The following is a 288,358-nucleotide window of genomic DNA, read 5'->3' on the forward strand; positions in this document are numbered from 1 at the left end:
TATTGACTTCCCAATTGCTCTAAAATAGATAAACACATGTCTCCACATATGTATATATGGAGACATGTGTTTATATGTATATTTACACATACACATATAGATATACATACATATACACATATTTTGATTTCTACCTCTGTCCTTCTTGTCTCAAAGCTCTAGGGTTTGTCAAATAGGCCACTTCGCACAACATCCTCCCCCTCTCTTTTGTCCTGTTTTGTTTAGAATTTAATTTATTTTTTTGTTGTTATTTTATTTTTAAATGTTTATCACTCCCTTTGGTTTTTACATCACCCTCATTAACAAATTTATTTCCCTCCTTGACCTGGCCTCCCCAGAGAGCCATCCTTTGCCTGTGTTTCTATAGCTTTTGACTGTGAAATCAGCTATAATCACTCTATCTTTGGTTTCAATTCCTTTCTTTTCAGGGTTGAGGGTGAGGACATTGGTGGAAAGTGTCTCTTCTGCCATCTTGCTGGTCACATGACCTTCACACCAATTCTCTCAATATAAACCTTATTTCTGTACTTCAAGGATCTATGACTTCTTCCAAAGAGTCAGAAGGTCTTCAGGAGTTGTTATGGCCAGAAAATTCATCATTCTGGGGACATTCTGACAATGAATCTTTCTGACATACACCATTGCTGGGCTCATAGTAGAAGACTTACAGGCTTGGGGTAGGACCTGCCAGAGCTCACTGGAAACTTTGGGAGCCCAAGGGTCCCTTCACTACATGATGAGATGATGGAGAGGGACTTTAGTCCTCCAAACCTAGTCATTAAAAAAAAACAACAACTCACCTTTATGTTCCTGTCACTCTTCCCTTTCTTAGTCAGGTAAAGATCTACTCCTAGGTACCTACGCTTAGTTTCTGGGTAGGGAAGGGGGAGGGGAGGAGAATCAGTTCTTCAAACCCTGTTTTCTGGCCAGGAAAAAATGTTTTGCCATACTGACTTTCTGTCAACAACATAAAGGGTTATATTTTAGTAAGAGAAAGTAGTTCTCCAGCTGTGCAGGGTGGACACTCTCATTCCTTTGTCCACTTCTCAACAAGGCTGGGGTGTATTTTTTCCCCCTGGGAGAAGATACAGATGGTCTGTGGAAATGAAGCTGCTGTTCACTTTTCCAGCTTCCTAGATGGAGAGGAATCTCAGATCCCATCAATCAATGGTCACTAGCAGGCACTTGAACAACAAATGCCCCTATTCCTTGGTAAAGGTCTTTTCCCATTCAAAGTAGCTTACAGAATAGGTGGATTCCTATTGGTAAGATTTCGGGTGCAAGGGAAAGGCCTCATCTTCCTCCAAAATTGGCACTCACACCTTGATTACTGGTGTTCCACCACAACTATGGCACAGTGACTGGAGATTTACCCCGGAACACCAATATGGGGGATAGGCATCCTCTCCAGAGTGGTCTTCTAACCACTGATCCCTGAGTCTTTTTCCCTTTGCTAATCTGCCCAGTTCTTACACCTTTGCATATTCCTAGGCCAATCCCCCAGAGGTCTATTCATGGTGATACCTCTCTCCCAGGGCTTTTACTCCCCACTGTGAGCTCCTAACTGCTGTTTTCCCCAAAGATTGGAGGCTGGACTGACCCCTCCTTCTAGAGTATCATTTCTCCACTGGGTCACACAACTCTGTGTTGTGCCAGGCATATGCTAAATGGATCATCAGTGGAAAGAAAGCTGGCTCTGGAGTCAAAAGATCTGGGTTCAAATTTTGTCTCTAATACTTATTACCTGTGTGATCTTGGTTAAGTCCCTTATTATCTCTGGACTTCAGTTTCCTCACTGTAAGATGAGGCTGTTGAACTAGATGAGCCTTGTGGTACAGAAAAGAGAACATTAGTTTTGTAGTCTGAGGATTTGGGTTTAAATCTTACCTCTTCTTCCTTGCTATGAGATCTTGGGTAGATTATTTTTCCTTTTTGGTCCTCAGTTTCCTCATTGGGGGCAGCTAGGTGGCACAGTGGATAGAGTGCTGTGCCTAAAGTCAAAAAAATTCATCTTCCTTTTCAAATCTAGCCTCCAAAACTTACTAGCTATGTGATCCCAGGCAAGTCACTTAACCATGTTTGCCTCAGTTTCCTCATCTGTAAAATGAGGTAGAGAGGGAAATGGTAAACCACTCTAGTATCTGTCTCAAGAAAACCCCAAATGGGGTCATGGGGAGTTGGACACAACTAAGAACAACTGAAGGACATCAATTCCTCATCAGTAAAATGGAAGGGGATCTATAAGATGATCTTTAAGGACCCTTCCAGGTCTCCATCAGTAATCTCATGAAATCTTTGGAGGTCACATTGTTCTGTCCCTTTAACTAAATTGGTACCTCTCAACTCCCCAGTTAGGGATTTGCCACTCTACATTACACTCTCAGCCTTGCTCTCTTTTTCCTTTAGCTAGTCCTTTAGCCATAGAATCACATTGCATATTGAAACTGATTTTGTGACTTCTCTAACCCCTAACATAAATCTTAGGACCATAAAGCTAGAGATGGAAAGTACATCAGAGCCATTAAATTCAACCTCTCATTTTACAGTTGAAAAAACTGATGCCCAGAGAAGTGACCTGTCAAAGGTCACTTCCTGTACCTAGTTAAGTATCAGAAGTGGGATTGGAAACCGGGTCATCCTGACAACACAGCCAGGACTCCATGCTCTATTCCACACTGATAATCTTGTCCCTCCCTTTCCGGGCCACACATCTCCCCTGAGAGTCTTCTCTCATGCTGCTCTTGGAACTTTCAGTTTTTCCCTAATGGTTGCTTCCTGTAGCATGCTCTTCTCTAATCCGATTTCTCTAAAACACATCTTCTGTCTCTTCATATCTTCACCTTAATGGCTCCTGGTTGTTCTAAAAAGCTTCGATATTTCCTTTTCCTCATCTGCTAAATGATCTGTGAGGGCACTGCTAGATCTCAAGCTGTAATGCTAGGATCCCTTCCAATCTCTTCTATGTACCCAGAGACATGGGTCTGTGCCTTCATTGGGTGCGACATAGCCAGGTTCCTCAACGAGGCCATGTTCAGTTTAGCCCAACTCAGTACAAATATATGTATTTATGAAGCCAAATTTAAATTACAATTACTCCTGTCCTGCAGACTGGAGGATTCCCTTAAATCCACAAATATTTTGGTGAGGATGTTTTTGTTTTTAAACACACACAAAAAAGTGTTACATCAGCCTCTTCTGACATCTACATTTTTAAGATGGCTCCTCAGGGAATGAAAAAGTCAGAATGAAAGAAAGTGACTTGATATTTTTCCCTTGTAGTGCTTAAGTCCTTGAGATCACTCTTTGTTTACTGCCAACTAAAGAGGGGATAGGTAGGCAGGTAGGTGGCACAATAAATAGAGTGCTGGACCTGAAGTCAGAAGGACTCATCTTCAAGTTCAAATCTGGCCTCAGACACTTACCAGCTGTGTGACTCTGGGCAAGTCACTTAACCATATTTGCCTTAGTTTCCTCATCTGTAAAAATGAGCTGGAGAAGGAAATGACAAAGCACTCCAATATGTTTGCCAAGAATATACGATTGAACAACAACAAAAAGTTAAGAGGCATGTGTTTAAGAGATGTTCTAGCCTTGATTTTGCAAACAAGGTAAATGTAAAGGTATTGGAATTAAACAAATAAAATTTCCATCAAGATATACTTGCCTTTCAACTGTTAAATGAGAGAATGTTTGTAAAGCACTTAGCACAGGGTCTCCTTCCTTCCCCTCCCCAATAGCACATAGCAGGTCCTTAATAAATAGTCTTCTTCCTTCAGAATTAAAAAGTAGTTTGCTGATTTCACTATCCTTGACTATGCATGGCCCTGAGCATCTTCAGCTTTAGCAGATGGCAGGATTCCCTAAAGGATTAATCTGTAGAGTAAGAATTCCCAGCTTTTCACTGGCTTGTGGTAGGCAAGCTTTTAAGCACCCAGGAGCCTCAGTTTCCTCTTCTGAGAAATAGTGAAAATTTTCTTCAACCAGATAATGATGTCTCAGTCATATCTCAGGGGTGAAACTTAATGGATACCATCTGTTCAGTGCTTTGTAGGAAAGTGTTTTATGGAACAGGGCAGGGAAATACTTCTTCCTGAACGAGTGAAAAGCCAGATTTTCAGTCTTGATGTGGTTTCTATAGCATTTTTATCTTTTGCCAAAAAAGCTACCAACCAATCACTTCTCATAAATCAAAAGGGAAGATGGAATGAGATGTCTCACATAATGAGACTTCTTTTTGTCTAGGGCTTGGGTCATCATTAGTCCAGGTACACTGGGGCCCCATCTTTGTCTTCCTTCTGAGGAGCTCAGGCTAGCCCACTATGCTTACAAGAGTTGTTGAGGCTAAGTAAATCTCTCTCTCTCTCTGTCTCTTCCTCTGTCTCTCTGTGTATCTCTTCTCTATCTCTCATTTTCTCTCTCTTCCTTGCTCTCTCTTTCTTTTCCTCTCTCTTCCTCTCTTTCTTCCTTTTTCTCTCTCACTCTCTCTCTCTTTCTGTGTGTGTGTGTGTGCATGCACGCTCATGCACACATGTCATGCGCATGCTTCTCATCTTGCTTGATATGAGAATCTGACTCCAATCAGTTACTAAGTCCTGGAAAATTTATCTCTGCAGCATCTATCCAATTTGTCTCCCCTTCTCTATTCTTACCATTACCCTCTAAGTCCAGGTCCTCATTATGTCTTGGTACAAGTACAACAGTTTCTTGGATTATTGCAACAGATTTTTAATCCATTTCCTTGCCTCTAGTCTCTCTCCATTCCCCACTCTCAGCCTCCTTCATGCCACTGTAAAACTCTTCTTCTGCATGCCTAATTCTGATCTTGTCACTCCTTTGCTCAAAAACCTTCTATGACTCCCCTTTGCCTAACAAATAAAGCTCAAATTCCTTAGCCTAGTGTTGCAGATTTTCCACAATTTGACACTTCACTAGCTTTTTAGCACATTATTTATTGTAGTTATTATGTAGTAGTAGTATTGTACAGGGTGTCCCAAAAGTCTGAGTATAGTTTTAAGCTTCAATAGCTTACCCTGAAATTTAAGCTTCAGTAGCCTAAAACTGGGACAGCCTGTCCATTTGCATATGTGTAATATTCATTCCTGAAAGATTGTAAGTTTCATCAGGGCAGGAACTATGCCTTACTTATTTTTGTGTGTTCCCAAGCACTAAACTCAGAACTTGGGAAATATTAGGCATAAAGTAGTTGTTGAAGAAATGAATGAATGATTAAATAACTGGTATGGGTAATAGAATTTATCATGTTAGGATTCAAGAGCTCACATGTTATCATGCAACAGAAAGCTCCCACAACAATACTCTGAAATAGGTAGCATTAGTTTTATTATTTTCATTTTCCAGACAATGCAACTGAGACACATAAAGGAGTTGATGGAGTTTAAGTGTCTTTCTTCTGCTCATCCAGTTAGGAAATGTCAAAGGGAGGATTAAAATTCAAGTTTCCTGAATCCAAGTCCCAGTCCCTTTCCAGTATATCCTGCTTCCTTCTCAGCAGCAGTTTCTCAGCTTTCTGAGTTTCGGGAATCTTTTATATCTTTTTTCTTATTTCAGAATCCCACTCTGTTGTGCCATGTTAGGGCAAGTCCCAAACATGATGGAGTCAATGCATGTGGAACAGGTCTTTGCATCTCCTTCTTTCCTCTGATTCTGCCATCAACCTGGTTCAGACCATATCTCTTCACTCCTGGTCCCCTGGACTGGTTGGTTGATTGCCTACTACTAGTCTCTCCCTCCCATGGTTCATCATCCATTCAGCTGCCAAAATGATTTTTCCTGAAGTACCAGTTCTCCCTCCTTCTTAATAAATCAAAGACATCCCCCATGCACCTATCTCTCAAAGACAGTTGCATGAATTATTTCTGCTGTTCCCTATCTTAAGCTCCTTAATGATAAAATCACAGAATCACAACTCTAGAGCTGGCAAGAATATCAGAGGTCATCCAGTTCCACCTCTCATTTTACGTTGAGGAAAATGAGGCACAGGGAGGTCAAGGAACTTCCCCAAGGTCACAGAGGCAGTGAGCTTCAGAAGTAGGTAGCATTCAGTGAAACAATGTTATAGTACCTCCTTCTACCTCTCATCTCCAAAAGACCCTGAATATTGGGGGATACATTTTGTACATATGCTTATATACATGCATGTTGTCTTTTCTTCCCTGATAGACTATAAACTCTTAGAAGGCAGAAGTTACTTAATTTTTGTGTTTGTATCTCCAGATCTCTTGTATCTTCAGTTGATGTCTCCCTGGATCACCTCCAGGATCAAAAACAAAATCTTCTGGGCATCAAAGCCCTTCATAACTTAGTTCACTCCCCACTTTCCAGTCATCTTTTACCTTACAATTACACCCCCAGACACACACACATACACACACACACACACACACACACACACACACACACACACACACACACATACGTACTCCTCTATCTAATCACCCTGGCCTCTTTACTGTCCCTCTCTCAGCTCTCTACATCTTCCCTAGCTGTCCCACCTGTCTGGAATGCTCTCCCTCCTCATCTCTGCCAACTGGCTTCCTCAGCCCTTTTTTAAGTTCCAGCTAAAATCCCACCTTCTCCTGGAAGTCTTTTCTAATCCTTCTTCATTCTAGTGTCTTCCCTCTGTTGATTATTTCTTATTTGCCCTATGTATAACTTGTTTGTATGTAGCTATTTGCATGTTAGATTATGAACTTTTCAAGGGCAGAGACTGCCTTTTGCCTTAGCACAGTGCCTAGCACATAGGAGGCACTTAATAGATGTTTTTTGACTGGCTCACGCAGTTCAGATATTACTGAGCTCTGTAGCTCTATAAGGAGCCCTAGTGGGCAGAACCCTCAGGTTGCTTGCTTCCAAACACAGGACTGATGGATCATTTCCTAAGGGAGCTGAGCTATGTCCATTGAAGACCTGGGATGCACTGAATCCTACCTCACAGGAAATAGGTTGTTGATTTTTTTAAGGCAGTGGAATTTTTAAAAATAGTTATAAGAAGTTGTTTCCTTATGGCTCACTTCCTCTTTTAAGTTAAGTCAGCAGAGTTGAAACCATAGTATGATCATCTTCCCAATCCTCCCTGGTGAACAATGAGTCTTCATTTATTTTTTGTTCTAAGAGGAAAACAGAATTCCTCGGAAGCATGTTTCAAGGCTGGTATGAAATTTTTGGAGCTCTTATTCCCCTGTTTTTTCTTTCAACTAGAAAACCTACAAAACCAGGACAGGGAATTCTTTAACTCTTTTTGTTAAAGTTTCTGGTAGCTGAAAATTCATGGGAAGGGGGAAATGGAGAAAAGGTTTTTGAGGTAAGGGAATATCTTAAGGAGACTGACTAGAGGTGAGCATCTCTTGGAGAGCTATGGAAGAAAGAGACATTTTCTGAGTCAGAGGGAGGATTGTGGAGGTGAGATAGGGTCTTGAGTTCATGGGGAACTAAGAGGGAAGGGTTAGCTGCAAGTCTATTGGAAGACTATAAAGAGTCAGAGAAAAGTAGAAAATGGCAAAGCTTTTCAGACAGTTAGTCAATCAATAAACATTTATGTGTCAGGCAGTGAGTGCTTTAGAAACATGAATAGTTGAAGGAGATGCCTACAAGTGTGAGACTATCACTGTCAGACAAGAGATGAAGTTCCCACAGTGTTAGACTAATAAGTGAGATACTGAGAGTCTATATTCAATGAAGGAAGATATAAAGACAAATTCAGGGATAAGTTCAATTTGCCAAGAAACTCCTAAATGGGGTCAAAGAGTTGGACACAAATGAAATGACTCAACAACAACAATAACAACTAGTTACACATGGGAAAAGGCATCTTGAGGAAAGTGGGATTTGAGGTAAGTCTTGAAGGAGTCCAAATATGAGAGGTGGAGGGAGGTAAGAGGGCAGAGCATTCCGGAAATGGGAGATGACCAGTATACAAAGGCATGGAGGCAGGAGATGGAGGATTGTAGGCAAAGAAAAGAAAGTAGGCTGGTATAGCTCAATTGTAGAGTATGTGGAAGGTAGTAAAGTGAAAGACAAAAAAAGTTGATTGCTGTCGAGTCTTCCTGACTTCAGGTCTAGCACTCTATCCACTGTAGCACCTAGCCACCCAAGGTAGAAAACTTTAATGACTAGCAGAAGACTTTCTGTTTGATTTAATATTTATGTTTAGTCACAGATTTCAAGGTATGGGTATGATTACAGGCAGCCCAAGACTTCATTTCTTGTGAGATGTTGGGCTTGAGGTGCAGGAATTTTGTCAAGACAAGAAGACAGAAAATGGGAGGGGACTTGGATGGAGGAGACTATAATGGTGGCATCTGGTAGGAGAAATGGGACAACAGTGGATTAGGCTAGTGGTTAGTTGCTGAGATCAAACTGAGGGCAAAGAAAGAAAGAAAAGAAAGTGCACAAGTCTCCTCAGTTTGACTGAAATGGTGGTGACCTGCACAGCCCTCCCTCACTCAAAACAAAGTCAAGTGCAAGTCATGTCATTATTTCTCTGATGGTATGGTCTTCTTCAGCAACGAAGGATGAACACACATATTGAGAGACCAGCAGGCTTTATATTCAGAGATCTAGAAAGTGTGCCTGGCTAGATCCTCCCAACCTTGGTGCCAACTACATCAAAGTTATTTGCTATGTCCTCTTCATGTTGGACGGTGAGCTTGAAAGACATTCTTCTCCCACACTCTGTTCACTTGGCAAAGAGATCCTAAACTCTGGAGTCTTACATATGTACTATGATTTGCTTTTTTCTTTGCTAATTATATTAGTTCTAATTAAACGTCCTTCCCTTCATGGAATAGGTGTGGAACGCTGCATGTATTTTCAGACTCAGTTGATATTTTGACCAGTTTTGCTGACCTGATTTTTTCTTTCTTTTTTATCTTCTATTATAAGAGATGATTTACTAGTAGGGGATGAGGAGGGATTTATTTGGAATTAAGGTTATGTAAAAACAAAAACATATCAATAAATATGTTAAAATAAGGTCCCAGCAGAACTTGGATAAGGACTTGAATAAAATAAGCTATACTTATCCAAATACCCCTAGTCAAATCCAGCACTTCAAAGTTGAGTGGCACTGGAATCATGTAAGTATTTGTTAAGAGAAGCCTTATGTGTTATACATATCATAGCTGAAGACCTAAGTCTGTTCTGTGTCTACATCAGGAAAGAATAATGAATTCATTCATTAATTGTATTTCTGCTTGTGCCTCTATTCCCAAAGTTAATTGTTTAAGTAAGAGATTCTTTCTGGGGGGGCGGAGCCAAGATGGCGGAGTAGAAAGACGCACATACATGTAGCTCCGAACCCACAATCCATAGAACATCTGTAAATAGCAACTCACTGCGAATTCTGCAGGACCAGAGGCCACAGAACATTGGAGCGAAGGAGATTTCTGTTCCAGAGGGACTTGCAAACCTCTCACAAAAGGTCCTTCGCGCCGCGGACTGGGCGCTGCGGACTAGGAGCCAAGTACAGCCCTGCCGCGGCTGCGGCACCGAGATGAGCAGATCCAAGTGGGCTTCAGGGACGGGATCTTCAGCGGCCATGCCGGTCCCTCCACCTACAGGTGACGGGGGTTGGTGAGAGGGTCTCTTTGGCAGGTCGAGAGAGGAGTGGGGTGCCCCCGTAACTCAAGCCCCCTCGGGACGCAACAGCGGAGGCGGGAGCAGACAAGGGCTCCCCAAGCAGGGAGGAGCCTGGATCCATTATTGAAGGTCTCTGCATAAACCCCCTGAGGGAACTGAGCCCGTGAAGTGGCCCTGCCCCCACCTGAGCACCTGAACTTAATCTCACACTGAATAGCAGCCTTGCCCCCGCCAAAAGCCCTGAGGCTGGAAAGCAGCATTTGAATCTCAGACCCCAAGCACTGGCTGGGAGGATCAGGAGGCGAGGTGGGTGTGAGGAGAATATTCAGAGGTCAAGTCACTGGCTGGGAAAATGCCCAGAAAAGGGAAAAGAAATAAGACTATAGAATGTTACTTTCTTGGTGAACAGGCATTTCCTCCCTTCCTTTCTGATGAGGAAGAACAATGCTTACCATCAGGCAAAGACACAGAAGTCAAGGCTTCCATATCCCAGCCCACTCAATGGGCTCAGGCCATGGAAGAGCTCAAAAAGGATTTCGAAAATCAAGTTAGAGAGGTGGAGGAAAAGCTGGGAAGAGAAATGAGAGATATGCAGTCAAAGCATGAAAAACAAGTAAACACCCTGCTAAAGGAGACCCAAAAAAATGCTGAAGAAAATAACACCTTGAAAAATAGGCTAACTCAATTGGCAAAAGAGGTTCAAAAAGCCAATGAGGAGAAGAATGCTTTCAAAAGCAGAATTAGCCAAATGGAAAAGGAGATTCAAAAGCTCACTGAAGAAAATAGTTCTTTCAAAATTAGAATGGAACAGATGGAGACTAATGACTTTATGAGAAACCAAGAAATCACAAAACAAAACCAAAAGAATGAAAAAATGGAAGATAATGTGAAATATCTCATTGGAAAAACAACTGACCTGGAAAATAGATTCAGAAGAGACAATTTAAAAATTTTGGGACTACCTGAAAGCCATGATCAAAAGAAGAGCCTAGACATCATCTTCCATGAAATTATCAAGGAAAACTGCCCTGAGATTCTAGAACCAGAGGGCAAAATAAATATCCAAGGAATCCACAGAACACCACATGAAAGAGATCCAAAAAGAGAAACTCCTAGGAACATTGTAGCCAAATTCCAGAATTCCCAGGTCAAGGAGAAAATATTGCAAGCAGCTAGAAAGAAACAATTCAAGTATTGTGGAAATACAATCAGGATAACACAAGATCTAGCAGTTTCTACATTAAGGGATCGAAGGGCATGGAATAGGATATTCCAGAAGTCAAAGGAACTAGGACTCAAACCAAGAATCACCTACCCAGCAAAACTGAGTATAATACTTCAAGGGAAAAATTGGTCTTTCAATGAGATAGAGGACTTTCAAGCATTCTTGATGAAAAGACCAGAGCTGAAAAGAAAATTTGACTTTCAAACACAAGAATGAAGAGAACCATGAAAAGGTGAACAGCAAAGAGAAGTCATAAGGGACTTACTAAAGTTGAACTGTTTACATTCCTACATGGAAAGACAATATTTGTAACTCTTGAAACTTTTCAGTATCTGGGTACTGGGTGGGATTACACACACACACACATGCACACACGCACACATACATAGAGACAGAGTGCACAGAGTAAGTTGAAGAGGATGGGCTCATATCTTAAAAAAATGAAATCAAGCAGTGAGAGAGAAATATATTGGGAGGAGAAAGGGAGAAATGGAATGGGGCAAATTATCTCTCATAAAAGAGGCAAGCAAAAGACTTTTTTAGTTTGGGGGAAAAAGGGGAGGTGAGAGAAAAACATGAAGTTTACTCTCATCACATTCCACTAAAGGAAGGAATAAAATGCACACTCATTTTGGTATGAAAACCTATCTTACAATACAGGAAAGTGGGGGATAAAGGGATAAGCAGGGTGGGGGCGATGATAGAAGGGAGGACATGGGGAGGAGGGATCAATTTGAGGTCGACACTCATGGGGAGGGACAGGATCAAAAGAGAACAGAAGTAATGGGGGACAGGATAGGATGGAGGGAAATATAGTTAGTCTTATACAACACAACTATTATGGAAGTCATTTGCAAAACTACACAGATTTGGCCTATATTGAATGGCTTGCCCTCCAAAGGGAAGGGGTGGGGAGGGAGGGAGGTAAAGAAGTTGGAACTCAAAGTGTTAGGAACAACTGTCGAGTAATGTTCTTGCCACTAAGAAATAAGAAATACAGGTAAAGGGGTATAGAAAGCTATCTGGCCCTACAGGACAAAAGAGAAGATGGAGACAAGGGCAGAGAGGGATGATAGAAGAGAGACCAGATTGTTGATAGGAGCACTTAGAATGCTCTGTGTTTTGGGGTGGGGGGATGGGACAAAAGTGGTGAAAATTTGGAACCCAAAATTTTGTTAAAATGAATGTTAAAAGTTAAATAAATAAATTAATTTTAAAAAAAAGAGAGAGATTTTGTCTGGCAGATAGCCATTAGTAAATGGAAGTATGTTTTAATTTCTACAAGTATATTTAAATTTCAAAAGTCTTACATTTCATAACAGGAAACAAGGCTCATCCTTTCACAGACACCTCTAATCAAGGTACAAGGCCTTACCCAGGAAAATAATTAGATTTTAGTATAAAATTGTAAGCAGAACTGAGACTTATGAATTTCCACGCCATAGATATTAGCCTTTGTTTTGTTTTTAGCCAGAGCCTGTATCCCACATGCAGCATGCAATAGGGACTATGAATGTGGGAATTTGGTTACTCTTCATGGGACAAGAAAATAGAAGTGTTGGTCACCATGTCTGTTTCCCAGTGCAAAGGCAGTTCCACCGTTCTGCCACTAAGGACTCTTCCTTAGCAAATTATACCAGAGGTGAGAGAAGGAGAAGGAGGGGAGAGGAAGGGAAAGGAGGAGAGAGCTGATTTTTTTAAATGTGGTTTTTATTTCAGAGACTTAGTACTATGGAAAACACTGAATGGTGGGCATCCTCTATAGTCATATTATCTCCCAAGGTCAAGACACTTTCTTTGAGATGTTTTGCTGCTGGTCAAATCTATTAATATGACTTCAAGAAACAAGCAGAAACAAGAAAAAAAAAGTTGTAGCTTTTCAGAGGTCATGGAATCATAGATTTAGAGCGAGAAGAGATCTTCAAGGTCCAATCTCCTCATTTGTTCCAAGGCCACCCAAGGAGTAAGTGAATGAGATGGTGACTGGACATGGGTGCTTTGATTCCAGAGCTAGGGCTCTTTCTGCTGTATTTCGAGTTGATAGTGTCTCAGTTTGGTTTTTGTTATCCTTATTGGTTATCCTTAGCTAAGATGATGAACAAATGTTATAGTGTTGCTGTTAAGTAGTTTTTCAGTTGTGTCCAGCCTCTTCATGAGCCCATTTGGGGTTTTATTGGCAAAGATACTGTAATGGTCTGCCATTTCTTTCTCTAGTTCATTTTTACATATGAGGAAACTGAGGCAAACATGCTTAAGTGACTTGGCCAGGGTCACACAGCCAGATTTGAACTTACAAAGTTGAGTCTTTCTAACTTCAGAGTCCAGCACTCTATCCACTGTGCCACCTAGCTACCCTCATATTTATCATTAGATTGAGAACTAGAAAGGAACTCAGAGGCCATTCAATCCAATCTCTCCATGTTATAAATCAGAACACTGAGGAATGGAGAACTAAGGTGACTTATCTAAGGTCACACATGAGGCAGAGCATGACATAAACTCATCCCACTTCACATTTAGGCCCTCTCAACTACATAAAATTTCCTTTCCTTTTGACTGCCTCTAAGATCCCAGTTTTCTTTTCAGTAATTCATATTTCTTGCAGAGAACTTTCTGTTACTCATGTTTCTTGCTGCCACTAACTGGATTTTTTCCTGGTCAATCTGATCTCCCATCTGACCTTTCAACACCACTTAGCTCCCTCTATCAAACTATTCTGTGGGCTTGCTTTTGTCATCCCCTGAATAGAAGCCTGTATTCCTGCTGACTTAATTTTACATCCCTATTTGTAAATGTTTTAAATAGAAAAAAATATTTCCCTTGAATCAAAGTATTTTGTGTGCTTGGTCTGTTTATACTTGCTAACCTTCAGAAAAACATTTTTAAAAGGTCTTTTTTTCTGTGCACGTTCTTCCTCTCTGAGTAGCAGACTTTTACTCTTGGTTTCATATTGGGGCACTTGTTAAAAAGTCAGACTGGGCTGCAAATGATCTCTGGGGTTTCTCCCAATGGAAAACCCAAATTCAGCTACTAGGCAGCAATTTTTTTCCCTGTTCTTTTGCTTTTGTGCTGTTGATGTATGAGCCAAGGCTTGCGATTCTGAAGAAATTTGTTTAAGGGGGTTTACAATTTTATATGGCAAAGCTATTAGGAAGAAGTCTAAACTCTGAATTCTGGGTTCTCTTCTTGTCCAAAGTCCCTGAAGAATGTGTGCCAATTGACAAAGCTTTAGCAGAGCACAGTGTCTAATTGGCGTCTTCATTTAGTAATTTGTCTGCTTTCTTTCCTTTTTCGCTGCTTCCTCTCCTCTTGTAAAGTGATAGCCCCTTACCTCTTCAAGGGACTGATAGAGATCCTCGGAGGAACAAATAAGGGGAAGGAGAGTCCAAAATCCCCAGTGGATATGCACTTGAGAGTCTTTCTCACACCCACATACTTTGTTGTATTCCTTTTTACCCAGTTTCTTCTTTTCTTTCTTATCTTTTCTTATTTTTTTCATTCCTCATTTTTCTGTTTTCCTTTCATATTTTTCTTTTTCTTGGAAAAGGTGATTTCTTTTCTTTACGAGTCTGTATGTTGGCATCCTTTTTTCATTTTGTTTTTTTCTTTCTCTCTAGTCTTTGTTTTATTTCTTTTCTCCTTCCCTTTGCCTCCCTCTTTTGCTCTCCTCTTCCTTCCTTCTTTTCTTTCCTTCTTCCCTCTCTTTCTTCCTCCTTTCCTTCCTCTCTTCCTTCCTTCTCTGGCTCCTTCCCTTTCTTCCTTCCTTTCCTCCATACTTATCTCCTTTCTCCCTTTCCCTTTCTCCCATCCTTCCTTTTCTTCCTCTTTCCTTCTGTTTGCCCTGTTTTTTCTTGGAATTTTTATCTGGTTAAGCCTCTGCACAATACAGGAAATTCTACAACATGTGTTAAGGTTAGTTTAACCATTTCTTTTTCTCTGAGGAGGAAAATAATTAAAAAATTACAGACAGCACATTTTCTCTCTTCCTGGCACCCTCATTCTCTCAGATGCATGTGATTTGATTCTTTGGAACCCTAGGATAACTACACTTCTGGCTCCATTGAAAATGCAGATGCACCACTTGGAGTATAACCTTTGACCTGGAGACTGCTGTCTGGTTTCAATTAACAAGTCGTTTTTACTCTCCAGGTGGAACACTGATCATTCCAGATCTAACTTTAGAGCAGATCTCACTTGAATGCAGGAAGAGTCAGGACAAATATCTCTGGCCCTGAAGTTTGGGGAGTCCTGCAGAGCCGCCTCCACATTTCTCTTGGCTTCCTCTTCCAGATGGGGATTTGGAACAATCCTCAATGGCGGTGGGGGAGAGTCCTCCTTCTACCTTCTGAATTTGGCAACAAATTCAGTGAAGCAAACCCAATTTATTGATGTGCCAATAATGTGTAAGGTCCTGGTACATCTTATATGGATACCCTTAAGAAATCCATGAAGAAAAGTGGATAGAATGCTGATTTTTGACTCAGGAAGCCTGGTTTCAAATCTTGTTTTAATTGCTATCTCACCCTGAGCAAGTCCCTTAACTTTCCTAAGTCTTAATTTCCTCATCTATAAAATGGAAATAACACTAGTACCTATCTCTTGGGGTTATTTTAAGGTTCAAATGAGGTAATATATGTATAGAGAGTAAAATCTAATATGGAGAAAGAGACATGCAAACAAATCAAATTCAAAGGAACATAAATACAAAAGAGGGATTCCGGGAAAGTACTATGAAAAATCTGAGGAAGGAAACATAATTTTCACTTATGGCGTTAGGGATGGCTCCTTGGAGAAGAAGATACCTGAGATAGGCTTAAAATTTCATCAACTGGAGATTGGGAAAGGGGAAATCCCATTTCCCATTCACCACTTATGGGGAATGGTGTATTCAAAGTCATGGAGACAGGAAAAGGCAAGACATAGGGTTGGATAGAGCTAGTATAAAAATATGTTTTACATGACTCCACGTGTATAACTGATATCAAATTGCTTGCCTTCTCAAGGAGGAGTAAAGGAAAGAACCTGGAACTCAAAATTTTAAAAAATGATTGCAAAAAAAATTTTTTTAGGGGGATATCTAGGTGGTCCAGTAACAGAGCATTGCCCTAGAGTCAGGAGGACCTGAGTTCAAATCTGCCCTCTGATACTTACTGACTGTGTGACCTTGGGCAAATCACTTAACCCCAAATGCCTTCCCTTCCCACTTCTAAAAATTTTTTTTTACATGTAATTGGGGAATATTTAATGAAATATGTAAAAAGAATTTTTTTTAAAAAAGAGTAGGAGTTAGAAAATACTTCAGTATGGCTGGGTTCATTGTAGGCTGCATGAAGGAAAAGAAATGTTGGATAAGACAACTTTATTATATATTTAAAAGGAAAAGCAAGTTGTAGCTAGTCGATTTGCAGTTTCATGCATAATCATCTTTTATTTTCATTATACTATGATATAGAAATGCTTGTTTTATTCCACAAATTTAAACAAAAATTAAAGACTGAAATAGCATGTTGGAGCCAGATTATAATGGACCTTCAGTGTTTGGATCAAGAACTTGACTTTTATTTGGTGGCAATAGGGAGTCACTGAAGGCTCTTGCGTGGAGAATGGCATGATCAGAATGGAAGATTATTTGGATAATGATGATGAAAGATAATTCATATTTTGCTCCCTTCCAGACTCAGTAACTGCTACCCACTATTTTCTCCAAGCTTGCTCAGATAAACCAGAAAAGATTCCATGAATTACCTGCTTCCAGGATTCCCTCCCTTACCTCTGCTAAGGCCTTACTCAGGAGGGAAGGAGCTACCTGCCCACTGCATCTGCACATTCTGTTCCTCTTAGTTACAATGTTCAAGCTGGCATCTAGGAAGGAGAGGCATGGAACGCTTCCTCCCTTGACCATTCAAGATGTGAGTCCTTGTAGTACTCTGAGCTACTCTAAACAAATGCTTTAAAATGGTCTTCATCGGAGACGATCCTGAGGAAACCAAAGAAAACACAAATTGCTGCCAAACCCAGATTTCTGCTCGTGGTTTCGGAAGCATGGAAGATCAATTTTTGTTTAGCAAAACTGATTTCAAAGGTTTGGGGTTTAGGGTCTCTTTTTTTCTCCCTCAATGTTGGATTTTGGCTAAGGAAAGGAGGATAGACTTTAGCATAAATCTTGTAAAGTGCTTCTCCAGAACCATGGCTGGGCTCTAAAAACCCAGGCAGCTAGAGTTTGAAAAGAAATGCAACGTCCTGGCACTGGGGAGAGGCAGAGCTCATCTGACTGGAGGTGAGGCAGTTAGCCTATGGGCAATGGGCCATAGGGTACATTAGCACCAGAGAGCATTGCTGGTCATAATTGCCATGGCAACAGAGGGCTGTGCCAGGAAATCTGGAGGAGGTATTAAAAAAAGGAAGGAAATTGCTGGTACTCTACAAAAAAAAAATCAAAGGCAGGTTCCTTAGGAATCAGACATGTTTCTCTTTGACCTTTAGTGGAGTCAAGGTGACCGACCACAAGGATTATATCTTTGAGGGTCCCCTTACTTTTTTCCCAGGGATACCTTTTTGAGAAGCAATCCTCTAATGCCCAAATCGCAGCTGCTAACCTTCCTGGTGGCCAGCCCAGGAATGAGGAAGTCCACATCACTGGTAGCAGCCAAGGCTCATTGATAGTGATGATGGTGGGGCTCTATCTTTCAGCTCATCCCACATCTGTTGGGCTCACCCCAATGGGACACGATGACCTGGAAACTTACACACTGCTCTGTTTCAGAATAAACTGTATAGAAAATAAACATGTGGGATAAATAAAGCACAGGGCAGGAAGCAATGGTTTAAAAACGTTACCAGAAAAACCACGGGTGAGGTCAGAAGCAGAAAACCTACCACTCTCAGAGGCCATTAGTTCTGACATCACTCAAATTGCTCAACCCAGACCTCCAAGTGGAGCAGTTGCTTTTGGACTTGGCCCAGCTCTGTACCAGGCAGAAGAGCTGTGACCTACTTTCTTCTTCCTTTTTTTTTTTTAAGAAACTTTTGCTGCTTGCTGTGTGGCCATCAGTAGGTCTGGGAACTCTCTGTATAGTATTTTGTGGCTGCTGTTCTCGCCCCTCTTCTATGCCAAATCCCCCAGACTCAAGGAAGACAACCTGATGTGGGGATAAGATAGACTCCCAAATGGTCTGGGAAATGATAAGGCCAGAGCCAGAGAAACAGTTACTACTTTGGGTCATCTCCCTCACTCTGCACTAGACATTTAGATAGCCCATTTCTGCTGCTTTCTCAGAATTCAATCTATTCTCCCCACTGTGGTATTATTTTGAGTACAGGCTACTGCTTCTGCTGATGAAAGGAGAGGTCTTTGGAGGGTTGAGTCAACTTTCCAAAATGTCACCAGAAAATAGAGATACTGATAATTCTTGACCAAGATTATTTTCTCTTGGTGCTTTGGGTTTGATTAGAATCTGTGCATAATCCTTTTTTGCCTTCAAAGCTTGTTCCTGGGGGACCTTAGGCTAGGTTTGCTCACCCAATGGGAATTATATAATGAGATCATTATTTGCTTATTTTTGGTTTGGAGGTTACATAAAGTTCCTTGAGAAGAGTGCTTTTAAATGTTTCAAACCAAGATTCAAAAAGAGATGGAACCTAAGACCAGACTGGACCCAGAGAAAATACCTAGAATTCAAGGGTCAGCAACCAGCAGCGCCAAGGCGCACAGGCAAGAGAATGAAGAGAAAGAGAGAATGGTGGAGATGGAAGAAAAACAGAAAGTAGGGGAGGAAAAAGGGAAAGAAGAAAGGAATAGAAAAAGAAACATGGATAGTACTTACAGTGGAGAGCAATCATATCAAGGACCAAACAGGATCCAGGGTCCGAGGTTTCCTTAATCCAGCAAATTTCTCTCCCTCTAATCAGGACTACTCTAAATCATTTCAGATAGAATGATGTTCCCTCTCTTCTCAACAATTTGTGGGGAAATAGATTCCGTCAATAACATAACATGTTAAATTAAATTTTATTTTTTTTCAATCAATGAAAAATCAACCTTCTCTTCTTCTCACCTCTCTCCTCAACTCCCCCTCTTCCAATTGAGAAATAAAAAAATAAAATAAAACCTCTGCTAAAACGTGTGCGAAGAAAAGAAAAACAAGAAAAGAAGTTTTGAGAAAAACAAATTCCCTTGTTCGCCATGTCCAAAAAATTGCATGTATCAATGAGCACTTTGAGTTAACCGCTCTGTTGGATAGTGGCTAGACTGTTTTATCATTAAGCCTCTGGAATTCTGAATGGTCATGTTGATCAGAGTTCTGAAGTCTTTAAAAGTTGATTGTCTTTACGATATTGATCTTATTGAATAATTTTTCCCCTAATTCTACTCAATTCACTCTGTATCAGTTCATAAAAATCTTTACAGTTTTCTCTGAAACAAATCATCCCTTTCCTCAATCATTTCTTATAGCACAAAAGTATTCCGTTACATTTACATAAAACAATGTGTCTAGTCTCTCCAATCAACAGGCATGCCCTCAGTTTCTAGTTCTTTACCACTGCAAAAAGATGCTATAAACTATTTTTGAGGTTTGTTCATTTTGTGGATTTGGGGGACATCCTGTTCGGTGACTTCAGTGGGTATCTTCCTTACTACTTCTTTTTGGTAGATAGATTTACTAGATAGAATTACTCTTACTCTTCGTTGAGTATTTCAGCGAAGCCAAGTAATACATACCTTTGTCCTTTTCTTGATTTTCTGCATTTGATTTTTCTCCATTTGCTGGATAATCTGGTACTTTTCCCCCTTTAGTTCCACTTAGTAGAACGTAAGCTCTGTTTGGGTAGGAACTAGTTTTCACTTTGTGTTTATATTCTTGAGTGGTACATTTCACATACCTTGAGAATAATTAGTTCTTACTGAATTTTTAAATTCAATTTGTTTTATAATAGCTGTTTTTATAAGAATAGACTTATTTGGTTTAAAATAAATAACACATATCTCTTCTCACACAGAAGTGCCAGGTAGGAAGAAAAGTTTGATCCAATTAAATATAACTAGCATTTATTAAGCGCTTACTGTGTTCAAGATACTATCCACACAGCAGTATTGCACATTTCATTCCTACACTAGTGAAAAATATTTATTGTTTCACTTCTCAGAGTCAATTCCCTCAGTACAAGGAGATGGTGTCTTATAAGGGGAAGAGTACTGGATATGCAGGTCTGGAGATTCAAACCCTAGCTTTGTCTTTTACAGCCTCAGAGATCCATCACAAGCCACTATACTTCAGTGTCAGTTTTCGTATCTGTAAAATGAGGGAGTTGGATAAGATTTAAGACTCTCTGACGCTTTTAGAAAGGCTCTTCCAGAACTACAGACCAAGAGCTGAAAGAGACCCCTGCCCGGGAAGACATCTCATAGAACTCTCTTATTTTATAGATGAGAAAATTGAGGTCCAGGGAAATGAAGCAGCTTGTCCAAGGTCACACAGGTGACTTTCAAGAAGTGGGATCTGAAGTCAGTGCTCTGACTCAAGAGTCTTCATGTTCTTTCATTTCACTCTAATACCCCCAACATCTCACCCTGAAGGATACCTAAAGAGATTGGCGACTCAAGCTAGTATTCATTTTTCCCATGTCACCATGGTTTTCCTCCAGTGTTAGAGATCTTGCTTATACTTGGAACATTTTTGTAGTTCACTTGGAAGAGTAAAGGTCAGAATATTTTCCAGTTCCTGAAGAGAGAGTTGCAATATTCCTTCTACAGCCAGGCTATTTGGCCATCTGTTGTACAATCACCAGAGCCTCTATAACATGCAAGGATGTGGGATATTTGCTTGGCTCCAAAGTCCCAGGAGAATGAACTAGAAATAGAGCCTGGTCCATTCTGTCCATCCTCTATGTCTTTGGGCTGAAATGTAGCCAGGGACAGACAGGAAATTGGATTTTTCCTTCCCCATATTTTACCTCCCTCGGGAGAACAGAGATCATAAAATGCTATTTATTTATTTTTAAAAATATATCTTATGGGGCCCCTCAATCTTTTCTGAAAAAAAATAAGGGGGGGGGGGAAGAATACAAATCTGTTGTGACACTTGGAGTCACTTTGAATCTTATTAGGGAATTAAGTGTTGGATTAGTTGTTTTACTTTGTTTTATTTTGGCTTTTGATGTTCAGATCTGTGATTTCATAAGTGAGGGAAATTCCTAGTGTGGAAATTCCCTCTACTTTTCTCCCTGTGCTCAGGCGGATCAGCAATCCTTTTGCAACTTATAGGATCATGAATTTGGAGCAGGAAGGGACTTCAAAGGTCATCTAAGTCAATCCCCTTATTTTACAGATGAGGAAACTGAGGTCCAGGACAATGAAGTGACTAGACCATATTCATTCCAGAAGCAAGTGGTAAGATTCAACCCAAGTCCTCCAATTCCAAAAGCAGGATTTTTTTCTCATTGTGCCACACAATTTCCCTAAGATTTACAAATCTTAGAGTTGTCTGAGAGTGCTGTGGGATTAGGTCATTTGGTCATGGTCACACAGTTAGGATGGCAGCTATGTACACCAGTGGATAGAGTGCCAGGCCTGATGTCAGGGAGACTCATCTTCTTGAGTTCAAATCTGGCCTCGGACACTTACTAGCTGTATGTCCCTGGGCAAGTCATTTAACTCTGTTTGACTCAGTTTCCTTATCTGTAAAATGAGCTGGAAAAGCCAATGGCAAACACCCCAACATCTTTGCCAAGAAAACTCCAAATGGGGTTACAAAGAATTGGACATGACTGAAAATCACTGAGCACAGTTAGGCTGGGTGTCAGAAGTCAGACTTGAACATGGGCAAGAAAGCCTTTCTGACCCAAGGTCAGTTCTCTATGCTCTCTGTATCGCTGCCTCTTTAAGACTTCATATGACTGTAAAATGTACTACAGGGAAGCCTCAAGGATGGGGCCTGTTCAGCAAATACAGACTTCCTACTTAACGCTCTTAGATGGGCATGTATATTTAATGCTCTTATCTCTTCTCTAACCAATTCCACTTACTGCCATTCACTTTGACTGAAGACTTGGAAGGGCCCATATGACTCAGCAAACCATTTTTGTTTAGTTCACCTGTGCCCACTCCTTCAGAATGGTGTTTTCTACCATGGCTTCAGTCAGCAGCCTCTTCCCAGGGGAGGGGATGGGTGGGCCTGTGGTCTCAGCACTGTCTTGAGTTCCCTAGACTCCCTGGCACCACAGGAATGATGCAGCCTTTCATGTTTCTGAGGCAGGAAGATTGAGTTTCTTATGCTTGTGGTGTGTTTGTGTGTGTAGGGGCATATGAGGTGGGGGGTAGCCCACGGATAAGATGCTGCTAACAAAGAATTGCCCGCTCATCGAGGTCATTAAAGAGACCAGGGAAGGGGCACAGGTGCTCCTTTCCTGGGACAGGATGTAGGAACAGATGAAGTCTCTGGGGACTCATCCCACAGTATTTGCTTTGGGGCTTGAGTAAGAGGGATGCTGGTTCTCATTAGGGGTGGATCCTTCCTATTGGAAGCTACTTCTGTTGAATTTGCTTGATGGTTTTCAACAGCTAGTGTGCTATACAGACAGGCAAACCACTGGCAGCCTTCTGGTCTTCACCCTCTTGCATTTGCAGGCTGATGTCAGGTCCAAGAATGGAAACAAAGGGGAATCTTGCCGGATGAATTTGTACCAGGAGTAAGTGCCCCTGAATAGCATTTGTAGCAACCAAATGTTTTTGCTTCCGGTGCTTTTCCTGTGATGGTGCTTGGAAAATTCCACCCTCCCCATTTTTGGGGGCATGGGGTAGGGTGGGGAGGACACTTGTCTTTTAATAGATTTCATGGTCAAACAAAACAAACCCAAAAAACCCCAAAACTTCCACTTGTTTTCTTGGTCCTGAGTATTATTTTTCGAGTCTTAGATAATTATGGCAGGGGGTGCACTGTGAGTCATTTGTGCACAAGTATAAGTCTTTTTTGGGAAGTCACTTGGTAGGAAAACCCAAAAGAAGGGAAATTTTTTTTAAACAGGTGCATTTGTCTCTTCTCTCCCTCCTCACCTCTGTCTCTCGACTCTCTCTCTCTGTCTGTACCTCTGTCTCCGTGTCTCTGTTTTTGTCTCTGTCTCTTTGTCTGTCTCTGTCTCCGTCTCTGTCTCTCCCCTACCTACTTTTATTTTTTACTCTCTCTTGAGACATGGTGTTAACAATGGTGAGTGCACATCTTCAGCCATGGATCAAACAGAGCTACACGTTGCTCACCTCTTTGGACTTTGTACGTTGCCTGGACACCTGTTTGGGCAACTTGGTGATTCTCTGGTGTTTTTTTTTTCACACACATTTAAATACTCAGTGGCAAGCTCAAGGCATGTTTATTCACAGCCTTTGGACTTTCTGGTTGATGTAAAAGTGGTTACAGTACATATAACATCCATATGTGTATGACGTAAAGGAGTCATGACAAGGTCCAAGGATAGAAGTGTAGCGTGGAATCGTGCAAATGTGGATCAATCATCCATTAATGCAATTAGTAAACATTTAGTAAGCACCTAATAAAGGCTAGGTACTGGGGATACAGAAGCAGAAATTCAACTGTTCCTGCCCCCAAGAAGCTTACATTCTGTTGGGGGAGATTAGTATACACATATATGTATATACAAATTAAATACAAGGTGATCTCTAGGGGAAGACCCTAGCTGCTGGTGGGGGTAGGGTGGGATAAGGAGTCAGTAAAGGCTCCCCAAAGGAGGTGCATCATGCACAATAAACAAATCAAACACATGTGAAATGCAATAGAACCCCATTATTTCATACTTTCTTATTAAACAAGTTTGGATGGAGGTAACATGGCCTAGAAAAGAATTCTACAAAAGAATTTTATATAATTCTATAATCAGAGAGTATGTGTTTAAATCCTGATTCTTAGTTCCTATCTTGGATAAGTTACTTAAGATTTCTATGTTTTCTCATTTGGTAAAAGAAGGTGGGGGAGGGTGGGGAGGGGCGGGGGTTAGATGACCTCTGAAGTCCTTCCTGCTCTAAACGTGTGATGTGGTATACCATGGGTTAAACTATATCCCTGAAACATAAAAACTACACTTTGAAAAAGTCTAAGGCTATACGTAACAATGGATATGGATATTAGGTTCACTCTGGATAAAGGAGAAGTCAATGGATAGAGGAACCTGCTGTATTTTAATATGTGTAATAACTAGCGTTTATGTGGTACTTTCAGATTTGTAAAACACTTTATAAATGTTATCTCGTTTGATACAATCTCATTTTACAGATAAGGAAACTGAGACTTAATTGACTTGCCTAGGGACAGATAATTAGTAAATGTCTAAGGTAGAATCAGAACTCAGGTCTTATCGTTTCCTACTCTTGCATTCTTATCAACTGCTCCACCCAGCTAAGGATGCTGCCTCAGGCCAAAGTTTTAGCTGTTCAGTCATTTCTCAATCATGTAAGACTTTTTGTGAGCCCATGTGAGGTTTTCACCAAAATACTAGAGTGGTTTGCCAGTTCCTTCTCCAGCTCGTTTTATAGATGAGGAAGGTGAGACAAACAGGGTTAAGTAACTTGTCCAGGGATACACAGCTAGTAAGTGTCCGAGGCTAGATTTGAACTCATGAAGAGGAGTCTTCCTGACTTCAAGCCCAGCACTATTCTCTGCCCCACAGTATTAGTAATATAGGCCACAATGTAGCTACCACAAATCCCACAACAATGAAAAATCTCCATTTAACCAGGAGATTCTTAAGACCTAGATAACATTCTATTCTTCTCAAAGAGTACTCAATACAATAAAATGATTTAGACAATCTCCTGAAAGTAGGGGGAATTAGATTTGAAAAGTCACCTGGATTGATATATGATACCCCAGAAAGGAACTGCTTCTAGGAAATGAGAGGGGACATTATTGCAACAATAGGCAGGGTTCAAAACCATATCTTTCACCTGTCCTAGATAAAGAGTTTGCCAGAAAGAATTTAATCCATTTCACAAAATCATAGAATTTTAGAGGTGGAAGGGATCTCAGCTACTCTATAGTCTAATCCATGCCTGAAAAGGAATCCCTATGACATACTTGACAAGTGGTCATCTAGCTTCTGCCTGAAGACTAGCAATGAGAGAGAACTCATTGCCTCTTAAGGATGCCCATTCCACTCTTTTGTTTGAACAACAATCATTTCAAGTCCTGTCAGACTCTTCTTTGTGACCCCATTTGGGGTTCTCTTTGGAAAGATGGAATGGTTTGCCATTTTCTTCTCCAACTCATATTATAGTTGAGTAAAGTGAGACAATCAAGGTTAAGTGACTTGCCCACGGTCACACAGCCACACTGCTAGTAAGTTTCTGAGGCTGGATTTGAACTCAGGAAGATGAGTCTTCCTGACCTTAGGTAAGCACTCTATCAACTATGCCACCTGGCTACCCAATTCCACTCTTAAACAACTCTAATTGTTAGAAAGTCTTCCTTGACGTCAAACCTAAATTTTCCACTTGGTAACTTTTATCCATTGCTCTAAATTCTGCCCTTTCAGACCAAACAGAACCAGTCATATCCTTCTTTGATATGACTGACCTTTAAATAATTAAACATATATATCATACTCCTCCTCCTCTTCCTCCGTTCTCTTCTCCCACCCAGACATCCCCAATTCCTTCAACTGTTTCTCATAGGACAAAGATTCCAGGTTCTTCTCCATCCTGGTGACCCTTTTCTGAAGGCTGTATAGCCTACCAATGTTCTGTTTAAATGGTGGTTTGAAAAACTGAACAAAATTCTCAAGATGTGGTCTGACCAGAGAATAATGTGGAGGGACTATTTCCTCTTTATTCCAGGAAACTATGTTTCTTTAAATGCAACCCCATATCATATTACTTTGTTTTTAATGCTATATCACACTTCTGATTCTTATTAAGTTTTTGGTACACTGAAATTCTCAAATAGTTTTTAGGTAAATTGCTATCTACTCATGGCTACTCCATATTGGACTTACGAAGCTGACCCTTTGAACCAAATGCAAGAATTTCCATTTATCCCTATTGAATTTCATCTTCTTAGACTCAACTCAATGCTCCAGCCTATTAAAATACTTTTGGATCCATACTCTGTCATCTAACTTGTCAATTCTTGCTCTCAGTTTTGTGTCAATTGCAGAGGTGATGAGCATGCCATGTATGACTTAATCAAGACATTTAAACCAATGTTAAACAGCAAAGTGCCAACAGTCTTTCATATATGGGATGATTCTCTGGCAGGTGTTGGAGAGGTATGCTGGGAGAAATTTCAGCACTACAAAAACAAAAGAGAGCAATACTTTATGTTAAAAAAAAGAAAAGAAAACAATAAGAACAGAACAGGACAATATACAGTTTCCTGGGACGCTCCATTTGAAACCTCCTGCTAAGTTGACGTTGAACCATAAATGACTACTTTTTGAAAACTTTGAACACTTTTTGTGCAGTTTCAAATCTAAATTTTATTATAGTCCAGACCACATCTCTCCACATTTTCCACAAGAATAATATGGGATACTTTATCAAAAACTTTGCTAGACTATAGATAAATTGATTCACTCTTTTAGGACCCTTTCAAAAAGAAAATAAAGGAGGGAGGAAGTTCAGAATAAAAAAAATATGAAAAAAGCTTTGTCTAGTATGATCTATTATTGATAAAGTCATGCTGGCTGTTTGTAATGACCATTTCCTTTTCTAGTTATTTACTAACCCTTTGTTAAAGTTCTTTACTAGATTCACCACCACCTCCCTCCCCCCGGGAATTAAAGTCAAGTTCAGTGTCCTATAATTTGTTGATTCCATCTTCTTTCCCTTTATTAGAAAATTGGGACATTTGCCATTCCGCAACCCTTTGGTTTCTCTCTCATGATCTTTCAAAGATCACTGATGATCATCCAGCCATCACATCCATCAGTTCTTTCAGGATCCCCGCATGTAGTACTCTAGGGCCAGGTGACTTGAATTCATCCAGGGCAGTTAGATGCTTACTTACTATGTTCTGATTTATCTTGGGATTCAGTTCTCTGTTAGTCATTTTTGTTTATGTCATTTCCATTGCAAAGGTCACGCGTTGTAGAGAAAACAAAGAGGAAACAAGCAGTTCTGACTTCTTCTGTTGTCAGTGCACTTTGCTTTGCATCTGCTGCGCAGCCTGGTTTTAATTCCACAAAACAAAATAGCCCTCCCAGGATGAGTTCATTGATTCAACTCACCACCATGCTGCTAATTCAAGCCTTGACTGACAACACCTCCCTCAGCCTCCTCTCCCCTCTGAGAGCTGGAGGATGGAATAAGAAATTCCTCCCAATGCCTGCCTTTATAAAGGGCAGAGACTGGACTCTCAGCTCCCTCCACTTTGCATCTGCTAATCTGTCTGTTTTCAAGTGCAGAGAACAAGATACTCCCATGCCCAAGTACCTCCCCACCTTCGCAACCCCCCCACCCCACCCCCAGTGTCTCTTGTCTCTCCCCCCACTTTCCCTCAACCTTACTTTCCTGTCTTCTTTAGGGTTTGTTCTCCCCCTTTAGATTGTATTCCTTGATTTCAGGAACTGTCTTTCTTTTCATTAACTGTGTCCCTAGTCCTTACTGCAGATCTGGCACATAGTAGGTGCTTAACAAATGTTTATTGGATTGAATTGGTCAGTCCATTCTCTCCTTTCTTTAAATCTTTTTCCCCAACATAGCTTTTTGGATGACCTTAACTTTCCTTGCCAGTCTTAACTCATTCACAGCCTTAGCACTCCTGACACTAATTTTCCAAGACAATGCCAGACTCTTGTCCTTCTCCTCAGCTACCCATCCTTACTTTTACCTTTCTGTGTATCATTTTAAGTCTAAGTTTCTGAGTTCCCTCTGCACCCACACTGGTGTCTTCAGACAGTTCCCCCTTTCCCTCCTCACTAGAATTGTTTCCCTTTGCCTCTTCTGAATTTGATCCTTGAATTTCCCGTCCTTCCTGGGCTGACTTTTGCTGTGGAATTTTAGTCTGAGGGACCCTGCCTCACCTTCCTCTGAATACTTTGAAATCTGTTTTCCAGTATTCATGAGCTGGCCCTTTGTATGAGAGCCAAGTCACTGAATACTGGAGCTGGGAAGAACCTCAGAGATCATCTAACAGTTATTATTTTACAGCTGAGGAAACCGAGGATCAAATAGGTTAAGTGGCTTAAGGAAGGCTACCCTCTAGAAAGTGGCAGAACTGGGATAGGAGCCTAGGTCTTTGGGATTCAGCTGTGATTCCTCCCCATCTTCCTGGAGGTAGCTTCTCCACAGGCCTAAAGCCCGGGGATAAGGGAATTTCCTAATAAGATAAGGTTGATCATGTGTGGAAATCAACAATTTGTTGCCTCTGTTTTTTCTTGAGATTTTTTTTTCAGGTTTCATTCATTTTGGTCTCAGTGTTTCATCAGGAGCTGCACCGAAACTCTCATGTGCTGGGAATCAAATCAATGGAAAAATTACATCTGAACTCAGTTCCCAGGAGTCCTTCCTTATTTAGATCTCTGCCACTGAGTCGCAACTGAAGAAACATAAATGGCCTTTAGAAGACTGGACAAGCTAGTTCTCCTTTTCGCCCCTTTGGTTTTATTTCCATTCATTCTTTCCATTTTTCCAGACAGAGTCAGCCACCACTATGGAGAAACAAATATTTTAAGCAAAGCAGACAAAAGAAACAAGCCCCAACTCTCTGCCTCAGATCCTAAATCTAAGAACATAGATGAGGCCTGTGGAACCATGGGCTTGTTTGGCCTGCAGGCTAAAGTGGGACCAATGAAGAGGCTGTCTGACCTGACTCAGAGTGGGGAGAAAATGCAACATGGAAAACGTGCCTAACTTGGTGAAGACAGGCAATTAATGACAGCCCAGGGAAGCCCATTGCTGTTCAGGCCAAGCAAGTCTCCTGTGAGGCACTGTTTAGATAAAACCAGTAGGAGGCAAGGAAAGGAGGAATCCTGAAGGAAATAACAACTGAAGCCAGGAAGAGGAGGAAGACCTGTTGCCCAGAACAGCAATTTCCTGATGTATTTCTGCCACCTTTGAGGATCAGTTCCCCAAATTCATTATAAAATTATAATTTCCTCTCAGACAGAAATGACTTTCCCGAAGAGTATGCAGTAAAGAAAAGATGAGTTCAGGAATTGGGGCACCCACTTCTTTATGTAAGCATTTGGGGATGAGTGATGAGTCTTAGTCATTATTTATTTGATAGGATAATAATTCAAAATTCTGCCTAATCTTTGTTTAGTGACTGGGAGATTGCATTGGAAGGAAAGTGAAGTACCTGGCACTTTTTGATCTATAGATGTCAGAGCCTTTTCCAAGCATGATTTAGTCATTTTTTTTTCTCCCTCACAACCAACAGTGAAATGAGAATGCTTAAGGTTATCTCGTGAACTACACAGGTAACCCTGTAGAACCTCAACTAGCCTGGATGCTCCCTGAAGGCAGCAACAACTATCTTCTATGTAAATATTTATAATGGAGAAAATATTTACATATTATATATGCAGGTGATAGATATACTGTATGTACATGTATACACACACATGAATTCTGCGTGTTTACATATGAATATGTGTATGTGTACGCATAAATGTGTTGTACACATGTGCATACACATGTGTATCTACATATGAGTGAGTGTGAGTATGCATGTATGAAAGAATACATATATTTCTCCTATAATGAAAAACATAGTTCTATAGCAAGTAACAAAATTTTGGACATGTACTGTATATTCAGTATGTTTTGTCGACTGAGACCTCTGTGAAAACCATTAATCCAAGGCACAGAGCAGACTTGAAAACATACAACTTTTCAGTCTGCAATTTTACCTTCAGTTATCAAGAAGGCTCTAGATAAAATAGATTGTGTTTGATTCCTTTGTAAAATTAGGGTAATTTAGAATTAAGAAAGTTAATGTTATCAAATTATTGTCCTGGAGAACAATCCTCATGCCTTCTTTGCCATTTTTACTAAGGACAGAACACTTAGTTGGTGGACAGATCATTAGCCTAACCCACTGTGGTACTTCCGATGTTTGCAGTTGTATGAATGATTCAGGGGAGGCTACTCTGTAGATCAGATTTAGACACAGGAATAAAATTCAATCCCATGTTTTGTTATCTATCTTTATCTAAAGAATTGGACGGGATCTTCAGGATCATCAAATCTGATTCCCTCGTTTCACCAGGATGGAAACCGAAGTCCAAAGAGGGAAGTAACTTGTCCAAGGTCATGTAACCAGTTAGTGAAAGAACCAGAACTAAATCCCAGAACTTTGGGTTCCCAGTCTAGTCTACTTCACACCAATTTCTCCAATTGCTACCAAAATTACTTTTCATTTACATAGTATGTCTTAGGTATTTACATGTGTGTATGTACATAACACCACTCCTCTCTCTCTCTCTCTCTCTCTCTCTCTCTCTATATATATATATATAGATAGGTAGATGTAGTGATAGATAGATAGGGAGGGAGAGAGAGAGAAAGAGAGAGATATACACACATGTTCTAGCTGGCTTATGACTTAGAAAGATGTCAGAACATGAAGAGTTAACTCCATCAATACAGAAGAAAGAGTAATTTGGAAGGACCTAATGCTAGAAATCAGTTTTTGAGAGAGCTGTGCCACAGGAACAAGAATGAAAAAGGGGTGAGAATGCCTTTTGGTGAAGGAGCCAAATGGTCAAGTTCTAAAACCTCAAATCCAGGTAGGGGGTTTGGACATTTATTTTGGTTAATAAGCAGGAAGAAAGATAAACCAGTTGCTCCCAACCCAATGAGATTTCAACCTCTGAATAATAAAATGGATCCATCTGGGTGATCTGGTATTTAGCCTCAGTTGCTGACCACTATTCTTGGTGGGCAGGAAGGAGGCTAACTGGTATCACTTGATTTTTCCACCTTGCCTTCTATCCCTTCTCCTTCCCCAGTGGGCTATCTTCAGTCTTCCTGATCTATATCTGGCCACTGGACCCAGATAGCTCCAGCTGAGAAAGTGAGGCTGGGGACTTTGCACAGCTCTCCCTCACTTTAATCCATTTCATGGCATCATCTTCCTGATGTCATGGTCCTCTTTGAGAATGAAGGACAAATCACATACTCTCCTCCCTCTTCTACTGAGGGGGAGCTCAGATATATCCTTTTCAATATGAACCTTGAATCTTTGCACCAAGCACTATTTTATTTTCAAGACTAATAGGGAGAGCCTTGTAGAACTTAAAGCTAATCATATGGTTCTCACTACAAGGAAGAGTCAGTATTATAATGGAAAGAGTGTTGGTTTGGAGTCAGAAGATCTAAGTTCAAATCCCAGGTCTGCCACTTCCTATTTGTGTAGAAAGGGTTGGACTAGCGTTACTTCTGAGGTTTTATCCAGCTCCAAATCTATGATCACAGGATGCATGGGACTGTAGAGTGAGGTAGATAGCAGCATCCTTGTGAGGAAGGTTTTGCCAGGCTGAGGAAGAAGTGGGGCCACAGAATGTCTTCATTTTGTTCACTACCAAGCACTAGTGGTTCTTTTTATTAGCAAGGGGGGAACCTGGCTCTGGCCCCAGCTTTCAGAGCAGGGAGTGAAGATGGGAGTTCAAAATGCAGAGTCCCACAGTTGGGAAATGAGCTGTAAGACCTCAACACCTGAAAAATATTGACTGTTTCTTTTTTTAAGCTAATATTCCAAATTTCTTATGAAAGTCAACTTTAGACATCCAGGACACAGGAAGCAAGGAAGAGATTGACTGCCAACAGCCTCTGAGGGCTCGAGACTTTTTTTTTAATAACATCCAGATGGATCCACAGAAATTGTTAGCATCTCAAAAAAAAAAAAAATCAGCTGCAGGAGAAATGAGATTCAAGTGGTTTAGGAAGGGCAGCCTGGAAAAGTATATACTTGAGAGTCCCAAGGGGTCTGAGACTACGTCTGACATATAAAACTTGGTGGTGATGGGAGGACTGGCACCTAAGAAAAGCCTGAAAGAGAGATGGTGCTCTAGACAGAAGACTTCTACTGGTAACCCTTCTAATGGTGCGGGCCTTTGAACCAACCACCCTCCGTGGCTCTGTGGGATGTATCTCTCTTCTCCCACTTCTTTCCCCTGGAAGGGGAAGTGCCTTGCTCCTGGAATGTAACTGTTTGCGTGCAAATCACAGGTTTGGAATCAAAAATAAGGGAGAGGAAAAGAGGACCCCAAAGCTTTTCCTCACTGTTATTCTTCTCTCAGCTAGCTGCTTTATTGTTTCCATGCAACTGGTCCTTCCATTCCCAGAGATCCAGTCTCTCACCTGTGGTACTTCAAAGCCCATTAAGAAAGAGCCATCTGACAGTTACTCCTACGCAACAGGGTTCAGCTGCATTGTTTGCCGGCGACAACAAGGGATTAGAGCTGTAGGCTTGGAGTTGGATGGTGGGTGGGGAGAATGGAGATAGCTTTCTTTTGGCGTAATCCTGTAGTCCTAAATCAGGAAACCTACAGGAGGAGGATGTGAATGGCTAGAGGATTCATATCCTGGAACTTCCAGCATGTAATGCCTGGGGCAGTCGGTGAAAAATATATTTGTATATCATTGCACACAACCTGCCTAATGCGGGAACCAAAATTTCCTGCAACAAACAACATTACCAGAGAAAGAGTAAGGGCACGGGGAGCCAGGACTGACTATGCAGCATTAGCCAGGTAAACCCATTACTAGGAGTCATCTCTTTCCTTTGGGATTACACTGACATTTAAGCTTTGACTTCCTGGTTTTTCACTATAAGGTTCTTCAGTGGAATGCAATGACTCTATGACAGGCTGCTCCTTCCTTCCTCCCACAATGAAGCCTGCCTGGGCTATTGCAATACCAAATGAACATATAGTCCTGCCAAGTTAATAGTAAGTTAAAATGACAGTGTGGGTTCCCACCACTAGGGATGTTAGAGACGAAATGCCTAGGGAATAAGAAAAATTCCCCTTGTGAATTCCAGTCCTTGCTATTTTTATTTTCAGGGCACTGGATTTTCATTCAGCTTTGTGTGCAGAGAATTCAGTGTGGGATTTCCACTAACTGTTCTAAAATGAGCATGTGGCTTCTTAGCACAGCCCTAAAGATCTAGGGAGGTAGTGAGGAGGAGAGGGAAAGAAATCTGGGCTTGGAGTCAAGCTTGAGTCCCGGCTATTGCACCTCTTCTCTATGTAACTTTAGGCAAGTCATTTTTACCTCTCTAAAGCCTCGGTTTCCCCATCTGTAAAATGGGAATTGCCACAATGTCTATCCTGCAAATTTTATATTTCATTTTTTTTTGGAGGGGGGGAAAGCAAGTCAATTGGGGTTAAGTGACTTGAGCAAAGTCACACAGCTAGTAAGTGTCAAGCATCTGAGGCTACACTGGAACTCAGGTCCTCCTGACTCCAGGGCAAATGCTCTGTTCACTTTGCCACCTAGTTTGCCTGCATTTTACTTTTTAGTCTGGACCTAGGATGTCATCGACATAGAGAACTCCCAGGGTGAACATCCTTCCACCAATGCAGATGATAACTGGTCTGAAATTTAGAGTCTTAGAGAATTGCCTGGAGGTATTGAGAGAGTGTCTTGCCTGTGGTTCTAGAGCTCTTATTTTTCGAATTTTCATAGAATCAGAGACCTAGATTTAGAGTAACATCAGAGGCCTGGTCTAACCCCCTTATTTTAGAGGCTGGGAATGTGTCAGGGGCAGGACTGAAAGTTTGATTTTCCTGACTCCTAGGCCAGTCCTCTACCCACTTTGCCACACTGCTACTTAGCTCTATACAAATGTGAGCCCTTATTTCAGACAACTATTTAAAGACGAAATCTTGTTTTTAGGAAAAACGTAAATCAGACCACAAGAATAAGTACTAGTGTAATGAAGATGATGATACCTAGCATTTATATGGTGCTTTTAAGTTTGCTTCTATGTATTTTATCCATTACATATGTATATACATACACATACTCATACATAAAGTGTCTATAAATGTCATTATCTCATTTGATCCTCATAGTAACCCTGTGAGGTAGTATGGGTTAACATATGTAAAGTGCTTTGTAAAGCTGAAAGTGCCATATGAATGCTAGTTATTATTAGCATTTTATAGATGAGGAAACTGAGGCTGAGAGGTTAATCAGGGATGGGGAAACCATGACCTGGAGGCCACATGTGGCCCTCTAGGTCCTCAAGTGCAACCTTTTGACTGAATCCAAACTTCACAGAACAATCATCTTAATAAAAGAATTTGTTCTGTAAAACTCAGTCAAAAGGCCACACTGGAGGATTTAAAAGGCCACATATGGCCTCAGGCTATAGATTCTCCACCCCTGGGTTAAGTGATTTGCCCAGAATTATACATCTAGCAAGTGTCTGAGGTCTATGTTAAAGGCCTGGAGGCTAGTTTCTTTTTTGTCCAAAAAGTTTCATGGAGTGGGTGAGATTTGGCTTTAAGAGGAGAGACAAAGTTTGGTAAAATGGAGCAGGAATAAAGACTGTTATTAGGTTTAGGCATGAGGGGTCACTGGGCAACTATTTCCCTGGGGAAGGAGGGTGACCATTTAGACTATTGGCCTGTTTAGTGCAAAAATTGCAGATGAAGGATGGTCCAAATGAAGAAATTCGCCATGAACATGTCACCCTGAGTTTGTGGGTGTTTGCTTCCGAACATCAGTGGTGTAGAGCACAGCCCAGGAAAACATTTGGTATAGCCCATTCAAAGAGTCCCTCAAGGATGGAAGCCAAGTGTGAGGTCACTTGGAGAACTCTGCTGTCAAGCCTAGAGTCCCAGTGATCTCTGCCCAGATGTAAACCAGTAAGGATGTGCCCTAATTTCAGCATTTGGTGCTCAAGAAAAGTTTCTCTCAACGAGTTAACAGGGAAATCTCCTTTTATAGCAGTCTTTGAAATACCAGTCTTCTGAGCAATATGTGATTTGGTTATTTAGTCTGTCTCATCTGTCAATGTTTTTCTCCTTTTATCTATAAGCTTCCATACTGTTTTATTGAGGAAAGAGTTATAAGGTTATTTGTTTTTTAACAAGAATAGGGATCTAGAAATACTCGTTAACTTTGAGGCTTAAACATTGGTTTTTTTTTTTTACTGTTAACACTTTGGCCTTTCGGTTAGAAGACTTTTTTTATAGGTGTATACACATGATCTATATGCCTCCACAAAGGCATGTTATGATGTTTCATAATAGCTCACATTTAAACAGCTAAGATTTGCAAAGCACCTTACATACATCTTCTCTCATTGTATCCTCATAACAACCCTGAGAGGTAGGAACTACTACCGAGCCCACCCATTTTATAGATGGAGTAACTGGGGCTCAGGGATTAAATGAATTAAGGTCACACAGCTAGCAAGTGTGAGAGATGGGAGTTGAACCCAAATCTTTCTGACTATAAGTTCAGTATTCTATCCAACAGTCCACACTGCCTCATCCAATGGAGAAGATTCTGGGCTGTCAAAGTTATTCAATAGAATGAAAGTTCAGGCATATTATACCAACTTCGTTCAGGCCCAGAAAAGGACTGTACATCTGCTGTCAGAGGACCATCCTAGCTAAGGTTGGAGATGTTCATCATCAGGTTGACCAAGGATCATGATTTTTTTTAGTCATGGAAACTCAGTGTTCTGTCAAGTCTTAAAGGGAGTCGCAATCTGCATTAAATGGAGAGAGTACTCACCTTAAGGAAATCCTTAGCTCCTTTCCAGGCTCATCTACAAGAGGCCTTTCTACATTCCCCCATTATTAACACACTCCAAATTTCTTTGTATATATTTTCTACATATTTACTTAACTGTATACACATTCTTCTCTCTCTCATGCCCCAGGATGCTATAAATTCTTCGAGGGTACTGACTGTTTCATTTTTGCCCTTCTATTCCTATCACCTAGCATTGTCCCCAGCACATAGTAAGTGTTTGATCATAGATCCTTCAAGTACTGAAGTATGTGTGTTTACACATGTATTTATTTTCATTTGTTACACAAAACACATCTATAATGACATGCATGCATTCTTACATCCCCCGACCTATTATCCCAAGAATGGGAGAACTTGACTATTAAGGATGGGAGCAACAGGGGTAGACAGCTGGTTGGACAGAGATGCTTAATGGACCCCCAGACTTTGTTTTCTTTTTATATAAATTGTATATAGATTGGCCGCAGGCATGAATGCCTGAAGCTCATGCTGGCTACTTTCCCATAAATAGGGGTTAGTCCTTCCTATGACTCAGAACCTCTAAGGCCAAAGTTCTTGAACCATCTTTGCTTCCCCATTCTGTGAGCTTCTATTTGCCATACATCCTTTGCTGAATTCCCTTTTCCTTGAACCTTTAGATCCAAAGTCCTGTAGGCCCTTTCTATAATATCCTATTCATCTATACTGACAATATTATCTCCTTGCAGGAAATCCTCTCTGATTTATTTCACAGGTGGCTTCAGCTCTATTTAATTGATATTCATTGAGTAGGCGATGGCCCTGGCTCTGAGGAAGATGATGGTCTTAGTTCCTGTCTCTCTAGGAGTTGATCGATCTCTCAGGGCCTCAGTTCCCTCTTCTATAAAATGATGGAATCCAAATAGATGACCTTGGGGTCCCATTTAGCTCTAAATCTAGGATCCAATGATGTTATCCATTATACTGGGGGTATTGGAACTGGCAGAAGAAACTAGAAGGACACAAGACAATGAAAAGTCTGGCTCTCATTTAGCTACAAATGATTTAGCAGAAATAGAATTCTTAGTGATCCTTTGTATTCCCCAAAGCACTTTGTTAGGCATGAAAGCTTGGCAGAACTGTCTGTGGTTTGTTTTTCTTTTGCCTGTGTCAGAGGTAGCATGGCACAGTAGAAAGAGCATCTGAATGGGAATTGGAGGATCTGTGTTCAAATTCTGTTCTGTCAAAACTTGTGTGACTATGGGCAAGATCTTTCCCTTCTCTCTGCCTCAGTTTCTTTATTTTTAAAATGAGAGGGTGGGACTCCATGACCTCTAAGGTCCCTTTCAGCTTTATATCCATGATTCTATAATTTGCCAGAACAAGAATATCATTAAAAAAGGGGGAAAAAATGGTTAAGCCAAGCTAACTTCCACTCTGATATATTATGAATCAGCAGTATTCGTTAGGGTACCATTCTTGGCTGATGTTAAGAATCACAGACCCAGTCTCTCCTGCCAACTGTGATTCATAGAAGCCTTTAGTCTCTGTAAGCCAATTAAGTATAAAATACTCGGGAAGCCATTAGGTGATATAAGGCACTCTGCTTTCTACCTGAACACCAGAAAACTAAAGGACTGGATGACTAATGAAATTTGTGTCCACCTGGCCCATCAGTCACTGGGATCAGGTCTCAGCATGTTGCACTTCCTTCAATTTTTCCATCTCTCTAATCTGAATTCTAGATATGGACTTTAGAATTGGAGTCATGTCCAACTGCCTGAAAAAAGATTTGCCAGGAGGCAAATTTTGCACAAGTGCAAAACCCCACCAAATTAGTCCAGCAAAGCATCTCAGTGCCAGTGAAAGAACTTGCCTCTCTCTCTCTCTCTCTCTCTCTCTCTCTCTCTCTCTCTCTGGCTGATTTATAAATTCAAGTTTCCATCTGGGCCAGGATTTGAGAACAGATTTATTTCTCATTCACTTAGTTCTTTTGATTTGGGAGCTGCTATCCAGAGATGGCATGGCCTCTGATTTTTAAAATGACAAATTGGAAGCAGATATATAAAACAAGACTCTACTTGGCTACATCATTGTGCTACAATAAAAAAACATTGGAATTTGTATTCTTTATAGTATATCTTTGAAAGATGGGCTCTATAGTATATCCCTGGGAAAACACCAGAAGATTTTTCCCTTTTTCCAAGATGGGGAAAATAGAAACCCACAGAAGTAAATGCTTTGCTAAAGGTCACACTTGGAGTCAGTGCTGAAGCTTAGACAAGAATTCTCTTCAGAATTTCTACAGAGTTGCTTTAAAAATGAGAAAGGAGGAACTTTGGCCACTGCTGGAGGTATGCTAGGAACTGGTTGCTGTTGGTCAGTCATTTCACCTGTGTCCAACTCTGCATGACCCCAATTTGGGGTTTTCTTGGTAAAGACACTGGAGAGGTTTGCCATTTCCTTCTCCAGCTCATTTTACAGATGAGGAAACTGAGGCAAATAGTGTTAAGTGACTTGCCCAGAGTCACACAGCTAGGAAGTGTCTCAGGCCAGATTTGAACTTAGATTTTCTTGATGTTAGGCCCTGTACTCTATCCACTGCACCACTGAGAGATAGTCTATATAAGGGCTGAAAATGGTCCCTCTTCTAGCTCTTTTTCTCTTCTTATCCTTCCCTTTCTTCCCTTTTTTTTAAAAAAAAAATGCTTAACTGATTATTATCTTTACTTTTTTCATGCTGCTAGTATTTCCCATTGACTTCTACCTCACTCCATCTAGCAAATAAAACCCTCCCTTGTCACACAGTATAGTGAAGCAAAGCAAATCAACACATTGACCATGTCTGACAATGTATGCCTCATTCTGCGCCTGTAGTCTATCACTGCTCTGTCAAAATATAGGAAGTAGACTTCCCCATCCGAGCTCAGAGGTCACAACTGGTTGCTGTGTCATTGAGAAGTCTGATTTTTTTTTTCATTGTTGCTTTCTTTTACATTATTCTGGTCAACGGGTTAGTTGTGGACTTAATTCTTACTTCACTCTTCATCAGTTTGTACAGGTCTTCCCAAGTTTCTCTGAATTCTGTATAGCTGTCTATTTTTTTAACTGCACAATAATGTTCCATTGATTTACCACCTTTCCTTTTCCAGAGGCTACTCAAGACAATTTTGATGCTGCCCCAACCAATCCCTGTTTCCATTTCCACACATCGTTTCAGAGTGCTCTAGGTAAGTATTTGGAACCAGACAGCACAACCAGTCTGCTCGGACTCCAGATCTGTCTGATTATATTTTCATGTTGCCCAAATCCTTCTGTGACTGCTTGGCTTTACCTGAAGGATGACTCTGTACCGCAGGGTTGTGGGTGAAGAGTATTTCCTTCTGAGCTGGCACAAAGAGGCTGAATGAGTTTTGAAAAGGAAACCTCCTATTTGTACCTAAGTCTCAGTCTCGTTCCAAGTGGCAAGCATGGCTATGCAAGCTGCTATCTATCCCCTCTGAACTGCAGCTGTCTTGGAAGTAGGTAGCACCCTCTTCTGGGCTAAGTCCAAAGACCTTCCTCTTAGCCAGAAGGTAAACTGGGACAATACCAACAATAGCTTCTTTCTCAGCTCTTCTGCCCTATCACTGCCCTCTCCTGGCTTACTGTTTGAATACCACCCCGGAGCTGTCACAGGCACGGATGGGGAGATAGAAGTCAAGTCTGGGGAAGTGTTTGCAAACTTAGTATATATTTGAGTACTTACGGGGTGCAAAATGTGGGCTCTGGGCACTAGGGGTACACTAAGAACAGCAAAAGATTCTACACTTGAAGTGAGAGAGGGCAATTATCTGTCAGTTGCTCCCTAGTTGCTAATAGAAGCACAAAAAGCCATGAAACACCCTGAAAACAATTGCTAAGCAGATCCACAAAGGACACCTGCTAAGTGCTGGATATTTAATAGAAGCTAAGCTGATATTGAAGGTCTGGAGGGCTGCGGTGTGAGGCAATGATGGGGAGAGGAGTTCATGTTAGATATGCACAGGAGCATAGATTTAGAATCATAAGGGATTTATGAAGCCATTTAGTTCAACTCACTGTTTTTGTAGATCATGAAACTGAGGTGAGGTGACTTACACAAGGTCACACAGATGACAAGGAGTAGAATTCAAACAATAATCTTTTGACTCCAGGAGCTGCTAGATGGCACAGTAGAGAGAGCACTGGGCTTGGATTCAGGAAGATTCATCTCCCTGAGTTCAAATCTGGCCTCTGATACTTATTAGCTGTGTGGGCAAGTTGCTTAACCCTATTTGCCTCATCTTTAAAATGAGCTGGAGAAGGAAATGGCAAACCACTACAGTATCTTTGTCAGGAAAACCCCCAAATGGGGTCACAAAGAGTCAGACATGATTGCAAAAGAACTGGAAGTACTATTTCCCCTCTGATTCCAAATCTTGTATGCTTTCCACCAAAAAAATGAATATTGATCAAATTTCAGGTCATAGGATTATAGTTCTAAAGTTGTAAGGGACTTTGGAGGTCATCCAGTCAAAATTTCTTAGTTTACAGATGAGGAAACTGATTCCCAGAGAAGATAAGTGATTTGTCCAAGGTAATGAGTAGCAAAGTCAAAATTTGAATTCAGGTATGATGAGTGCAAATCCAGCACTCTTTCCTCTATACCATGCAGCTTCCACTGGAACAGTATGACTGCTAAGAGAAAAAACATACCAGGGAACTGAAATCCATAGGGTCTCTCTCTTCAGGCTATCCTAAAGTTCACCAAATACTGTTTGGCATAGACAGCACTTGAAACATACTTGGTATTTTAAGGGCACACACTGTCTCCTTCATGTGCTTATTTTTTATTACTTTTGTTGTTGTCAGACTCTGTGACTCTGGTGTTTTCTTGGCAGATGTACTAGTTTGCCACTTCCTTCCCCAGATCATTTTACAGATGAAGAAACTGAGGCAAAAAGGGTTAAGTGACTTTGTTGGGATCATACAGCTAGTAAGTGTCTGATGCCAGATTTGAACTCACAAAAACTCCAGGCCTGGCATTCTATCCACTGTGCCACTTAGCTGCCCATATTACTTTGTTTCTTAATAAAGGTTATGTGAGATAAGAGGATGATTTGTGATTTTGATGGCAACTTCCCTCCTTCTTTCCTTCCTTCCTTCCAAGGAGATAAAAACTCTTTGAGCCATGTGTTTTAACACTTGTATTAAAAGGCATATTGCTTCATTTAATTTATTAATCCAGCCCTCGGGATAATCTTGTATACATTGATCCACATAGATGAACATAGATTTCAGAACTGTATGGAGGTTCAGAGATCCTCATTCATTTTACCATGGATATAACTGAGTTTACTCAAGGAGATTAAGGAATCATCTCAAAGTCACAAAAGTAACAGAGCCAAGACTCAAATCCAAATACTGAAATTCCAGATCTACTACTTGTTCTGCCAATCCATGTTGGCTCTGACATTGATTCTGTGTGCCATTCATTCCATATAATAAGATAGGCATCATCTATTTTTTTAAAAAAATTGGGGGGTTTGTTTGTTATTTCATCACCTACAGCAATAACATCTATGCCATATAGGTTAGGTTCTTTTTTCCCTAAAAATTTTCCTGAAAATTTCTTCAAGATTTAATTGGTCCAAGGGACTAAGGCAAGAGTCCTTGACATGGCTTCCCAACCACATAAGGCACAAAAAGCCCAACACAGGAGGAGCCAAGCTTCCTCAGGCTTGACTGAAATCCCATTGCTGTAAGAATCAACACGTTCTTCTGATCTTCTGTGTTACCATGGCAAATGTGCAAAAGAAGGAAGCTGTGTCCGACCAAACTAACACTATCTTTACAAAATACCCTTTCCATGCTTTTGATTAGAAAACTTTTAAAAGATATATATTCTCCAGGGATTTCATTTTATTCCAGTCCCAAGCCTGAACCCTATGACTGAGTCTAAGTCAAGCCAGGCCCACAGGACTCTCCGTTTCTCAGGAAATTCTTGGTGACAGATTGAGAATATTTGAGATATTTTGTTGGTGTTGAACAACCTTGATCACAAGCATTGTTCCAGCATTAGCAAATTACTCCTAGCCAGCCTCACTACCCATCAAACCATAATTCCTCATGTCTTTTTTTCCTTTTATATTTTTAATATTCGGTTTAATTTCTCTCCCTCCCTTTATTCTCCTCCATCCATTGGAAAAACTTGAACCCACAGCTTCCTAGCTTTACAACCAGCTCTTTATCTGCTAGTCATGCTGCCTCTCTGTTAACTATAAGGCAGCCTTAATAATACCTGTAACTCTTACCTCCAAAGGTTATTGTGAGGATCAGATGAGACAATGTATATATTACTATATAGCAGCTAGGTGGCACAGTGAATAGAATGTCTGATCTAGAATCAGGAACCTGAGTTCAAATCTGATCTTAGATACTTCCTAGCTGTGTGACCCTGGGCAGGTCACTTTACACTGTTTGCTTCAGTTCTTTATCTATAAAATAACTGAAGAAGGAAATGACAAACCACTCCAATATCTTTGTCAGGGCAAGACTGGAACAACTGAACAACACCAAATATATGGAACTTTGTTTTTATGTATAACTATACAACTGTTTACAGATAAATAGAGGTATATGTATGTGTAACTCCCAGATTGTATGTATATAGTGATCATAGTTTCAAAATTTCAACAAATAGTCCAATTCAGCAAACATTTATTCAATATTCTCTGTGTGCTAGGCTTTCAAGAAGCCCTCCTCATCGAGCCATGGAAGTGACTCTTGCTTCTGGAAGACTACCACAGCACAGTGCACATTCCAGTAGGTTCTACCCAAAGCCAGTCAGTCAACTAGAATTTGTTAAGAATCTGCTATTTGCCAGGTACTACGTCACATGCTGGAAATGTAAAGAAAGTAAAAGAAAAACAAAACAGTCATCGCTCTCAAGGAGCTCACAGTCTAATGGGGGAGACAACCCCCAAAACAACTACTTACAAACAAGACATGCACAGGATAAATGAGAGATCATCCACAAAGGGAACACACTAACACGAAAGGGGATCAGGAAAGGCTTCCTTGCAGAAGGTGAGATTTTAGCTGAAGCTTGAAGGAAGACAGGGAAGCCAGGAAGTGGAAATGAGGAAGGAGAGTGTTCCAGGCATGAGGGACAGCCAAGGAAAATGCGCAGCATGGGGAGCTGGAGTGTCCTGCCTCACAAGAGAACAATGTCCCTGGATCTCAGATCTCATGGTGGAGGAGTAGACCTTGAGCCCAGGGGTTGCTAGGTTGACTCAAGGTAGTGGATGTTTCTTAGTCTCAAGAGCTCAAGAAGATCATTCTCTAAAGCACAATGGAGTTGGGCTGTCAGTATAGGGAATGCTAGCTCCTGTGTGTATTAAACTTTAAGGCATTCCAGAGTGCTAGGCCAAGATAGTCTGATTTCAAGAAAAGAAAACATAAGGAGGATTTGCAAAAGCTTTATGTGAGGACTATGATGAAGTGGAAAGACCACTGAATTTGGAATCAGAAGAACTGTGTTCAAATTCTTGTTTATTCACTTGCTTCCTGTGTGACTTTGGGGAAATCAGATTAACAAACATCACTCCTACAATGTACATGGTACTGTAGGGGAACTATAGGGATATGGATGACTGAAGCAAAAAGTAGTTCTGCCCTCTGAGAGCTTCCATTTTTATTGTGGGGAAAAAGTTGTAAACCCCTCTTTGCTTCCATATCTTGATTTATAAAATGAGAAGCCTGAACCACTCACTAACATCCTTTCAGCTTCAAATCTATAGATTTAAGCTCTTTGAAGATCGACACTACCATTTTTATCTTTGTGATTTCAGTCCTTCTTGAAATGCTCACGCTAAGTGATTAATAAATGCTTGTTTATGGATTGCTTGGTTGCCAAATCCTAATTTCTGGTTAAAAAAAGTCAACTTACTTGTATAGAATATGTGTCTTGTTTGCCTTTAGCAAAAAACAGGGTGTGTGTTTGACCTCTCCTGGGATTTCTGCAATCAGGAAAGCTTAGAAAGGCTTACCAAGGTTTTCTTGCTTTTTCCTGTATGGAAGCATAAACCTCTCAGCCTCAAATTAAACAAAAATCTGGGGGTGGGGAGTAGAAAAACTGTAGAAATGCATCCAGTGTTAAATGATGTTTCTTGTGGTTGGTTCACTGCAACTCTAAGCAAACTGAGGAGGAAGGGATAGAGGAATTCAAGCAGGAGGTCTGCAGTTGCCAGGTCCTTTTCACAGATTGACACACTCTTGTCAGATTGCTTTATGAAGGCAGCATCCTGCCTTCTTTCCATATGGGACCATTCCTGAGGAAGCCATCTCCCCTTCCCTCTGCAGTTAATCGCTCCCTTCCTGCCCTGGCCCCACACCCTCAGGCACTGGAGACTTTCTAAGTCACTCCTGAATTGGTTTCAAGTGCTAGCAGTGAGGGTGGCCTCCCAGGACTGAACTGACTGATTTAGTCTAAGTGGCCTGTGACCCCTGAGGTCAAGGAAGCTTCCAATATGTTTGATCTCTTTTCCCATGAGGTTTCACCATGCCTACCCCCTCTTCCTCTTCCCTTCTGATTTCTCCTGTGAGATTAGGAAGGGGATGAGGACAAGCCAAACTTCCCAAGAGAAGTTCATCTTCCTTCCCCATGTTTTGGGGTAGGTGCAGATCTTAAGGGATAGAGGCAGATAGAGTAGAGCCTCAGGGTTATTTTTTTTTTTAAATATTCTTATAGCTACTTTTTCTTTCAACACAACATACAAACCTCTAGTGTACTCCCAGTCAAATCCTGGAAAACAGTTCCGTAAAGCAATATAAAAGAGTGATTACCACTGATAGCCCATGCAACATTAGTATTTACCCGTTTGTTAAGAGAAAAGCTGGGCATATTCAACAGTTCAACTCAATAAACATTTATTAAATACCTACTGTATGCTGAATATCATACTAGGTGCTGGGGACAAAGAAAGCAATAACAACGACGACGATGATGATGATGATGATAATTTTTAAACTCCACTCTCTGTCGTCTGGCAACTTACAAATGCTTAATAAGTTAATTATCTTCCTCCCATCATTGCAGAGGTGGGGGAAGGGGGAGAAACCATGGATGTGAAATATTATATATACTGTCAGAAGCAGTGAATGTTTTAGTTGGTTTTGCCGGATTTTTTTCTTCTTATTTTAATCTTTGTTTTGAGGCGAGGTAAAGGAAAGGGAAAGGATTTATTCAGGAATAAATGTGATGCAAAGACAAAATATGTTAATGGAAACTAAATTAAATCAAGTTGCAAGGGCATTAGAAGAGTAAATATCATTATTGTTGGGGGAAAATAAGTAAGTGCCAATGTGATCCAATGTTTTTTATTTGAATGTTGCTGCCTTTCAAAGTTGTCTTCATTTACAAAGTTGTAGTAGTTGTCTATACTAGTCTTTTGATTCTGCTTTCTTCCCTCTTCATCACTTCATACAATTCTTCCGACATTTATTTGAATTCTTCATATTTGTCATTCCTTGCACATAGATCATTCAGCCATTTCCCATTCATTAGATGCCCAATTTGTTTCCAATTTTTGCTACTGTAAAATGTGCTGCTATGAATATTTTCATTCAGATGGATCTTTTATTTTGGCATTTACTTCCTGTAGGTCCAAGCTTGATTGCTGGGTAAAAGGTTAGGAGTAATAATTTTGTACCTTTTCTTGCACAATTCCAAAACTATCCTCCAGAACGACTGGACCAATTCACAGTGGGACGATATGTGACTCAGAGCACTCCCACTGCTTCTGGAATAAAGTACAAACCCCCAGCTGGGTATTGAACCTTCAACCTATCTTTCCAGTCTTGTTATTTATTCTGACTCTATGTTGCAGCCAAATCAGTCTACTACTTGTTTCCTGACCTTGTTCTGGTTTTCCAGTTTACATGTTTTTGTTCATGATATATCCTATGCCTGAAATCCCTTTCTTGGAAGTTTCCCCCACATCTTTTACCTTTTGAAATCCATGCCTGGCTTAGGTACATCTCCTCTATGAAGTTTTCCTTGATCTTTGATCCCACCAGCTATAATGACCTGCCCCTCCTTGAATCTCTCATACTGTTAGTTTGGACCTCTCTTCAGAATTTTTGTTCAGTCGTTTTAGTTGTGTCTAACTCTCTGTGACCCTATTTTGAGGTTTTCTTGGCAAAGAAACCAAAGCAGTCTGCCATTTCCTTCTCCAGCTCATTTTACAGATGAGGAAACTGAGGCAAACAGGGTCAACTGTGTGCCCAGGGTCAGACAGCTAATGAATACTGAGGTCAGATTTGAGCTCATGAAGATGAGTCTTCTGATTCTAATACCAGTACTCTATCCACTGTGTTACTAAGCTGCCCCCCAAGAATTGACCTTCGTACTTATATGTCAATGAGGACTTAATCCCAAGAATATAGGCACTAGGTAAACTTGATCCTAGAAGTACCTGATGAGAGAGCACAGACCAGAGTTTTATGATTATTTCTGTTCTGTTAATCATGTAGGGGAAGAAAGGCAATTTTGATTAGGTATTGAGGTGTGCATTCAAAAGGCATTAACCAGCAGAAGTAAGTCTCTTTGTTGCCTGTGTAATGAAGATTTAGCATATGCCCAGATGACCTATGATGGAGGCACCCACTTTGGATGATAGGACATTCTGCGTTAGCCTTCTAGTTCCTGGGTAGGGACAGACCCATTCCATTGGCTACATAGCTAGAATTGTCTATGTCTTTAAATATACCTGAAGCACAGTCTTTCTCTTTCCCAGGTGGTCCACTCCCTCTTTCTGATGGTGTTCAGGAGTGAAGGATCATTTGCTCACAGCAAGAGCACCGTGCAATAAGCTGGGCTAAGGCTACTTCCCCTTCATTTCAGCTCTAGAAATGGGCTTGGAGTTTTGGTCCCATTTTTTTTCCTTTCAAGTTCTAGGTGCAGGGAATAGAGTTCCGAAACAGGAACTTCAGTGACAGGGACCTTGGAGCCCAAGATTCTAGGCCAGATCATGTCAGTCCAGACCAGTAGGGAAGCCATGAAAAGCTAGAGTCCAGGGAATCTTAGTGGCCGGCAATTTGGACTTGAAACTTGGTGGGACTAACGCTGACATCTGAGCTAAAACGTGAAGTTAATCCACCTCCCTTTCCTCAGGAGCAAAATGGTGTCTAGGAATTAAGGGACTGGAAATGTTTGTATGCCTCCTTTTGTTTTATCTTTATTTCTCTGTAAAAGCTAATCTTATTATTAAGTAAATAAGTGGACCTGCAGTGCTTGGACCCCTAAAATTGGGAGAACATAGGTGGTGGAGGTTTGAGTCAATGCAGAGACTAGAGAGACATTCCAACCCCTAAATATACTGGAGAACCCTAGGGGAAGGATGAAATCGAACATGTGTCCTCAGGCAATGGGGAGGGGACAGGGGAGAAAGACAGGAGAGGAGAAGAGAGGAGAGGAGGGGAAAGTAGGAAAGAGAGAGAGAGAGAGAGAGAGAGAGAGAGAGAGAGAGAAGGAGGGAGGGAGAGAGAGATCTAACTGCAAACATTTTTAGTTAATTCTTTTCCTACCTCAGGAATATCAGAGGAAACAAGTAAGTGTGGGCACTCTTTTCAAAAATAACAACTTATTCTCTTCATGATTGTTGTCAAATGAACAGAGCAAAGCAAAATGATGAATGTAGCAAGTCTAGATTGTCTTGGAAGATGGCTGAAATTCCTCATCCAGAGGGAAGTACAGTTGGATTTCTATGGAAAGAATCTCTAAGCACCAAGTGAACCATAAGGCAGGTGTTTTGAGCAAGTCTCCAGGCTCATGTCAGCGCATTTCTTGGGGGTCTATTTTAAAAACTTATGAGCCTGCCAAGCTCTCAGGGCCTGGAAAGATCAGGAAAAGAAGCTTCTCTCATAGTTATTGTTCATAAGAATAAGCTGCTAAGCTACTAAAATTTGGGACAGGAAGTTGTTCAGAATACTGTCATGGGTCTATGGGTCACACCTGTGAGTGGATATATAAGATGGACACTGTATTTGTGCCTCCCCTAGGAAGAAATATTGACTCTGGAAAGCCCTGATCATATCATATGCCCTTCTCTGCCTCTCTGGGTCACATGCCTACCTTCCTAGGATATGTTTTCAGAAATATCAGTAAACACACATGATTTGTGTTAAAAGGGACTGAAATGGGGAGAGACAAAGAACTTGGAATCCGTGTTAGGCTCCAGAAATGTACCTAGCATGGAGTGAATGGGGCTTCGCCACAGCCCTCCAAAATCCAGTTGGAGGGGTATACTTCCTCCCTGGGAGTGTCTGCCTTTTTCTGTTGACTTCTGTCCCCTCACCTCACTTCAAGGTCCTCCAGAAGTGCATGGTGTAACTGCCCCAGACCACCCTCTTCTGCTGTTCTCCTGTCTTATGTCATCCCTTCTCTCTTAACCTCTACATGGATGCTTTAGGAAGCAGACCATCCCTTCTCCTAGTGTGACTGTACCTTCAATCAGATTGTCCTCTACACCGGCACCCTTTCCTCCCTCACACTGTGTACTGTCCATGCCCTGAGCGGATTTTTACTCAAGTGAAAAGAATTCCTAGCTACAGTACTGTTGGGGACTAGTATGTAGGTATCAGAAAGAGTGATTTATTTTTAGAATTGTGGAGGAGTCTCAATTCTTCATCTGGCTTCCATTTCTATTTAGTAAAAGAGTTTTCTCCCACCAGCTCTGACCCTTCACAGTCTCATTTCCCCCACCCCCAAGGCAATTTCTCCTTGCAGATCTCCTCTTTCAATTTTGGATAGAAAACAGGATTTGTCTCCAAATGAAGGCAAAAAGAGAAATTCCAATTAAACAAGTCCACACTGTTGCTACAGTAGTACTCACTGGTGACCAGTATTTTTACCATTCATGAGCATATTCAGACTGTCTCTGAGTCCATTAATTTCAGATTTACATTCTTTTCTCACAGATGGTCGGACTTCTGAAAGTTTATTTAATATAAAGGCTAATGCACAAATTGGGAAGGGTGGGGAGGACCCCATAGGTCTGGAGGTTTTGGGAGACTTCATACCACTCCTTTTGGAACAAAATAAATGGAAAGAGAATGGGGGTGGGAGAAGGGTTATAGTTTTGTTTTACGGGGCTCCCCTGTAAATGGTCTTTGATGCTTCTGATGTCCTAGGGCAAAAATCACTATGTGGAAAAAAATATTACTTTTTAGCTGCAGGCATTCATATGTCTAGGTCACAGAATAAAAGAATCTGCAGCTAGCAACCTTGAAAGAGACCTTCAAGGTCTTCTAATCAAACACCTTCATTTCATAGATGGGGAAACTGACACCCAGAAAAAGAAGTCATTGAAACCCAATGACTCCAATTTTGACTCCAAGACTTGTGCCCCTTTCTGTATACCGTGCTGCCTCTCTGCCTTATTTGATTTTTGGGGAAAACACAAATACATCAACATATTGTATCTGTGTGACCCTGAGGCAGTTAACATATCTGAGCTCCAGGATACTCATCTCTAAAATGGGAATGATAAGAGCACCAATAATTGCGGTGGGGAACAGTGTAAAGAGGGCAGGCTCTGGAGTCATAGGGATAGGATGAGGGTTTAAATACCCTCTTGGACACTACCTGTGTGGCCTTGGGTTTATCACTTAACCTCCATGAGGCTTCAGTTTCCTAAACTAGAAAATGAAGGAGCTGAATGTTCACTTCCATCCCTAGAACTATGATGCTATGAGCATACAAATGGGCATGTTTAGTCTATCTGTCTGTTTGGTAAAGTGTCTCTTTCTATCTCTATTTCTCTCTGTCTGTGTCTATCTGTTTCTGTCTCTGTTTCTCAATGAGAGAGACAGAGACAGAGAGAGAGCTTAAACAGAGAAAACACATTCCCATTAAATAAAAAATAAGTAAAATGTAAAGTGGCAAAATAAATAACCATCAACAAGAATTAATTAGCACCTATTATATACTAGGCATCATATGAGGTGTTTAGGTTTCAAAGACACAAATGAAATCTTCTCTGCCAAGAAGGTTACATTTGATCAGGGGAAACAAAATGGATACATATGAGTATGTGCAGAACAGAGACAAAATAAATACAAAGTCCTTTTAGAGAGGGAAGTCAGTAGCAGCTGGAGAGAGAGCAAAAAAGGCCTTGTGTAGGTGATGCTGGAGCTGAGGTTTGAAGGAAGCTAAGAATTCTAAGAGGGAGAGAAAAGGACTGAGTGTATTCCAGGCATGGGAGGGTGGGGTAGGGTAGCCTGTGCCAAGGCAAAGAGCTGGAAGGTGGAATGTCATCCGTGAGGAATGACAAGGTCACTTTATAGCTAACATTTATATAGCACTGTGTGTGTGTGTGTGTGTGTGTGTGTGTGTGTGTGTAATCAGCTAGGTGGAACAGTGGATAGAGTGTCAGGCCTGGAGTCAGGAAGACCTGAGCTCAAATTTGGCTTGTGTGACCCTGGTCAACCCACTTAACCCTGTTTGTCTCAGTTTCCTCATCTGTAAAATGAACTGGAGAAGGAAATGACAAGATACTTCAGTATTTTTGCCATGAAAACCCTAAATGAGGTCACAAGAGTTGGACATAATGAAACTACTGTCCAACAACAGAGATGTGCATATATGGGAGAGAGAGAAAGAAAGAGAGAGAGAGAGAAGGAAAGAAAGAAAGAGAGAAAGAAAAGGAAGGAAGGAAGGAAGGAAGAAAGAAAGAAAGAAAGAAAGAAAGAAAGAAAGAAAGAAAGAAAGAAAGAAAGAAAGAAAGAAAGAAAGAAGAAAGAAAGAAAAAGAAAGAAAGAAAGGAGAGGGAGGGAGGAAAGAGAGGGAGGGAGGAAGGAAAGAAAGAGTCAGTGCAAATTTTTTTTAACGTACTTAGATTTCATGAAATTGAGGGAGGTCTAAGACTCTTCTGTTGACCAAGGACAAATGATGTCAGCTGCCTAACAGTCTTCCAACCAGTGCTTCAGTTCTTAACCTGTAATATAACAAATGATACCAAACATTTGTATAATCATGAAATCTTAGATCTAGAAATAGAAGGAACCTCAGAAGTCACTTAATCCAGAGGCTATACTCCTAAGTGGGATAGGAATCAGGTTAAAATGTAATTGGGAAATATTTAACAAAATAAGTAAAAATACAATCAAACATAGATAATGGTACATTTTAAAGCTAAGTCAAGTATGCATCCACAGGATCCTAACATATTGATTTGTTATTTGTTGTTCAATCTTTTTCAGTCTTGTCTGACTCGTTGTGACCCCATTTGGGGTTTTCTTGGCAAAGATACTGTAGTAGTTTGCCATTTCTTTTTCCAATAGATTAAGGCAACAGAAGTTAAGTGACTCATTTCACAGATGAAAAAGCTTAAGTAAAGCCAAGAGAGGCTGAGTGGGTTGCCCAAGATCATTCAAGTAGTAAGCATCAAAGCTAGGATTTGAACTCAGGTTTTGGAATGTCAGAGCTAGGGCCCCTGAGCAATCCAGAATGATCTAGAACACAGAATACACTGCAGAGCTTTTTGAGCAATTTTCCTAATCAAAATGTACTGACTAGGAACCTAAATAAAGATTGTTGGAATGGAGAAGAAGCAAGAAAGTATTAGGAGATATTTAATAACTGCCTCTCAAAAAATATACATCACACTTTTTTTTAGTTTAATTTGAATCATCTGAATTTTCTCCATCATTTTAAGTCTAGACAATTGACAAAACATTAAATCAAGCCCTGACCTTGTAGTATTTACCAGTTTTTGAGGTGTAAATGCTCACATTGAAATAACTGGCTGACCAGTTCAAGCTTTGTACAGTATTTGTTTCTGATGGGAAGGAAATTTTATGGAGAGGTTGTCAAAAGCAAATTACCAGAAGAGCAGGAAAACTGGTACCTGGAGATAATGTGGAGGAAAAGAAATAACAATCCTTGTATAAGTGAGAGCCAAATGGTGTCAGAACTGAAAAGGGAGTTGCAAAATTTGAATAAATGCAGTTGAAGGGAATCCATGAATATGAGAGAGAGAGACAGAGACAGAGAGAGACAGAGAGAGAGAGAGAGAGAGAGAGAGAGAGAGAGAGAGAGAGAGAGAGAGAGAGAGAGAGAGAGAGAGAGAGAGAGAGGAGAGAGAGAGAGAGAGGAGAGAGAGAGAGAGAGAGAGAGAGAGAGAGAGAGAGAGTCAATCTTTGGCTGAGAATATTTATTCCAATATAGGCCAAAACCACTCATAACAAATTGCACAGGACTGTCCAATTTGTTTGGTTGTGCTAAAATTATGTGATATTAAATATTGCTGGAATAAATGGCCACTGGTGGAGTCTCAATGTTTTTGCTTTAAAGGCATTTTTTGTAACAGGATTTAAATGGCACAACCCCCAAGACACTGCCAACTGATGCATATTAAAACTCTTAATGTCTGTGAGCTGGTTTGCTGTTGTTATTTTAGTTATTTTTCAAAACAATAATGAGTCAGTTAATCCACATTTTAGAGAATCACAGAGAGGTTAAGTGACTTGACCAGAACTAATCCTTGTAAACTTTCTATAAAATCCATGAGACAAATAGGTTCAGCAGTAAATATCCAGCCAACATTTTTAAAAGTTTTTATTGATATGTTTGTTTTCCTCTCATCTCCATTTCCCTCTTCTCTTCCTTACCCTGGAGTGTCATCCCTTGTAAAAAAAAAATGAAGAAAGGGCAGGAGAGGAGGAGAAGTTCAATACAATTCATTCTCTTTTCTATGGTGCTTAATGATCATCTAGTCACAATTTCTTGTTGTAGATGAGAAAATTGAAGCCCAGAGAAGTTGGAAGATTTGCCGAAGGTCACACATGTAGCTGTAACTAAAATCCCAAAACCCATTGGTATGAGGCTCTTTCTTTATTGGTGGAGATCAATGTCCCATGACTAAGTGAGGGGCTGGCGGAGTTGGCCAAAGCAGGAGAGTAGAGAGCTCTTGCTTTTTCTTCAGACCCTTTTTGAGTTTGAGTCTCTTGGAACTCTGCAGTCACTGTGGATGCTTCTGGCTTCCAGCTTTGAGAGAAAAAATGGAAGACTGCAACTCTACTTCAGGATGCTGAAGGAAAGGGCTCTGAAAAGAAGTTAACATAAGAGGAGATGGCAGTCTTTATCATGTTGCCCCCAGCTTGCTGGAAACTTCCCCTTGGATAAGATTTAACTCTTTCCTGGTTGAACTCAGTTACCTCATTCCCGATGGGAGAGTTCCTTCATTCTGTATTACCTGATATATTCTCACATGTATACTTTCTCTGATTTCTGTTTTTGCTAATGATTTGGATAAATGAGTTTCTTGGCTAATTGCTATATGCGGGTTCATTGTAGAAATAATATTTTGTAGGAAAGGAATCAAGCCTTGGATATAAATCTGAGGGTCCTACTTCTCCTCCCAGTAATGAAACAGCAATCAGAAGTTAGCTTCCATCTGAAAAATCACATCCCCTATCTGATCAGATAGCTAAATTTCTACTCTGGCACCCTTCTCTGAGGAGAGCAGAATGGCCAAATTTCTGTTGGCCCCCACTTCCTCCCCGTAGGCAGGAAATAAAGTCTTTCTTGGGAAAAAGTGGGTGGGGTGGCAAGAGGCTAGAGATATCTATTCTGCTTCCCTTCACACAATGACACCCCCCAATATCCTTATGGGGGGCAGACCTTTCGATTGTACCACAAAGTGAATGGCAGAATCAGGATTTGAACCCAGGTCACCTTACTACAAATCCAGTATTCATTTCATTGCCAGTAAAAGGAGCTGTCTTGCAGTCTAATGATAAGGATAGGAATATAGAATCAACCTATGATTTTACTGGTATAAGAAATGTCCTTTACTAATGCAAGTCAGCACAGTTTTCTACAAATTAGAATCTTAGGGAATCCTAAGCAGAGGTGTCAAACAGTCCTCTGGCCAACACTCCCAAGTGCTTTGTTGTTGTTCAGACAGCCAGCTCTCTCTTTACTTGCCTCTCCGTCTGGTAACACTAATTTACAGTTATTTTCATTTGTCTTATTTAGGCTGGGTAGTATAGTGGATAGAGCACAGAACCTGGAGGCAGGAAGACCTGAATTCAAATCTGACCACAGACACTTCACAGCTGTGTGGCACTAGGCAAGCCACTTCACTACTATCTACCTCAGTCTCCTCAACTGTAAAATGGGGCTAATAATTACACCTACCTTGCAGGATTGTTGTGAGACTCCAATAAGATAATATTCTGTAGCACAGTGGCTGCATATAGTAGGTGCTTTATAAATGCTTGTTGGTTCCCTCTCCTCAATGCATGGGGACTTAGACTCCTGAGCCAGTTCAGACTACTGATCTCCCTGGCTTCTTTAAGTCCCAGATGAAATCCTGCCTCCGACAGCAAGCCTCCCCACCCACTTATCTCCAGTGTCTGTTAATTAACAGTTAATTAATAATAACTAATTATCTCCTATTTATCCTGTATATAGCTAGCTTTGCATAGATTTGCTTGCATGTAGTCTCAACCCATTAGTAAGCTCCTTGAGGGGAGGAACTGTCTTTGGCCTTTTTTTCCCAACCTCAGCACTTAGCTTATGGCCTAGCATATAGTAGGTGCTTAATAAATGTTTATTCAATTTAATTGAATTAAACACTTCTCGATTTTGTTGTTGTTGTTATTCAGTTGTTTCGGTTATTGACAAAGATACTCGAATGTTTCTTTGTTTATTATTCTTTATAATTATTCTTTATTTTATGCCATTTCTTTATCCAGCTTATTTTACACTTGAGGAACTAAGGCAAAGAGAGTTGTGACTCACCCAGTTGTCATGCAGCTATAGTAAGCGTCTGAAGCCAGATTTGAACTCAGGAAGATGAGTCTTCCTAGCTTCAGGTTTGGCACTCAATCCACTGTACCACCTAGCAGCTATAGCTAAATAAACCTCTTGGTAACTGGTGAATGAAGGAAGAGTCTCATTTTGTTCCATTATCAAACCTAACTACCAGGAATCTGGGCTGAGTCAGACCCAGCCCAGAGTACCATACAATTCTTCCATCCACTAGAGAAGCTTTACTAATTCCCTACTGCCTCTTGGACAAAGTATAAACTCCTTTTTGCCATTTAAAGCCCTTAATACACCCCAACTAGCTTTCTGTTCCTCACATAGGATATTATACCTTCCAACTCTCTCCCTTTGTGTAGACTGTCCCTCAGACACTGGAATGCATTCCATCCTTGCTTCGACCTCATAGAATTCCTTATTTCCTTCAAAGCTAAGCTTCTACATGAGGCCTTTTGTGTTTCCCTCCACCTTCTCTTTAACCCACTGATGCAGGCATCCTTGCTCTTCCTCATGCTAGACATTCTATCTCCCAGTTTTGGGGTATGTCTCAGATTGTCCCCTATGCCTAGAATTCTTTCCCTTCTCACCTCCATCTCTTGTCCTTCTTCACTTCCTTTAAGTCCCAACTTTCTCCGCTTCCCCTTAACACTGGAACCTTTTCTCTGTTAATTATTTCCAATTTACCCTGCATTTATCTTGCTTATACATAATCATTTGCATGTTGCTGTCCACTAGACTGGGAGAGCATATCTCTAGCACTTAATTCAGTGCCCTAGAACCTATCAGGTAATTAATAATTGCTTGTTGACTGACTGCTAGTGCTTTTCCTCAAAAAGTTCCCATATATTTACTTTGTATATTTTTAATATCCTTTTATAAAAGAGGTGTTAGGGGATTTTTCTGTCACCCCACAACAAGGCATGAAGAATGAGTATTAAGGTGTTAAAGAGTTTGCCTATAACCTTTTGCAGAGTTTGAACAGTTCTCTGATTAAGTTAGAAGGAAAAAAAATTTGATTGGCTTAGCCTAATTCTTGGAGACTTTGAATAGATAAGCCCAAGAGGAGTGCAGGTGTGTGTGTGTGTGTGTGTGTGTGTGTGTGTGTGTGTGTGTGTGTGTGTGTGTGTGTGTGTGTGTACGTGAAAGAGAGAGAGAGAGAGAGAATTAGAATGAGAGAGAGAATATGGCATTATAGGTTCAGGAGCACTTTGGGAGGAAATCCCTTAGGAGAGGGGGAGAGAAAGGAAATTTATTCTCCCCTCCTCCCCATTGGACATGGTCTCTATCAGTGACTTGCCCAGAAAGAAACACCCTATCCAGCAGTTCCAGAGTTCATCAGCTGATGAAAATTCCATTTTTCCAAACCTAACCTTGAATGTAATGCATAGGTTTTCAATGGAGTTTAAATCAGGTAAGTTTCTGTGTCATTGAAGTATATGTGCTTCATCTCTTGCATAAAGTTCCTAACTTTTCATTATGATTGCCTTCCTCCCACAAAGTGCTACAGACTCCAAAATTTTATTTTCTTTCTCTCCTCTCGCAAAACTCCCATTCTCAAAAGAATGTTGGATTATTTAAGTAAAGAAATTCACTACCAAGTATAAAAGGTCAACAAGCCCAACCCTCTGGGGAGTATTTACATTTTAAAAGAGGAGCAGATTAATCCAAAAGAGTCTCCATTTGGTAGAAATATGTGGGAGATTATTAGCTTTCCATGTAATTATCTGATGTAGTAGTAGGGTCATTAAACCATATACTTAGGACTGTCTTGGGTTTGAAATCTGATTCTAACACTATATGACCATGGGAAAGTCTCTCAACCTCGCTGGGCTTCAGGTTCCTCACATGCCAGGTGAGGTTAATAATACCAGTACTCACTATCTTACAGGACTGTTGGGAGGATAGGACCTTGTAAACATTGAAACATTATAAGGTGCTGCTATTATTTTACCTGACTCTGACCCAACTGGAGAACAATCCAAGAACAAACCAGAACTTGACACTTTTGCTCAAGCAAATTGGACTACCGGATATTCCCCAAACTCATCATGCTGTTTTCTGCCAAGTATTTATACAAGTCTTCCTCCTGCCTTGAGTAAACTCCCTCCTCATCTCTGCTCAGAACCCTTAGCTGTCTGCTCATCTTTGAAAATGAAGGACGAACAACAACAACTTCAAGGCTCCATTCAAGTGTTATCTCCTCTTTGAAGCTTTACCTGATCTCTCTGGCTCTTCCTTCCCTTCCAATGACTCTGTATTTATATGTTCCTTCCCTTGCCAATGACTCTCTATTTATACATCTGTGTGACTGTTGCTGCTCCTTAGTATAGCGTAAGCTTCATGAGGGCAGGAGTTCTTTCATTTTTGTCTTTTTTTGTCTCTAACCTAGCACAATGACTATTGCAGTGATGACTATTTTTATTAGATTAAATTCTCATATTCCCCTTTTCTGCATCTGCCCTTTCAGTACTCTTACCATATCTGAACTCATATATACGCATTTATCATATGTCACTTTGTATTCTAGTTATTTGAGTATGTTTCCCATGGGCTAACTAGATTATGGGCTTCATGTGGGGAAATGTTGTGTCTTATTTAATCTTTAATCCCCCTAGCAGAAAGAAACATGTTTTACTATGTGTTATACACATAACAAATATTCAATAAAAATTTGCCAAAGTGAAGTCATGGTTGTAGGGGACCAGCAAAGTCTCCTATAGTCATAAAATAGCACCTTGGAGAGTGAGAGGCCAGTGGGGTCATTCGAAGAGAGACCAGGTAAAACCATCAAGAGGTCAGGCCTCTGAGTCCCTTGCCCTCTCTAGGTCTCCCAGCAAAGGGTTCCTAGAAGTGTAGAATGTTGGAGCTGGAAGGAGCCTTGCAAGTCCTCCAGGGTTGTTGCATGATCCCCTCCTTCATTCACCTTCAGACCAGACACGCTGGTCTACTTGCCATTATTTGGATACAATATTCCTTTTTCCTCCTCTGAGTCTTTGCCCAAGCTTTTGCCTCTACCTGGTATGTTCTCTCTTTTCACCTCCAGTCTTCAAAATCCCTAATTTCTTTTAAGGCTCAAATCAAGTGCCACCTCCTCAGAGGGAAGGAAAGAAGGAATGAGGAAGGACTGAGGGGAGAGAAAGAGGGAAGGAATAAAAAGAGGTGAGGAAAGAAAGAGAAGGAAAGAGGGAAGGAATGAGGAAGAGGTTAGGAAAGCAGGAAGAGGGAGAGGGAGAAAGACTTAGCAGAGGAAGAATGCCAGGAAAGGAGACAGAGACTGAGCTGGAGACAGAAATGGAGACAGAGACAGAATCAAACTCCCATTTTACAGAGGATGAGGATGGGTGGCTTCTCTGACAACAATCAGTCTCCTTGATGGTCAGTGAGCCAATCATCTTTTAAATGATGATTTAAAGTGAGTGGATAGTGGATTTTAAAGTGAAGAAGGATTAGATTCCAGGAATGAAAATTCCTTGCCAGTGCAAAGGCTTGGAAATGGGAGGTGTGAGTGTTTTGTGTCAGGAGGAGAAAGAAGGCAAGTTTGGCTAGATAATGGAAGCTGGAAAGATAGACTGAGGCCGGGTTGCAAAGTAAAACCAACAAGCACCTACTATGTGCCAGGTTATGATAAGTGCTATGAATACAAAGAAAGTTAGCAAATAGTACCTACCCTGCAGGGGATCACAATCCAATGGAGGAGATATTATGCAAAAACTATATACAATCAAGATATATACTGGATAATTTGGAGATAATCAGCATAAGGAAGGCACTAGTATTAAGGGGGACTGGGAAAGTCTTCTTGTAGATGATGGGACTTTAGTTGGAACTTGAAGGAAGTCAGGGAAGCCAGGAGATCAAAATGAGGAAGGAGAGAATTCCAGGCATGGAAGACAGCCAGGAAAAATGCTCAGAATTAGGAGATGGGGTGTTATGTGTGAGGAACAGAAAGGAGGCTGATGTCACTAAATCATGGAGTGTGTATGTGTTCGTCCTTTGTTGCTGAAGAAGACCATGCTATCAGAGAAATGATGACATGACTTGCCCTTGACTTTGTTTTGAGTGAGGGAGGGCTGTGCAGGTCACCAACCTCACTTCTCCTCCAGATCCATCTGAATCCAGTGACCAGATATTCATCAGGATGACTGGAGATGACCCAGGATGAGGCAATTGGGGTTAAGTGACTTGCCCAAGGTCACACAGCTGGTGAGTGTCAAGTGTCTGAGGTGAAATTTGAACTCAGGTCCTCCTGACTCCTGCACTGGTGTTCTATCCACTCCACCATCTAGCAAATCATGGAATACATGTGGTGAGCAAGGTGTAGGAAGTCAGGAGAGATAGGAGAGAGATTGGGTTATGAAGCACTTTGAATACCAAACATAGGATTTTGTTTGGATATCATCTTGGAGGAGATAGGGTGACACTGGAGTTGATTGAATAAGGCAGGGTGTATGATATGATCCGACTTGAACTTTAGGAAGATCAACTGAATAAATGAGTGGTGGATTGACTGGAGTGGGGAGAGACTCAAGACAGGGAGCCCGTTCAGCAGGCTATTGCAATAGTTCAGGCATAAAGCAATGAGACCTATATTAAGGTGTTGGCAATGTCAGAGGAGATAAGGAGGAATATACAAGAAAATGCTATGAAGGTAAAAATAACAGGACTTGGCAACTGACTGGATATGAGGCATGGGAAAAAGTTAGCAGTCAGTAATGACACCTAAGCTAAGTCTAGGAGACTGGGGGAATAGTGGTCCCCTTGAGAGTGATAAGGAAATAAGGAGGATAATGAGTTCAGTTTTAGACTTGTTGAGTTTAAGATGTCTGTGGGACAGTTTGAGATGTCCAATAGGAAGCTGGATATGCAAATCAGGAGTTTAAGAGAGAGGTTAGGACTGGATGAGGAGATCTGAGAAACGTCAGTGTAGAGATGATATTCAATCCATGGAAGCTGATGTGATTGCCAAGTAAGATAGTATATAGGGAGAAGAGAAGGGAGCCTAAGACAATGTCCTGAGCAATGCCCACCATTAGTGGGTATGACCTGGAAAAAGATCCACCAAAGAAGGCGAGTGGTCAGGCAAGATAACCAGGATAGAGTGGTGTTATGAAAACCTAGAGAGAAGAGAGTATTAGGGGGAAAAGAGTGATTGATAGTGTCAAAGGCTACAAAGAGATATAGAAGTATCAGAATTGAGAAAAGGTCATTAGATTTGGCCATTATTTACAAGATCCTTGGTAACTTTGGAGAGAGTAGTTTCAATTGAATGATGAAATCAGAAGCCAAAGTGCAGTTAAGAAGAAAGTAAGAGGAAAGGAGGTAGAGGCGGTAATTGTAGACAGTCTTCTCATAAAAAGGAGAGATGTGGGATGACAACTAGCAGGGATGGAGAGAGCATGCAAGGATTTTTTGAGGATGGAAAAATATATGCATGCTTGAAAGCAGCAGGAAAGCAGTAGGGAGAGATTGGAGGCTTGATAAGGAGAAATTAGGAGACTGTTGCAACAGTCTAGGTGAGAGGTTGTACAAGTCTTAAATGAAAGTGATGGCTGTGTGAGTAGAGAAAAACTGTTCTCTGAGGGCTGCCCCTCTGACATCTCCAAACAAAGACCCATCTCCTGAAATCTCATCAGATTGTTTGGAAAGCTCATCAAATTGATCAGGGACTCCTCTAATCAACCCCTGGCCCCTTACACTAATTATGTATAAAGATTACTTGTGCTCATGTTGTCTCCTTTGTTAGAATGTAAACCTACTGAGTCCAAGTTTTATCTTTGTCTCTGTATCCCTAGTACAGCAAATGACATATAGTAAGCAGTCAATAAATTCTTACCAAATGACTATGTGATCAAACATCACTAATGTAGGCTTCCTCACAGATAAGGAAACTGAGGCCGAGAGAGAAGTGATATGCCCAAGGTCACCCGGTGAAGCTGACCGTTGTTGTCCAGCCATTTAGTTTTGTCTGACTCTGTGACCCCATTTGGGGTTGTTGTTGTTTTTTTCACCAAGATGCTGCAAGGGTTTGCCTTTTCTTCTCCAACTCATTTTGCAGATGAGAAAACTGAGGCAAACAGGACAAAATAACTTGCCCAGGATCTCACAGCTGAAAAGGATCTGAGGCTAGATTTGAAACTCAAGAAGAGGAGGTTTCCTGACTCCAGGCCCAGTGCTACCTAGCTGGAACTGGGGTCCAAGTCTTCTTTATTCAGTTCAGTACTCTATCCCTATCACACCATGTTTGATGTTGCTAAGGAAAATAGAAGCATTTTCTATTGGAACAAAACGTTATGCCAGAATGTTATATTACCTGAATCAGAGCAGAAGGGGACATATTAGCAAAAGGGGTTTTTGCTGCCCTTTCTGCTACCGTGGCTACTTCTGATGGCTTCCCATGTTTTGTAGGCAAGTCCAAAAGTGGAGGCAATGTAGTACAATGGAAAAGAGGCTGGCTTAAGATCCAGAAAACCTGGGTTCAAATCTCTACCCTGCCACTGTGTGATACTGGGCAAGTGATTTTATTTCCCCAGTGCTCAGTTGCCTCACTGTAAAAAGAGGGGGCTGGACCATTTGACCTTTGAGTTCTTTTTCAGTGCTATTACCCAACTTTATGAAATTGACGAGAAAAAGATCTATGGGAGATTTGAAGTTAAGAAATAATGGCACACGTTTCTTTTTCATTGGGAGCATTTATTTGGATCATATATTTTTGTTGCTTCAAATAAAGAGGGGCTTCTCAGGTTATTTACAAAGAAAAACATATCCTCTCCTATAGCAGTAATAGTAGTAGTAGTAGTAGCTATTGTAGTTGTAGTAGTAGTAGCAGTAGCTTGCATTTGTAAAGTAACATCACTGTATGAGGTATTTGGTGGGAATACTGTTATCTTCATTCTGCAAACAGAGGAAATATGTCTGTTGGGATATAGATTTGGAACCCCAGGGGCAATGACATGGAGTGTCAGCACAGGACCGATTCCTGCTGACCTTGGTCCCAGCACAACCTGGATGGGCTTGATTTATGGATCTGACATAACATATAGGAGTGATGATGAGGTCAAAAGAAAAAAAGGAATAAAAGGAAAGAAATAGCAGGTGATAGCAATGGGGAGGAATGGAGCACCATAGTCTCATCCAGGTGTCTTCCTTGCTCAGCCTCTGGGTCTGGGAAGGCAGGAATCCCCTTCATCCCTCAAGGTGATTGAGGCATCTGTGTGAGTGATCATTCCTGTCCCATGGATCAGAGCAAGCAGAGGCAGCCCAGCATGGGCAAGCAGCATGTGCTGAAGCCAACGGTTCGGTAGCTGTCTGAGTCAGGTGGAGAAGCCTCATGCCCAGCTGGTACTTCCCCCCTGCTTCAGTGCCTGTAATCATCGCCTGCATGGCTGCTCACCTGCCTCCCAAGTAAGTGTCCTAAGTGACTGTCAACACCTCCCCTCCTTATCCTTCCTTCTTGATATCAAGTTCATATTAAGCAGATGAAACTCGTTTCTCCCTCTGCGGTGCAGGAACTTCAAGGGAGTGAGTAAAGGGTGAGGCTTGGCGGGGAAACGAACGCTGAGGGTTGAGATTTGCTGCAGTTTCTGCTACTGCAGCTACTATGGCCAATTATGCCCTTGATTTTACCAATCAAGTTAAATTGTCTGTTTTATTATTAGCTGAGTCAATTCTAATAGCCTGGGCTACTGGGAGGAATAGTCAGTGTTAAGATGATGATTTAACAATGATAGATTATAATAACAATGCAGCTAATATTTATATAGTGCTTCAAGGTTTGCAAAGCATTTTACAAATATCCCATTTAAGGGGTAGTTAGGTGGTGCAGTAGATAGGACACCAGGCCTGGAGTCAAAAAGACTCATGTTCCTGTCAAATTTAGCCTCAGATACTCACTAGCTGTGTGAGCCCGGGCAAATCACTTAACCCTGTTGCCTCAGTTTCCTCATCTGTAAAAAGAACTGAAGAAGGAAATGGAAAATCACTCCAGTAGCGTTGCCAAGAGAACCACAAGTGGGGCGTGGAGTAGGACATGACAGAAAACAATTGAACAACATCAATCCCATTTAATCCTCACATCAGACCTGGAAAATAGGTGCTTTTAAAGACCCCATTTTACAGATGAAGAAACTGAGCCAGAGAGTGGTTAAGCAAGTTTCTCAAGATCAGTAAATTTACTGATCAAATTTACAGGATTAGTCATTTGCTCAGCCAGTAAATTTCTAAGCCTAAATTTACTAACTAAGACTAGGTGAGGAGGCAGAATTTTGGACGACTGACAGTTTGCATGCAGAGCACAACCTTTTCAGCCATCTCACTTTCTGACCATACGCAGAATACACCTGTTACTCAGATGAAGGGGAAAGTAAACTGAGGCTCCATTAGAATATGAACTCCTTAATGGTAGGGAATATTTTACCTTTTTCCTTTCATCTCTAGCTCTTAGCAAGGTATCTCGGTACACAATAAGTGCTTAATAAATGCTTGTTGAGTGACTGAGTAAAGTTACTTGTCCCCAGTCATACCTCTAGAAAGTGGTTGAGCAGGGACTTCAGAGACAGGTTTTCTTACTCCAAATCTCATACTTTTCCCATTTTCTACTTCTTTTAATAATAACTACTATGTGTATAATACTTCATACTTTTTCAAAGTGCTTTCTATCAATCATCTGTCATCGATTTTTCTATCAATCAATCAGTAAGCCTTGATTAAGTACTTATTAAGTGTCAGTTAGCCAGTCAATAAGCATTTATTAAGTAACTACTGTGTGTCAGGCATTATGCTAAATTGAAGATACCAAAAAAAAAAGGCAAAAGACAGTCACTGCCTTCAAGTTTATAATCACTGTGAGCATTGTGTTGGGCTTTGGGGAAACAAAGTCAAAAGGGAAACCGTCCCTGCTCTCCAGAAACTTATATTCTACCAAGGGAAGTAATATGTACATACTAGATATAGAGATATATAAAGTAGATTGAGGGAGATTGAGAGCTGGGAGGAGGGCATTAATACCTGGGGAAATCAAGAAAAACATCATGTAGAAGGTGGCAAGTGAGATGAGTCCAGAGTGTTGGTGGAGACTCCAGATTCAAAGAGGATTCCAAACAGGGGAGGCAAAGGCATAGGGATGAGAAATAAATGGCACGTGTGAAGAGTAGTAAGAAGTGGTCAAATTGCCTGGATTGTAGAGAGTATGAGGGGAATAATATGTAATAAGGTTGGAAATAGAGGTGAAGTCAGATTGAGAAGGATCTAAAGTGCCAAGTAGAGAAGTTTCTATTTGGTCCTAAAGCTAATAAGTAGCCATTGGAGTTCATTATGAAGGCAAGTGAAATCTTTATACTTGTACTCTTAAAAAATGAGTTTGGGCACAATGTGAAAAGCAGATTGGATTGGGAAGAAACTCCCACTCCGAGAGGGAGTAGGCAGAGAGGACAATTTGGAAGCTGTTGTAAAAGTCCAGAGAAGAAGTAATGTGGTTATTCTATAAGTAAATAAGGGGAAAAACACATATTAAGCACCTAATGTACACTAAATACTGTACTAATTATTTTACAGTTATTACCTCCTGTTCACATAGCTAGTAAATATCTAAAGTAGAATTTAAATTCCTGTCTCCCTAACAGCAGGCTCAGCACTCTATCCACAGTGCCACCTAGTGGCCTCTAAAACAATGGGGAGGGATGCAAGTGATATTGCAGAGAGAGAAATGAAAGCTGGTAACATGTTGGATATGGATTTGTGAGATAAGAGTGAGGAATTAAGGGCCTTATGTTAATAATAATAGATCAGGAAAAAGTAAAATGTGCAAATATCAATTGTCACTACAATGTAAGATCTGGGTTCTAGTCCCAGTTTCATCAGTTTGGGATTGTTAGATGTCAGTTTCTCACTATAACAACCCAGGAGACTGGAAATTCTAGTGTTAGCGGTTTAACTTCACAGATAAGGAAGCTGAAGCTCAGAGATATGAATTAATATATTCAGCCACACATATAGAAAACATCTGACCTACGACTCAAGCATTACTAGATATGTTGGGGGATTTTTATTTTGTTTTTTAAGGTGAGAAAATTGACTTTCCCAAAGTCACCAGCTATTTAGTGATAGCTATGTATATAGTAGTATATATATAAAGGTTTTCTAATAAAGATTTCGTGTCACATTTATAATTGAAATTTGCATAAATGAGAAGGACTTGATCCTTGTTTGTAATTCTTTTAAAAAACCCTCAGCAATTTAGAAGCAGGAAGGAAGCTTAGAAATCATCTAGTCCACTTGCCCACTTTGTAGATGGGGAAATTGAAGTTTAGGAAGGTGTCCAGGGTCACACAAAGAGTAAGTGGATGTCTCTTTTGAGACATGTATATATACATATATATGTGTATATATATATATATAATATATATTATATATGTATATATAATATGAACAGAACTATAAATTTCACATTATGATAGGCAGCAGGAGGAGGAAGTGAAGCACCTACATGGCCCACAAATTGAATAGATTAATCCTTGAATAATGAAGAGTTGGTGGTAATCCTAAAGGAAATGAAAAAAGTTTGACTCTCCGCTGTGGGCAAGTTGGGGGAAGAACTAGACAGTGAGAGATCTGCATGCATTCAAGTTCCTTCAGGTTTTGAGTCAGTTGGATGGAAAATAGTATCTGGAATTAAATAGGGATCCCCAAATTCCCCCATACTCAACCTCTGGAAAAAGGTGTGCTCCTTTGAATAAGAATTCACACCCGCACTTGGAGGGAGGTAGAGCAAATATTATCATTCTCATTTTACAGATCAGATAAGTAAAGCTCCGTGAGGTGAAATGACCTCCTGAATTTCACTCAGCTGAAAGTGGTCAAGAAGTAGGACTTAAACCCAGGTTCTCTGGTTCCAAAGACAGTAGGCTTTCCTTCATACCTCACTACCTTACTTAAAATAACAAAAGAGACTTTGCCTACTTTTTAAATTTCAAATGAGAAAATCGAGGGGAATTTTGTAAATAATTGAAAGATATTAAAATTACCCTTCCTTGCACAAACTGCCTCTTAGACCTAATATTACAACAACACCAAAAACCAATTTATTTGCTGCTTTAAGGTTTTAGGACTTCATTTGAGTTTTTGATCAGGAGATGGATTTATTTTTAGCACTAAAGAAAAGAGATTTTGCTGTTGAGAGCAGTGCATAAAAAAGACGAGAACTGGTGGGGAGTGGGGAAGTGAACCATGGACTTGCTTTCTTAGCTTATGTTTTGATCTGAATCAAATTCATTTGAATGTTAAACCAGTAAGGATTTGGGGAACTTTGAACCCTAAATTAGATAATTATCTGTCACGGAGGTCTTTGAACTCTGCCCAGTCAGAGGGACCCAAAAGAAAAGATTTAATTTTATCCTGGGGACATTTTATCTGGCTTTAGTTAGATGGGTTTGGTGGCTTTGACCAAATAAGTATTGAAAGGATCTAGCCACTCTACCCTAGCTGACTGGAACTGAGATAGCTTAGGTGGTCTTAAAGAGATGAGCACAGAAGCTACAAGTAAAAATACCCACTTCTGTCATCCTATGAGGAAGAAACCAAGTGAGAAAAGTACAATGACATCACCAGAAAACCTCTATGGTTTTGCGTTACTGGGGTGTAATTTGCACTTCCACATATATATGTTACTCATGAGTGAACACTCTGCATGTTTATTCTTCCTTCTTATGGTATGTGTATTTGTAGTAAAGTCTAGGTGAAGGATAATCTATTAGAAATTTTCTTACTATATTATTTCATTATATGCCTTTGCTTTAAACTAATTGTGTCCCCTGGCTGACAAGGGAAAATGTAAACATGTTGGCGAGAGTTTGTGAACTACCATTTTGAGTGTTAAAGTACCTTGATCCTAAGGTGTTACATTTTAAACTATACACAAAATTTAATGACAAACACATATGTTCAAATAAACAAACAAATACTTCAAGGTTTACAAAATACCCCCTAAAATAACTCTGAGTTAGGCAGTACAAATATTAATATCCACATTTTGCAAATAAGGAAACTAAAACTCGGAGAAATGAACTGACTTGCCCACAGTCATGCTGCTCATCAGTGTCAGTGTTGGCATTAGTACCCAGGTTTCTTGGATCTAATTGGAAATAGAATATCTTCATGAAAAGTAGTTAACAGCAATCTTTGCTTTGGAGTCCTTATCCATCATCTTTCTCTTTGGAGCTTAAATATTTTATTGATAGGTTTTTATATGACTATATTTTCCAGGGTATGGGGAATATATGGTTTGTTCAGAACAGCCTAGCACCTCTAAGGTGAAGGCTTGCCAAGATCTTTTCAGGCCTGCTCATCCACTTTGGTGGCCCTCAACTCTCACCTGCAGCTCCAAGAAGCTGCGGCATGCACAGTGGCCCTTCCAGTAAAACCATCTCATTAGGTGGGTTAAATGAGGTTGAGGGTAACCAAACCCATTGGTGAGTTAGGGGGATGTTTATCTCAAGCATGTGAAAACTTCTGCTGGGCAAAATGGACAGATGAGAATAATTTGTTTCAATGTCTATGGCGGTAGCTGAAGTAAATGCTGTGGAATGCTTAGAGCTTGATCAGACATCAAAGAAGCCAAGGTCTTCCAATGCATCTTGGCTACCTCCAGGTGTCTTGACTGTTATATTGCTAGTAGATTTCAGTGACTGGAAGACAGAATAGCCTATTGTGCAAGAGAGAATAGCTTTGTGCAACTGCCTCACTTAAATCCAATTCACACGAAAGTCAAGATATCATCCTGTGACATCACTGGTCCTCTTCAAAAATGAAAACTGAACATTTTCTACCCCCTCTTCCTCCCAGAGAATCATCCCTTATAACAGATTTAAAAAGAAGCGGAAAAGTTCAGTAAAACTAACCATCGACCAAGTACAATTGATCTTATCCATGATTTTTTAGAGTTGGTTGCAAAGATTACCCTCAAACTAATTGAGTATCTGTAGAAATCATTTCATCTTGGTATGATACCTAAATATGTTTATAGGTCATTTTTCAGACCCACAGAAACTCTATTAGTCTCCATAGGAGTACTCTGTAGTACCAATGTTGCCCCTTTTGCTCAGAGAGCAAAGTATGCTAGCAACAGGTTTCATTCTGTTTCCATTTCTCGAAATTATATTTAAAACAGAGGTAGAAGGGGCTAGAGTTTTGATATTAGTTCACATTAAGTTGGAAGGAACCATGAATGAATAAGTTAATTAAATAATATAACCAAAAGGGCATAATTTTGCAATTTTCTCTTAAGAATGAAGTAAAACATTACCAGCTTATTAAACTTCTGGTGAAGAGTCAGGAGGGAATCTTTTACCAATGGCTTTGGAAACTCTTTCAACTCTTTCTGGAAAATAGTCATTTTTGCAAATGAAATACTCAGTTAAAATAGGAAAACTTTCTTCACAATGTGCTTACAGAGTTGTAGAGTTCAACCACATGAGCATCACTGTCTAGGTTGTAAAGAAAGAACAGTGTTGAAACCCAAGTACCCATTGCCTTTAGTCCTTCAGAAGAGCAGAAAGTACTTTGGAAGGGTTAAAGTGCTATGTAAATACGGGCTAGTAGAAGAGACCTCACCAGCCATCTCATCCATCACTTTCCTGGCTGAGGATCCCTTTTGCAGTATACTTGACAATCTAACCTCTGTTAGAGGTCCGATGAGTTCGGGAACTGGTCTCATTTTTGTCATTGTTTCCCCAGCACCTAGCAAAGTGACTGGCACATGGTATTAATAAACGGCTGTTGAATCAAATAGAGTAGTATAAACCAAAAGAGCCCTAAGAGGAAGCAAAGCACTGAGTCATTATAATGACCAATCTTGGAACCAGAGAAGAGAAGAGAAGAGGAAACAGCACCACCCCAATGCACACACCCCCCCCCCCCCCACTCCTTTCAGTAGAGAGGTGGAACACTACAGGTATGGAATATAACATAACACTGTCAGATGTAAACTCTGTCAACTATTGCTCTTTTTTTTTTTTTTTTTTTTTTTTACTAGAAGGCAAGGTTCACTCAAGATGTATGGAGATATACCTAGAAAAACATCAACAAAACCTCCTCTTCTTCCTCCTCCTCCTCCTCCTTGTTCTTCTTTCTTCTTCTTCTCCTCCTTGTTCTTCTTTCTTCTTCTTTTTCTCCTTCTCCTCCTTCTCCTTCTCCTCCTTCTCCTTCTCCTCCTTCTCCTTCTCCCTCTTCTCCTTCTCTTTCTTCTTCTTCTTCTTCTTCTTCTTCTTCTTCTTCTTCTTCTTCTTCTTCTTCTTCATGAAGGCACTTCAGATTCCTGTCCAAATTGTACAGAGAGCTTCTAGCATGCAATAAAATTGATTCTTCCTCTTTCCCCCCTTCCAACAGCATGATTCTCCCTTCTGATTTCTGTTTTTAACTGAACATTCAGGATCATTTCCCTACTGCCATATATTTTCTGTATGTGTTAGCAGGAGCATGTGAAATGAAATCTCAGATATTCAAGCACAGTGCTGTAAGCTTAAACTCAGAGCCTCCCAAGAAAAACTTTGAGTAAAGGAACTCTTGTTACCACTTATTTGTCCTATCCCTTAAACTCCCCAGTCTTGTTCATACAACAGGACACCTCTGCTTGTATGGATTGTTATTGTTAGAACAAACAAGCGCATCCTCTCCCCCAAAACTAGTTGCTTCTCTCAGCTTTCCTATTGTTGTCACTGGTACTAGTTACCAAGGGTAAAAATCCTGGAGTCATTTTTTAAACAATTATTTCTCCTTCATTTGTGTAATGTATTTCTCTTCATATAATCATTTGTCTAAACCAGTTAATTCAAAATAATTCATTACAAAGATGTGGTGTAATATGTTGAAATGAACAGTAAATTTCTAGTTAGAGGAGTTAGGTATGAAAATTCGCTCTATTATTTCCTAGTCATGTGAACTTGGACATGTTATCTTACCTCTCTATGTCTCAATTTCCTTCCGTGTCCAACAGGGAATAGATGATATTTAAGGTCCATTGTAGGTAGCCCTTGACTTAAGATTCTATGAAATCTGCACTCTTATTATGTTGTGCAAAGGTGTGTTTTTTATCTCTCGTGTTCTTCTATTCTACTTTATATTATAGCTACATGAATATTTCTTATTTTCCCTGTTGGACTATAAGTACCTCAAGGTGAGAGATGATGTCTAAGATCATATAATTTTTAAAATGTTGAATAAATAAGTGAATGAATATTTTGATTTCTAGTTGCATTCTAATTGATTTATTGAAGAAAATGTTGACTTGGTTTCATTTTGAATTATTTAATAGAACTCATCTTTCCTTTCCTTTCCCTTCCCAAATCAGTTTCCTTTTTCTTTTTTTCAATTTAAGTTTAGTTTAGTGTTCAGAAAACTTAGCTCAGCTTTTGGTTCACTGTTTGGTTCATACCACTGGTACTAACATAACTATTATTGTCGTCATTTTCACCATCTCTTTCTCCTTCTTCTGTGTTTTATTTGTGTATTTAAAATACATCTTGTTGATACTTTTTAATATTTTTGTTATTTTCCAATACCCCATCTCCTCTGAGGACTCATACAAAGAAGTTTCATTTTTTAAAAGAACATATTGTCTATTTCTGAAAATAAATGCCTCATTCCATATCTATGACCCATGACCTCTGCCAAGAGGAAGAAAACACTTTTCTGTCAGTTCTGTGAAGTCAGTATTCATGACTGCATTGATCTGAGTCCCCTTATCTTTCAATGCTGTTTCCTTTTATATTATTGTGGTCATTACGTACATTTTTCTACTGGTACTGATTTACATTAGTTCATGCAGGTTTTTCCAAATTTCCTTTAATTTTTCCTATTTGTCATCTCTCATGAGGCAATGCTGTTATATGATACTCATAGCACAGTTTACTAAGCCATCACCCAATTTATAGGCTCCTACTTTGTTTTCAGTTATTTGCTATCACAAAAGATGCTACTAAAATATTTTTGCATATAAGGGACTTTTCCATTTGACTTTTACCTCTTTAAGTACATGCCCAGTAGTGACATCACCATGTCAAAGGATTTAGTTATTTTTCTATTATGGTTCCTAATGGTTTTTCAGAATGGTTGAACTACATCATAACTCTGCCATTAATGTATTAGGATGCCTGTCCTTTCATAGCCCCTCCATTTTTGTGTTCTGTCTTCTTTACCAATCTGATGGACAAGAAGTAAAACCAGAGTTCTAATTACCTGCTCCATGAAGAAGTCTGAAACCTTCTTCTCTTCCATTATAAATGCTTAGAAAACATGGTCTGCCTGCTACTTTAATTTTTTTCCTATTTTCCTACTAAGGAAAAGACCCCTACTTGGAATCAACCCTAAAAGAACCTTCATGTCCATTTGCCCATTGCCTTACCTTGTTCAAAATCTGGAACTAGTCCTGTAGTTTCATTGAGGAGTCATTTTTCAAGCAAAGTGTTACTGTTTTTCTCTTCTTGGGTATCTGAGGTGGTAATTCCCAAGTCTTGTGCTCTGCGCAGAAGGCCAGCCCTGAGGTTAATGAGGTGTTAGAAGACAGCAAATCTAACTCCAGTGTTGTGCTTTCCAACTTTTTAATTGGGAATTTGAATGTGTCACTTGCTTATAAAATACACACACACACACACACACACGCACACACACACACACACACACACACACACACAAATACATGTATATTTCCTCTTGCTGAGTGATGCTCCAGACTAGGAAAGAACAGCAAACAAGTAATGGTGAGATAGAGCAGGTCTGTCATTCCCTGTTGGTTTCACCCAAGTGTGTCCCAGTTCACATCTACAGGTTTGTGACTGCCATAAATAACATCTCAGGGCTTTCCAGGGGCCAGAGCTGCCAGCACAGCATGAATTACCAAGGAAACCTGAGATGACTGGGATCTTTCTCTTACCTTTTTTTTTCCCCTCCTGGAGTCTGTTGGTTCAGCTCCAAGGTTTCCCACAAATTTTCAGTGTGTTTATTAGATGGAGCACAGTTTTTGGCCTTTGTGAAGTTGGCTACCGCCAGGTGCTCCTGGTGTTTAAGTCCAAAGTGTTTTAGTGGCTATCCATCATTATTAAGCAATCTGGGTACATCATGCTGTGAGAGCCTTATTTCTGAGTGGATACAGTTCAAAGGTTGGAAGTTGGTGTCACTGGGATGGAGCTCAATAGTTGCTCTTTGCCACAACTCTTCATGGAGTATCCTTGTTGCTATGGTGTAATAGGTGGTTGTTCATAGCATTTTAAAAGATATAATATTAAAGAGTATGATCTCACAGATGCTTGAACAAGTTATTTTAATTCTGTGGGCCTTAGTTTCCTCATCTGTAAAATAAGAGAGTTGAACGAGATATCTATGTCTATGAGCCTAGGAACTATGATCCTGTACTCTGCTTATATTTGTACTTCTCTACACCCTAAGGGAATGGATTGTTAGCAAAGGAAGAAATCTGACCTAGACAACCCAACAGGATGATGAAGCAAGTATGGTTGAGAAACAGAACAAGGCGTGGCTTCTGGGAAGAGTCTAAGATGGTACTTTCAATGGAGATTTACAAAACAAGTTTCTCAAGATATAGTGTCTGGACCACCAGAAAAGATGAAATAAACCTAGTGAAGATGACGGTTTAAGAGGGGAAGTCATTGTCAGATGAGCGGTATTGGTAGATATTGCTTTTCTCTGTCCATCCCCACTTTATTTTTCATGAACTGGGCAGGGGTCAATGCTTCCTTGGAGAGTTCCTGAAATTTTTATTAATTAAAGCATACATCTTACTGAAAATGTGGCGTCTGCCTTTGATTTAGGCTATGTTGGGGGAGGGAGGGTCACAAGTTATAAAGGGTTTTGCCTTAATTTTCCTTTATATTTAATAGTCCCAAAGGAGTTTTAAAAAAGTCCTATTTTTTCCCATTAATCTCCATAACTTCCCATAGAGGAAAGGAATGACTGTAATTCATTATAGAGAAAGAGAAGTCCATAGATTTGGCCAGAACGTGTCAAACAGTCAAGTTATTCCCTACATAGCAGGTAGGCAGCTTCTGGGGAAAATTAACTTTAAACATCTTTCTAAACTTTATTTACTGATACTTTTTGTTTTTTACATCACATTAATTTCTGAATTTATCCCTACCTAGCAAGCCAACACTTGAAGCAAACCCTAAAAGAAAGAGGAAAAAAAAGCAGATTGGCAAACTAACCAACTCATTGATTATATCTGAGAGTTTGTGCAATATTCCATGTCTGCAGTCTTCTACTTCTTAAGAGAAAGGAAGATGGGCACATTAAATGTTATAGAACATAGCTGGAGCAGTTTGTGCCTAGGAATTCCATTCATTGGAACATAGTATCATAGCTTTTAGAGTTGGAGGATTGAAGACCATCAAGTGTACCCTTCTGCACTCCCCATCCCATTTTACAGGTGAGGAAATTGCCCCAAGAAAGTTGTGACTTGCCTCATGTCACCTAGCTATTAAGTATCTGATGTACAATTTAAACCCAAGCCCTCCTGACTCCAAGTCCCCTATTTACTTTGCCATTCTGCTTCACATTCAATAAGTATTTTAAAAGCATCTTTTACTATAGTTGATCCAATCCAAACCAAGCTAACACAACAATCATTTCCAGTTAGAAACAAATATGAAATCCCTTGAAGTAGTCACATTATTGGAATTCGAGCTGCATAATTCCATTGGGCTGGGGCAAATGACCATATTTTATATGTGTTAATTCAAATCCATAAGGTCACTTCATGGGATTAATTTTTCACACTGATCAAAATCTAACACTATTGTTATATCATTATATGCTTGGGGGGGGTGGGGAGAGTTGGAGAGAAAAATGATAGAGAAAGAGTCCCTTCCTTAAGAATGTTTACATTCCATTGTGCATAAACCAATGCATACACCAATATATACAATCACACACACGTGTCTACATATACACGCATGTATCATTATAAATATATGCCTACATGATCATAAATACACACATGTTCCCTAAAGGAATTAGGAAAATGTTGTCAGTAGGAGTTAGAATATTAACTGAGCCTTGAAGGATGTTAATGAGGAGGTGAGGTGAGGAGGGAGAATATTCCTGAAGAAAAGCATAGAGGTGGGAGATGGAGCGCCAAGTTTTACTGACAGCAAATAGACCAGTGTGGCTATAATACAAAGGACTTGAAGGGAGTGATAATAAGATAAGCTTGGGAAAGTAGTTATGTTTTAGGTATTATAAAGTTACGTATGTCTTATATGTAATGACCAGGCTGGGGCTTGAGTCCAAAGTCCGTACGATGCTTATGTTATTTTATGTTGATATTAATGTATGGTCAACCTATTTTGTTTAATTTTGGGGGGGGCTCAAAGAATATTTCATCATTCCTCTTTTTGATACTTTGATGGATCTGTGACCATAATTTCTCTTTCTAACAAAGCAGCTCACAATCTAGGCACGCTTTCTCATTTCATGCCATATTTGAACAAGTTCTCCTGTATGTACTCCATGGGGATCCACCTGAGGTCTTGCAGGTCTTCCTCTGGATCTCTTGACATTTAGAACCCAATGAAGCACATCATACCTCACTACTTTGTAATAATTGAGACTGGGGGGAGGTGTTGGGGAAGCAAGGAGAGTCTCAATTACATAATAATTTTTAAAAAATTCTGCTTTGTAGTTTTTAAAAACCTACTATTGAAATCGAGAGGCAGTGCAATACAGTGGGACACAACTAGGTGGCACAAAGAATAAAATGCCAGGCCAGGAGTCAGGAAGACTTTTCTTGAGTTCAAATCCAGTCTCAAACACTTCCTAGCTGTGTGACCCTGGACAAGTCACTTAACTCTGTTTGCCTCGGTTTCTCATCAGTAAAATGAGCTGGAGAACCAAATGGCAAACTAACGCAGTATCTTTGCCAAGAAACCATAAATGTGGTCATGAAAAATAGAACACAGCTGAAATGACTGGACAGCAGGGTACTCTGGCAAGACCTGCGTTCATATCCTGTCTCTGGCACATATTAACTATGTGACCCCAGGCAGTTATAGATACCGCTATAAATTACAGACTGTAGTTTATGCAAATGAATTACTAATCTGATGAGTGGAGGAAGTTTCCACACTAGGAGTTTACTACACCTCTGAGATCACAAATGTAGATTAAAACCTTTTGAAATCAATTGTGAAGACATTTGTCTTTAATATAAAGGGTACATATATCTCATATGTAATCAAGAATATTATTTTTATGCAAAAATGAAGGTACTAAAGGACTTAGAAACAGTTTCTATTCATAAATAATCCTGAAATCTTGTTTACATTATTCATTTATTCAGCAAACCCTTACTTCAAAAAGTAAACTTCAGCCCAGCTTGACACTTGACAAATTTCCATTTAGTAGAGTCCAGTACAAGAAAGGTCCCACATGCAAGCAGAATTTGTGACTGCCTGTGTGGTTTGACCTAAGAGTGATGAAACACTGTTTTACCCCTAAAATGTCTTCCCAATTTGTCGGCCATAGAGTTGAAAATTGTCATGATTCAAGTCACCCCTTGGGATCCATAGTTTCCAGAAATATGAGGGTTAAAGCCCATATATGTTATCTGGAAGGAATACTCATTAGTTTTTATTCTCACATTAGTACTCATTTGTTTAACAAATTAGCTAGAGAACCTTTAGATGAGACTGGAATCCAGAAGGAATGTGCCCCAGAACGGGCAAGTTTAGAGGAGCTAAAGGTATTGGATACTGACAGAAGGGAGTATTGACAGGACAAAGCATTGGAGTAGTGCTGCTGGTATTGTGCATTCTTCATTTTTTAAGAGAACCAATGACGTCACAGGAGATGACTTGTGCGTGAATTGGATTTAGGTGAGGCAGAGTTGCACAAAGTCATTAGCCTTGCTCTCTCTTTGAAGATGCCAAGGTCATCCACTACATCCTGGTCCATTGCCAGTCATCTTGACTTTGTCTTTTCACTGGTCTTAGTTGACTCTTGAAAAGAGAGTGAGTCTGATGATTGTGTAACTTTGCCTCACTTAAATCCAATTCACGTACATGACCCATGAGGTCCTTGGTCCTTTTCAAAAGCAAAGGGCAAACAAAAACCAGCCACTAACTTACAAGGTCATCTCAATCTTGTGTGACTACTTCTTTCAGTTTTCTTTGCTGTAATGTTTAATGACACAGTGGATAGAGTGTTGTGCCTGAGTCAAGATGAGCTCAAATATGGCTTCAGACACTTACTAGCTGTGTGCCCCTGGGTAATTCATTTAATCCCTCCATTTTCGTATCTGAAAAATGGGACTAATAATAGTACCTACCTACCAGGGTTGTCGTGAAGATCAAATGAGATAGTAATTGTGGAGTCCGGCACAGAGCCCAGCACATTGTAGGCATTACATAAAAGCTTATTCCCTTCTCCTTCTTTCTACTTGTCCAAAGTCAGACTGATAATATATAGAAGAGTTGAGATTAAAACTCAAGTCTCCCAAATCCACTGTTCTCTTCACTACCCCACAATCCAATACTTGTTATTAGACTGCTAGGCTGGTAGATCTGAGGAATGTTGGGGGCATAGTAAAGCTAAATTTCAGCAAAGGTATTTGACCAATCATTCCTGATATCCTGACAACAAAGGGAAAAGTGAGTTACATGATAGTCCAGTAAGGTGGATTCAGAACCAGGTAGGATGAATAAACCCCCCAAAGAAGTGATAATTGGCCCATAGCAAGGCAAACAGATCTTTAATGGAATGCTCCGGAGATTTGTCCTTGATCCTATGTTATTTAATCTTTTTATTAATGACTTGAATAGAGGTACAGTTATCAAATGACACAAGGTAGGAGTCATAAGCTAACAATGTAGAATCAGAATCCAAAAATATGTCATCCAGCTAGGAGGAGGATTGAATCTAATAAAGCGAAATTTAATTAAGGTGAATCCTTATATTTGTGTTCAACAAATTTGACCACATATAGAGGTGGACCACATATGGAGGAAGCATAAATGAATAATAGTTCCTATAGAGAGGCAGGTAGGTGGTGCAATGAATACAGTGCTGGACCTGGAGTCATAAAAACTTGGGTTCAACATGAGTTCAACTTTACTAGCTACATGACACTGGGCAAGTCATTTAACTTCTTTCTGCCTCAGTTTTCTCAAATGTAAAAGGAGGATAATAAAAGCACCTGCCTCCCAGATTGTTGTGAGGATCAAGTGAGATAATTGTTTAGTGTTTAATTAGTCTTAAAGTGCTATATATATCCTAGCTATTATTATTTTTTAAAAACGATTTGATGGGAGCTTGAATGGATTACAACATGAGTCAACCATGTGACGTGGGACCCAATAAAGCTAATCTGAAAAGATTAATCCAAGACTAATGTAAAAACTAATCTAAGAGTACACTAAGAGAGGACTAGGTATACAGGCTAATTTGATAAACTCTTTTACCTAGAGTAGGGGTGGGGAACCTGTGGCCACATGTGGCCATCTAGATCCTCAAGTGTGGCTCCTTGACTGAATCCAAACTTCACAGAACAAATCAACAAATCCCCTTAATAAAATTAAGTTTGTCCTATGAAGTCTGGATTCATAAAAGGCCTCTAGGACACGTGTTCCCCACCCTTGGCCTAGAGGGATAGGGGGTATGTGTCGGTAAAGGCAACTAGTTGTTATTGCTGTCATATAGTCATTTTCAATTGTGTCTGAATCTTTGTGACCCCTTTTGGGATTTTCTTGGTCAAGATACTGGAGTGGTTTGCCATTTCCTTCTCCAGCTCATTTTACAGATGAGGAAACTAAGGCAGACAGAGTTAAATGACTTGCCTGCGGTCACACAGCTAGTAAGTGTCTGAGGTCAGTTTGAACTCAAGAAGATGAATCTTCCTGACTCCATGTCTAGCACTCTATCTACCTAGATACCCCTACTTAATCTGGAGCAGGTCCCTTAATCTTTCTCTGCCCCTAGAAACTACTGAGGCTGTAAGGTGCAGAATAGTTGCTGAGATATACTAGAAAAGAGAGTTTCTTAATCAGGGTAATCATAGCTATGCTCTCCACCCTCAACCAGTGTGAAAATAAATGCTAATTAATAAAAGTAGAGAATTCGTTCACAGAATCTAGGGGAATAGAAGTAGTCTTGTGGATTTTTTTCCTTCATGGCCACTATTTGGAAAGTCTTATGCAGCACATTTCTGAAGGGTAATGTGGATAGGTGAGTTTCCCTTCTTAGAGGTGTGTAAACATGTTCTCATCATCCATTTACATACCACTACTATTAACATGGCAGGCATCTGGCCCTTCCCACTAACACTGCCCCCAAACCCAGAAACTGGCACCATTTCTGAAGGTTTTATAACTTGCTTCCATGTTCTGTTCAGTAAAAGACTTTTTAAAAAATGATAAACAAGTCCATGCATTTGTTTTTGGATCAGTTAATAACATTGATATCAAAACTTGAAAGAAAACATCTGAATCTGAATCTCTGGAACTATAAGCCATTAATAGCTTAATTATAACCTATTTCCAACATTAAGGAGATATAAATACACAATAACTACTCCACTTTTCTCTCCCCCTCACTTGACTGCTTTGGCAGTCTTGGGCTTTGGGTGTGGGGACTTTGTTGGGAATGAGAAGCATTTTTCTTTGCTCCACCTGCTGGACGAAATGGATAAAAGCCACTGGGGATAGTCCAAATATTAGCAAAAAGAACTTTGGGCCCTAAAACTTCATGTCTGGAATGCATTTCTCAGAGCCTATGAATTGAGTAGGGGCCAGAAACGTGCACTTCAGTATTTATAATTTGTGTTCTTTGGCAGAATGTCTAGAGAAGTGTTATAATTCAGCTCTGTGTGTGTGTGTGTGTATATGTTTGCATGTGTGTAAGAAAAGGAGGTAAAGAGGAAAGAAGGAAAAGGAGAATATCTATGACCATATAAACTAATTCTCATATTATGGAGTCTCCATATTTTCCCCCATTCTGTTCACCCTCTTCTGAATACACCCTAGTTTGCCAATGCCCCTTCTTAAATAGAATACCAAGAGTTGATATATTACTCTAGATGTGATCTGACCAGTGGGACTATCACTTCCTTTGAGCTAAACATTTTATTTGTGTTAATGTATTTGAATATTATTAACATTTTTTAGCAGCAATATCACACTATTGTATCCATTATGATCAAGAGGTTGTTTTGGGTTTTTTTTTAAAGACAAATTAGGGAACTGTAAGGTAATTTCATCCCACTTTATTTTTCCACTAAAAAGCAGCATGGTGTGGTGGATGGAAAGCTGGATTTGGGATCACTTTCAGCATCCTCAGGCAACTCCGAGAATCTCAATTACTGATTGTTTGCCCATCTTCATCAGTGGAAGGAATATCCATACCAGGAATTCTCTACACGATGGAATCGCAGATGTAGATCAAAAAGAAAAAAGTCTTCTCCTTTAAGGGCATATTACAAAGTTTCAAGTTGTTTTGGATTTTTTTAAAAAATTTTTGTTTTTGATATTTCAAAAGGTCTTGATTTCAACAGTACATCGTTTGTGGTTTCCACCAATAGTGATGGTGGTTAATCTATGACCTCTAAGGTCCTTTCCAGCACTGAACCTAGGACTAATGAATTAACAAGCATATATTAAACATCATACTACATGTCAGGCACCATGGTAGGCTTTGGATCCTATAACCCCATGAATTGATAAGATGATTTTCTTCCAAGAAACTCAAAACATCAAGAAAATATTGGGAAGGGGAGATCATCATCATTTTGGGAGGTAAAAGTCTCAGAAGGTAAGTCTGTGATCTATTGTGAAGGTTGATACTTCAGAGTCTTGGAGGGTACCGAGAAAAAACTCTCCTCCAATACTACCATTATCTCAATACACTACCATTCTAAACAGTAAGAATAAAACCAGCTCAGTTCCCCACTGCTGTTAAATATAACATAACCTATCTTTACAGCATAAAGGGCTCTGCTTACAGGAGAAGAGAAAATTTTCTTGTCTCCCCTCTTGATATGACTGGAGTTACAATTTACTCTTATATTATGGCAGAAATAGTCCCACCACTACAGTTTCCCAGAATTGTTAATGTACTAGGGCCTTCTCATGCAGATGTTCTGCTGTGTGAATGCTTCAGGTTTTTCTGTTCATTTCCACTGGGAATCCCTAAACTAAGCACATTTGACTTTTCCAGGCTATAACCATTCTTAGACCTCTGTAACCTAGGCAGGGTCACATTAAAGCACATTCTGCGAACTAGTCTCATCCTGCATCTCAGGGAACAGAAACACAGTTTGATTTCTGTTTGGTTTATCAATGAAATCTAAACCACATGTGGCACATACACAAGAGAAGATTCCAGAAATCTTTGTTCTAATTAGCTTCCCCAGCCACCCTAAATCTCATCTGTGTGTCCTGGTCTCTGAAAGGCAAAGCAGTACCTGTTCTAGTTTCAAGAAACCAGCTCTGCCCGGAATTGTAGGATGGATCTGAGTAGCCCAGAAGTTAGGGCCAGTACAATTTTATACCAAAAGGAACAGGAACCTAAAAAAAAAAAGTACTAGTCTGGAGTAAGTCAGTGCTAGGTACCTTTTGACTACTCAGTCCTTCAGTGCTAGGGTCTGAATTTAATGGACTCATCAGTCCTTCTAGATTTTTCTATCTAGAACTCCACCATCCTCCATCAGAAGGATGGAGCTTAGTTAGCCTGGGCCAATTGCACTAGCTAAAAGCTGCTCTATAGAATATTTTGAAGAATAAAGAGTCTGAGTTAAAGGATGCATATAGCAAAATCTACCCTCTGTGGGTTTCTGAGCCAGTCTTTCAAAATGAATGTCAAAGACAGGAAAAATATAAAACAGGGAGGGCTGCAGTGAAATATATATCTGTTAAACCATGCACAACATGCCTGTCTCTGTCTTTATCACCAAACACTGTGGCAGAGTAAAGTAAACCCTTAAATTGAACATTGGTCCAAATAGGGTGTGCCTAACCCTTAATTAAAGTTGATATAAAAGACATCAAGGACACATTGAGGTTTTGAATGTTTATATAACAAGACAGACACCAAGTTTCAGCAGCTGAACATGTAAATTTAGCCTCTATGACAGATAGAGATTTAGAGGTAAGGAAGTAATTGGGGAAACAAGCCCTCTCCACATTACAAACATTCTCAGCCCATTAGCGGACCAAAACATAGGCCCAACAATGGAGTCATTTTATCAAGCAAACCAGCTTTGTGGTTTTAGGCTATGATGTGATTTTTCTCTTTTAATTTTCTAACTGTGGCAGAAAACCAACAGGGTAGGATGTCATAGCCAGTATTTCAGCCACAACATGGCTACACAGTTGCAAAAAGAGCCTAAAAAGTCAGTCTGCATATTTCTCATGTAACCTGAGAAGTTGTTGTATGAATTATGAGGGAACAGGTGATGAATCAATGGCCTCGAAGGCCAAAGTCCCCAAAGGGGTTCAGAAGAAGTATGGAATGAACGGTGGCAGGAGGAGTTTCCACCACATGATGTCAGAAGTGAAGGCTCTTTTTGTGGGTGCTGGTCTGGGAACATGGGGGAAAGAAAGGAGTGACTTGTGCTTTCCATGGTTGTCAATTCAAATGATAAGAAGCAGAAATGGTCCTAGCTGAGTACTTACTGGGACTGGAGTTTTGAGGACAGATTCAAATCCTGCCTCTCGTTTACTAATGGTGTGACCAGGGGTGAATCACTTAATCCCTCTGAGCCTCAGGCATCTTCCTGGGCCACAGGTGAATGGCAGTCTGGAATGGTAGAGTACCCCAAGATGAAGTCATCCCTAAGATGAAGTCACAGATCCTTCACTTATATTCATAATCCACATTGTAATCCTTGGAGATTTTCAAGTGAGTCATGTTTACAAATCCTGCTGTTTAGCCAGACATTCCTAAACTGTTGATATTATTTTCAGGAAATAAATCCTGTTCACTACTGAGAAAGCAAAAACATAGATAAAGGCAAATATATATATGTGTGTGTGTGTGTGTGTGTGTGTGTGTGTATGTGTGTGTATTTATAGATAGACAGACAGACAGACAGACAGACAGACAGAGAGACAGATAGATAGATAGATAGATAGATAGATAGATAGATAGATAGATAGATAGATAGATAGATAGATAGATAGATAGTTGGAACAGCAAGATGGCATAGTGAATTGAGTGCTGGGCCAGGAGTCAGGAAAACCTGAATTCAAATCCAGTCTCAGGCACTTACTAACTATATGACTCTGGGCAAGTCACTTAACCCTGTTTGACTCAGTTTCCTCATCTGTAAATTGAGCTGGAGAAGGAAATGGCAAACAACTCAAGTATCTTTGCTAAGAAAACCCTAAATGGGGTCATGAAGTGTTGGACAGTGTATACAGTATGTGGCCCCCTTATCTTAGTGGTTAATATATAAAACCTAAAGATGTATGAGATGTGAGGATTTTCTGCTGTGGCAGATGACAGGTCACTCAGATAAATGTGAGCCATATTCATATTTTATTTTCCTTTTTCATTTAGTGACAAGAGTCACCCAGAAGAGGGCAGTTCTGTTTATCCCTTAGCCCACCCAAATTCTTGAAGGCAAAATGAAATTTTAAAATGTGTTCATCCAAGATTAGAAATTTAAAAGCCAGGATCATTTGTGCCTCCCCACAAGCAATGACTGCTCTCCTTTGAAGCGTATCTAAGTGGACATCTTTCTCTGACTAATTGACAATTTTCTACATATGGATTGTTTGAGTCTGAGATTTAGTACCTTCTCTCGGCATTTGTGGAAAGTCTTTTTGTCTGGTGGAGGATCATGGGAATAAGATAAGAATGATAAGATTTAGAGCTAGAAAGGATTTCAGCTACCATCTAGTTGAGCCCCTCATTTTGTGGAGGGTAGAAACTTGAGCTCATGGAAGTTAGGTGAATTGTCCGATATCACACAGTGTCTGAAGCAGAATTTGAGTCCAGTTCTTCCTGACTTCTGGTCCAGAATTCTATCCTCTATACCATACTGCTGGAAGGAGTGGTTATAGGTGAGGAAATGGCATCCAGAGTTATGATTAGCAATTTTATGCCCTGAGGCAAGTAATATAAAATATCTTTTTATAAACTTTGTAATTCATGTTAATAAAAACAATATAAGAAATAATTAAGACAAATTCAGTTGAAAGAGGTTACTGCTGGCTCATAGGTGAAAGCATCTAGTAATTTCTTATTTTAACTAAACACAGTTGTTTCTACAAGGCTTTTACATGAACTTCTACAAGTCCATAAGCTAAATTTTCATGCTCTCAAATTTTCTGCCTTTGGACAAAGCCGCATTCATTCTTCCCTAGTTGTAGTTCAGATGGCACCGAGTTTCCTTTCTGGGGTTCTTCTATAAGGAGAATTTCAAAGATTATGAGAGAGAAGTAAAGGGATCAGAAGTTTTAAAATAAGCCTTCAGGCTTCCTGAGTACAGAAATTTGCTGAGTCCAAGACTATACTCAGTTGTGGTTACTTATGGAATTTACATTATTACATTCATTTTACATTATTAGTAGCAGACCAGAGTGGCAGAATTTACTGCTTTGTGCCGCTGCTGACTTTAGAACAGATGGTTCCTGGGAAATTGGATGTCCCATCGTCTTGTTTGTTCAGAAACAAATTGTGACTTTGAAAACACTGAAATGCTGTGATAATTCAGGATTGATCAGGTAAGGGAAGGATGAAGAGAGGACAGAACTATCTCTGGGGAGGACAACCATTACTCAAGGCAGCTTGAAAAAGTCAAAAGAAAGATGGCTTGTATCATCTCATACGTAGAAAGCATGAATCTATTCTACCTAACATTTGTACATAGTAGCTTTTTGACCTATGTGTTGTTGTTGCTGGTGTTGCTGAGACATTCAGTTGTGTCCAATTCTACATGACCCCTTGGACTTTTGTTCTTGGGGTTTTCTTGGCAAAGATACTAGAGTGGTTTGCCATTTCCTTCTTCTTTGATCTATGTACTTGGGTTCTACCACAACTTTGCCAGTTATTGATATACTGTTCCACAAAGATCTGAAAAGACTTGGGTGCAAAGATTTGTTTAAAGAGAGTTTTGCTTGGTTTGGCAACTTAAAAAGTTTGATAAGCAAAACATGACACTCCTCTACCACCCTCCCCATATATTTCCTAATAGTCTTTCTATTCATCTCCTCCTAGCAGAAATCCTTAGCTTCCTTCAAAGCGCAAGTCAGGTGCCACTTGCTAGCTGAGGTCTTTCCCAAGCTCCTCAATGATAAGTGCTCCATGTTTTGTATTTATGTGTTTATTTCCACTGGAATGTAGAGCTAGGGCGGGGAGGCACCTCAGCAGCCACCTAGTCCAACCCCCTTATTTTATAGAAGAGAAAACTAAACCCTAGTATGGGGTCCCTATTGGGGAAAATGCTTTAAAACACAGTAAGAAGTGAAAACTATAACTTAAACACTGTGGCAAGGGAAAATCCAGACACAGTGACCAGTGAAAACTATAAAATGGACATGGCGACCACCACATGATCAGTACACAACCCTATGTTTAGGCATTTGCCCAAACAGCACTGGTTTAATGCCCAGGCTCACTACTAAGCAAAAAACTGAAAATATCTACCAATCCATAACTACATACTCTATAGTTCTCCTCCCTTTATCTGTTTCCTATACTTATCACCGGGCTTTCTTGGGGTCTTTGCAGGGATCTATCCACTATTGAGACTGTTTCATCTGGCCGTTGCCCCAGATTGTCCCTATCTAGGTAATCCAGTTGGTTAAATTACTACTTATCATCACTCTGGAGTTCCCGGCCTCTTTCTTTGGTATCAAACTAGCCCTTCTGTTTGGGAATGCCAATCACCATGTACAGGAATTCTGGGCAAGACACCTGGGGAGGTTAAGTGACTTAGCCAGAATCTCAAGATAATGAACTTCAGAGTCAGAATTTAAACTCAAAGTCCTCAAGCTCTGGGGTGGTTTCTCAAGGAAGCTCCTTGAGGGCAAGGAAACATTCCATTTTTGTCATCATATTCCCCAAAACCTAGCATAGTGCCTTGAATACAGTAGCTATTTAATAATACATATTTGTTGAACTGTATTGCTTTGAGAACCAAGACAAGCTCCTACTGCATATCACTAAACATGCTAGTTTAAAGGAAATCCTTTTGGTTTTGGCATACATCAGTTACTTCCTTAGGAAAGCAAGGTCAACCATACCAACACTATTACTATGATAATGAAGAGTGTAACCCAGGTGATAGGACTCATTTCTTTGGGGGGAAGAGGGAGAGGAAGGGCTCCCTGGGATATACATCTTAGATCATTCTTTTGTCGCTCATTTGTTTTAGTCATGCTTGGCTCTTTGTGACCCCATTTGCAGTTTTCTTGGCCAAGATACTGGAGTGATTTGCCATTTCCTTCTCCAGCTCATTTTAGAGATGAGGAAACTCAGGCAAACAGGATGAAGTGACTTGCTCAAGGTTACACAGCTCATAAGTAAGGTTGGATTTGAACCCACGTTTTCACAACTCCATACTCTATCCCCTGTGCCACCTAGCTGCCCTGCTTCTTAGATCACAGATCCCCAAAGCCACAAATAGAGATTTCCAGTTTTCAATGTATGAATAAAAGTGAAAGATGCCCCAAATGGCGTTTGTCTGTGAGTGATGCTGAGGGGGATCCTTCAGTGGAAAGCTAACTGCACATTACATATGGGAATATTAAAGGCATTCTCAGAGAGTCATTCTGTTATTAAACTTTTATTATCTTTGGTAAGATGTTGAGCCATACAAAATGAAGAACCACATGAGACCACGGCTGGGTTTCACTTGCAGCCCCTTAGCTGGATACCAGACCAGGTAGGCTGCTAGAAAAGCCCAGGTCTTGACCTCCATACCTTATCAGGACTGGATAGTTTCCCATCATTCAAAAGAAAGCCTCTGCTTTTGCTCCAAACTGTACCCCTAACCCTCATCACCTGTCTAGCACATGTTCACTGTTGGTCCCAAAGGGGCCACATCTGTCACTACTGCTGGGGAAAAAATAACAACACAAAACAACTGAAAACCCAAGGGCTCTTACAAGTAAGTAGGACAAGAGCATCAGATAATACATCATTAGATGGGCTTACAAACAGGGACACATTACAGACAGGCCAGAGAGAAGGATACACATAAGGGAAATACAAAGTGATGGGAGGGGATCATTCCTTAACAACAAACCAGAGAAAGTTTTCTTTTCAGAATTAGAAAGCTATCTTCCTGGATTGCTGACACATTTGCACAGTTGATATGGATGCTATGGTATACTTTGACACACCCTTTGAAGATCTAAGGAGCCATTATATTAGTGGATAACATGAGGTTTTTTTACTGATGGAAGTTGCTCGATCTTTAGAGAACAGGACATCTGGTACTCAATTTCATTTCCTCAGCCAACCAAGTAAAATGAATGAATCAGGCCACTGATTTTTACATAACAGAAAGGAATGGATCTGCAATATGTTTCTTATATAACAAGCATCATGCCCTGGGAGAGCTCATAATGGCAAACTTTGGTGTTAGCGCATGATGAGTCATTCCAGTCACAAAACAGTCAGGTCACATGACTTGGCAAACAGGTCCCAAATTCTTGTCACCCCATTTCCCTGTAGGTTTTTGTTAGTCATGAAAGTAAATTGAATCAGTTTATGGAAAAACTGCTTCTGGGCAGTGGAGCCTCAGGTACTAGCAGGATAGTACCATAGATACAGAGGCCCTGGATTCAAACCCCGAGTTTTGCTACTTCCTGTGTGACCCTTAACCCCTCTGGGTCTCAATATGTCATCTGTAAAATGAGGGAGGTGAATTTGATGGCCCCTCAGGTATCCTCGGGCTCTACAATCCCGTTATTCTTTAGCTTCTTCTAGCTGTAGCCTTGGTCCAGAGCAGAGTCACGAAAGAAGCAGTTAGTGAATGAGTGTCAGAATCACAATGGTTCTGGTTCTGTGACAATTAAAAATCATCTAATTGGACAACCTTTAAAATGACAAATTCTTTTCCTGTCAGTTGGCAACAGTGTTTAATGTTTCTTAGACTCAATTCAACAATAAATCATTACAGACTATTACAAATCCCTTGAATTTCCTCTTTGGATAGCTTTTATTCTGACCAAGGTATAATGGCAGACAGATACTGTCCAGGATTGCACTATCGGGGGGTTTGTTAATAGGATCAAATGAGAAAATTGATGTGAAAAGGATATGGGAGATCACAGAAGGAAAGAGAGTGTAGAGTAGCATTATTAATTACAATCTTAACCACTTTATTTGAATTTTCAGCAGCACTGTGACTTTAAACACCTTTTCTGGGAGCTGTAATTTTTCCTTCCAATCTCAGTGTGACAGTTCTGTTGCTAAGGTGTTTTCTCACTTTGCATTGGCTCAGCCCTCATAAAAACCTGTGATGGAAGTTTCAATCAGCCTTTCAAGGTCCATGAGACCTTGCTCAAAGTTATAGTGTTGTCTCCTCTGTCTTAGACAAGACAGTTCTCCGAGAGAGAGTTCATAGCAGCACAACAGGAAACCAAAGACAAAGAAGAGAAAGAGATATCTCCTTTTGTGAGTAAATGCAATATGAGTTATAGAGAATTGGCTATCATATGATACGGCCATCATCCTTAATGAGTGAATATTAATGAGCTTTAACTGCAGGTGGTCTCTAGATGGTTTAAGTATATGTTGAAAACATATGCTCTCAATAAATAATATGGAATAGGAAAGCTATTAACAAGATTAACAGTATTATAAGTCAGAGATGAGCTATATTTCTCCTAGCTCACTAGCCATATGGTTTGGGTTTACTTCTAGCAAGAAGCACATTAATAATAATTGAGACACTACTTTTCCTTTGGTAAGATAGTAGCTAGAGTTGTACCATTTGTGAAATATGCCTTTGTAAGACCTTAAGATACTGTCCAAAAGACATCTATTTCGCCATTAGTGGAACACTTAAAGTCAGTCATTTTTTCTAGAGCAGGAACTAAGAATTTTTGTGCCTGGCAGAACTACAATTAGCATGGGGCAACTAGGATACCATCATCTCAGGAGGGAGGCATTCTTCTTATTTGCAACAGACATCCACCAGACCTTTGCTCATGGGTGTAATTTCCATCCCTATTTCTTCACTACCTTGACTAATCCCACCTTTGTGGTCTTGTCACTTTATGCCATGCATTGCTGAACCACTATAACTCTAACCAGAATGCACTGGGCTGGGGGACAACCAGGATAGATGACATTTTTAATATACTTCCTCGTACCCACACATACACATACTTTACTTGCCCCAGGTGCTGGAATTTCTAGTTATATCTTTGAAACTGGGGCACATTTGCTGAGTTGGTGGTGGACGAGGCAGGAATGGGAGTAAAAATCTGCCCTGGTCAGTGCAGTCCTACAAGGAGGAAAAGAAATCTGTCCCTCAGAGATTCTAGAGTGCTTCTACAGCATGGTGGAGAGGTATAGGGGGCAGCAGAAGAGGGGCACAGTGGTGAGGTGTAGTAGAGGGGGAAATGCCCCTGGATGTGGGTTGCCATGGCAACAACATAGTGGGAGGGGCCAAACTAGTCTTCTGGACTGCTCCATGAAAGAAGAATGACCCATTCCCTGGAGGTCGGTACCCTATGTCCTTATGCTACATAATTCTGTTTTGTTACTTGCAATGACTTTTTAAATACAGGCTTAAGCATGATACAAGCAGTTCCTTGGAGTGGTGGGAGGGCCTGCTGAAAGTAGGAGTTCTTTCAAGGTGCATGACCACAGCATTTTAAGGATAACTAGTTGACAAGGAGAGGATCTCTTCACAAAGTTTCTTTGGGATTTCAGAACTTAAGAGTTATGTTGTAACTCCTTAGCTCTCTCCTACTCATTCATGGTATCTTAGGGTTCCCAACATCTCTATACACTAAGTTCTACAACCTATATTCAGCAGAAAGAACATTGAATTTGGAATCTTCCCTCTCCTTCACTATCTATGAGACCCTTGGCAACTCACTTAACTGATCTAGGACTCAGTTTTCTCAGGAAGCTGGATGAAATGACCTGTAAGGTCTTCTCCATCTCTATAATCTTGTGACCTCTGTTCATAAAGGGTAAAAGGTTCCACAATTTATGTAGTGACTTTCTCCTTCCTTCTCTTTTCTAAACTCCTATTTGAAGGTCACTGGACAATATATTTCCCCTTTGTTGCAGTCTACCACTTGATCAACTCTTGTTTTTCCTGCTCTTTCAAATCATCCTCATCTTGTACCCAATCTAAAAACCTTCATTGGTGTCTGCTGCTCCCAGCAATATTCTTCTTCAACCTTCTCAAAAAAGGTTTTGAAGAAGCCTAAGAATTTCTGTCAGTTAATTCTCCTGCTCCTCCTCCTCTTTCTTTGCTCTTTCTACCTTGAGATTCTCTTCTTTCCAGGGTCCTTTCTGGCCTTTCCCTTTTGCAGCCTGTTCACATCTACTTGGTTCTGCATCCCTGATCCTGCTTTCTGTGGGTGGCCCTCCCTCCTCACCCCAATCTTGTAAGAAGTTACTCTGCTAATATTTGTAGGGTGTTAAAAGGAAGAGGGCTTTGAGCCAGGTGTTTGGGGAATAGAGCAGATGGGGTTTGCTCCCTCAGAGAGGAGTTGTATGCAGTTACTAATGACTCATTTGGCATGTCGCTTAACACACTTCATTTGGCTCCATGCATGCACCTTTGCATTTGAGAGGCCTGTCCTGCTGCTGAGATCCACATAACAACGGAAAATCAAAACATAGCCTGGGACAGCCTGGTCTGTTGGCCCTAGCAGCATTTTGGTCCATTTGTGCCGAGCTTTACTAGTGCAAACAGCTTTGCATAAGGGGAACTAGCAATTTAAAAGCGCATAGCTTGCAAATAGAGGTGACTGTTGATCTCAGGGTCAGGCTACCCAATAGGCAAAGGGACATTTAGGGATCCAGAAGAGAGGTAAGGAGGTGTTTGAGAACTCCTGGCATTGTTCTGGAGTGGTCAACACCTGACTCAGATTTCCTTACTCAGAGGACACAGGGAGGGGAAGGAATAGGATGGCTTTCTGGCCATAGTGAGTCCTGGGACCTCTTTTGCAACTTCCGTTCTTCTTGAGGCCAACAAACCAATTTTTCTCCGCATGCTTCTTTGATATGTAGGTGTTGTAATGATTCTCCTCCAACCTCTCCAGGAATAAGCATTCTTCGCTGGGGGTCTGCTATATAAAAAACCAGAGAAATGAAATCCATTAGAAACATCTCCCTTTCCATCCCTAGGACAGTATGAACAAAACAGTGAGGGGAAGAGGAGAGGCTAGTTTACAGTAGTCTACTCCATTTGTAGTATTCACTGAGTACAAATCTGAAGTCCCCTTTGGAAGGAAAATGGTGAAATGCTAACATGTCATCCTGTTGAACTTCACTGAGCAAGGTCAGATTTGTGTAGAACCTCAGGATGATTATTGTGAATATAAATTCCCATTATAAACAAGACTATAGACTTAGAAAAGGCAGGAAATCTGGCTGCATTTAATTCTATCCCTTTAGTCCTTACTCAGGAAGTTGCTTTCTAAAAATACATCCCCAATATCAAATCTAGATCTCTAACCCTGACCTATCTCCTGAGCTCGGGCTTTTATTTCTAACACACAGTGTGATGGGCTGACCCCAAAAGGCCTTTCTAATTCTGAGATTTGTGGATTTGATCTCCATCTGCATGTCCCACTAACCTCAAACTCAGCAAGTCTGAAACCAAACTTTTTCTCTTTTCTATAAAATCTGCTCCCCCTCTTGACTTTGCCTTTTTTTAATAAATGTGATTTTTAATCACAGTCTAACACATTTCTAATCCCCTCCCCCACCACAGAACACAAAGGGAAACAGTTAGCCAAAGCTGTCTAACAAAAAATCAAGTCTGACACAACATTCTGCATCCATAATCACATACCTCTCTGTAAGAGAAGGGAATTATCTCTTGTCTGGACCTGAAATTGACTACTTCAATTAATCTAAATTCAATTGCCTTTTAAGGTTGGTGTCATTCATGAAACATTAGTTATCTATATGTTTTAACCTGGTTCTGTATCAGCTCATACGAATCTTTCTTTGTATCTCTGCATTCTTAATATTTATCATTTCTTATAACACAGTAATATTCCATTACTTTCACTGACCATGATTAGTTCAGCTATTCCCGAATCAATGGGCATCTATTTCCTCTCCATTTGGTTGTTTTGTTTTGTCTTTTTTTGCTATCACACAAAAAATGCTTTTATGAATATGTTCATATATATGGGATGTTTCTTGCTGCTTTTTTGCTTTGGGGGAGTAAAAATCCAATTATGGGATCACTGAGTCAAAAATATATGAATTATTATAATAACTTTTTTTAAAGAATCCCAGACTTTTTTTCTCCTGATGTTTCAGTTGTTATCAGTTGTACCACCAATTACCTTGGTGGAAACCTTAATGTTACTGTAATCAAGAGATGTCAGATGTATGTAACTATCAGACCACATGTGGCCCACACACTCCTGAGTGCTGCCTGAACTAGATTAAAATGTAGTTGCTATCTGATTTTAATGTGCTGCTACAGTAATAAAAAAAAGAAACATGTAAATATGTGGTTTTCCAAGTCAATATGGAGTCCACAGGAATTCGTATGTACAGTTTAATGAACCTGTTTCTATTTGACTTTGATACCGCTGCTATGGACTCTTCCCTTCTCCAGTCACACACATGATAAAATTCAAGACTTGTCAAATCTTGTCAATCTCCATCTCCACCATATTGCAGGTCATTATTGCCATCTACATGAACAATTACAATAGTCTTCTAACCAGTCTCCCTGCCTTCAGATGCTTCCTCCATCCTCTATCCTTCAAACATTTGCCATATTAATCTTCCTTATCATTGATTTGATCATAACATGTCTACCTTCAAAGACCTGAAATCATTCTCTATGCCCTCCTAAGCAAGGTATCATGGTACAGTGGGAAATGTGTTGGTTTTACAGACAGAGGACCTGAATTCTGATTGTGGTACTATTTGTGTGACCTTGGACAAATGATTTATCCTATCTGTACTTCACTGGACTGGATGACTCTAAGTCCCAAAATCTATGATCCAAAGGGAAATTCAAAACTCACGTTTTAGGAAAGATATTAATAAGCTGAAGAGTATCCTGAAGAGATAAACCAGGATATCAAAAGACCTTGAGTTTTTGTCATGTAAGAATTGGCAAGTCACTTAACCCTGTCTGCCTCAGGTTCCTCATCTGTAAAATGAGCTGGAGAAGGAAATGGCAAACCATTCCAGTAGCTTTGCCAAGAAAGCCTCATATGGGGTCACAAAGAGTCAGACATGAATGAAAAATCCAACCTTGTCAAAAGGATTGGAAAGTGGGAATCTTTAGAATGTAGTAGAGAAGACTGAGTGGGGAGAGGGCAGGCTAGCTGCCTTTAAGTGTCAAGGCCTGCTGTGGGGAAGAGATGTTAAATTTGATCCCAGAGAGCAGAATTGGGAGCCATGAGTAAAAGATGCAAATTTAGGCTTGAGCAAAGAAAAACTTCCTAACAAAGATACAACATAGAATTGGCTGCCTTCAGAGGGACAGGGCTTCCTCTCATAAGAGCCTTAGTCAAAGGCTGGATGACCACTTGTCAGGTATATTGTGGAGGGAATTCTTATGCAGGTTTGGGTTGGACTAGATGGTCCCTCCTCATGTTCACCTTCTAGCTTGCCTGGCTTCCTTTAATTCCCAACCAACCCATCTTCTTCAGGAAGCCTTTCACAACCTTTCTTCATTCTAATACCTTCCTTATCTTAATTATTTCCTATTTATCCTGTATTTAGCTTGTTTGTACATAATTATTTGTTTTTCTCCACCTTTAGATTGTATGCTCCTTGAAGTCAGGGACTGCCTTTTCCCTCTTTTTGTATTCCTAGTGTTTAGTACAGTGCTTGGCACATTGTAGGTTCTTAATAAAAATTTTTGACTAAGTGGTCTGTCAACATTCACTTATTAAGCACCTTTTCCGTACCAAGCACTCTACTAACTATGAACACAAAAATCCATTAGATTGTGGCCTCCTTGAAGGCAGGAACTATCTTTTGCCTTTCTTTGTATCTCTAGTGCTTAGCACAATGACTGGCAGGTGGTCAACACTTAACAAATGCTTATTGACTAATAAAGAAAGGCAAAAGACATTCTCTGCTCTCAAGGATGTCACAGTCTCATGGGGGAGACAACATGCAAACTATGTAGAAACAAGACATATAGAGTATATACTGAAAGAGAACAGATAACCAATGTATGCAAGGATACACAAGAGAAAGAAGACACCAGAACTGAGAGGTATTGGGAAAACCATTTTGTAGAAAGCTGGGTTTTAGTTAGGACTTGAAGGAAACCAGGCAAGTCAGAAGGTGTAGATGTGGAGGGAAAGAATTCCAAGGACAGAGGGATTGTTAAAGAAAATACCTAGAGTCTTGTTTGACAATGACAATAAGAAACAGTGTCACTGAACTGAAGAGCACACAGGGGTAAGTCAGATGAAAGAAGACTGAAAAGTGAGGGTTTTGAGTTATGAAGGGCTTTGAACACCAAACAAGAGATTTTATATTTGATCCTACTGGTGATAAGGTACCACTAGAGTTGATTGAATAGGTAGGCAACATGATTACACCTGTGCTTTAGGAAGGTCAATTTGAGAGGTGAGTGGAGGATAGTGAGAGAAACTTGAGGCAGGGAGACCAGCTGATATTTTGCACATATTCTAGGCATGAGGCAATGGGTCCTAGATCAGGATGGTGCAAGTGATAGAGGAGAGAAGGGGTCACAGATGAGAGATTTTACAAAGGAAAAATCAATAGCCCTTTGCAACAGATTGGATATGTGGAATAAAAGAGAGTAAGGAATTAAGGATGATACCTAAATTATAAGCCTGGGTGAGAATGATGGTACACTGGACCATAATAGGGAAGTTTAAGAGAAGAGAGGGTTGAGGAGTGGGGGTGGAGAGGGGGAAGATAATAAGTTCAGTTTTGGACATGTTGAGTTTAAGATGCCTATGTTATATCCAGTTCAAGATGTCAAATAAGTACTAGTAGATGCAAGTGTGGAGATGAGGAGAGAGTTTAGGGCTGGATACACAGATCTGAGAATCATTGGCATAGAGACAGTAATTGAATTTATGGAAACTAATGAGATCACCAAGTGGAAAAACATAGAGGGAGAAGAGAACAGGTCTAGGAGAGAACCCTGGGAGACACCCAGGATTTACAGGAATATATAGATGAACATTCAGCAAAGGAGACATAAGAGTAGTCAGACCAGTAGGAGAATCAGGAGAGAAAAGTGTCACCAAAACTAAAGAGAAGAAAGTTTCAAGGAGAAGAGCATTGATGCTATCAAAGGCTGGAGGCAATTAGATGACTCATTAGGTAAAGCGCTGGACCTGGAGTCAGAATGACCTGAGTTCAAATCGGGCCTCAGATACTCACTAGCTGTGTGAGCCTGGGTAAGTCATTTAACCCCTGTTTGTCTAGTCCATTGGAGAAGGAAATGATAAACCACTCCAACATCTTTGCCAAGAAAATCCCATACTACAGGGTCACAAAGAGTCAGACGTGATTGAACAACTGAACCACAATAATTAAAAGCTATAGAGTGATCTCAAAGGAAAAAGACTGAGAAAAAGCCATTAGATTTGGCAATTAGATTAGATCATTAGTAACGCTGGAGAGAGTAGTTTCAGTTGAATGGTGATATTGAAAGCCTGTCTACAGAAAAGGAAGATATCAGGATATCTTCAATGGTTCTAGATGCCAACAGAGAGAACTATAACTGTAACTGCCCTCTCCTATAATTTGTTTTTCCAGTGGCCTCATAGTGTCCCCAGGAGCCTTGTGTCCCTGGATCTCACCCTACTCTCCACTAAATGTATCCCAAAAAGTTGCTTTAAGGATGCCTTATGTATATTGTATGAAGCTTATACCGAAATTGTTAGCTATGGCTCTACCTATATTTAAGCATCAGCTAATATGGAAATCATTGGGGGTTCAGTTATGTGGGGAACCAAGGTTAATAAGCTATTCTTGGAAAGGAATACTCATCCACATCATATATATAATATACATACACACACGTACACACTGTTTATTGATTGTATGTATGAAAAACACACACTGATTCTTTCAGGATTTTAGGGTCTTGCTCCTTGACAAGAAAGAAGGCTGCTTTTTATCTGCATATCATTGTATCAACAAGGACCCAGCATGCACAAGAGGACCTGCTATACAGGCTATTAGATCTGCTTTTCTAAAAGAAAAGCAACTTTGGAGAGGTCAATGATATAATCAAGCACATATATCATTCACTTAGTTCAGGGGAAAAGATCAGCACCCTGAACTTCAGAGAAAATACAAACAGAAATTACAAGCAGAAAGACCAATAGACAGGGCTTCCAAATGTCTGACCATAGACAATACATATATCATTACCAGAGAAACAAGCACCCACATCTGAGTTTTCAAAGCTCGGGGGCTTCTTAGCAGCTACCCAGAGTCACAGATGGCATTCTTCCTTCTTCCAAAAAATAAACCCCAAAGCAAAACCTCACCTCAGAGTGTATATACTCTTTTCAGGGCTGGAGGGCACAACTCTTGGGACCTAGTGCCTCACTAGAAATTAACAAAAGGTGTATGAGGCCTATTAATGGGCAGGGAAGATCTTTAACTCTTCCCCACACACACACACACACCACCATTAACCCTACATTAACATTACAATCACAGAGTCATATCTGGATCAGAGCAGAGACTCTGAACAGATGCAGAGAGGTTAAGTCAGAGAGTGAATTTTGGGCTAAAACTGGAGAAGAACCTATGAATCAACTGGTTAAGTACCGAGCATCTAGTCTGGTAGATCAAAATACTAATGACTGATCAAAATACTTAAATATATACATATATACATACATATATGTATATATATACAAACTGATATTGATGTCAACAGTTTGAATATTCCTCCCAAAGTTGCCATGCTACATGACTCTTTATACCATATGTTCACCACTGGTGGGCTACCAATTGTCCTGGGAGTGTTTCTTGAGTTCCCTGACAACACAAGGACACCAAGGAATCACATATGCAGTCTGTCATCTCATGCTCTCATCACATAACTAAACCAACTTTTCTCTCAATTATACATTTCTTGATAATATTCCTTTGGATATGTAATCAATCAGTGAATTTCCATTGATGATTACTCATCCAAATAGTATTTTCTGAGTGCCTTCCACATATATACTAGGTCCTGTGGGGAATAACAGGAAGATGATGATATTCTTGACCCCTGTAGAGCTGAAAGTCTGGTGGAGAAGAGATATATACAAATTTCTACGACTGTCAGTGTTGTGGTAAGTATTTAAGAACAGGCTCTCTGAAAAACAAAATGTACACACGGCACACTTTAAAGATTAATCTGCATTATTAAAATGTTCTCAGTTAGTTTCTTAGGTCTAGACAATCATCACAAGTCCCAATTTGTAGTGTTTATTGACTTCCAAGGTGAAACTGTTCAGGCTGAAAATTGCTCTCACAAGCTGGTTTGAGTTGGTTCTAGCATACTCTTGCCTATAACATAAAGTAGAAGGTATTAGTACAACAGCAGAAGTCCAAGTTGCTATGCAAGATTAGAAGAATGATAGATGATTTGCAGTTTGAGAAGGCTAAGAGAAGGCTTTTCAGAAAAAATAGCACTTAATCTGGGCTTTACTGAAAATAAGAAGGAGATATAGAAAGATCTCAAAAATGTTGTAGAAATTCTTTCTTTTTATTGATATGAAACATGCATAAGCATTCTGCATATCAAAGAACTTCCACATCACCCACTGAATATTTCAGATGCACACTTAATGACAACAGGGATGATCCCAAGTTAGACACAGAGGAAACTATCAAGGAATGACTTAGTATGATCTCCTTATGTAAGAAGTAGGAAGATGTTAGATTTAGGCAATTATCTGGAGGTTTCTCTGAGACATAAATGAACTTTGCTGGGCCGTTTGTGCAAGTTGTTTATCCCATAATCCTACACCACCATCCAGAAAGAAAGAGAAAGTCTAGGAGACAGGAGAAGCTGATGAGTACCAATCTTGGAAATAAATAAAGAAAAGAGTTGTAGGGGTGTGATTCTGGGTCCACTGAGGAGGCTAATAAAGTCTTTTATCTACACAGTCACTCACAAAGCAATGCATCCACACACTGCATGAAATTCATAAAATTAGACAATCACAATAATGTCACCTTTAGATCATAAACATAGCCATTTTGTTAACAGTAAAGCAAAAGAAATCATATTATAGATGCTAATATATTATATCAAAGGCATAAATTTACATGTATATAATATACATACATGTACATATGTATATGCATACATATATACATACACACAGAGAGAGATAATGAAACTGGTAGCTCAGTGGCTAGAGTGCCAGCTCTAGAGTCAGGAAGATGCGTCCTCCTGAGTTCAAATCTGGCCTCAGATACTTCCTAGCTGTGTGACCCTGGGCAAGTCACTTGATCCTGTTTGCCTCAGTTTTTGCTTCTGTAAAATGAGCTGGAGAAGGAAATGGTAAACTACTTGAGTATCTTTACCAAGAAAACCCCAAATGGGGTAAGAGAGAGTTGGTTCACAACTAAAAAATGACCAAGCAGCAAAATAAATTATAAATATACATATAAACTTAAATCAGACTCTTACTAATACACTAATAGCTACAGTAAGAGAATGGGTACACATTTATAGAAACATGACAGAGAAATACATGAGGAAAGAAAATTCAGATATTTGGGGTAGTAACTCACCACTCTAGTCTGAAGGTTTCAATAACATTGGTCCATTCAGGAACATCTATACCTGATCCTCACCACTCTTCAGTTGGGAAAATCATCTTTTCTCTACTAAGACACAGTCTTTATCAGCTCATTCAATTAACCATTTCCATTAAAAGGGCATTTCGAAAGTGTTAGCTCTTAATGCAGTTTTCTTTAAGCAAGACAATTACCAAACTAAGCCAGCTCCCCAAGATTCCATAGCTGCAAAGCCCCCTCTGTTTCTTCTCCTCAAGCTAGAGGGGGCAGCAGAGAGCAATGAGCCCCCATGAAAGCTTTATTTTGCTCCAACTTTAGGTGGTAAAGGTCATTAGCAGCCACTGGGACTCTTAGCCAATGAAATCAGTGCTCCGATTGGGAATAATTCAGCTGAAACCTTCTCTCAGTTGCCTCCTTCCAGATACCTTAGTTCCAACTGAGTAGCTTTTCAGAACCAAACCCACTCCCTCCTCTTTCAACTAAGGTTCCTCTTCCCTTATTACTGCTGTTGCTATATGTTTTACCCTTCATCTTCTGTGCTCAATGATGTAGATGGGAGCTTTCTAAATAAATATTAGTGACTCACTTTTCACAAGTCACAACTGGCCCAATTTTCCTTATCAAATTTATAGTTGTTTTTTTTTTTTAAATCATACTTCAGGCTCTAAATATTTATGAATTCTCATTTTCTTAATTTTATTCTTTTTAGTCACAAAATGACATAAAATATGTATATGCAGATTAGGGAGGTGCCTATCATTCTTTAATTCTGAAATCTCCAACAATGTAATGTGTCTCTTTAGTGCCTTTAACACTATGTTTTTTACCAAAAAAAAAAAAAATGCTCTAGGTTTTAATAAACAAGGGATCTTTTTCTGTCTCTTTATAAATGCTCAAAGTGTTGTAATGGGCAGATTGTTCACCTTGAAGTCAGGAAGATCTATGTACAAATCCTGCCTCAGATATATACTAGCTATGTGACCCTTGACAAGTCACTCAAACTCTCTGTCCTCAGTTTTCCTATCTGGAGGACTGGGGAAATAATTTACCAACAAATAGTGCTTAGCAAATCATGAAAGGACCATATAGATATTAGTTATTATTATGGGGTACCTAGGTGGTATAGTGGATAGAATGTTATTTGAATTCAGGAAGACTTGGATTTGAATTCTGCCTTAGGCACATACTAGCTGTGTAACCCTGGACAAGTCACCTAACCTCTCTTGGCCTCAGTTTCTTCACTGTAAAACTTGAGTAGCAATAACACCTACCTCCCAGGGATGTTGTGAGGACCAAGTGAGACAACACAAGTAAAGTGCTTTGCAAACCTTAAAGTGTTATAAAAATGTTAGCTATTAAAGTATTCCCACCCAAGGGAGACATCACTGATAACAAAGAGGTCCAAATCTTGAACTCCGTACCACAGATTAATTTTCCTTCCAAAACTATCCAAAATCCCATCTGAAAGTTGCATTTCTTCATACACGTATTTTAAAATAATGCTCACACTAGATATCAAATGTCCATCCATAAGAGCAACATCTTATATCTTTGACAATTAAAATTAATTTTTTCCTTTACACAAAATCACTTCTTTTCTGCTCTTTTTATCATTAACTGCTCCTCATGAAAAGGATCTTAAAGAGATGGAATGCCTTACAAGAGCATGAAAAAGAACAGCTAGACATTGTGTGGAGAAAAATTGGGGGGTTTTAGCTGAGTGCAAGCTCAGAGTGAGTCAGCAGTGTTATTTGGCATCCAAAAAAGCTACAGTGATCTTGAGCTGCCTACAAAAAGATAATGTGTGATGAATGATCATCCCACGGTACTCTGCCCTAGTTAGAACACATCTGGAATATCATGTTCAATTCACAGAGGTCAATGACAAAATGGATTGCGCTCAGAGAAGGGCAACCAAGATAGTGAGGAGGTTGGAGAAGCAGTTAAAGGAGCCAGGACAGTTTAGCCTAAGGAAAAGAAGGTTTAGAGGGGTGCACATGTAGTTACTGCCTCAGGAGCAGAGCTAAGAACAATGGGCAAAAGTTTTAGAGGGGTAAATTTAAGCTCATTGTAAAAAAAAAAAAAAATTCCTGGCAATTAGAGCTGTCTAAAAATGAAATGGGTTGCCTCAGGAGGTAATGGATTCCCCTTCATTGGAGGTGTTCAAACATAGGATGGATGTTCACCTGTCAGGGTTATTGTAAAAGAATTCAGCTAGAAGATCCTGAATATTCATTCCCAAGATTCAGTAGTTCCATTAATTCTGGCTCCAGTATTTGCTAGCTTTGGGTCCATGGAAAAGTCATTGTTATTTCCTGGTTATAAGACTTTTTTTCAAGTCTCCAAAATTACTTGGGGAGAGTTTGGTGAAGGAGGGCTTCTATGCCTCTGATTGTATAGTTATAATAATAATAATGATAAAGGGATATATCCATGAGTAGACTCCATGTTCCCCTGATACTTGGGACCAAGAAGGAGCTTCACTTATTGGGAGGAAATTCTCAGGACTACACTTCCCAGAAGGCTGTGTGAGCCACAGAAATGCAATATCACCTGGAATGTATTGAGTAGGATATGTCCTAGTAAAGAGGGAATTTAGTAGAGAGGCTATGAGAATCTTCTGAAATTAGAAAGACAGTAGGCTCCAGGTACAAGCAAGTCCAGTCTCTCCTCAACATACAGGAAGAAATAACAGCCAGCCACATCTACTTTTTCCTGAGGGTATGGATGCATACCACGAAAGCTAAGACAGCATGAAAAGGTTTGGTGGGGAAAGCAGGGACTTGGCCTGAACTTTAACTTCCCCAAAGGTCAATTACCTAACTGCTATATGAAGATTGAAAGGGACTTACTAAGCAGACTGCCAGAGAAACTAATCCTTAACACCCTGCCTTGAGTGATATGTCACTCTCCCACTGTGTCAGGAAGACAGAGAGATTAACTTGGGAACATTTAAGACCTGATTTAATTCCTTGCTATTTACCTTGCATTTGGTCTTAATTAAATGTCTTTTGCTCTGGTGTCATGAATTATTTGGCATGGTCTGGCAAGGTATAATTGACAAAAATTTGTGCGGTGAATTTTAATAAATGTCAACCATAAACAATGCACCAAACCTTGGACCTAGTAAGGGATCCAAGAGTCTTGTGGGGAGAGGAGAGTGGGAGGTAGCCGACTCCATAATAACTCAGATTTCTCTCTGAAGTTTATAAAGCACTTTCCCTTGCAGCCACCCTGTGAATTAGATCATACATGTGTTGAATTTTTCTTATGAGGTGTGGAGTTTTGTCTGGAGGCATCTGGGAGGCATTTCACAAAGAGGAGCCAGACATGGTGGTATCTTATTGAGATAATACAGGGAATTCTTGTGACTGGTTCCTAGTGACTGTGGCTACCATGCAAATGACTGGCAGCTGAGAGGAAGGTAAACTTTTCTTGGAAGAGCCTCCTTTCATGATTTATATAAAATGCATTGGTGGGGCTTGTCTCATTCTTTGGAACCTCCTTTTCACATTGCACCTTCTATAATATAGCAAAAGTTGTGTTATGGAACTTTAATTTTGCCACCTCCCTCAAGAGAAGCTGATGGCCACTTGCAGCAGAAGCAAAGGAAGGTAGTAGATGTGCTTGAATGTAGTCTGTGAGGAGAGATGCTGAGTGAGCTTTTCCCAATACCCCTAATGGCAGCAACTGGGGTACAGAGAGATTTCCTGCAGAAATATGGCAGAAGCCAAGTATATGCCCAAGCTTTGGGAGTTACCTTGTGGACTCAAGAGTTCTTGAGTTAAAGAGTTTGAAACCTGGACCTTTAGAGAGAGATGTCCTGATGGCATGTACTCCTTGGAGAAAGAAGGAAGGAAACAAGCATTTAATGAGTACCTACTAGGTACCAGGTGCTATGTTATATGCTTTACAAATAGTACCTCATTTGTTCCTCCCCAAAACTCTGGGAGGTAGGTGCGATGATCATCCGCATTTTATAGTTGAAGAAACTGAAGCAGACAAATGTTAAGTAACTTACCCACAGTTACACAGCTAGTTAAGTATCTAAGGCCGTATTTGAACTTTGAATTTCTTGACTCTGGGCCCAGTGCTTTATCCACTACACCAACAGTCTACAAGAGGAGTCCAAATAGATCCCGTCTTATTGTCCTCTGATCAGACCTTCCCCATCTCAGTGATTCTGACTAACCCCCCCAGCTGTTATTATTCAAACCTTGTTCTCTATCCCCCTCTGTCTGATCTCTTTTTCTCCATTCCCCTCAACCCAACCTCCTCCCCCTACAATGACCAACCTTAAAGCTACCCATACCTCCTACTGTGCTCTCTGGAATGCCAAATTCATAGGTAAAAAACTTGCTTTTATTTAAATCTTTTGGCTTTTACACTTCTCCCATCTTCAGACTATCACTGAGACCTGATTTCTTTCTCCTTAATGACACAGCCTCCTTGGACAACCATTCTAGTACTGGCTGCTCTTTCCCTCAACAACCCCAACCCACCCACTTGCTGGTCAAGGTAAGGGAATTAGAATACTCCTTACTCTTCATTGTTACTTCCAAGTTCTTCCTCTAACACCATCATTCCTCCTCCTTTCAGGTTTGCTCAATGTGTATTGACCACTTATTAAAAATCCCATTAGCTATTACCTACTAACCACTATAACACTTCCTTTCTTTCCTGTATGAGTATAATGCCTAGCTCCCAGTCTTTCTATCCTCATCTCCTGCCTTTATACTATGGGGCTTCAACAGATATTAATTTTCCCTCTAACATCCTGACTTCACAGTTCTTCAGCTTATTTTCATACAGCCTACTCTCCCATCTGATCTCAGCCACACACACAAAGATAATCCATCTTTTGTTCTCTTTTCAATTTTTTCTTCCTAAACTCTAATTTCATTGATTGTTTCATATTTGTTTTTAGCTTGTCATCTCTTGTAGCTACTCTTTTGTCCTTATAGCCAAGTCATTTCTTTTCTTTGAGATTCTTCTTACAGTTCTTATAGTTTTCCTCTTTGAGATTCTTCATCCGGATTTACCTTTTGGGCTTCTCTAAACACATCTTATGTCTTCATTGTGCTTGATATTTTCTTCTGTTTGCTCATGTTGTCAGGCCAGTCCACTCTGCATTCTTGAAGGGCCTTGTTAAGTAGAACTTCTTTTTTCCTACATCTTTTATAGTGTTTATAACCTGAATGGAGTAGCTGATCCTTGCCCTCTGCCTCAATCTCTGTTTTTTGTCTTAGCCTTCTGGTGGTCCAATGTAGGTGCTGGTTCAACCTTTTCTGTATTTGTCTCTTTACATTGTCCTCTAATTGGGAGTTAGTTTAATTCTCTGCTGTGGCCCTGACAAACCCCACTGAATTGTTGGAGCTCATAACTATCTTAGGCCTCCTGCACAGCAACCTTGGGGCTGGTACTTAAGTACTGAGTTAACCCTGTCTTCTGCTATAGCTCCCATCGCTCCAGATAGTGTACAGCCAGGTCCTGTCTCCCTGAGCAGCGAGTCAGGGAGGCTGCTTCTGTCCTCTGCTTCTATTTTGGCAGATTCAGGCTGGGATATGACTTCAGGTGCCCAATTACTGGAGCTCCTGCTGTCCTGTGACCTCCCTGTTCAGTGCACCCGCTGGTTCCAGGGCTGTTTGTGAGAGTTTGTGCTACTATTGCTGGCACAGCTCCTCTCCTCCTCCTAAGCTGGCTTTAGTTGTCTTAGTTGAGTGTCTTCTGGCTTCCCTGTCAAGATCCCATCCCTGTTAAGACCAGCTTCTGCACTTGCCTGAGTTTTTGATGGCTTCTCTGGTGTGACCCTGTCGACTAGCTTCTGTCAACTTCTGGCTTTCCTTCTTATGGAGTTTTGCAGTGGATAAAAGAACTTAATTATGTTTCTTTCTTTATCATTGGTCTTTATGGAGTACTTTTCATATATGTGTTGGGAGTACTGAGTTTCTCTTTTGCTGTCTTAGCTGAAAGATTTCCCTCTACCCCTGACTTAAGCTTTCTAAAATCTATCTTTTTAATCTTTGTTCTGCTTTCTGGATCCCAATATGAACACTTATATGAATTGTGGTCTAAAAATTTTTTTACTTCCTACTTCCTACTCCCTGGGGCAGTCGTCTAGGTTACTTTCAAATTGTTCCAGGGACTACTTAGAGGGAGTTAGGTGGCATAGTATATAAAGTCCTGGACCTGGAGTCAGGAAGATCTGAATTCAAATGCAGCCTCAGCCACCTACTAGCTGTGCAACCCTGGGCAAGTACCTGCTATCTGCCTCAGTTTCCTCATCTGAAAAATGAAGATAATAATAATACTTACCTTGCAGGGTTGTTATCATGATAAAATAAGTTGATGATTGTAAAGCACTTTGTAAGCTTTAAAGCACTACTTGCTAGCTATTATTATTATCACTTAACAAAACTGCAAAGGAACAAGGTGGAGCTGGCTGGTATGAGGTGATTCCTTGCAACTATAATGTCCCTAGATACCAAGCAAATCTAATATTGAACCAGCCCTGCATTCCTGGTATAAATCCTACCTGATCATAATGTATTATTCTCATGATAAGATGCTGTATTCTTTTTGCTAATATCTTATTTAAAATTTTTGCATCTATATTCATTAGAGAAATTGGTCTATAATTTTCTTTCTCTGTTTTGTCTCTTCCTGGTTTAGGTATATGAACCATATTTGTATCATAAAAAGAATTTGGTAGGACTTCTTCTTTGGCAATTTTCCCAAATAGTCTCTATAGTATTGGAATTAACTGTTCTTTAAATGTTTGATAGAATTCACTTGTAAATCCATCTGACCCTGGAGATTTTTTCCTAGGGAGTTCATTGATGGCTTGTTCAATTTCTTTTTCTGAGATGGGGTTATTTAAGCACAACTTCCTCTTCTGTGAATCTGGGGAATTTATAATTTTTTAAAATAATCATCCATCTCATTTAGAGTGTCAAATTTATGGGCATACAGTTGGGCAAAGTAATTTCTACTCATTGTTTTAATTTCCTCCTCATTGGATGTTAGTTCACCCTGGACTTTAGCAAAGTATTCAATAGAACTTCTAGTGCTTTTCTTGTGGAAAAGATGGAGAAATGTTTCTTAGATGACAGTATAATTAGGTAGATGAAGGAGTTGTTGAATCAATCAATAAGGATTTACTAAGTACTTACTATGTGCCAAGTACTATACTATAAGTACTGGGGATACAAAGACAAAAGTAAAACATCTCTTCCCTCAAGGAAATTATAGTCTAATGGAGGTCAAAACCCTATGTACATAAATATATACAAAAAGAATACAGGGTAATTTGTGGAGGGAGAGCATTATCAAATGGGGAGTATTAGGAAAGGCTTCGGTAGAAACTGGAGTCTGAGTTGAATATTGATGGAAACAATGGATTCCAAGAGGCAGAAGAACATTCAAGGCCTGGGGAGGCAGCCAATGCAAAGTCATGGAGGTGGGAAATGGAATATCCTGTGGAAGGAGCAGCAAGTGGGTCAGTATGGCTGGATCATAGATATGTGGAAGGGAGTAATGTGTAAGAAGACTGGAAAGGTAGAATGGGAACAGTTTGTAAAGAGCTTTAAATACTATAAAAAGGAGTTCATATTTCATCTCAAAGATAATAAAAAGAGGATAGATAGATAGATTGATAGATAATAGATAGACAGAGGCAAAGACTAGCAAAAAAAAGATAGTCCTTACCCCCAAGGAGTTTACTTTCTAGGGGGGGGGGCGGGGAAGACAACACATAAAAGGGATCTGAAAAGTGGAGGAGGGAGGGAAGCAAGGTATAAAGGTCTGGAGAGTCAGGAGAGGAGCTAGGAGAGAAATGAGCATGGATATCCTCAACATTTCCTCAAACAAAAGTTCCATACAGGAACTCACCAATCAAACAAGGGCCTATGGGGGTGAAGGCATTTCTGGAGTGAGAAGTCAGTTGGGATAGAAGCAGAAAAGTTCAAAGAATCAGGAAATTATTTGGAGAAGAAGTAAGCATGAGAAGGGAGCCATTGAAGTACATTGGTCAAGGCTATTAAGCCAGAAAAATATCCAAAAGAAGGCATTCCAGATAGTGAAAGGCCTTAATATCATTCCCTATGAAGACTAGTTGAAGAAACTGGGAATGTTTAATCTAGCAAGAAGATTTGAGTACAGGACAGACAGCGGTCCTTAAGGATACTTCCAGAATTAGACTTGTTTTGCCTGGCCTTGAGAGAGAGAATTAGAAACAATGGACAACATTTTGTGTTCATGAGAGCTATTCAAAAATGGTTCTCTCAAAAGAACCCTCATTGAAGATTTTCGGTCAAAGGCTGGACAATCACTTTTGAAATATGTTATAGAGTGGCTTCTTGCTTAGGCATGGGTTGGATGAAGTAGCCTTCCATCTCTGACACTATTATTTTGCTTTTCTGTAAACTATAGGAGAGGAAAGGGAAGAGAAGCGAGGGTAGATACAGGGGGAAATGAATATGATGTTAAAATAAAAATTTAATTAAAAAACCAAAATGTGTCAGTAAAACATTAGAAAGAGATGTCCATATCTAGAATAAGAAGGGAAGTTATTGAATGGGAGGGGGGATTTTACACATTAAATATCTCCAATAAGGCTCTGATAACCAAGATATAGAGGAAATTAATACAGATATAGAACAATGGGTCTCATTCCCCAATGAATACGTAGTCAAAGCATATGAAGAAAACACTTCTCAAAAAAGTCATGAACTATTAATAGCTATCTGAAAGATTGATTCAAATAATCAATAATAAAAGAAATGCAAATTAAAACAATTCTGAGGTTGTATCTAGACAATTGACAAAAATTGACAAGAAATGGAGACTGTTGGGGTGGGGCGGAGTGCTGTGGGAAGACAGGCACACTAACACACTCTTTGTCGAATTCTTATTTTAGAAAGCAATTTGGAATTATGCCTAAGAAGTGACTAAAATGTCTATACGCTTTGATCCAAAGATCCCACTCTTGTGAAAATACACCCAAGGAGGTCAAAGTCAGGAAGAAAGGTCTCACATAGACCAAAATAGTCTTAACAGTCCTTTTTTTTTTTTGGCATAGCAGCAAAGAACTGAGAATAAGGTAACTGCCCATTGACTAGAGAATGGCTAAACAAACTATAGTATTTGAAAGTAATGAACTATGTGCCATATAATGAATATAGAAAAATACACATTGCAAAATATGGAATCATAATGAAAGCAAACATGTTTATAGCACTTTCTATGTTCCAGGCACTGTGCTAAGCACTTTACAAGTATTATTTCATTCAATCTTCACAACAGCCCTGGGAGGTAGGTGCTATTATTAGCCCCATTTTACAAATGAGGAAACTGAGACAAATAAAGGTTAAATGATTTGCCCAGAGTAACAGAGCCAGTAACAGTCTGAAGCTAGATTTGAGCTCAGATTTATCCTGACTCCAGGACAAGAGCTCTATCCACTACATTACCTAGCTGCGGTAGAGAACATAGCAAGCAGAAACAGGAAGACTGCAGCAATGTAAGTGAAAAGAACAAAAACCCCCAAACTGAATAGTATTATTATAATGATTATGAAACTTGGCCCTGAGAAGGGCTGAGAAAAGGCCCCTCTTTCCCTTATTTGCAGGGGAAGGAAGGACTATGGGTATAGAATATTATATACATTGTCAGACTCCAAGAATAGGTCAGTTGGCTTTAGGTGACATCATAGAGCTCTGAACAAGGAGTTAGGAAACCTAGGTTCAACTTCTCCCTCAGATACATATTAGTAATATGACTATGGACAAGACAAGTTACCTTTCTCAGACTCAGGTTCCTCATCTATACTATGGGAATAATAATAATGCCTGCCCTAAAGATTGTATCAAATGAGATGCTATATCTGAAGTATATATATATATATATATATATATATATATATATATATATATATATATATGTGTGTGTGTGTGTGTGTGTGTGTGTGTGTGTGTGTGCATAAAGTAAGTGCATATATGATAAGTATATGTCTACATATATATAGATAAGGTAATATATATACATATACTTCCCATACATATACTTACCTTATGTAAGTAAACCTTAGAGTACTACATAAACATGACTATCATTCTTATTATTTTTATAAATGTTCTCTTCTACCCCACCCCACCCCCACTTTTCTTTTTTATTTCTTGGTACAGGGCATGACTTGTTTTGTTAAGGGAAAGAGGAGAGATATGTTCAGAAATTATGATGACATAAAAATAGAGTGTATCAATAATAATTTCTAAAATAAAGAAAAGGGGCAATACTAAAAGTTCCATGTGTATATTCTGATAGCAAAATAGTTATCCATCTTGCATCTTAAAATTTACGCATACAGAAAAGCTTAGAAGGCACGTTGCATAGGGAAATGGCAGTCTTACAGACAGGATGAAACCCTCCAAAAACTGTTGTGCAGCTGGATCATGCCCCACAAGAGGGTGACTGGTTAACCCCAACAAAAGCTTCCATCAATGTTTCTTCTTCCAGATGTGCATGATAATATAGTTCAGTGTTTTGAGACAGCTCTGCAAGCTCTTTAATTTTTTTAAACCTAAAATAAAGCAGGGTAGGGGGTGGGAATCCAATTGGAAAAATAACAAACAGAGACTAATTGTTGCTTCTGTGTTACATTACTCAATACTACAAGATTTCTGGAAACCTCAAAACTTCCCTGTGTCTGGTACCGCGTAAACCTCATACTTACTGAGCCATATAAAAGTCCATTGGTGTCCATGGCCAAATACTGCCCAGACTCAGTGCTCTTTATATACACCTCACCCACGCTTTCCGCGCTTAGTTGCAGTTGAACTGAAATAAAAATAAAACAAGAAAAGTAAATAAACACCTAGCTGTTACAGATATGGCCAAGTAGCAGAGACTGTGAGCCACGGAAAATTAGACTCATTCATATCCCAAAACCCTTGAGGATGAGACCCAAAATAATAAAAACATAGAAATACAACCTCTTTTTCTTTCCCCTCCAAAAAAAAGCTGTCTAAGGGAATTAACAAATGTTTCTGCACTAATCTAGAAATCTATGTACCCTGTAGCAAGAAAATGCTGAGCTTCACAGTGTTACTTTCCCTTGGTCTCCTCTCCTTTCCTCCTTCCCCACCCCTAAACCTTGTATAATGAGAGGGTTAGAAAAAACGGTCTTTCAGTGCTGACATTCTGATTTCTATGTTCCAAGGTTCCTTCCAGCTCTGACACTCTATGTTCTAACATCCCTTTCAGTGCTGACATTCTGTGTTTCATGTTCTAAGAGTCCCCTCTAGCCTAGAAACAACATAAAAGGAATTACATTAACCCTTGTTGGGCTCCATGACGCAAATACACATTGGATATAGACCACAACAAAGAAGTTCTTTGGACAAGTTCTACTTTGATCAGAAAGTATTTTATCTTTCCATAGCTAGTTTTCTGAAGGTGAGGGATGGGCCATGGGGGCAGAAGAAGAGATTTTGATTCAAACATTTTTTGAAAAATCTGAATAGTTATTTTTTCTCTAAACAGAAGGGGTCCTCTGCAAAACACTATGAGTCTCTGTACCTGGAACACAGGGAAACTACCCATCATGTGGCTTGGCTAAACCAGAGTGTGTACAGCTACCTGGCTCTGATACAGGCAAGAGTAAAATGACTGAGTGGGAACATGAAGCAGTTACTTGGGAGTTCTTCTCTGTTTAAAAATGATGCTTTGGTTTTGCATTGATAGACTTGCCCCAAGGACAGGTATTGGATGCTGGATGGCTTTGTGTGCCATGGGTACTGCATCCTTCTTGGCACAGAGTAAGAGTTCATTATCTTTGCTGGATGAATTTACCTAGGAAACCATGGAAAGGAGGTTCTTGGGAGTTTTGCATGTAAAGACCTGCATTGAAATCAAAACCTACTTTTTCCCACCTCCAGTTTTATTGATTTTCCCTAATAAAACATGGAACAAGAACAGTTGCCTTTAGTGGGCTTGATTAGAATAGGCCCTTAACTTTTTTTTTTTAAATAGACCTCTTGCTTTGGGTATTACTCTCACTGCCTCCATGACAAGACAAAGTAGCAGAGACTGTGTGACAATGACAGATCTATAATTGAAGTTTTCCTTACTCTTTGTCAGGGATGTGCTAGAGCCAGCTCATATTGGGAGTCGATTGTTAAATTTTCAGTGTGAGCATATACACCTCAGAAATTGACAGATGCTCCAAATCAGGGCTTGATTTATTATTTTGTTGATTGTTTAGACTTAGCAAAGTGATGAAGAAAACATTAATAAGGCAGATAAGGCTTTAAAATGTGGGTTAAGATTAAACTTAAAACTTAAAGTTTTGTGTATGTTTTCCAGAGAGCTATTAAACGTTTACCAGCACACCCCTGACTTTGATCAATACTAAGGAAGATTTTTAAAAGGTAAGGGAGGCAGCTAGGTGGTATAGTGGATAGAGTGTGGGGCCTGGAGTCTTCTGTATCTTTGCCAAGAAAACTCCAAATGGGGTCATAAAGAGTCCAAAATGATTGCACAACAAGTAGGAAGATTTTTAAAAGGTAAAGGATTTGAAATTCCCTTATCCTCAAGAACTCTTGGCTACTAGGACTTAGGCCCCTTACCTAGGTTTCTTTAGTGACTAGAAGTTGAAAAGTTCCTTGAAAGGAGATGAGAGGTCAGTTATGAGTCTATTTTCTCCTTAGAGCGTTATCCTAGATTTGGAGGTAGAAGGGACCTTGGAGGTTACCTAGTACAATGTCCACATTTTACCAATGAAGAAAGTGACACCACAAAGAGGTTAAATGACTGTCCAAAGTCACACAGCTAACAAATGGCAAATCTGGGATTTGAACTCCTTTGAACCCAAATCCAACATTCTTTCCCTGCCTCATCAACTTGGCATGATCTAGTAGGGCATTTGACATTGACAACTATTTGACATTGTTAGGCTAACATGTCATGTATGAGATGAAACTAGTGACCAGGCATCAACAGGGCATATCCTTAAATTGTGTAGTGAGGATAAATAAATATGTGCTTGGCCACTTTGTGACCAAGAGCAAACACTGATCACATGGCTAGTGGGAGTAAAAGGTACAGTCTGTGCCCATGGTATAGGGTGGAGCCAAGGAAGGATGGGGCAGGAACCAGAGCAAAGGATTTGGAATCTAAAGACCCGGCGTCCAGTTCCGTTTCTCTTACTTAGTAACTGTGTAACCATGGCTTAATCACTTTGGACCTTTGGACCTCAGTTTCCTTATATGTAAAACAAGAGTGATACACTCTCTTGCCTGCTGATTTGGCAAAAATAGCAAAGAAACTGATAGTATTTAATGTGGGCAGGCTGTGAAGGAGCAGGTACCCTAGTAATAATAATAACAACTTATATTTATATCATATTTCATATACATTACTTCATATAAGCCCAGGGTCAGTCTTGGATAGGAGGCTCCTCAGGTCCCATTACCTCCATTTTGCAGGTGAGGAAATGGGCTCAGATGGCACTTCAAGGCAAGATCTGAAATCAGAATTCAAACTCAGGTCCTCTGACTCTAAATCTAGTGCTCTTTCCATGGTACCACACACTGCCTCCAGCTAAATTAATTGAACATAGACAATTCTGAAAAATGGGACTGATTGACCCCTTTCTTTACAGGCTACTTTCAAAGAGCAGGCAGTTATCTGCTTATATTTAACAAAGCATTGTATTTAGAATCAGAAAGACCCAAATTCAGATCCCACTTCTGACACTTAACAGGTAGGTGACTTTGTATGAGCCATTTAATTCCCATAACCCTCAGTTGCCTTATCTGTAAAATGGCAATAATACTAATACCTACAACATCTCTCTCATGAAGTTGTTGTGGGGGGTCACATGAGACAATATATGTGTTTTGCAAACTTTAAGGTGCTATATTAATGTCAGTCATTATTATTACTATACGAAGAGCTGCCAGGGAAGCTAGATGGCAGAGTGGATAGAGAGGTAGGACTGGAATCAGAAAGACTCCTCTCCCTGAATTCAAATCTGACCCTCATACTACCTGTGTGACCCTGGGCAAGTCACTTAACCCTGTTTGCCTCAGTTTCCTCATCTGTAAAATGAGCTGGAGAAGGAAATGGCAAACCACTCCAGTATCTCTGCCAAGAAAACCACAAATGGGATCATAGAGAGGAGACAACTACCTGGCTTATTTCATTCCTGTGATCAACACCATAAACACATAGAAACTAAATAAAACAGTCAAATCCACAAGTATTTATTAAGCACCAACTGTGTGCCAGGCACTGTGCCAATGAATGGGATACAAAGAAAGGCAAAAGTCAATCACTGCCCTCAAGGAGTTTATCATCTAGTACATGATTATTTCAGGTTATGTAGGGTGCATTCTAAAACCAATGGGAATTCAAAAGGGGAACAGATCTTTGCAGAAAGATTTCATAGAGGGCCAAGAATTTATTATCTTATAACAAACCACTACTTAACACAGGTCTGTGCTACTTTAGAGAAAGAGCTCTTCCCGCTATCCTAGGGACAACAACTTATTTCTTTGTTGTCCCAGGATGGACAGAAGTTGACTAAGTAATTTCCAGTACATTTCAGGACAATGTGAACATCTCAGGGAAAGGGAAAAGAGAGATTTGGGGCCTGCTAAGCACATGATTCAGTGCCCAGACATGAGCTCCTCCACCAGGGTTATTCCACTGGCGAAGGCTCCCTTAAGGAGTTCCCTCTGTAAATATTGTTACTTCAGGATATCCAAGTTTAATAGCTCATTTTCACTGGGTTCCTTTCTGGCAAAAGTTTCCAAACATATATCCTTCAGCAGGCCTGGCTGGCAACAGTGAGTGACACCCAGTCTGTGCTGTTCATGTTAGCTAACCATGTTTCCTTCCTTTTAGCATGACTGGAGTCCAGGTTTCCAAGCTTACATCCTTCTGCAGCCTCTGGTAAGGAAGAGTGGTCTGGAATGAAAAGGGAGTGTGATGTGGAAGGGGGCCAGAGGGCCTAGGAAGGGAGGGCAATTTTCCCCAATTCCTTGACTTAAAGATACAATTTGGGAGGCACTGTAGTATGCTGGAGTACTGACTTTGCAGTCAGAGGACCTGTCAAATCCCAGACCTGTCCCTTCCTCCCTGTGTGGTCTAGGACTGCTCACATCAATGGCCTTCAATTTCTCATCTATAAAATGAGGAGTTGGGCTCAATGACTTGTTAGGAGCCTTCCTTGCGCAAAATCTAATGATCCTAATGAACTAAAACCAGGACCAAGGAAGAAGGTAACTGGGCTTCCATCCTGTCTCCATGACCCTTTTTAACGTTTAAAATCAGACTTGCACTCAGCTAGGTGTTCCAGAGGTACAGGGAACAAGAAGCTCAATGGATGCATTCCACCCTATTTTGCTCCCTCTCTGTACTTCTAACTAGAAAAACTGGAAGCCTGGGGATCAAGCTTTGGAGGGGAGGGAGGATGAGTCACTTTTCCTTAGGCCAATGGAAACCCTATAGACAAGGTGGGTCAGAAGAGGCATCCAACGTAACCAGAGGTTCAGAGCCCATTTGCATAAACTTCAAAATACTCCAGTCATGGAAGTCAGTGATTTTTGCCAAGCAAGACAACTTACTCGAGCTAGCCTAGAGTGCTCACTCTGTCTCTCTTTGAAGTGGGAGTAGTTGGTTACCTAGTCTACCAGAGGTCTGGTAACACACTTCCCAACAGCTGCCAAGGAGATGAATATACATTTCTTCGTACAATTTTTGGTAACCCTGTAAAATTAAGTGGAAGAGTGGATGATGTTTACTACCCCCTACTAGACAGGAGGTCCTACCTAAATTCAACTTGATTCAATGCAGTTCAGTTTTACAAACATTTATTAAGCACCTCGTAATGCCAGACTCTATGCTGGAACCCTGGCATACAAAGATAAAAACAATGCTTGCTCCCAAGGAACTTATATTCTGTTAGGGGGAAAGATATGTATTTAAATTAATAAATACATACATACATACATACATATATATGTATGTGTATAAATACAAATATGCATATACATGTAAAATAAATACTAGGTAATTTTTGGTGGAGTGAGCGAATTGGAGAAGAGCTGTCTAACACTAACACCTGGGGAAGTCAAAAAAGACCCCTCGTAGGATGTGGCATTTGGATTCTAGGAGGCAGAGATGAGGAAGGACAGCCTTCCAGGTGCAGTACTCATTCTGGGCTAATTCTACCAATTTTCACTCCTACAGACAGATTGGATTATTCTAGATTAGTTAACTACTTTTCCATTCAAGGTTCTAGAGGTAACTATTAGGGGGTTAGGGGTGGTTTCCAGTGTGGTTGCTCACAAGCCTCTACCCAGGGTACTCTCCATTAATAATTAATTGGCCAAACTTAATTAGCTTTTTAAAATGGTATAAAATATCCTCTGCAAAACAAGGGCACACTGTTCTACAAGTTCATACAGAACCCAGGGGAAGGTGGGCTCAAGCTTAGAGAGCAAATTAATTTTGTAGGTAATTTTGCAGGTTTTGGATGGATGGAAGTCATTTTATTCCTTTGTGGATGCCTCATAAAGTTTCCCTGAAATGTGAGTAGCTCTTTGATGAGCTTTCAGTGTTGGTGTCCTTGTATGGTCCTGAAAGTTGACAATCTTCCATGTTTTTTTATCTGTCCCTGGTTCCTGATAACAGACTCTACATCAGCCACTGCTATTCTGTGATCACTTCTATAGGATGACAATGGGAAATCCAAATTTTCTGACCTTTTAAAATTCACAAGGTTATCCTCTGGTGGAGGGAAGAAGAAGGAGACAGGGACTTCCTTCTCTCCACCCAAACAGTCCCTTTTCAGAGACTTGGCTAGGGTTGTTTCACCAGAAGGCGGACCTAGTATTGGAATGCTAGATTTCCAAATGGCTTTGTGTTTTACCAAAGCCCCACATGGCATAACTGACTTTCTTTACCCAGCTACAAGACATTTCCTATTTGGTTTCATCTGCTTCCACTCAATTAGTATCTACAGTTATCCCTTCCACATCAAGGAGGTTATGGTCATGATGCCTCCTTCATACCAGAGAAGAAGTCTGAATTATTATGGTATTAAAAGATAAACTTTCTAAACTTTTTCTGTCAACTACTGGCCTTCACATATCATCTGCAGCTTCCATAAAACTCCCCCAAAATTCTCATTTAATTTCTTATGTTGGCCCATGATATATTGAAACTGTGACAGGCAAAGTCAAGATGTGGAAGGGATGACTGTAGTTCATTCTTTTGATGAATGGATTGATTGATTTTAGAACTCAAATAGGTGTTCTAATAAAAGTATCAGGACATGGAGTATTAATAATCACATTAATTGGGGTTGAGTCCAGTGGGATATCCCTTTTACACAGGCAGAGGGACAGGCTACAAAGACATGGAGGTAGGAGAAGGAATGTCCCATAAGAGGAACACCAAGGAAGCTAGTTGGCTAGAGTGCAGAGTATGTGATGAGTAGTAATGTATAGTCAGCCTGGAAAGGTAAATTGGAGCCAGACTGTGAAGGGTTTAAAAGCCAGACAGAAGAGAAAACCTGCCTTTATAGCTGCTACGAATTGGCTCCTTTTTCATCATTAAATCACAGGGAACTTTAAACTGAGCTATTGCCCAGACTCATGTAGATCCTATCTTTAGACTGGATTGGAAATAAATATGAAAGGAGGGCAGATTTGACTATATCCCCATATGGAAACATAGTGTTGGCTTGAGAATGAGCTCAAACATTTTAAAATACTTAGAAAAAGCAGACATTTAAAGATACATGTGTGTAGGCATGTATGTACATGTATTATGTATACATTCCCTCTCTTGGTTCCAGGCATTTTCTTTAACTGTCTCCCATGCCTGGAATGTTCTCCCTTCCCTGTGCTAACTATTGATCTCCCTGGCTTCCTTTAAGTCCTGATTCAAATCACATCTTCTACAGGAAGCCTTCCCTAACACCTCTTAATGCCAGCGTTTTCCTCTTTTATTTCCTACTTATCCTGTGCATAGTTTGCGTTGTATGTAGTTGTTTCTATGTTGTCTTCCCTCTTAGATTGTGAAATCCTTGAGGGACTGTCTTTTGTCTCTTTTTGCTTCCCCAGTACTTAGTACAGTGTTTGGTGCATAGTAGGCACTTAATAAATTTGTTGAATTGAATTAAATACGTCCTATATTCATATTTACACACATGTACATTCACATACATATGTGTATTTGTATATGTTATGTGTGTGTGTGTGGCTTAGGGTAGATGACTTCAAAATCTTCTCCCAACTTTACATTTTTGAGGCTATGTTCCCAAGGGTATATGATCCAATTAGAGGCAGCTAGGTGACATAATGCATAGAGCACTGGGCTCAGTGTCAAGTAGACTTGAGTTCAAATCATATTTCAGACACTTGCTAGCTGTGTGACCCTGGGCACATCATTTAGCCTGTCTGTCTCAGTTTCTCAACTATAAAATGGGGATAATAATAGTAAATACCTCCCAGGATTGTTGTGTTATTGTTGTATTTTCTCAAATGAGATAATATTTGTAAAGCACCTACCACAATACCTGGCACGTAGTAGGTGTTTAATAAACACTTGTTCTGTTCTCCTTTTCTTTCCCTTCCCTTGTAGGATCCTATGACTATATGGCCATAGAGATTCAGCTGTATTTTACCAGTTGCTGTAAGACCCTAGGGGCCCTTGTTTTTTTAATGGGGGAAACCTTAAAGAGCTAAGCCTCCTGAACTAGCCCCAGGACCTCAAGAGCAAGCTAAGGAACCTCTGAAGTAAGCCACCCTAGTACCTTCCTGTTCGGCCCCAGGAATATTTTTTAATAAGGTTACAACTGGTGCACGGAACAGGAAAAAAAAATGTGGTGAGAGGGTTCCTGCTTCCGCAGAGCCTCTGCTGTCTCAGAGTTTGCTTTTCCACCTTCGTTCCCTGAACAGGGGCCGAACAAAATTACGTGCCCAGTTTATTCTGGGTCGGAGACTTCCCGTCCCTTGCCATGTTTACCCGGAGTGAAGTCATCTTCATTGAATCCACTGAGGTTGTTTTGTGTCAATGGCATTTATAATTAAAATGTGGCCGCAAATTGGGCTTCGCGAAGGAAAAGAAAAAGGAGGAGGGGGCAGAAAATTTGGGGGGAAAATTCCAGTGGTTTTCATATACATATATGAAAAAGACTGTTCTTAGATTATGTAAAGCTGTCTGTCCCCTCCTTTAGGAGCTGGACAAGGCTGCTCGGAAAAGTCTGGTGTATTCCAGGAGATGTATAACTGAAAAGTGTTTGGCTAAAAAGGTCTCCCTCCTCTACACAATCAATTACCTGGCATAATACCTCCTTTGGCAGAGCATGTGGTTGAAGTCAGAACTTTACAGGCCTTTGTTCTCTGCAACCAGTTCTGGCCTACCTGGATTCTCTGCTCTCCCTTTAGTCACTAGATATCTTCTCCATCTTTGCTTGTCATCTGGAAAATTGTTTCACTGCTCTTTAATCACCAATTGATAACGGGGGTCACAGTTACTTTTCTACAAGGTGTCTAAGAGTTTTAAACCACAGCATACTTAAACAAACCCAAGAAAGGGGCAGAATGGAGTTGTAATGAGAGAACTGTCTTTGGAATCAGGAAAACCAGGATTGAAACCCTACCGCCGGCCCCTACTAGCTGTGTGACCCTGGGCAAGTCACCTAATCTCTCAATGCCTCCGGTAATTCTAAAATTATAGATTACAGATAAATTGACTATCTGCTTAGACAGAGGACAGTAGGATAAAATCCTAGGTCTAGGCCTACCCAACAAAGCAAAACGAAGATAGATGGGACAAGTCCACTTTATTTTATGTGGATTTAACAGATTCTGACAAAAGACTCATAGAGCAAACATGATGAGCTCATTAGATACAAAAGAGATACTTCCTTATTGTATTTGAACCCATCTTGTAAGAGAATAAATTTAGAACAAGAAGGAACCTCAGAGGTTGGTTGGTCCAATCCCCTCATTTTACAGATGAGGAAACTGAACCCAGAGAGGGAAAATGATGCCTATGGTCACACAGTAGGGCCAAGATTAAACCTAAGCTCTTTGACTCCAAATCCAGCACTCTCTCCACACTACCATATTGCTACGTAATAAATGGCCCATTCCCTCAAAGAGGTATCCAGTCCATTTAAAATATGATTCTTTTAAAAAAGTTTGATCAATATTTAACTTTCCAGAAACAGATTTATTGTACGCAAGGAGATGCAGCAATTATAGTCAGTAAAAATATCTATACTGTTCTCCATGAAACTTAGACACAGTGTAAGACAGTGGAAAAAACAATGCTTTTTGAATCAGAGGATGTTGGTTAAAATGGCACCTGGGACTCAGTTTCCTCATATATATAATGACTAGATTAGACTCTAATGGCCTCTAGAGTCCCTTACAGTTCTATATCTATGATTGTGAGACCTATTAAAACCTATTTCAGGATAATACTGCAGCCCTTTCTTCTGTATCTGTGGGTTTCAAGTTAATTTTGTGAGTCTTTAGTTATCATTGTTGACTGAGGAATTCCTCTTGAGGAATAAACCAGTTTTCCCTTACCAGTCAGGGAAGTCCAGGGAAACTGAATGGAACACAGAGAATCTCTTTGCCTTTCCCCAGTGTCACAACCAAGGTTGGGTAACTGGGACTTTTGTCCCAGTGTTCCAGTACCTAGGGTTTCTTCCTCTTGGCAATCCTCTGGTCTGTGAGGTGTAATCACCCCTGCTTCGTCATTTAGGTCTAGAATATCAGCCCTTGCGTCCCCAGAGTTAGTCCCATCACCATGATACCCCTCCTGTAAGGCCCACCTTTCCTCACTGCATAGTATCCTTGTTGTTATAGGGGCAGCTAGGTGGTGCAGTGGACAGAGCACCAGTGCAGGAGTCAGGAGGACCTGAGTTCAAATCTCACCTCAGACACTTGACACTCACTTGCTATGTGACCTTGGGCAAGTCACTTAACCCCAAATGCCTCATCCTGGGTCATCTCCAGTCATCCTGATGAATATTTGGTCACTGGATTCAGATGACTCGGGAGGTGAAGTGAGGCTGGTGACTTGCACAGCCCTCCTTCACTCAAAAAACAAAGTCAAGTGCAAGTCGTGTCATCATTTCTCTGATGGCATGGTCTTCTTCAGCAACAAAGGACGAACACATGCAACACACAGTCTCACTGTTGTGCTTAGAACAAATTCAATTGATTGGGGTTGAGGGCATGAAATGATGCAGGGAACTACTTACCGTCGTAAGATAAGTGAATATATCCTACCTTTTTGAGAGGAACCTAAGTTCCCATTACACATAATCCTATTAATGGTAGGTTTTCTAGTGTTTGAGTAATTAAATTGTCAATTGTTTAATTAATATTGTAACATCTACTGCTGCAAAGTGGGCCTGACTAGTGTCTAGTCTGTAAACCAAATGAATGAGTAGGTTAGATCAGTTAGATGTTATTTAGATGTTTCAGAAGCCACAGAAAACTGAAGGGAATAAGATAGAGTCAGCTAAGATATAGAGTTCTCAGCCTAATGTCAAGAAGACCGAGTTCAAATCCTGCCTCAGACACTTACAAGCTATATCCCCTGCCTCAGTTTCCTTATCTGGGTCAAATGAGATATTTGTAAAGCACCTAGCACAACCATCACTCTCTCTACATTGCTTGTCAAAAACACTCCTCAATGGCTGCTGCTTCCCTATATGTGCTGTCTTTCTCATCAGAATGTTAGTTCCTCAAAAGACACGTATGTATAAAAATATTTCTAGCAGTTATTATTTGTAACAGGAAGAAACCCAACAACTAGGAGTGTCCTCCTATTAGGGAATGACTAAACAACTTATGCATACAAATGAAGTCAAATATTATTGTGCCATCAGAAATGATGAAATGGACCATTTCAGAGGAACCTGGGAAAAACTCTATTAACTGATGAAGGATTAAGTGACTGGAACTAGGAGAACAATTTGTGTAATTAAGACATTATAAAGAAAAAAACTCTTTGAAAAAATTTAAAACTCTGATAAGTGTGATGATAAACCATGATTCCACAGGGCTGACAATAGAGCATGCTATCTACCCTCTGCCAAAGAGTGAGAGATTTAAAATTAAGAATGGGGCATATGTTTTTAGAAATGGACAAGATAGAAATTAGTTTTGGGGGGTTTTGTTTTTCTTTTTTTTAAAAGGTTAATTGAAGAGAGAGAAAATGGGAGAAAGAAATAATAAAAGCTTATAAAATAAGCAAAAAACACAAGAAAAATAGATTTTTAAAAAAGAATACAATCTATACACACATACATACACATACACATACATACAGGACAGATACTATCTTGCTTGCTTGCATTTGTATTTCCAGTGCTTAGCATAGTGTCTGGCTTAATGATAAGTGCTTAACGAATTCTTTTTCGTTCACTCATTCACTAGAACTCTGGGTAGCTGAGAAGCAGTTTGAGGTGATAAGTCAGGTGACATAGATCTTAATGAAGAGATGCTCTGAATAGGCCCTGAAAAAGAGGGAGAAAGGACTAAGACCACTGATTCCTTTCACTACCAGAAGCTTCCACTCATCTCATCTGGGGTTGCAATATGAATTTAAGAGGTCATGTAATACGTCTGTTCCCTGGTCCTTTCAAAGTCATGATAGACACGTTTGGTTTCCCTAACTTGAGCTTACCCTAAGATTCATGATCAGGCATTTGTTTTTCCTTCCAAGGATAGAGACATAGATGAGGAAAAAGTAATCCATTTACTATGTCTTCCTGAAAATTTGGCTACAAGACCAAAAAAAGCCCAGTTACCAGGAATCATTATTTGAAGTCCCAAGAGTCATCTCTGCAATTGACTTGTACTTTCCATTAAACTAGAACAGTGTTCCACACACAGCGATTCTTCATAAAAAGTGATTGAATTGAATGGGCATATTTCTGCCCCACAGCTGCAAAGCTTCCCATAATTTTTAACGATTTTTTACTTTGGCCATTTTGCTTGAAATTGGATGTTTTGAGCACAAGCAACAAACCCACCAGGAAGATAATTGTGCTCTGTGTGCCAATATCTGTTGCAGAGGATGAGGAGGCAAGAAATTCTATGAAAAACTGGGAAAACTCCTTTAAAGCAAATCATAATATACATAGATAGTGAAACAGATAGATGATAGGTAACAAGGAAATGATCAGATAACTGATAAATACAAGATAAATTTGATGATAGATTATAGACAGATGATTAGATAGATAATAGGTAGATAGATAAAAGATGATTAGATAAATATATGATTAGATTAATGATAGATGATAGATGGATGATTAGAGAGATGATAGATAATAGATGATTAGATAGCTAATTAGATGTCCACTGACTTCAATGTGAAAATAGGCACAGAGGAAGACAATGAAAAAATGTCAGAAAAAGAACCCTATTAAAAACAAAAGAGACCCAAGATTTATAGATTACTCAGAAACTTAATACCTATATATTAAATACACTGTCTTCAAAAACAGAACAGGAAGTTACTGGATATGGTAAGCAGTGAACAACACCACAGATTGAAATTGGCAGATGTGGGCATCATTTCCAAATGAGCTGTTAAATTGATTTAAATTACTTTAAAGGAAAACATGAACACCAACACAGAAGAAAGGCTAAGATGAGAAGACGTGAACAGTGAACCTGACTTACTGAAACAAATTTTTAAACGGGCTATCAGTTTTTAAAGACAGTGACTTGGGGAGAGGTGGTTTAGAAGTGAGATCAGACCTATGATTTCTTTGGTGTAGGAAACGCTCCAATGAGGAAACACTCTCAACCTATTCAAATAAACAATTGTACTTCAACTTGTATTCTTAGTTAATTAAGTGAATAGCTCAGAGTCAGGTGGTCCTTAATGTGTCAGAGCCTGGACTTGTACTCAGGTCTTCCTGACTTCAAGGTCAGTATTCTCTTGATACTACATTGAGTCTCATAAACATTTCCTATGTAACTTTAATCAGTATGAAAACAGTCACCATAACAAGCAGGCCAGACCAGAAGACCCCAGAAACTACTTCAGTCAGAAATCACTTGAACTAGAGATGATAGCCAAGGGCAACAGTAATTTGTAATATACGTTCATTTACTAAATGTAGTGAAGGAACATATGAGAGGTGACATAGAGTACTGGATAGAGAGTTGTTCTTGGAACCAGGAAGACTTGGGTTTGAGTCCTTTCTTACTGTGTGACCTTGGGAAAATCACTTAACCTCTCAGAGTTCTAGGTAAGACTATAGACTAATAATTATAGTCTAAGACTACAAATTGTTCAGAAAATGATGAGCTGAATTGGTCAAGAAAGTTATTCATCAGGAGTTCCCTACCCCAATGAAATCACAGCTCTAGTTGTTTTCCCATGGAGGAAGGTTACATACGATGCTTGTTTTATTCCATAAATTAAAACTAAAAATTTTTAAAAAGGAAACATTGTCTATTAGTGGGGTTAAACTTGAAGTTTTTCAGCATGATAGAACCTGCCACTTAACTGACATAGCCTTTGAGAATTACCTCCATACGATGATAAAACATTGGCATAGGACTCTGTGAAGGACTACATAAATATTTTAAAAATGCAAAGTGATTTCACACAATAGCAAAGAATGACAGAAGGGAAAATGAGTCTTCAGAAAGCTGAAGGTGAGTCTGTATTAAGAGCCAAATTATTCCAACAGTATTTACAAGTGAAGCTAGAAAGAAGAAAACAAACCAATAAAAGATAGAACATCACTGTAGCAGCAAATACCAGCATTTCTATTACAAACATTTCTCGTCATAAATGACTAATAACCAAGCACATCTGGACCCATATACTTCAGATTCTGCTATACTAAAGGAAGAAGTGGGAATAGTGCTAAAGAAAAAGACATTAGGAATACCTGGGTCAGACAGAATACATAAGAGACATCCATGCCAGAAGTGATATAATTCTGAAAACAAACAAACAAACAAAAAAACCCTGACATATCACCCATGACCTACTCCTCCCTATTTGTCGGAATTCCACAGAACTTTTCCTTTGGTCCTCTCATCTTCTTTCTCTATACTTTCTCTTGATGGCCTCATCAGCTCACACGGATTCATTTCTCATTTCTATGTATTGTGTGTGTGTTCGTCCTTCATTGCTGAAGAAGACCATGCCATCAGACAAATAATGACATGACTTGCACTTGACTTTGTTTTGAGTGAGGGAGGGCTGTGCAGGTCACCAGCCTCACTTCTCCTCCAGAGCCATCTGAATCCAGTGACCAGATATTCATCAGGATGACTGGAGATGACCCAGGATGAGGCAATTGGGGTTGTGACTTGTCCAAGGTCACACAGCTAGTGAGTGTCAAGTGTCAACTCGAAAATCTACAAATCTAATTTACATTTCACCTGAACTCTGGAGGATCCTGAATCTCCAAGTGCCTGCTAGATATCCCTGAACATCTCATGTCAAATAGGCATCTTAAATTCAATATATCCAAAATGAAATGCATTATCTCCATCCCTAAACCCAACCCTTTTTCTAACTTCCCTGTTTCTTTCAGGGAACCACTATCTTTCTAGTCACCGAGTTTTGCAACCTTGATTTTTCACTTTCATTCTTCCCTCAAAAATCCAATCAATTGCCTAACCTTTTCAATTCTGCTTTCTAAAATCTCATCTCCAACATCTTTTTTTCTATTCATGCCACAACTCCATTTCAAGCCTTCATTATTTCTCACCTGAACGATAGCAATAGATTCCTAATGAACTTCTCTGCATCCACTCTTCCCTCTCTAATATGCCCTACAAACAATTGCCTAGTTCATATTCCTTAAAGGTAAGTATGATCATGTCACTTCCCCACTCAAGAAGCTTCAGTGTCTCCCTATTATGTCTTGGACAGAATAAATTCCTCTCTAGTATTTAAAGCCCTTCACAGTGTGGCTCCAGGCTATCATTCCTGGCTTACAAATTATTTCTCTCCATATATTCTATGCTCCAGAGAAACTGACTCACTTCTTACTCCCTGTGCCTCAACATTCCATATCTTGCATCTCTACCTTTGTAGCCCCAGGACAGGAATACACTGTCTCCTTATCTGTACCTTTTGGAACTGCTACTTTTGAGGCACTGCCCAAGCACCATTTCCTTGAAGAGTCCTTTCCTAATTCCCCTAGTTGTCAACACCACTTATTTAGAAATTACTTTGCATTTTTAAAATATTTATGTAGTCCTTCACAGAGTCCTATGCCCATGCTTTATCATCATATAGAGGTAATTCTCAAAGGCTATGTCAGTTAAGTGGCAGGTTCTATCATGCTGAAAAATTTCAAGTATAACCCCATTAATAGACAATATTTTCTTTTCTAAAATTTTTAGTTTTAATTTATGGAATAAAACAAGCATTTCCCTAACATAGCATAATTTTTAAAAAGATGATTGCATAGAAAACAAATCTTTTATATACAATTTGCTATTCCTTTTAAATATATAATAAAGTTATCATTTAAATTTTTTCTTTTTTTCTGCCCTTCCCCCAATCTGTTCTCCAAAGGCCAACCTAGTGAATTATGGAGAAGCACATCACTAGTAAGCTGGCCACCTGGTGGTGATTTTGTTTGGCCTTGTTAACTTATGAAACAAAGAAAAATTAAAAACTGCCTTCCATATTGTGAGACTTTATTCCGCTTCCACTATGATGCTAGTAGAGTAGAGTTGGGGGGAGGGAGGAAGGGGAAAGTTTTTAGATGAGAAACAAATTTTAATTTGCCTGTTGGTACTCTAAATGTAAAGTTATTGTCCAACAACCAGCAAGTAAACATATTTCCAGAGGTACTGAATCATATCAATCTTGACGTTCTTTCTATAAAGGAAACCAGAAGAAAGAAGGGTGTTGTGACCAAATGGAAGGATCAATCACAGGTACTCCTTGTAGAGGCAAAGAAAGAAGCTATTGAAATGAATTTTATCTTATGCACAGAAAGAAGAAGAAACATTATTTATTGGAATATCTGGGTCACTGTATTTTATAGTTCTAATGATAAGTATTTGAAAAAATCTGTGAAAATAAATTGTGACATGCATCAAGATGGGTTGCTAAGGATGAAGAGGCAGAGAAATTCTGTGAAGAATTAGACACGACCTTTCAAATCAATGTATACTCTGATTCCTGGTGACTTAAATGAAAAGGTGGGAAAAGGTGTGAGGATGGGGAGAAATATACAAAAAAGCATTGTTCAAGAAAGGGTGAAAGAGGTCAAAGATTTGTAAATTATATGGAAGACTTTTGCCTTTCTATCAGGAATGAATTCTCAAAAAAAAGATTTGGCAGGTATATGGATATGGTAAAACATCAGTATAAAGCATAAAATAGAATAGTTTAATAAATAGGAAAAGCCCTGTTATTGATGTAGAAGTTATCCATAAGTCAGCTAATGATGAACTGTCAGACTACCAACTTTTCAGAGCTAAGACTGGAATTAATTTTAAAAAGAATATTAATGAGGAAAATATAGAATGCATAATTGAGATGACTCAACTCTGAATTATTTAAACAAGTCATTGAAAATCCAAAACGGACAATGGACAATTGAAATGACACTGATATCCACTATAATAATTTCATCTAAAAGTTTAACCAATGTAAATTAATTGCCACATCAAGGAGATGGAAAGAGTCCAGGAAGCACCTTATTCAGCAAACATCTGATTTCCTTGCCAAATGGAGAGAGGTGGCTGCCAAAGACAACACTGGGTTAGAAAATAAACTTATTTGTACAAAAAAAGATAATGAATGACTACATGTAGTATTGTCTCATAAAAGAGAGAAAGTTAAAACTAGTTTAAGAAAGTTTGGCAAGATATCTACATAAATCACCCCAAAGGTATTTAAGGATGAAAAAGAGAGGAGTACATTTTCATAAAAGATGAAAATTATTTGCAAAAAGCATTTCAACAAATGTTTATCTATCAAAGATGATGGAGCCACCACCCTAACATCACAATTGCAGATATGCTAATAATGTTGAAATGACACTAAGAAAAAAGACAGAAAAAGCAGCAGAGGTGATCATTACCGGAAACAATACAATTGTGAAGGCATTAAGAGATATACAAGGTATATACTGAGGGAGAGGAAGATATTAAAGCCATTGAGAAAATATCTAGGACTTCATTAATACTGAAGAGGGAGGCAAATGTAACATCAGTAACTACTGACCCATATGCCTACTCTTCCACCTATATGAAATTTTTATGAGTCACTTATTCATGAATTAAAGGCATGTTCAAAGAGGATACTGGTAAGGAAAAAGGAGGTTTTTTGCAAGCAATATTCAGCTGTAGACTTTACCATTTCACAATTATCCAAAGGATGTAAAACTACAAGATCTCATTATGTTTATTGTTTTTTGACTATGAAAAACATTTGATTTGGTAGAACAAAACACAGTCTTACTGGCTTTTTTACAACAAGATGTCTTCTATTCATTAATCAAGGTTATTCAAGATTTTTTGGAAGATATAATAACAGAAAAAATGGAAGAAGTGAATAGTGGATGTGAGCAGGCTGCAAAATACAACGAGGGAGGATCTTCAAGGAAGAACGGGAGCAAAGGATGTCATCAAGAAATTGCATGATACGAACAGAAGATCTGTTGGACACATAGAAAGGGTGAGGATTGACACATAGATATCCAGAGTAGTCAGTGGTACCACTATGATGTCAGGAGGGGGAAAGGAAGGCCTCCAGTGCATCAACGGATTCCTTGGGAACAACTTATGGGAAAATGTAGCTATGTCAGCAAGATGGATAGGCATGGATGAGTTGTGGTCTGCATTATTGGAGAAAACTCCTGAATTGGTGAGATCACATATTCATTTGAGTGTTGAGTGCTTGAGTATTTATTTTGCATATATAATATAATGTACTTATTCATGAAGATATTATACCCACCAGTAGAATGTAAGATCTTTGAGGTCACGAACTGTCTCATTTTTATATTTTTATCTCCAATTCCTGCCTTAGCATCTGGCACACTGTTAATGTTTAATAAATCTTGTTGATTGATTCAATGATGGATTGATTCTCAGAATATCTGAAATGTGCTAAATGATTGATGGTATTCCTCCCCCCAAGAAGGCAATCAAGAGGATATTAATAATTACTGACCCATATACCTGCCTTCTTTATAAAATCCTTACGAGAACAGTTTAGGTACCCAACAAAGGTCAGCATTACTTTGATAAATATTTGAGAAGAAAACAAGCAGGGTTTAATGGATAATTTTCTATAGTAGACCACTTATTCACAGCCATGAAGCTGCCTGAAAAAATGTAGAGATTTGTTATATTTATTATTTGATGGATTTTTTTAAGCATTCACTCAATAGAAGAAAAAATACAGCCAGAAAAATTCTCCTCCAAAAACTTCTCTTTTATTCAAAATGTTATGATCATGGCATAATTATGATCAAAATGCCAATATTCTTTTGATAAATGTAACTAAAAATATAACTCCAGTCAACAGCTTACTGATATCAAACAATGTATAATACAAAGAACTATATCCAGGCCAAAGGTGTTTGCCACTGTTATAGAAGATGCCCTGTGCAGTGCTCTAACGAAAAAGGGATTCTATTATCCATGGTGAAGACCTACAGATGTTGTTTGCTGATGACATTGTACTGATTCTATCAAGGCCCATAATACTACCATGCTTCCTCAGTTAGATCCACGATCATTCAAAAGAGGCTAGCCTAGTAATCCACACTGGAAAAACCAAGTGGATGAAAAATACTTAACGTTTAGATTGTGTCACACAATCTGATTGGCAGTCTATTTGAAATTTGGAAAGACACTGCAAATGGACAATGAAAAAAATAAAGGAAAGAAGGAAACAAGCACTTATTAAAAACACTGTATAGTAGACACTGTGCTAATACTGGGGGATACAAGCACAGGTAAAAAGGAGTTTAATTCAAATGAAGGCAAGACAGCGTACAAAAGGGAGCTGAATAGTGGGGGAAGTATTAAAGTCTGGCAGATGACCAGGGCTCAGAATTCAAGTGCAAGAAGGAAAGTCTAGGTAGCATTTAGAAAACTGTTTAGTACTCTTAATAATTCCAAATTTAATCATGAAATAAGACTCCATTTCTCTTTAACACTGATATTCTCTCAGTAAAACTGTGTTATTGGTAATCTTGGAATGCAATAATTTCCAAATAAATGAAAGTAAAGGTGATTCAAAGGGTAATAGAAAAACATAAGGTAGTTGTAATCAGGGTTTCAGCATATGCTTCTTGAGTCCAAGAAGCGCTTTTGAGACCTGCTACTTATATTACCTTGGAAAAGTCACTCAACCCATGGAACTTCAACTTAAACGTGAAAAATGAGAGATTAAAACTAGAGGCTTTCTGAAGGTTCTTCCTGATACATTTATAATTCTAGTACTTAGCACAGGGCATGGTACCTAGGAGGGGCTTAATAAATACTTGGTTGGTTGATGGATTAATTGATGTTGATATTCTCTCTAATTGTGCAGATAACAACCCATCCATATCTCCTCATCCTTCCATCATCTTCCATAAATCCTTCATAGACAATCCATCCAATTCCCTTAAAACCTGACATTTCAGCTGGATATCTATTATCCTCTGCTCTGATCACAGGACTAGTGCACTCCTGATCAGACATTTCCTGGATATCTTCTATGCCACTTATTAAGAAGAACTCCCTGACCCATGTCATACTACTTTCCATCTTCATTATCTCAACTTAAATCCACATCCAGTTTAAAAAGTTTGGTTTAAAAAGCTCTCATGAGCACATTCAGTTGATGGAAAAGCAGTGAACAGTAAAGTGTCACAAAAGAGAATTTATACCTAAATGTTAGCGGGGTAACAGAGCCATGTACTGAATTTAATTCATATCATACAATTAAGGATCACAGATGTAAAACTGGAAGGATGTTAGAGATAACCCAGTCTATTCACCTTCTTTGAAAGATGAGGAAACTGAAACCCAGAAAAGATAAGGGATTTTCCCAGAGTCCCATGTATAGTAAGAAGCAGCACAAGTAGTTATATGGTGGTAAATGCTTAACAACCTGCTAGGGGTGAGAGTGGAGCAAGGTGAGAAAGCATTTCTGCACACCCATACACATACACACACACACACACACACACAGCATTATTAGCCCTTAAATCTAAACAATCAACAAAACAATAAATCAAGCCCCGATTTTTCACTAATTCCCAATTTCTCCATTTCTGAAGTGTAAAGTACCCAAACTGAGCATTGAATATTAGAGCTGGCTCCAGCCTGCTCTGAGCGCAGGGATTGGAGCACAGATGCTTTGCTTCCAAAATCCACCGCTCTTTCCACTGTATCATGCTGGTAAATGGCAATTTAGAACTGGAAGTGGTACTGGAAAAGGTTTAGTCGAATTCCCTTATTTGATAGCATCAGCAGACCAGATATAAACTGAAGGATAACAGTAGAGTAGCCCCAGAGCTGTACCAGTATCCATCAAATGCTAAAAGCCCTAAAGAAAGGCCTCCAGTGCACAGGCCCTTAGCATTCTTGGGAGAAAGTCCCTAAAATTAGGAAATACCACAAATATTATCTTGGACTGAGTTGTGGAAAGCTGAGGTTTGCATTTTTCCAAACTGGTTCTGATATCTTAATTCAGGCATGGATAACCTCGAACCAAAATCGAGGATCAGAAGCCTTAACATGCTGCCATGTATGGAGATCTTCAGAAATATTTATTATGATAAAAAAGGAATGTAACCTGTGCAGAAATGTGATTGATTCCAGACTGCTTCGAGTTCCCCTAATTTAAAGTTTCTATATATAACTTAGAACCCTAAAATATGTGAGCAAAGCAGTTTCTTTCTCCCCTACCAGGGATTATTTCTTTTTCCTTTTTTGTCTTTGTATCCATAGTGCTTAGCATAAGACTTTATACACCGTAGATCCTTAGTAATGTTTTCTTTAATTGAATTGAATTATTTTCACTTGCTAAAGACCAACTACTAAGCCAGGGATGGGGAACCTGTGGCCTCAAGGTCACATGTGGCCTTCTAGGTCCTCAAGTACGACCCTTTGACTGAATCCAAACTTCACAGGACAAATCCCCTTAATAAAAGGATTTGTTCTATAAAACTTGGACTCAGTCAAAAGGCCACCTTAGACTTGTGGACACAGATTCACCACCCCTGTACTAAGCCACTCCCTAATTCAGGTGGAGGTAGGCCTTTTATGTAGAGAAGCTAGAAGCACAGGGTCCCTATTCTTTACTCCCTTTCCCATGCCTCTCTCATAGAACAAGAACCATAAGTCTATGTAGAGCCTGGCAATCCTGAGCATCATCTAATTCTATCCCTTTCATTTTACAGGTAAGGAAAATGAGGCCCAAAGAGGTTGTGACCTTCCCCAGATCACACAGGTAGTAAGTAGCAGTTGTAGAATTGGAACCCAGATCATAGCACTACAGGATAATATACAGAACTAGAAGAGACCTTACCTTTTCATTTTACACATGAGGAAACTGAGGCCTAGAGAAATTTAAATGACTTACCCATAGTCATACAGACAATAAGTGGCAGAATCAGAATTTGAACACTGGTCCTCTGAATTCAAACCATGAGCACCTTATACTGCTCCATACAACCTTGATCCAATATCTTTTTTTTTTTTTTTGCCTTTTTGGTTACATGAATAAGAAATTCATGGTTAAAATAGTCTTCAGAATCAAGTCAAACATTTACTTACTTCCAAAGTTGCCTACTCTGGTTTCTACCCCTCCCTTCAACCACTATCCAAAGAATTAGAATGAGGGAAAGGGATGGAATGAGGTGAAGCAATGTATAAGATTGAAGTTTTAAGAGCCGGACTCCATCCCTATCTCCCTAGTCAGTTGCCTAGAACTCTATGACTGATCAAGTACCATAAGAATACAGCCACCGTGAAAGTACGCCATTTCTGAAGTATATTACTTCCTGTTAGTGTGGTTACTATGAACCCTTCTATACATATTCCTTGTATGATTAAAGCCACCCCAGCTTTGACACTAGATTGAATTCCTTCAAAAAGTCATTCTTTACTCACATTCTGTCTAGCTATATTTTCTACCCATTTCTGTTTTTTCCTATTTATTACTTTCCCTTGGCAAGCTTATTTAGATTATCTCTTTAAGAAGGGACAAGCTCTAATTCCAGCTTCTATAACTGCCTTTTAGTTATTCAGTCATTTCAGTCTTGTCCAAATCTTCATGACCCCATTTGGGGCTTTCTTGGCAGTGACACTGGAGTAATTTGCAATTTCCTTCTCCAGCTCATTTTACAGCTGAGGAAACAAAGGCAAACAAGAATAAGTGACTTGCCCAGGGTCACACAGATAGGAAGTGTCTGAGGGCAGGTTTGAACTCAGGAAGATAAGACTTCTTCACTTTAGATCAGGTATTCTATCCACTGGACCTCCTAGCTGCCCCTTCCACAACTACATGTATTATGTCGATACAGTAAGTATTTGGGATTTCATCATTATGTAAAGTTCCTTATATATGCACCGAGAAAGATTGCCACACTACCTATTAGCATGTAAGTCTTGCTAGGAAAATTGTCTAAGGCTCAAACAAGTTAAGAGGCTTGCCTATGGTCATAATGAAAGAAATATCAGATGCAAAATTTGAGGTGAGGGGGGTATTTTGAACCCAGGTCTTAACTGACTCAAACTTCCAAGCTCTATTCCCTATACCATGCTGCCACTAAAAGTACCTGAGCCATGAATAGAGACCATTAGTTAATTGATCACACTTGGACATTAACATCTAATATCAACCGCACAAGTAAATAGAAGGAAGGTTTACACATATACATACATACACATACATACATGTGTGTAGATAGATAGATGTTAGATAGATAGATGATAGATAGATGGATAGAGACAGACAGACAGATAGATAGATAGATAGATAGATAGACAGACAGACAGACAGACAGACAGACAGACAGACAGACAGACAGACAGATAGATAGATAGATAGATAGATAGATAGATAGATAGATAGATAGATAGATAGATAGATAGATAGATAGAGTCAGTTAGATGACTCAGTGAATAGAGCGCTGGGGCTAGAATCAGGAAGACCTGAGTTCAAATCTAGACTCAGATACTTACTAGCTGGGCAAATCACTTAACCTGTTTGCCTTTGGGAAGAAAATGGCAAACCATTCCAGAATCTTAGCCAAGAAAACTCCATAGACAGTATTGATATGATATGATCCTCAGGACAAGACTAAACAACTTAACCACAAAAAAAGATAGACAGACAGTTAGATAGATAAGACAGATAGAGGAAAGGAGCCCCTTTCCCAAAGCCATACATTCATTTATCAATACTGTCTAAGAGATGGAGCTTGGGGGCAAGTTCCTGGCAGAGCTATTACAGGGAATTGGCGGGAATTGTTACTGTTCTCCAGTTACTACAGGTCTGGAGAAGTACTTTAACGCTCTTGGTGACCACAACCACATCTGCATGATGCGTAGAAGTAAAGCCGTGTAATTTATTATGTGTAAGGCTAAGGTTATAAACTGGGATTTCACAAATCAAACCCAGTGTAAGCATAACTTGGACAACCATACTTCCTTGAAATGAAGCCTATGTATGTGTGCAGGAGTTACCTTCCCTGTCCCATCTGACTTCTCATGTTACAGTAGTAGAATCTGGGCTGGAATCTAAGGTTGGATCCTTCGTCAGTTACAGAACCTTGGGACAAGGCATTGAGCTAGGGAGACATTTCACTCTGGCTTGGATTCTCTACCTTCTCAACTAGAAAAAAATGTTGTTTTACATTATTTCCATAAAAGTCTTTCCAGATTTCTCTGTGTTCCTTATACTTACTGGTTATAATTACATTACAATCTATTACATTAATGTGCCACAGTTCATGGAACCATTTCCCCAGTATTGGACATTTTGGATATTATTTTAGGTTGCTTCCAGTATTTTTCTTATAACTACACAAAGAATAATATCTTCACTAACCAGAATCACATGAGGAAATGTGAATGAAAATGAAAGGACAAAGAATCCTGAGAGAAACTTAGTAAGATGGACTTAAAAAATCTTATGATACTTTGTTTTGAAATCATTTCATTTAAATGAAAACAGTAAGTAAGCATGTTCAATATTAGGTTTCCATTAAAACATTTAATAGGAGCTTGGTGTAGGGGGAAAGTACACTGGATTTGGAATCAGAAGATTTGGGTTCAGATCCCAGCTCTGCTACATATGAGCTATGTGACCTTGGGTGAGTCACAATCTCTCTGGGCCTTTGTTTACTCATCAAGAAATAAAGGGGATGGACAAAATGGTCTCTAAGGTCTCTTCATCCTCTCAGATGATTATCTTAATCCTATAAGGAAAAGGAAGAAAGGGATAGAAAAAGAATGGAAAGGACAGAAAAGGAAAGTCAAACCCATCTTTCAGTCCTTCTGGTGGAAAGTTAGAGGAAAATAGGAAGAGAACTGTAAGAGAGTACATTATAGAAGTGCTTACTGTGTTGATCATTTCTGTCCCTTGTCCCATCCACTTTGCCATCAGGAAGGATCCTCAAAAAGTGGCCCCCATTGCTACAGTAGAGAAGTTTGGGCTTCTTGTAATTCCCCAGTGGCAGGTTAAATCTTTCGGTCAGGGCTGTGAAGGTTGTGATCTCCCCTTCGGCCATGCCTCAGTTTATAGGCCCCTTCAAGACTGAAAGAAATTCAATAGGCTCATAGTTAGCACAGGAGCAAAGAAGAGAACACTTGTACTTTTAAAGGGCATCTGAGGGACTCAGGGGTATATCCTTTCTGGCAAGGTCTTTACAACAGATCGCCAACATGATACCCATGACTATCAGTGTTACCAGGTGGCAAGTGGTGACTGGGCATGGGGCTTCTTTAAGGGAAGACAGTCGTCAAACGTGGGAGGGTTTTTCAGTGCATCTCACAGATCCCAATTGGACACAGGTTTGGCACAAGAGGCATCCTTTTTTAAGCTTCAAATTTAATCATTTGGCCAAAAAAAAAAGTTAAGGTCCCTCCTTCTAATCCACACACATCCTCAAATTAAACACCCAAATGGCACTAAAATAACACCAGAGGACTGGTTGAAAGCCACAAAAGCCAAAGAGGCCAGGGCTGAGGCTTTCTCCCTCCACCCTCACACTGTTTTGACTAGGAATTGTAACAGCATCAGGGAACAGATAGCACAGATGTCCTTTGAGGCTTTGAGTCTGAAAGCAAAGGTACAGGAAGTCATTTTGGCTTTAGAGGCAGTCTGGCCTACCCTCAGTGCCTGGGGAGGGGAAACCACAACAGTGAACCCTTTTATAACCTCTCAGATGACTGGAAAGAAGAAAGGTTTAAGACAGGAAGGACATACATCCCAGTTTCAGGTCTTCAGGGTCAGAAAGAATTCAGCACCAAAGAGTATTAGGGTGGGATTTTTTTTTTAAAGATCAATATTCTGTAAGAGAGACTAAGCACTGATAGACCAGAAGGTTCCTCAGAACAGGGAACATTTCATTTTTATTTTTGTATCCCCAACACTTAGCACAGAGATAGGTGCTGAGTAAATGCTTGTTGATTGACTAATCAAGCTATTTTATCATGAAGAACACCTCTGATTTAGTGCTTACCTTAAAAAAAATCAAAACAAAACTCTACAGGTAGCTCCACAGCACTCACCTAGAGTGTGGATTTTTCCTACTACACATAGAAGAAAAGTGAGGCAAAATAAAAGGTTACGTGTCTTACTCAATATCACATAGCCCCTTAGCAATGCTACTAGGACTGCTCTCCTTATTCTCTGCATTTTCTTTGATTTTTTTTCTCACTTCTTTCCTTTTTTTTCTCCTCTTTATTTCCTTCACAGAATCACAGAATTTCAGATTTGGAAGAACCTGCCATAGCCACCTAGTCCCACCTGTAACCCAAAAAAAGGTGTTTTTGTTGTCATCCTTCATTTTCTAAGAGGATCGATGGCATCAACAGTTATGTATTGACTCGTGAGTAAACTAGATTTATGTGAGATAGAGTTGTACAAAGTCATCATCAGCCTCACTCTCTCTTCTAGAGTCATTGAAGTCCAATGGCAGGACAAAAATCCAAACAATTGGCTATGGTCCAGGATGCAGTGGATGACCTTGGCATCTTTGATGTCTGACCAAGTTCTAAGTGCTCCACAACATCTGCTTCAGGCACCTTCATGGTCTTGGAACAAACTGTTCTCATCCAACCATTCTGCTGGGGGAAGTCATCATATGCTTGGGGTAGACATCCCTGAAACTCACCAAGGTTTGTGGTCCACCAGTTACCCTCAACCAGGCTTAGCCTGTCTGTGGAGATGGTTTTATTGGGGTGTGGCTGCTGCACATGCTACAGCTTCTTCAGGCTACCAGGTGAGAGATGACTGACAAATGGACACCAAAGGTGGAAAGCAGTCCTGCAAAAGGCTCGGCAAGCCCTCACACCAGAGGTGCTAGTCCTCCCTCAACACCCTATACACCCCAAATCACAAAAGTATCCTCACTGCAGCACACCTGATCAACAGTCATCCAGCTTGTGATCAAAGACCTTCAGAGAAGGGGAATCTATAGCCTCCCAAGGTTGTTTATTCCAGTTTGAAACAACTGCAATTGCTAAGGTTTTCCTTTACCAAGTCTAACTTTGCCTCTTTGTAACTGTTGTTCATTGTTTCGATTTCTGTCCTCAGAACAAGTCTAATATTTTTCTCACATGATTGCCTTCCCAGCAATTGAACAAAGTTGTCATGGTCCCCCTTGAGTCTTTTCTGGGCTAAACATCTACAGTTGCTTCACTTGATCCTCATTTGACAAGGACTCCCTGACTTTCTTCAAGTCCCAGTCAAAATTTCATCTTCTAGGAGAAGCCATCCCCAATTCTCCTTAATGCTAGTGCCATTCCTGTGTTGATTATCTCCCATTTATCCTGTGTATGTCTTATTCACTGCTCATCCACCTTTTATGCCCACCTTCACCCAAATTTCACTTGTGGGTTCCAAGAAGCTGTAGCACCCCTATAAAACTGTCTTGGCAGAAGGGCGAAACCAGGTTGAGCATAACTGATGGCCACAAAGTCATCATTGAGTTAGAGGGGTGTCTACCCCCAAACATGTGAAAACTTCCCCTGGTGGAATGGGCAGATGAGAACAATTTGTTCCAATTGCCATGAAGGTGGCTGAAGCAGGGTCAAATGACTTGTCCAGGGTTATGCAGCTAGTAACTTAGAGCTTGGTCAGACATCAAAAACACCAAGGTCACCCACTACATCCCAGGTCATTGGAGCCATCGCCAGTTGTCTTTACTTTTATCATGTCACTGAACTTTGATAACTCTGAGAGACAGTGAGTCTGTTGACTTTGTACAGCTCTGCCACACTTAAATCCAATTCACTCATGAATGAACACATCACCCCATGATGTCATTGGTCCTCTTTGAAATGAAGGACTAACCACAGTTGTTTTCATACTGTCTCCCCCATTAGACCATGACCTCCTTGAGAGCAGGGACTGTCTTTTGTCCTTCTTGGTATCCTCAGCTCTTAACACTATGCCTGGCACATTGTTGTTCTTGCTCAGTCATTTTTCAGTCATACATAACAATTCATCTCCCCATTTGGAATTTTCTTGGCAGAGGATTGGAGTGGTTTGCCATTTCCTTCTCCTGCTCATTTTACAGATGAGGAAACTGAGGCAAACAGCTTCAAATGACTTGTCTGGGGTTATACAGCTAGTAAGTGTCTGAGGGCAGATGTGAGCTCAGGAAGAGGAGTCTTTCTGACTCCAAGTTTGGCACTCTATCCATCTCACCACCTAGCTGACCTGACTGGCATACAATAAGCACTTAATGCTTACTGATTTGTGGACTGACCAACTCAATGACCTTCTCACTATTCAGATCTCCAGATTTTCTCCAGTTTATCAAAGTCCTCCATATTGTGGTGCTCCAAATTAAACAGCACCTCGTGCCTTCCCTCCAGCCAGATGTCAGAAGAAAGCTAATTGGCGAATAGATTTGATTTCATTCTAAACAGTAGCAGCAGGCTGTAACGGGACCCCAAGCCCTGACATGATGATTGAATGCTTTATAGGTCTCAAGCACAGAGAAAGATGGCTCACCTTTCTATCTCTTCCCTATCTTTTCCAGGGTGAAAAGAGTAGCATTTTTGGAGTCCTTCATAGCTATTATTCAGACACCACTGTATTTACAGAAGGCATTTCCTTTCAGAGCTGTAATTTGATTCCTGTCATCAACACAAAGTTTACTGAAAATGAGGATGCAGGAAGCAAAGTAGTGAAGAGTCTGGTAGACTACTCAGGCCAGACATTGTGCATTAGCTAAATTACAGGGTATACCTAAAATCTTAGTGCATGTTGTAGCCTACTAGAGCTTAGAGCTGCACTAAGACTTTGGGGACACTCTGAATATAATCCTTTTTTTTTTAATCCTATAAGGAATGAAGAGGTATAAAGGAATAAAAAGCAGTTATTTCTTACTTCTCTGCCTCTCATTCTTCTTGTATTTTAAGCAATAGATTGGAGTTGTAGGCAATAATTCAAGCAACAGGCACTTATTAAGCATCTGCTATGTGTCAGGTTACTGTACACTATGCTGAGGACACAAAGCCAAAATGAAGCAGTCTCTGCTTTCAATGAGTTTACATTCTACTAGGGCTGGAGGTGGTGACAACCTGTACAGAGATAAATAAATACAAATTCCATACAAAGTAGATATAAGATCATTAGAGCACTAACAACAGGATGGACCAGAGAGATCTCAGTGAACCCTTGAGCTCATTTCAGAGGATGTTTTTAAAGAGTTTAAAAACTATCAGGAACCACCCAAAATTATGAAACCCTATAAAGCAGAAGGAAATTAGGTGACACAGTAGATAGAATGCTAGGCTTGGAGTCAGGAAGACCCCTCTTCTGAGTTCAAATCTGGTCTCACTTACTAACTGTGTGTGACCCTAGCCAAGTCACTTAATCCTGTTTGCCTCAGTTTTCTCATCTGTAAAATGAAATGGAGAAGGAAATGGTGAGCCACTCCACTGTCTTTGCTAAGAAAACCCAAATGGGGTCAGAAAGAATCAGGAATGACTGAAAATGACTCAACAACATAAAGCAGAAGGTTAACTATCTCCATGACGAGATCTATCAAATCAATTCAAACCCTTCTAGTAATGGATTAGCAAGTGATGCCTCCACCTCTCTGACATCCTGTCTCTGATTTTGGTTCATTTCCTAAAAGAAGTCAAACAGCAGCCTATTAATTTGTCACTTGCTACTGTTATCTTTGACTTTTTGTGGGCATCCAAGCTTAAGAGGAAATCTATGTATAATGTTTAGTAATGACACATTTACTGTCTACAATAAGCCTAGTAGTTAAATAGTTGCAGCAAGAAGTAGCACTTAATGGACTGGTAAAATTATTCACAAGGCAGTGGATTTTTTTTAACTTATCTGCAACACCAAAATGAGACCACCTAAAGTCTGATTAGCAGAGCTCTGCCAAAACCTATGCCTTTTGACCTTCATTCTAATTCAACAAGCATTATTAAGTGCCAAATTCACACACAGTGCTGTGTCATTTGGACTCTGGAAGGTCACCTACTTATATATGCATGTGTATCAGCACACGTCTACTCAAGAATATACTGATAAAGATCTAATGTGGGACCGAAGGCAAGCATAATTCGGATTCTTCCCAAAAATGGCAATTGGGAAGTGTGGCTCCACCATGCTCGATATTTACATGCATGTTTTCTCCCACATTAGAATGCAAATCCCTTGAACTCAGGGCCTGTTTCACTTTCATCTTTGTAACCTGAGTGCTTAGCACAGTGCTTGGCCCATAATGGTTGCTTAATAAAGGCAATCTGTGTGATCCTGTGCAAGTCACTTAACCCTGTTTGCCTCACTTTCCTCATCTATAAAATGAGCTGGAGAAGGAAATGGCAAACCACTCCAGTATTTTCACCAAGAAAACCCTAAATGGGGTCACAAAGAGTCAGACACAAATGAACAACTAAATAACACCCAAAAGTCTTATTGTCAGTTCACAGAATTTTAGAACTAAAAGGAGCCTCAGAGATCATCTCTTCCAAGCCCCTTACTTCCAAGATGAAGAAACTCAGGCCCACAAGGGTTACCCAAGATCATATAGTTACTAAACCAGGAGAGGAATAAAGGGGCAGAGACACTCTCAACCTTTGTGCACATCATTTTCCTCACCTATAAAATTATAAATGTTACCTTAACTACCAGGTAGGGCTGTTGTTAGGACCAAATATGGAGACAATCTGGGCGAAAACGCTTGAATAATAGAAAAGTGTCACATAAACATAAACTGTCATCACCTATGTAGAAATTTAACAGTAATTAAATAATTAATTTCAAAAGAAATAAATCTGATTTTGAAAGAGTATTTTTCAGTTTCATCATCTTTGACTCTAATGAACTAATCCTCCCCTAATGTGAATGAGTATAATTCTTATTTTTACAAATATGAAACCTAAAGCCAAGAGGCTAGAGGGCATACCCATGGTATGAGAGAATCTAGTCTCATCACTTTCCATTTCATACTCATTAGGAGTTGGGTTGAAATAGTGACATAAGTTCAGCATGGTCTATGTGCTAAGAATCTTTGTCTGGCTTGGAGACCAGACTGAAGGAAGAAACAGAGTTTCTGAGGAGTGGAATAAAGACAATGTGATCTATTTTGTAGAGCATTAAAGTTTGCCCAACCAGCAGGGAAAGAAGGAACTTGCAAAGTGTTGGCCTGTTTCACATCAACAGTCACCACAAGGTGTATGGGGTGATACTATAAAAAGAGAGGAAATAAATTCTCTTCTCAGAATCCTGCTTTAGAAGCTGCTCTTTAGAGAACGTTTAATAGGATGAGATGAGTACGATACTGCTCTCACGGTGGACAAGTGTCAGCAGTTCAAATGAATCTTTAATGAGTATAGAAAATGGGCAAGGACACCAGTCAACAACTTGACTGTAGGAGAACCTGAAATCATGCCACCAGCCTTTCAATACAGGGGAACAGACTAGAAATGAATGGAAATTGTGTTCAACAAATTTTTTATTGAGTACTTACTGTGCTCAAGGCTCAGAGCTGGGATTGGAGCATACAAAGATCAATCTGACCAAGGCCCTGTGTGGTATAGGGTCAGGAGATATATGGGTTCATATTCCACCTCTAAGCTTACTAGCAGAATGACCATGGGACCAGTTAACCTCCCTAAGCCTCAGTTTCCTCATCTGCAAAACTGGGATAATAATAAGCACAATACCTTACCAGGCTGTTATGAGGATCAAATTAGGCATTGAAGCAAGTAGTGTTCGAATCCTGCCTCAGACACTTAATAGCTGTGTGACCTGAGGCAAGGCACTTAACATCTGTCAGTTTCGATTTCCTCAAAATAAAATATAGGATTATAATAAAATAAGGATAATAATATCATCTACTTCCCAGAGTTATTTTGAAGATTGAATGAAATAATACCTGTAATATGTTTAGCACAGTCCCTGGCACATAGTGGGTGCTTAATATAGGTTTGGTCGCTGTCCCCCTTCCCAATGAATACAAAGTGCTTTGCAAATCTTGAAGTACCATATAAACACCAGCTATTATTAGTATTAATAGAATTCATGTCAAAGAAGGCATATACAAGTGGCCAATGATCTAAAGAAGAGTGAGATAAAGGGAAAGAAAAGGTCTGGCAAAGACCTATGAGAAATCTAAGGAAGGAGAGATGGTATGGGCAAGCCATCTTGCTTCCCTGCTTTTCTGATTAAAGTGAGATACATGAATCAGCTCACTTCAAGCTCTCTTTAGAGCAGCCTCCAAAGCACCATTACCTGAGCCAGCCTGGCTTCTATTTGAGCTGGTCAGGAAGGAAAGCATTAGCCTTTTCAGCCCTTTCCTGGAGGTCTTCAAGCAAGCTGAATGAAAACCAATCAATCAACAAGCATTTATTGTATCAACTTTGCTGTTCCAAAGGGCTACCAAAAAATCAAAAATAAAACTGTCCCTGGCTCAAGGACCTCACTTTTTTGAGTGGAAAAAAAAAAAACCCAACACAAACATATGAGTAAATACAAATAATTCAATCTGTGGTAACAACTCGTTGTTAAGTCTGTTTTCAATTGTGTCCAACTCTTCATGGGCCCATTTGGAATTTTCTTGGCAAAGATATTGGAGTGATTTGCCATTTCCTTTTCTAGCTCATTTTACAGGTGAGGAAACTGAGGCAAATGAGTTTAAGTGATTTGCCCATGGTCACACAGCTAATAAGTGTCTGAGGACAGATTTGAACTCAAGAAGATGAGTCTTCCTGACTCTAGGTCCAGCACTCTCCCCACTGCACCATCTAGCTGCTCAATGACACATATACATATAAGTAAATTAAAATGTGTATTACAGATAAATACAAAATAACTTCTGGGGTGGGAGTGGGAATAGTAAAGACCAAATATGGAAGGAGACACTTAAGTTGCGTTTTGAAGGAACCCAGATACTATAAGACATGGAGGCAAGGAGGGAGTGCAGTTGAGTTATACATGATAGAAAGGTAGGAAGATGGAAAGAGGTCACAAGTAGGCCAGTTTGGCCAGAATGTAAAGTATGTAAAGAGAAGCGATGCGTGATAAGTCTGGAAAATTAGACCTGACTATATTCCAAAGAGGTCAAAGACAAAGGGGGAAAATCTTATATGAATAAAATTATTTCTAGAATGCTTTTTGTTCCAGATGAAGAAACTGAGGCAAACAGAGGTTAAGTGATTTGTCAAGGGCCAACTAGCTAGTAAACGTCTGAGGTCAAAGCTGAACTCAACTCTTCCTTACTTCAGGTCTAGCAGTCTATCCACTGAGCCACCTCTAGAGCCTGCGTCTTATTTATGTAATGTCTAAAACAATGTAAAGGAAAACAACTTTAAAACACTTCCTAATTCCGATTCAGAAGACATGGTGTTCTTGGCAAACTGGTGATAGATTATCAGTGCAGAAAGACATAAATTTTTGGACGTAGTCAACGTATTGATGTGTTTTATTTGACCACACTTATTTGTTACAAGGGAAAATGTTTATTGGGGGATGGGGGGAGAGTTAGGAAATAATAGAGAAGCAAAAAATCACATGAAAGAAAGCAGAAAGAAGTTCAGAGGGGGACATAAACACAATAATTTTATTACTATTTTGTTAAATTTATACACACTTAAAAAAACCAAAATGTACATAATAGAAATTCATCATTACAATTCTTGTTCTTTGTATAAGACTGGGGTTTATTAAATAAATCAGTAAAATTACCCCATCCCCACTTAAAATAAGCGATAAAGTATCCTGATATCTTAATGAGATAAGAACAGGTTTCAATAAAACAATCAATCAAATATTTTAAATTAAGTATGAAATGTCCTTGGATGAATGACCTTGACAAGTAGAGTGACTGACTGAGTCATGTCCTAAGGGTTGTCTACAAGCAGAAGACTAATTCAAAATTCATTCATCCAAGTAAAAAAGCGAACAGAAATCAGAGAAGTTATGCAGATTAGAATATACCAAATGATAACATTAGACAGAATGAATTCTACATAGTTGAAAGCAAGATAAAATCTCAGCTCAAATCAAGAGAGAGGGCCCTGATGTCAGGCAAGAGAAGACCCTTTTGAGGAAGTATCCAGGGAGGCAGAAACATGTTAATAACTGACTTCCCCTGCTTGTCTGAAGCTTCCAAAGTCTTTTTCTCCCTGGAATGACTTCTGATCACATCTTTCCTCAAGAGTATGTGGAACGAACTTTGTAAGTCCCTTACCAGGTACATCACACCACACTCAACATTCTCTTTCTCATGTTCAAGAGTGATATCCTCCCTTCATAAGTATTATATAACTGTCCCTCACCCATCTTTCTTGGAGAGAAGCCAAGCTCCACTTGCATATTGGAATGTTTGGGTTTTTTGATGATTGTTAAACTCAAAATTCAAAAAAGAAATTAAGGAAGCTATGCTAGAGCAAGGTTGTAAAAGGTACTATATGCCTGAAGAGTTTGTATTTGATCCTACAGATGAGTGGGGAGTCACTACAGCATTTTTTGGAGTAGAAATGCAAAATAGTCAGACCAGTGCTTTAGGAATATCACTTTGACAGCTGTGTGAAGGACAAACTGGAGAGGAGAAAGACATGAGGTAACATGGATAATTAGAAGGCTATTGCAATAATCCAGGTGAGAGGTGATGAGGACTTGAAATAGGATGGTGGCCACATGAGTAGAGAGAAGGGGGATTCATGCAGAGATGCTAAAAAGATAGAATCTGCAAGATTTGTAGCTGATGAATAGGGGGAGGAGTGGTTAGTGAAAGTGAAGAGATAAGAATGATATTATAATGTCATTATATTATGATATGATATTAAGAATGATATATTATATATAATATTTTGTATATTATATATGTGTATATCATATATTTATTATATGTATATATGTAAGTGTGTGTGTGTGTGTGTGTGTGTGTGTGTGTGTGTGTGTATCTCATGAAGGCTGTGAACCTTGTTTACCGGAAGGATGGTGATACTTTCAGCAGAAATAGGGAAGTACGGAAGAGGTTTTGGGGGATAGATAATGAGTTCTCTTTTAGGCAAGTTGAGTTTGAGATGTTGTGGGATAGCCAGTAAAATGATCCAATAAGCAATTGATTATTTGGGACTGGAGATGAAGAGAGACATGACTGATTTTCAGGGATGTTATACAAGGGTATGGATATGGGTTGGATTAGAAAGTTTCTGAGGTCCCTTCCAACTCTGAGATTGGGCTATATGGCCTTTGAGATCACTTCCAAGCCTTTTACTCTGAGGTTCTATGATTCTGTGGATTGAGTTTTATAGGGCTGCTTGATTTTGGCTAGGGCTAAGAAACCCAAAGGAATTCCAGATTTTGTTACCTCTGCCAGGAAGTGTCAGGTTGGCAGAGAATCACTCACACCCTCCAGTGAAGGGAAGTTTGCCTGAATAGACAGAGACAGTGTGTTCTTCTCTCTGGTGTTACCCCACCCTCTCTCATTGAACTAGGCTTGAAGGTAGGAATGTAGCTGTAGTTGTCTGGCATGAGTTGGGGCCAACATGCCACCAAAAGCTATATGGTTCTGCTCTGTGGGCTGAAATGTTATCTGCCAAAAGATCCATGTTCTCTCTACAGCTTTTCCTAAACTGTACAACTGATCCATGTTGGAATGAGTTGTGAAACAGTTGGCAGTTCCTGATAAGCAAATCAAAATTGTCTAACAATTACTAGCTGCCTTTTATTTGCAAGGTGAGAGACTGTACAGCATAAGGTCATAAGCTAGACTTTGAGCCCGGAAGAACTGAGTTCCAATTTTATCTCTGATACTTACTAGCTACATGACTCAGGCCATGCCACTTAGCTCCTTTAAGCCTCAGATTACTCCCATAAGATAATATGCTATAGAGGTTATGTTATAGATGTGTTACAATCTGCCTCAGTGAAGGTAGAGTTCCCATACCAACAAGATCCTTGATATCCTGACATGTAGAGAAGGCAGTACTGGAGACACAAAGATCAAGAGGAGGAAATGATCCCTGCCCTCAAGAAGATTACAGTCTAGTAGAGTAACATATAGAATATAAAATTTTCTCCGTGACGATGAATTGTCTAGAGAATTTGTAATGATGCTCTTCTGCCATTTGCTTAAGAGCTCTATAAGCCATTAAAGCCAGGATGCTGGTGGAGATGATAATAACAACTCCCATATTTATATAATACACTGAGGTTTACAAAGGCATTTTCCTCACAATAATCCTGTGAGATAGGTAATATCCATTATTCCCATTTTGTTGTGGTGGTTGTTGTTCAGTCATATTTGATTCTTTATGACCCCATTTGGAGCTGTCTTGGCAGAGATACTGGAGTGTTTTGCCATTTCCTTCTCTAGCTTATTTTACAGATATGGAAACTGGGGCAAACAGGGTTAAGTGACTTGCCCAGGGTCACCCAGTTAGAAAGTGTCTGTGGTATATCTGAACTCAGGAAGATGACTCTTCTTGACTTTAGGCTCAGCACTCTGTGTGCTATGGTGCCACCTAGCTTCTCTTTTCCCATTTTACAGATGAGGAAAACCAAGGCTCAGAGATGTGAAATGTCATGGCTTAAACCACCAGTAAAGCCTCAGAGGCAGGATTTGAACCAAAGTCCTCTAGAGTCCTGGCTCTTTTAGCTGTACCATTACTGTCTCCTGTTGACTTTTCTTGATAAATAATTTCAGCAAGCCTGAAGGCAGAGGGGTCCTAGAGAAAAAGTAACACAAATTCACTATCCTTTGCCTTCCTTCCTTCCACTCTTCATTTGAGAGCCTTTTAATACCATTCTGAGATCACAATAACGATAGGTCTTTCTCTCACCATATGTAGTAATTTTTCCTAAATGATCTTTGTGTGCAAAAAAAAGGAAGAAGGAAAGGACAAGCCCTTACCTAACTTGATAGGACTAGTTAAGCTAGGCAATAGATGTCAAGGGCATGCAGACTTTGAGAGCACTAAACAGCTCACAGACAACAGAAACTGATGAAACGATGCCATGCGTGCTGCTGACCAGTTCGATCACAGACTTCAAGTGGTGCTGATTAAGTCTGCATAGCCTTTGTGGAAGTACTTTCTCAGAACTCTTAATGAAAAATTAGACATATATAAGCTTCTGTGTTATTTTTTTTTCATGGATCCCTAGCTCTAGAGCTGGAAGAGACCTCAGAAATCACTTACTCCATCCCCCTCCCATTTTACAGATGTGAAAACTGAGGCCAGGGAGGTTAAGTAACTTGCCCAAGTTCACCTACAGGTAGTAGGTATAAGATGCATGATTCAAACTCAGGTCTTGTGGTTCTAAAGCCAGAATGCTTTCCACTATACCATCCTGCCCTTTTCCTTCTTACTTTTATTATGGTTGGTCAGTTCTCTTCCCATCTGGTCTCTCCACTCCTGGCATGCTTCCTAGCCAGAGGACATCATTCTATTGAATGTCAGGAATACTTAACAAGGCCTTAGAGAAAAAGTTTCCCCTCTGAGAGGGAAGACAGAGAGATGCCTGACTTGGCATGCTCCAAGAGCCCCAGTTTCTGTCTGAACTTTAAATCCAGTCCAGATCTTGCCACAGGCTCCCAGCCATCATGAAAATCAGCACACATCACAAATGTAAATATCCTTTCTGCAGACCAATGTATTAAATCACTGGGGCTTTAAGCTGAATACAGAGTTATTATGCAGTGTCTCTGGCAGCCTCTTTTCCCCCTTCCTCTTACCTTCCTTTACTGATGTTCCTCCAAAAAAAAATCTGTTATGAAAGTTACAATCTCCAGAACCAATCCAGGGAGCACATTCCTTTATCTATTTCAACAGACCTTCCAGAACATAGGAGGGGGTAGTGTTTTGCTCTATTTTTTCCCTGCTCTCCCCTGATCTAGACATTTTTTACTTTTCCAAGACCAGCATTTGTGTCTCTATTCCTTGGGAATGCCTGGGGTTTGTCCCAACACTGCATGTCTCAACCAGCAGCCTGCTTTGGAAGCTTCCATAAAATAAGGCTTGTTTCATGCAGCTTTTGCTGAAGAAATGTATGAAAAATGGGGGCAGAGGAAAAGAGGAAGAGAATGACCCTTTAGTAGAAATCACTCATTGACCTCCCTGCTCTTTATATGCTTTCCACTAGCCTGACAAATTTTGCACCAAGTCAGACACTTTCCAGGAGAGACTTGTTTTCTTTGAAATGGGGCCTTGAAGACTTCAAATCTCAGGAAGTAAATTATCTCTTCCAGAGATAACTCCTCTGGGGGAGGATTGAGTGGTACAATGCCTAAAAAGTCTTTCCTGGGGATTCGAACCCAGCCCTGACATCTTCCCTTGGGTGACCCAACCCAGCATGGATCCACATTAGATCCATCTTGTCATGGTACCTCTTGACTCCTGTCATACTGGAGCAACAAGTAATTCAAGAGAGAATCTGAGTGAAGCTTGAGATATATTGATGGGACTGAGTTAGGGTGCCTACTTCAACCCAATGCCCTAGGAGACTAGGGTTCTAGGCTTAGCATTTCCATTAGTTGGCCTTGAGACCAGGGCCAAGGGACTGTCCTCTAGGCCTAAGTTTCTTTTTCTGTAAATGGAGGAGTTGAATCAGATGACTTTTTGTGTACCAATTCCAACACATAGAATTTTGTACATTGTCAGAGCAAATTAGCATTTATCAAGTGGTTATTATTTGTACAGTACTGTACTAGAGATTTCACAGTCCTGTTCCTCAATTTTTGGTATTTATCTACCCATTGCTAAACTACTGGACTCATAGTCCATTCTTTTGCCTGGACTAGTAAAGGCCTGTTTCTCTCTGCGCCTTGGTCATCACACCTATAAATTCAGGGTGTTGGACTGAAAGATCTCTAAATACTATAAGTCCTACAAGAATCTTCAATATTCATCTTTCCAGTAAAAGTAAAGAATGTAATTGACCTCCTTGGGTTCAGGACTCTTTTTGTTTGGTCTTTGTATTCTCAGCACCTAACATAGTGCTCTGAACATAGTAGGTACCTAAAAAACACTTTTTGAATTGAACTTCATGGAATTGTAAGTCTTAAAATACTACAAATGTGAGCTGCAATTGTCTTTGCCCTTATTCTATGACTAGTATAGAAGGTCGAGTCCCTTGTCTGGGAATACACGGTAAGTCTGTGACAGAGGCAGTAGAAAACCCCTGCTTTCCAGGACAAGATATTTATGTACGCTGAGCAAGGTTTGAAAAGTGTGTCCCCTGTGTATTACTGTCCTAACACAAAGTCTTTGAGCCTTCTCTGTGAAATACGTAACAACATCATAAAACAGAGACCTGCACACAGTAGGGAGTGGAATTATCTGAAATGGAAAATACATAAATTCATCAAAAATAAGTAACCTCCACCAGACAATCAAGAGTCACATCTCCTAGGACACACCAAGCTTACAAATCACAGAGCTATCCTTCAGGGGATTGCCCACCCTCCTGGAAGGGGGCAGGTATTACATGTAAAACCTGAAAATGTCCCTCCTGACACCCCCTGAAACTTACACCCTTGGCAACTATTCACCTTGCCTACCCCTAGTGTTGGCCCTGGCTCTGTCTAAGCTGTCATGTTGCCTTTCATCAACATAGTCTCTTCCAAGGGCCTTGTGTTCATTCCAAGCTTTGAAATAAAGGACAAAACTCACATTTCTGCCAGACAGATTGCATCCAGGCTTCTCTGGAGGAGTAAGTAGCAGGCCCGGAGTGTGGTTTTGTATTTAAAGAGGCTGGATACCCAGAAAGAATCTAAAGTCCATCAAGCCATTTCACATGTCAGAGCCTATTCCAGGTCTTGAAATTGGGCCATGGAGGCCAGAGGCTTCTACCCAGAGAGCTACATTCCTGCTAAAGCAATGGCATCCTGTGCTAGGCAGGAAACAAATGGGAGATTGGGGAGCTTAGAGTTGTGGCTTTGTAAAGATGGCCCAAGAGGTGTGAGAGCCAAATGGCAGAGAGAAAGCCATCCTCTATTATAATTACCTGCCCAGAGTCCTAAGCCTTTCTGGGGGATCGTTTTTGCAGAGCCTCTGTGAAGGAAGTGTAGAAATTGCTTCTTTATTTCACATCATTTCTTTTTAAGGACTTTGGCTATTTTTAGAGGCCCCTTTGGCTTGCCAGCTGCCTTTGACTCTGCAAGAAAAGTTGAATGAAGACGACTTTTCCATCTGCATTGTTTGCTGTTTCCTGGTTCCACTGCCATTCTCCTACTGCTGTGGCCATATAGTTGGTATTCCACACACAGGTCTGCTCACAGCTCTCCCTTTAGACAGTTGGCAAGGATAAGCTGGGCTTTACGGGAATGAAAGGGAGAGAGTGAGAGAACGCCAACCAAAGACAACATGAAATGACTGATTATTTTATTTTATTTTTCTGGGGGAAGGCCTAATTTTTTAATGATGAAATAACTTGGAGGGGAGGTAAAGTCTGCTTCCAAGAAACTGAGCTGAGAGATCTGTCCTTCCCTTGGTGTCTGGATCCCCTATGGAGAAAACAGATTTTGTTCCTAAGAGGAAACATATTTGAAATCCTGTAGCATTAGCTGGTCCAAGAGTACAGTTCTGAAAAGGATAGAACAAGCTTCATGTCTCAACCACCCCAACTCAAACCTGCTCTTTTCGCATGTGTCAAGCAGCTAAATGCTACTGCCACCACTTGTACTACTGCCATCAGACCTTCTCTTCTGGGCTAATTTTTTCCCAGTCTTTGCTTTTTTTTTTTTTAACTGAGTTTTCACTGTCATTTCCATTACCCTTTTAGAACTGAATGGGGGGGGGGGGGGGGCGGAGCCAAGATGGCGGAGTAGAAAGACGCACATACACATAGCTCCGAACCCACAACCCACAGAACGGCTAGAGGGGACCAACTCACGGTGAATTCTGCACCCAGAGGCCACGGAATATTGGAGCGAGGGAGATCTCTGTTCCGGAGAGACCTGCAAACCTCTCGCGGGGGGCCCTTCGCGCTGTGGACTGGGCGCCGGGACTGGGAGCAGAGGGCAGCCCTGCAGCGGCCGCGACACTGTGAGGAAAAGATCCGAGCAGGCTACGGGGACGGGATCTCCAGCGGCCACGCAGGTCCCTCCACCCACAGAGGGACCTGCAAACCTCTCGCAAAAGGTCCGTCGCGCTGCAGACGCGGAGCACAGCCCAGACCTGCGGCGGCCGCGGCTCCGAGAGGTATAGATCCAAGCAGGCTTCAGGGATGGGATCTCCAGCGGCGGCACAAGCCCCTCCACCCACAGGTGACGGGGGTCGGTAAGAGAGTCTCTTTGGCGGGTCGAGAGGGGAGTGGGGTGCCCCCATGGCTCGGGCCCCCCGGGGAGATAGAAGCTGAAAGGAGGCTGCAGACAGGGGCTCCCCAAACGGGCGGGAGCCTGGATCCATTGTGGAAGGTCTGTGCATAAACCCCCTGAGGGAACTGAGCCAGAGAGGCGGCCCTGCCCCTGACCACCTGAACTTAATTCTCGCACTGAATAGCAGCCCTGCCCCCGCCAAAAACCCTAAGGTGGGAAGCAGCATTTGAATCTCAGTCCCCAAACTCTGGCTGGGAGGACCAGGAGGCGAGGTGGGTGTGAGGAGAACATTCAGAGGTCAGGTCGCTGGTTGGGGAGAATGCCCAGAAAAGGCAAAAGAAATAAAACTATTGAAGGGTACTTTACCGGAGAAAAGACACTTCCTCCCTTCCTTTCTGATGGGGAGGAACAATGCTTGCCATCAGGCAAAGACACAGAAATTGAGGATTCTGTGTCCCAGCCCACCCAATGGGCTCGGGCCATGGAAGAGCTCAAGAGGAATTTTGAAAACCAAGTTAGAGAGGTGGAGGAAAGACTGGGAAGGGAAATGAGAGGGATGAGGGAGAAGCATGAAAAGCAGATCAGCTCCCTGCTAAAGGAGAACCAAAAAAATCTTGAAGAAATTGGCACCTTGAGAACTAGCCTAACTCAGTTGGCAAGGGAGGTGCAAGGGGCCAATGAGGAGAAGAATGCTTTCAAAAGCAGAATTAACCAAATGGAAAAGGAGATTCAAAAGCTCACTGAAGAAAATAGATCTTTCAAAACTGGAATGGTACAGATGGACGCTAAGGACTTTATGAGAAAGACAGATATCTCAGAACATACCGCGCAGATTCGAAAAATGGAAGATAATGTGAAATATCTTATTGGAAAAACAACTGACCTGGAAAATAGAATCAGGAGAGACAATGTAAAAATTCTGGGACTACCTGAAAACCATGATCAAAAGAAGAGCCTAGACATCATCTTCCATGAAATTATCAAGGAAAACTGCCCTGAGATTCTAGAACCAGAAGGCAAAATAAATATTCAAGGAATCTGCAGAACACCCCATGAAAGAGATCCAAAAAGAGAAACTCCTAGGAACATTGTGGCCAAATTCCAGAATTCCCAGGTGAAAGAGAAAATATTGCAAGCAGCTAGAAAGAAACAATTCAAGTATTGTGGAAATACAATCAGGATAGCACAAGATCTGGCACCCTCTACATTGAGGGATAGAAGGGAATGGAATAGGATATTCCAGAAGTCAAAGGAACTAGGACTGAAGCCAAGAATCACCTACCCAGCAAAACTGAGTATAATACTTCAGGAGAAAAAATGGTCTTTCAATGAAATAGAAGACTTTCAAATTTTCCTGATGAAAAGACCAGAGCTGGAAAGAAAATTTGACTTTCTAACACAAGAATGAAGAGAACCATGAAAAGGTGAACAGCAAAGAGAAGTCATAAAGGACTTACTAAAGTTGAACTGTTTACATTCCTACATGGAAAGACAATATTTGTAACTCTTGAAACATTTCAGTATCTGGGTACTGGGTGGGAGTACACACACACACACATGCACACACGCACACATACATAGAGACAGAGTGCACAGAGTGAATTGAAGAGGATGGGATCATATCTGAAAAAAAAAATGAATTCAAGCAGTGAGAGAGAAATATTGGGAGGAGAAAGAGAGAAATGGAATGGGGCAAATTATCTCTCATAAAAGAGGCAAGCAAAAGACTTATTAGTGGAGGGATAAAGAGGGGAGGTGAGAGAAAAACATGAGGTCTACTCTCATCACATTCCACTAAAGGAAAGAATAAAATGCACACTCATTTTGATAGGAAAACCTATCTCACAATACAGGAGAGTGGGGGACAAGGGCAAAAGCAGGATGGGGGGGAGGATAGAGGGGAGGGCATGGGGAGGAGAATGCAATCCGAGGTTGACACTCATGGGGAGGGAAAGGATCATAAGAGAATAGAAGTAATGGGGGACAGGATAGGATGGAGGGAAATATAGTTAGTCCTATACAACACAACTAGTATGGAAATCATTTGCAAAACTACACAGATTTGGCCTATAATGAATTGCTTGTCTTCCAAAGGGAAGGGGTGGAGAGGGAGGGAGCTAAAGAAGTTGGAACTCAAAGTGTTAGGATCAGCTGTAATGTTCTTACCACTAGGAAATAAGAAATACAGGTTAAGGGGTAAAGAAAGCTATCTGGCCCTACAGGGCAAAAGAGAAGACGGAGACAAGGGCAGTGAGGGAGGATAGAAGAGAAAGCAGATTGGTCACAGGGGCAATTAGAATGCTTGGGTTTGGGGGGGGGAGGGGAGAAAAGGGGAGAAAATTTGTAACCCAAAATTTTGTGAAAATAAATGTTAAAAGTTAAATTAAAAAAGAAAAAAGGAAAAAGAAAAAAAAAGAACTGAATGAATTTTTTTCAGGATGATGAAAAACACATCAGATTTGAACCCAGAAGACCTGGGTTCAAATCACAGCTCTGCCACTATTATTTAGATGACCTTGGGGAAATCACTTAAGAACTCTAGGGCTCAATTCCCCTCTCTGTATAAATGAAAGGGCCATGCTAGATGACCTTGAAGAGTTCTTCAAGTTCAATTTCTAGGAGCCTATGAACTGAACCCTATTTCTTTCTCATAGAGCAAAGACTCTTGATATAGAGAAGCCATATTAAAAATGGATTCTCTAGGATGCCATATTCTGTAGCTTTATTAAAGCCACAGAAGAAAAGGAAAAAGTCAGGGTGGTTTTTCTCTTTCCCAGTCATGCTGTCTTCTTGGTCATTATTCAATGGAGCCTCCAAAGAGCAGACTCAGAGGTCACCCTTCAAGGTTCAAGTGCTACTTTTGAATGGGGGGAGTGGCATGAAAGTAGATGTTTAGGTAGATAGTGTGAGCATCTTGATTTGGTGCTCAGATTGGGTCCTGTTGGGTTGAGAAGTTGAAAAGAAGTTGATGTTTTGTTGTCCAGGTCCCCTCTGGCTTAGATAATTGATAGATGACTATGCAAATGAGGAGCTTAATGAATAAAAATCCATATTGATGAAAAATTTAAGCTGTGTGTACTTGCATACATGAGGAAGGGGGCATACCCATGGTAGGCTATTGCTTTTCAAAAAGATTTACCATAAAATTCTTTATTAAATTATGAATATCACCACAGACTTAAAACATGGTTTGATTTATGAAATTCTGTCCATGCATAAGGACATTCATTATAGTACAGTGAAAAGAGAATTGGGTTTGGAGTCAGAGGACCTAGGTTCAAAGAACATCTCTGTCCCTATTTCTTATCCAGCCTTGGGTAAGTCACTCTAGCACTGTGGCCTTCATTTGCATCATCTATAAAATTATGGAATGTGTGAGGATGCACAGAGATTTTGGACAGGATGAATCTCTAAAGTCTTGAAGCTCTGAATTTTGTTTCAGTTCAGTCATTTCAGTCATGTCTTACTCTTTATGACTCCATTTGAGGTTTTCTTGGCAGAGATACTGGAGTGGTTTGCCATTTCCTTCTCCAGCTCATTTCACTGATGAGAAAACTGGCAAAGAGGGTGAAGTGACTTGCCCAAGGTCACATAGCTAGCAAGTATCTGAGGCCAGATTTGAACTCAGGAAAATGAATCTTCTTGACTCCAGGCCCAGCACTCTATATACTGCACCTAGCTCCTCTCCTCTCGTGTTCTGCCCAAGGGAAGGTACACTCCATGGCCAAAAGCTGCCTTTTTTTTCCTTTGAGTTTACTGGCTACATTTCTTACACAAAGATCAAGTCTTTAACCCAATTCACTCTGGAGCTCATAGAATGGACAACAAGTCCCCACTCAGCCAGCACAGAGTGAATGTAATAATTAAACAGTAATTGTTTCTCTTTTACTCAGAAATCCTGAGGGTCTTCCCCTCCCAGTTTGGTTTTTTTTTTTTTTTTTTGGATTAAAGGGGCCATCCTTTGAGTAATTACTTAACATTGAATGGGTGTATCTCACTCAAAGTGAGAAAGTGATAAGACAGGACCAGGATCTCCCATTGTATCCTAATGAATATCAGGCCACTGCACCCAGATGGCTCAGGAGAAGAAAGTGAGGTTGGTGACCTTGCACAGCCTTCCCTCACTCAAATCAAAGTCAACAGCAAGTCATGTCATCATCTTGATGTCATGGTCCTCTTTGAGAACAAAGGACAAACACAACAACAAGCTGCCCTCTGGGTTTTATGCTCCTATACTTTTTTTTAGAAGTATGTCTTTAAGTCAGGCAGCTGTGATGTAGTGGATAGAGAACTGGCCTTTGAGTTAGGAAGACATGGGTTTAAGCTCTGCCTATGACACATACTGGCCACGGAACACCTTAGCTGTCAGTACCCCAGGCTTCTAAGACTCAAAGTCACAGAGGATGATTCTGTCATACCAATCTACACTGGTAGAGAAAGTTTCCTCACTGGTGGGAGCTCTCTATTCCAATGAAATAGCAACCCTCGTCCAAAATTTTAATGATAAAGCCAGGTAGACCTATATCTAGTGCCCTGAGTCTAGTTTTGTCAGAAACCTTATGCTTCTATTGAATTTAAAGAACTGAAAACCCCATCCTCTGAAAATGACATCTTTTGGGTGGTACAGTGGATAGAGCACTGGGTCTGGAGTCTTAAAGGAAGACCTGAGTTCAAATATGACCTCAGACACTTACTAGCTATGTGACTCTGGACAAGTCACTCTCCTTCTCTGTACTTCAGTTTCCTCAACTGTAAAATGAAGACCATAATATTACCCACCTCCCAGGGTCACTGTTAGGATCAAATGAAATAATATTTGTAAGGTATTTAGCATAGTGGCTTGCACATAGTAATAAATACTTAACAAATGCTTGTTCTCTCTCTCTCTCTCTCTCTCTCTCTCTCTCTCTCTATATATATATATATATATATATATATATATATATATATATATATACATGTGAAAGCATATTTGTAGGCCAATTTTCTCTACTGCTATACAATTTTTATGTTTAAAGATTATTAAAATTAAGTGATTTGCCCAGGGTCACACAGCTAGTAAGTGTCTGAGGCTGGATTTGAACTCATGTCCTCCTGACCCAAGAGTTGGTGCTCTATCTACTGTCCTACCTAGCTGTCCCTGCTGTATACCACATATACATGAATATGTATGTATATATATATGTATGCACATATATATATACATACATATGTGTGGACAGATAGATAGATAGATAGATAGATAGATAGATAGATAGATAGATAGATAGATAGATAGATAGATAGATGGTCAAGAAGAATCTGCCAGAAAGGGAGGAGGTTGTTTAAATCTACTAATTGTCTATATGAAAGTTCAAGTAGATAGTAGGAGACCTATCAACCTACTTGGGAGCTGTCTTGAATTTTTTCTCATCCCTGTTGTTTCAAAAAGTAGCACTAATTGCTTCAAAAATCTAAAAGACAGGGAAATGGCCAAAAGACAGAATGATGAGGAATGGGGATGGAGGAGGAGGAGTAGCTTAAATAAGATAAAAGAAAATAATTGCAAATGAGCATCATGAGAATGGCACACCAGCAGAGTGTGTAGTAAATAGGGAGCTGGCCTCAGAACCAGGAAAACCTGGGTTCACGTCCTGCAATTGAACCATTGGGCAACTCCCTCTAAGGTGTAGGGAAGGTACCAATCTACACTAGCAGAGGGAGTGTCATCACTTGGGAGTCCTGTATAATAATGACATCACAGGCCTAGTCCCAGTGCCTTCCTTCCTTATATAAGTGGGGAAAGTCAATCCAGATGCCAGGCATGTAGTGAGCATGAGTTATTCACTAGTTGGTGGGTTGTAAGTGTCTCTACTGGAAGAGGCTGAACAATCAACCTTTTTGCAGTTTTTAATAAATGCTTTTTGCCTAATACTCCTTTGGTATTTTTCTTCTCCCTGCCAGAATCCAAAAGCCATCAGTCAACAGGTATTTCATGGGAAAGGATGCTGAATTTGCCATCTTAAGAACTTGGATTCAAATTCCAGCTTGCCTACTGACTACTTCTGTGACCTTAGAGAAGCCAAAGATTTAGGGCAGGAAGGGACGATAGAGATCATCAAATCCAATTTCCTCATTTTACAGATGGAGAAACTGAGGCCTGGAGAGGTAAAATGATTTGCCCAGAGTCACATAGCTAATAAATACTTCAGACAGAATTCAAACCCAGATCTTTCTGACTCCAGGTACAGTGTCCACTACCTTTAGTTTCCCCTTGGTCTTTGTACCCAGTCTTGTACCAGGTGCAATAGAAAATACATGAGAAATATAAGCCCATGAAGAGTTTAACATGTTTTTAAGGAAATAGGACATACATAAGCCCAAGAGTGTAAACTGTTAATTGTGCAATATAGACAAGACGCAAAGTAAGTGAAGAAACCAGCAAACATACCAAAGCAAGAAGGTGAGAGGAACAGATTCTTATTTTCTTTCTGCTCCTGGATTGTCTTGTCATGGTGAAGCAGTTTACATAGCTCAATGAAACCATGAGCTATGCCATGCAGAGTAACCCAAAATGCACAGGTCATAATGCAGAATTTCATTGGAGAAAAAAATATTGCAAACCACTCCAGCATCTTGGCCAAGAAAACTCCATGGACAATAATAAAATGATAAAAGATATGACACCAGAAGCAGAGATAGCACCTTGCCAACCAAAGTCCATATACTCTAAGCTATAGTTTTTTCAGTAGCAACGTATGGCTATGAGAATTGGACTATAAGGAAAGTTGAGTGCAGCAGGATCAATGCTTTCAAATTGTCATGCTGGAAAAGGCTTTTGAGAGTCCCTTGGACATCAAAGAGATCAAATCAGTCAATACTTATAGAAATTAATTCAGACTATTCACTGGAAGGTCAAACGCTGAAGCTTAAATGCTTTGGCCACATAATAAGAAGGCAAGAGTCATTGGAAAAGACCCTGATGTTGGGAAAGATTGAAGGCAGAAGAAAAAGGCAATGGCAGAGGATGAGATGGATAGATAGTATCATTTAAGCATGAGCTGGAACATACTTTGGGAGATAGTGGAGGATAGAAGGGCCTGATAAGTGGCTTAATGGATAGAGCACTGGGCCTGGAATCTGGAAGACTCATCTTCCTGAGTTCAAATCTGGCCTCAGATGCTTATTAGCTGTGTGACCCTGGACAAGTTCTGTTTGCTTCAGTTTCCTCACCTGTAAAATGAACTGGAGAAGGAAATGACAAACCACTTCAGTATCTTTGCCAAGAAAACCCCCAAATGGGCTCACAAAGAGTGAAACAAGACAATGATGACAACAACAGAAGGGCCTGGAGGTCTATAGTCCATGGGATCACAAAGAGTTGGAAGCCACTGAAAAATGACTAAACAACAAAAACTGACTCTCTTCAAGGATAAAGTCGATTCCTTCCGATTTTTAGACTTAAAATATGGAATAAGTTAACTGAACACATCTCTCCACTTTTCTGCATCTCTCCTTATCTGTAAAATACAGATGATAAGGTTTGCCTTACCTACTTCACAAGGTGGATGGATGGCAATTGTCCTAAGCTCCTTGAAGTCAGGGTGAGAGACCTGAAATAGGGCAACAAATTAAGAGACTACTGCAGTAATCTAGAAGAGCAGTAATGGGGGCCTGACCTCGTGGAGAGAAGGGATCAGGTGGGAGAGATGTTGTGAAGGTAGCAACAGAAAGATCTGGCAACTGATTGGCCATGTGGGGTGTGGGAGAGGGGGGAAACCAAGGTAATGCCAAGGTTTATAATCTTTTTTATTTTTTTAATGTTCTACAATCACTACCATAAAACTTAGATTTTTACCACCCCACAACTACCCCACCACCACCTCCCTCCCTCCCCAAGACAGCATACAATTCTATATAGGATCTACATATACTTTCCCATTGAATACATTTTCACTATAGTCATGCTGTGTAAATGAACTAAAATAAATGGAAGAAATCATATAACATATCAAAACATAATACACACACACACACACACACACACACACACACAAACATGATCTGCTACATTCTGCGAATGAATTCCATAGTTCTTTCTCTGAGTGTGGAAGGCATTTTGCCTTAGAAAACAAGGTTTATAATCTTGATGGTGAAATATAAGTGAAGAATGAGGCATACCTTTGCAGACGTGGCCAAAGTACCGATCTGTTTGAGTAACAATACTTTGTTAAAAGGATAGGTTCTAGTTCAGTGTGTGTGGGAAGAATCATTTGGAAAAAATAGCAATGTACATTTTTAAAGCATCAGTAAAACAGGAAAGAAAAAAGGAAAGAAGGAAGGAAGGAAGGAAGGAAGGAAGGAAGGAAGGAAGGAAGGAAGGAAGGAAGGAAGGAAGGAAGGAAGGAAGGAGGGAGGGAGGGAGGGAGGGAGGGAAGGATGGAAGGAAGGAAGGAAGGAAGGAAGGAAGGAAGGAAGGAAGGAAGGAAGGAAGGAAGGAAGGAAGGAAGGAAGGTCTAGAGTTCTTTTGCATCCCCAAAGTCTGGACTCAGCTTCAATAAATTCTCTGTTCTGGAAGATACGCTGCCTTTGCCCAGATTTCCTTTGTAGAATAAAGTACAGTACCCCTGTCTTCCCTAACCTGACCCCAAAGAAACTCCATTTAGGAAGAGAGAGGGATAATTATTGATTCTATTTTATCCAGTTTCAATTCACTATTTCCAGCTTCCTCCTAAGAGGCTCCTATAGAATTCCTGGTAACCACAGGAAATAAGCACACTGACCACTTTAAGTGCTCTTATAAAACTAAGTTTGAATTGACCTCTTTCCTATGGAAGGGCCTTGTGACCCTCAGACAATTTTTGCAAGTGAATCTCATGCATTCTTTAGGGTCCTTCTTCTCTTCTCTCGTTCACCCGATGGACTTCGACTGGGCACACTCAGAGTCATGGGAAGTGTTTTTCCCACCCTCCCCACCTTCTACACCAGCTTCCCCTCTCTAATGCACAGATTTTAAGTGCAAATAGGGCCAGGAAATGAGATGACACATTAACCTTTTGTTTGAGCTCATCCGTCAATCGATGAACAAATACTTATTAAGTAGCTATAATGTGCCTGACACTGTGCTCCTAATCAAACATCTCTTTATCTACCTTCTCAGTGACAGAAAAGGATCTATATCTATAATCTCTGTTTATATCTATATTTGCTTATCTGCAAAGAGCTCCCCAGGCCTTTGGTCTGAATTATTGTCTTACCTTATAGCCATTATGCATCCCATACCAATTAATGCTTCTTATATACAGTCTTGCATCACTCTCAAATGTTTCATGGGTCCATGCACCAAAAGGCCTGTGACTATATCTGATATTTTTATATCTCTTGGCACATAGTAGGTATTCAATGAACTCATTGTTAAGATGCCATGGTGGAGATGGATTAGCCTCTTCAAAGTGGATTTGGATAGTCTTTTATAAAAGACCTTTGAGTGGGGTATCAGTGGATCAAGTTCTCATTTCCAGCATGGTATGAGAAGGGTTAGCTGGGCTGCAATCTGTACCAAAGAAAGGAATTCCCACATTGATGAGATCAAAGAGCCACTGAAGTTCACCAAATAATATTTCTATGCTGTTTTTCTAGATTAAAAAGAAAAAAACAAGTAACAACAACCAAGGCTACTGGGGCCTAAGGAAACCACTTGAGTCCTGGGAAAAAAACTTCATAAAATACCCTAAATTTCTGGATTATTGGGTGTCACATCCTATTGATATAATATAACTTTCACTGTAGGGTAGCATTTGGAGTCCAAGGCTGATATCATTGTATAAATTCAGTGGAATGGAAAAGGGCATCTATCTTCCTAGAAATGTTCAACTTAGTGGGGCGGGGAGAAGGGAAATTAAATTACTTAAACAAATTTGAAATGGCTACTTTTTTTATCCTAGTGGCTCCCTCCCACCCTCCATTCCTCTTCTCCTCATTTCCTTTTTGATTTAGAGGTCTACTCTTCAAGGTGGAGTGGAGTTTAATAAGAAGCCTTCAGAACTGCTACTTATGTACGGATCATAAAAAGCACTCCTTAATTGGTTTCATAGTCACCTCATAAAATGGGGCCCTGCTCCCCTCACCTGAACCTGCTTAGCAGACATAGCAGTATTTGTGGAATTTAACTGGTAGTTATTTCACTGTATTCTGTGCAGCTCCAGATAGCTGAGTATAGACTTGAAGAATATGAATATTTAATATCTGAGTAGACCTGTGACTCATGAGGTCAATCGAAGAAAATGTCCGGAACAAGGGAGCAACCTTGTTGTTCTCTGTTCAAGTCACCACATTTGAAGAAGGACATTGACAGGCTGGAGTGGGTCCAAAGAAGGCTAATTGAGATAGTGAGGAAACATGTCAAATTGACCAAGATTTGTTGACAGCACTAGAGACAGCAGACTGGAGAAAAGGGGAGATGCCCTAGCTATCTTCAAATATTTAAATTTAGGTTTGTTCTCTTTGACCTCAGAGGGCAAAATTAGAACCAAGTGGTAGGAGTTGCAAGACAGACCTGGCTTATCATTAGGAAAAATTTCCTGATAATTAGAGCTGTCTAAAAGTAAAATAGATTTCCTTGGGAGATACCAAATTTACCATCGTTCAAAGAGGATGGGAGTGGACCAAGTTGAAGATAGATGGTGATTATGGAAGAAAATCCTACTATTTGGGACTAAATTCAGAGGCCCTTTAAAAATTTTAAGATTCCATGTTTATAGTACTTGGATGGCATTTTCACTAAAAGTATGTATCTGGAGATAATGAGATAATAAACAGGTATTGTCGAAAGGAAATACTGGATAAAGGAAGGCTCACAGCCTATAAGTTGCTTCTGAACTTGTGTGTCTGTCATCCTCACTGTCTGAGATGTCCTTAGGTCTCATCTCTAACATAATGCTCATATCCTTGTTTAAATGCCTAAATAATGCCCACTTCCTGTATGAAAGGATTTGCTCTCCAAAGATAAATTATTTAATAGCGAACATTTATATACTGGGCATAAGTCATTTCCACAATAGACTTGGAAACTCCTGGATGGCAGAGATCATGTCTTATATTTCTTTTCTGCCACTCATTGTGCCTAGCACAATGCTAAGCACATAACCAAGCTTAAAAGATACTTATGGAATTGAAATCAACTCCAAATTATCTGAATTAATAGAGTGAGATAATTCAAAATGAAGGAAACAAATCCCTTGCCTTTAGCCTTGGGAGGTATTTCTAGACTTACATTGAAAGGTGCCTATCTTTCACATTTTGAGAATTCAAAACATTTCTAATGAGATAATGCACACAAAATGTTTTTCTGATCTTAAAGGGATATAGAAATGCGAGGTAGTCTAGAAACTACAAATTCATTGAGTGCAGAGACAGTTATAGTTTTATTTTTGTTTTTGTATCCCTGCCTAGCAAATAGCAAATGGTTAATAAGTGCTTGTGTAAAAAAATATAAAAAATAAGATCTCACCATAAAATTCTGCCTTTACTCAGGTGCAGGCCAACAGTCTGTGCTTTTTACTATATTATTTAAACTCAGTGTTGCTACCCATAAAAATCACAGATTTTGAGCAAGAAGGGACTTTTAGAGGCTCTCTAATTTTACAAATGAGGATCTGAGGTCCAGAGAGGTTAACAAAGGTCTCACAGATAGTATTAAAATAAGGATTTGAACCCTGGCCATATGACTCCAAATAATGCAACTCTTTCCATTACATGGGGTTTTCAGTCACTGGGCATAGATCTGATATTCTTAGGCTTACCTACAATCTACAATGCCAGTTAGAGAGAAAAAAAAATTTACAGAGAATGTTAGAGCTGACAGCTAGGTGGCATTGCAGGGGATAAAGTGCTGGGCCTGGAGTCAGAAAGTCTTATCTTCCTGAGTTCAAATCTAGCCTCAGACATTAACCAGCTGTGTGACTCTGGGCAAGTCACTTAACCTTGTTTGACTCAGTTTCCTCATCTGTAAAATGAGTTGGAAAAAGAAATGGAAAACTACTCCAGTATCTCTGCCAAGAAAACCCCAAGTGGAGTCATGAAGAGTTGGACATGACTGACTTCTTGGAGCTAGAAGATACCTGAGAGATCATGGAGGCTAGCTCTCTCATGTTACAGGTTTGGAAACATAAGTCCTGATATCACTACTTACTGGCAAACTAGGACTACATGCATTCCTCCTGACTCCTTTGCTGCCAGTACCATTGACTAGTTTCACTGGTCCAAGAAAGTTCCAACTTTCCTATTTCTTTATCTCCTGGAACATATACTGTTGGAATTGGTGAAAAGGGCTTAGAGAGAAAGCAGAGGCTGAGGTTCCTTCCATCTCAGTCCCCCAGAAGTGGTTACAAATTGAATTGATTTGTTTTCTTTAAAGGCAGTAGCTCTGGGGATGCTGTCCAGTTTGATATGTTTATTTTTTCCTCATTTCTTTCCATTACTCATATTTCCTTACTGAATTATTGTTTGACCCTGTCAGGGGTGGGGAGGAGGAAAATAAACCATCCAGTGAGCAGGGATAAGTGGAATCTCTGCTTCTTTCTCACTGTGTTTGGTACACCCTACGGTTGAAACAGGAGGGCTCAGTGTCTGAGCTATTGGAAATTGGAGGAAGATAATCAGCAAACATAGCCCAGCCCTGAGCCTTTATTAGCTGGCAACCTTTCCCTGGGAGCTCTCTGCTTGTCACAGTGACACCTGGTGGAGAACCCAAGTTTCACTGACCTCATTAAGAAATGAGTAGCTAAGGATCAAAGAGGGGGGATCAAGTCTCACCTTAACAGACTGGCCCATTGTGTCCCATTCGATAAAAACACAGAACTAAAAGCAGAGAAGGTCTTTAAAGTCATCTTGTTCAGGAACATAAGGAGACTCGCAATACCACTATTAGATCGGTTTCCCAAGGTGATCAAGGAAAAAGGAAAATAATCTACATGTCCTAAAATATTTATAGCAGTTCTTTTTCTGGTGGCAAAGAAATGGAAATTGAAGGGATGCCCATCAACTGGGGAATGGCTGAACAAGTTGTGGTATATGATTGTGATGGAATACAACTGTGCTATGAGAAATGATGAGTGGGTTGATTTTAGAAAAACATAGAAAGACTTGCATGAAATAATGAAGAATGAAGTGAGCAGAACCGAGAGAACATCATATACCATAATGGCAATATTGTTTGAAAAATAATTGTGACCAGCCAAGTTATTCTGAGTACTATACGTAAATCAACTACAAAGGATTATGAAGGAAGATGCTAACCACCTCCAGAGAAAGAATTCATAAAAAGCAGTATACATAGTATGGCTTTACACAGATTTATGAAGCAGATTTATAAATCTGTGTCAATGGCAGCCTTCTCTAGTGCAGGGTAGGGAAGGAGGGAGAGAGACAGTTTGGAACTTAAAATGTAACAAAAAAATTAAATTAATTTAAAAAAAAAAAAGAATGTAATGGGACTCCATTGTGTTCCAACATCACCCTCTGGATTTCTTTTCTCTTCTTTTTAATGTTGTTCTTGACTGTACAAGGGTCTCTGTACTCAACATCTGTAAAAAATATATCTGAATTTCCTATGGAGAATCAATGAATCAAAAATTCCCCAAGATGTGCCATCTCCTGGGGAAAATTGTAATTCATAAATATTTTTGGCCTGTGCATCCATGTGGCCTCTCATTAGAGAAAGAGTCATAGCCAGATGGAGAAAGGAGAAAAGAGATGGAACTTCAGTGAAAAAAATATGGGAAAGGCTGCAATACATGAGGAAGAACTGGTGTATTTAGTACAACTTCCCAGCCAAATTATCTTGGCTACCCTGGATTAACTGCTTTCTCTGTATATGAGAGAAACCTAGCAAGGACATGACCCAGGGAAATGGGCTAAACTGGAGATTAGATGTAATCAATGGCTTGGAATTATAACTCTGGGCTTATACTGGCTAAGTTGGATATTGAAATCTTCTCAACAACAATTCCATAGTCATTTGCACTCTCACCCATGGTTTCCCCTGGGAATATAAGAATTTGGTTTTATTTTTTCCCTGAAAGGATCCTCAGTATTGTACCAAGGCTAGCAAAACACTAATTACAGGATAGACTTTATCACTGACAGAAAACACAAGAAATCATACCTACTCCCATAAATAAGACTTCTGTGTGGTTTCCACCTTTCCCAGAGACCTTTGCCTCCTGAGGTTGAGGTCCTATAATCATTTGAGGAAAGAACTAGAAGTTGGTAGGGAGTCAAGCAGTCCTTCCTTCTGTTGGATCCCACCTTGCCTTGGGAACTGCATAATTTATGTGACTCATTGTACCATCAAAGGCATGAGTCAGGCTTGTTCTTCCACACCAGGCTTTATATTATGTTGCTCCATCTTCCTTTTCTGGGACAGGGAGATGTTATGCCCCAAGGACCTTTCTTTAAGTATATTTCTGTCTCTTTTTCTACTTTCTCTCACTGAGATTCCAGCTCTTATTTCATATCTCTACTTGGCTATGGCTCTTTTTTTCACCCAGGAAACTACATGGATACACAGCCAGGGAAGTTTATGTATTATAATTATTCACAGGAAATAGTGCATCTTGGGGAATTTAGAATTCATTGATCCTCTGTAGGAAGCTCAGAAATGATTCACTGGTAACAAATAATGGGGGTCAAAATTCTCAGATGAAATATAGGATGAGACATCAAGAATTATGACTTCTATCATCAGTTTTGTCCTGGACTCACTGGCTTACTTTGGACAAGTTACCTTTCCTTCTCTGGGCTTGACACCTTTTCATTAAAGATGAACCCAATGTCTCTTTGAAGTTGGCATCAAGCATTTCTACCTCCATCCCCACTCCAAATCAATGATTTCTGAAATGCTTTAGCTGATAATGGAGATAAAACTGTAAGAGTTCATTCCTTCTAATGCCTGACCAGTTTTTTCTGGCTTCTGATCTCTCCTCATATTCTTGAATGGATGATGCCAATAAGTAGGTAGTAGAGGAATTTTTAAATACCTTACTTTTTTATATAATGCATCACAGTTTTCAAAATGCTTTCCAAAACTTTTACAAATTTCATTTGGTCTTTACAACTTTGTGAAGAAAACAAGGCTGATACCGTCTTCATCATCATCACCGTTTTAGAGCTGGGAAACCAAAGTTCAGAGAAATTCTCATATACCCAAGTTTACTCAGCTAGTTAATGATATAATAAGGATTAGAACTCAGGTTTCCTAATCTCCCTTTTCTATAATCTGTCTTTTTTCATAGTCTTTTTCCCTTAGTCTTTATTTTTCCTAGTCTTTCTTTTCTATAGTTCTTTCCTACAACAATACTATGTATAATACCAAGGCCCAGAACAACTAGAACAATCAGACAAAAAAGAGAGAAGGGAGATATTATGAAATCCTATTATAACAGGCGCCAAATGACAAAGGGAAACACCAATGTTCTAGTAATATGGACACCATAGACAAAGTGGATAAAGGCCTTTTTAGTCAGAGGAGGAGGGGGATGTGCAGACGGAGGCAGAGTGACTGATGAGTATCCAAGATTTGGACCCTGATTTCAAAGGAATTCTACTATCCCTGGCATTTATATAGCTTTATCTGACTACTCAGGAGTAGCACATTTGTAAGGGTCCTCAGCTCCCTTTGTCCAGTTCAGTGGGAAACAACACAGCCCCTACCTTCTTCAGGCTATCCCGGGGGTGGGCTATGTCTAGGCAGAGTTGGTTTCCTAGGACCAATTACTTTTGCAGCTTGATTTTGCTGAAGCAGACGGACAAGGACATAAGCGGTGACAGCAAAGTGAAATGCACATTGCGTGAGTATGTCCACATGGTTTGAACATTATTTTTCTAAACCTCTTAATTAGGTCAACTGAGTATGAAATTTTGTGTCTGTCCCCTGAAATCTAGGATATGACTAGCACGTTCATTTTACAGAGTAGATGCATTCCTTATAAATTTAATCAAATTGAGTCTATTTTCAAATTCTCTAGAGGTTCCTGCTAGTTAAAGAGATCTTCTCATGAGACCCTTTGCAAGATCAATCGTTATCTCTTTGGCAAACCTAGATTTTCAGGTATGCAGTTTGCTAAAAGGGGTAAACTGAACACATCATTATCATTTGGGGAACATGATTTTAACCAACCTGTTGCAGAGCAGGGTGCTTTAGGATAAAATTTTACAATCTCCAATCTTCTGCCCCTGGCTTATTCCTTGGGTTTATTTCTCCCAATTCCCATTTCCTACCACTCATGAGGATAGCATTTTGTCTTATTACACTACAGCTGCATCATGCCTGGTCCCAATCAAGGTAGAATGATGAAATTGCGTAATATTTTAAGCATCTGAAATACCATTCAGTGTCTGCTTCCTCCATGTGACAATTAAAGAAGACCCCATAGACTTTAGGTGGAGCTCAGAAATCAGAACATAGCTAGAGAACAGGAGAAGAAATGTAGACCTTGGGCTGTATCCAGAATAAAGGGCAGCTTGAATGATCTCTGATAGACTCGATCTGCATTGACATCCATCTGACTTCAGGAAAACAGCTGTGAAGGGGGTGAGGGGAGAGGCCCCAGCAACAAAAGGGTTATATGAAGACAAGAGAGGAAACTGAAGGGAAGAGCCAGGTGTTTTAATTCCCTCTTTGCTGTAACTTATTAACTAAACTCAAGTTCATTTTCTTTGTCCCCTTGGACGGGGGTAAAGTTCTGAACATGACCGGAGGGGATATTTTTGTGGGGCCTTTTTGGGGTCAGAAAACACACATTCAAGGAACTTTGGCTGCATCAGCAAATCCAGCTGTATTATGTGAGGACTTTGACTGCTGCTGGCTCCCAACGCAAAACAGATGTCTGGGGCCTTGTGTATGAGGGGAACACCCTGGGATCCTGCACTGGTGGGGTTTTGTCTTGCTTCTCTGGAAGACAGGGAGACAGATTCACCTAATGTCATGAAGAGTCCACAATGGAAGAAACAAAGGACCTCATGCTCTGTTTCTGAGTAACCTCTTTGTAAGCTTTGCAGCATCTAAAAAGCAGTTTAAAAAAAGCCAACCTGCATTAGTGACTAGGAGCTCCAAAGGGCTATGTTTAATGAATTGCTGAGTATTCCAGGAACTTTGCATCTGTGAAAGAAATAATAACAAAAATGACCACATTCATTCTAGAACCATAGAATTTGGAAGGGCATTGTATACCCTCCACCCAGAACATGACTCTGATCTCCAGCATCCCTGACCAGTGGTCATATACTCTTTAATTAAATTTGGGAAGCCATGTGATACAATTGAATGAAAGTTGCTTGGGAAAGAGGGGGTGGAATTATGTTAGTATATAAAATAAAGTACTTTTTGCAAACATTTTTCTTCAATTAAGCATGTCTAAGAATAATGATTAAGGCAGTTAGGTGACACAGTAGGTAGCGAGCCTAGCCTGGAGTCAGGAAGACCTGAGTTTGAATCAGCCTCAGATAATTACTACCTGTGTGACCCTGGGTAAGTCACTTAACCCTATTTGCTTCAATTTCCTTATTTATAAAATGAGTTGGAGAAGGAAATGGCAAACTACTCTAGCATCTCTGTCAAGAAAACCCCAAATGGGGTCATGAAGAGTCAGACATGACTGATACAACTGAACAACAAGGAATAATGATTATTTATAATCTGTTACCCTTAAATAAGGCTATTTAGAAAATGACTTCTGTAAAATGACATCCCAAGTCACGTTTTAAAAAGAAAAAAATTAAACTTGTTTTAAATTCTGAGTAATGCAATGACAAACCATCTCGGTCTTTCTTGGAGATGTTTAATTCTGTAAAATTGTGTTTTAAACTATTTTTTTGAAATTATAGAATTTCTATTGTAAAAACCAAATTGATTTCACAAATGTTTATTTATACATCATACATGTAAACGCTATATCACTCAACTTTTGAACTGTGTATGTACTTGTATAGTGTGCCTAATTTTTCGCCTAATAAAAGTTTCATCATTAAAAAAATTAAATTAAATTAAATTAAGGGGTTGAAGCAGTTGACCTTTAAGGTCCCTCCTAGTTCTAAATTTATGTTCTCATAAACACCTCTGGTAACAGGGAACTCACTGTCTCTTGAGGCAGCCTTTGGCATTTGGGGACAATCACAATTGTTAGGAAAGTTTTCCTTATAGTAAGCCAAAATCTGCTTTCCTGTAACAATAAGAGTAACATGAATAATAATGACAATATACATTTGTGAAGCACTTTAAATCTGTCCTAGTGTTTCACAAAGTGGCACGTCTTCCACCCACTGACCCTACTTCTGCCTCCAGGCCCAAGTAGAACAAGATGAAGCACTCTGAAGCCCAGTTACGCATGTCTTTAAGGCTTGCAGAGTTCTTTGCTCACAACCCTAGACAGGTAGTACAAGGATTTGTTCCTATTTTCCAGACAAGAAGACAAAAACTCAGAAAAAAGAAATGACTTGGCCAAAGCCACACAGCTAGTAAGTGACAGAGCTGGAATGTGGATCAGGTCCCAAAACTCTTCCCTCATCGCCAGGCTGGGCTGTCTTAAACCAGAGAACAGAGAGAGGGTACAGATCAGGATTATGGTTGGAGCTTAGCCCAGAAATAGTTTTGTCATTTCATGTACTTGTTCTTCTGTTGGTTGTAATGGAACCTATGGACTCCAGAAAATCTACTTTTTTAAAAATAAATATGAATCTAGAAAGAAGAATGAAAAGAAAAATAACTTTCCCTTACAATCTCACATCTCCCTTTCTACTATGGTTTGCATTCTTGGTCATGCTGGTCTGTGGGTGCTTAAAAATTCTTGTTGACTGCTTCCTTAGCTTATGTTTTCACAGTTATAGAAGACATCACCATACCCATCTCTCTTCTACAAAATGGGATCTCAAGCATTTTCTAAAGACATGCTGTATCACTTAGGAGTAATTGGTGTATAGTTTCAGAGCTGGAAGGAAATCTCATGAAAGGTCTTTTGTTCCAGTCGTGTCAAACTCAACTAGAAATGGGAGCCATTAACCCATACGTACCCATTCCTGCAGGTCGCCCGTTGACTTGGTTTTAAATTTTATTATCTGTGCTTTATTTATTGTGGTTTTTTATTTTTTGTATTTTGTATATACTGCATTTTCATTTATATTGTTAAATATTTCCCAATTACTTTTAATCTGGTTCAGGCAACATTCTCCAATGTTGTAAGCCACACACAGTAGTAGAAACCTCTGCTCTAGTCTTAACCTTCATTTTTCAGATGACTAATTGAAACTCAGAGAGGTTAAATAATTTGTCCAAGGTCACACAGATGCTATGCGGTCACCATGAAATCACTCCCTTGAACTCAAGTCTTCTGGATATCTCGTTGCATACGTCCAACATGTCCAAAATGGAACTCATTATATCCCCCTTCCTCCCAATTTCTTCTGCTTCAAACTACACGATTTCTATTGAAAGCACCTTGTTCAATTCAGTTACTCTGATTAAGACAATGATCCAAGAAAATTCCAAAGGACCCATGATAAAAAAATGCTATCTACCTCCAGAGAGACTACTAATGAATTGAATGCACATTGAAGCAAAATTTTTTCACTCTTTATTTTCCTTGCCTTTGTTTTTTGTTTTTTTGGGGTTTTTTGCAACATGGCTAACATGGAAATAAACAAACAAACAAATAAATAAATGAAGCACCACCTTCCTTCCATTCAGCCATATTTGCAACCTTGCAGTTGTCCTTGACTCTTTTCTCTCCCTTAATCCCCTTTTGCAAATGCTTGCCAAAGTCTCTTTGACACCAGTTCCACAACATTATTCACATCTAATCCCTTTTCTTCTGGGTCATACAGTCTCATTCAGTCTTCATATGCTCCTACCTAACTATTTATTTCCATACCCTCTTCATTAGTTCCCCTGCCTCAAATTCTCTCCAATTCTTTCTCCTCACAGCTGATATTCCAAAAACACAGGTTCAATCACGTCACCCTCCTATTAAAAAACTTTAATTGTTCCCTATATTCTTTGTATCTCCATAACTTTATCTATGTGGTGATGGTAGTGGCGGTTATTCAATTGTTTTGGTTGTGTTTGACTCTTCATGACCCCATTTGGAGTTTTCTTGGCAGATACTGGACTGGTTTGTCAGTTCCTTCTCCAGCTCATTTTACAAATGAGGAAACTGAGGTAAACAGGGTTAAGTGAGTTGCCAAGAGTCACACAGCTAGTTAGTGTCTGAGGCTAGATTTGAACTCAGGAAGATGAGTCTTCCTGTCTCTAAGCCTGGCACTGTATGCCTTACTCTCTTCCAACACTACCCCTTTTTTTTACAACTTGTCTTCTGAATGTGTCAGTGCGGACTAGGTCTGTTAAATGACAGCTGAGTTGCTCTATCTTCAGGACATAGTCATCAGTGAAGGGTAAAGCAAGCAACAGACCATTCCTTGTCTTCTATTTGTCTTTTCTTTGTTCCTCACTTTTCCCTTGTTTAATGTATCCAATCTTGTTTTCATGGTTTGTTCTCATGTTTTGTCCTAATCATCATCTCTCATTCCTGTGAAGATCATCTCCACTAGTGTCCTACTCCAATGCCTCCTGAAATGTGAGCATATCACTGTCATGGAGTCTACTAACTAACAAGCTCTGGAAGCTCCTACAAAGTTTGGAAAGCCATAAATTGTGCGTCTACCATCCAAGGACCATCCTGGTTGAGTAAGGAGAAGTTAATGGTCAGAAGGTTGGTCTCTAAGATGTGCATTTTCTTTGGCCATAGCAATTCTTGAAGACCATGAACTGAGGCACAAGAAGATTATTGTCTGTGTCCTTGGAAGAACTATCACACTCATGAAATCAAGGATATTTTGAAGTGGAGAACAAAGGGGATCATTTTTCTCCAAAGACTTTGTTTAGTATTAGAGGACTCCACATACCAGGCTAAGAATCTTGTCCTCCCACCATGACTAAAAGGAATCGAAAAACGGGTGATTCCCCCCATAAGACAGTAGTAGCAAAGTCCTGGATTTGCTAAGGGTTAAGTTTTACTCAACAAGACAGCCTCCTGACGCCTTCAATGACCTCCCCCAAAGTTGGCTTGGCCCATTGAGCAAGTTTATGCTTAGATTGGAGTATTTCTATTTCTGCCTCAGAGTTAGGGTATTTTCTGATGAAAGGCAAACATATCTGAAAAGTAACAGATACTCTAAAATTCCACATAGACTCAAATACTTTTCAAGTAACACTCACAGCTCACATAATGTGGCAAAATGGTGTCCCAAGTCTTATTACAGGGAAGTGCATGATCCTTTAGGTTTCAGAAGAATTAAAAAAAAAAGTATGACATTGCCTTGAGCAAGGGGAATGAAAGCTTGGCTGCTTTTGTGGAACTAGATGAGCAATCACCAAGGCATCCCGTGGCTTTAAATCCTGACATGTAAAGCACTCATCTCTTTACCCTCCCATCTTAAAATGGAAAGTGACATTAGTCATGATGAAGAATAGACAATATTGAAACATAGGTGGGGACCTACCACAATAGAATGAATCCTCTTCAGTAATGAATGAAATCTCCTCATTCTAGGACACTCCCAGAACTGACAGAATGTCTCAGCCTGCCAAGGGTTGGGGAATACTGCACTGAGTAAACTCATCATGTAGTTCTTGTAGAAGCAATACCATCGACACATAGCCAACAAAGTGTAGTGAAATGCTTCTTGGCTAAAGAGGCTGAACTGTGTGATATGGGGTTGAATTTGTCTTCCTTGTATTTTCTTCCCAGTATCATTCCTCATCACCTTTTGTATCAGATTCAACCATATTAGCACCAAATCTTCAGCAGTTAACCATCTTAGTTCACCCTACTCTCCAGTCCATCTTTGACATGCTGGTGAAATGATCCTGCTTTGGACCTCTCCCATTCTACTTCCTCATACCCAGGTTCCACTTCCTCCTGAGACATCCCATTCTACTATTATCTGTTTGTAGAATCATGGTGTTCAATAGTTTAAAATGGAAGAGACCTTAAAAGGTCATCTAATCCAACCTCCCTCAATACATTGGAATAAATTTAAAATATGTGAATCAGTCATCAGTGATTTGAATGTTATTCCTAGGTTGATTTGCACACCTTTCCACTTGCCATCTACGTAACTTTCAACAAGTCATTTAAGCCCTTTGAGCTCCTTTGTAAAATGAGGAATGGTAGACTAGGTTGCCTCAAAAGTGTCTTCAAACTCTAGTGGACAGATTAAAGTAAAATGGGATAATTAAGGAGGTAATGAGTTCTCCACTACTGGAGATCTTCATGCAGAAGTTATATGAGCATTTGTTAGAGATGTTAGAGCAGGGATGTGTGCTTAGAGAAGAGTTGGGCAAGATAGCTTCTAAGATTTGCTTCCAAAATTAAGATTCTGTTGCTGAGTTAAAGCCAAGGAAGTGATCAGAATTAAAAACAAATTTCCAATGTGAAAAACAGAATGAAACTTCCCACTGAAATTCTCATTTGTTTTAGAAAGTTAGAGTTATGGACATCTAAATTTGCAAAAAGGAAACATTTGAATTTGAGAGTGATGGCAGTAATCAAATTATTAAATCATTCTTTGCTTTACAAAATATTTCGTTGCAAAGTTTCTTTAAATAGATCAATTAATACATTTCAAATTTTATTTAACTTGCAAAATTAAATGCATATACAAATTTAAGGAACACACATATTACATAAAGCAAAGCATTTATAGGATACTATTTGGAAACAAATAATGATTTAATCTAGTGTCTTGCTAGAATCCAAATATACTATATCTACAACATTTCCATAACTTATCACTCTAAGAACCCAATCACAAAAGAAAACAAGGGCTAGTGACCTGACTTGTTCTTAGTGAACCCATGCTGGTTCATATTGATTGCAGCTATTCTTTGCAAATGCTCACAAACCATCTATGTAAGCTTCTGCTCCATAATTTTGACAAGGTTCAACTTTACCTTCTTGATTCCAACTGTTTCTATTTTTTAATATTGTGAGATTTTCCTATCTCTTGTCTTCTGGGTATCTTCCTTTCCCCATGAGTCCTAAAAGAACATTATCAATAGCTCAGCAAATTATATCTGCCATTTTCAAATTCCATTAATTCTATGGGATTTAATTTTTCTGTGAATTTATCAAGAAGTTGCAAAAGTCCTAGTTCAGTAACTCCGTCCATCTGTCTCTCTGTTTGTCTCCATATATCCATATAAGGATATAAATATAGAAATACATACACATATATATAGTATTTCAAAAGTCTTAGTAGCTTAAAACTGCACTGAGAGGTTATGCTTTGCCCTGGGTCACACACTTAACATGTGACAGACTATCATGAACCCAAGTTTTCCTGACTTCAAAGCTAGTTTTCTATCTACTATACTTTGCCTGAGAAAACAACTGAATGGGGACAGGATGGCTGGCTGGCTGTTTGAAGGGCCATCACGTGGGAGAGGAAATAGTCTCATCTTATGTTGCTAGGGAAGGCAAAACCAAGGCCAATGAGTAGAAGTTATAGGGAAGCAAATTTCAGCTCCTTATAAGGAAGAACTTTCTAACAATTACAGTTTTAAACAATAGAAGGGATTAGCTCATGAAAGAGTGAGATTGTTATTGCTGGGAATGTTCAAGTAGGGACTGGCTGATCATTTATCAAAGATATTCAAACGTCCTGGCCCTTTGTAATCCAAAACAAATTTTATAATTGAGTTCTATTGTATATTCTATCATATATGCAAACATAATATATGTATAATATAGCACACATGTTCCATTGTGAATATGTAAGAAATATTACTTATACTCTGTATGTACACACACATATATATATACACATATGTATATATGTCATGAGTAAAGGTAAGCTCAATTCTTCAAATATTTAGAATTTTTCTGCTGGAAAGGGACACACTTTTATATAATTTGATATCTAACTATCTGATGCTATGCACAGATTAATGTAGAATGGAATTCTATATGTATCTATACATAAATATATGCATATGTACCTATGTATATGTGTGTGTATGTATATATGTGTGTGTTTGTGTATTTTGTTCAGAACTCTGATTTTTTTGGTGTCGAGAGGTACCAGTGAGGAAATTCCTTACACTAATACAACTGTACTATTATTTATTTCTTTAACCATTGTTTTATGGCATTTATCTAAACTTTGCACCTTCCCCAGAATGCACCACAGTTTTCTTCATACTAATGTACCGAGTGAATATTTGTTCAATTAAATTAAATGACATGAATTCTAGGTATTCCTTGTACCACCACCACTACCACCACTATCCCCAAGTTTCTCCTTTATAGATACACTTTATTTATTCATTGTCCCTTTTAAACATGGCACCTGGAATTAAACTTAATATTCCTAATGTTATCTGACCAGCATAAGTAGAGTGCAACTATGAACTGGACTCTAATTCATCATCATTATTATTATTTATCATCATCATCATTCACCTAAAACTACAGTGAAGTACTTGGGGCATCCCTTTAGAATTCCTAACTTTGGCTACGACTGACTCGCTTCCTTTTTCAGTCATATACAGGATGTCCCAAAAGTCTTAGTACAGTTTTAGGTTTCAGTGGCTGAAAACTATACTAAGACTTCTGGGACACAGTGTGTCTCCTTGATGACAACTATTATGGTAGTTGTTTAATTTAAGAGAAATTGTGTTTAGGGAATCACTTTTATGATAGTTGTGTGGGCAGAAGTCATTATTTGTAACACATTGCAGACTCCAGGTCTAGTACTCTACCCATTGGACCACCTTAATTGTCCCTAGGCTCTCCCTTTAACTATATAACAATATGACAGACAAATCACTTCATTTCTGTGGCCCTAGATTTCCTGAGCTCTAAAAAAAAGAAAAAAAAAGTGGAGGGATGAATTAGATTGATCACTAAAGTCTTTCCTAGCTATTATATTCTAGGTTTTGATATCAGTTTGGAACAGAATGCCCAGCTATATATTCCATGAAAACCTGAATGTCATTGACTCAAAGAGCTGAAAACAACCTTGCAGAGTAACTAGTCAGAATTATCATGGATATTGAATGGCTCTTTGAAAAGAGAACCAGTTTTAGAGTCATAGGACCTGGGTTTGAATTCCAAACTCTGCTACTCACTACCTATGTGAACTTGGCCAAGTCACTAAGCCAACCTAAGCTTCTGCTTTTTTCTCTGTAAAATGAGATCCAATCCTAAGACTGATATGATGTGAAACTCACTACCTACCTTCCATTTCTCTCCACCTCTCCCTTCCTCCCCTCATTCAACTCCCTTTTCCCCTTCTCCACTCTTCATGTGGCGTGCCAGCACAAGCAACAACTGAACCACAAAAAAACAATACAAATGAACACAGGTTGGTTTTGTGTCTCAGTTGAGGTGTGTTTGCCTTGGCAGCAAGTTGCAGCTCCACACCTCATCCCACTCATGTCAATACACACACACTCATACAAGTTGAGAGTTCTGTGGTCTCCAACCTGTGCACACTTGTGCACGCCCCGTCCCCTTCACTTCCTTCTGCCCTGTGTTTCCAGACAGAGTCAGAAATGGGCTCCCATCAAATGGGATTTTTTTTCCAACATAATTTTCCATTTATAGATTGCTTTCTCCTGGGAGGTGCCATCTGTCTTCCTCTGTCTCATTCTCTCTGTTTGTTTGGGGACAAACATATAGTTATTTTTTAGTCCTTTGGTCAGCAATCTAGCCAGTGGATCAGAACAGCTCCAGAAATCCAGGGCCTGATGCTCACAGGGTCTTTATCTGTAGGCAGCTAATTAAGTCCATTGGTTTAAATAGAATTTGTAGTACAGAACTCATTACTTTCCTGTCTAAACCCTCCCCACCTCCTACATTCCCTATTAATGTATGGGGTAACACCATCATTCTAGGCTCTCAGGCTTGCAACCTAGGAGTCATCCTGGATCCCTCGCTCTCTCTCACCCCCACAATTCCAAGCTACTATCTCCTTCATTAGAATGTAAGCCACATGTGAATAGGGACTGTCTCAGTTTTTGTATTTTTATTCCAAGTGCTGCACACAATGCATGCCACATGTTGTTATTTAGTTGTTCAGTGGTGTCATGGACCATAGCATATCAAGCCCTTTTCTCCTCCACTGTCTCCTGGTCTGCCCAAGTTCATATTCATTGTTTCCATGACACTTTCTATTCATCTCACCCTCTGACATCCCCTTCTCCTTTTTGCCTTCAGTCTTTCCTAACAAAATTGGTCTTTTCCAGAGTCCTGTCTTCTTATTATGTGGTCAAAGTATTTAAGCTTCAGTATTTGCCTTTCCAACGGATAGTCTGAATTAATTTCTTTAAGTATTGACTGATCTGATATCCTGGCTGTCCAGGTGACTTTCAGAAGTCTTTACAGCATTGGGCTTTTCTCTCATCACCAGCTAGCACATAGTAGGTGCTTAATAAATGCTTGTTAACTGATTGAGAAGCTCACAGTTTAGCTGACATATTTATACACTGATTGCAAAAAAGTTTACAGATTATTGGCTATGAAAAATTTGAGCCAGAGAGCAGCTGAAAAAAGGGATGGTTAGAGAGGAGAAACTCTAGATGTCTGTCTCCCAGTACAAACGGAGGCAGATTTTTTTGGAGGGGAGAGGAAAGGCAATTGGGGTTAAGTGACTTGCCCAAGGTCACACAGCTAGTAAGTGTCAAGTCTGAAGCTGGATTTGAACTCAGGTCCTCCTGACTCCAGGGCTGGTGCTCTATTCACTGCACCACCTCACTGCCACCAGAAGCAGATTTTCTGAGGAAGAGGGGTGTGCTTGACAAAATATTCCTTGGGGAAAATAAGTACTTGAAGATGGACTTCCAAATATGGCTCACCTTGGCTGATTTCTCATGAAAATAGTGGAAGTCCACTGCAAAGGTTCAAATCCAACAAACAAACTAGGGATAGAGATGCCATTATCTTTCCTAAACAAATGAGGCCACTCACAGTGAGTTCTTTCTGTGTTTGTGTATGTGGCATTAAACTCCCAGTGAAATGGGTGGATGAGAACAATTTGTTTCAACAGCCATGAAGGTGGCTAAAGCAGTCACTGTAGAGTGCTTAAGAGCATGATCAGACATGGAAGACACCAAGGTTATCCACTGCACCTACACTGGCCATTGCCAGTTGCGCTAACTTTCATCTTGCTATTGGACGTTGATGACTCTGGAAGAGAGAGTAGGGCTGATGACTTTGTGCACCTCTGCCTCACCTAAAATTCAGTTCACACAAGAGTCAAGACATCACCTGTGATGGCATTGGTCCTCTTTGAAAACAACAACCATGTGGCATAAAAGGCCAGTGTTGGTAATACAGTCCTTTCAAGCCACTTAAAGATTGTTCTTTGATTTCAGCTACAGATGTTATTAGTATTCATTTTTTTAAAAATGACTTTCATTGATACTCTTTTTTTAACATCACAATAATTTCTCAGTGACTACCACTGACTCACTATAGAACTCTCCCACAATCAAGTACATCAGTTCAACACACTGGCCATGTCTGAAAACATAGGCTTCATTTTGCCCTTATTATCTACCACCATTTTACTGATTGATAGATAGAAGGCATACTTTGCAATCAAATCCTCTGAAGTTAAAAGTGATCACTGTAATGATCAGAATTCTAAAACCTCTCAATCCTGTTTTTCCCTTAAAATATCATGGCCACTGTGTAAATTGTTGTCTTGGTTAGGCTTACTTTGCTCTGCATCAGTTCATACAAGTCTTCCCAATTTTTTCTGAATTCTTCATATTCATCATTTCTTATAGTACAATAATGTGCCATAACATAGCATTATGTTAAAGAATTGGGCTATTTAATCACCACTATTGCACTTGTTGAATTCCTACGCAACAGTTTTGTTCAATCTTTCCTCAATTGATAAGATTCTTTCCATGTCCTTTCTACTACCAAAAAAAAAGTGCAGCTATAAATATTTCTGTATAATACATGGTACCTATCCCTCCATCTTTTACCTCCTTTACATATATGCTTATAGAAGGTACTGCTGTAGGTAAAGGGGTACATTTACTTTATGAATTTTTTAGCATAATTTCAAATTCTTTTACAGAATGTTTGTTACCACCATTTTCAGCTCTATTTGATCCAAAGCCTCTGCTCACAAGACTTTTGCATGCCTGCTTTCTATCCTAAGGGATGAGCAGTCAACCCTTTCTTGTTATCTGCTGTACCTCACAGTTTGAAACTGCATTTTAGCATCTCTCCTTAAAGGGTACTATCACACAAGCCTTGAAGTAGCTGTATTTGAATCCAGTTCAAAGATTTATTAAGCACCTACTGAGCACAGAGCAGAGGAATAGGTTGCCAAAGTTAAAGAAAACACATTCACTTGTGTCTCAGTTTATGACCTAGCAAGTAAATAAGACACACACATACTTAATTCTACTATAATACAGTACATGATGAGTCCAGGAGAGAGAGGCAAAACTAAGTGGCATGGCAATGGCCATTATCATCATAAGATCAGGCAAGGTTTGGGGGAGGAGATGGCATTTGGATTGGGTTCAAAAAGCATAAACAGGAATTCAACAAATGTTAACACTCATGATGAAACAATACAATTTAATTCATTCATGTGTACCTAATTTGTATTTAATTTGGGTTGTCTATAGCTAGGTGTCATAGAAGATATTACATTAGACTTGGAATCAGGAAGTCTTGTGTTCAAAGTCTTCCGCACTTTATAGCTTTGTGACCCTATATAAGTCATTTAACCCCCCTCAGACTCAGGTTCCCAATATGTTAAACGAGGATGATAATAATAGAACTCACTTCTCTGAGTTGTTTTGAGGATTTGAATGAAATAAGATTTATATAAACACTTTGCAAATAAAGTTCTATCTAAATGTTGGTTAGGAGGAGGAGGAGGAGAAGAAGGAGGAGGAGGAGGAGAAAAAGAAGAAGAAAAAGAGGGCGAAGAAGAAGGAGAACAGGGAGGAGGAGGCGATGAGCTTCAGTGTCCACACTCATGCCCACTTTAGTTAAAGAAGAGGTATTTCAGCTAACTTTGCATTGCTTTCAATGCTGATACAGCATGCATTGTCAGATCAGCCCATGTTGGCCTAAGATGCACAGTTTGATGTGTGGGAAAGGGAGGAAATAAACACCAGGTGAGTCTCTGAAAAGCTTACATGGGCCCAGCTGTGGTGGTCTGTGTTTTGTCTCTGGCCCCCTCAGTCATTTTTGTGTGTGTGAGGCCCAAGCTGCTAGGCCTCGAGATTGAAATCACATGTCTATGTTTTCCCAGGTGTGCCGTGTCTTGAGTCAGGATACTGAGTCCATCCAGGATCTGTGTGGTGATTTGACCTGCAGCTTCAACCTGAGGATGACAGTTAAGCTCAATCCCCTTTCGCTGGGGGAAGACTGACTAGTAACAGACCCTTTTTTGATACGATATTCTACAGAATACTTATGATGTAAAATAAGTGCATAGCCCAAACCACTGCATCTTTGGTCTTTTTAATCATTCTCCAGAACCCTCATTTCTCACTTGGCCAGCAACACATACACTCTAGCCTCCTCATGAGGCCTTTTGTCCATCCCTTTATTTCCGCATTTCTTTCTTAGTCTCACTATACAGGCAAACATCTAAACATAACGTGAAGGCCTGTGTTCGTTGCTGTTCATTGTTTGATGATCATGTGATCACCCTGGGTTAGAGATGTGGATGGGAGGGTGGCTATTAATACATGCTTTAAATTCCCTGGTGTATCCTACAGAAAGTGCATGAGGGCACATTGGGATTTCCTCCTCAAAAGAATGCAGCACATTTTCTGGGCATATCAGGACTATTTTAAGGTCTCATTATCATTTTTTTAAAGACACAATTGCTTACAATCAGATATCAATTTGGTAGTGACCTTGACATTACCAAAATATTATCCTATTATAATCATGCATCCAAGAGTAGTGAGAAACAGGAGGCCTGTTTGTCTCGGGTTCATAGGAAGTTAAACGTCAAACTCTACATTAGGATTCAATTCCTGCATCCTCTGGTCTCATTTTATTTCTTTATCTGATATTGGACAAGGTTTCACACAAGCCTCTGTGTGTGCTACTGTCTGCAGAACCTCCGGTCTATAAATGCAACAGCCCAAGCAGGGGGAAGCACCTTTCCTTTTAAAGGACCAGCCAGCCCTTCTGCTGAGCTGATCCAAAGACAGTATAGCTTTAATGATCTGGAAGTTAAGATGGAAATCCAAGTGAGTGAGGTTTCTTTCCCTAGACAAGAAGGAAAAAGAGTGAGGGTATGAGGAAGAAGTCTGGTGCTGTCTGAGTAGCATTTGTGAAAAGAGGATGGTACCAGTAACCATAACCTTTTCACAAGCTAATGGGCCTGTCCTTAGCTTGGGCTCACATTGCTTCCAAGGAAAACAGGCAGTTATTTGAAGGAGTTGTTTTCTTTCATACGTCAGTCTCCTCCTCCTCCTCTCCATTATTATTATGGATTATGAAGATGTCCTTCAGAAAACTGAATACTCCCTTTTTTTAAGGGCGTTAGGCCAGAAACATTTCTATGTTCTAAGAACTTGATCTGGCTAAAATCACTATTTGTGGCAGATGAAACATTAACATGTTGCATACCAGAGCACTGATATCAGACGATAATGGCATCCAGGTAGAATAACAGAGAGAATGTTGGATCTGGAGGACAAGACCTGAATTCAAATCCATTCCCAGATACTTCCTAGCTATGTGACCCTGGGCAAGTCACTTACCCTCTATGTACCTCAGTTTCTTCCACTGGAAAAGGGAGATAAAAATAACATCACCTTCCAGGATTGTTGTGAGAAACAAATGAGAGAATATATATATATACACATATATATGTATAGAGAGAGAGAGAGAGAGAAAGAGAGAGAGAGAGAGATAGCATTTTGCAAACCCTAAATGTGTTTATTATTACTATTTACTAGTTTTCTTTTACTAATTTACTAATCATGGAATTTCAAAGCCCATCTAATTTAACTAGAATTTAGACAGGAAGAATACGCTTGACCTGAGGTCATCCAGTCTTTGCTTGCAGACGTTCAATGAAGGAAAGTCTCTTACCACCCACTTTTGGACCACTGTAATTGTTAGGAAGCTCATCTGTACAGCAAGGCCTAAATTTGCCTCTGTGACTTCTTGCTGTTTTTGGTTTGGGCTGTGCAGACTAAATCTAATCTACCTTTCTCATAACAGCCCTTCACAGCATCGTAGAGTTAGAGCTGGAAGTGGACCAGAGAGGCCATTTTCTTCAACCCTCTTATTTCATAGTTGAGGAAATTTGAGTCCTCAAGAGGTTAAGCAACTTGCCCAAGGTTGCTCAAGTAGCAAGGGATTGAAGAAGGATTTTAACCCCAATCTTCTGATTCCAAAGTCTGTACCCATCCCATACTGCCTCAAATGAGCTCTTCCCTCTGTTGATTATCTTCAATTTACCAACTTATCCTGATTATTCCTTTTTATATGTAGTTGTTTTTATGTTATGCCCCCCCATCAGACTGTAAGTTGCTTGTGAGCAGGGAGTGTTTTTGCCCTTCTTTATCTCCCTAACATTTAGCACCATGCCTGACACATAGTAGGCACTTGGTTAATGCATGTTGACTTGGCTTGACTCACCTTGAATTTCTCAGGGCATTTTAAGATGAAAACAATTAGGTAGCACAATTGGGGCAGCTGGGTGATGCAGTGGATAGAGCCCTGGGCTTGGAGTCAGGAAGACCTGAGTTCAAATGGAGCCTCAAACACTTGCTAGCTGTGTGACCCTGTGTAACCTTGTTTGCCTCAATTTCCTCATCTGTAAAATGAGCTGAAGAAGCAAATGGCAAACCACTCCAGTATCTTTGTCAAGAAAACTCTTTCATGAAGAGTTAGACATGACTGAACAACAAACTCAATTGAATTAGTTCAGTCCCTGAGCTGTGCTGGGCACACAATTAAATGAGCTAGAGTATCTCTCTAGGTGTGAGAATACAATAGAAAGTCTTTTCTTTATTCACAGGGGTATAAACTATATCCTATTTTTGGTCACACTCTACAAGATTTGTGGGTTCAGTGACGACCTTGGTGTGTGGCACAAACCTTGGTCTCCTTATGTGAACCAGCTAACATCATGTGGAAGGGATCGGGTGTTCTTTGGCCTTTATTTACTTTTATATCTTCCTCTCGCCCATTTCATCACATTCTCAACTACCAGAATTGCTCCTGAAAACAAACATTGCTGAAGCCTAAAACCTAGGGCCTGGTAGGTTAAGTCAGATGCAAGAAGATGATCACTGAGGAAAAGCTATTGGGAAACCAGTAGCTGAGGACAAACTCTTAAAGAGAACACAGAGCTCCCTGTGTGTCTTCAGAATGAAACTCAAATATTGAAAAAATCTTGAGGTTTTAGTGGCTCAGACAGAAGAAACTCAAATAAGATGATGTGCGGATGTTAGAACAGGAGAGCCCGTCCAGCTTCCAAGTATTGAAAATCTGGGATTTACTGCAGTTGAGTGGGCTGGGGGAGGTTGGTACATTTGAGCCCAAATCCAGGAGAGGGCGCTGTGAATCAAGTTTGTTACAAAACCCAAATCTCCGACAGCGTGGGCTCTAAAATCTCCCCTCACCTGCGTCTTTTCACATAGTTGTTAAAGTTCTCTATAGAGGGAGAAAAAGGGCTGTTTTGTTTCATTTTGTTTTTTCCTAAGTGCCAAAGAGTACACTTTCTGGAAATGTGATTAAACTAATTTGTGACTGATTAAATAAAAAGCCATATGAGTCTTTATTTATTATTAAAAGTTTAGAAAAAAATGATCACTATCCCACTTCCCTCTCTCATACATAAAGAAACTTTTTACACCAATACAGTGTGAATATACTCATTCATTAATTTCCTAAGTAAGTAAAAAGAGTGTGAGATTTAGAGCTGCAAGGACCAGCTCTCCCATTTAATAGCTACGTAACCTTAAGCTCTCTGGAGTCATCAGTTTCCTCATTTATAAAGTGAACGGTTTGGTGTGATCTCTGAAATCCCTCACAGCTCTAGATCTATGATCCTATGAATCTCAATTCTCATTAGCCAACTAGCTTTGAGGCTTAGAGACTGCTTAAAATGAAAACTAAGAAAGCTCCATGATTTAGGTGGCTGGTTTTTCTCCTGAGTATAATTTGGATCACATTATAATTGTCCATACTATTAAGAATAACATGGATAAAACCAGCTCTTCCCTTTACACCTTGATTTCTTTTATATTAATTTTTTTTGTTTTCCAGCATCTCTATTTTTCAACTACATCTTGATTTTAAGAAAGGGAGGAAGGAAGGAAGGAAGGAAGGAAGGAAGGAAGGAAGGAAGGAAGGAAGGAAGGAAGGAAGGAAGGAAGGAAAGAAAAAGAAAAGAAGGGAGGGAGGGACAGAGGGAAGGAAATAAGGAGGGAAAGGAGAAAGGGAGGAAAGAAAGGAGGAAGGAGAGAGGGAAGGAATGAAAGAAAGAAAGAGGAAAGAAAGAAAGAAGAAAGGAAAGGAATAGAGGGAAAGAAGCCAAGCATTTATTAAGAACCTACTCTGTGATCCTTTGACTATTTGTCTGTTGGAGAATAACTTAATTATTCAGTTTCTGAGTAGATGGAACATCTTCTCAGAGGGAAGCTACTAGCAAAGAGGCCTTCTGGGAAAGGCATCTTGTAGAAGGTGGAATTGGAAGTAAGTCTTAAAGGAAAAGCCATTAGGCAGAAGTGAAGAGGAAGAGTACTCAAAACATACGGGATAGCTAGTGAAAAGGCATGAAAGCAGCAGATGGAGTGAGGAAGGGTAAGATCCTTGGGGGATGCCCACAGTTAATGGGCATGAAAAGGACAAAGATTCAACAGGGTAGAATGAGAAGGAATAATTAAGTAGGGAGAGAACTAAGGGAGGACAGTGTCATAAAAATTTAGAGAGAAAAAAGTACACAGGAGAATGGAGTGTACAACAGTGCCAAAGGTCTAGAAAGATTAAGAAAAGGCCAGCGGATCTGGTAACTAAGAGATCTTGGGTGACTTTGGAAAAAGCTGTTTCAGCAGAATGATGAGATCAGAAGTCAGTTTACAGAGGGTTTTGAATCATGTAGGAAGAGGGGAAAAAGGAGCCAGCAAAGCAGAGTGGGTAAAGATAAAGGACATTATCTAGTAGGGATGGTAGGATTAAGCGAGGGTTTGGTTGTGGGTTTTCTTGTTTGATTTTTGGTATGTGCATGTGGCTTTTTTGTTTTGTTTTGTTAAAGTCTGGGGGCACAGACTTTAAATGACGTAGTGGATAAAGAGCTTGATGGGTCTAGAGTCAGAAAGCCCTGATTCAAATCCAGCCTCAGATCCTTACTAGCTGTGTGACTTTGGGCAAGTCACTTAACCTCTCTTTGCCTCAGTTTTCTCCTGTGTAAAATAAGTCATAATAGCCCCTACCTCCCAAGATTGTGGTGAAGATCAAATGAGGTAACATTTATGAAGCACTTAGCACAGTCCCTGACACACAGAAGGTGCTAGATAAATGTTTACTATGTGCGATTATTATGACTATGTTTGTAAGCAGCTTAGTAGGTAAGGAGAGAATTTAATATTAGACAGTGAGATTGATAGAGGAGGAATTTACCGAAAAAGATCATTAGAAGATGGGATTAAGGATGCATAGAGGTATTTTTCTTGTCCAAGAACAGAGCTACCTCTTCATCCAAGACCTGAATGAAGGACAATATAATGGGGGAAGGCATCCAAGTGATGAGATGAGGAGGAGGGAACATGAGGACATTCTTGTTCAGTGACCACATTTTTTCTTTTCAGTGAAGTATAAGGCTATGTCCTCAGCTGAGTGGGTGGAAGGGTATGATGAGAAGCTTCAGGAGAGGTAAAAAAATTCAGAATACCCTCTGCGGTGAGGGGCCCAGGTGAGATTATGTAACACAAATCTGCAGTGAACTCAGTTGGCACAGTTTTGTCACATTCTCCAGCTCCATTCAGCAACAGGAGAGTAGGAATGAAGTCTGAGAATGGTGGGAGTAATCCAAGGCAAAAGGATGAGGGAACAAGGGACTCGAATGTCAGGTGACATAGAACTTCACTAAGGTGTCAAGTTAGGGAAAGAAAGAGAGTGTAGCCAATGCAAAGGTGATGGCCTAGGAGTGACATGAATGGTGGAGGGACTGGAGGTCATATTGAGGATGAAGGGCAAAGATAGATGGGAATGATAAAAGACTATGGAATTTCAGAGTTCCTGAATACAGAGGTGAAATGCTTATGGATGATCTCAAGACCAAAGCTATGGCCATCTTAGTGTGTAGCTGAGATGAAGGTGGAGTAGGTTAGAACAATCAAATAGACTGAGGAACAAAAGTTTTAATTTGATTTGATTTGAGAGACTACTAATATGTGTGTTGCCTAATATGAGGGCAAGAATTGAGACAGAAAGAGAAACTGTGAGCCAGGGAGCATTCCCAGAGCACCCTGAGAGAACCTTTGGCATAAAAAACGTAGGAGCTGTATCATGCATGAACCAAAAACTAAACTAAAATAGATTTTTTTTTCAAACAAATAGAAGCATACTGGCCTTGAGGTGTTTTTTGAACTGTATAGCTGAGCAAGCAGGGGATCAAGAGTTTGTTGCTCTCTAGATGCCATCTGCTAGAGAGCTGGTACCCTGGGGAAGGTGATGAGTGCCATCAGACAAGATGGAGAAAGCTAGAATTTCTGAATCAGATAGCAGAGTAGAGAGTTAAGAGGGAGAGAGAGCAAGCAGTTCCTGACAGTATCTGTGAGAATATGAGGAAAAAGCAGACAAAGAGACTAGAGGAGAGCATCCACTTAGCAAACCAAACTCCCATCTGCCTCTCCGCTTTCTGGAGCCTATTCAAGGCAGTACTGTAAGTTACAAACGCTGTATAGATCTCTCTCTGAGCACAGAGGAGTAAGATGTGGGCCCAGCTAGAAGCAGGCACTCTTCCTTATCCTCACCTCCCTCTCCCCCCAGATGCCATCCAGCTCCCAGCAGGAGCAGGCATGGTGGAAAGCCCTCTCTCCTCCCAACATTCTTGCTATTCCTTCCTCTTTTCTCCTTGCAGCTTGATGATGACCCTCCCTCCAGCTTTTTAATTCATACATTCATTCTCTGTAGATACAGACACAAGTCCTTTATGTCTACATAAATAGTAAAACAAAATAGTTTTCTATTGTGAATCTTATAAGCCTGAGAGTTTAAGAGGAACTAGTGACTGCTCTTGATTGGGTAAAGCAGATATTAAAATTTACAGGTTTCATTTGGATGAGGCAAAGGAGCAGAGAGGTGAGAGGTTTCCAAAGTGTTCCCAGGTCCTTCATGTAAGCATCATAGAGTCACTGATCAAAACAACCCCATTATCTTACAGATGAAGATATTAAGGTTCAGAGAGATTGTGTTTTATCCAAGGTCACCCAGGAGGAAACTTCTGACAAAGATTATATTTTGTGTCTTACAGAGATTTTTGCCCCTTCAGTGGCTCTGAGGAAAGGACAGAATAAAATGAAAGGGATCATGTCAGAGAATAAAGAAACTGAGCATCATAGACAGAATCATAAAGGACTTTAGAAACCAAGTTGTTCTCCCCATTTTAAAGATGAGGACACTGAGGACGAGCATGGTTAAGTAACTTGTCCAAGATTACTCAGGTAGTAAGTGGGAAAGTCCCCAGGCAAGATAAAAATCCAGTCATCCAAAATTAGTAATCTTTCCACTATAGAGTAGAGAAGCAAAGACTAATGTCTAATAATGGAGGTTTAGGCATGGGGATGGTAAGGGTCAAATGAATTACTACTTTTTAAATGATTTTACAAGACTAATGGCATTTCCAAGCTACTGAAGTTTTATTTCTTATCAAAATGGGAAGCATAACAACAATGAGGAATAAAAGTGAAAGTATTGCTTCTGGGTCCAGTATTACCAAATTCTTCACTACAAAGAAGGAGAAAGGTTTGTAAATCAACTTCAAGAAGAATGACTGCCTAGGAGAGAAGGAAAGAGAGTGTTTCAGAGAGATGAGTAAACTTCATTAAAAAGAAGTTGTCCCTTTTTCAGTATGGAAAACTGTGGGAAGGAAATTCAGGAGGCCAAGATAGGGAGCAAGGAGATAAACAGTCAGGATTAATGGGAAAAACCAAGAGGACCCCACTGGAGATAGGAAACTTACAGGAAAGGAATCGAGCCTTTGAGTAAAATGTTGAAGACAAAAAGACTTTTCAGCTGGGGTTCTTTTCCCACACACACTCACAAGTCCTTTCTTTTACCCTTAGCCCACCATGTCAGTTGACCATTCAGAGATTTTGGAAGACCTTCAGCAAGAGGAAATGGTAAATCCAAGCCAATAAGTGATGAAGGCATGAATAAGTTCCTCAGACAAGGCAAGGTCAGTTTTTGAAGGATAAATGCAGAGGTGGGGGGGCCAAAAAGGCCAGGAAGATGTGGGAATAATAAAGTTCAGGGTCAAGGATGATGCTAGAGTTTCTGGCTTGGGAATAAAACACAAATTAGACTTTGGGAAGAGGAATAGACATGTCAGAGAGGCACTGGACAAAGAAGACTTGTTAAATAAAAGGGAAACAAAAACCAAGGCCTAGTGACTCAGGCATGACCTGAGTTGTTAATATCTTTCCAAAAGGTTTACCTGGTGCTACAGCCAGAAAAATACGTCCCCATAGACTGGGTAAATCTGAAGCACGGAGTGAGTCCATGGTAGGGATGAGCAGTTTGTCCCTTTGGAGGAATGGGGGAGAGAGAGAGAAAAAAAGCCTTATCCGCAACTAAGCCTCTCCATTGTTACAATGGAAACAAGAAGGAATTAAATCTACTCTTTTTCCATAATTTTTCTCTTGGTGATTAGATCTTGGCTCCTCCAGGTACCTAATGGTTTCCATATTCTCTCTTTCTATTCTGAATGGACCCCTTTCCTTGTTAACCATGGGACTCTGATAAGGAGAAAGTGAGAAAAGAGTTCTGAAGTCATGTCAAGGGTCAACAGCCAGATACTGGTCTTATGCCATCAAGAGGGAGGATATCTAAACTCGAATACTCTCTAAGGATCTCCTATAGTCCCTAATTGCCTCTCTAAACCCCCACTATAGTCCTCAACTCCAAACTACCAGCAGGCTCTGCCACCCCTTTTCCAGATCCATGTTTTCTATCTCTGCCACCCATCTTCTATACATTTTCTGCACATAAAACTGGAAGTTGGTTTCATTGAGAAAGGCTTTGACTCTATCTATCCCAGGAAGAAGGCCTTTCCAAACCACAGTTGAAATTTTTGCCAACAATTACTGAAGTCTCCCTAAGGCTTTTCTCTCTCTTCCCTCCCTAATCATTTCATCTTCCTGGACCTTTCTGCTGTTTCTTCCTTTTTTCCATTTGTTCTCTATAGTGATCTTAGCAAGAAATGTCTGAACTCTCTGAGAAAAGTGTCATCTAAATTAGCATTATAGGGTTCTGGCTGTTTCTAGCAAGTTGTGTTAGTTAAGTACAAAAAGTTAATGGGAATCTGAGATTCCCTGGGTATTGTGGCCAGTGCAGGGAGAGACCATGAGGAGCAAGGTCCCAGGACTCCAGCTAAGCAGGAGCTGGCACTACCACTGGCTCTGGACACAAATTTGTTGGAAGTAATATTTTGTAGAAACTAAGATAAATTGTGAGCATAAGCCCGTTTCACTTCACCACCCCCACCATCCAATGTGAGGTAAAGAGGATTATGTGATTATACTCTCCGGGTGCTGGGAAAAATGTGTGTACTTTGTCCTTGCTATAACTTTGAAAATAATTATTCCTTTGTAAAATGCTGTGCAATGTTAAGAGGCAAAATGGAAGTGGGATGCTAGACCTGGGGCCTCTAACACAAGAACCCAACTGGTTGGGACTGGAGACAATGGCCGTCAAAGAAAATGGACATCCTAGAAGCCCCTCCTTTCTAAAAAGCCTGAGGGAGTAATACATAACAGGCATATCCAAGGTCCCTCAGAGAATGGAACGGAAACCACCCTGTTCGTCATGGACCTCAAGGATATGGGTAACTTTAGAGCTCTCCAACTCTGGCTTAGTCACACACCAGGATCTTTTCAATTATTTCAAAGGGTTTCACAACATTTTCTCTTCACTCCCCAAAATGAATTTTTAAATTTTGATTTATTTTCATTTGAAATATAAGGATATTGCCACATAGTACTTTGAGGGTGCTATGTGGCACTATGTGAGAGTAAGGAAGATTCTTGTAGTGTTGAAATTCCAAAGTGACGGGGGAAAACCTGATCCCTGGCATTCAAGGCCCTCTACAATCTGACACTCCCTGACTTTGCCATTCACCTTCCATATTTTCTGTGTGGCAGCTGTCCTGAATATGACTTGTCCTTTCTTACACATTATTCTAAGAAGGGCTTCCATCCTCCACTTTGAATCCATTGAGTTCCTAACCATCCTTTCAAACCCAATTCAAATGCTACCTCCTCCAGGATACCTTCGCCATTCCTCCCCACCCTCTGATCCCCTTCCACTCCCTCCCACCTCCCCAGTTTCCTTCAATGGGTAATAATAATCTTCTCCAGCAGATCTTTGTTTTGTTAATGCTGTCATACACTAATTTTGTAATATTGGGTATTATAGCTATCTGCACTGGCATCTTACCTTCTCCCCTCAGTTCCCCACCCCTCATCCTGACCAAAAGCTATTTGAGGTAAACACTGTGTCAGTTTCCTGACAAAGTTCTCTGGATACTGTAATTACTTACTAAATGTTGGTTATGTTATAGAAAAAGTCTGGTTGAAGTAGCACTTAAATAGTGGCCTGTGTGAATTTGTAAGTCTACAGACTTTGGAGGCAAAAGACCTAGATGCAGATCCAACCTCTAATGACTGTGGGACCCTGGACAAGTCTCTTAACCTCCCTTGGCCTCAGTTTCCTCACCTGAAAAATGAGGCTACTGGATTAGATGACCTTTGAGGTTTCTTCCAGCTCTACACCAATGATGCTAGGAACATGGAACCCTAGCAGAGGAAGCCATGAGGTGGCTTGGCTTAGAAAAATATTGCCTTTGAAGATAAAGGACCTCTGTTCAAATGTAGGTCTGCTACTACTATGTACTATGTACTGTCTACATAACCTTGGGCAAGTCAATTAACCTCTCCAGGCTTCAGATCCTCATCTACAAAATGAGAATATACTCTACTTCTCCTTCCAGCTCCAAATACATGATTCTATGATCCCATGATTTGGTTTTGAATCCTGCCTCAGCCCCTTATGACCTATGTGACTGACCCTGGGCAAGTTATCTAACTTCTCTGGGCCTCCAAGTTTCCTCATCTATAAAGTGCAGGGGTTGGAGGAGATAATCTTTAAGGTTACTTCTAAGTCCATGATCCATGATCCATTCATTCCTGGATTGACATCTAATAAAGTTGGAATCCTGGCACTAGGTTCTTAAGCCAATGGTCATTTTGAGACTATGTAGAGAGGATTTTGATGTCAGACTGTAAATGTTTTCAAGAGACCGAGCTCTAATGATGCTGATCTTACTTGGAGACCTCTGAGACCCTGGCTTCCAACTTTCCTTTGCCAGCCTTTGGCTTAATTATGTGATCCCCAGGGCCTCACCTATGGAGAAAAAACTGAGCAAATATCCCTGAGGACTATGTGCTCATTCATCATGAAAAGTTCCCTGTGTAACTAACTCTTCCTCTCTTCCAGCCATGGAGCTGCTGCCTCTCCTTGGCCCTCTTCCCACTTCTTACCCTCCCTCCTTTGCTCTTCCTCCCCTGGCCCTGATCCTTGTTGACATGGTACTTTGCAGAGGGCACCATGCAGACTTGGAAACTGCCCGCCTGTATTCACAAAGGCACGTCTGTCTGGAGCCAACGAGGGCAGAGCCCAAAGAGAGGTGGGGGGTTGTGTTGGGAGAGGGACCAGGCTCAGCACCACTCCCCTACTTCAAGGAAATGGACAGGCCTAGTTTAAAAGGGGAGTAGAAATAGAGGAAAGAAAGAGTGCCCCTCCTCATTAACTCTTTTGTCTTCAAGTTCTGGCACAAAGGCAACCATTGTTGTATGAATGTAACTGTGCTGTTATTGCACAGGAGATGTGTGGTAAAGGGGAAAAAATCCATTTGGAGTCAACAAGATGTTGTTCAATCTTTTGCCCCAAGAACAATCAAATGATATGTGTCGTAAAGCTATGTTGCTTAATTAAATAAATAGAAGAAAAGAACTCCAAGAACCAAGAGATTGTAGAATTTGAAGGGATATTAGACCACAAGGTCATAGATTTAGACCTAGAAGAGTCCTTAGAGACCTCTTAGTCTAATCCCTTCGCTTTGCAGATAAGGCAATGGAGACCTCCTGTGGTCAAATGACTTGTCACAAGTCTGATGGGGTGTTCAGACACCAGCCCGAGGACCATATCTCTCCCCATCCCAAAGACCCTAGCTCTGGCCATAACTCATGAGTGAGGTAAATTATCTCTCCCTGTTACAAGAACAAGCTGATCTCTGTAGAATTTCCCTTGTATGAACAGGACTATCTTGTACCAGTAGAACTATCATGTACTGATTCCCACAGTTACCATATACAATCCAGAGGTTAATCTATAGACAAGGCTGTTTTGTACAAACAGGAAGGCCATGCCAGTAGTGAATGACACCTGTGCCTAACGTACAGAAACTCTATGTTCCTTTAGGAGCTGACCACTTCTTTATCCCACTCTCCCCCTCTAATTAGCATACTTGACGCACAGTGCTCACAGTGCCTTTCCTATATATAAACTTTAGCGTCATTCCTGTTAGGTTGCAAATTCCCTAAAGAGCTCAGCCTGCTATATAACATTGCAATAAACTTTTTGCCACTTTACTGGAAAACTGCTTGAGTTCAAGAATTCTTTCTAGACAACTCCACCTTAAACCCCAGTATTTTGGGGTCCCTGCAGCCCTAAACTACATTATATCCACTGAGCTACCAGCTATCTGGCACATTACAGGTGCTTAATAAATGCTTGTTGACTTGATTCAACAGAGCCAGGATTGTAACATAAATCCAGGGATTATATCCTAAAAGGTATATAGCATCCAACAGCCATCGAGGGACTTATTTCTAGTTTCAATCTTTTTCTGACATGTGGGGTGAATTTTGGTAAATTCTTCAGCTTCTGTGCCTCCTTCCCCATGAGCTAGACTTCGAATTAGAAACACCTGAGTAGAAATCCTGTCCCAGATTCTTACTAGCTTTGTAGGCAAGTCACTTAACTCTGTGAGCCTCAGTATTCTTATCTATAAAATGGGGATAATAACAGCACCTCCCTCTGGGAGCTGTTGTGAGGATCAAATGAGATAACACATGCATAGTGCTTTGCAAACCTTTGAAGCATTATATACATGCTAGCAATTGTCATTGTTCTTTTCTGTTAAATGAAAGTACTTGAGGTAATGGTGGAGAAGTACTTGGTGTTCCTGAGAAGCAGCGGTAAAACTAGACTGGGGGCAGTAGATGAAGAAGGGGATGGCTGTTTTAGTGCTTTTTTTTTTTAGTTACTGGGAATATACAGAATTATTAGACTCTTGTTTTTGGCGTAGTAATAAATAACTTGCCTGAAGCTTGTGATATCGCACAACCAAGTTTGTAATCTCCAGTCCTCCTTAGAGACATCTTGGTCTTGGGGGCAAGATATTACACACGCTATGATCATTTGAACATTTCCTGTAATTAAGCAATACTGGAAAAACTTGGCCTAGCCTTCAGAAGCACTTAATAACATTGAAATTCAATGACTGGTTTTTCAGATCTCACTAGGATTATAAGAGGCAGCCACATCTCAAAAGTCAAGAAAGGCTGCTGGGTTTAGTTAGAGTCAGAGGAGCTGGGTTTGAATTCTGGATCTACTATTTATTACCTCCATGACCTTAGGCAAGAAACTCAAGGTCCAACGGCCTCTGTTCCCTTCTCTGCAAAATGAGAGCTGGTCTAGATGACCTTTAGGTCCATTCCAGCTCTAAAAAACATGATCCTAAGTAGGAGGGAAGATGTCCCAATGTTCAACCCAGAGAACCCAGGATATCAGCTCTTTGAATCAGCTGATTCTAACCTGACCAATAACTTTCAGCAATATTATAGTGGGAAATACAAGGGCAGCTAGGTGGGGCAGTGGAGAGAGTACCCAGCCTAGAACCAGGAGGTTCAAATCCTAAATTCAAATCCAGTTTCAGACACTTACTAGCTGTGTGACCTTGGACAAGTCACTTAACCCTGTCTGCCTCAGTTCTTTATCTGTAAAATGAACTAGAGAAGGAAATAGCAAACCACTCCAGTGTCTTTGCCCAGAAAACCCCAAATGGGGTCACAGAGAATTGTTCATGGCTGAGAAACTAGTTAATAACAAAATAGTGGAAAGTGCAATGGATTTGCAAAAGAAATGGGCTTAGACTCTGACTCTGGACACCTGTGATGCCAGCCAAGTAATGTATCCTCCTTAGGCCTCAGATTCCCATTTGAGGGGATTGGATTTGGTGATTTCTAAGGTCTCTTTCCAGGAGTATGCTGTTAAATGTTTATCAACGGGCTTTACACACACACACACACACACACACACACACACACACACACACACACACACACACACACACACACACACTACACACAGTAGATTTTTGAGTTTGATCTGCATTATTGAAATCTTCTCTATCATTTTCTTAAGTCTAAACAATCAGCAAAATAATAAATCAATTAAGCCCTGGCAGGCACTTGCTTACGTCCAAGGTACAAAATCTTCACACTAAAAAATCTAGCCATCAGCTCCCAGTAGCCAGTTTCATATGTCTCCAGCATACTCCTATCTCTTCTAACCCTAAAAAATTATGATCTACATTAGGCAAATATCTTGATTTATTCATTATTAGTTTGACTTTTTTTAAAAAGAAAAACATCATATATTTAAAGATCATCAACTTCAGATTACTGACAGCTGTCAGAAGGGCATTGTTGCTGTTCAGTAATTTTTCTGATTCTTTGTGACCCCATTTGGGGTTTTCTTGGCAAAAATAATAGAGTAGTTTGCCATTTCCTTCTCTAGATCTTTTTACAGATGAGGAACCTGAGGCAATCAGGGTTAAAGGAATTGCCCAGGGTCACACAGCTAGTAAGTGTCTGAAGTTAGATTTGAACTCCAGTCTTTCTAATTCCAGGCCTGAATTCTATCCACTGAACAAACTAATTGCCCCTGTCATCAGGGCACAAACAGTTTCTCTTACACTGCTTGAATTTGGGCCAATGTTGGTTTGGTATAGCTAGTCTTCTTTTTTTAATGTTGACAACTAAAATACATTCCTACAAACTCAAAGAAAACAAATGAAAGTTTCAGTGGCATTTGAAGAATCACAACATCACAGATCTAGAGATTTAAGACAGGTCAGAAGCCAGCTAGTCTAACCCATTCTTTTTACAGATCCAAGAACTAAGACCTAGAGGAGTTAAAAAACTTGGCCACGGTCAGACAAATTATAAGTCACAAAGGGTGGATTTGAACCCAGATCCTCTGATTTTAGATCCATTTATCTTTCTACTGTGTCATACTGCCGTATGGATTCTACCTGCAAAGTGTACTATTTCTAGAAAATAACAAACCTGGGTTTTCAAAAGGAAGAGTAAAAATAGTTCAGTCCTCTGGAGTAGAGAAGAAATAAAGTCATGCAGATATGTTAAGGCATCACACCATCAGACTAAGCCTTTTTAGCTCAGCCACTACATCAGAAGGTTTTTTCATCTGAGGGTCAGATTCTTGTCTGTATTTGGCAAAAGCATTCTTTGTTGTTACCTACTACATACTTCATAAGGTTATCAGGAGGATATCTGTGACCTTAAAGTGTCAAGAAATGCATTATTAATATTTCCCAGAGTTCACTTAGGTAAGGGTCTTTGGATCCCAGACATTTTTCAGGAATGATTTCACTGTGTCTTGTCTGCCTGTATAAATCCAGTGGAGGATACTTTAAGAAGAGACAACTCATTGACAGGATAGGAGCAGAGTCCTACCCCAAAGGACTAACCTTTAAATACAATGATTCCTCTAATACAAAGGGATATTGCGTCTAGTCTAACCAATCCTCTGCAACCTAGAACAAGGCCTACTTTCTTCATAAAAGCCCTCTCTGATAACTCCAGCCAAAATTCTTTATTCCTTTCTCAGACCTCAGCATTTCCAATTGCTCTCGCCTCAAGTCTCTCCCCCTCATTAATCTATCTTTGACATGGCTGCCAAATTGCTACTCCCAAAGGTCATCCCACCCCCTACTCAATAAACCTAGTCTAGTGACTCCCTCTGGTCTCTGGAACATAATCCATAGTTCTATTATTTTTAAAACCAATGATGTGTTGTTAAAAGTTTAAGAACCAGTTCTGGGGGGGTGGGGGGGTGGGGGGAATGATTGCACAACACACTTTTAAATTTAATCTGCAGTTTTGAGGTTTTCTCCATCACATTCTTAAGTCTGATGTTCAAGTCATTTTTTCAGTCATACCATCTCTTCATGACCCCATTTGGGTTTTCTTGGCAGAGATCCTGGAGTGGTTTACCATTTCCTTCTCCCCCTCATTTTACAGATGAGGTAAGTGAAGTAAGCAGAGTTAAGTGACTTGCCCAGGGTCACACACCTACTGAGTGTCTGAGGTCAGAAAGATGAGTCTTCCTGACTCCAGGCCTGGCGCTCTATCCACTCAGCCACCTAGCTGCCCTTTATTACGTCTAGACAACCTACAAAACAATAAATCGAGCTCCAGTTTGTGGAGTTTTCTGATTTCCAAGGTATTAATGCTCACACTAAAAATGTAATTATTGTCTCTCAGGAGCCAGTTTGACCTGGCTCCAGCACATCCAGTCCATAACTTTATTGCACAGTGACCTTCTCGCCACATAGAATCTCCCATTTCTGTGGCTTTTCACAGGTTGCGCATCCCCAAGGCCTCCAGAACACACTCACCTCCTCACCTCCATTTCTTGGAATGCTTGAGTGGCTTCAAAGTATCCTGCAAATACCACCCCCTACATGAGTCCTTGCTCTGATTCAAGTCCCCCAAGCTATTCATTTCTCCCCAAATGCAATCACTTACAGTTTTCTTCGCATTCATTTTGAATATGTGGATACATTGTTTCTCATGAGAGAACACAAAGTTGTTGAGAGCAAGAACTATTTCACTGTGGTCTTTGTATAAGCAAATTACTTTGTATAAGTAATTATTTGTATAAGCAAATATACTTTGTATAAGTAATTAACAAATGCCTCTCCACTGATTGGTGGTATATATTTTTTGTCTTGATTGCTATAAACCCTCATAAATAATACTTCAACTAGTCAGAACTTCAGCAAACCAGTTTCGTTTTTTGTTTTTTTACTGCAATGAGCTTTTTAGGCAGAGTATGGAAAAATGTTTTTTGTATCAAAACAAATGGCAAAAAATGTAAGCTAGTTAATGATTGATTTCAGGGATTTAAGGTATATATTTGTCAAATAATAAATTGAAGGATTTTTTTATTAGAGCAACCTGATGGTACATTTTGATATAAAGTGAATAAAGCACTGGGTCTAAAGTCAAGAAGACCTGAGTTCAAATCCAGTCTGAGATACTAACTGTATGACCTTGGGCAAGTCACTTAACCTTTGTTTACCTTAATTTCCTCAACTTGTAAAATAAAGATAATGATAGCACCCATCTCCCAGAGTTGCTGTGACAATCAAACGAGATAATATTTGAAAAAAAAAGCCACTTAATACAATGCCTAGCACATAATAGTCATTACATAAGTGTTGATTTATGATGCATAAAGGACCACCTGCCTTGGAGTCAGGAAGACCTATGTCTGAATTCTGCCTCTGATACAAATTAGCTGTGTGATAATGGACAGATCACTTACCTCATCCAAGACTCTAAGTTACAAATGAGAAGCTACAATTCACTTTGATTAACTCACATGTTTGGATAAAATAAAATGTTGGGAGGTTGAAACTTGGCACACATTTAGGTACCTGATGTCATCTCTTTAGGATGCAAAAAGGACTCTTTGAGGGGAGGGATACATGTGGGGAAAAAACATCAGATTTGTAGTCATAGGACCTAGGTTTGGGTCATTTATGTTCTCTGTGCCTTAGTTTACTATTTTTTTAAAATGAGAGCGTCTAGGCAATCTCTAAGGTCCTGTATAACACATTATAACACATATAATTATAATATATAAAATAATAGAATATATAAATATGATACATTTTATACATGTGCATACATATACACATCTATAATATTGTGCAATGACCAAATCTAATTAAATCATTATGTATAATTATTATATATCTCAATAATAATAATAGTTAACATTTATATAAAGCTTACTATGTGCTAAGGCACTATGCTAAGTGCTTTACAAATATTATCTCATTTGATCATCGAAACAGCCCTGTGAGGCAGCTGCTATCATTATCCCCATTTTACAGACAAGAAAACTGAGGCAAACAGAAGCTAAGTAACGTGCTCAGTTAGTGAGTGTCTAAGGCCAGATTTGAACTCCAGTGTGACTGACTCCAGGCCCATCATTCTATCCACCGTGTCAAAAGATTCTCTGTCATCAAACCAAGATTGAATTATGTTCAGTCAACTGCAAATCCTAAGGCAGGCACTCAGATTCAACACATTTTGAATTTTTAACAAGGGTTAAAATACAGAAGATTCTCTGCATCAGACAACAAAAGAAAACCTACAAAGAAGCAAAGAAAAACTGGGTAGCTTTCAAAACAATGTGTAGTGTTTATTATGTAAGTTTTCTTGAAATGGAAATTTATCATTTCATATTAAATCCTCTCATGTTCTGCTGGGTACGAGGCAATGTTTTTTTTTCTCATTTTTGTATTTAAGTTTAAAATAAATAATAAAATTTACAAAAAACAAAAACAAAAAAAAGGATTTTCTATAGCATTCAGCTAAACAGAATTACTAGTTCCTGAAATAGCTCCATTATTTGAAATGCTACTCAATTACTTCAGTCATGTCCAACTCTTCTCCCACTGGGTTTTTGGGTTTTTTTGGAAAAGATAGTGGAATGGTTTGCTATTTCCTTCTCCAGTTTGTTTTACAGATGAGGAAACTGAGGCAAACAGGATTAAGTGACTTGTCCAGGCTCACACAACTAATAAGAATATGAGGCCAGATTTGAACTCAAGAAGATGAGTCTTCCTGACGTCAGGCCTGGTGTTCTATCCACTGTACCACCTAGCTGCCCATTTGAAGTATTACTGTATATTTAATCTGTTGCTTCATTTTAAATTATTTTGTAATTATTTATAATTATGATTTAACTTAATAAATAAAATTTATAATTATTTTATAATTTTCTTACATGTATATCTTATCTCCCCAATTAGATTGTAAATACTTTAAGGGTGGGATCCATGTTTGGTACACTAATGTCCCATTTCTCCAGTACTCAGACTTCTAGCAAACTCAACCAATCCCAATAAAGCTGAATTGTCTTGTAGGGCAGGGGTTCTTAACCAAAGAGTCTGACAAAAAATTTCAAGAGGTCCATGAACTTGGAACTTCTAATACTTTAATAACTATATGTAATTATAATTAGTTTCCTTTGTAATCCTGTGTAATTTATTTTATGCTTTTTAAAATGCAGTATTCTGAGAGGAAGTCCATAGGTTTCTCCATACTGCCAAAGAGGGCCCCCAAAAGTCACAAGCCCCAATCTAGAAGGAGGTAGAAAGGACTGAGCAGCGAGTAGGCTGTTGCTGAAGATCAGAAACCAGGACCATCTGAATCTGTTCACTCAGAGCCAGCATTATTCAGGAAATGGGAAATGATCAGCCCAGGCAAATGGGAAGCATTTGAAATTACATCTCATCCATTTTGTTTGCTTTCTGATGAATAGGTTATAAGAAGATTCCAGATTTACTTGGTCAAGGATCAAGGAATTTGTTCCCCATTTGTTGTGTCTCTGTGGGGGTAGATCTAGGTCAGCTAATCCAATCTCCCTCCTTTATAGATGAGGAACCTGAGACCCAGTGTTTAAGTGACGTCACAACATCAAACAGGCAAGTTAGTGACAGAGCCAGCATTGTAGCAGAGGGTTCGCTCCCTCTGACTCTGCATCTAAATTACCTTTCTGTTCTGACAAGCCAATCAGCAGAACTGTATTCATGAGACTCGTGGTGATTGTTTCAGAAACGGCTGATTGAAGTTCAGCCCACCTAGTTCCACTTCAGAAAAGGCTTTGAGCTCTGCCTTAGATGGTTCAATTAAAAAACTAGTTTCTAGCAAGATTAGTGATTTTTCTTCCCCTGTCTTTTATGACCAGTTATCCTGGAAATCCCACAAGACCAGATTTGGCCCAGTCATTTTTACTCCCAAATCAAAAACCAGGAGGAACAGAGGGAGCCAAAGAGCAGTACTGTTGTTTTAAAGAGAAACTGGGTTTTTGTTTGGTTGGTTTTTTGGTTTTGTTTTGGTTTTTTACAAACCAGAACAGAAGAGGCAAATATTCAGCAAAGGCTTGACTCCATTGCCTAAAGGCATCATTGTTTACTAGATTAAAAAGAAGCCTGGGTAACAGAAAAAATAAACCTTTATATTCCAATGGGCATTTATTAAACACATACTATATACACAGCACTATGCTAGGTGCTGGGAAAGCTAGCTATCAAATTTAAGAGAATGTAAACTCTGTAAGGACAGAGATTATTTTTGGTTTTGTCTTTGTATCCCTAGAACTTGAGAGGTGCCTTCTCAACTGAGGCAGCAAAGTTTTAAGTTGTTCCCTGAGTCAGGAAGACAGGGGTTCAGATCCTGCCTCTGACAAATGGTGGCTGTGTAATTCCAGGCTAAGTGTGTACACGGAGAGAAAAAAAATCCGAAGAGTGCAGCTCTCCAAGAGCTCATACTTTCATTGGGGGAGAGAAGACATCAAAGTAAGTTCAGCTACAGGGCAGCTGGAAAGTCCTGGGGATCCTGAGGACTCAGCCGCAGCTGACAGATGGCAAGACCCAGGGGTCTTTGAGAGAGGGAGTTGCTTACCAGGAGGAGCTTCCTCTACTGCTGAAATCACAAGACTACTCAAAAACAAAAACCCAAAGGCAGTGAATCAACAACTGTCCTACAACTTTTAGACTTAGAGGTTTGATGGCCTGTACAGGATCATACAGCAAGTTATGTGTCAAAAGTAGAACTTGAACTTACTGATTCCAGGGCTCACTTTCTATCTATTATACCATGTTGCCTCTCACCTGACACTTAGTAAGGAATTAATAAATACTTGCTGAATGAATGAAAATGCAATCACTGTCCTCAGCAAGTTTAATAGCTAATAATGATAATTGCCACCATTTCTTTAGTATGTCATTATGCTAAAGGATAATGGATACGGTAGCATACCACTTGCAAAGCATTTTACATCTCTATTTTCATTTAATTCTCACAACCAGACTGGGAGGTAGATGTTATCAATATCCTTGTTTTATAATTGAGGAAACTGAGACCCAGAAAGATTAAGTGACTTGCCCAGGGTCACACAATTAGTGAATGCCTGAGACAACATTAGAACTCAGGTCTTCCTGACTACAAGTCCTGCATTCTACCTAAATCCCTGTTAGAAGTTTACAGTCTTGTAAAAGAATTTACAGTTCTAAGTTTTAGCTCTTCTGTTAATTAACTGTATGACCTTAGACCTTAGTTTTCATTTGCTACTCCTTGGAGATGTTAGCGGTAATACACTGTAGGGCACGTTGAAGGGGAGATACTGATTAGATCCTAAGGGATTATTCCTAGTGTTGTCAGCTTGTGTCTGGTTGTAGAAATCCAGCTTGTGAGCCTGGATAAAGGATCTAATGGGCTAGCCTAGTCTCATTCTTTCCAGATAATCTATTTCTCAGAAAAAAAAAAGCAGATTTGCCTAGAAGCTCAGCCTCATTTGGGCCTATCTGTCAGCAGATGAATGTGGAGAGAATGACCTGCTTGGGCCTAGCTTTACTGATGCAGGTTTAAAAATAGAACCTTGGGTGGAGACAGAAGCCCTTACAGTGGGCAAGAAAGAGAGAGACAGGGAGAGATAATGAAAAACATGAGCCACTCAACCCCCAGTCCAGCAGGATGTGGGGCTGGCCAGGAAGGGAAGAAGATACTCACTCCTGGAATAGAATGACCCAGGGTACCACAATGATCTGATTAGTCTAGGCCTGCTAATTAGGCAAAGAACTTCCTTCTCTTACCAACAACATATCCAACCTCAAATATGCTTCCCCCTATAGCAAGAAGTGCTCAACAATATATGTGAGTGTGTGCATATATATGTATATGTATATTTGTGACTTCTAAAATAGGAATGCAACAAAAGCAATGGTTTAGAATCAAGAAAGGTTTTGAGCTCTGTTTCTTATATTTGCTAATTAGTGCCATGCCTCAGTCTTCTCATCTGTAAAATAGGGATGATAATTAGTCTACTGCTGCCCTACAGCATTGTGAGGAGGAAAGTATTTTCTAAATCTTAAAGCCCTGTGTAAGTATGAGATATATTATTAAAAACTAGAAATTTGAGCAGATTAGCCTCTGAAGCAGAGGTGGGAGCAGAAGAAGGAGCCTTGATAGGTTAAGACCTCTTTGGCTCACCTTCTTCTGACTCCCCTCAGGGCCCTACACAATGTGAAAGCTAAACCTTCCATCCAGGGTGGGGTCAGGCTAGGATTCCCAAGGTGTGGAGCCCTCCTCCCTCCATTTCTGCAACTTGGCTTGTCTCTGCTCAGCTGCTAAAAGGGTTGGGTGGGTCAGTGGGTCAGTAGAAACAACTTGAATGTTGCCTTGGAAACCTCAACCCTCTACTTTCCTTCCATGGAGTTCTTCCCACTCTTAAACCAGCTGTACTATATTGCGCCTTGATTGGATGAGGTGAACTGGGTAGGAGGAAGGAGAAAATTCATTGCTGGAGAAGAACAATTCTTCAGCCTTGTTAAAAGGACTGAACTCTCCAGATTTGAAGTAGGTTAAAAAGCAGAATGTATTTTGAGCTCAGTCTACATATTGTTTGTCCTTCATTTTCTAAGAGGACAAATGGCATTACAGGGTAACATCTTGACTAATGAGTGAATTGGATTTAAGTGAGGCAGAGCTGCACAAAGTCATCAACCTCACTCTTTCTTCCAGAATCATCAAAGTCCAGCAGTAAGACAAAAGTTAAGAAAACTGGCAATGGTCCAGGATGCAGTGGATGACTTTGGCATCTTTGCAGCCTGATCAAGTTCTAAGGGCTCCATAATAAATGCTTCAGCCACTTTTATGACTTTTGGAATAAATTGTTCTCATCTGCTCATTCTGTTAGGAGAAGTCTTCACATACTTGGGTAGACACCCTACCTAAATCACTGACAGGTTTGAGGCCTATCAGTTATCCTCAACCTGGTTTAGCCTATCAGATAGGGATGGGGAAAGTGCAGCCTTCAGGTCACATGTAGACCTTCAAGGTCCTTGGGTATGGCCTTTTCACTGAGCCCAAGTTTTACAGAACAAATCCTTGTTTTAAGGGGATTTATTCTGTGATGTTTGCACTCAGTCAAAGGGTCACACTTGGGGACCTAGAGGGTCACATGTGGCCTCAAGGTCTCAGATTCCCCCACCCCTGGCCTAGACAGTTTATTGAGGTGTGGCTGCTGGGAGTGCTACAGCTTTTTGGAGACATAGGTGAGAGTTGGGTGACAGGCAGACACTAAAGGTGGATGAGTAGCCCTGAAAAGGAGTTAATAAGCTCTCACACCACAGGTGCTAGTCCTCTCTGAACACTCCACACACCCAGCAGATTGCAATACTGATTGATAACACTCACTCCTCAAAAATGGCTACTTGGACAGTTTTCAAAGCGTATGTATCTCTGAGCTACTTCCAAATCATTTGATCCTAGGATCCTTTATCATTATTTGACAGAAAGAAGTCTTCCCTTCTATTTTCTTAAACCACTTTTTCTGATCTTTCCTTGCTTTACCTGAACCCCTTCATTCCTGAACTTGTATTATAAGTATAATATATCTATGTACACAGAATATAACTCCAGTCAAACTTGTTGAGGGAGTTTTTCAATTTTATCCCTGTATCCCCTAGTGTCTTACATATGTAAAACTTTTTTTTGGATTCAGCAATGTAATTAGATCAAAGAAGGGAATTCCAGGAGAGGGAACTCACAAGATCTATATAAATATGTGACTCTTTTGAGGAGTCCACTGGTGTGACCATGGTCTCTCATTATGCATCAGAGACAAGACTCAAACCCAGGTTTTCCTGAATCCAAGGCTGACTCTTGCACCACATTGTTTATCATCTTGTTTTTGTTTTTGGGGAGGAGGGGGCACAGTGAGGAGGTTAAGTGGCAGTAAGTGTCTGAGGTCAGATTTTAATTCGGGTCCTTGACTCCAGGGTCAATGCTCTATCTATTGCTCCACCTGGCCACCCCTTATTCCCACCTTGTACATGATAGACACTTGATAAATGTATGCTGGATTGAAATTCACAGTTTAAAACTAAGCAAATAGCTCATTATTTGCTAAGAATTCAAGCTCCAATGCAAGCTATTGATGGGCATCTATCACTTCTTTAGCCATCCCTTAGTTAGACTTCTTTCCTGTGGTTTGTATGTGCTGAAAAAGGTACTACAGGATCAAGGTGAGCCCTTGGAAAGAAAAAGGCCCAACTGGAGTGTGACAGGCCAAAAAAAAGCAGGGGAGATGTTTAGAAAGAACACTGACCAGGGTTCAAATGTCACCTCAGATGCTTACAATTTGTACGACTTTAACTGGTCACAATTTAGTTTCCATATCTATTAAATGGGGGAGAGAGTAAGACTAGATTGCCTCTCAGTTGTTGTCTAGCTCTGAGCTGAAGACCTTCAGATCCCTTCCTAAGGACTTCTAGAAATGTAAGCCAGGCTATAACAACCTGAAGACTGCAGTTTACTGTAGATCACTGCTAGATATTCATCCTTTGTTTTCGAAGAGGACCATGACATCAGAGAAATGATGACATGACTTGCACTTGACTTTGTGTTGCGTGAGGGAGGGCTGTACAAGGTCACTAGCCTCACTTTCTCTTCCTGAGTCATCTTGGTCCAGTGACCGGATACTAAGAAATTGTGAAAGACTAACAAGTGTGCAAATATCTCTACGGGGGCCTCTGGCACAGGCAGTACATCACCAGTATCGGAATAAAAGCCAAAAAATCTCTGGACACTCCAAATGCCACCTATGTCCTCTCCCAGGAACTGGTGGTTCTAGCTCTCTAACTTTTCCTTTTCTTTAAAGAAAAAATGTTTTTTTTAAAGTGGTCTGCTCAAATATAATAAATAGTCATAATAATAACCAACATTTATACAGTGCTTTAAAGCTTACAGAGCACTTTATATATGTTATCTTATTTAGACCTTACAATAAATTTTGAAAGTAGGTGATATTATCATCCTCATCTTACAAATGAGGAAACTAAAGCTCATAGAGATTGACTTACCCACAGTCATATAGCTAGAAAGTATCTGAGGTAGGATTTAAACTCAGGTCTTCTTGAGTCCAAGTCCAGTATTCTGTCAGGTGGCTTTATTTCTACATTAAATGCTTTATTTCTACATTTGCATGTAAATACCATGAAACCTGGGAAGATTTGTGTGAACAGATACAAAATGAAGTGAGCAGAACCAGGAAAACAATTCATACAATGACTATTGAAAAGGAAAACAACACTGAAAGAAATTACAAACTTGACCAAGGCAATAACCAATCCCAGCTCCAGAAGACTGATACTGAAGCCTGGTTCTTACCACTTGCTAAGGAGATGGTGGACTATAGGTACAGAATGAGACCAACATTTTTGGACCCTTTATTTTGTTCACTTCTGCTTGTTACAAGGGAGGACTTTCATCTTTAGGGGCTGCAAAGTTGTGGAGGGAAGTAGAGGTTAGTGACACTAATGCTTTAAAAAAAAATTAGAAAAGACTGTAAATGAATCATTTTAAAAATACACAGAGGAAAGCAGAAGGAAGTGCAGAAAGGGACATGGACAAGAAAGACATTTTGGGTATTATTGTGTTAAATTTAATAGATAACTAATAAACAGGCTATACAGCATGCAACCTATATCATACTGCTTAATCTTTCAAGGAGGGTAGAGGGGAATGGAGGGATAGAATTTGAAACTTAAAACTTTAAAAGAAAAAAAGATGTTAAAAATTATTTTTACATGTAATGGGGAAAAATTAAATATTGTTAAAAAAATAAAAAATAAACAAGCTGTACCTAGCAGAGATTCATGGTTCATATTCAATCTTCGTTTCCATTTTAAAAAATTAAACATTATGGATTAATAGAAAAATAACATTAGTTCCTTAATAGCAGGGACTATTTTTGTCATTGTTGTCTATGTCTCCTTACAACCTACCACAATGCTTTGCCAGTCACAAGCACTTGATAAATGTTAAATGAATTGGATTAAAGAAATATTTCTGGCTGATCTGCGTGAAGGTAGAGTGGTGATAATAACTTATATTTCAGTAGTGTTTTAAATTTTATAATATGTTTTCCTTCCTTACAACAATTCTGTGAGCTGGGAAATATAATCTATTTTTCATTATGTAGCTATGGAAACTGAGGCTAGGATGACCAAATGTTTTGTTCCCTATTCCCACACAGATAGCAAATACCTGAACCATGATATATAGGAACCAGACTTTTTTCAATGAAATGTTCTTTGAGTGCTCTGGTCTAAAAACCACTCCATAATCACTTATAAAAATGTTGATCAGTCAAGTTTTAAGGAGGAAATTTGCCTATAAATTAAATTCCCTTCATTAGAGTTCTGTCCTAATGCTTCTTCCTGGCTTAGAATTGACCCTGGGTTCTCAAAGGCCATGCTAGTGGACAGCATTAAGTCACTGATTAATCAATGCACTTTGATTAATCCCAGCCATCTGACTCATGGGAAAGTTGAAGAGCTGACTAATAGTAGAGCAAACTGTAGTAGGTCCTAGCAAGCTGAAAAAGCATTGACCACTGTTTGCAATGACAGACTCTACCCATTGGTCATCCAAGGACTAGTCTAGCTAAATTTAGTCTGGCTAGCCTGAAAAGTGATAAACTCCTTAGTCACAGTGATTCTAAGAGCAATCAATAAGCTTTTTTAAGCACCTCCCAAGTGCCCAGCACTGTGCTAGACCCTGCAAATACAAAGACAATAGCTAAACGGTCCCTACATCAAGGTACTGATATTCAAATGGAGGTAAGGATATGCATGTATCAAAACACATGCAAACCAGGTGCAAGGTAACTTCAAGGGCAAAGTCACTAGCAACTAAGAGGACCAGAAAACACTTCATGTGGAAGGTGGGGCTGGAGCTGAATCTTAAAGCATAACAAATAAATAAATAAATGAATAAATAAATAAATGAAATAGGTGAAGATGATGAAGGAGAGCATTCCAGGCATGGGAAAGCACTGATTCAAAACCATGGAGACAGAGATGGAATGACATGATGAGTAGAAGCTCAGGACGGCTGTCCTGAGTTAGTGGGGAGAATGTTTAAGAAGTCCAGTAAGATGGGACCAGATTGTAGAGAGTGTTAAATCCCAAACTAAGAAGTTTCTATATATTCCTAAAGTTAAGGAGCCACTAGCGGTAGTAGAGAAAGAAGACTGATATGATCAGAACCACTCTTTAGGAAAAAACACTTTGGTGTTTATGTTGAAGATAAATTGGAGTGGGGAAGAAACTTGAGGCAGGGTTATCAGTTAAGAGAATAGTGCAACAACCTCAGCTAGAGGTGATAAGGGCCTGAACTAGATAGCTGTCTGAGTGGAAAGAAGAGATATATTCCAGAGATGTTGCAGTGATAGAAATAACAAAATTTGACATTTAACAGGGTATTAAGGGGTTGCACTACGCATCTGTAGACTAAATAGCTATGGTGACAAAATCATAGATCCTTGAAGCACTAACATTAAATGTCACCAAAGACCAACCAAAGCTAAGTTTCTGAACACAGATTTCTAGAGTTGGAGGTTCAATGTAGATCCAACCTTGGATTTAGTTTTAACTTAGTTAAAATACATGCCCCATGACTGATAAAGCCTCTCTCCACCCCACCTCCCCACCTCTGCCCTGTTTGTTTCAGTCATGGCTGACTCTTCATAGCCCCATTTGGGGTTTTTTGGCAAAGGTTCTAGAGTGGTTTGCCATTTCCTTCTCCAGCTCATTTTATAGATGAGGAAACTGAGGCAAACAGTTAAGTGACTTGGCTAGGGTCACACAGCTAATAAGTATCTGAGTCCAGATCTGAACTCACAAAGATGAGTCTTCCTGATTCCAAACTCATCTGCTGTGCCCTCTCTCCTGTATACCTGAGATAATCACTATAATATTATCAGTTTGGGTCCAGATTCCACTTCTAAATAACTCACAAACATAATGAGGAAGGATGAAAAGTCTCATTTTCTAGAAGCTTTTTATTCTCCCAAGGGTATTGATCTCGCACTCTGTAGCCATTGATTAATCATTGCTAACAGCTTCTATAATTCCCAAATGACTGCTAGAGAAGTTGAGGAGCTGACTTGTCTGCCCTCCTGGACTACAAGGGCAAATGCACTCGGTTAATCATTCGGGCCTACATCCCTGACATTCTGTGTTCCTCTTGTGGTGTTTGTACAGATAAAAGGAGCAGCAATTCCTTTGTAAGTGTGTACTCAAGTGTTTCTTATTTTAAGTACTGACAATGATGATGACAATCTGGTATTTTCCAAGAACACGTGGTAGCAATGATGAATAAAAAAGCATTCGTTAAGTATTTACCATGTGCCAAGCTGAGGCTACCAACACAAAGTCTCTGTCCCTGATGAGCTTACATCTAATAGGAGGAGACAACAGACACAGGGGAGTGGTGGCCAGGATGACACATTGATTGGTCTAGAAACTCTGAGTATGAGGTCATCTGAGAGTAGGCCTGACACTTCAATTGAAAAATTGGTCTAACTTTGGAATGAATGTTTAAAAGGCAGCAGCACTAGACTGGCTTTGCCCAGATGAATAAAGTGAGTCACTTGTTGGTATTTGTGAGACATTTCCCAAAAACAGGGTTGGCATTACTTTCAGTATGACCTGTGCCCTGGCATAGCATGGCAGGCTTAGGGAAAGACAGCAAAAACCATTCCCACTGCTACAAACACTTCCATCCTTCCAGCAGAGTTTCTCTTCAGCCCCCCTCCCTTTGCTTTTGCTGCTCCTTGGTCCACTTTCTTTGCTTTCTTTCATTCCCTTTTCCACATCCTACCAAGGCCAGTACATCGTGCTGCCCCTTGGCTGCCTGTGGTATCCTACCCAGCCCTGGACAGCACCCCTATTTCCTGTGCCCCTACCCTTCTTTCCTCTTCCCATCAAAACAGCCTACTATACTTATTCCCTTGAGCCTCTGTTCCCTCTTTTAGGATAAGAATTTGAATGTTTAATCATGAAGGTTTGGGGGGGCCTGAAAAGAAACAAGCTGCTTACTGGAGCAGCTCCCTCCTTTTTCGTCAGCAGGACAGAAACAAGATTGAGGTACACGTGCAGGTATGGAGATGGAGCACCCACAAAAAATGTGGAAGCCAGGCTGAAGGCAAGCAGCCATACTTGATAGATGACAAGAAAGGGCAGCAGCCACTTTTCCAAAAGTCACAATGTAGCCTTTGATTTCATTGGTGAAGGGAACTCCCAGCTTGCAAAAAGCCTCCACAGATATAGACCTATAACCCATCTGAAACTTGCAGTCTTACAGAATGGCCTGAAGCACTTAAAGATTAAGTGACTTTTGTCCATAGCTAGTATGTGTCAGAGTGGAGATTTCAAGCAGGTCTTCCTGACTCCAAAGTTGGCCCTTTATTCCCTATGCCAACCTGGAAATGCTTGGACATGACCTTAATAACTACTTCTCTCCAGAATTTGCAGAACCATAAATCTATGAGTGTTATTCAACATTCAGTAAATATTCAATGCAGAAACAGTGTACCAAGTGCTATGCTGCCCCAGCTTCAGAATCAACCCACTAAGGAAATAGTTTTGTACCTGTATTAATTAATCAATAGGTATTTATTAAACCGCTACTCTGTGACGGGCACTGCACTAGGTTCTGGGAATACAAGTACAAAGAATGAAACAATTACTACTCACAAGGAGTTTACATTCTAACAGGAGAAAAAATAATTACATGTAAAACTATATACCACATAGACACAGTATAAACATCAATTGAATATTTTTTTGTTGAGTCATTTCAGCCGAGTCACTGATCCTATTTGGGTTTTTTTCTGGCAAAGATACTGGAGTTGTTTGCCATTTCCTTCTCCAGCTCATTTGACAGATGAGGAACTGAGGTAAACAGGGTTAAACAGCTTGCCCAGGGTCACAGAGCTAATAAGTATCTGAGGCTGGATTTGAATGCAGGTCCTCCTGACTTCAGGGCTGCTGCTCCATCCACTGCATTCCATCTAGCTGCCCCAAAGTCACACATACGTGTGTATTTGTATAAGGCCTCATGCAGAAAATGGTGTTTCAGCTGGATCTTAAAGAAAGAAAAGGACTTTTATAAATCAGAAGTTAAGAGAAGAAATGTGTTCCAAGTATCTGTGAAGTCCACTGTAAAGTCAAAAAGGAGGTGGAGTGTCACATGTAAGGAACAGAGAGAGGGCCAATTTGGCTATACTACAGAACACAGGAGGACAATTATGTCCAATGAGGTTAAAAGATAAATTGATTAGAGCTTTAAAAGCTAAAAGGAAGAGTTCATATTTTATCCTAGAGGCAATAGGAAGCCACAGGAGTGGGCTGAATAGGAGAGTCACATGGTCAGATCTGTGCTTAAGGAAAATTACTTAGGCAGCACTGCGTAGGATGGATTGGAATGGGGAAAGACTTGAGACAGAGAGAGCATTGGGAAGTTATGGCAAAAACCTAGGAAAGAGGTGATAAGGGCTTGAACAAAGGTAGTACCTATGTGAAGGAAGACAAGGGGTCTGATGTGAGAGAGGCTATAAAGTTTGAAATGACAAGATTTGGCAATTGTTTGGCTAGACAAAATTGTGTACCTGGGAAACTGGAAGGATGGTGGTGTTATCTTCAGCAGAAATATAGAAGTTTGAAAGAGGTGAGAATTTAAGGGGAAGGATACTTAGTTCAGTTTTAGATATGTTAAGCTTAAGATGTTTCTGGAACATACAGTTTGAAATATCTAAAAGACAATTAGTAGGGTAGAAATGGAGCTTAGGGGAGAGACTGAGAGTGAATCATATGCATAAAGATGATAGTTAAACCCATGGGACTTGATGAGGTCACTAAGAAAGAAAGAATATAAAAGGGGAAGAGAAGAGGGCTAAGGATAGAACCTAAAAGGAGAAAAAGCATTTGAAAAATATGATCCATTATTGACTTTTCCTAAGACTACCCATTCTTACTATGCTCTCTCTCAAGTGCTAGAGATACAAAGGCAAAAATGAAATAACATTCCTGCCTTTAAGGGGTACATATTTTAATGAAATTATACAATGTGCATATCAATGAGTATAACATAAAGTTTGGGGAAGGAAGGCTTCATGGAGAAGGCCATAGATGAGCTGAGACTTCATGGAAGATAGAGGTTCTGAGTAGCAAAGATAAGGAAGGAATGTATTCCAGGAATGGGGGAATGACTTGTGGGAAGGCACAGAGCCTGGAGGCGGATTGTAAATTTCAGGAAACAGCTAGTTGTTCAGTTTGGCTGAAATGGACCTTTTTTGTACAGAAATAATAGCCCATACCCCACCCAGTTCATATGCTTTGTAAAAGCATATTTTTATAAATTCATATTTGGTTTACTTGAGTCAGAGTATACACTTGTATAGGATATATTGTAAAGAGTTTTACAGATGACCACTGGTTTTTTATATTTTTAATTTTGTTTTAGAGAATATTTCTCTTAGTATAGAAGTAAAAGTACTAGATTTGTAATCAGAGGTCCTGGGTTCAAATCTAGACTCTGTGGGCAAAGTAAGACTACTTGCTTTCCCCAAAATTATTTGACACAGTATTGGAAATGCCAACTATAACAATAAGAAGAGAGAGAAATTAGAAAGTGTGTGTGTGTGTACATATGTGTATGTGTGCACATATATTTATATGTATGTACGTGCGTATATATATACACACATATACACGCACAAAGGAAACTAATTTGTCCTTGCTTTTGGGGAGATGTGATAGTTAACCTGGAAAACCCCAGAAAATAAGCCAAGAAACTAATCAAGATAATTGATAGTTTCAGGTAAGTAGGTAGTAGGATACAAAAGAAATCCACAAACATCATCAGTATTTCTATACAGTACTAACTAAAACTGGTCAGAAATTATAGCTCATCCTTGCATGTGCCAAGAGGAGTTCTAAGCTTCCTTGATGTGGGATTATAGGTTTCCACCTCAGCCACTCTGGTCCTGAAAGCTGCCCACACAAGAGAGAGATGAAATGGGAATGCTTTCTAGTTCTGACAGGTCAGTCCATAACTCAATTGAATCAGCAGCAAGGTAGTTGGTTGAGTAGGCATGTACGTTCCTACTTTCCATTTTTAACAAGTATTTATAAAGCACCTCCTATAGGCAAGCTATAAATTAAATAAGAAAGAAAGAAAAAGAAAGAGAGAAAGAGAGAGAGAAGGAGGGAGGGAGGGAGGAAGGGAGGGAACAAGGAAAGAAGGAAGGTGAGGAAAAAAAAGAAAAAACCCAAGGCAGATGAATCTACAAGTGAATCCTATCAATCTCTTAAAGAGAAATTAATATCTGTGGTATAAAATTATTCTCAAAAATACAGTGCACTCTACCAAACTCCTTTTATGAGACAAAATGGCCTGATACTCAAACAAGGAAGCAATAGAGCAGAGAAAGAGAACTGCAGACCAATTTCAATACTGAATATTAATGTAAATATTGCAAATATAATCCTTTTTACTCATCTGTAAAATGAGGGAGTTGAACTCAATGACTTCTAATGTCACTTTCAGCTGTAAATCTACATCCCTACAATCCTTGCTAGAAGACTACAGCTACATAAGTAGAAAAATAATTTATTATGACTAAATTGGTTTTAAACCAGAGACATAAGAATGGTTCAACTTAAGGAAAAAAATTAACATAATCATATAAGCTACAAATTAAAAAAAACCCAAAGCCATCATTTCAATAGTTGTAGGAAAAGCCTTAGACAAAATACAGTACTCATTTGTTTAAAAAAACATTAAAAAGCATAGGTATGGAAGGGCCCTTCTATTTCTATTTAGTACTTTGAAAAAAGGGAAAAATTATAAGAGAAAACACATTTAAAATGAATTAAATACCTGGGAAGTAATCTACCAAGACACTCGTGTGATATAGGTACAGCTACAGAGATTATGAAAATTATGGAAAACAAATAATTATCAAAATAGTTACTGCTCAGGATTGGACCATGACAATATAACAAAAATGCTGAAATTACTTAAGGAGCGGGGGTGGGGGTAGTTAGTGCTAGGCCAATCATATTACCAAGGAGATACTTTATGTCACTAGAAAAAAATAACAAAATTCATTTAGAGGAGCAAAATTTCTAAAATCTCAAAGGGAAATGAGAAAAAATATTAACAAAATAGGTTTGTTACTACATTTCAAACTACATTACACCAAAAATTATTAAAATAAATACCTCAATACGCCTCAAGTGGTCATCAAAACTATTTAATATTGGTTAAAAAAAAAGAAAACTGGATGAGAACAGACTAGAAAGGTAAGAAACAGAAGCAATCAAAAACAGTAGATTGATGATGATAAATCCAAGAATATAAATTGTCAGAGGAAGGATTTCCTCTTCGAGAAAAATTTCAGGGAAAACTAGAAAACAGTTTGGCAGAAATTAGATTTAGATTAACATCTTTTACCATGTGTCTTCTAAGCTTGCAATAAGCTCAAAATGAATATGAGCTAAATGCAAAAGATCACATCATTTAAAAAAATTAGATAAAATAAGTATAAGTACCTTGCATAACTATGACTGCAGATAGCATGGTGATGAATTTTTAACAAAACAAGAGAGAAAGGAAATAATAAAAGACAAAACAGACAATTTCAACTGAGTAAAACTAAAAGACTTTTGCATAAATAAAATCAATGAAACTGAAACAAAAACAGAAACAGTAGAGTGGGAAAAATTATACTAAATATCATTTTTAATTGCTAATGTTGAAGATATTTAAGAACCAATACAGAACACCAAGAATGATTCCCAGTAGATAGATGGTCTGAGAATATGAATGCATAGTTTTCAAAGAATTTCAAACTAGAAATTGACTACTTGAAAACATGTTCCATAATCAATATCAATAAAAGAAATGCAAATTAAAACAATACTGAGGCTATGTATCACATGCTGTGAATTAGCATAGATGACAAAAAAGAGGAAGTCAATGATGAAGAAACTGTGGTATAACAGACTCACTAACATACTGTTAGTGAAGCTGTGAATAGTACAGTCATTCTTTATATCAATGTGGAATTAAGCACGAAAAGTGACTAAACCATACACTATAACCAGTGATATGGAAATCTCTCTACTAGGCAAGAGAAGGAAGACAAAAAGAAAAGTTTGATATATATCAAAATATTCAGTCATTCTCTGCGGTAGCCAAAAAAGGAAGGAAGAAAGGAAGGAAGGAAGGAAGGAAGGAAGGAAGGAAGGAAGGAAGGAAGGAAGGAAGGAAGGAAGGAAGGAAGGAAGGAAGGAAGGAAGGAAGGAAGGAAGGAAGGAGAAAAGAAAAGGGAAAGGAAAGAAAAGGAAAGGAAAGGAAAGGAAAGGAAAGGAAAGGAAAGGAAAGGAAAGGAAAGGAAAGGAAAGGAAAGGAAAGGAAAGGAAAGGAAAGGAAAGGAAAGGAAAGGAAAGGAAAGGAGAGGAAAGGAGAGGAAAGGAGAGGAGAGGAGAAAAGGATGTGTTAAGCAGAGAATGGCTGCAAAATTACAGTATATGAATGTATTGGCATATTATACAGCAAGAAATGATTAATACACAATAGTGAAACACAGGAAAATTATATGAACTGGCTCTGACACTTACTAGCTCTGTGACCTTAGGCAAGTCACTGAAATTTTTGGAGCCTCATTTTTCTTCACCTGTAAAATGAGGGAGGTTATGGTCTCTGAGGCCCCTTCCAGGTCTGAATCAATGATTCTATCATACCAAGAGAAATATGCAGAACCCAAAGAACATGAATCAAAGTGTCACTAAATGGAAGTTAAATTCAAACTTGAAAACTAACTGTCCACTAAGAACAAATAATATAGCACACATAGGTCCTTTGTCATGGAAGAGGGACAGGTGACCACTAGGACAGATTGTTATATACAATATCAGATGTGAAAAAACATATCAGATGTTTTCTTCATTACCATGAAGGATTCAAAAGTGAACAGTAGAGGAAAGACAAGCTTTTTTTTTCTCCAATGACAATTCAATTGTATTACACAGACAAAAGACATAAATAAAACTTTTTTGCACAAACAACTAAATTGTTCATACGAACTAATTGCCCGTGATCCAGTGATCCATTCCAGGGCCTGTGCTCTCAGGAGGTCAAAGAGACAAAGGAAGTGCCTTTATGCATCAAAATATTTATAGTAACAGTACAATACTATAATATAGTATATTATTATATAATTATATTGTATAGTATTATATTATATGTAAACATATTTATTACATATAATATACATTTGATACAATAATATATTAATGATAATTTATAGTAACAATAATTTACAGTAGTAAAAACCTAAAAGTAAAAGAGAACTCATCAGGTAGAGCAGCAGGAAAAGGAAAGGAGGAGAAAAAGCATTTATTAAGCCCACCTACTATGTGCCAGGCACTATTATTCATTTTACAAATATTATCTCATTTGAATGACTGAGAAAATTATTTTATGTGACTGTAACAAAATATTATTGTGCCATAACAAACATGAAAAACTGAGAGCAACATGGGAAGATTTGTATGAATGAACAGAAAGCAAAATAGAAATAAAATATAGACAATGACTTCAATAACTCAGATGAAAACAACGCTAAAAAGCATCTAAACTTAGATTAAAGGCAGGGCCCAATATTGGCTGCAGAGACCAGGTGATGAAACACATTTCCTTATACTCAGTATGAAATAGGTGAGGTTGGGGAGGGAAAGGGGACTACGGCATGGAAAGTTGTGTATACTGACAGATACCGTTGCTCTTATCAGTTGGTTTTGCTTAGATATTTTTCTTTGTGACAAAGAAGAGTTCTAAATGGTCAGAGTGGAGGGGAGGGGAGGAAGGGGAAATATGACTATGGTGTTTTAAAACAGGTATCAATACAACTTCACAAAATAAAGTTTCAGCCCTTCTACTTCCTTCCTGTGTGACCTTGGGCAAGTCACTTCAGACCAGCTAGAATTTATACAACCCTCTGAACGGTTTGCAAAGCACTTTACACATATGATCTCATTTGTTCCTCCCAACTCTGTGAAGTAGATGCTATTATTACCCACATTTTATAAATGAGGAAACTGAGGTTAAGAGAATAACACAGCTGGTAAGCATCTGAGGTAGGATTGGAATTCAGGTCTTTCTGACTCCCATGTTTAGCTCCCTATCCACTATTACAACTGTTTTTGTTGAGTAGTTTCAGTCATGTCTGACCCTTTGTGATCCCATTTGGGGTTTTCTTGGCAAAGATGCAGGAGTGATTTGTCATTTCCTTCTCTAGCTCATTTGACAGATGAGGAACTGAAGCAAACAGGGTAAAGTGACTTGGCCAGGGTCACACAGCTAATAAGTGTCTGAGACCGGATCTGAACGCAAGCCTTCCTGATTCCAGGCCCAGTACTTTATCCATTGTGCCACTCACCTATACTATCTAGCTCCTCCTAATCTCTCTGAAGCTCAGTTTCCTTATTTGTAAAATCAATGCTGAATTAAATAACTTCTAATGGATCACCTGGGCAACTAGGTAGCAAAGTGGATAAGATGCTGGGCCTGGAGTCAGGAAGATTCATCTTTCTGAGTTCAAATCTGACCTCAAACCCTTACTAGCTGTGTGACCCTGGGCAAGTCAATTCATCCTGTTTATCTCATTTCCTCATCTGTAAAATAAGCTAGAGAAGGAAATGGCAAAGCACTCTAAGATTTTTGCCAAGACATGGCTGGAAACAACTCAACAACAAAAGGCATCACGGATCTTTAAATTCTATAAACTTCTTTCACTTGAAAAATTTAATGCTTTATTTGTGGCTCTGTTTGCGTACCCCCCTAATGATAACAAATAAGGGCGGAGGAAGTTTCCCTGCATTCTGTCTGTCCAAATGGAACCTTAATTCAATAGCTTACATGCATGACCTACAGAAGGTGCTATTTAAGCTGAAATTCAAGTAACATAAAGACAGCATAGAAGAGGCCTGGGTTTCAAGCCCAGAGTCTCCAAGGAAATCCACTCTGTTTTCTAAAAGATAAACATCGTCCCTAATAGCGGACTAGTTCCTCTTAAACACTGCATTCCAAAGCAAGGCTGATTTTTGGAGCCTTTGCCCAGTGCCAGGCTGGCTCATACCCAGACAGAGATGCTGACTCACCCTTCACAGAGATATCACCTTGTCATCCCACTGCAGGCACTATAGCATCAATATTAAACATTTGCATTTAATGAATCACCATCGCAAATGAAAGGCAGAATGCTGATCCCTTTGCTAGGCAACGAAGAGAGTACTGAATTATTTTGAAGAGAAAATGAATCCTATATGTCACTTTCTACAGATAAAGAAAAATAGAGATTTTAGGCCTAATGATAATAATAATAATAATTCATATTTTTTACAGGAGGGCACACATTTGTGCCCTTTAAGGTTTTCAGAGTGCTCTTGCCATAGCCCCTCCAAATTGTTGATGCAACTTATTATCTCTTTTACAGATGAGAAAACCGAGGATCTCTGGATTTCCCACAGGCAGAAAGCTAGTTTCTCAGCCAGGATTTGAACCCAATCTATGTTTAGCATGTTATTCATTACAGTCAATCATTCAATATTTAATAATTATTAACTAAGCACTTACAATGTTCCAGGAACTGTGCCAAGTACTAGATGGAAATAAATGAAAAAATCCTCATTCTCCATGAATTTACATGACTCAGTAAGGACAGTTGCCTTCAGCAAATTGTTGGTTAGTTAACTAAGGCACCATTTTTGATTAGACAATGGAATTTCCTTTCTTACTCGAGGGCTAGATTTCTCAGGTACCACTCTCTCCAGAAGACTTATGCAGCCTGGCATCAGTCCAGGGCCACAGGCATTGATGGGATGTGAGCCTGAGAATGTACCTGGAAATTGGTGGAGTCTGCTCCTCCTCCAAGAGAGATGGGGAAAGTCTGGGTAGCCATGGGGTGTGGTCTCCACAAGTGACTTCAGCTTGTCCTACCCTCTGAAAAGAAGTCCTTCCCAAGACTGAGGAGAGGTAGCCCAGATTACCTCTGGGTAAATGCATTATAACAATGTGTCATTCATTTAATCATCTATGTTAAATGCCAGAAGCTTAGGCGTGAGCACCAAGGGAATTTTATTTTTAATTTTTTTTAAGATGACCATTCATTGACTATACAGTCACTAAAGATGTTATTTTTATTCATCAAACTAGAAAAACTAAAACTTAAGTTAATTTTTTTAATAGACAACTAAATTTTACATAGGGGCATCTAGGTAGCACAGTGAATGGAGCACTGGATCTGGAGTCAGAAAGACTCATCTTCCTGAGTTCAAATCTGGCCTCAGATATCAGCAGTGTAACCCTGGCAAAGTTACCTCACCCTGTTTGCCTCAGTTTCTTCATCTGTAAAATGAACTGGAGAAGGAAATGGCAAGCCACTTCAGTATCTTTGTCAAGAAAACCCCAAATGGGGTCATGAAGAGTGGAACAGGACTATATAACAACAACAAATTTTACATACAGATATGAATGGGTTTGCCTTCATGTACCTGTGCTCATGTGTATGACTGGAAGTGATACTAAGTTTATATAAGATATAAGCCATCCTGGAGCATTTTGTTTATTGGTGAAAAGACATGAACAGACAGCTCTAACAATAATCATAGCTACCATATATTTGCACAGTGTTTTGTATGTTATCTCATTTGAATTATAATATAAAATAATACATAATTAGTGCATAAGAAAGGTTAAAAACAATGTGTTATATAAATTACAAGGTAAAAAGTCATTACTGACTTGGAGTTGGGAGTGTCAAAGAAGGTGATCCTAAAGGTGACATTGGCCTCACCTCCAGGAATAGACGTGCTGTGGCCTTCCCCCCTGACATCAAAGAGGGATTTAGGAGGTCTTCGCAGGCCTCCCACCTACTAGCTACCTTCCATCTACTCTGAGGCTACCTTCCATCTACTCTGAGGCTACCTTCTATCTGCTCTGCCTTTATCTTATATGTACTGATGTTTATGTTATCTCTCCTATTAAAATGTAAGCTCATTGAGAGCAAGGACTGTTGGTTTTTTGTTTTTATCTTCAGCACTGAGCATAGTGCCTAGTATAGTAAGTATTTAATAAATGCTTATTAATTTTTCTAATTGATTTACACTTGTTTGTCCACACTATGTCACTGGGCATTTGCCTCCTGCTTTTCTCTTCTCCAAAGAGATTGGCTCATCCAATGTCAAACAAAAGAATTTTCTAGAGCACTGCCTGAAGGCTTATATTCCTGCTCAAATACTAGTCATTATTTCTTCCCTATTCCCTACAAGCCTGACATTTAGGGTCCTCCACAATGTGTCTCTAGTCTCCATTTCCAGTCATATTTCACACTCCCCTCCTTTATATCCTCTGTAATTCAGCCAGACTGCACTACTAACTATTCACCAAACTCATTCATCCCTCTCCTACCTCCATGTTTGCTAAGAGGCTGTCTCCCATGCCTGGGGCACACTTCCTCTTCAATTCTACCTGTTGAAGGTTATCTCTAACAGTAAACCTCCCCTGAGTTCCCAAATGAAGGATCTCTTCCACAAATTTGCTTTTTCCCTACTTCTGGATCTCTTCTTTCCTCATATCATATTCCAATTTGTATCATATTTATTTGTGTACATGACATATGCCCCTCACTCATTAGATTATAATCTTAAAAGTAAGGACTATGGTATAACCCCAACACCTTGAAAAGTGCCTAAAAGATAGTAAATACTTAAAAAATCGCTGTAGAATTGGATTAGGTATGTAATCTATATTGGTGGAAGAGCTAAATGACCCATATGGAGAGTATATTGAACAGACTGACAGTTATTAAGTGCCTACTGTGTGCAACACACTGCTAGCTAGGCTCTAAGGGAGGTTCAAACATGGAAAAGGGGGAAGGAGAGAGAGAGAAAGAAAGAGAGAGAAAAACAAGTCACCATAATACATTATTACATGATATATGCATTAGAGAGTACATGCATCATGTTACATGAGGTCTAAGAAGGAAGGTCATTGCTGAACAAAGGCACCAGTGAATGCTCCATGAAGGAGGTAGTATTTACCTCAGTTTTGCAGAATGGATAGGAATTGTCATTTGAAGAGAAGAAGGTGACCATTCCACAGATGGGGAGCTGAAGGGGCAAAGGTACAGAACTAAAAAATAGGGCAGAGTCTATTAGAGAGAAAAAAAACATCTTCAGCTTTGACTGTGTTCGCATTGGACTCTAACTGGTTTAATTGGCTGCTTATATAAAGCCACTTTATATGACATGTGACCTGGTGAAGAAAGTAAAGATCCAGCCTAAGAATCAAGAAGTACATTCAGGCTGTGTGACCCTGGGAAAGTCACTTAATTCCTCAAATGCCCCAAGCACATCCTGACTATAAGATGAATTGTTGGTCTATATCAGCGAAGGCAGTTCCCTACAGAAAAGAAATTCACAGGTCCAGACCAGATGATGATGATGATGATACAATACTACTATAATAAAGCTCCTTTGAGTACTGGTATAAAGCACCATGTGAATTCTACAGAGAAAACTTACTTTTTTCATTATCATAGATGGTAATGTAAGTAACTTGTCCTAGCTTCCTATCCTAGCTAACCTTTAATCAATTGACTAATTCCTGTGATTATTTCCTATTCCAGGAGGCCCTCATTACATGGTAGGACCATGTTGATCAGCTAACTATATCAGCCAAACTAGTACAAGTTATGCCAAACCCTGAGGTGGTTTTCAGGAATCTAAAGTCACTCTTGATCCTCATTCTAGCACAGCACAGAAAGCTCAGCTTACCTTACAGGCTACTTGGGCATTTTTCCCATTGCCTCAGGGAAGTTAAACCTGTCTCATCTTCATTCTTGGCAAAAACCAATAGGTAAATTAGTGTTATCCAGCCCTGGAACCCCAAAGAATATCTGTTGTCATAGTTCCTACGAAGACCACTAAGTACATTCATTCCCATCTCTTCCCCAAATTCATTTCTCTTCTTGTCCCACTGGTCAATTTTCCAGGCTGACCATGAGCTCCCAAATGACACATTTATTGGGAAAAGAACCAAAGTATACCATACACACCAAATAGTCATAGAATTAGCTTTTGTAGCAGCCAAAAAAAAAAAAATGGTAGAAACAAAGTGAGTATCCATTAACTGGGGAAGGGATAAATAAATTGCAGATTGTGGATGTAATGGAATATTATTGCACTCTAAGAAATGACAAGTATGAGGAAGTCAAAGAAACACAAGAAGACCTGTATGAACTGATACAGAGTAAAGTAAGAACCAGGGGGAAAAGTATATACAATGGCAACAATGATGTAAATAAAAACAAAACAAAATGGCAGCTGAACTCAAAATAAATGCTATGACCAATATTAAATCCAGAGATCAGATGACTATGGATGCCAAATCTGGCAGATGTGGATGCAGTTGTATTGGCGAATTTTGCTGGACAATTTTATTGTTGTTGTTACAAAGGAAGAGTTAGTGAGGAGTACGGCATAGGGAAAAATTATAGGGAAAATTATGATGTAAAAAAAACAGACATAAATTTAAAAAATTCAAGAACTTTTCAAAAAAGGAGAGATGAGCATGAAAAATATGGTTAACCCATTACTTTGTCTAATGGAAATTCAGTTAAAGGTACCCAGTAAGAATACCTATGGAGCTGCCAAGATGCCACCCGTCTGAACTTTGAGCAGTCATGCCAGTACTCACGCACCACATTCCAGCCCTCCACTAGCATAAGCAACTTTAATAAAGCACCCACAACGAGGGATGACTTTGAGGGATGGCTGAGTTTCAAAGCTGTCCGTAAAGGTGAGACGTGCCTGGTAAGATAGGTCTGGCCAAACTCACCAATGACCACAACCTCCTCCAGGTGACGAAGAATGACAAAGAAGGTCCAAATGGGGAAACTAAGCAAATGAGAAGATTCCTGCACCACTAATTAATCATCAGTGACTCAGAGCTGGGGGTGGGGTGATGGTGACAATGCAATGACAATATCATTTGCTGTTCCCACAGACCCTAAAAGAAAGGTTTACTTTCCCACTTCTGCCCAGAGAACAGCAATTAACACTTTTTTTCCCCTTAAGCCTGGACCAAGCTGCGTCTTGCTTTCTACCCAGCTGTCCATAAGTTTTTAAACATTAGCTGCCTTGAGCACTGACAGCAAGTGGTGTCTGCTTACAACTTTAATAGCAGTGACTTTCCTTTTCATTCATTCCCTTCCTTTCTCCCTCCCCTTCCATCTCTCCGATAGCACTCCCCGAGCCAGGCACACAGAAACCAAACTCAAGATGGAGATAGAACTTTTTTCTCCTTGCTGCCCAAGATAGCCGGAGCCTTACCTGCGGGAGCAGGAACTAGGGCTGTCTCTCTGTTGCTCCAATCAGTGGGGAAGGCAGGTTCACTCAGTCGCTGTTTTCCCTTTTTTGCCTCAGGATCTGCAGTTTCCCTCTGTCCCTGGGGTTGGGTACTGCTGCTGCTGCAGCTGCTGCTGCTGTTGCTGCTGCTGCTGTTGCCGTGGCTTCAGGCTCCTGCCTCCTCAGAAGCCCTTTGCTGGCTTCAGAAACCTCTGAGTTATGGCAGCTCCTTGTGGGGAAAGGTGGCGAGCTATGGCATGCACATCAGGTTGCTGGAATTCCTCCAGCCAGTGCCACAGAGAAAGCTACTGGTCCCCAAACTGTGTGTGGGAAAAGAGAGGCAGGGTGAAGATTCAGCTGAACTCCCTGGGTCTCTAGCTCTCTCTGGCTCTTGTTTATCACTGGGCAAACAATTCCCCCCAGACAACCCTTCCCCCATACACACACACACACACACACACACACACACACACACACACACACAGCAATTCCCCCCCTAGACAACCCTTCCCACACATATACACAATGAGCAATTCCAGACAATTCTCTCATGTACACCACACACACACACCACTACACTTAAGAAAACTTGATGAGAACTGAGATGTGAAGTAATTCTAGACTCATCTGACACACAGCAAGACCAGAGAAGGGGAGCAAGAGGCCAAGCGGACTGAGGAACAGGCAGTCACCAGGCACCAGTGGTGCCTGCTCCCACAAGCGTTTTGTTTTTTTTTTATTTTGTAACGTGGTTTGTCTTAGGGCATATGGCCCAGCTGAATGGACCACTGGCCTCAGCTGAGCAGCCTCCTGTTTATTTTGAGGCTTTGGTCACCAAGGAAACAGCAGGTCATAGCTCAGAAAAGCTTCTCTGAAATCAACAAATCACAGGATGAAAGAGAGCTAGCTGTTTTCTTTTCACTTTCAGATCTATCATCTGGCCAGTGAGCACGTGCATAGAGGTGTCCATCTGTCTGTCTGTCTGCTTTTGTTGCTAAACCTCAAGGGAATAGGGTAATATTAAGCAAATAGCAACCCCCCAGATCAGCCTCCAGAAGACATGGGGTCAGGTCTGAGAGCACATTTCAATCATCCCTTACCTGAATCCACAAGTGAATTATCACAAAAAACTCTAGTTGTCGAGTTTGTCGAAATGGCAAGTGTGTCAGAAAAAAGTAGGAGCCTCTCCAGTGAGCACCTACAAAGTAGTGGGTGCCTTGCTAAAGTCCACCTGAATAGAAGGGCATGTGTGGGAGGCTGCCTGTCCCAGAATAAGCCATTGACAGGAAGGTGAGAGAAGAGACCCTGATGAAAGACACTGGTTGAGGAGGTAGCCTTGGAAAGGCTAAATGGAAATGTGGTTAGCAGTCTTCTGTAATTAGGGAGGTTCTGTCCTCCTCAGGGAAATCTAAGGCCTGCTGTGTGCATCTTTTATTTGTTTTGGCCTGTAAGCTATTCCCTGCATACAGCACATCATCTCCCATGTCTATGCCTTCGCATAAGTGATTCTTCCATGCTTGGAACACACTCTTTCCTCCCCTCAGACTTGAAGAATCCCTAGCTTTCTTCAAAGTGAAGCTAGAGTACCTTCCTACAGGAGGCCTCTCAAAGATCCCTTTTCCTTCAATTCATAGCATTCTCTTTTCTATTTGCATAAGATTTAGCATTTCCTTACTGGGGAGCATGTTGTATTCCCACCCAACTCTCCAATGTAAGTTTCTTGAGAGCAGGGATTGTTTTATATTTTGATCTTTCTTTACATCATCGGTGCCTCACAGGCATAGTGACTTTGTATATAGTAGGAACTTAATAAATGCTTTTTCTATTTAATTATAAGAGCACATGTGCTCACCTAGTCAGCTACCCTGTTTCTGATTCATTCAAGTTATAGACTGACCTGTCAGAACTAGAAAGCATTCCTATCCCATCCCTGACTCATGTGGGCAGCTGTCAGGACCAGAGTGGCTTTAGGGAGAAACTTATTATCCTGTATGAAGGAATATCAGAATTCCTCATGGCAGATGCAAGGAGAAACTACCCTTCTGAATCTAGAAAAGAAGGCTCAGTCTCTTTTATTAGCACTGGGAGGTTCAAAAATTCTGAGGCTCAGTTAGTAGTAATAGCTTCACCTGAAAAGGCATTCCATCATAACGGAGCCAGGTTTTATAAAATGGAACTCTTGGTTCAGTTGCATTTCTACATATCACAAGATCATCTGGAAAATGAGTGGGTTGAACTGGATGATAATAGATACTCATAATAATTACCTAGACAACGCATGCCCATCTGATTCATCTCAAAGAGACTGCACTGTTTTTGTTTAATTTTCTTGTGCTCTGATTTTTAGGATTTCATGAGGAAGGAACTCTAATAATCTTTAATAAAATAATACAATATTTTAATTCAAAGGTATCTTATGCATAATCCAACCCTTTTTACCACTAAGGCAAGGTTAAAACCTCCTTTTTACAGCTAAGGAAAGCTGAGGCCCAACAAGTGAAGAAACTTGTGCAGGGTCGTGCAGCTATCATGTAATATAGACTCAGAATAGAAACTCCTGTTTTCTCATTTCCCAGCTTTTGGGTTTTAACCATGACAACATTTGCCTGACCATCCTGGATAAGAGTTTTGTTATTATTCAATTGTTTCAGTCCTGTCCAACTTTTCATACCCCCATTTGGGGTTTTCTCGGGAAAGATACAGGAATGGTTTGCCGTTTCTTTTTCCAGCTCATTTTACAGATGAGGGAACTGAGGCAAACAGGGTGAAATGACCACCTAGTTGCCCAGTAATTGTGTTTACTATATCACTTTTGTTATTTTTTTAATATTTAATGTGCCTGAAAATGTAGCATGGCATAGAAAGTAGAATTTTGTCTTGGAGCCAGGAAGATCTGTGTTCAGATCCTGCCTTTGATCCCTACTAGCTGTTCCTTCCCTTTCCTTCTCAGTACCTCAGTCAGATAATACTCTGTAAGTTGCAGAGGAAGTGCTGATTTGCTTTGGAATACAGAGTTTGTCCGTCCAGGAGCTCCCTACACCAGTGAAATTATATGGGTATGTTGTGATATCAGCTGGAAGCCAATGCAGAAATGTAGACACTGGTCAAGCCAATATGAAGGAGACAGGATTCTTATTTGTATGATCGGTATTCAGAAGTGTCATTTTATGAACTGGCTTCAAACTGCAATGAGTGCCCAGCTGATAAGAACATAGATTTACAAGCAAAAGGGATTTTGGAAGTCCAACCCATTCATTTCACAAATGAGAAAAGTAAAGTCAAAGAAGTGATTTACCCAAGGTCATCCAGGTTATTAGCAACAGAGCTGGTGATCAAACTCAGATCTGGTGATTCCAAGTTCAACACTCTTTTTGCGATATTCTATGTGGTTCATTGAGATATTAAGTATAGAATGACTAGCGAATCATTGAAATGAAAAAATGTTTTCACTTTGATGTTCCTTAGTCTCCATTTTTATTTCAGCCAGGTCCGTGTATTAATTTTTTAAGGATGAATGATGAAAGAAGTGTCTTCATGAGCAAAACATAGATCCATTAAGTAACTAAAATCAGGATGAAAATGATCCTCTGACAACTCACTATAATAGTATTCACGAAAGAAGAATTTGGTTCATTCTAGGATAAGAGGTAGGGAACCTGCAGCCTCAAGATCACATGGCCTTCTAGGTCCTTGAGTGTGGTCTTTTGACTGAGTTCAAGTTTTATAGAACAAATCTTTTTATTAAAGGGATTTGTTCTATGAAGTTTGGGTTCATTCAGAGGGTCACACTTGAGGACCTAGAGGGTCACATGTGGCCTCAAGGCTGCAGATTCCCCACCTCTGTTCTGGGATCATCTATGACAAGCAGGGGGGACTTTAGGAAATATCAAAAGTGGCCTCTTCCATAAAGTCAGCATGTATTCCTTAGCAAGTGTTATAATGAAGCAGCAGTAGACCAATGCTTGTACTAACTACTTTTTAAGCATCTGGTCCAAAAAATACCAAAGATGCTATTTGGAACACAGAAATTCCAGATTCCCTCAGAGTCTATCCAGACCTTAAGGACATTTACAGTGATTAAGAATTGAGTTTTCCCCTATTTATCCTTAAGGAAATCAGTGGAAGAGAGAAAAGGACATATTTGGGGGGGAAGCAAAAGGCCTTCATTTCTTCCCTCATTCTGGGAAAATGCTTAGCTGAGGAGCACCCAGATTTTCTCTTACAGAAAATGACTCTGGAGATATTCTGCCAGAACCTTGAGAAAGGTAGAAGGAAAAGCTCTGTTTTGAGTTGTTCTGTGGTTAGTGCATCTGAAAACCAGTTCTAGAAATATCCCTTTTTCTCTGAACCATCATGAAAAAGCTAAGCACTAGGTTGAGTTGAGTTTAACAGGGAAATCTTTTTCATTTCCTTTTCATCCACAATTCCTCCCATTCCTCCACTGCTCTTCCCTTTCCTCAGTCATCACTTTTTTACTTTGGGCATCCTAAGTTTAAGGTGGCTTCTGTTCCTTGATTCCAGAGATTGACTTTTTGCAGTTGCCTTAAATTTCTCTTTTCTGTCGACATGTAAACAGCTAACTGCTGGAAATGCAAACCAGACACCCTGCATTTTCTTAATAAAATAATTTGGGCTTATTCTGATGCAACACATTTACATGCACATTAGACAGACCTTTAATTTCATCTTCAAGCTCCCACGAGCCACACAGGCAAACAAATCCCAGACAGACAAATTAGTCAAAATGAAAAACCAGGTGGTTGGTCCCTTCTCAAAGAATCTACCTTGCATGGGTTATTTATACACAGATTCATATATAGCATTAACTGAAGAGAAAGTGATGATATTCTAAAAATCAGCCACATGACTAAGGGGGGTGGATAGTCCCTGAGGATAATGTATACCACCCTAAGACGATGTGACAGCTGTGAAAATAATATTATCAGCAATCTGTTTGCTGTTATTGGTTCTGAATGCTATGGCTCCCTGGTAGCATGAAAACTTGGACAAATACACAACTCTTCAGGGTCAAAGGATCATAGATGTAAAGCTGGAATATCCTGTAGAGGTCAGCTCGTCAAAGAGAGGTTGTTGACATGCATCGTAACTATCTATAGCACAAGAAGTAGAAATGAGAATTTCAGAGATTATCTGCTTACTGGCAGTATATAGGAATACCTCAACAAAGATGTTTCGGTGGGAATGAGCAAGTAATCCAAATGAGTGGGAGTTGCAGGAAGACAGGGTTAGATTTGTCTTGAGGAGAAATATCCTAACAATTAAAGCTGTCCAAAAGCACAATGGCCTACTTGGGGAGGTGGGAGAGTCTCCACTCACCAAAGGTCTTCAGGTAGAAGCTGAATGACCACTTGTTGGATATGTTGTAGAAGGAATTTTTGTTCAGGTAGGGGTTAGACTGGATGGCTTCTGAGCTTCCTTCCAACTTGGAGATCCTATGATTCTATAAACCTTAAAGACCAGAATCTGGTCACTTTCCCAACCCTATAAACCACTCTATGAGGAAGGGTTGCCAGTTTTGGTCTTACCTCGGGCAATAGGGGCAAAGACACTGTGGATAACTCTTTGGTGACAGCTAGCAAACACAGAGCCCCATCACTAATGATGCGTGTGGCCAGTGGCGCCTGAGGCCCATCCTCAAGCAATGTTTGAGAAAAGACCACCTTAGTTATTAGCAAGTAAATAGACACTCAGATTTCCATTGGTAGGGGACCCCTCCTTGGAAGATGCACCCTGGACACATTTTGCTGCTTCTGTGTGGGGCAATGTTCCTGGGGCAGTGGTTGTACCCAGCTTCAGAGAAGCTGTAGGATACTTCCTGCCACTTGGATGAGTGACCCAGGATGAGTGACCACCTTGTGGAGACCACTGGGAATGCAGTTCTCAGATGAGGATGAGGAAAATCATCTCAGGAATTTCAAAGTTTTCTTTTCCTTTAAGACCCATAATTTGAGCTGCTTGTTTTATATAATCAGGAAGTAGGAAACATCAGGGGTAAGCTCTGGGTAAGCAAATAAAGAATGGAAAAGGGAATGGAAAAGCTTCATAGAAACCTAGAAACGCAAGGACTTTTAATAACTCATCCAAGCTGACCTCCCTAAACCATTCAGGGCCAATGTCTGCCAGTAAATCAAAAAACATTTGTTGACTGTCTACCTCAATGTTGGGTAAGAATGCTGAAACACAGACACCATGAAGCATGACTTGAGCCCCCATGCTTATAGTCTCCCCAGGGACAGAGTACTAACATACACGAAATTACAAGAAAACAAGTGTCCAGCTATATAGTCTGGGCAGAAGGAGTTCAGAAAAGACAGAGGACTCTGAGGGCTGGAGCACATTTAGAAAGCTTAATGGAAGAGGTAGAATTAAGTCTAGGTCCTATGGATAGGACACAGATGGGATTAAGGGACTGGGATGGGTACTTGGCATACATGGAAGTGGAGGGTGATGTGAAGAATTGGAAAAGGCATGAACATGGGGGTAGGGATGAGAGGGATGGGTGGAAGAAATTGAGCAGATCTGCCTGTACTTTTTTGTTTTAAATTTTGTCCTGTCCTGTGATTTCATCAGTGTAGGGAACTCCTTCCACAGAAGTCAATGGGCTTCTGTCTATACCTTTTAATCTCAGAGAGCAGTCTGGGGCATGCAGGACTTAAGTGATTTGCCCCCATGGTTACACTACTAGCTTATGTCAGTAATGAGACTTGAACCAAGGTCCCCCTGGCGAGAAGGCCAGGTCTCTACCTACTGTGTCATACTACTGTGCTCCCATTCTTCTTTGATGCCTCTCTTTCCTAATTTTGAGATTTTCAGGGATGAAAATTCAATTATTTCTTGTAATAACCTGTTGTAACCTTCAAGGATCATCCTCATGGGCCATCTTTATCTAGAATGTAAACTGATTATACCTCTCCTTCACATGGTGCGAAGTGGGGCGGTAGGGGAAGAAGAAGATGCTCTGGGGCAATTCTAGATGACCAGGTAAAGTCATACACAGAACTACTAGTATGCTGTGCCCATTAGGATTTTGACAACCAATAGTCAACATGGAAATCACTTGTCCAAAGCTTAAATGGAAGTCCTACTAAAGAGGGGCTATTTAATAAAATAACTCTTGAATAGAATCCCAGTTAGTGGAGGGTTTAATGGACTCCCACAGTAAGTCATTCCATTTTCTCCATCAGAACTAGAACTGTTTTCCATCTGCATGAGAACAAGAACATGGTCCAAATGGTTCAAATCCAGTCTATTTCATTTACTAGCTATGTGATCTTGAGTAATCTGTTTAATCTCTTTAAATGGGCCTAAGATCTGTAGCACTTCAACTCATAGGTTTGTTGGGAAGTTCAGATGAGATCATAGAACTAAAGATGTGGAGCTGAGAAAGATTTCAGAAACCCCTCATCTGACGGATAAGGGACCTGAGACTCAGAGGGGTTAAATGAACGTGTCTGAGGTTTCAAAGGAAATAAGCATCAAAGGTTAGATTTAAACCTAGCCTTTTATTTCCAGAGACAACACTCTTTTCACTGAACCTGATGCATGTTTAATGCTATTTAAACCTTCAAGTGCCATGTAAATGTCAGCTACTATTATTTTTAAAAATAAAGAATTGAAACCATAACAACAATAAAGGAATCCACATCAAAATCTGGGCTAGTCCACATGTTAATAGGCATAAACACATATGAAACCATGGATATACAGAAATGTGTTTCTCTGTCATGTGTGCAAACCCCTCCTGCAGTTTACTGAACAATTTCCCCCCAATGGATAGCCTTTCTTGTTCCTTTCTCAGCCAAAGGAAGACATCTTTAGAGCTGATAAAAAGAAATATAGCTTACAGGCCATGCAGGTGGGAGGTGGGGGCGGGGAGGTTCTATCTATCCATTCACTCTCTTTTGTCCAGACACTAAGGAGACAAATGGCAGCGTTTTATTTATTCCTCATTTCCTGCAGGGCTTTTTAAGAGCAGGCACTATCTCCCCTGTAATGGGATTGAGTTTAATGATTTCCTCGGAAATGGCTTCTCCTGTATAAGCAAAGGTAATTCAATTGGCAGGAAGAACCTCCCCCTTCAGGAATCACAGCTCTTAGATACAGGCTCTTCTGAGAGCAGGGGAGCCTCAGGATGCTGGAATCAAAAAGTCAAGGGCTTTCGCTGTCCATCCCATGCCATATGTTCAGGATTATGTACAATTATAATAGAATGGGAGAAAAAGCACTGGCTGCCACAGGCACAGGGATCAAGGAGGGAAAGGGAGAGGGTGGGTTTTGGAAACCTTTACATTTGGGAAAGGAACTAGGAAAGGCTGGGCTTCAGGAGTCCTAGATCCTCAGGGGGCCATACACTCACCTCCTTCCTCTGGCTCTGACGTACTTTCAGGGTCCACTTCTGTATCAGGCACAAGAGCAGGGCCGCTAAGCTGTGGGAGGAAGGGAGTCACCACTCACAATCGGGAGGAGGGAGTTCCCTTAAATAAAGAGCCTCTCTCAGCCTCCTGAGGTTAGGGACTGAGTGGTCCACTTGCCCTCTCTCACACAGGTTCCCTCTCTAGCTGTAAATAGGGCTCATGAGGAAAAATACTCAGCGCTCCCAGGAGGAATGCTGAGTGTAATACCACACCCCGTTCCAATATCTGATGGAGCTCCTGGGTGGGGGGGCCAGTACGGTGGACGATGGGAGCTGAGTTAATTGTAAAGGCCACAGTGGAAAGGCCCTGACAAAGTGTGGATGACGTCAGGGAGCCCACTGAGGACGCTGAAGGACAAGCACTTGGGTATTTGTTTTTCCCCTTCATGTGATCTTATTTTTGGAGTAGACAGAGGAGCTATTTGGAGGCTGGAAATCAGCCAGATGAAAAGACAAGCATCTCACAAAGACTGCCTCCCTTCTCTCTGCATTATTTCAGGTTCCCTGCCTGGAAAGCCTCCACTCTAGAACTCTCTATTGCCTAGCTGTGGCATGGAAGTAATTGCAGTTATGGCAGGTGAAAAACTAATTCTGGGAAGCTGAACCAGGCTAGAAAGCCTTCAGGATGGAGTTGCATGTGTGCTATTTGAAGACTGGCCAGATATTGGGAGAGAGAGACAGAGAGAGGAAGGAAGAAAGAAGGGAAAGGAGGAAGGAAAGGAGGAAGAGAGGAAGGAAAGAAGGAAGGAAAACAGTCAGGAAGGAAGGAAGGAAAGAAGGAAGGAAGGAAGGAAGGAAGGAAGGAAGGAAGGAAGGAAGGAAGGAAGGAAGGAAGGAAGGAAGGAAGGAAGGAAGGAAGGAAAAAAGGGAGGGAGGGCATTTATTAAGCACTCCCCATATGATATGCTGGGTATAGTGCTCACCTGGGGAAATAAAACCAAGCAAACAACATAGTCCCTGCCCTCAAGGAGATTATGTTTTAATGAGAAAACAATGTATAAAAGGGAGTGAAGGGGGAGAAGAGGAACGGTACTGAAGTTGGAGCCCAGTAGCTAGTAAAGAAGTCCAAAGAGTGAGTCTAATTAAAGACTGAAGTAAGCATTGTCTGCAGTTCCTCAAGAAATGGTGGGATCCAGAAAGGAGCATTGATAGGTCTGCACAAGAGGAAGAACTTTCAAGTTTCTGTAACCCTTGAAATCAGATTGCAATCTATGGCAGTGGACGCAAGACTTACTGATGAAATTACGTTTACTATATTGACAACCTTCCTGGGTGGAAGGTAGAATTATAGCGTTTTAGAGTTCACCTTGGGAGTCATCTAGCCCAATTCATACCCCCCAAAAATAATCCCCACTACAATATACCCAATAACGTGATCATCCAGCTTCCAAGTTCAGACCACCAGTGTAGAGGCAGAGTCCATTACCTCTAAGGCAGCCCATTTTACTCTGGGATAGATCTAATCATTGGGAAACTCTAATTGTTAGTGTGAGGTTCTAAACCTAGAAAGGAGCCTTCATTCAGTATGATATTTTTAAAGCATCCTTCTAGAGAAGGAATCTTAATTTACCATTATTTTATGTTAATATTTTTTTTTCCTTACCCATACTCACCAATAGAATTCAGCCTAGTAGTAAAACGAATGAAATCAGAAGTTCTCCCACTCACTCAGCATGTAAGCAAGTGAATAGGAACCAAGATCCCTACTGAAAATTATATCCATTCCATCATTATCCCCTTTACACGTTGAGACAAGACTCAGACTACCAGCAAATTGTTCCACCCTGGAGACAACTTGGTGACACAGTAGATGGAGAGCTGGGCCTAGAGACAGAGAGACATGAGTTGAAATCCAGCCTCAGACACTTATTAGCTGTGTGACCCTGGGCAAGTCACTTAACCTCTCTCTGCCTCACTTTTCTTGGCTGTAAAATGGGAATAACATCTATATGTTATATAAATACATATCTCCCCAGTTTGTGGTGAAGATCAAATGAGATAATATTTGAAAAGTGCTTGCCCAGAAGTTTGACCTCTTCCCTACTTTCAGCCCCTGAGCTTGTCCGGCGGGATTCATAGTTGATGATAATAATTGTTAACATTTATATAGCACTTACTGTATGACAGATACTGTGCTAAACACTTTACAATAATTATTATTGAAGAGTTAATTTCACCTATTTGACCAGTTTATTTTTCACCTATTCTTCCTTTCTAAATATGAATTGGGAGTATTTAAAACCTCACTGTTGAGAAGTTGAATGTGGTATAATTATGATGACCAATCTTGGCTCCCTCCTTGTGCAGGAGATATGGAGGATTGTGGGTATGTAATGTTGTGTACATCGTTGAGCATGGAGCTGTGTTGGTCTGTTTTTCTTTGTCACAAGGGGAGGCTCATGGTTGATGGGGAGGGCAGAGACTGGAAGGAGAAAAAGGATATCTGGAAATGTAATGTGAAAAAACAAAAGGCATTGATAATTTTGTTTAACCCACGGTTGAATCAGGTCTGTGATTTTATTGCCATGACTCTTCCTCTAAATTAAATTCTTAACTTTCTGGGCTAAAAGAGAAGAGGAAGAAATTAGGACGCTTTTCTATCCTTCCCCTCTTAGGCAGCAATTTTATATTCAAGATGAATTATCAACGAGATCCATTAGCCTTGGCGTTTATTTCCTAAAAGGAAGTCACTCTGCAAATTTATACACAGAAGGGGCTGGTCGGGGCCAAGCTCAGCTCTCAGCAGAAGCTGAATTGCTTGTTCCCTCTCTCCAGCAGAGGCCAAGAAGGAGGATTTCAACAGCTTGTCAAACACTGGCCCCTGCAGTCAGTCAGGCTGCATTACCATGAGACAATCTACTCCCTGAAAAGCATGCTGAGCATTACTTCAAGGGCATCTGTAAGGTACCATGAAGGCCCTGAAAAAAAATTGAATTTAGCATACAGGCAGCAGAATAATAATGAGTGAAATCTTGTCAAGAGCAAATTGTTTTTGGAATAGACTTTTTGTCCTTGGGCTTCTTTGACATTCCAACGAATTTGTGATCTCATCCATGTGGGCTCTCAAAAAAACAAAACTCTTACCTCCATCCTGTCAAACCCACCTGTTATTATCCTCTGTCTCACAGGAACATAGATTTAAAGCTCCAGGGGTCCTTAAAGACCATCAAATCCAACTCTTTCATTTTATAAATGAGGAAACTGAGGCAGAGAGGTTAAGTGAATTGCCCAGTCACAAAGCTATTAAGTGTCTGAGGCTGTTCAAACCCAGAACTCTATCCCCTATGTTACCTAGAGCCCAATGGTTATAGAATGAAGTCAATTAATGCCTCATTCTATGACAGTTTCATTCTTGTCCTCCAGTAAATGCTATACCAGGAGACCACTGAACATATACAGAGACCTTCCTTTAAACCTCTTGGCATTTTGCAGCTACCAGTAAAGTGTGGAGGCTGTCCAAAAGTTATATCTTACTCTTGTTAGGTGACCAGATTGCCCCCTTTTCTGGACAAAATCATGCATTAGCACTAGAAGAATATTTATATTAAGAAGACAGACTTTTAATTCAGGAAAAAGGTTAAAAGTCATTAAAAGCACTACACTGTTTCCCAAAGGTGATTAAAAGGAGTTTGTGTTGGCATTATACAACCAAACATAGTGTCATTTGAGAACCACCAAGTCACCTGCTCAGAAATATCTCCTTCATTTCATATCTAGTTATTCTACTTGACCTAACATTCTCACCATGGGAGTCACTAATGGTAACAATGTCTCCAGAAGGCCACCGTTAAAATATCCATATGCTGCCTGAGAGTAGCCTTATAATACTTTCCCATTCTCTTTAGTTTAATTTTATTTTTAATTTGTGGAATAAAATAAGCATTATAATAAAAAAAGTGAAACTGCAAATTTATTATGTACAATAGATTTTGTGTCATTCCTTTTAAATATGTAATTTGCTATTCCTTTTAAATATATACTAAAGTTATCATGTAAATTAATTTTTTTCTTCCCTTTCCTCTCCCCACCCTAGATATGGCTACCATTAGACACCAATAGGTAGATATGTAAAATTATTCTGTACATACTTCCATTCATCTGTTCTTTCTCTGGATGCAGACGGCATCTTTCTTCATATATCCTTTACAGTTAATTTGGATATTTATAATAGTCAAAATGACTTATTAGCTCAAAGTTGTTCTTAAAGCAAAATTACTGTTACTGTATACAATGTTCTCTTGGTTCTTCTCATTTCACTTCATTATTTCATGTAAGTCTTTCCATGATTTTCTAAGATCATTGAACTCATCATTTCTTATAGTACAGTAGTATTATATCTCAATCATATACCACAACTTGTTTAGGAGTTAAAAGATAGACATTCCAAATAGAAAATGGAACCACTAAGCTATATGTAAGAATTCCTGCAGGCTACATATTGACTTAGAAAATCACATATTAATGTGTTTTATCGTATTTTTATTTATTTTGTTAAATACTTCCAAATACATTTTATGTGTTCCTACCACATGTGGGAGTGTTGTAGGTGGCATGTGGACCCTGTTGTATGTTTGACACCTCCAATCTAGGTAGTTCCATATTTTACAGATAAAGAAACTGAGACCTGGAGAGATTAGTCTCAGTAGGAATAGTAACAATTATTGACAGGTAGCATAGTTTGGTGGATAGAGGGAATCATGAGAATCTGAGTTCAAGCTGTGCTTCTGATACCCACTTACTACATGACAATGAAAAAGTCACTTAAAGTTTCAATATCTCCAGGCAGTTTTCTAAAATTGTAATTATAAGTGAGTCAGAAGGATATTCTACCATGGGGAGCTCACTATGCAAATGAAATTTGTTATCCCTGTTTTATAGATAAGGAAACTGAAATCCTTAAAAGTTAACTGACTTGCCCAAGTTCACATGCGTATAATGTATCTGAGCCAGGATTCTAACTCAGACCTTCATACTCCAAGTCTAATGCCTTTGCCACTATGCTGTGTTCACTGAAGAATCTAACTGGTACTTTGAAAATTAGGTGGTGCAGTGGATAGAGTGCTAGGCCTGAAGTCAGAAACATTCAATTTCCTGAGTTCAAATCCAGTCTCAGACACTTGCCAGTTGTGTGACACTGAGCAAGTCACTTAACCCTGTTTGCCTCAGTTCCTCATCTGTAAAATGAGCTGGAGAGGGAAATGGCAAACCATTCCAGTATCTTTGCCAAGAAAACCCCAAATGGGGTCATGAAGAGTTGGACACGACTTAAAAACAACAAACCTAAGTAGCTTGTTTTAGTTTGGGACTTGAGTTGAAACAGGGAGAAAGTTAATTTTATACCTCCCTTACATTCCAACCCCACCTCCCCAAAGTGGGGCAAAAATTCCTTTCTCTCTCTCTCTGTCTCTCTTTCTCTCTCTGCCTATATCTGTCTGTATCTCACTGCCTCTCTTGCAATCTGTCTGTGTCTATCTCTGTCTCTTTCTCTGTCTGCTGTCTATCTCTATCCCTCTCTCCTCCCCCCGCCTCTCTCTGTCTTTCTCTCTCTTAAGAAGTTAAATGATTCCTTTCCCTGACCTAATTGACCTTGCCCAGTGCAGTACACAAGGGATGGAGTATCAGCTAACCAAGAGAAAAACAAGGTGAGCAGCACCAGTGGCCCTGATCAATCTCTTCCTTTCTCCACAGTGACACACAATGTCATAAACATGGACTGTATTTTTTTCTGGGAAAAAAGGAGCCAGGAGAGGGTTTTTGAAGTCTTGTTCCTCTCCACCACTGGAGCAAACCCTAGAGCTTCCGACTCTCAGGGCTTTGTAACAACAGGACCACTGAAAGGAAGTTTTGAGCTAGGACTAGTTCTCAGAAATACTGAGGAGTCCACAAGGTTTGGGTTTGTGGCCTTTTCCTTTGAGGGCCCAATAAATATTCTGCCCAGAGCATTCATCTGGCTTCATTTGGCCACCAGAGTCCTCACTGTGGCATCCCACCCACAGCTAAACAGGAACCCATTCTTGGAAGGTTTCCTTCCCCTTCTACACATCAAAATGAACCTACCCTTGCTTTCTACTAAGCTAGCTATTTTTTTTCAGACAGAATTTTTATTAGAAATTAGAGATGTATTAGAAATTTAGTAAGTAAATTTATTAGAAATTAAAATTTTAAATTTATTAGAAATTTAGTTGCTACCCCTTCCCCCAAAAGGGGGAAATATAGAACTGAATTCCAGCTAAAACAAGAAATTCCAAGGGGTTCAGGAGAGTGATTAACCTGGAGTTGGGATGAACTGAGTTCAAATTCTGCCCCCAACATTTACTAATTGCGACAAGACTTCTCACCTCTCCCAACCTCTTCTGCATGGCTTCAGTGGAGATGCTAATAATAGCACCTGCCTCACAAGGATTCCCTCTCTTCATTATTTCCTTTCCATGTTGTATACAGCTTGTTTGTATATATTTGTTTGCATGTTGTTTTCCCCATTAGATTGTGAGAACCTTGAGGGCAGGGACTGTCTTTTGCCATTTTTTTTTTAGTCTACAACCCTTTACACAGTGCCAGCCATATAACAGGCGCTTAATGCTTATTAATTGATCGACTCAAAGTCATTTTGAGGATTCAATGAGAACAAAACCAAAGAATTGTGCAAACTTGAAAGTATTACGTAAATGCTAGCTATTATTATTGTTGTGGTTGGAATTATCACAAGAACTAATGAAATAATTATAGTAACTATTTGATTTGATTCATCATGTCTATTCATGGACCCCTAAAGTGCTGTTGTCACTGTTCTGTTTTGTTTTTTGGAACTATAGTTTTAGTCATTTTGCATATTGTTATTCTAATTTTGCTCATCTGTTTGTGAACCACTTTGGATAAATCCTTTGTATTCTTAATACTTCTCATTTTATATGGCACTACCTTATTTTGTTACATGAGCTGCAGCTGTGGTGTACTGGAAAGAACACTGAGTGAGAAACCAAGAGCTCTGGGTTCATAATCCCAGCTGGGGTGTTCTCCACCAGATAGATGCATGGTCGTGAATGCATATTATTGTGCCATAAGAAATTACGACTGTGAAAAATAATTCCTAAATGAAAAAACTTATATGAAAGAATGCAGAATCAGAACATTATGTGTATTGCATTAAAAAGAAAAAAGTAACAGAATCTAAAAAAAATACTGATAGGAAAAAACCAAGAGAGATGGAAACAGCCAGAATATTTTTGTCATTATTTTGTTGAAGTTAATATAAACATTTCAAACAAGTCATAAATAATTTCCAGTTTATCATTTTATATACAAATGATTTTTATTTCATTTGTTTATGTGGATGATTTTGTAGATCGTTATTCAATTAAAATTGTTTTAATATTGGAAACAAATTCAATAAAGGGAGTCTAGGAAAAAATGTTAACATCAAAATGATAAAATGAGAGGGTGGAATAGATGACCTCCAAAGTTCCTTTAATGAGCTTTGAGACTTTATGAATTCAACCCTGATTGAGGAGGGCAGTGGAGGAGGACCAGAACTGTGGTTTCACACTGAAACTCTGTGTCTTAAAAGACAGGTCTTGAACCTTCCTGGATTTGAGGATAGCTCTCCGTTCACTACCATTGGCTACCTCTCCAACACTGATAGACCATAATTTCCCAGTCACTAGACCTGTCAATTGTTCACTGGTTTTAACTCTTACAAATAAGGCAGTCATAAATGTGTTTATCAAGGTAATTTTTTTTTCCCTTTGAATTCCTTCTTAGGATACAATCCCCACACTGTGATTGTCATTTCAAAGGGTCTGGGAAGTTTTACAACCCACATCGTATGGTGCCTGATACACATATCAGTGCCAAGTTATTAATGGGTGCTGCTAATGGGTTAACATACCATTTCTCTTAGGTACCATATTTTCATTCTATTTAGGCTCTCCTAGAAGTGACTGGTGAACCCACAGAAGTAACTGGTAGGAATTTCAGATGCTATTCTAAGCCTCTGGGGAAGATATTTTTAGTCAAGCAGCCTTTCTGTATCCAAAGGATCACAGCACACTAGTGAGTGCTGTCTCCAGACCTATTCCGAGGTGCTGCTGACAGGCTCATAAATTTAAAGCTTCATGGGACCTTAAAGGTCTTTGAACCCACTTCTCACCTCCTATCCCTCCATTACTCAGTTTATAGATGAGGAAACTGAGGCACAGAGAGCTTAAGTGATTTGCCCAGAGCTAGTAAGTATCTAAGGTGAGATTTGAACCCAGGTCTTCCAAACTCCAGGCGTATGACTGTATCCATTACATTATGTTGCCTTAGGGTCACTTCCTACTATCAGGTCCCAGAACCTGGGAAAGATTCTTCACTATGATTTGCAAAGGCAGAACCTAAAAACTGTGAGGCAAGGCAACAGAGCAATATATTCCAGTGGGTGGAAAGCAATAAAGCAATACCAGGGCGGGGGGAGGCGGGGGGGGGGGGGGGGGGGGCGGGACGGCGGGGAGTCATTCAGAGCTTAGGCTCATGTAGAAGATCAGGTCTGAGAAGGATTAACTCAAACACAAAGGCTCAGTTGAGCAATCTTTGGGGCAAGTTACACAAACTGGGAAAGAAATGCCTTGCTTGGATGAAATCAAACCCATTTGGATGCCTCATTCCCCAGACTCTTGCTTAGCCTTAGACCAGTCTGCCTTTTTTTGTTGTTCTGAACCTAGAACACCTGTTTTGCGTAAGATCATGCTTACATGTTTTTTCCCTTCACCATATTAAACCTTCCCTGATTCCCCCTGCAGGTAGTTTTCTCAGATTTCACAGTAGGGTTGTTTTGAATCTGTTACTACAGTTAGGAAGGCAGGTTAGCTCTCCCATGGTCAGGAAAGTAGTAGATGCCACCAGAGACCCTAAGAAGTACACAAGCCTCTCTCTCATTATGAGGTTGCCTGTGGTAAGCTCATAAAAGAAGGAAGAGCCAGACTCTTTGGTGCAGTGTTTAGGCCGGCCCATTATCCTGTGATCCATTATAGTTAAGAGACAGAGTGCCAGGTGAAACCTCACTATGGTAGAGCAGTGTAGTTCTAGGGAGTCTGCTTACCTGGATGGTTTTCTCCATGTGTCTGGGTTTGTGTTCTACTGTGTTGTGTATGCCTGGCATACCATGGACCACTTGAGGTTTTAGCCAAAAACTACACCAAAAAACTGGGCAAAGATGACTCTGTGTTCCAAAGTCTGATGGCTGGGTTCTTGACTACGCCTTTAACCACATTCAAACTTTGAATGCTGGGTGCTAGAGCAGGCTCAACCTCCCAAATAGCTATGACTCTGATTGATAAGCTTGTGCCTTTGGTAGTCTTTTGCAGGAAACTGGCACAAATTCTTATCTGCCTTTGCTAATTATAGGCATGTATAAAGTGTACATACATAGATTGAGGTATAATTTTTTTCATTTTATTTTTCTTGCTTTTTTTGCAACATATGGAAATACTGTTTTGCATTATTTCACATGTACAGTTGATAAAATAGTGCTTGCTTTCGCAAGGGTGGGGGGAAGCAGAAGGGAGAGAACTTAGAATTCAAAAAAGATTTTTAAAGTGTTAAAAATAAAAAATAATAATTTTCTTTTTTAAGAAATAATGTATGCATACAAAAACAGTTATGCTAAGCCCTTCAGGGGAAAGAATAATGATAATACTTGTTCCACACATTTAATACTGACTTGTAGTGTAACTTTCAGTGTTAATCAACTAAATTACCTTCTATTTTGTTTCCAAAATGGAATCACCATGGTGAGGTTGAAGAGTTCATTGTAAATGGAATAACTGCCACCAACAATGATCACAAATACACAGTGATAAGAAACTTGTGTGAAGCCAAAAGGAAGCGCTGTGTGGTGACAAATGAAAGAATAGAATGGGGCACGTCCTACCCTTAATGGGATATATACAGCTAATATTGTACATTGATGATTAGTCTTCCCGTAGGATGGGTTAATGCTGGGGTAGTTCAAATTGGATATGTGATAGTAATCACTGTATACTATCCAATAATTGGATATGTGATAGTAATCAACATATCTTATCCAATAAGGTATTCCATTTGATAAACTTGATAAAATGGTGGAGTTCACTGAAAAAAATAACTTGAATATTCTAAGAACATATTGAAAAAAGAAGTCAATACTGGTGTGAGTCAGACAGAATTGCAGGAAAAATGCTGGACCTCCTAAATGAGATCCATGATCACTTGAAAGAGTTTAGCCTTACCATCCACACAGAAAAAACTAGTTTCCCTAAGTGAAGATAGTAGATGAGTATGTTTATTATCCAGACTGTGACATCTAGCTGAATCAGCACATCAGTATATATATTCTGAATATTCACTGCATAGGAGCAAGGAGGAAAAGTAGAGCAGGTTGGATGATCTTGGGAAAATTGCAAGTTTCTTTGAATGACTCCAAACTTTTCCCTGAAACAAAGCCCCATCTTTTAAAAACCAATATTCTTCTAGTTGTATGTCTGTGAGTAGGAGAACATTAGTCCCTAGTACAGTTGAGAATACCTAAAGGGCAACAAAAAGGTACATGATGGTTGTGAATAGACTATAACATATTTCAAATAAGGAATTACATAGGAGAAGAGACATACACTTTTAAAATAATAGAGATGTTTGCTATCTACTTCTTGAGAAAGAACTGATAAAGTCTGAATACAGATCAAAGCATATTTTTAAAAAAACTTTTCTTGGTTTGTTTTGGTCTGTATTCCCTTTTGCAACATGGATAATATGAAAATATGTTTTATATGACTACATATGTATAAGCTATATTAAAGTGCTTGGGTTCTAAAGGAGGGGGAGGAGAGAGAGGGAAGGAGAGAATTTGGGACTCAAAAATTATTTTTAAAATGTTAAAAATTGTTTTTACATGTAATTGAGAAAATAAAAACATTCTTTAAAAAAGAAAAAAGAATGCCCAAAGAGTTATAAAACTGCACATACTCTTTGATCTAGCAATAATAGCACTACTAGATCTGCATCCCAAAGAGATTATAAAAAAGGGAAAAGAACCCGCATGTACAAAAATAATCATAGCAGCTCTTTTTGTGGTGATAAAGTTTTGGAAATTGAAGGGATGCTCATCAACTGGAGAATGGCTGAAGTTGTGGCATATGTGGTATACCAGGTTGTGGTATATGAATGTAATGGAATACTATTGTTCTGAAAGAAATGATAAGCAGGTAGATTTCAGAAAAACCTGGAAACACTTACATGAACTAAAGCTGAGTGAAGTGAGAAGAACCAAGAGAACACTGTACACAGTAACAATAAAATTGTGTGATGACCAACTTTGATTGACTTAACTCTTCTCAGCAATGTAAATGATCTAAGACAAGTCCAAAAGATTTGTGATGTAAAATGCAATCCACATTCGGAGAATGAACTATGGAATCTGAACACAGTTGGGAGGATACTCTTTTCTCTCTCTTTTTTGTTGCTTTCTTTCTCTTGGTTTTTCCTTTCTGTTCTGATGCTTCTTTCATAACACAACTAATGTGGAAGTATTTTTAATATGATTGTAAATGTATAGCCTATTTCAGATTGCACGCCATCTTGGGAATGGGGAGAGGAGGGAGAGGAAAAATTTAGAACTCAAAATAATATAAAAATGAATGTTGAAAATGAAAACTAAATAAATATTTTTCAAAAAAGAAAAGTATTTTAAAACTAAAAAAATAAATCAAATAGGTTTTTTGTTGATACCTTTTATTTTTATGTCACCTATATTTCCCCTTACATCAACTCTCAGACAGCCATGACTTATAACAAAGAGGTTTTTTTTTGAAAAGGAAAAATTCAGTAACATCAATCAATACATCAAAAAGTCTGATGTTATATGCAGTGTTCATAGACTAAGGACTCAGCAGAAGAGCAAAGGGAAACTGTCTTTCTATATCCCTTCTTTGTAGCTAAGCTTCATTAGAATTAACAGCATTTGGTTTGAGTTGTTTCATAGTGATTTCGTTTGTTATAGTCATTGTTTATATTATTTTCCTGGCTCTGCTTCCTTTACTTTGTTTCAGTTGTACTTTGTTTCCAATTCTTTGCTACCATAAAAAGTGTTGCTATAAATATTTTGGCATATATGGAGCCTTTCTTTTCATCATTGACATTAATGTTGTGTTTCTGTGTATATGTACGTGTATATGTGTGTTAAGCAATAGAATCTCTGGGTGAAAAGATAATGAATATTTTATTTACTTCATTTACATAATTTCAAATTGAGAAGTAGTGTGAATTAGTCCCAATAAAGGGACCCCATTCCTTGACTCAATGAAATAAGCACCACTCACTACAGCAATCTGAATGAAAATTATGTCTGGAATTTTTAAAATGAGGAAGAAACTTGATCATTTTCCCCTACCTGTGCAACATTAGGCAAGTCACTTAACCTCACTGGACCTCTCAGTTTCTTCATTTATAAAATAAGGGATCAGATGAAATGACCTCTGAAGTCCTTGCCACCTTTAGATGGCTGATCCTATCCTTTCACTTCAGATGAATGACTATGTGAGAAATCAGCATCCACGGTAGGGAAGGGGTAAAAGAGGAAACTCATACACAAATCTTGTGTATCCAAAAGAGATTTTTTTTTTACCACTTACTGGAAAGAAGGATAGAGAGGTGACCCAGTGGATAGAGCATTGAGCTTAGAATCAGGAGAACTCATCTTCCTGAGTCCAAATCTGGCCTCAGACACTAGCTATGTGACCTTAGATGAGTCACTTAACCCTGTTTGCCTCAGTTTCCTCACCTATAAAATAGACTGGAGAAGGAAATGGCAAACCACTCCAGTGTCTGTGCTAAGAAAACTTCAAAATAGGGTCACAAGAAGTCAGACATGACTGAAACAACTGAACAACAACTGGAAAGAGGAGGAATGCTTCAGTATTCCAAGGCTGCAGCTAGAGCAGGGAGATGGAAGCGAGGTGGCAAGTGATGGCACTTCTTGATCAGCATGGTGGTGTGGCAGCTCCTAAGTGAAGGAGGGGTAGGGCAGCTCCAGAAATGCCTACCCAGCCTTCTCCCTTTTTTACAGGGAAAGTCCCATCTGTGATACATATGTTCCGTTGCTTTTCAGGGTCTCCAGCAGGATGATTAATGCAGAAGCAACATGTTATCTGTTACCCCTGCCCCCAGATGTATGTCTTAGAATTTTTAAGTGTAATAATTGGAAGAGAGAGAAAATAAAGTGGTGAGAAAATCTGATACATCCCACGGCTGATTTGGAGCCTGTTCTCATATAGAAGTGTGTTCTTCATGGCCTTGGCTGAATCTCTGAGATACTTACCCCTGCACAGGTGGTCATGAGCTCCTACAAAGAAGAAAGAGTCAAAGCTGTTTGTGGCCAGTATTTTGATTTCATTCTTAGTGCTACTACTAAACTAGGCCCTGAACTCTAAAACATGCCATAGAAGCAATAAGTGGGTTAACATTCACACAGAGAATTGTGTCCAGTACTTCAGAGACTGGGCTGTCTAGCATCCATGAGATGACGCAACAGGCATTTTTCCCGTACTAGAATAGGCCCTAATAAATGGTATAAAAGGACGGGAGGGATAAAATAAGCATTTTTTAAGCCTCTTCTGTATGCCAGGCACTGTGCTAAGTGCTTTTATAAATATTACCTCATTTGAACCTCATCTGGTAGACAGGTGCTACTATTATGCCCATTTTGTATTTGAGTAGATTAAGGCAGAGAGAGGGTAAATGACTTGTGTAGGGTCACACAGCTAGTACGTGTCTGAGGCCAGATTTGGACTCATGCGGATAAGCCTTTCTGACTCCAGGCCTGGCACTCTATTCACCTACTAAATTCTAAAAGATGTCAAGTCAGCAAGTATGACTAACTACTAACTAAGTTCCAGGCACTGTACTAAACTCCACAGATTCAAAGAAAGGCCAAAACAATCCCTGTTCTCAAGTAGCTTACAATGTAATAGGGAGACACAACATGAAATAACCATGCATAAACAAGCAGGATAAATTGAAGACAAACTCAGAAGGCAGGCACTAAGAAGGACTAGGAAAGGATTCTTGCAGAAGGTGTGATTTTAGCTGGGATTAGGAGGAAGCTAGCCTTAAAATAAGGATGGTAAAGGAAATATGACTTGGGGGAAAATGAGTCAATCGTGCATCAAGAATAGTAGAACGGCCTTCATGCTCCACTATTATTCACCCAATGTAAAGCGAACTTAAGGAAGGCTCCCAGCACTTTAGATGGACATTGTGGGTCAGATTATTGGAGGAAATGGACTAGACTCAAACAGGAAGTGCAGACATGGATGGATTTCAATCTGCATTGTTGCAGAAGGGTAGTGTCAAGCTCAAGTAGAAATGGGGACCACTAAATTGTACATAAGGATCCCAGCAGATTGAATAGTGAATTAGAAAAGCACATATGTTCATGAATTTCTTTTTTTAAAAAAAGTTAATACATCAACACATTAAAAAATCAGATAGAAACTACATTTTAATCTGGTTCAGGAAGCACTCAGGGGTGCTGCAGGCCACAGATTCATGTGTTTAACACCTCTGCTGTAGAGAATACCTTATTTAATGAAATCCTAGATTCATTACATTGGAATATAAGAAAAATCAGTATAAAAAGAATTAAGTGATGTACCATATTCCCAATCCTCATGCTAAACTATCCTTTAAAAACAGGGATTCCTTTTTTCTTAGCATTGATGCATAAGGTAGCATGTCTGGAAATCTGTTACAAAATAGGAGAAGAATTTAATCTCAACTGTGGATGGCTTTAAGATGTTAATTAGAACAGAATTTGTGTTTTTTATAACACTGTATAAAAAGACCAAACTCATAGAGGATATTTAAAAGATAAGCTCAATTCTTTCCCTTTGACTCCTTCCACAAGATGTGACAATGTAGGCCCCTTCCAGGGCTTCAAAGGATAAAGAAAGCCTTTCTTTATACAAGATGAGACAGACACATTTTACCACCCATTAGTAAACCCATGGAATATTTTCTCTTTGTTAGCGAGTGTTTCCTGACCTCAGTTTAGAGAACTAGGCTTAATGGTAGCTGTGCCTTAGATTACATAGATTGCCATTCCTTCCAATAACTCAAAGTCCTTTTGTAGGCTGTATCTTTTTTTACCTGCTGTGAAGAAGAGAGAAAGAATTTGTATTGTTTCTTTTTCTTATTATTCCCATTAAAGAGAGAAAGAGAGAGAGAGAGAGAGAGACAGAGACAGAGACAGAGACAGAAAGAGAGGGAGAGAAAGAGAGAGAGAGAAAGGGAGAGAGAGAGAGACAGAGATAGAAAGAGAGGGAGAGAGAGAGAGAGAGAGAGAAAGGGAGAGAGAAAGAGAGAGAGACAGAGACAGAAAGAGAGAGAGGAAGAGAAAGAGAGAGAGAGAGAAAGGGAGAGAGAAAGAGAGACAGAGACAGAGAGAGAGACAGAAAGAGAGAGAGAGAGAGAAAGGGAGAGAGAAAGAGAGATAGAAACAGAAAGAGAGAGAGAGGGAGAGAGAGAGAAAGAGAGACAGAGACAGAAAGAGAGGGAGAGAGAGGGAGAGACAGAAAGAGAGGGGGGGGAGAGAGAGAGAGACAGAGAGACAGAGAGACAGAGAGATTGTGATTTGCCCACAATCACATAGTAGCAGGGCTGGAGTTTTTTGACTATTTTTCCTATTGCTAAAGTAATTTGTACACCCTAACTTTAGGAATATTGTATAAAATGTCCTTTAAATTCATATTAAAGCATTCTATCACTTTGGGGTATAAAAGCCCTTTAGGTGTACAACATGTCTAACTATCTTTCTCCAAAATTCAATCCTCTTCTTTCGCTTCCCTTTTTCTGTCAGGTGCTAATCATTCCATAAGGATTTGTCAAATACCTACTATGTGCCAGGAATTGTGCCAGGCCCTTGTCCTTAAGGATCTTATATTCTATTGGAGAAGACAAGTAAATAAGTGCAGGAGACAGAACATTTAGAGAAAATAAACATAAGAGAAAGAAAGAAAGAAAGAAAGAAAGAAAGAAAGAAAGAAAGAAAGAAAGAAAGAAAGAAAGAAAGAAAGAAAGAAAGAAAGAAAGAAAGAAAGAAAGAAAGAAAGAAAAGAGGGTCATTGAGGCATCTTTTTTAAAAATGGAAGAAAAAAGAACAGAGGGAAGATCAGACAAACAGATGCTTTAAAAGCTGTGGGTTGATCTTATATACTTAAAAGAAAGGCTATCTGAATATCATAAAGATCTGCAGTTTCATGTACAATAATCTTCTTTTTTTCTGTTCTGCTATGTATATCCAAGTGCTTATTCTATCTAGTGTTTGATATTCTGAGTAAAAATAAAAATAAATTATTTTACAAATAAATGCAGTATAAAATTGGAAAGGGGACAGAGCACGTAAACCACTATATAGAAATTATATTTAAAGATAATCTCAGAGAAAAGATACTATCTTGAAGGAGAACTAGGAAAGATAGGATTTTAGATGAGACCTGATGGTGGCCAAAGAAGTTAATAATAATAATCAAGATGTCATCAAACAAGTGTATAACTGTGAGTGCGGAGGGCAATGAGTCTGTCATAGAGCAAGACACAATCAGTGGACACATCAGTTCCCAATGGGTATCCACACAATGGGAAGAGAACTTGAGGAAAGTTGCAACATGGCTAATATGGAGATGTTTCATCTGACTGCACATGTATAGTCTATATCAAATTGCCTTCTCAAGGAAGGGGAAGGAGAAAATTTGGAACTCAATTTAAAAAAAAAAAAAGGATGTTAAAAATTGTTTTTTTATATGTAATGGGAAAAAAATATAAAAATTTTCAAGACTTAGCTACTCTGATCAATACAATCATCCAAGAAAATTCCAAGTAACTTATGAAGAAAAATGCTATCCACCTCCAGAGAAAGAGGTGATGAACTTTGAGCGCAAATTGAAGTATAATTTTCTCACTTTATTTTTCTTGCTTTTTTGCAATATGGTTATTATGGAAATATGTTCTGCATAATTTCACATATATAATTGATATCATGTTGCTTTCATTCTCAGTGCTTGGGGGAGGAACAGGAGAAAGAAAGAAAATTTGAAACTCAATTTTTTTTTAAAAGGGCTAAAAATAAATGATAATTTTTTTAAAAAAAGAAGCAACTCATGTTCCACCATAATTCTCCTGATGCCTCCAATTGCTGTAACTATCCTTCCAACCCCTGTAACTACCTTTTATTTGACTACTTTTTATTTATACTGCTTACTCTCCTTATATTTGATCAGGATATATTTCTGTGTTGATAGGCTATAAGCTTCTTATGAATAGGGATTATTTTATTCCTTATTTTTGTAAGCCCAGTATAGCCATAGCCACATGGCACCCCAGAATCTATGAGAGTAGTATTCATAGCTTCTATGAAACACAACTTTCTAGTGAGAATATACGTGAGGAAGTAGCTAACCTGTCTACTTTGTATTTATTTTTGCCTGCATATGAGTTGCTTCCCCCAGTAGAGAAGGTAAGCTCCTTGAAAGGAAATAACTGTTTCCACTTTTAACTTTGTATTCCCAGTGCCTTCTATGGCGTTCGTCATACAACAGGAACTGAGTAAATAAGCCGATTCCATGTGGAGGCAGCTAGGTGACACAGTGGATGATTTCACATCTAGCCTCAGATACTTGTGTGACACTGGATGAGTCACTTTACCTCTGTCTGCTTCTATTTCCTCAACTGTAAAATGAGAGACAATAGCAACATCTACCTCACAGGGTTGCTGTGAGGATCAAGTGAGAAGTGCACTTGGCACAGTGCCTAGCACATAGTAGGCACTTAATAAATGCTTGCTTCTTTCCTTAGCAAACATTTGTTCAATTGAATTGGCACTCCACTCAATTTAATTAATTTTTTAAAAACACAGTGAACCGTTAAGTGTGTATCTGGTCTATCTCCTTAAGACAATTTTCATTCTACAAAATCTCAAAGCTGTTTTAACCTATGAGAGATTGCCTTAGGTCACTTTTCTCGCCTAGGTCACTCATTTTTCATCACTCCATGTTCCTGGATGCAGGCTCCTCAGAGTCAATGTTATTGGTAAATTGCACAGACTGTCCCAGGACATTTCAAAGTATACCATCCATATGATCTACATCCACGATCTGGAGAAAAATATACCTTGTTCCAAAATCTACTGAAATTTTTTGCCAAATGAACCTAACAGGATCCATAGACCTTGTTCAGACTGTAAATGACCATACTGTAATGCAGGCAATTTTCTGCTTACACCACAAGAGGACACCCTACACTTACCAACACTACAGCTTGTTCTAAAGCTCAGAGAAAGGCAAAGAAAAAAGCTGATCGCTGAACTGGTTTCAAATTCTTTTTTCTTAGGTGCCTGCTGTTGAGTTTGAGTCTCCACCCTGGTAAGGATTGTTTACATGCTCCAAACTAAAGTAAACCCCAATATCTGATGTTGTCACAACTCTGCAGCATGGATGAAATATAAGACTGGGTCCAAGAACTCCCACATGTTCTTAAAGATACCTGAGTGAGAAGCAGCATGGCCCTAAGGAATGACTATACTCAATGAATCAATCAGTAAACAGTGGTAGAGTGCCTTGTACCCAGTGTTGTGCTAGGGAAGTGAACACGGTCCCTGTCCACCAAGAAATTTACAATCGTGTTGAGCAGACTGACACCTATGAACAATTTAAGCCCATAAAGTGCTAGTCTGTATGGCATTAAATATAAGTGTGAAAAAAAAAGTGAAGAAAAGGGAGGGATACAAAGTTTTCCAGAGTGATTTTAGAGAACTCCATGAAAGAAATGGACCTTGCACGGCAAGGTCCCCACAGGTGAGTGAGCCGTGAAAGAAAAACACCATAAGACAGGTGGAGAGAACAGGCAGGAAATATACTATAGTGGAGAATTGAAGTTGGGGCTAAAGGAGTTGAATTTAAATCCAGGATCTGTCGCATATTACCTGAATATCCTGGTCGTTTAAATTCTCAGTTTCCTCATTGGTAATAAGGCTGTTTTTAAGGTTTCTTCCTGCTCTCATTCCTATGATCCTATAAAAGGAGAGATTATTACAGGCAGAGTGTGGAAATTAACATAACATTAGGGTGCTCACCTCAATAAACATTTATTCAATTTGATTCAGCAGTTCTTTAATGAGTATCTAACATTATTATGCCCTTAATAAATGCAAGGCCCTATACTAAGTACTGAGGGAGGATACAAAGACTTCTTAAAAGCAAAACAATACTTGCCCTTAGAGCCTTTACATTCTACTGGGGAATATGGCTACACAGATTAGCAAGGAAGTTCTTCCATATGAGGAAATAGAGAATACCAACAACTGAGGTGGTAATACAGAGGAGAGGAACACTTCAGACAGGAGTTAGAGATTGAATTGAGCCTGGAAGGAGGAGAGCCTGGAGAGTCTGGAAGGAGAAGGACTTTGGGACTCAAGGTTGAGAAAGGCGCTCATTCCAGGAATAGCCTGTAGGAATGCATGAGGATAGCAGGTGGGAGACAATGTGCCGTGTTGTACAGACTGCTGAACCTGGACTCAGGAAGACCTAAGTTCAAACCCCACTCAGACACTTTTTTAGCTAAATGACCCTGGGCCTCAGTTTTATCATATGTAAAATGAAAGGGTTGTTAAGGCAGTTTATGGTACAGTACGCCTAGAGCCAGGAGGATCAGAGTTCTTATCCATCCTCAGACACATACAAGCTCTGTGAACCTGAGCAAATCTCTTGATGTCTGTTTGCCTCAGTTTCCTCAACTGTAAAAAGGCCATAATAATAGCAAATAACACCTACTTTCCAAGGTTATTGTTAGGATCAAATGAGGTAATATTTGTAAAAAATTTTTAAAAAGTACTTAGCATGTGCCTGCCATATAGTAGGTGTTATCTAAATGCTTATTGGCTTCCCTTCCCCTTCCTTTCCCTTCCCTTCCCCCTTGAATTCAATGATCTCTAAGATCCCATTCAGTTTAAATCTATAATTCTATCATCCTACAAATATAGAGTTCTACAAACAGCTAGTGATTGAGTTCAACCAAAACATAGAATACATAAAAAGGAATGAGTAATAGGAAATAAGAAGACAAAGGTGTAATGGAACCAGATCATGGAGGGCTTTAAATGATACACTGAAGTTGTCGAGGTAATTGGGAGGCACTGACAAGATATGAACAAGAGTGATGTTCTGTACTGGGTTGGCAATTGTGTGAAATTACTATTGAAAAAAAGATGAGACCAAAAACAGACAAATCAATTAAGAGGTTATTATAATAGTTCAGGGGAGAGGTCATGAGAGTCTGAACTGAGGTGGAGGGCATGTAGAGGGAGAGAAGGGGACACATGCAAGAAATGTGAAGGGAAAATTGATAAGACTTGACAACTTGTTGCATAAAAGTGCTTGGGAAAGGAGAGAACAATTTACTAAGCACCTACTATGTGCTAGTCATTGTATTAAGTACTTTACAAATATTATCTCATTTTAAAGAACCTGAATGACTGATAGATATAGAAAAGTTTCAAGGATGGGAGGGTTTTGGGGGAGAGATAACTCATTCTTACTGTTTTGGCAGTGTGGAACTTGAGATGCTGCCAGACTCTCTAAGAAAAGATGTCCAGCAGCCAGCTGATGACTCAGGACTGGATTTCAGGAAAGAGGTGAGAGCTAGATATAGAGTTTAAATCTGTACTAAGACTTTTGGGACACTTTGTTGTATAGGTTAGGATGAGAATCATCAGCCAAAAGATGATAACTGAATCATGAGAGCTGATAAGGTCACCAAAAAAGAATAAAGCTAGGGAAGGAAAGAGGACCTGGATAAAGCCAATGAGAATCTAGCTAAGGGGATTGAATAGGGGAAGGGAATAAACATTTATACGGTACCTACTATGTGTCAGGCACTGAGCTAAGTGTTTTCTGGGAGGAAGGTACTATTATTATCCCCATTTTACAACTGAAGGAACTAAGACAAACAGGTTAAATGACTTGCCTAGTATCACACAGCTAATGAGCATCTTCCTGACTCCAGGTCCAGCACTTTATTCACTGAGCCACCAGCTGTCTCGTAGGACCAGTAGTAAGACCTTGTAGCTGTCTTCCAGTAGGACCAGTCAGTCACAGAGGAAGAAAACCAGGATACTTCAATGCCATGGAAACCAAAGGAAAAGAAGTATGAGGGATAAAGGAATTATCAACAGTGTCAAGGTTATTGAGAAAAGTCAAGGATATCAGTAAAAATAGAGATAAGATCACCAGATTGAGCAGTTAAGGGATCATTGGTAACCTCATAGAGGAGAGTTTCAGGGGATCGGATCGATGGAGTCAGAAGCCATTACAAAGAATTGGGAAGTGAATGTGAAGTGAGGAAGCAAAGGCAATGAATGTAGATGAGTCTTTCTAGGAGTTTGGCAAAGAAAGGAAGAAGACGTCTATGAAGATAACATGAGGCAGTAGAAGGGTCAAACAAAAGGTTTTGTTCTTTGTTGTTCTTTAAGGATGGATGTTCCCTGATTGCACATGTATAAACTATTTTGGATTGCTTACCATCTCAGGGAGGGGGAGGGAAGGATAGAATTTGAAACTCAAAACTTTTTTTTAATGTTAAAATTTTTTACATCATGACTAATGTGAAAATATATTTAATATAAATGCATAAGCAGAGCCTCTATCAGGTTGCGCGCCATCTTGGGGAGGGGGGAAGAAAGAGAAGGGGAGCAAATTTGAAACTCAAAATCTTATGGAAGTGAATGTTGAAAACTAAAATAAATAAATTTGTTTTAAAAATAAAAATGTTAAAATTTCTTTTAACATGTAATTGAGGGAAAAATAAAATATTATATATAAAAAGATGGATGTTCCCTGTCTATTTCCACCCCTGCTTCAATGCACCTATGATCTCATCAATGTGAATATTCTCTTCAAAATACAGATAGCCACCCATCAGTGCCTGTGGATCGTGACTCTTGTTCATGACCTCTCAAATATTCCCCACAGGAGGTTCACCAAACAAGCTTCATATTCTATGGACTTCATAAGTGCAGAAAGAGAATACAAGGTCTATCTACTGGTTATCCCTTGCTTTCACCTATTTGTTTATATAAATTTAATTTGCCATTTTAGGAACACATCTACAGCATATAGCGAGCCATGTCTTTCCATTTCCACTGACAAATTGAGAACCTAGGCTCTGAATAATGTCACGTTTCCCCATCTGTAAATTCATAGGAATTTGTGTAGAAATGGAAGGAACTTTACTGGTCATTTGGTCAAACACGCTCATTTTACAAATGAGGCAACTGAGGCTCAGAGAGATGAAGGGACCTACTGAGGATCATAAAGATAGTCAGAGACAAAGCTGGGATTTAAACTCAGAGTCCTCTGACTACTGAGTCATGCCTCAGACTAAAGTTATGTCATTTTCATAATTCTGCACCATGGGTGAAATCCAAGACTCCCATACTTTAGAATCTCAGCATGTTCTGAAGGATACCTGAATGGGAAGCATCATGGCCCTGATAAATTAATGCACTCAATGAATCAATCAGCAAATAATTACAGAGTGCCTTGTGCCCGTTGTTATGCTAGGCATGTGAACAGGGTCCTTGTCCACCAAAAAATTTACAATCGTGTTGAACAGACTAACACATGTAAACAATTTAAGCCCATTAAGTGCTAATCTGTGTGTTATTGACTGTATTTGTGAAAAGAATGCAGAGAAGGAAGGAATACAGAGCTTGCTAGGGTAGTTTTAGAGAACTCCATGGAAGAGATGCGACTCAGTAAAGAGTGATGATTTGAGCCCATGTCTTCTGACTCCAAATCCACTATTCTTCAAAGATAGCTCCCAGCCCTCTCCCTTCTACTTTTTCTACAATGCTTGCCTTCCTCTCACTCCTCCCAATCTCTGTAACTTTTATTCTTTATACAAAGGGGAATCCCATCTGCAAGCTGTGAACACCTGAGGGTATAATAAATAAGTGAATACACCTTCTGTAGACTGAACAAAGAATATATTTCAAACATTTATTATGCATTACCATTCTTCAAAGGTATATAGATGCCACTGTGAATAACAAATAGCCATAATAATGACTGAATTGAAAGGGAGGCAGACCCTGGGGTAGGTGGGAAACTGCACCATTTTTAATGACCTCAAAATGTCTCTGGGGGAAAAAAGCCCATCTTCTCCATGCTATTCTTTCTACTGCTACTGTTGTGTGGTGATAAATCATAGAAAATTGAAGTAGAAAAACTGAAGTTGAGCATCACCAAAAGGACCTTGTAGAGGCAAGTGGGTAACTGGGTGGGTGAATAAGCTGTAAATCGCATTGCAAATGTGCGACCTGCAAAAGGTGGCAATAAAACATAAACTTGAGAGCAGAGATGGTTTTGTTTTTTTGTGTACCAGGGCATAGTAGGAGCTTAATAAATAATAAATATTTCTTGTTTAATAGATTCATTGATGAGAGAGATGTATAACCAGAAATAAAATGTGGGATAGTCACACAGACCTGACAAAGACTAATTAACTCATAGACAGTCATCATCTGCTGATGTCCTTTTACTATATCTCTTGTATAGGGCCATGACACTTTCCATTCAGGTATCCTTCAGAACATGCTGAGGTTCTAAAGTATGAAATTTCATGGATAAGAGTCACCCAGAATATTGGCTTTATATAACATTTTATATATGCTAATATGTGACTATTTTTTTTATATATCATCATCAATTTAGAGCTAGAAGAGACCTTAGAAGTCATCTAGCCCAGCCTCCTCATTCTACAGAAAAAGAAACTAAGACCCAGAGAGGTTAAGTGATTGACCCAAAGTCACACGAGTAGTAAGTGTTCAAGCCAGGATCTGAACCCAGGTCTTCTGAAATCAGATCTACCACTCTCTCCACTCTGGGAGCACCCCCACAGTACCACTGAAATAACCAAGATATTGATATCGCACTTTAAGGTTTGCGAAGAATTTTAAATACATCATTTCATTCAATGAGAGGTAACCTGGCTTAGTGGATAAATACCTAGCTTTGGAGTCACCACCTCTCACTGTGCGACTTTGGGCAAGTCATTTAACTTCAAAATACATTAAGGTTATATGTTACAGAGGCATTGCCCATATGCATCTGTGAAGGTGGTTTCCATACTATGGGGTGACCTACTTCTTCTGATGAAATTAAAGATCTTGACAACACACTTGCACATTCACCTGATTAAAACCTCATTTTAAAATTACTAAATTCATAGTAGCTTTCCATAGTTGTTTTTAGGGTACAAAGGGTGCAAATATAATATGGAACTCACTGAAATTGCTTGATGTTAAGAAGAAAAGTTCTTCATGGAAAGGTTGGGAACCACTGCAGGGCAGCTAGGTGGTGCAGTGGATAGAGCACAAATGCAGGAGTCAGGAAGACCTGAGTTCAAATCTCACTTCAGACACTTGACACTCACTAACTGTGTGATCTTGGGCAAGTCACTTAACCCCAATTGCCTCATCCTGGGTCATCTCCAGTCATCCTGATGAATATCTGCTCACTGGATTCAGATGGCTCTGGAGGAGAAGTGAGGCTGGTGACCTGCATAGCCCTCCCTCACTCAAAACAAAGTCAAGTGCAAGTCATGTCATTATTCTCTGATGGCATGGTCTTATTAGGCAATGAAGGATGAACACACACACACCACTGGTCTATACCATTCATCTGGCACTTAACATACATAGCTTGCATGGCTATTTATCTCTTTAGATATCTATCCTGTGATGCTAGTAGGAGCAGTATTTATGCATGCATTTTCATTTGCCTGTGCACTTAGTAAGTAAAATTTATTTTGGTTTTGAGAAAAATGATTATTAATAATCAATATCTTGGGGAGATTCAGAGCTCTCCCTTTCTTCTAAAGCCCAGATTTTAAAAATTCAGTCTCTTGAAGGACATTGCTGATGAGATTGGACTAATTTTCTTGTTCAAGACCCTGCCCTGGTGGGAGATATTGTGTTCTGCTCAGACTTGGGTGGGGTATACATTCTTTGAGTAGATAACTCACAGCTGTGGGGTGGTCTGGTATAGATATAGTTTCTCTGTTCAAGGCTGACATGATGTCACTCTTAGCCCTTTATTTTAATATAGCTTACCTTCCATTGTGTTATCCAATCAGAGTTGAGTGCTACCCCTCAGGAACACCTACTCTTTGAAGGGTACATAAACTGTGAGCTCAAGTGGGCATGATTGTCTTTGGTCTAAGAGAGACAGCCAAATGATCATCCTTTTATTAAAAACCTGCTGGTCTTATTAATAAGATGATTGAATTGCCCAGAAACTGTCTCTCAAACCTTTCTAATCATCACAATATAAATACTAACTTTTGACGGTTTTGTTCAAGTAAATGTGAGGTTAGGTAGATAAGACTGGATCATGGACACTTTATTCACAGTAAAGAAACAACAGTACATTTATTTCCAAATTCTTCTTTCTACTGAAGTTTCTATATTAGGTTGCTGAAGCTAGTTCGTTGAAGATTTCACCCTAATTCAGAGCTTCTGACATCGATTAATCAACAAAAATTTAATTGTCTGCTATATTCAAGACAAAAATGAAACAGCCCCTACCCTATTTTCCAAGAGCAAGCTAAGTTAATTTATACTGTATTATACTACAGCATATTGTGTTATACTGTATTATATATAAATGCAAAATATATACCAAAAAAATATAAGGTAAGTTGAGGGGGAGGTCACCAGTGAGTGGGATAGGTTTAGTGAAGACTTCTCAGATTCTAATTCTTCTCCCAGGGGTGAGGTAAGACCTAGAGGCTCAAGGTTACAATATTTTTAGAACAGAATACTTCCATATAAGTATATAAAACTGTGTAGCACATTAGGGTCTCAATGATTGGATAAAACTTACATAATTCCTCAATGTCTTCATTTCAAAAGGGATTGGTTAGATTTCGTGTCTAGAATGTAAGATCATATTCTCAGCTAATGAGAATAATGGTCAGTGGGGGGGGAGGGACTTGTGTTAAGGTCTATATAAATCACTGCCTTTTCTTTGTCTTCAGCTTTCCTACTCCAGGTGAACTGGTATAGGATTGTCCCGATTCTCGAGAATCTAGTAAATAAACTTTTTGTCATCACTTTGAGAGGCCTCTGAGTAATTGATTTAAGTAGGGATCCGAGCCATCCCATACACCAGTAGGTGAGACAATAGGGAAAGATTTCATGTAGAAGATGAAATTTGAACTGAATTTTGAAGGAAACAAGGGATTTTAAGAGATGGAAGTGAGAAGAGTGCATGACAGACATGTGAGACAGAGTATGCAAAGGGACACAGAGATGAGGGAGAACGTATAACCTATGTGAGAAATAGCCAGAATGGCAGTCTGGTCAGATGGCACAGCACAGGAAGAGGAATAATATATAAAAAGGCCAGGAAGATACATTGAGGACAGGCCTTTAAATGCCAACAGGAAATCTATATTCAGTTCTAAGGACAATGGGGAACCAGTGAAGTTTACTGAGTAGAAAAGTAATACAGTTAAACCTATGCTTTAGGAAAAGTGTAGATTTGTAGAGCTCCCTGGTAAAACATATAATTCTTGTAAAACCCAAACATACTTGCTTAAACAAAACAATTAACTTGGCTAATGAAAGCTAATTTCCAGAGTAGAAGGTCCCTGGGTTTTTGAAGGCTTTGTCAAGTGACTGTAAATTCTGGCAAGTCCTAAGAGGCAGAATGATTTAATCAAAGGTGTTTAGAGGACCTGAGTTCAAATCCCAGGGGATTTTGCAAAACTCCACTTGGGAGACTGGGTACATCACTTTACCTTTCTGGGTCTTGGTTTCATTGTGTCTAAAATAAAGAAGTAATACTAGATGACCCCCAAGGTCCCTCTAATTAACTCTAATCCTACTAAGCTGGAAAAGTTTTGAGTAGATCTGGATCCTGTGGAACAGACACAGACTGCATGTTTATTATCTGAGAAATGGTCTAATTAAGTTTGGAGATGCTCATCACCAGGAGTTCAGCCAATATGTAATAGATTTCCTTGGCCCTGTACAACCTCACATGACCTTATAGTATCTGTTAAGATATTTGAAAGTGTTATGATTCTTTATGTCAAGGAACAGAAGACCCACATCGGTGAAATCATAGTTCTTTGTTAATATTGAAGAAATAGTAACTAAATAGAAATATAATCTGCTCTCCAGCCTTCCCTCATTACAAACAATAACCTGAATGAAATTTTTGGCTTTGACAGAGACAGAAAAATAAACCAGCAAAATTCCTCTTCAGGTGGCAGTGAAAAGAGCCCTCTAATTTGGCATCAAAGGGACTCAAGCTAGAATACTGGTTCTGCTAATAACTACATGACTTTGAACAAGCCACTCAACTTCTTGGGGCCTCAGTTTCCTCATCTGTCAAATAAAGGGGTTAGACTAGATAGCTCCCATTCCAGCTCTGTCTGCTACAGACAGAATCTAATGAAATATGGGATAATTTAGTGTTAAAGGTACTGCTTTGTCTTGGGAAGACTCTCCCTCCCCCTAAATCCTCCACCTTCCTCAGCCTGATTCTTCTTGTCCAAGACTGGCATTGCAGAGGGAAAAAAATGAGTTTCCCTTGCAGAAAGCCTGAAAACTCTCTCCAAGGGTAAACAATATGCAAGTCAATAATAATGTAAATCACGAGGGCTGCAGTTCCGCTGTTTTATCTATAACCAAAGAAATTGTTGCATGAAAACCTCTTAGTTATTCATCCATAACAAGCAGTTTTCTCTTTTGTGATCACTATCAGCCATATGATCAGAAGGAAAAGCTCTTTAAAATGATACAGTAATGGTTTATGCCCTACAAACTGATACAAAAATGTTTTACATTCTATAGCTATTTTTATTCTAGAATCTCAATGGCTCAGGACCACATGAATTTTGCTAACATTGCCCAGGTTCTCTGGAAACTTGAGTGAGTTGCTTATTTCTCCTTTATTCTGTTTTTCTATCTGCTTAGTTTAGTCAAAAAAATTTTTCTCTTCTGTAATTGTAAAAAAATATTTCAGTCAGGGACAGGACCCTGAACAGACTTCAGGGAGCCCCTGGCAGCAGTAGATCCCAGATTGCTCAATCCACAAACACCACAGATAGCTTCAAAGGTCAGTGAGAGGGCTCCATCACCCAGGAGATGGGAGCTCAGTCTGGACCCCCTGCAGCAGCCACTGCAGCTGCAGCTTCCATTTTTGGAACTCTCCACTTAGAGCCCCTGGGGGAATTGAGCAGCTGATCTGAATTTCAGCCCTGAGCTCAGCCCTGACAAAGAACTCAGAAGTCAAATAACTGGCTAGGAAAATGCCCAAAAAAGTGGAAAAGAATAAGACAATAGAAGGTTACTTTCTTGGTGGGCAGGTGTTTTCTTCCACATGTAGAGAAACAATTTAGGTCTTCCGAGGAAGACCTAAAAGTCAAGGCTTCTGCATGCAAAACCTCCAAAATAAATATGCAATGGTCTCAGGCCATGGAAGAGCTCAAAAAGGATTTTGAAAATCAAGGAATAGAGATGGAGGAAAAATTGGGAAGAGAAATGAGAGCAATGAAAGAAAACCATGAAAAGCAAGTCAACAGCTTGCTAAAGGGGACCCAAAAAAATGCTGAAGAAATTAATGCCTTAAAAAATAGACGAACTCAAATGGCAAAAGAGACCCAAAAAGCCAAAGAGGAGAAGAATGCTTTAAAGAGCAGAATTAGCTAAATGGAAAAAGAGGTTCAAAAGCTCACAAGAAAATAGTTCTTTAAAAATTAGAATGGAACAGATAGAAGCTAATGACTTTATGAGAAACCAAGACATTATGAAACAAAACCAAAAGAATGAAAAAATAGAAGGTCATGTGAAATATTTCATTGGAAGAACAACTGACCTGGAAAATAGATCCAGGAGGCACAATTTAAAAATTATGGGACTATCTGAATGTCATGATCAAAAAAAGAGCCTAGACATCATCCTTCATGAATTTATCAGGGAAAATTGCCCTGATATTCTAGAACCAGAGGGCAAAATAAATATTGAAAGAATCCACTGATCACCTCCTGAAAGAGATCCAAAAAGAGAAACTCTTAGGAATATTGTAACCAAATTCCAGAGTTCTCAGGTCAAGGGGACAATATTGCAAGCAGCTGGAAAGAAACAATTCAAGTATTGTGGAAATACAATCAGGATAACACAGGATCTGGCAACTTCTCCATTAAGGGATCAGAGGACTTGGAATATGATATTCCAGAAGTCAAAGGAACTAGGATTAAAACCAAGAATCACCTACCCAGCAAAACTGAGTATAATACTTCAGGGGAAAAAAATGATCATTCAATGACATAGAGGACTTTCAAGCATTCTTGATGAAAAAACCAGACATGAAAAGAAAACATGACTTTCAAACACAAGAATCAAGAGAAGCATGAAAAGGTGAACAGCAAAGAGAAGTCATAAGGGACTTTCTAAAGTTGAACTGTGTACATTCCTACATGGAAAGATAGTATTTGTAACTCTTGAGATTTTTCTCAGTATTTGGGTAGTTGGAGGGATTATACACATTCACGTATATACATATATATATATATATGTATATATGTGTGTGTCTATATATATATACATACATATATGTGTCTATATATATATATACACACACATATATGTATATGTATGTGTGTATATATGCATATAGACAGAGAGCACAGGGTGAGTTGAATAAGAAGGGATAATATCTAAAAAAAGTAATATTAAGGATTGAGAGAGGAACATATTGGGAGGAGAAAGGCAGAAATAGAATGGGGCAAATTATCACTCATAAAAGAGGCAAGAATAGGCTTATTCCATGGAGGAGAAAAGGGAGCAGTTGAGAGGGAAAAAGTGAAGCATACTCTCTTCACATTTGGCTTAAGGAGGGAATAACATGCTCACTCAATTTGGTATGAAAATCTATATTACACAACAGAAAAGTAGGGGAGAACGGGACTAGTAGGGTGAGGGGGATGATAGAAGGGAGGGAAAATAGGAGAAGGGAGTAATTAGAAGTAAACACTTATGGGGAGGGACAAGCTCAAAAGAGAGAATAGAATAAATGGAGGACAGAATAGGATGGAGGGAAATATAGTTAGTCTTACACAACATGACTACTATGGAAGTCTTTTGCAAAACCACACATATATAGCCTATAATGAATTGCTTGCCTTCTCAGTGGGGATGGGTGGGAAGGAAGGAAGAGAGAGAAGTTGGAAGTCAAAGCATTAGGAATGAATGTTGAGAATTGTTTTGCATACAACTGGGAAATAAGAAATACAGGTAATGGGGTATAGAAATCCATCTTGCCCTACAAGAAAAGAGAGAAGATGGGGATAAGGGAAGGGAGGGATGTGATAGAAGGGAAGGCATATTGAGGGAAGGGGTAATCAGAATGCAAAGTGCTATGGAGTGGGGGAGGGGAGAGATGGGAAGAAAATTTGGAACTCAAAATTTTGTGGAAATGAATGTTGAAAACTAAAAATAAATAAATAAATATTTTAAAAAATGTATTTTCTTTCTTAGGCAGCTAAGTGGAGCAAAGGATAGAGTACCGGGCCTGGAGTTAGGAAGACCTGAGTTCACATCTGTGCTCAGACATTTACTAGCAGTGTGATCAAGGGGCAAGTCATTTAACCTCTGTCTTCCTCAGTTTCCTCATCTGTAAATGGGGATAATAATAGTACCTACCTCTCAAAGTTGTTGTGAGGATCAAATGGGATAATAATTGTAAAGTGCTTAGCATAGTAAGTATCAACCATATTGCTTTTGCTTTTTGTCCTTTATTCTCAAAGAGGACCATGACATCAGGGAGGTGATGCCATGACTTGCAAGTGCATTGGATTTAAGTGAGGGAGGGCTGTACAAATCACCAGCTGCACTTTCTCCTTCAGAACCATCTGGGTCCAGTGGCAAGAAATAGATTAGGATGACTAGAAATGTCCCCCATAACTGGAACGAGCATTGAATTTAAATATAATAAATCGACATTCAACTCACATCAATAAAGTTTTTACTAGCTATGTGACAGAGGACTGAAGTTAAATGACTTGTCCAAAGTCCCTTCATCCATAAAACAGAGATAATTATTTTAGCACTACTTACTTCATAGGTCTGTCATAATGAATAATTTTTTGTAAATGCTTTAACTTTATATATTTCTCATCATTGCCATTATTATCATGAGTTCATTTTGATCTTAAGTTCACTGGAGCTCAAAAATATTCTTGGGACTGGTCTGTCCTGCTACTATTCTTTCACATTCAATATTTGGCAAAACTATTGCATAGGTTGATAAAATGATTGATTTTTTGTAACCAAAGTATTGAGACTCAAATTCATCTCTATAGACTTCCCAAAAGCAGAGTCAGGAAACTTCTGGTAGTGAAGAGTATAGTTCAAAGGTTTTGGATGGCTTCTCTACATTGGTCTTTCTGGACATCCCAAGGATTCACTTATGCTTGATGCACAATAATAACAATAAAAACTGAGCTACAAAAATTTAAGAACAAGATTTTGAGTGGATGTTGCCATACTAGACATTTATAAGTATCATATACATTTTAGCTATAATAAAAACAAGCATCATTATTAATACTTAATGTTTCTACAGTGCCTCTGTTACTAGCCAGGTGACACTAGACAATTATTATTATTATTATCAACCAGAAGATACTGCAATAATCCAGGTGAAAGAGGATACCATGCTAAACTGGTGTGCTGGCTGTGTGAGTGGAGAGAAAGACACATATCAGGGATGATAGAGAGAAAGGATAGATGGGGGCAGTGAAAGAGGGGAGTAGGATGACAACAAAAGTGTGAACCTGGGGAATGATAATAGCACCTACCTCACAGGGATAGTGTCAAGACCAGTTGAGATTAAGTGCATTATAAACCTTGAAGTGTTATGTAATACTGAGGTAAAAAACACCAGGACTCATCTTCTTGATGATGACCACTTCAAGACAACTTTCTTACCCTCTTATAATCCTTATGTCAGAGACATTCCCAGGTACGTTTTGAGAGATATCTCACTGCTCTGACTCATTTCTTCCATTCAGATGATCTAGGAACTTTATTCTCTGACACTACCCCATGTGATGTCACCAGTTTTCTTTAAAAGCACATGGTTCACAAAGCTCAAAGAAGGAACATGTCTATTTACTGCTCAGAGAAAATAGATATGGCTTCCAACAGAACTCATTTCCTGCCTTTTAGCAAACCTCCACCAGAGTGGCATCAATTGCTTACAGTCACTTGGATAGTATCCCAGCAGGTATTGTTTCCGGCCCCTCCAAAACCTGTCTTCTACCAACACTCTAGTGGTAAGTTCTTATTAGCATTCCCTTCCATGGTTGCTCTATAAGCATTTCCCAAGGCAGTCCTGGTCTACTGTCTTCAATTGTCCAGCAGATGGCGACATCTGTCTGCACCCCCAGTGGTGATGTCCTAATCATAGTTTGGGGGGATGCTCCCACAGTCATCTTCATGAGGCCCTCACTTTGGATTTCTATTTTACAAAATGGTTCTGCTAATATCTGACATGAGGGAATTAGGGTCTATGGTCAGAAACTCACCAAACATTCAGTAAGGATTTATTAGTACAAGCACTATACCAATAATTGTGGATAAAAATCAAACAAAAAAAAAAACCCAACAACAATTCCTTCCTTCAAGGACCTTATATTCTAAGGGGAGAGACAATACTTGGAAATCAGCTTATACAATATAAATGCAGAGTAAATGGGAGGTGGCATTAGAGGCTGGCACTAAAAGCCTGGAGGACCATGAAAGGTTTCCTACAGAAGGTGGCACTTGAGCTGACTCTTAAAGGAAGCCAGGCATCATCAGAGTGAGAGGGTGAGCATTCCAGGCATGAGCAACAGTTAGTGTGAAGGCAAAGGAGGTGTGAGATTGAATGCAGTATACAAGGAGATAGCAAATAGGCCAGTTTGGCTGGAGTATGGGTATGGAGCGGAATAGAATGTAAAAAATTGGAAAGACAAGTAGAGACCATGCTGTGAAGAGATTTAAATGATAAATGACTTTATATTTGATCCTGGAGATATTAGGGATACACTGGAGCTAACTGAGTATAGGAGAAACGTGGTCAGACCCAGGTTTTGGGAAAATCGCTTTGGTAGCTATGTGGAAGAGGAATGGAAGTACAGTGATCAACCAGAAGGTTATTGCAGTAGTCCAGGGGAGATGATGCCATGTTAAACTGGTGTGCTGGCTGTGTGATTGGAGAGGAGACATATACCAGGGACAATACAGAGAAAGGAGAGGCAGTGAAAGAAAGGAGTCAGGATGACAACAGAAGTGTGAACCTGGGTGACCGTAAGGATGCTAATGCCATCAACAGCAGTAAGGAAATCTGGAAGAAGGAAAGGTTTGGAGAAAATGAGGATGAATTCTGTTCTGATCATCATGAGTTAGGGATGCCTATGGGACATCAAGCTGAAAAAGGTAGTTGATTGGTGAGATAGGACTGGAATTCACAAAAGAGAATAGATCTGGGAATTATTTGCATAATTGATCATTGAACACAAGAGAGACAATGAGATCACCAAGTGATAAAGTGTAGAGAGAAGAGGGCCTAGAGCAGAGCCTTGGGGGACACCCATATTTAGTGGGTATGACCTGGATGAGGATCTAGCAAAAGATACCAAGAAGGAAAAATGAAACAGGCAGGAGGAGAAACCAAGAGACAGTAGGATTACAAAAACCCAGTGAACCTCCGGGAGGGGAAAAAAATGATCAATAGTGCCATATGCTAGGAACTGCTAGATGGTGCACTGGCCCTAGAGTCAGAGAACGTGAGTTCAAATCCAACCTCAGATACTTACTCATTGTGTGAACCTGGGCAAGTTACTTAATCCTATTTGCCTCCAAAAAAACAAACAAAAATACCTGTCACATGCTACAGAGAGGTCAAGATGGATGAGAATAAAAACAGTTAGATTTGGTAATTAGATCTTCACTGCCTTTTACAATTCAAAAGAATTTTCTTTTCTCACATTTAGTTGGGTCTAGTTGACGGCACAGTTTGATGTCGTTTCTTCTTTAGTACCCATGAAATGTAGAGGCTAAGTGGCACCTTAATTCCCCATCCCTTTGTTCTGAAGAATTCTTGTGTGTTTAACTAGGGAAAGCTTTTCACGTTACCCTAAGATACCTTTCATTTGAATCCATACAAGCTTTTTATGAGCTACTCACTCTGTGCCAGGCACTAGGATACAGAAACAAAACAAAAGATAGCCCCTGCCTTGAGGAGCTTACCTTATATTTTGGGGATGGGGAGGGGTGATTATGGGACTGGTACAACATGTAAACAGAGAAGTGAATTCATACAGATTTGAGGGGGAGAGCACTTACAGCTGAAGAGAACAGGAAAGGCTTTCCTTAAAAATTGGCATGTTAGTTAAGCATTAAATAAGGAAGTTAGTTAGGGATTCTAAGAAGCACCTCTGCTCTCAGAGATGGACATCATTCAATTCTTTCATCTGACAGCCAGAATAACTAAATTAAGAGAGGCTCATCAATAGCTTGACCCCAAGAGTAATGAATTTTTCACCTATTGTTTGGTGGTTTCAATCGTGTCTGACTCTTCATGACCCCATTTGGAGTTTTCTTAGCAAAGATAAGGGAATGGTTTGCCTTTTCCTTTTGCAACTCATTTTGCAGATGAGGAAACTGAGGCAAACAGTCCTTTGGTCTAGAACAATCATCAATTTGTTAATGAAAATACTCTCCCAGAATGCTCTATTTATCTTTGTCTTTCCCAGGAGGCAGCACAGACACGTTGAGCCAGTTTAGATCTATACTCCAGCAGAACTCACAGGTCAGACAATGGCCATTCTATCCCTGCCTACCTGTTGGTATCTAGGAAATGAATTCAGATACCAGCAACTCATCCTTTGTATTAGGCAGGCTTCCGAGTACTTCTGTCAATATCCAGTCTGGAAGCACATACTCTGCCTCTCCCCAGGGCATTGGTTTCTGCAGATCAGTTTGGCCAAGGTATCTCTACTATTCTCACTGGTGAGGGACATTTTTAGTGCTAATGGCCCAAAGAGATGCTATATAAGTAGAACAATGGCTAGGGTCCTGAATGGGAAGTTAAGAAGGTATGAATTCAAAGTCTACCTCAGATACTTACAAGCTGTGTGACCTTGGGCAAGTCACTTAGTCTTTACCTGCCTTGATTTCCTTATCTATAAAAAGGAGAAAATAATAGCACCTACCTCCCAGGGTTGTTGTGAAGATTAAATGGGAAAACATTTGTGATGCACTATATAAATGGTACTTAGTTGTTGTTGTTACAAGTAATTATTATTGTCCTTCAGTGGAGCCTGAAAGGGATTTTGTGAGGTGAAAGGAGTTTATGTTCGGTCAGGAGAACAAGGAACTTCAAGGAACACTGCAGTCTATATTTCTAATGCCCACTCTGCTACCCTTGAGATGAATTGGAGACCACCCAGGCATCCCAAAAATCTGATAATCCCTTATTATAGGAAAGGACAGGTGAAATCTTGACGTTTCAAGGGAAATATAGAAGAGGTCAGGATATCATTGTGACCCATGGAATGTTATGGAATGTTATCCAAAGCAGGGGACAAGGGATGAAAAATTAATTCTTTGCTCTAGAGTAACAACATTGGCTAAAAAGTGAGTCACTCTACCCAAAAGAAATCAAAGTCCAGGGAGAAGGACCCTACTCTTCATTACCACTGGTTTTAGGGCAAATAAATCATTATACTTAATTTATCTTGGGGCAATCTACTTCACTTCTCCAGACCTCAGTTTTGTCTTCTATAAAGTGATTGGACTAGAGGATCTCAAAGGTCCCTCCAAAGTTTCCCACTAACTGTTTACATAAAGGACATCTCATCTCTTATTTCTGTACTTTTACTCACCTCTACTCCTTCATAGTATAGCTCAGGAACTACTCCTGTATTAACCAGTAGAAGAGTAAATATTTTCTATTTTTTTAGTCAACTGACATGCTTTCCTTCCTAAAAATTTATTTACAAGTTGTTTCCTCCCAGTAAGGACCTTGAGAGCAGGGACTATTCTTGGTAGCCCCATAACCTAGTACACTGTCTGACATGCAATAGGCACTTAATAAATATTTGCTGAATAAAATTGAATTCTACTCTGTCCTTACTTAAAGTCTTTCCAATTCCAGAGATGTTTAATAAAAATTACAGTGAGCGAGACAGTGTATTGCACAGCACCCAGGACAACTATGAATATGCTGGCATAGTTCTGAATCACAAAGTATAACAGACTCTCCATATAGAAGGCAGAAGAAAAACATTTATTCAGATACCAGAAAGTCGAATCCCAACACCATAAAGCCAAATCCATCATAGTAACCAAGAAGTCAATACACATTAGCAATGCAGGGGACAAAGGCATTTCTAAGCCTTCCTCCCACCCCCACCTCTGCTGAGACCTTCCCACAAACAAGCACTCTGAGCCTAGCTGCGTCTACTTGCTTGTGTCCTTCTCAGCTCTGACTAGCCTGTCCAACTTCCTCCTACCTCTGCTCCATCCTTCCTGTTCCACCTGTTCAGCCAGCTCCTCCCACCACCTGTGACTTAGGCTTCCATGTGATTTAAGCAGATCACATGGGCCTATTAATGAATGGTAAAGATCTTTCCATTTAAATTACCATTACACACAGCCTGCTTGAGTGATGAGGGGAATAGTTGTCAGCAAATTATTGTTGCTTAAAATCATCTTCTATCTACAGGAGAAATAGACAGGCATTTAGGAGCACCCAGTACTTCAAACTGAATTCCTAAGCTCTTCAGCTCATCCTCAGTTTTGCCACTACGCAAAACAATATTGCCATTTCTACGCTATCCCAATAACCCCACTTATTCTTAAGACTGAATAAAACCCACATGTGTAACAAGGATAACTTCTGTAAGGATAATTATCTCCTGAAACTTAGGAGAAAATAAAGGAGAAAGAGTGGGAAGTAAGCACACCTGGCTTCTCAGATGGGAGCATAAGGACTTTGCAAGGATGGGATCATAGATTTAAAGCTAGTAAGGAACTCTTAGGACACCTGGTCCAACCCTTTCCTCATACAGAAGATGAAACTGAGGCCCAGCAAAATTAAGTGACTTGCTCAGACACATAAAGATAGAAATTGGATGAGGGGGGATTTGAATACAGGTCTTCTGACTCCAGACCCCATATTCCATCCCCTGTACCAGTGTTTTTTAGGTCAGTCTCAAAAAAAATGGGAAAAATGATCCTTCTACACAAGAGTCTTGTTCAAATTTTTGAACTAATAACCCCTGTATCCCATCCCGTTACCTTAGTAGTATGATTGAAAAGCCTCCCCAAAGATGTCTTCCTTCCTTTCCTCCTCCTTGCCCCCAAAATAACACTTGCCCAAGATACCTGATCTTCCAGGATTATAGAGTCACTCTTTTGTGATTACTTGGATCTTCTTTGACAATACAAATATCTCAAAAACAGGATAACTTTTAAATTTACTTAATGAGGACTTTGGACTAGAATCTAATCTCAACTTGTCATCAAATTGTTTCCAAATTGCCACAAGTGCTCAACATTCTAATGTAAGTCAATTCCCAATAGATGGTCAGATGCAAACATGTATCTTTATTTGGATTATGTACACTGAACCAGAGTAACCCTCTGTTACTCTGCAATCATACCTCATCAGCTGTGTAATCACATGATCAAGCTATCGTGAATGTTTCTGTTCTTGAAGTACCAATATCAGGCAGTTTGAAAATCATGACCACTGGTGCATATGGATTGCAAGGCATCTTGAATCCACCACCAACCATTTAAAAACATTCTGCAGAATCAAATTTTATATTACTTCTCATTGTAGTATTAAGACTATTTTGTGATTTAAACTTATGTTCCCTAATGTTGCTATTCTCTTTCTGGTTTTTTAAATGAACTGTTTGGCAACCAGTAGTGTTTCTGCGAGAGTATTGTCAGTATACCAGTGATAAAAGAGAATACAGTCACATCTAAAGAGATTCTTTCTTTACAAAGTTTAGTTTAGGTATAAATGTTTCTTAAAATGAAGCGATATATGAGATTGGACTTTAAACACACTCATTATTTAATACATTACTTGTCATTAACCAGTAGAAGAGCAAATATTTTCTATTAAAATAGCTCCTCATTTTTATCAATTGGTTAAGTTACTAAAAAATTAAAATGATTTTCCATCTCTCAGCAAGAGAGCTTGTAAAATTCTCCTACCATTTGCCACCGAATTTTTGTACAAGCAACCATTCTCACTTTATTCTTGTTTTATATCAAGAAATAAACACAGTGCAAGAACAAATCAAAGACTGGATTTGTCTGATATTCAGCCAAATATTGCAAATTTTTGTTCAAATAAAAAAGTCTAACATTGAAATTAAATTGATGCATGATTGTTAAATAATGTTTAACATCTTTGAGGTTGTAACTTATGTCATAAAAATGTGGATATTCCACAAAACTTATGAAATAAAAACATTTAATATTAAGTTTTACAGATAGTATTAAGCATTGAGATCTTGGTGGATTACTTCTTTTGAGTAATACAGTATGTCGTATATAAAATATTCATAATTTATTTATAATCAAGAGTTTTATAGTTTTTATAATTATACTCAGAATAAACTTTATACTTCATAATTCCATAATGTAAATTTTAATTTGGAGCTTTTGGGGTGGCAAAACTATCATTGTAATTATTACAAACATTGAATAAATCTATAAGAATATTATGAGTAGAATATTAAATTACCCTAGAGATTCACAGCACATGTTTGTTGTTACTGTTGAAAGAAAACAAAAAATATATTCAGGAACCTGTGAACTAGAAGATCTCTAAAGTTCCTTCCAGCTCTGGTGTTCTGAGATTCTATAGATTACAAATACTTGTGTATAAATTAGTTTCTAGATCTTTTGCTCAGTGACAAGAGGGACCACAGGTAGCTTACAAACACTGAGCTCTCGGATTGCAACAGAATTGGGACTTGGATTAAGGAATGAGAAGAAATGCAATACAAAGAAGTTGGAAGCGTACTGAAGGTCTAGCTTTTTTCATGCCAGATTCAGCTGGAAGAAAGCCTTTTCTAGTACTTAGTAGTATTTTCTGATTTGCAATTGGGCTTTTCAAAAGATCTTTTCTAGCTGGTTGGCACAGAAGGGGAGAGATTTCCTTCGAAGGAAGTACCCTTGTATTTGTATGTTGGTTCTAATTTATATCTGTGATGCACCTAGAACTCCCTGGATGAGGAAACTCCTTCTACCAAAATAGATCAGAGCAACACTTACTTTATCATTTGTATAGTCTTAAAGAGTTGCCACCAAGTGGCTTAGGGACTTGCCCAGCATCACACAACCAACATGTGTCAGTTGGAACCTGAACTCAGGTCTTCCTGACTCCAAGAATGCTATCTCTCATATATCACTGTGTATTTTATAATTTACAGGCTAGTTGCTTAAGATGTAATCATAGAGTAAGTGCCCACATCGAGGAAATCACTGGTAGTAGATATTAGAAGAATTGTATAATATATTACAAATTGTTTTCACCTCTCTTATTTGACCACCACAACAATCCTGAGAGGTAGAATAGGTTGCAATACTAACATCTTCATCCTACAGATGAAGAAACTGAGTCCCAGAGAAGGAGTGGCTTGATAAAAACCAAACAACAAGGAGTCTAGTTGGGACTCTTACTCATAGACTCCTTTACACTGTACTTAATGCTAGGAAAGAATTAAGAGCAACACAGTGCCCCTGTACCCTAAGTAATCTCTGTCTGAGGTATGGGGTGAGGGGGAGTGGGAAGGAAAGGAGTCTCTGCATAAGCACTTTTGTCTAGTAACCTTTTAAGGATGAAACCTACCCTTGCTTGGAAAAGCCAGAGAAAAGGAATACCTATGTATCCTCACTTTAATGACAACAGCAATAGTCCAGAGCACCGCATATGTTCCTTTCCCTCTTGTCTTTCCCTTATATAGGAAATTAGACCTTGTATATTTACAAGGAAAAGAGTGGATATAAAAAACCCACTATAGGAGTAGGGGAATGGTAAAGGCATTTTGACCCTGCTCTAGAATCTGTCCAAACAAATAGGAGAGGGATGAACATTATACTTGGGATCTCAACCCTCCTGACCTCTTCATTTGACATCTGAAGATGCTTCATCATTTGTAAATGAGGTTAGACTGCAAAGGGTCCCTTCCAGCTTTAAATCTGTGATTCTCATGAGGGCAAAGGATGCTCCCTTGGCTTGTGCTCCCAAATGTCATTATAAACACCTGCACTTGAATGACCTTTTTATTTAGGAATAAGAATGTGTGACTTCGGACAAGCTAGACCTCCATTTCTTAATCAGTAAGATGAGAAGTTTGAATTAAAGCCAAGTATGCTCTCTGCCTAACATGGTCCAGGGATATGAAACCCACTAACTCCCAAAGTAGTCCATTCCACATTGGGACAGCTCTAATTACTCAGAAGTTCTTCCTGACATCAAACCTAAAGGGGTATCATTGCATCTTTCACCCAGTACTTCTATTATTGCCCTATGAGACCAAATAGAACAAGTGTAATCTCTCTTCCATATGAGTCCTTCAAATACTTAAAGACAGCTTGTCATGCCTCCCCTCTTAGTATTCTCTTCTCCACACTAAACAACCCCAGGTCCTCCTCTGATTCTTTTATAGCATGTCTTAAGCATTATAGGTATCCCTTCCATATCATGACTACTGCAGTTTCAATATATAATGGGTTGGCATAAGAAATTAAATGGATGCTAGGGAAGATGACCTAGCCCTACCAGCTCTTAAATTGTATTACAAAGCAGCAATCATCAAAGCTACTTGGTACTGGCTAAGAAATAGAAGGGTGGAACAATGGAATAGGTTAGGTACTCAAGACAAAGCAGTCAACGAATATAGCAATCCACTGTTTAATAAACCCAAGTACCCCAGCTTCTGGGATAAGAACTCCTTGTTTGACAAAAACTGCTAGGAAAACTGGATAACAGTGTGGCAGAAACTGAGCATAGACCAATGCCTGACACTGTACACAAGAATAAAATCCAAATGGATACATGATGTAGGTATAAAGACTGATACTATAAACAAATTAGGGAGCAAGGAATAGTGTATTTATCAGAATTATGGAGAATGGAGAAATTTATGACCAACAAGAGATACAGGACATTATGAAGTGCAAAATGGATAATTTTGATTACATTAAATTGAAAGGTCTCTGAAGGTTGAGCTAACCTTCTCCTCTATCTAGACCTCATCCAGGTGGGGCAGGCATTTGTGCTTTGAGTGGGAATAAATTCTTTGAACAGATTGCCCAAGACTGGGATTAATTTAGAAGTAAATGACATAATCAAAGTTCAAGTTCAACCTCTCTGCAATATTCATTCTTTCATTAATTATTCCCCAATCAGAGTTGAATGTCATCCTCAGGAATACCCCTTTTCCAATGGGCATATAAGGCATGAACCCACTTGATTATTTTTGGTTTAAGAGAGTTGGCCAAGTGACCATCCTTATCCTTCAGATTTATAGCACTGACCCTCCCGTTGTAGTTTGATTCTTGGCCACAGATGGAGAAGTGTAGCAGAGAGAAATAGACCAAGCCTCCCCCCAAAAAGAAGGAATTCCATCGGTCAAATGCTTTGACACAGTTTTAAGGACTTCCAGGCATAAACCCCAAGCAAGTAGTATATGATTCAATCAAAATTTTCATAGCAGCACTTTTCTGTATGTGTTTTAGCAAATGTAGCATTCCCTACAGTCACTTAGCTGCCCCCTTTTGTTTGTGTAAGTTATATTTATTGTATTTGAAATTAAAATTTCTCAGTAGTATTATAAAAATAGTTTTGACCTCTCCTACCCCTTAAAGGAGACAGCTATGTGACTTAATATATATAGTGCTGGGCCTGAAGTCAGGAAAACCTGAGTTCAAATCCAGCCTCAGACACTCACTAGCTGTGTGACTCTGGACAAGTCACTTAACCCCTGTTTGTCTCGTTCCACTGGGGAAGGAAATGGCAAACCACTCCAGTACCTTTGCCAAAAAAAACCCAAAAACATACAGGGGTTCTGGAGAGTCAGACACAATGGAATGACTAAACAACAACAATCCCCATAACAACTTTAAGGATCATAGCCCAGAGACATAGTTCACTGTCTTGCTGGCTTCTTCATGAAATGCATTCAAGGTATTCAAGCCTCCTACTCCTTCTAGGTAGAGTGCAGACTATATAATTTGTAGCTAATGGCTTTCCCCTTTACCTTTCAGGGCTTCTTTCTTTTAACTTCTGAAGATCTTGATCTTTTGCTGAAGTCCCACAACCTTTACACACACACCAAAACAAAAATAAAAGCAAAAAACCTGAAATAAAGGGGGCATTCATTGATTGGGAACCTAGTAAACAAATTGTGGAATATGAATGCAATGGAATTTTATTTCATCCACAAAACATAATAACTGCAAGGAAATTTTGGAGCATTCATATGACTTTAGATGAAGCAGCATGGCTTGGGATAGAGAGCTGGCCTCAATGCCAAGAAGACCTATGTCTCCTACTACTTATAACACTTAACTGTCTGTGTGACTCAACAATCTGCTTTACTTCTACTCTATGCTGCTCTTTCTAAGACTAGAGAGAAGGTTCCAACCTCTAGAATATTTCTTTATCCAGCAGTTCTATGTGTCAGTGAAGTCACAGGGTATGTGAACTAAGGTAGATTGAAGAAAGCAGAAAACATTATAAACAAAGACCACATAAAGGAAACAACACCGAAAGAGACTTCAGAATTTAGATTAATGTAACCTCATTTCCAGATAACTACTCTAGATTAAATGATTCCATCTTAGTGGCATCATGAATAGACCACTGGGCCTAAAGTCAGAAAGGCCTGAATACAAATCCAGCTCCAAGTACTTATGAACTGTGTGATCTTGGATACTTCTATTTGTCTCAGTTTTTTCAACTGTAAAACGAGGATAATAACTGTACCTAACCTCTCAGGACTGTTGTGAGTTTTAAATGTAATAATATTTGTAAGATGCTTAAAACAGTACCTGGCACATAGTAGCCTCTGTGTAAATTCTAGTTATTATTATTAGATAACTGACTGCAAAACTCCCTTCACTTTTCTCATTAGGGAGATTGTGGATTGTGGTGTAGAATGCTTCTTATTCTGTCAGATATGGTCTGTTGTCAATTTTTTCCTTAATGCATTTTTGTTACCAAGGACAAATCTATGGGGAAGGGGACATTACAGAGAATGGACAATGATGTTTTATTTTTAAAACATCAATTAAAAAGAGAAGAGTTCCATTTGAATTCCTTAACCAAGCCTCCAAGAGAGAAAAGGAGCAATCACATGACCCCAGGACCTGGAGGAGCCACGAGGAGCTAACCAAGCCATGGCCTGGAGGTACAAACGCAGATCCAGCCTTCAGTGATTCCGTGAGACATGCTTACTGTAGCAGCCTGATGGGAAGAAGATTGCTTCTCTAGTCACTCCAAATATGTTTAGAGTTTACATCCGGAGGACGGTATAGGACCCTGAGAAGAGACATACTTGTATGTTTTCACAAGGCTAAGAGCCCTTTTACTTTTTTCTGAGAGAATGAGTTGAGGCAAATTCTAACGTCCCCAGTATAGATTGTAGGTGGGAGTATAAATAAAAAATTATGACATGGAAGCACATTTCATGATTGAACCTATTTCCTATATACCCAGAGGTTCAGGTTCTAGATTACATTTGGGCCATGGATTATATTCCAGTAGAAATGTAGGTAAGGCATGGCTTGAAATAAATGGGATGTTGCTGTTGGGGTATACATATATATGGGGTATACATATATATATATATATATATATGTATAGGTGGGTACGTGTGTATATGCACACATACAATATATAAATAGTGTATAAAATATATAACAAATAATTTTATTTATATAATACATATTTGTCTATAATGAATATATAAATATATTTTATATAACATTTATATGTGAGTATAAATGTATTTATATATAAATATAAAACAAATAAATAGACATGTATAAATTTGCAATTGAATGTCCAGCACCGAACTAAACACAATGGGTAGCTAGGTAATATTTAAGGAGTCTGCCAGCTTAGAAACATTCTGCTGGCACAATTGCCATGATATTCTTATTCCTGATGGTTTTCTGACTAATGACTTGTCCTTGTTAATTATATTTAATCACAGTGTAGATGCAACAATTATAATTAGATTCTCCTAGAAAATTTGACTTCAACTTAGGATGTTGAAAATTCACTAAATGGCATCTGTTTTTGATGTCTCAAACAATAAGACATCCTCTCAAGAGGGTACTTTTGGGGCAGCTCAGCAATATTTATCTGGCAGCATGTTTCCTCCTTCCTTCCTGTTCCTAGCTGCTGTTTGGTTCTGGTCACAGAGGCTGTGCAATTTAGGGGATAGGGGAATGGCTGTAGAAAGTTGTCGTCTCAGGTCAGTGATTCATTTGTGTGATCATGTCAGGCATATAATGCAACTTCCCTCTCCCTGCTTTTGGCATTTATGTCCTCTCTGTTCCTCACTGCCAATCAAAATCTCACTCTTTTTTTCAAAGAATATCTTAAGTCTCACTTCCTCCACGGAGTCTTACCTAGCCATTTCAGCTAACATTTATCTTTGCACAAAATGTCAGGGCTGAAAGGAGCCTTAGAATCCAGGGGTTCTTGACCTGGGGCCCACCAACTCTGGACCATTGATATATTTCAGGGGATTCCATGAACTTGGATGGGAAAATAGCACAACTTTATTTCAACAATATTGGTTTCCTTTGTAATTCCATGTATCTTATTTTATGCATTTAAACATATTGTTCTGAGAAAGGATCCAGGGTTCACCACACTGCCAAAGGGGGCCATGATACAAAAAAGGTTAAGAACCCCAATCTAGTCCAATTTCCTTTACGAAGAAATCTGAAGGACTGAGAGAAATACTTTGTACAGAGGTCTTTTCTCTGAATTCCTTTGGCACTTATCTTCTGGACCACCCAATCTAGTGCTGAATTATTCATGATCTATGATCTATTTTTTCCATATGTCAAATCATGATATTATCTCTCCAAGTATACTATAAATTCCTTGTGGGTAAAAATCTTGCCTTTGTCTCTTCTAATGTTATTTGTTAGATCTAGGGCAGTACTGAGTACACTGAGACATGATTCTCCATATCTCAGAGTATCCTTCTATAAATTATGAATGATTGGTTTATCTGAAGGGGATTGTGTGCCAACTAAGAGCTAAAAGGTATCTTTATTTCCCACACACACACGAACAGATATATGCATATCCAATCTGTTGCCAAAGCCTGTCATTTTCGTCTTCTTCATATCTCTCATCACCTCATGTCTGGAGCACTGCAATGACTTTCAGCTTGGTCTTCTCTGCCCATCTCACACCCACAGCCATCCTACTGTCAAAGTGATCTTCCTAAAATGCAGGTTTTGTCAGGTCACCCACTCTCCTTAAACTCAATGAATTCCATGGGTTCCCTATCGCCAAACTATTAGGATCAAATATAAAATCATCTGACGTTCAAAGCCTTTCATAATCTTTCTCCCTCCTAGTCTTATTACACCTTGCTTTCCCCTATATATTTTCTATGACCAAGTGACACGGACCTCCTTACTGTTACTAGCATAAGATATTCCCTCTCTGAACCCTGGGCATTTTCACTGGGATCTTCCCATGCCTGGAATCCTCATCTTCACCTCCTGGCTTCCTTCAAATCCCAGCCAAATATCCTATAAGAAAGACACCTTTCCTCATCCCTGCTTAATAGTCATACCTCGCCTAGTTGATCATCTCCAATTTATCTTGTACACCTTATTTATACATTGTTGTTAATATTTTGTCTCTCTCAAAAGACTGTGAGCTCCTTGAGACAAGAATTTTTTTTGCCTTTCTTGTAACTTCAGTGCTTAGCAATGTGTGGCACATATAGGAACTTAATAAATGCTTGTTGGCTGATGAACATTTTGAAAATGGCAGTGATGGAAACAAATTAAATGTATACATATTTCCTACAACTATATTCCCCCGCACTCATTTGTTAATATCCTTTTCCTTTTACTCCAAATTACTTTGAATTAATTTATCTGTGTCCTTTCTAGTATCCCATTAGAATATAAACACCTTGAGGGCAGGGTCTATTTTTTTCTCTTTATAAACCCAGAACCTCACACCTAATATGTAGCAGGACCTTAAAAACTGCTTGCTGAATTGAATTTTTGTTGACTAATGAGTTCTGAATGAGTGCACAAATACCAGGGCAGAGAAGTTTTCTCCAGGTAGTACTTTCCCACTGAAGTAACAAATGGAAAATCTTAAGAAAAAAAAATCTGTTTTCTTAACAATAGAAACGCTTTCCAATAGCAACTGCCAATCCAGATACACCCAAGTAAACATTTGTTTCTGAAACAAAGGTTTTATTTGGAAAATGTTTGCCAGTGGAGTTGCAGCTTATATGCTTTAAGGGCTATGAGCTCATTGAAAGGAAAGTGTCCCATAAATGAAAAGGATTAGGTGTTTGTAAAATATCTAGGGCTCTAGAGGTGAGGGGGACTCCACAGATGTAAGATATTACTGGGTCCATAAAGACTCCCAGAGTTAGTAAATCTCAGAATCCTAGAGATTTCACTACTTCCTTTCACCTGACTCTGCCCTCCAAGGACAAAGCTTTGTCATTGACTCCTGTAAACATCTAGCCTTGAATGGATTGTTCACCAAAGAATGAAAAAAAAAATTGGATTACAAGGGCTGATTCTACACTGTTCTAAATGCTCTATTTGCTATCTCTTTTGTATCTTCAGCCAAATTGCCACCTTATTTTTAAAGTTCCAATAATATCAGACTTATGGTTTCTGTTGTTTCATGACAAAAATCTAAGGGTCTAGATCCTCTTATTGTATTTCATTATTTATCTACTCTCCATATGATCAGTCTTTGCTTGTCTTTTATTATTCTTTTTAAAATGTATGGATCTTTTTTTTTTCATGACCTTAATTTCCAAATACATACCTCCAACCTCCCCTGCCCTCTGAGTCATCTCTTGTAATAAAGAATAAAAAAGATGACATAAGGTAGCTCAACAAAACCAACCAATACTACTACTATGTCTGACAATATATATAATATGCCACACCCATAGTCCTTTCCTTAGTGTACCAGGAGTGATCCGGGGAAATGGGATCAATTTGTTGAATACCTCCTTTTATTTGATGAAATTATAGGGTGTGGACTTCTGTTCAATGGAGCTAGATATGCACCCTCATGTCTTAATGAAATGAAACAGGAAACTAACTGACTGATTGCCTTTGCAACTAGGGCTGTGTGAAAGATGAGAGACAAAGTCAGTGCAATGTGGATGAATAATCCTTCTTCCACTTTGGAGAATAGCATCATCCACTTTTAGACCCTTATATTTTCCCTAATCTTTCTCTCCCTTGAACTTCTGGAGGAAAAGGGAAAGGATTTTCCCCTATACCCGTGTCAACCCTCCAATTGCAATGATGACTTGCAGCAGAAACACATGAAAGCAGGTACAGTCGAGCTTCTTTTGCAGGTCCTGCATTCTACATTGAGAGGAATCATAAAAGTAAGCAAGGATTTTCCTGATCAGCCCAGCTACACTTGACACCTTAATTGTTGCTGTTTTTAGTGTAGACCAGTAGGGGAAAACTCAAATACAAATGGATGACTGATGTCTCATATTGACTTTTGTTGTGACTGTTCAGTCATTTTCATTCATGTGCACTTCTTAGTAACCCTATTTGAGGTTTTCTTGACAAAGATACAGGAGCAGTTTGCCATTTCCTTCTCCAGTTCATTTTACAGGTGAGGAAACTGAGGCAAACAGGAGTAAGTGACTTGTCCAGGGTCACACAGCTAGTAAGTGTCTGAGACCAGATTTGAACTCAGTAAGAGAGTTCTTTCTGACTCCAGGTCTAGCACCCTCCAGTTGCCCATCATATTGACTTAGAAAATCACAAATTAACATTATCTATGTTGTATTTGTATTCATTTTTAAAAAAACATTTCCCAATTACATTTTAATCTGGCTGAGCTTTATTGGAGAGTACTGGCCACAAATCTGACACCTCTGTTGTAGATTATCTGTAAGTCTTCATTTGTAAAGTACAGCAGAAGAACCACTGTCAGGATAAAATGCTAAGCCAGGAAGGCCCTGCCTCATCTCTTCCTCTGGAAAAAAACATAAAATATCCTCTTTCCTCCCTGGTTTGGCTCATCTTAAATCTCTTCCATTTTGAAAAATTTGTATTTTTTCCATTGGAGGAATAAGAAAATAGTCTCTCCTTCTGCCAAGGCACTAATTAGTTTATTCTGGACTGTAGGGGGAAAACAATCTTAATTCCTGTTTCCTGGCCCTTGTTTCCTGGCTACCACCTATCTCCTTCTCTCTTTCTTTCTCTGTCTTTGATTCTGTCTCAGTCTCTATCTCTGTCTTTGTCTTTCTCTCCCCTAGCTTTCATTTTGTCATCCTGTATTTGTTTCACTCTAGTAACTCTGGTTCTTTGTCTCTGAAAAAGCTTACATCACTTTTCCCTTGCACAGTTAGCTGGTTAGTCACATGGAATTGTCAAGAAGGGAAACACTCCCCTCCCTCTTGCCTGGCTTTTTTTTCCCCTTTTCTCTGATTTTCTTCTTCTGTTCCTTTGTTTTGTTTTCCTTTGGTTAACTTCCCAGGCTTCTCTCTGCAACACAGGAAGAAACAAAACAGGTGCTGCGGGCCTGGTTCTGATCAGGAACACAGTGAAGGCTCTGTCAGTGCCAGAACTAGAGATGATGTAATCAGTTTATTGCCAACACCATGAAGAAAAAGCAGAGCTCTAGTTCTTTATGTCTTGGGTATGTGGATGTCACAGTCCAGAAGGCAGAGAGGTAGAGTCAGTCTCAGATCTAACTCCAGAGAGAATCATTGCATGTGTGTGAGGTATAGGTTATTTTAAAGTAATAGATGATGTTCTATTTCTTTACTGGGAGGTGGAAATCTGCTTGCAAGCTCACTGATTCCTTCAAACAGTGGCAGGTCCTCCTACTAGCTATTTCCTTTGAGACCATCCTACAAGACTAAGCAGGTGCTAAGCCTCCTTCCTGGCTGGCTCCTCAAGGAGCAGAGAATGAGTTACATAGGGAAACAACTACTTGAGATGGATGATGAATTCCCCAGATGTGTTCTGTTCCTCAGTCCCAGATTTCCCACTCTCTTCCTGCTGGATACGTATTGTCTCACTAGTTGAGGAGGGAGAGAGTCATTATCATTTGTTTTTTCACAGCATACTGGCCTGATGGAAAGGTCCTCAGAATGGCATCAGATGGTCTGAGTTCAGAAATGTTTCAGAAAAATTTTGTTTCCCACTATCTGTGTGACTTTGAGAAAGTCATTCTCCCTCCCAGTTTCTTCATCTGTAAAATGAGGGGGATTGGAAAGACATCATGAGATAGTAGATTGAGACTTAGAATCAAGCTGTCTCCATTGTTTAGGTACAGGACTTCTTAAACTTTTTTCCACTTGCAACCCCATATGGGGTGCGAGTCACAGTTTTAAAAGGTCTGGCTGGGGTACCTAGGATCCAAAAGAAGGTAACCTCCCCCAAACCCCCAAATAGTCACTTTATGACTCTGAGTTCACTCATTTTCCTTCTTCCTTCTCCCACACTATCAGGAGCAACACTGCATTGGCAGACCCAAGGACATAACATAGGCTTACATCAAAACCTACCCCTGAACCCTGGTTGCTCCTCCCTTTTTCCAGTGATGTGCAGAGCCTGGCTCCAGGCTGTAGAAGTTTGCTCCAGTCTCAACAGTCACCTCATCTACAACCCTTCAAGAGCAAAAGCTTTCGAGTCACTGCAACCTGGTAGTGCCAGTGCTACAAATTCTAAACTGCCAGTGCTAGGAAAAACAGGGTATGAACTACTAAAGCCAGACCAGTGAAGTGAGGAACAGAAGGAGTAGGACAGGGACCAGTTCTGACTACCCAAAAGTCATTTGGGGCAGAAACTTTGACTGGTAAATTGTGAATTATCCAGTATGAGAGAAGCCTGAGATGTTTGAGATCCAGCCCCCAAAGAAACCACAACCAGGGGACAGGGCATCAGGAAGTAAATGATAAGGAAAATGAGAGGAAAAAAAGACTGAAAATACCAAAGATCTCAGGAAGAAGAAAACTCAGACCTTGAACAGATAAATCAACAGGAAAAACAGTAATAACAAAAGGAAATATGGCCTCCAGGTCTAGCAAGTGAGGTCAAACATCCATGAATATATACTGAGAAGTAAAGGAAAATGAAATGTATATGCAACAAAAATACAAGATAAATGTAAGGGTGGGAGAGGGAGTTAAAAAGGGATAAAAACGAGAAGCTTGGCAAAGAAAATGGCCCTTGAGTAGAGCTTTGAAGGAAACAAGGGATCCTAAAAGGCACAGGTGAGGTATGAGTGCATTCTAGGCATGGGGGACAACCAGCATAAAGGCACAGAGTTAGAGATGGAGTGTCACATGTGAGGGACACAATGCCAGTTTGACTGGGTTACAGAGTTCCAGAAGGGCACTGATGCTAGTAAAGTCGGAAAGGTAAGTTAGAGTCAGATTGTGAAGAGCTTTAAGATACTAAGCAGAGGAGCTGCTTGATTCTAGAAGCAAAAAAGGAGTCTTCAAAGTTTATTGTGTAGGAGAAGGACGAAAATCAGACTTGTGCTTCAGGAAAAATATTTTGGCAGCTACGCAGAGAATAGATTACAGAAGAGAGAGATGGGAGGCAGGGAGACCAAGAATTACTTCAGTAGCCCAGGTGAGAGATGATGAGGTCATGTACTAAGATGGTTGCTATGTGGGTAAATAGAAAGGGAGAGATGGGAGAGATGTTGTGGATATAGAAATGACAAGATTTGGCAACTTATTGGTCATTTGGAATGAGGAAGAGTGAGGAGGCAAGGACAACACCAAAGTTGTGAGCTCAGGTGACTGGATGGAGTGTGGTGTCCTTGACAGAACAGGGAAATTCAGAAGGGAGGCAAATTTGGGGGAAAGGGGGGAATTCAGTTTTTAATCTATTGAGTTAGAGTTGTCTACAAGATATTCAACTGGAGGTAGCCAGTAAGCAGTTAGAGATGCAGGACTGGAGCTCAAGAGAGAGGCTAGGACTGGTTATATAACTTTGAAGGTTTTCTACACGGAAATTGTATTTAAAACACCTGGAAGCTAATGAGTTCAACAAGGGAGAAAGCATAGAAAATAAAAGAAGGCCCAGGACAGAACCTTCAGTTTACATTTGCTGTTAGGGAGCATGATTTAGTGATGGATTCAAAAGCTAGATTGCAAAAAGCTGAGAAGAGAGTGAAAGGACCAGAAGGAGAGGGAAGGAATATAAATAGTTTTCTCAAGGAATTTAACTGATAAAAGGAGAAGAGAAACCACATAATAGCTTAAGGCTATTATCTGTATTATATACCCTATTAGTAGGATTTTTTTTCCAGGAGGAAGTTGACTTAAATGAATTTGTGAACAGTAGGGGAAATATTGAAGATTCGAATTGGAGCAATCTTCTTGGGGAGATGGTAGGGAAGGAAGGAGGGCACACATAGAAAAAGGGGTTGCCTTGGCAAAGAAAAGAGTTTTGAAATGTTGAAGCTGGGGAGGGGGGAGAATGGAGCACACATTCTTTATATGCTCAGTAAAGGATGAGATGAAGTCTTCAGTTAAGCAAGTAAGGAATGATGTGGAAGACTTGAGAAGAGAACAGTCATTTACGGGTTTATGTCACCTTAAAAGAAATTCCTTTATTCAATATCCCAGTGATTTATCCTTGTCCAACTCAAGTCATTTTAATCAATGGCTTAGATGAAGGCATAGAAGGTACATGCTTACAGAATTTCCAGATGATAGAGAGCTGGAAAGAATAAACAATATGTCAAATGACAGAATACAAATCCTAGGAGATCTTAACAATAGAAAAAGATCTATATCCAATTAAATTAAATGTAATAGGAAGAAATGCAAATGGATATGGATTGAAAAAATCAGCTTCACAAGTACAGCATGGGAAAGACATGGCTAAGCCCTTGTGGAAAAGATCTGGGGTTTTCAGTGGACTACCAATTGAATATGAGTCCATAGTGTGACATTAGAGCTAAACAATGTAAGGCTTTACTAAACTTTATTGAGAGATATAGTGTTCAGAAGACAAAAGGGGACAATTCTACCATACTCTAGCTATACCATATTATACTATACTATGCTATACTATACCATACTATACTATACTATACTATACTATACTATACTATACTATACTATACTATACTATACTATACTATACTATACTATACTATACTATACCATACTATACTATACTATACAAAACCATACTGTACTATACCCCTAGCTAAATCATATCTGCCATGTTCTCCTCAGTTCTATGTACCATACTCTTAATAAAAAGTTAATAAAACAGCAAGAGTAGATGAGGGAGGCCAGGATAGTAAGAGGACAGGAGGTCATGTTATAGAAAGATCAATTGATGGAACTGAAGTATAAGGAAAATCAGAACGAAAAATGTTTCTTCTTTGTCCTGGTATTCCCAGAACCTAGAACGGTGCCTGGCATATTATAGGTGCTTAAAATAATGTTCACTAGACAGAATTGATTTAACACCACAGCAATCTTTTTTTTTTTGATTGGTCATGGAAATAGCCTCTGAGATCTCTTCCAACTCTGAATTACAGTGAAAGAAGTTCAAAGGTCATAGGCTACAGTGGAAAAAGCAATATTTTGGGAGTCAGAGGACCAACGGTCAAATCCCAGCTCTGTCACATTGCCTATATGACATTGATCAAGTCACTTAATTCCTCTGGGCCAGAGTTTTCTCACTTCTAAAATGAGGAGACTGGATTAGATGATTTTTAAAGTCTTTTTCAATTCTAAATATCTGACCCTATGAACAAAGAGTCTCAGGTTGTAGGGAATTTGTTAACAATAAAATGGGGATTCCAGAAAGTTCAGTGCAGGAGGGTAATTATGAGGCAGATTGAGTAGAGTAGGCCTGGGGAGATAAAGGTATAAGAATATGGAGGAAAGAGAAGGATGGGTATTTCATAATGCATGATAACAGCTATTAAGGAAATTGGAGGACTTCAGGTAGGCTGACAGGCCATCTAAGTAGCAACAGAAGGGGTAGCATAGAGAGGTAGAATTGATAGACTAAACCAGTAGTTTTACTGGTATGAGGAAGTTTTGGCTATAGAAATTCTTTATATCAATACTGGCTAATGGTCCACAATTTATAGAGTTGCCTAGAGCACCGTCTCAAGTTACAGAACCAGTATGTGAGAATGGTAGGATCTGAACTGAATTGAACCCAGATTTTCCTGGTTCTGAAGCCCCTTTTCTATACATTAGACCATGCTGCCACTGCTATATATACCCAAACAAATGGCAGTGATAGTGTAGTGTATAGAGAACCCACTAGACGTGTCCTAACTACCTGCTGTGTATACAAATACAATTTCTTTACTCAAATATTCAAACTCTTCACTGGCCATCTATCCACATTTTCTTTAAAGGGAAGCAAATTCAGCTTAAGTCAAATTTCAGCTTGTGCTATGGGGGATACAAACTGTTAACAGCACAATAAACCTTGTTCAACAAAGATTGAGGTGTTTACAAGCTGGGGGCCAAGGAAATTAAGTCCTTTGATTTGAGGAAGTTGATAGAGCCCCATAAACTCCAAATACAATTGAAAAAGGGAATATCTCGCTTCTAGATTTTTTGTGTGTGTATTTTCACTTCGTTAACCATCCCACCTGGGATATCTTTCATGAGCCCACTGTGGCAAGAGTCCTTTGAAGATTGTCAGTGGGATACCATAATGAGTCTCAGGGAACCATAGCCCCTATAAAATACTTTCCAGCAGTCCACAGAGGCTAAACGTGACAAGCACACATTTATTCTGTGCTTATCATGGATATGATTTTTCTGTATAGCAGAAAGTCCCTTGGTAGGATTTTAACTATGTTGGAGAAGGAATTATTCTTTGAGGGTCTGGTCCCTATACATCCAGACCTGTGTATCATGTACAACGGGACTTCATCTGTACAGTCGTTTTAGTTATTTTTGCCCTGAAATTTCTAACTCAGGAAGCTTCTTGCTCTAATTCTTTGAAATAAACCTTTAAACCAATTACATAGTTGTATGACTTTTTCAACTTTTGATAAAAATATTATAAAAATTCCCGCTTTTCTTACCTAAGGGGTCCAGACTTCTGCTTTCAATATCAGTGCTCTTAATTACTATCCCCCCTGCCCCCCCCCACTGGAATAACTTTTTATTATTCTTTACTTATGTTGTATTATTAAATATTTTTCATGTTTGCATTTTTAAAAATCAGTTTTACATATTGTTTCCCCCAGTAGAATGTAAGTTCCTTGAGGCCAGGAACTGTTCACTTTTTCCTGTATTAGCAGTGCATGGCATGTACTAGAAATGTACTCCCCGCAGTACCTTTTCCTACTTCCTCATCTTCACCCCACCTCAGTGCCTAAGTAAGCTTAATACATATTTGTGAACTGATTTTAATTAGTATGAGGAACACTCGGTGTGGAAAAGCCCTCTACCCATGCAGATCTGCAAATCGTCTGTAACTGAGAGACTAAGAATGTTGCCTGGAGCAAAATGAATTGCTCATGGTCACATGGCTAGCCTGCGCCAGAGGCAGGACTTGAACTAGCTTTTCTATCCACTATACTTCATTGACTTTCATTGTCTTAATTGTCAGGTTAGAATTTTAATCTAGGTGGGAAGGAAGCTGGTCCAAGCTGACCATTCTGTGCCTTTGAAATCATCACAACTCAAAATCCTCGGGTCTTTAGAGAAAAAGTAATTCATTTGGATTTTGAATTTTCTAATGAGGATTTCTTTTTCTTAGGCTTCTTTGATAAAGTTCTTGGCCTAATGTTCTGTTTGTTCTCTGTGTTGGAAAGCCACCAAATGATAGAAGTCTGAATTTGGGGTAAAAATTAAGGATTTACTCCATACAAAAATGCAGGTGGATACATCAGGAAATGCTGTTTTTCCTTGGTGAATAAACAAATCTCTCCTGAGGCTGAGGGGTGGTGTTCAAGGAGGGGGTACTGTGGTTCAAGGGTTTAAAAATTGTAACATATGTGGGACTGTGAATACCTATGCTTTTTCCCTACCTGTGGTTACCCAACTTTATTCCCATTCTCATCTCCAGAATCATTCAATATCTTCTTTTTTATTCTTTCCCATAAAGTTTATGGTCCTGGGTAGTGAGACATATAGAGAGATTGAGATAAGAATATTTTCTGGAGAAAATGAACAACTATCCCAAACCCCAGGGACCTGGTTTCCTCTCTGAAGAACATTAGCACGTCACAGAGCCATGCGAACATGTTCCGTTTCTAACCTTGACTTCCACTCTTTAATTAGCTCTGCCAAATAAAACAGCAATTTCACAGACTGATTCATCCGACCACTAGTTACTGTGACCTTGGGTGTTTAACCTCTATGGAACTTAGTTTCTCCAATTGTAAAATTAAAGGATTAAATTTCTTTTTTTAAAATTGTATTGTTCTTTTGTTTTTTTATCATCTAATTTTTTCCTTGTATCTTTCCTCTTTCATATAACAAAGAATAGCTTTTTTTAAAAAAAAAAAGAGAAAACCAATTAATTGTAATAATAGCTAGGACTTATGTGATACTTAAGGTGGCCAAACACTTAACGCATTATTTCATTTGATCCTCACAATTACCCTGTAAGGTAGATGCTATTATTACCCCCATTTTACAGATAAAGATACTGAGGCTAGATGAGAGTAAGTGATTTGCCCGGGGTCTGATAGCTAGTAAGGGTCTGAGGCAGTATTTGAACTAAAGGACTCCTGATACCATCTAGCTTTGTAGCAAAACCAGTTCAAACATCCAGAAACAAGAATGATAGACAATGCTTCATACCTGTGGATCTTCCTCCTCTGCAAATGAGTGGGAGGATATGTTTTCTCATCTTTCTTCTTTGGTACCATGCTTGTTTCTTCTGAGTTTGTATCATTCACTTTCTATTGTTTTGCACTTGTATCCATATACGTTGTTGGAAGTCAATGTGAATATTTGTTTTCTTGACTGCTTATTTCATTCTGTATGAGATCCTAAAAAATCTTTCCATACTTCTCTGTATTCATTATAGTCGTAATTTCTAATAATATTCTATTATATTTATAAATACCACAATTTCTTTAGCCATTTTCCCCAATAACTTTATTTTCAATTCTTTGCTACCACAAAAAGTGCTGCTATAAGTGTTTTGGTGAATGTAGGGAGGTCGTGGGGTATTAGCCTAGTAGTAGAATGTCTGAGACAAACAGTATGAACATTTGGGTCTCTATATTTGTATAATTTCAAATTGTTTTCCACAGTGGTTGTACTGACTCAGAGCTCCACCGACAATGCACTAATATGCCTATTTTTCCATAACCTTCCAACATTGACCATTTCCATCTTTTGTCATATTTGTCAAACTGTTATGTGTGAGATGAAATCTTAAGGTCATTTTGATTTGCACTTCTTTCATTAGTGATTTGGAGCATTCTTTTATATGGCTATTAATAGTTTGCAATTCTGAGTAATGTTTGTTCATACCTTTTGATCACTTATCTAATGGGGAATGTGGCTTTTGATTTTATATATATATATAATACATACTTTGTTATTGTTCAGTCTTTTCAGTCTTGTCCAATTCTTTGTGACCCCATTTAGGGATCTCTTGGCAAAGATATTTCTTTCTCTAACTCGTTCTTCAGATGAGGAACTAAGGAAAATAAGATTAAGGGACTTTCTTGGGGTCACACCGGTAGTGTCTGAGGCCAGATTTGAACTGGTGAAGATTAATCTTCCTGATTCCAAGTCCAGCTCTCTATCCACTGTGCCACCTAGCTGTTCATAATATGTACTTAGGCATGTGTGTGCATACACATACACACACACACACATACATATATAAAAGTTACTTGTCTGTGTATCTTAGATAGCAAACAAAGGTTTGGATTTCTAAGGTTTCTTCCAGCTCTAAATCATATAATGATTTGGTTCATTAAATGATGAACTTGCTGTAATAATGGAACAATATTATCTGGCTACTCTGGCAATAGAAAAGGCTTGGTATTTCGGTTATAATTAGTCATGTTCTGAGAATAAATTGATAGTGTTACAAAACTCAGTTCAAAATTTTATTCAGGACCTTATACAATCCTGCAGTGTACTTGGGTCTGAGGAAATCACAATTAAAAGCATAATGGTCTCTTTTCTAAGACCATGTCAGGATCTTGTTCAAGATTTATACATGTCCCTGAAGTCTAGATGCCAATATAAAAATAAATAGCCTAGAAGAGGCAATGTGGTACAGTGGAATGAGCCTTGGATTTGGAATCAAAGGAATTAAGTTAGAATCCAGGCTCTGCTCTTTACTGGTTGTGTGATCCTTGGCAAGTCACTTAACCTCTGGTGGCCTTAGTTTGCTCATCTGTAAAATGAAAACAATGAACTAAATGACCTCTAAACTTTCTTCTATCCCTAAATCTGCAACCCTGTGACCTCTCTGGACTTCAATTTCCTCATCTACAAAATGAATGAATGATAAATGATTGATAAAAGCAAACACTACACATACAATGATAAGGCACATTTATCAAGCACAGTACAATAACACCCGATGTTGTGCCAAGCATTGGGGGATACAAGTACAAGAAGGAAAGATAGTCCAGGAACTCAGGGAGTTTACATTCTAACAGAGGAAGACAATACATAATGAGGAGCTAAAAAGCAGGGTGGATAACTTCACGGTTTGGAAATAACTGGGAAATGATGTTGAGGTTTGGTTCTGAGTCACCTAGGAGACTGAGAAGTTAAGAGTCTTGTTTACCCAAAGTGACCCAAGCCATAATTTCTTCAGTTTTGTTGGGGGGTAGGGGATGCTGGAAAGATCCAAGGGGGCAGTAGTAGTTTGAAATGACACAAATTTTTTTAAAAACTTAAAGGGTTAAAGAAAGTAGATTCCCAAGGGGTCACTAAATAATTTTTTTAAAATGGGGCAGTAGGCCAAATAAGTTTGGGAACCTCTGAATCCTAGCCATTATCTGTTCAAGGCAGAAACTGAACCCAGGTCTTCTTGACTTCAAAGCTAGGCCTGTATCTACTCCATCAATTTCCTCTTATGTGCTTTGCCTCCAACTATTGGGAAAGGGAGAATAGCTCCCCCAAATCTTAAACTCCCTGAAACCGGAGACCTTCAAAAGCATCAGGATGCTTAGCTCTATTAGTAATTTTATCACTAGGGAATATAATGGAAGGTTGATGGGAGAACCTTTGATCAGTTTGATGACTCTTTCCTCCTCCTTCCTCCATCAACTTGATGAGATCATTGACATGGACCTTTCTTGTAAGGTGATGCTTTC

The 288,358-nt window shown here is 39.6% G+C and overlaps 1 protein-coding gene and 1 long non-coding RNA gene across 6 annotated transcripts; one reads left to right on the plus strand and one right to left on the minus strand.

The window, feature by feature from the left end:
• Positions 1-85,098: 85,098 nt before the first annotated feature.
• On the minus strand, positions 85,099-229,951 carry FGF1 (fibroblast growth factor 1). 5 transcript variants are annotated; one of them, XM_072630628.1, is made up of 6 exons: positions 229,629-229,945; positions 221,237-221,571; positions 156,807-156,867; positions 132,871-133,065; positions 107,990-108,093; positions 85,099-89,594 (listed from the first exon to the last, which is right to left on the minus strand). In XM_072630628.1, exons 4-6 carry the CDS (start codon positions 133,037-133,039, stop codon positions 89,400-89,402), a joined length of 468 nt encoding a protein of 155 aa, XP_072486729.1. In that variant the 5' UTR covers positions 133,040-133,065; positions 156,807-156,867; positions 221,237-221,571; positions 229,629-229,945; the 3' UTR covers positions 85,099-89,399. The 5 variants fall into 5 exon arrangements, with proteins under 5 accessions (XP_072486729.1, XP_072486727.1, XP_072486728.1 ...); XM_072630626.1 differs by lacking the exon at positions 156,807-156,867 and having other exon boundaries at positions 229,629-229,942; XM_072630627.1 differs by lacking the exons at positions 156,807-156,867; positions 229,629-229,945 and adding an exon at positions 221,888-229,621.
• On the plus strand, positions 108,088-109,230 carry LOC140518449 (uncharacterized). The gene is made up of 2 exons (XR_011971924.1): positions 108,088-108,711; positions 108,799-109,230. It is a non-coding gene; the product is annotated as an uncharacterized lncRNA (long non-coding RNA).
• Positions 229,952-288,358: the final 58,407 nt, after the last annotated feature.

Source organism: Notamacropus eugenii, chromosome 1 (genome assembly GCF_028372415.1).
Source record: "Notamacropus eugenii isolate mMacEug1 chromosome 1, mMacEug1.pri_v2, whole genome shotgun sequence".
NCBI lineage: Eukaryota > Metazoa > Chordata > Mammalia > Diprotodontia > Macropodidae > Notamacropus > Notamacropus eugenii.

Excerpts from the sequence above, each read along its gene's own strand:
- FGF1 (XM_072630629.1), bottom strand. The coding sequence starts at position 133,039 with ATGGCCGAAGGGGAGATCACAACCTTCACAGCCCTGACCGAAAGATTT. Across the intron at positions 108,094-132,870 it reads GGACAGAAATGATCAACACA|TTCAACTGCAACTAAGCGCG; the intron begins GTAAGCACTTCT and ends TTTTTATTTCAG. Across the intron at positions 89,595-107,989 it reads ATGGACTTTTATATGGCTCA|CAGACCCCCAGCGAAGAATG; the intron begins GTAAGTATGAGG and ends TTTTTTATATAG.